The sequence below is a fragment of the Anser anser genome (genome assembly GCF_964211835.1).
Source record: "Anser anser genome assembly, chromosome: 4".
Classification (NCBI taxonomy): Eukaryota; Metazoa; Chordata; class Aves; order Anseriformes; family Anatidae; genus Anser; species Anser anser.
Window position 1 is genome coordinate 72,149,500 of NC_139724.1, and position 265,633 is coordinate 72,415,132.

Here is a 265,633-nt window from a genome sequence, read left to right on the forward strand (position 1 = left end):
CCCGGACCTCATTGTTATTTGTCCTGTTATGCTGTCAGTTTTCCATTTTCCTTTCCTATGACTCCACTCCCATTTTTCTTAATGCTGACCTTTCTGAGCTGCCTTGTCCTCCCTGCTCACACCTCCTAAATCCCAATGTTTGCAATTGCTCCCTTGCTCGTAGTAGTAGAAAAGTACTTTGTTCGGGATCCTTCTGTCCCATTAAACAGAGGATTTATGGAACTCTGTTTAAGTGTTGATTTCTTCTCACCCACTCCCAGACTCCAGGTCTTCTTCAACTCTGTGTCAGTATTGGTGCTTGGTTATTTGTATTATTGTTAGTAGCTGGTTTGATATGTGCCTATATTTATGTGGTTTTTGTTTGTTTGTTTTTGTTTGTTTGTTTTTCCAGTTCAATCACTACTCTCACCTACCCAGTTTGATGAACAGTTCCTTTGCTTATCTAAGTAACATCATTGTTAAATGCTCTTTTCCTTAATACACTGAAGGAGTATCAGTGTATTAAATGAGGCCACTGATGCTTTGAATGCAGTTTTTGGCTGGTCACCTTCCACTAACAGGTGAAGGTGGCATCCTATTACTTACCTAGTCAGGCAGCTGTAACCTTCCTGCAGGTTGTGACAACAGCAGTCAGCATCAGTATGTGGGAAAAGTATAATTTCGGCTCTAAAATTTTACACACTGTTGTTATGAACTGTGAAACTATGGCAGCTTTCCATCCAGAAACAGCTGGGCTTGTGTGTGGGTGAAGTAAGCGCTGTATTTTACATCTATGCTTGTCTTATCTACCATAAGGTAAGGATTTCTGGAAAATGGATCAGTCATTGCATGTTGCTGTCCTCACAATAACAGTGTTTTAGAAAACCGTGAAATTATCACTAGTATCCCATCATCCATTTGCTTGTAGATTTTCAAACATAGCTTGGCATTTTTCCTTGGAAAATTTGAGTTCTGCTAGGTGAACGAGCCATTCGGTTGTTAAAATATTCCCTTTTTTCAGAGCATGATTGAATGTGCCTTGGATGCCAATCAGCATGAAGAGAAAGAACAGACAAAACCCTAGGAGTGTAAAAAAGCTCCTTAGCTGCCATCCCCTCCCCTGCTCCCCTTAAGCAGTCAGCCCGGTGGGGAGCTGGTTTTTGTCTCCTTGCAGAAGCACTTGGGCATGTGTGGTGCAAGGCTTGAGCGAAGCAGCTTCCATCAGGAGCAAGTTGCTTCTCACCTAGGAGCACGACTGAACTCAGCAGAGACAGAAATGAAAAATGAAAGGTTAATATTTTGGCTCCGAGGTCCTTCTGGCAGACTAGAGATTATCTTTGGACGTGTCACGAAAAGCTTTCAAGACAGACCCCAGAGCCAAACATTTCTGAAGTGACTAGCAGTTTTGGGAAACTCAGCTGTGACGTGCCCAGCTTGAGAAAGAAGAATCTGAATGCTTACCTTGTGAAAAATCAGGCCCCTGTGCAGGGCTGGGAGGAGGTAACTCAAACCCCACATCCAGTAACTCCCTACATATGAAGGCATTGAGTGAATCCTTCTCAAAGTTGCCATATTTCATCCCAGTGAGACATCCCTGCAAGAGGATTCTCATTCCACCATGACCACATCAGTGTTTGAGGTGTTCTTTTGCATTTCTTTTATTGAGGTCTAAATGCCTTCAGTAAAATCACTCACCATGGAAAATCAGTAGTTTCATCACTTACGTTGATTAAACTGAGATTTCTCATGGTGAGAGCTTAGATGTCCTCCTGCTGCTTCAGAAAGACCTGGTGGATCGCAGCTAGGGAAGGACACAGCCTGCTTGAACTCAGGTTCATTGGGCAGATCCCAAAGTTGGCTCATGTGGAAAAAACACTCCTCCTCTCCCCACAGGGCAAAGGAGGAGTTGTCCATTGCAATCAGTGGGGTAAAAATGGCATAACTGGAGAAAAGCCTGTCTCAAAGAATCAGCCTTTTAAGGCTACATTTTGATTTCGTGTACACTAGCTTGGACCTGGAGTATGTTGGAGATGTAGTGTACACTAGCTTGGACCTGGAGTATGTTGGAGATGCAACTCTGCAGCTCCAAATTTGTGTTTAAATGTAAAAGCAGATCCTAGAAGTAGGGAGGACAAACTGGTAAAGCAAATTATCAGCAAATTAACTGCATTGCAACTCGGCTATGAATCCTCTGCTACCATAAGGTCTTCAAGGCTTGTCCAACTCATATATAGGGGTGAGAACATGCAGCTAAAATATAGGGGACTGAACCTCAGATTTGAAAACAATATTCCTCCTCCAGCTCATCCCTCCCTGTCTGCCCTGACCTGATGGAAGGCTAACTGCCTACAGAAAGTGAAATGCTTTGTGAGGGGTGCATCACACCAATGGCTTAAATGCTTGCTGACCTTGCAAACAGCTTGAACCGATAGCCCAGCTTTCAGATGAGATGGTGGCAAGGTTCTCCACGTGTCCACGAGTCACTCAGCTGACCTCAAGAGGCCATAGCCCTACCTGTCCTTTCCGATGTATCTCAGCTCTGCCAGGACTTGGCAGGTTTGCTTATACTTTCTGGCAGAAATTTAGGCACCTGCTGTGTCAGGTGGCAGCTGACATGAGTGCAGAGCACCTCAGCGGAGCCCGTGTGCTGAACTCAGGCACATAATCATCTGGCCACGTCCCCAAGCTCTTTCTGGAATTCAGTCCCTTCATTTCCCTGAAATGCTGCTCTGAGTTCAGACTTGCAAAGAGACAGAGCTCAGGTTCAGATGATGAAAAACCAGGGAGTTCCTGCTGCAGCACCTCTTCTGTAATTCTGTGATTCTCCAAGCACCTTGGTCCAGAGTTATCTGGCGTGCTGATGTGCAAGATGCACACCTCGGACTCTTTGTGATCTGCCCAGAATTGTACAAGCTAATCATATCTGTTTCATGGAAGAGCAGCCCTTCCAGCAGCTCACCCAGACACGGGTAGCTGCATTTGTCAGTTAAGGGGAAATTTTGATTATTGAGTCCTTGTGGATGGCCTGGGGCAATAGCGACTCAACTGCTGCAGTAACCCACAGCTCCAGACATTGGCTGCATCCCACTTCTACTACAGTCTCAACACTCAGCCTGCTCAGGCCTTTTTTCACCCCCAGACGTTGGCAACAGAGCAATGGAAAACAGAAAATGTTTAACATGTAGGAGTGTTTACTCTTGTCATGACACAATTTGGGATTTTCCATTAAAGCTTGAAAAACAAACCCTAAACATAATTTATTAGGAAAATAGTAGCTATGAGGTAAACTTATGTCAATGAGTGCCAAGAGGTCAAACAGACGACACATGATATTTTGGTTGAATATTCTGTGTGTTACTAGAAGCAGTGTGAAAGCTGGCTCACAAAGTATTTGCTGGAGCGTTATGGTGGCTGGGGAATAGGGCAAGTCCAGAAAGTTCCTGAAAGCAAAGCCTTATTCTGCTTTGCTGTGACAGAGCCCTTTTCTTCAAGCACCAAACCCAAGTGCTCCAGATGCCAAGGCTGGCACGTGGCAGGGGATGCCAGCACCCCTGTGGCCATATTTCCCACAGGAGCCAGAGGATGCAGGGCAGGATAGTCAAAACATATATTGACCTCAACAATCACAAACCTTTATGATGCATCTCACCCATTTTTACAAATCTAACCTCATTTTTAACTGCATGAACTGTGAGTTTAAGAAGAGTTTTGCATGAGATGAGATTAATGATGAATATCACAAAATTATATCATGACTTTATTTTGTCAGTGGCTGGAGACTAGGTAAATCCTACATTGTCAGAGCTCCTGCATTCTTGGGTTACAAACCATCTACCAAAATGTTGACTTTATCCATCCTCAGGATGCCTTGGCACCGTCTGAATAGAAATGTTGAATACAATATCACAGGTAACAAAAGGAAAACCTTTCAATAATATTCCAATAACTCTGCAAAATTAGCATTTATTTTGCGTTGCTTTTCTGCGTATTGTTTTGGTGAACTCTAATAATGCTATTTCCATGTGTGCAATTATAGAAATTATTCACCCTGGTTTGCACTGCAGGACACAGTGTTTGCAGATTGTGAGTAATACTACTCTCAGAAAGGTAAAAATTACTGAGGTTGCAGGAGGGAAGTTAGGGGAAGTCAGAAGCCAAGCCAAGCAGGGCAGATTATAATAATCACTAGGGCACCTCAAAGAAGAGACGACTAAAGCATTGCATAGATCTATTTTGCAGAGATGCAATACACTCCAAGATGTTTTTTCCTCTCAGAAAATAAGGAGAACACTCCCATAGACGCATGCTATTCATATACTAAGGTTTGAAAACCAGTGATTCAGAGGAATTCACATACCACAATGAGGTGTGTTAGTTTTCACCGCTGTGATAACCACACCGTGTTGGGCATATCCCAGTAGGTCAATGGTACATAACACTGTGGTGTGGCCCCTTGGAAGATGCTGAGACATAATTCAAAGTTTTGCTGCATATCCCTCATATGAGCACCAAATTCACGCAATTTTGGGGACTTAATTTGCAATGCTGAAAAAAAAGGAAAATAAATAATAGCGGAGAACGAGAAAGGTGGAAAAGACAACGTGCTTCAGATAATGGAAAATGTTTCTAGATGTGTCTTTGTGACCTTGGAGGGCAAAGCCACAAAGTATATGCCCATGGGCAAGGCCATAGCCAGAAGACCGGGTGTCCAGACCATGGGCCATGGTGTGACAGCTGTCTGTGGGAAACGCTCCAGTGTGACAGCTAATCCCAACTGCTTTGATCTACCTCACACCCTATGATGGGTAAGAACAAGCATTTGCCTACAACTGGTGAGGTGAAATAAAGACATCCCCTGGCTAACTCTGTGATTATTTGTTTGTGCAGCCATGCCCTAAATCTTAAATCACAAAGCTCAAGTTGCTTTGAAAAAGTAGGAGTTTGGTTAATAATATAGTCAATGCAACAATTTGTGGCACCTAAAGATGCCCAGTAAGATTTCAAAATTGAATCCTTTTAGGATCACAGAATCTTTGAAGATCCAAACTCCAAAAGAATCCAAGTGTCTGAGGTGTAAAATTTAGGTCTGCTGAGTCCTTCAGCTATAACCCTAAAGCTTCCCCTAAATATTTTGACTTGTACTGGTGGCTACATTTCCTTTCTTGGCCCTGAAACACATCAGGGACAAATGCCACTCTCATAATAAAAGCTCACAGGGCAAGCTCCCACTCAGACCAGCTGGGATGTAAAGGTACAGCCAGCTTCCCCTGATACACCAGTGACCGGAGAAAAACCTTTTACAAGAGGAGGAAAGAGGAGAAATCCTGGGCTTTGGTCATGTTTGACACGTATGTACATTATAGAGATTGAAGTGTAAGGATGCTTTGGATGGCAAATGAACAGAGATGCTTTAGCCACTGGGCATCACTGCCCTGAGTTTCAGGAGGTGGCAAGATGGAAAACACAGACCTGTACTTAACCTTTCCTTGGGGTTAATTAAGGTGGCTCCCCATGTGTTGACTGGTTCACATCCTTTCTTAACTCATCTGAGAAGCACATAATCCACAGTCCCCAGCTCACAGATCTGGAGTCCTCTCTAACAGCTAACCCTCTAAGGCAGGTTCTTCAGTGACTGATCTTTTTCAATCATTTAATACATTATTCATTCTAGCTCTGAGCCCTTAAATACTCTTAAAATGCAGTAATTAAACTCTGGGAAAAATATTACGTCTTCCTTGTAAAGAGCTGCATCCGCATCTCTGCAACACCAGAGCATCTTTCCTTGAGATATTAAGTGCTTGGATGAAGCATCCATCAGTAGTGGAATCTGAAACACCGATCTTAGGTACTTGCCAGAAAGATTCAACTTTAAGTACAGGGCATTTAGAGCTTTAAAATGGAAATTTTGAACCACTAGATCTGATATGGGACAGTGTGGAGCCATAGGGCTGAGATGAATGGGATGGCAGAATGTGATGCAGGGAGTGGAGAGCTTCTAGCAGAGCCCAAACCCTGTCTTGGGCACACTGGCCAGAGCTGGCCAGTGTGTAGAGGCATTCCTAACAGAATCCTAGAGTGGATCCCAACAAAAAGACAAGTAGAGGTCAACACACTTCCCTACCCTGCCGTTCTTTGATGCTAACCCCCCCTCCATTCACCCACACAACCCCTTGATGTGAATGGGTCAAGACTTACTCTCCATATGGGGCAGTGAGTGCTATTTTTAATTTTTGAAAGTTAAACCAGCTCTGAAGCTGGATTAGTGATGGCAGATCCCCCTAAACTATAGGCACGTAAACTGAGGGTGGACAGCTGCTGCGACGTTCCTGGATGGGAATCTAACCCTTAAACACACTAGATGCACATACATGGCTTCTTGGCTGCCCCATTTATGCCCATCTGTTACGATGGCACAGTGCCTGCTTAGAAGTTGGTCAGATCTTTGCCCTTGGGTAATACACCAGGCAATGATGGATATATAAGGACACCCTGCAGACAGTGGCAAGAGATCTCTTCCCCAGGAAGTGCCTTCTCCTACTCTGCCTGAACGATGTAGTTTGGTGCAGTGATGCCTCCTTGCACTCCAGGCACACCTGTTTCATTACTGGTCCAGTAATAAGTAGGCAAGCTGAAGAGAAGAAAAGGAGCTTGTGGACTTCACGGAAAGTTCTGGCTGTCAACAATGAGCCAGGTTGTATTACAGAGCATTCCTGAAATACATGCAGTCACCAATGGGGACATCAACACGACAGTTCCACCCACTGCCACTGTGCAAAACGGGCAACAGGACCAGGGGACAAATCATATTTCAAAGGACTGCATACATCTGAGTCCAAGATACCACTTGTACATTTGCCTCAAGAAGAGAGGGACGTAACTCTTCCTGGTCTTCAGCAGAGTACATGATGCCCTTTCACAAGGGAGCATGACGATATTAATAACTATGTCAGGTGGAAAGCCAGTGACTTTCTGGTGTTCTTTTAAGAAATGTGCATTTCACTTTCTATCAAGTGGGAAAAATACCCTTAAAGTCAATATTAAGAATTTTATGGGCTTCTCTTTCCCCTCAACCCAACGATTTTGACTTGCAGAAGGAAAGACCTTGAGTCTGTAGGACAAGTAATGTTTGGTTTGATATAGAATAGGGCATGCAGTGATCTGCCTTTGTATTTGCAATCACGCTTAGAGAACTCAGATGAGATTGAAGCCCTAGTCACTCTTCAGGACAGCTTATTTTCCTGGAATCATAAAATATAAGGTGGAAGAAGGCAAAAGAGGAGAATATTATCCTGTAGGTAACTACTGAGAGTTGGATAAAATTACTTATTTGTGCTCACATAGGAAATTTTTTGGAAAGTCTCTGTAAATGTCCTGCTCACAGTTTATAAGCTACGTCGTCCTAAGATAGAATTGCCTCAAGTGCCCTTGCAGTCATGCAGGTTGGTGACAGCGCCTCTTTTGCTGCCCTTCTCACTAAACATTTTCCACCACCTCAAGGTTCTACTTCAGGCTGATTTATTAAGACCAGCAGAAGCCTGAGGAAAAAGAGAACTGCTTTGATGCCATCTCGGAAGCTGCTGTCAGGGGAAAGATCACCCAAGGTCCAGGATCCCAACTTAAGAGAGCAGAAGCACGCTTGATTCAATGCATGGTACCAGTGAAGATGCGACAGTTCTTTCCCCCTTCTTTACTCCCCCAGTAACTCTGCACCTATTTCTATGCTGTCCACAATGCAGTGTGAGCGCTGGTGCCCAAATAAGTGCTGAAGGTCAGTGTGCCAATGCAAGTACACTCCCAGTCCACCACCTCATGGACAGGCGGCTGGCAGCCCTTCAGAGACCATTCTCTCATGATGATGTATGTGTCCCCAAGGGTCAGTCTCGGAAGGGTATCTGAACCTCTAGATCCCACTGAAATCCTATAGCCTCCTTGTCCCTCGGGCCTCCATATAAACTGGGAATAGCAGGAAATCTCTAGCTTAGAAGGGTGCTATAAGAGAGATACTAATGTAATTACAGCCATTCACTCATTTCAGGTGGACGGATCTGATGTATTACCCATGATAGCCCTTCTTATTATCCAAACCAGCCTTCGGTATACATATGTTTTGCTGCAACATGCTGGCTCATGTCCCATCCATAACAGAGTACCTTCCACTAGCTGATATTTAGAGTGTGCTTTGAGACTTTCTGGTGAAACCTCTACATTCAGACCCTGGGATAAGGTAATGTTTTAACCAAAGAGAAAGTCCACACTTCTTGCACTACCAGCAGTGAGAAGCACTTGGTGTGAATGTCCATGTCTTTGGGAGTGACCTGGTGCTGGGTGCTGGCCCGCCGACCTCTGAGTCTGGCCCAGCCCCAGCAGCCAGGAGTGGACAATGTATGCAGTTTCTGACCGTAAGCCATACCTTTCACTCTAATTAAGTTTGACAAGCCCAGTTTCTACTTTCACATCGAGCTCACATGCTCCCATATGAGAAAATTTTATTCCAGCTGCCATTGTATAATCAGAAGCATTATAGGTTTTATTCTTTCTTGCCAGACGGTGTTGTTTTCTCTAATTGGATCCATAAGAATGCCCTTACTTCTGAGATGAGACAGACTTTTGCCAAGACTAATATCTGCAGAGAGAAGTTAACCTCATTTATACCTTACCAAGTCATGTTTTTAATCCAGCCAAAGGATTTTATCACTATGTTACTTGGATGATTGATATGGGGTAGAAGCCACCCAAATAACCTAATAAGTCTAAGATCCCAGAAGATCTTCCTTCAGCCTTGTGTCTGCTGGCTGCATTTTTCATGATACCCACCCTAAGAGATGACCTACAAACACCAGTAGATGTGCACCTTGCTGGTGAAACAGCTAGAGACATGCATCTTGTACATAGTCTGGCAGGATGAGTGTTAAATTTTAGCTGAGGTTAGACTGGATACTTAGGTACCCAGAAAACCACCCCTAACATTGGCAAAACATGTTTTCAGGTATCAAAATGCTGCCAGGTTGTTTGCAATAGACCTATCCCAGCTCTTTGGTCTTCCAGTGTCCTTAGGCACAATAAATATTCATGCTGAGGACCCATCGTTGCCTGGGATAGCACCTCTCCAGCTGTCTGGATCACTGTGAAACTCATACTGTGAGGTGAACAACTGGCTCATTCACATTGCAGGTCTGGACACCTGAGGGTCCAAGTGCCAGTGCAAGTCATGTCCCTGAAGACTTCAGACATAGACAGCAGCCAAGCCAGGGCTGGAAGATCTCAGTTTTACACTTAGTTCCACTGGGATTTAGTTAGGCATCCTATTCATTTTTTGTGGAGCAAGGTCCAGAGCACAGATACTTCTTTTTTTTTTTTCAGAAGTAAACGCCTCCTGCTCATTAAATTATATTTCTGTTGGCAACTGAGGGCCTTTGACCTCTGTGAGCAGCGTGTTCTTTCCAGCAGTAAGTTTATATGTAGACTGGCCAGTTCATTACCACACAGAGGATCACTTCTTTGTTAAGAATAGACAGTGCCTGAGCATGGCTAAAAACGAAAGCACAAAGGCAACTTGCCCTTTGCAGGCAGGAAGTCATGGAAGTGGGCTTCAGCTCTGAGTGAAGTCACTGAGCTGCTGCTCCTTAAGGTTGCGTGAACCAGAAAAGGCACGATACAAAGCTGCAATGTGATGCTGCCAGGTAAGTGCTGGGGCTGGAATCACTCCTGAACCAAAGCCTCACATAAACGAAGTCTAAGGACTGCTAATGTTGTATGAATCCTTTCTTAAAAAATTAAATATCAAAAAGATCTAGCAAAGCTTGGTGAACTAGTGTAGGTTTGGAAAACTCTATCCTATAGAACCCTTGAATGTAACTACCCCAAAACTTCAGGCTGGGTCTAGGAATGATGCAGAAGGAAAGGGGAGTAAGCACAGGGATATGTCCAGGATGTCTGCCTTACACAATACCTTCCAGAAGAAAGGCCAAGATTTCTAACTTCTTGGACGTATTCACCCAAAAACTTGCCAAAGCTTTTCATTCTCTGTGCTGCTAACAGGAATAAGGTAATGGTAACGGGAGGTGAAATTCAATTAGGTGGAACAAAAGGAACCTTTTATGGATTTTCCATCATAAATCTTTTACTTGGATTTTTTTTTGGTGGGGGGAGATAGGGGGAATCATACTGTTTAAAGAAATGAGGCATAACATATAAACCAGTATTGGTGATTAAATAAACATAAATCAGTACTTAGTGAAAATTTGGTGCAAATGCAATCACAGCACACTATGTCATTGTCCTTTTGGCAGGAAGACTGCTTAAAAATAATGGATAAAAAACTACTCTTATTTAGGCATCATCTAGGCACGGATGCCAAATGGCATCTGGGATTTTAAATCACAGTCTATATATAATGCATTAAGTTCAATGAATCTCAAGCCAGGGACCACTTCCATTCTTTAGACCCTCTGCACTTAAAATTTGTGCTGACTTACATCATACCTGTCCCAGTATGGTGAGGCATAAAGGCATAAATCTGGCATAAATCTCTGTATTTGTCCACTGATACTGGGGGGATTGATTTAGGTTCTACTTAACAGCGAGAGGTCCGAGAAAGCTGTGTAGCGCAGCCAAAGGCAGTGTGGGATGTGTAGAGGCTTTGGGGTTCCTGGTATTAGACAGCTTTCTGCTCTCCCCTTCAATAGGCCCTCCATGGGATCAAGAAGATAAAACTATTAACTCCCAAATCCTTCAATCCAGTTTTACTTTCCTCCAGCAGCAATTACTCTCCTCAAGAAAGCTTTGTCAAAGTCACGGACTCCATGCCATCTTCTAGCGCCCTCATGGCCTTTGGGGCCCAGAGCTTCCAATCCACTAACAGTCAAAAAAACCATTCACTACTCAGCACCCTTTGCACCACAGGGTCTGCCCAGTCCCCTGGCACTCTGATCAGCCGTATGAGCGCTGGATCTGTTTCTTCAGATGATGGATCAGCCACAGCCATGGCTTCTAACGACTCTGCAGAAGTGGTAGGGGAGGTGGTACAGGTAATGGAGGCATCAGCAGTGGTGAAGGTGCCAGTGCCAGCTTCATCACCACTGTCTGCTCCTCTGCAAGCCTTGAAGGGTCAGGTAGAACTAGAGCTTCCAGTAGCATCTCAGTGTCATTGGCACCTATCAAAACATTCAACAGTTTCAGCAGGCAACAAGAAGGTATTTAGCAGGCTCAGTGAGGAACAGCCCTGGTGAGTTTTTAATACTTCAAACTGGATCATTTGGTGGAGGCAAGTCTTAATGCCAGACACAGATCACATGCATACATAATTCACCAGTACATGTGTAGCACTTAAGGCCAGCAAAGACCATTCTGAGCAAGAGGAAATGGCTGGTGCCCTCAGCCCTCCAGCCACCCATGTCTGGTGGATATAACATTATATATATATTACAATATATAACAATATATATTTTTGCTATAACAACATAAAAGAGGGCATTCCAAAGCTGGAAGAGTGCATGTGACTCACTTCAGTTAAATGTGGTGTCCCACATAAGCTGCATCTTGGATGGAAGCACCAAGGTGCATAACAATCCTTGGATGTAATAGCATCAGACTTTTCCCTGTTAAAGATCCATTTTGCTGGAGATAGCCCATAGCTCTTATCTGCTAACTTTCAGATCCAAGACCCAAGTCAAGAATCTCTGTGCTTTGAGTGGTACAAAACCTCCATAGAGTCAGTGCTACTGGGCTTATGAAGATGTCTACCATGAAGGCCTTGAGGATGCAGAGGAGGAAAAGCTCTCTATACTCTGCATGATAATTCCCATCTCCTTCAGGAGAAAAAAGAATAGGTCCCACACTGATTGTGTAGGTTCAATTTCTCTTCCCTGATCTTATCTCAAGAATATCTGTCTTCTTGTAGGGTCAGAATCACTTAGGCAGAGCAGTCTTTGTACATAAAAATAACGCATGTGCTTTATTACAGAAAATCAAACCCATGGCCACCAAAAGAAGGGAACCACATATTTTGCCTCTCCCCCAGGAGCCCACACCAGCCCAGGCCTTGGATGGAGAGGATGTGGGCACACCAGTCACCCATCATCAGGCAGCATTTACTGGTCCTGCCCACAGACACAGACATGTTGGTCACACATACGCAAGAACTCAGAGAATAGCCCATGGCAGAAGTGTACAATTTAAAACCCAGACGGTTACATTCTTGGAAACATTCATCCCCAAGTCAAACCGAGAAAAATATATATTCAAAATACCAACAATACCGACAATAGGCACATCACCCTCCTACAGCTCCAGGGTTGCAGCATGGCAAAACACAGAAGGAGGCATGGGAAGGGCAGGATCCACAACTGGAGCCCTACTAGTTACTTTGGGGGAGGCTTGAGGGTCCTTGGGTTCAAGCAGGAGAAGCTACACCCCTGCAACCAGAACAGAACTAAGACACCAACACAACACCCAGAAAGCTTTGAGGCTTATTTTGTACAAGACACTGTCTTGCTCTGAGTGCACTATGATCAGTGCCAAGGCTTCTTCTTACTCTGGCTGGATTAAAGGTTCATGCAGACCTGAGTTCAGTCTTGCATCAGCGTGCCTACAATGTTCAGTTGTCTACACAGCAGCTACCAGTGTTTGTGCACTGCTAGCACAGTGAGCCCGTAACACGGTTGTGTGTCTGTACATTCACATATTCACAGATTTTACATGTGTAAATAACATGTTTTTAAGCATGATGATGGAAATGAGCTATGTATCTTTAAGAAGGTAGGGACTTCCTATGGAGAAATGATATTTCTTCATCTTTGGAAAGTGTGAACAAAAGAGTGGTAGTTTTAATTAATGTTCTTTTTTCGCAAGGGTCATTATTTGCAATTTCAAGAATGGAGATCTTCAAAAACATCAAATTCAACCTGTTCTTTAATCTGGCCTTTCTTTGAATCTCTCCTTTCTTTGTAGACATGTCCACTAGTCCTTAACCTGATTTATGTGATTGGTCAATTGTGAGTTAATGAAGGGGATAAAATGTTTTCTGGAATGCTGGGATAATCGACAAATAGCAATGACCAGTAACTGGACCACGGCCAAGACAGGAACTTAATCCTCTGAAGTTCAAGGGTATTGTGAAGTTGCACTGAAGTGGGAACTGAAAGAAACCAGTTACATCATTCCATTTGTTTCCTTAGATTGGGACAAATGCACTCACTCCAGTAAGCATATTTGAAGACTAATTATACAAGGAGAAAACAAGATAGGATGGAATTTCTCTACTCTGGGGCATATGTGATTTCAAGTGCGGTTTAAGGGTTTTAATCCTCTTCTTTCCTAGCAACTTTTTACTGTTTGATGCAGTCAGTGTGGGTTATTTCTTCTAGAGGTCACACACTCTCGCCCCCTACCTCTGCTTTCCTTAATGACGCAGAGAAGCTCTCTAGCCCCCTGTCAAACATTTCGCCTGAATTCTCAGTGGCAAGAGCTGAATGGTTCAGCTGCAAGGATTAAAGAGGTGGGTTTAAAATGTATGTATGTCCTTCAAGTGTAAAATTTAAATTAGAAAACAGAGACACTCTCTTGCTCTGCTTTGGATTTCTTGTAAAAGTCAGAATTCATCACTGCTGGAGTTCCCCTGGAGTTAAGCAGGTTTGTCAAGGATGAACTTGGGACTATTCAGTATAGCTAAAGCTTCTCAGCCTGGATCCTTCCGGTTCTGAACGCACACCTCAAGAGATGTGGTAGGAGATGATAGGGACAGAGGATTTTCAGGTGGCTGGTACACAGTCATCGATTATAAAAATTGAAACTATTCACAGGAGGTCTTGGTCAATGCTCATGTCCCTGCATCTAGACAGGGACAGAAGTACAGCACCTGTGAGACTGCCAAGAAATGAGCTATCACACGTTTGGTGGAGGGAAAATGGTGGGCTGTGGGCAACACACCAGTGATAGGGAGAGGACTAGGGCACTCTTATCCCCTCTGACTGTGGTAGGTACCACCAGCACCAAGATGCTTCCCAGCAGTAGAGGAATGACAACCCAATTTGCCTCATGCTTCCAATTTTGGTGAGCTAGACTCGGTTCCCAACATGCTCCATGATATATGTGAGTACAAAGAGCTTCATCAACTCAGTCCTTGTCCTAAGGCTCTGCAACACCTCTCAGAAAGGCATTTTGGTGGTACTGGTGATGCCCCCTGGGCCCTGATCAACACCTAGATTCTCAGTAATGTTTTATTCCTCACATACACATCATCTTCCCAGTTCTTAAACATTGCTGAAATGAACAAAACAAAACAAAAATTCAAACAAACTGAAGTGCAAGAGCTTCTCTTCATGGACTTCCAAGATAACACCCTTCCATGTATATCTGTGCTGCTTAGGCTCACTCTTCCTTCAATTAGTGGTTAATCTTTTTACCATTTAAAGGATATTTTTCCAACAAGAGGCCCCAGAGAGGCAATGTTGCACATGCAGGTGGATTATGAATTCACCAGGGAGAGGGCTGAGGTTTATTTGCCTCATTTGCACCTCAGACAGTGGGGTCCTGATTTCACTGCTATGCCTAGTTTGTGTAATTGATGGGCAAATAATTGAGCAGCTTAAAATGGTTGGGAAGGCCCAGGAGAAGGTTCAAATGTAGCCTTTGCTTTTCTTACAAGAACTGTTGGGATCTGTAATGATGTGAGTTTTGAAGGGAGCAAAAGATGGTGTTTGCAGTAATGAGATTTCCAGGCCTGAAGGCCCACGGGGAATAATGAAGAAGAGAATGAAGTGAGACATGAAGAGTGAGGAGAGATTAATTAGTCATGAGAAACATCCTCTTGGTGCTCTTTAATAAGACAAAAACTCTCCAATTCGTGAGAACTGTGTTAATAGCCCATGGAGACTCACCAGACACGCCAGCACTGGGATCTCCGCTAGAGAGTAGGCCCAGCTCTGGTGGGGTCCTGCTGCTCCTCAGCCGTTCAGACACCAACCTGAATTCGCAGACTCCCTCACTGCCTGGCCATGTCTCTGATGGAGTCAGGTTCCTCTCCCACCTCCAGCTGGCTCCTCCACTCTAGTTTCTTTACACCACTAGGCCTGCTCTATGCATTGCTTCTGCAACTTTACCTCTCAATTAACATTTCAGCAAGCTAATTGCTGTCCTCAGGTGAACTGGCTGGGGAAGGGTGTTAGCCAGGCAGCTGCATCTCTCTCCTGTGGAGGAATTTGTTGATTAAAACAATTAGCTCATCCAGTTTGACCTTATCAGCTGAAGCTTCCTTTGCTGCTGATGAGCAAGCAGCGCACGTCAGTAGGCCTGGAGCTCTTTGCAGCAACGTGGAGCTCATCAGCAAAACAAGGGGCTGAGTGAGCAGATGGGCTCTGGTGGTACAAATTCCTTCCTGCCAAGAGCTCAGGACAGAGATGTAGGGGGAAAAAGTAATCAGCAGCACAGAAAACATTGCTGGGTCCTGTTTATGACAAAATTCAGCAATAGGTGACTTTGGATGACAAGGTCGTTCCAGAGAAAGATTGAAAAGATGATGCTGGCAGTGGGAGGTCTGGGAACTTAAGGGAGAAGAGCCGATATTTGGCTATAATTTGCTTGTGGTAACCAACCAACCAGCCAAAAAAACTTAAAAGAATTACATTGGAAGTGTCTTGTGAAGTTGTTCTCATGAGGTTTGTGTCTGGTGTAGTAAGGATATCTACCAATACATTGCATGCGTTCAGGAGAGCAGTGATTGTTCTGTTTCAGAGGTTTCAGATGAAGCTTTTGTTATTACTCACTTTTTCAACCCTCTGAACAGAACCAGATCTGATTAGGTTACAGCCAAGTTGCTGAACCTCATCTCCACACCTGTCAAGCAAAGAAAAGAGTTGGAGGAAAGGTCTAGAATGGCATTATTATTCATTTCCCCCAGTCCTTAATTGCCATATTCAGGTGTGGATGTTAATCTGAACTGGGTTTAAGTCAGGATGACAACTGCTTTTAAGGACAAGGAAATAACAGCAGTCCAGCAACAAGCATCCACAATAGGTCAGCTCAAGGCCTGATTCACCTGTCTCAGGTTTCTTAAAACCCTCCCATTAGAAACCTTCCTATTCAGTCTATTCCAGTGCTTACCTACCCAATGCATAAGAATGCTTTCCTTGTGTTCACCAAGTTCTTTTATTTGCCAATGATTTTTCCACCTTTCTCTTCTGTGGTTTGGATCTAGTGTGTCTGGAGTACCCCAGTGCTTCACCTGTAGTGCCTGGAGCTAGACAAAGCAGTCCACATGGCTCGGATACTCCTCTCTCAATTAAAACCATAAACTAGAACTGCCAAGTGCTGACTTCAGTAACATGTCTATTAATAGAGACTGTTATCGGGGAAATGGGAAGAATGGCAGACAGATAGAGGGGGGAAAACAGTATCGAATTAGACATTTATCTGAAAATATGCTCCAACTTAACCACAAAATATAGTCAGATAACCTACAGAGTTATGGTCATGTGGGTGATAAGCATCCCCTTAATTTTTGCACAGGAAACTGTGTTTCAGATTAACTTTTCAGAAGGGATAATAGAAGTGATTTACTCCTACAAGCACAAAACCCCACACTAGTGTGTTTATGCATCGCCATGGGCAAAGTGCCTTCTAGGCACTGAAGATTGATCCCTTCTCCAAGCATTGTGCAAATCAAAGGCTGTTTTTGTTGCCTGCTGGAGTATAGCAGCTCTGATTATTAAATTTGTAACAAAATCTCAGGTAACATAAATATTTAGATACAACAATCCAGAGGGATTAAACAAGTACAGAGCCAAACTCTTGCAGGATTTCCCGTGTTGTTATTCAACTTGCACATTTTAGAGATAGGAAAACCAAACTGTGCAGGGCTGTGATTGTTCCCAAAGACTAAACACCCATACATATGGGACTAGATTCACAGGAAGGATTTAAGGATCAGTATTAGACTCTGTTCCTAAATCCTAATTAGTCAGTTCCTAAAGATGATAGTTCACAGAACCCAGCACTCTGAGGAAGGCTCTGCCTAGTACCAGCCCCTCTATAAGAAAAAAAAAGAAAAAAAAAAAAAGCTGAATGGCAGAAATTTCGCGTGGGATTAACTAACAACTGGAGATATTTTTCTTAAATCTAAGCACTAGATCAGGCCAGCCATTCCTCTCCCTTCCCTCAGAAACTCTAGAGATGGGGTATCCTTTGCAGAGTTCTCCTGCCCCAAACATTATCCTACGCATATTTGACAGGAGAGACCCATCACTTTCTGCACTGGGCACTACCTTACAAGTTGGGTCATTGGTCCTTTAAGTGCAAAGTTTTTTCATGCAGAAAGAATGGGGCTTTGCTGTGGTGGGGAGTGCAAGGAGAGTGGACAGGCTTTCTCCAGTAGCCCGTGGGGCTCTGGCACGATTTTCCTTTCCATGGTCTGAAGAAAACCTAAAGGTCAGTTCAGAGTGGGAAGAGACAGCTTGATGTGGTGAGCCACTGGGCTTGTACACAATGAACCCTATTTTGGATGGAAAAGCTTCAGTTCCAGCTCTAGAAACACGCTAGCACCAGGGGACAGCCCAAGTTATAATTGAATCTCTTTGTGTTATTGGTCCTTTGGCCTTCCTAAGCTGAGGCAAGCTACATTTGATTTCTTTGGCATCCTCTAGAATGTGTAATGCCAGCGTGTTGCCCTCAGTGCCTTGTGTAAGCCCAACCGGCCACTTCAGTGACCTCTTGTTCCTCCTATACATGGAACATATTTCGATGATTTTATAACTCCTTAAATAAGGTTTCTTTTATTCTCATCTGAATGCCCCATTAACATGGCTTTGGGTCCTGTCCCAGTCTCCAGAATACCCGATGCTTTATAGTTTGTATATACCAGACTGCTTGCTGCTCCAGGCTGTGACAGAAGGTGTCTGGTTCACACAGTTCTCCCTTTAGATGTCAGATTGCTTAATCCATTTTCCTATCATCACTTTAATAAATACATAAGTAAATGAACGGGGAAAAAAAAAAAGCATAAGCAGCTTTCCTTCTGCATTCTCACTGCAAAAGCTGCCCATTAACTCATTTGTGTTTTCTTGGTAGCTAGCAAAAGCAAAAAGTCCCCCTTGCTGTTCAGTTCAGCCCAGGTAAACAGACAGATTTTGCAACAAGAAAGCTCAGCGTGGGCCATTTCAGCACACATTCAAGGGGCTGATGATTGAGGCACAGGACTGTTGAGATGAGGATCTCCCAAGCAGAGCAGGAAACTGGCATAAGAAATGCCACGTTTCCCAGAAACTGATTTGTCAGGAGGCAACCTGCTTGCAGGAACACTGGAGAGGGAATAATCTCCAGATGTAACATTAAAAAAAATACTTTTCAATTTGCCATAATCTGCTCTCTCTCTCTCTCTCTCTTGTATTTTTTTTTTCAGATGAATAATTTCTTTTGATTCTAAAGCACCTTCGGTTTGAAATTTCAGTGCACTAAATGTTTCAAAAGTTTTTTGTTATCATTAGATATCAGAACTGGAACAAATTGCTCCCATATGCTTCAGATTAAAGATTTCAGCTGAATCAATCTGAAATTGGAGGGGGGGAGTATGGTGTGCAGAGTTTTACTTGTTCTATTTATTACACGAGGGGGAAAAAGAAAGCCCTGAAGTCTCTCACAGGATGGGGAATGAGTTTTCTACTCACTTGTAGAGGCCAACTCCTCCAGGCAGAGCTGCTCTCACAGCAACACAGCCCTAGTGAAGGTTTCTTACACCAACAGATGGAGAGAAAATGCTCCCATCTCAAGTACACACTGGTCACAGACAGCAAAATGAAAAATGGAGGCAGATTAGGCCAAAGTGGTCGATGCTTTCTCTCATTCTCAACTCAGCTTCCTCCTCTTCCTCTGTATTAACCTGTTTCATTGTACATCTCCTGCTTAGTATTAAGCGAGCAATCTGTGCAGTTATATTAAATGATAGCAATTGACCCCAAACTTCCCCTGCTTTTTAAACTCTCGTGGTTGCTTTTGACTTCTCTGTCCCTCCCATTTATTCCTTGAACTTCATCCTTGAAAAGGCCTCTCAAATCCTGAAACAGCCCCTTGTGTCTCCCTTGCCTGCAGATTTTCCAGCTGAAGCATCCCAGACTACAGCACACTGGCTATCATTTAGAAAAGCCTTCCAGCAGGAAGCTTCAAGTGTTTCCCCCTGCTCTCCCCCCTCTTCTCACACCATTTTTTTATTATTATTTTTTATTTTTCTTTACAGTTTGAACTCTGGGCTGTATCATCTCTGCAGCCAGTAAATTATCCAAGAGTTCAGTACAAATGCATTCAGCATCATGCAGGTTCCTATCGATTTCTTTGCTGTGCTCTACTGCCTTTCTCCTCTGCAGCAGTTGGGAGAAAACAGTGCTTTCAGCAGAAAAAAAAAAAAAAAAAAAAAAAAAAAAAAGCAACATGAGGATCCCCAGCTCCCTCAAGGGTCTTCTTCTCCTGCAATGATGGGAAAGGCTGGTGGGAGCCCTGTGTACAGCAGAGTCATGCTGCAAATTAAATACTGGGGACGAGTGAACTGTGGAGAGGTTTGGGAGCAGGTCAGAGAAGCCTCTGCAAATCTGGCTGCATTTATGAAGGTTATTATTATTTATTTTATATATATATATATCATGTAGAAAGATCTCAGTGCCCCCCTCCACTGGTGGGAAGAGCTGGTGATGGGGTCGTGGAAGGGCTGGGGAGGGGAATTGGCACGCTGCTGTTGGGGGGAGGGCATTTTGTGGAGGTTTCAGATGGGAGCTCTTCCCAAGGCATTCCACTGGGGCTGCATTAGACAGAATATGTTAGCTAACCTCAAATCACTAAGTGTGGAGGCTAGATGGACCAGGATGTGGGGACACTGCTTGATTTGGAGGTTCCTCCTTCATGGGGCATGAGAGATGACAACACAGGACTGGTCTGGACCAGAAACAAAGGACAGTCTGGGATGGCGAGGACCAGATACCTTAACATAATCTCCCAGGTAAGTGTAACACCAGAGTTTTCACAGGATGTCTCCATTCAGGAAGAAGAAAAATAGGGAACTGTAATCAATCTATCCCTATGTGGGATATCCCTACTGTTCTGAATTTTAAAATAATAACCTGTAATCCCAAGTGAGGAAGAAATTACAATAGGTGTGCTACTGCCTGAATGAAACTATTTTCTTGCCAAAAACCATGAGTGGTAAAGAAGATGTAAACATTTTAAGAAATCCCCAGTAGATGCCCCATACGTTTTTGAGTGTGTTATTTAATTATCTGATGGGATCTGTGTTGCTATGGGAACCTGACGAACTTGGAGAGGCACAGCAAAATGAGGCCCTCCCATTTGGGACTGCGATGTCTTTGGTCCCAAGCACTTTGCAATGTATTGTAATTATTTAAATGCCAGCAGGGCAGTGATATCATGCAAAGACATGACAAATCACACTTTTCTTATATTAGCAGAGAGGCTGGAACATGTGAATATATGTACGGGAGTCTGTAATGAAACTGCCGTTATGGGGCCCTTGTGTGCTTGCAACCTTATTTCATTGACTTAAGAATACTCACTTTTCTTAATGCTTGTTTAATGTGTTTATTTAAATATATTTAATAGCCTATGGAGTCCATTTCCATTTACTGTAGGAGTTTTTTAATGTATCTTATTGGCATTGCTGCAGAAGATAACCATGAAAAACATCAGTGATGATAACATATTGAAAGGGTCTGAGGAATGCGTGTTCAGGCTGCAAGAGGGCAACCTTCAGTTTTGTGTCGAAAAGGAGTGAAGGAAGAAAACTGTGGGGGCATATTAAAATACAGCAACCAGCCAGGAAAGTTACAAATTACTCTATGTATCAAAAGGGAAAGAGTGAACAAAACCAGCTGTTTTTTTTTTTCCCCCAGATGTGGAAGCAATAGATACCTAGTTTGGAAAAAAAAAAATAAAGTAATAAAAATAGAAGATATTGCTCTCTGCTCCTTGTTCACCATTTGACCTCAATGCTATTGCATTCCTGGCTGTTAAATATCCCAGCCTCACGGAAAAGACTGGAGAGCTCTCAAGAAACCCTGTGACCTGGTGATTAGGACACGTGTTGGTATGAAGGAAAGGAAGGTTTGGTGCCCCGTGGTTTCAGCAAGAGCCTCCCTCTTCCTAGAGGAATACAGTAGCATGCTAGCAGCTGCCACTACCAAGAGTAAAAGAAGGCAGCAGCTGTCCTGGCCACACTCCTGGGAGCCTTGGGTGGCCGTGGTGTCGCTCACTGGCTGAGGCTGTGACCGAGCTGAGGTGGGAGATCGCCCCCTGGGTTTACCATCACGGGCTCCTCTGGCTGTTCTGAGGACCAAAGATAAGCACCTAGGGAAATTTCAGGCTAAGATGCTACAAGTCCCACAATTACTCCACATTTCTTGGTTGGTATACAAGAAACTGCCTGCGTGATGGCCCAGGGGAAGGGAAGCATCAGAGGAGGCTAAAAGCCTTGAAGCAGAGGCACCGAGAAATCGAGAATCCGCCTGTAAATTGCAGGAATGGCAAGGAGATTTTGCATTTACTCCTGCTGTATTTCAGTACTGCAGGCCCTGTTATTCCTGCTGGAGAGGCTGTACATTAGGAAAGTGTGTTCTGGTGGAAAGGGACACAAAGATCTCTTCGGAAGGATCCCAGCTGCCTTTCCCTGTTCAGTGTCACTCATACTGCCGGGCCCAGGGAGCCAGTGCTCATGCATGTAAAATCACTCTTTTTAATTTTCTGTTTCTGTAACATGACCTATTACTATACTACATCTTCATGAGGCAGAGCTGTCTGGAGAACATCTGTTGCAGTCCCAGCTGTTCGGGTACTTCCTCTGTCTGGTGTTTCAGCCCCGATCTGTGCAGATCACTGGCAGTATCACATCCCCTAGTTCCTCCTACAAAGCCTGTTTTCTCTGTTCTCACAAGAAGAGGCATGGGGAAGAGACTTTGTGTGGTTAAATATGGGCTGGATGCTTTATTCTCACCAAATCAGCACCAGTAAGGTCATTGTGGATTGACTCATACCAGACAGACAGTAAAAACCATCCCAGTGTTTATTCCCTTTGGAGCCTGTATAATTAAAGCTGCCCACCTGCTCCTGAATTTTGCTGTCATTTTTTGATGCTACGGGCAATGTGATACTCAGTTATTATCATAAACTATGTTAAGCTCTACCCACTATGGGGTTTATGACAACAGTCCCTGAGAAAACTGTAATCCTCTGTGCTCAAGTATATCTCCTTGTTATAATGCTTATGATTCTTGGCTTGAGATGATGGCAGATGATGGGCCATGAAAGACTTCCAAATATGGATGCTGGTAAGTTGCTCTTTCCTTCGTTTGGCTACATTTAATTAAGCCATTTTCAGCCAATCTCTCACAGGCTTTCAGCACAGCCATCACTCCTGTTCTGGGATGCATGGCTGAGAGATGTGACAGCCTGCCCCAGGGCACTAGTGTCCCTCTCCTCTCCAAAGCCATCCCATCCTGCACACATCTGCCGAGGGTTTGGTTGAATTAGGGTGGCTGCAAGCTTGGAGGTTTCATCCAAACAGCTCTCATGCTGCTTCACCCCAGAGTCTGGAAGCAAACCACCCGACTCCTTCCCCTGCCCAGCCCATACCTCTTGGTTTCATCCCCATGCAATCCCAAGCATCAACATGCTGAGCTGAGGGTGCCCAGTAAATCAGGACAGGCTGGGACAACTTCCAGGGCTTTGGCTGGAAACTTTGCAGGGGCAGGAGTATACAGAGCCCATCTCCCGTATATTGAGTGAGAACATCACATGAAAGGGTGACAATTCAACTGTGTGCATTTTAAAAGGAAGCACTGCTTAGATTTAAAAAAAAAAAAAAAATCTAGTTTCTGAGCTCCAAATACTGTTTATACTCCAAATACTTACAATATTACAAATACAACCATGGGACAGCTAAAAGTTTGACAGTCTTGGAAACAATAGAACAGGTTTCCATATCATCCAACCCTGGTGACACAAATATGAAAGCAACAATCATAAGAAGCTCACTGAAACTTTGTGATTGAAAACAGCAGAAATATGTTCTGTCTCTGCAAACATTCTTCTCTGAGTGTTTCTCAAAGAAGTGTTTCTTCTGGAAAATTAAAAATCATCAAGAACAAATCCTTATAATCTTTACAATAACATTTTAAAGATAGTACAAACACTGAAGATTTTGGAAATTGAACTTCTTGGTGACTTATTATTTTATTTTATTTTATTTTACTTTATTTTACTTTATTTTACTTTATTTTACTTTATTTTATTTTATTTTATTTTATTTTATTTTATTTTATTTTATTTTATTTTATTTTATTTTATTGATTCTGCATGACCAAACATCCAAAATTTAATATCACACAGTTACAAAGCGTTCACATCTGATACAGTTTTCACTGAACTTGTGCCTCCCGCTACGATCTCAACAATGAAAAACTATCAAGATTAACAATCCAAACATGTTTCCTTGACAGTCTGGTCATCCATAATTGTTGGAAGCAGCCATTTCTCTTCGTTGCCAAAATATTGTCTATCATTTGTTGCCTGATACTCCTGGAGGGACTTATCAGTGTTTATTAAACAATTTGAATCTGCTTCGTAAAGTTTCCATTTAATGCTAGTTGAAATGTGAATTATTTATCATGTGTTTTTTTTTCTTTTTTTTTTTTTTTTCCCAGCTTTATGAAGGACAACACATGGGCTTTGATAAAAACTTTCGACTGCTGGAAGTGCATGAGCTGGAAACACACATAGCTAACTTTCTGTGGCAGATGCAGGACAAAGGTTCAACATTGATACTTCTTGCAGGGGTCCTCCAGGATGGTGCAAAACAAAGTATCCCCTCATATTTCTTTTGCACATGTTTATCCAGAAAAAAAAAAAAAAAAGGTAATTTTTCAGTGCTGATGACAGCAGTTGTCAGAAAGCTGTTAACTTTGGAAGATAAATGAATTATTCTCCCAAAAAGTCCAGCATACAAATTCCCAGTGACTTCTATGAGGTCAAGTTCAACCCAAACAACAACTCTGATGGCCTCACCTGGTGGCTGGGGGAATGGTTCCACTTTCATTCATGGCTTTTAGACCATGTTTTGGGAAAAATAAGGATAAATCATGATGCTGCATGGAATAACAAACTAGCTGTACCTTCTGTTGAGTGAGAAACTGAGCTCAGCACTGGTATACAGCCACTCCAGTATATTCACTCTGTCACCAGCTCAGATTTCGGAAATAGTTCATCTTGGTCTTGCTTTGCTTGAAGCTCTGAGAGACAGCAGATGCCCTGTGATTTCCCTGTGTCAAAGAAGCATTAATGATATAATGACAAATTGGTTTGGACAGACATTAATTTGGAAATGTTGTGTGAATCTAAGTCCATAGCTCTGCTCTTGCTGCTTAAATAAACTCTTTGTTTCTCTGAATTTCAATGTCTCTTCTGCACGGAGAGAGTGGTTGTTGCTGTGATTCACGGGGATGTAGGGAAAACAAGTAGGCAGTAGTGGCCAGAGCATAGATACTCTGGAAACGATGATATGTAAACCACGTATGTAAACCATAGTATCTTCTAAAATTACCGAACAAGCAGGGTTTCCTTGATTTTAGGTTCCATTCTGACCTCGTTTTGTCCATGCAATTTTCTGCCTTCTTGTTTTGTAGGTGCCTGTTCCAGCCAAGATGGCAAATCAGTTTAAATGCTGAAGGGACTGGCACTTTAAATGCTAACCGCAGAGCCGTGTTTGCACAGAGGCCCCTGCATCACTGTCAAGGAACCAAAAAGCAAGTGCAAACAGAGTTGTGCTGACTTTATGGCCCCTTACAAATCTTTTCTGGCATATGGGAGTATTACGTCTTAACACACCAAAATGAGAGAGAAGCGTTTTATCACTTCTCTCTGCTATCGTCCCAGACCTGTCCTCACACGCAGTCTCTATTGTGCACGCACATTTGGAAGAGGCTTTCAGATAAACATCAAAATGCGTCTCTTCTGATGTCAAGCAGGAGAGCTCTTTGCTCTCATTGAACCATGACAGAGGGCAGCTTATGTTCCTGGCAGCGCGGGGCCGGGGCCGGCACACTGCGACGGGAGCAGTGCGATGAAAGCTGGGGCTTGTACCAGCAGGCAATCCCACCCGGCAGCCTCTCCCCATGGATTCCCTCCCTTTGTTTCCTATTCATGGGCAGGAAGGGTTCGGGAGAGCACCAACCTCCCAGGCTCTGAGACCAAGCAGCATAAAGAAAGTCACAATTATTTGCTTAGGACTCTACCATTGGGAAAAATTAATGTATATGGGCACTTTACCAATTTGCAGTGTATTTCTGTCATTTTCCAACTCTCTGTTTTGTACCAAAACCCAGATTCATCCTTTTGTTTCATGGTACCTGGATGACAAATCTAGCTTAATTTGTTGGCTTCAGTGGAACAGTAAACACCTTCGTGGGTCTTAATCTCCACCCATAAGACAAACCAGCTTTGGGAAGTGCCAGTTCTTCTGCCCTGTTTAAGGAAACTCACAATTACTCTGTCCCTAACTTCACTATCTTGTTTAATTAGGATGAACCCAGGCCTGAAAACAAATTCTTACTTCACTTTGAGATCCAGACAAAGCAAGAACGTGGTCTGGTGCTTAGGGACATGGTTTAATGGGTGACATTGGTAGTAGGGTGATGGTTGGAGCAGATGATCTTGAAGGTCTTTTCCAACCATAATTATTCTATGATTCTGTGTTTCATATTAAAGGGGTTCACCAGTGTTGTGCTCCAGAGAAACGGCCTGTTATATGGGAATTGAGCCCTGGTTTGTCCTAAGTCTGGGGGCAGGTGAAGTTGACAGCATGCAACAGCAACCCTGCCACTTTTATTTTAATCTTAGTCTTTAATTTTATCTGCTTCTTTTATTTTACTTGTCCCTCTTTATCATTCACAACTCCTCTTTTCACATTCACCTCCTGTCTTAAGCAGGATGAGTGAAAACATTAATATTGAAATAACATAGCCTTAAATACTTATTAAGGACTATTGAGGATCCCATCTCCTACTGGTTTCAGGATCTGGGCCTCCATCTTTATCTCTCTGATTAAATTATTAGCTTTAAAATCCTTCACTGTTTTCAGCCCGATAATAAAGCACAGGAAAACATGGCTGCAAGATTCATGAATATTTATTTTTTCAACAGCAAAGGAGCAAGTTTACCTAACAGCTTTGCTAACTGATTGTCTGCAGAACAAGGAAGTTATGGCCATGTTAACGCAAGCAGTAGTAGTTTATTGTTTTAGTAGACACTTCTTTTTCCTTCCCTTTGAATAAACACACCGTAGGGTCTGGGAGGACGTGTGCCAAGAGCGTTACTGAGTGCAGCAACAGCCGAACAAAGCGCAGCAAAAGCACAGTCCTAATCATAACAGAGCAAGCAAGTATTGTTACAAATGTTCCCTTTAGTATGGAAATGAGCCAGGGGTAATAAAAACACCATAAAAATGTCAAAATGACTGATCACCACGAAGCACTGGCCTTTTTATAACCAAAACTTGTAATGAACTTTAAAAAATGCCTGTGTTAAGAGAAATGCCATTTTTACTTAACTTTATTGTTCGACTTATCCTCACTTCACTGCGCAGTTAAATGACTGCAGAAGAGAACGACTTCAGAAGGCCATCAGTAAAGATCTGATTGAGATTAAATGGCATTCAAGCATGATGGTGGACTCTGGATGGAAACAAACTGTTAACCAGGGCATTAACATTAGCACTGCTACTGCCTCTTTATGAGAATATGGGGCATATTTAGGTACTAATTGTTTGAACAGCAGCAATAAAACATAATGTTTAATGACATACAAATGAAGAACTGTGTAACTCGTGTAATTCCATCAGAAAATGCTCAGGAACAGCAGCTTGACTCTTTAATTACTCAGATCAAAGAAAAAAAAGGCATTTTGAAGTCAGCTCTAAAGTGTTATTTATTACTCCTCTCACCAAAGCATAGATTGGCTTGGATAGAAATAGCACTGCAGACTGGATTTGGTTAGTGAAAATGGGAAAATGAAAGAATATTCATTGCTTTGCTGATGCCCATTTATACTGTGGAATATATTAAATCCTAATTATAACAGACTGACAGAAGTGAAAGAGAAAAGGAAGAAGAAGTGTAAAAGTTAAGTTAGGAACAAATAGAGGTCATCGTACCATGTATTGCTCTCATTGATCAGAAGCTGGTGAGCACACACAAAGATGCCTGGGCTAAAAAAAAAAAACGTAAAGTGGACATTCTCTCCTCCAGACTCTGCACACATATGTGTATGCCACTTAATAGTCAATGCACCAGTAGTATTTTAAAAATTAAAAATGGTTTAATTCTCGACTACAATACCACTTTTTTGTTTGTTTGTTTGTTGTTTTTTGGCATTTATAATAAACTTTTGTAACCTATGGATCTTAGCCCAAGAAACACTTTTCAGGTAAGACAGGGTAAATAGAAAGTCTGAAATACCTACAGATTCGTAATTAGAGGCATTTTCTCCCAGGTCCCCAGTGCAGAACCAACCTGGCCAATGGCCTGGGTGTATCCCAACACATTTGGACGGCAGACCCTGGATGTCATCAAGCAGGTACCTTCCTGCCTCATTTCTTCCTCTGTGAAGTTGTTGCTGAGATCCATAGGTGAAACCCACTCCATAAAGCTGGGTGTGTTCGTGGCTGTGCCCCTTGCACCCTCACTACATGGATCACAGGCAGAGGAATTCACATAGGTGCCCTTTTTGTGGCCCAGCACTCATCAGGACCAGGTGTGTGTAGGGGACCTGCAGGGTTCACTTTGGCCAAACCCCACAGCCTAAGATGTGAGCCCACACATACCCAAACGAGCGCCAGGACAGCACTGTGTCCACACCAGGGTGAGAGCAGAGCAGGATCCTGCCCCCTCACATGCACGGCATATAAAGGATTGAAGACACTTACACCACCAACAAGTTTAAGCAAGTCAGCAGGCCATTAACCACATGTGTTTACATTCATATGCACATGTAAATCCTTCATGACACTAACTGCAGCAAATCCAGCAAGATTTTCCAGAACGCTGATAGCGTGGAGGAGTGGGATGTGTGTACACATAGGCCTCTGCCGCTGTTTACACAAGGGGTTATTTGCAGACACAGTAAATGTCGATGCACAACTCCGTTTCATATAAATAATGCCATTACTTCAGTAATAAGCCAGAAAATGCTGAGACGGCACACTCAGAGCCCAGAAGCAAGCGGAGCTGTAAGGAGCAGAGCTGGGTGTGCAGCCCAGGCCCACGTGCCAGGCAGTGCTGTCAGGCCTGCACTGCACACGTGTGGGTACCATGCTCACCAGCCCCTGCCCGGCCTGGAGCAGGGACCCACGCTTCCATCTCCTTGTTTCAGTCCATATACGTGTCTTCAGGGCCAGAAGGGACTGCCAGATGAGCCCACCTGGCCTAGATGTATCCCTTCGGCCTAACGATGTTCCCAATACCTTGCACCTGACAGAAGCACCCACAAAGCACCCAGCCTTGATTTGGTGCTTGTGAGAGATGCAGTCTCTATCCCTTCCCTTGATAGCTCTTTCGAAAATGTGTGCATTTCCCATTTAAATGTGCCTGGCTTCTTGCTCTGGCCATTAACTCCTGTCACGTCTTTCTCTGCCAATAGGCCCGCCAGAACAATGATGTAAGTTTTACAATGTCTCCATGCCTCTAATTGATTTCCCAATGGATGCTGTGGTGTTTTTATTTTATTTTTTTTCAACTGGCATCTGCAAGAGCTGGAATGGGTGTTCTGTGTGGAATAATCACTGACCTCGGGGCATTCGGCGGCCTAGGTACACAATGTACACCATGTTGGCAGAGGTGATGCCTAGAAAGCAAAGCTATGAAAAATTCGCCATCAGCCTTTGACCATCTCCCAGTTTATGCCCACTGCTGTGTCTCCCAGGGGCTTTATTCCATTATTTCAAACCTCTGAAGATCTTCAGACAGTCACAGAAATGGAGCTGACAGAGAAATATTTCCTCTTTCCCACCACACGTGTACCGTTTCCTCACGGAGCGTTTTGGGTCCAAGGTCCAGGTCAGGCCAAGATGAAGTTTGGGTGAGGGCCAGATGAACTTAAAAGTGTTACAGCTTGGACATTTGCTGCCTCTGAGAGAGTAGTGAGACACCCGCACATTCACCCCAAAGGGCTGGAAGTGCTGGGCCTCATCCTGAAATCCCTGCTCTGCCCTGGACACTGTAATTTTGCCATCAACTCCAGCAACCCCGAATTTTCATCTTCCTAATTGCAGTTTGGCTCTTGTTGCATCTATGGCATTTGGCTATGGAGGTGAAGAAATCAGGAATAGTCTTTGTCACTAAAAAAACTAGAAAACTTTTCCAAACCACTCTAAAAAGTCTGCTCTGGATTCACAGCACTTACACAAATCATCAGATCAAGTCATGGTGCAAAAATAGTTCTGCAGTATTGTGTGCTTCATCATGCCAGCATATATTCCTCCTGTGTACACACACGCATGTGCACACGCTCACACACAGACACACCACCACCCCTTCCCTCAAAAAATGTTAAATTTATACAATGCTATCACCTAGGAGCATACTTTTTTCTAGTTTTTATTACACAGCACAGCCGTATGAATGCTGTGCCATCCCGTCTCTTTTTGATGTCCTCAGTTACTGTATTTGCCACTGTTCGAAAATCACGTCACTTTTTATTTGTAAATGTCTGATAAAGGTTTTCAGTTTAAAAGAGCTAACAGTACAGGGATTGTCCATACAAAGTTTAAAAATGCCACACACAAACTGACATGTAAGGCCATGTTTGATCTGTAATGCAAATAAAATAAACAGAGATGGAGAGCTTTAAGCCTGAAATTCCTTAGATCTTTAAAGCCCCGTGGCTTTAAAAGTACAACTGCCTTCTGTATCACAGCCTGGCATGTACATCTATATGCTTATATGTATACATGTACCAATGCATAAAATAAAAAACTGTGTTCAAAATAGGATCAGTAGTTAATAGCAAGACTATGGTTTTCTGTAAATGCCCTGTATTCATAAACAAAGAATAGTTCAAATCTTGTCCCACTGATGAAAAACAAATTCAGACATGAGCAGGACCTGGCAGAATTTATTTAGGCTAAGGAAGACTTTGCAATACATGCAAGGCACAATCAAGCCCTAAAAAGAAATGGCATGCAGTACGCATGGGACAGAGTAACTTGTAAGAGCACTTATGGGTGTTCCGTAGAGGCAAAATAATTCCTTGAAACACAAAACCCACCCAGGCCCAGCAAGCCAGTGCAAGACCCAGACAATATATACAATACATGTGCAAATCGAGACCTCTATAGCATCTCACCCCAGAGCTGCCTTCTGAGTGCAGTGGCTTTACTGCAGCTGTGCTCAGACCTTGCATTGTCCATGCTGGGGGGGTTTACTGATGCATTCCCTCTCTGTTAACATTGCTAGAGGTTTGTGTTTAAAGGCTGGAGCTTTTACAGGCAGGAGGAAACCACTTCTTCCACCTGAGCCATCTGGCAACATGTGACGTGTTGATTTCATGATACAACACTATGGAGTGCCAGGATTTTGGGGCAGAAGGCACCAGTGGAGAGCGTAATGCTCAGTGTGGAAGCTCTATGTGGGAAATGCAGGACTGTTTCTTTTAGCCCACTCACTCTCTCTCTGAGGGTCAGTGATATAGCTGCCACTTGAAAAAAGGGTCGTAAGACCATCTCTTAGGGTTTGCATAGAGCTGAAGCATATAAAACCAATTATGCACCTCCTCCTTTGAAGCTGGTCTCGGTACTGCTATCACAGCATGAGCCACGTGTCCCCTGGCTGCAGCACAGATGCAGATAGCTGAGAAAAGACCATGGGCTTCCAGATGAATCCTGTCATCTGCCAGGCTCCTAACACTGCTGAGACGTGCAGTAGCTTGGTGCCTACCACAGTGCAAGAAGTAGCTTCCCATAGGCGTGAGTTATGAGATGTAGCCCTTAATCTCTCATGGAAATAGCCATGTGCTGCCTTCTTAGAATAAGGTGACACAATTACTGTATAAAGGCTTTTTGGCTTTTTCCATGAAATGACTCCATAAAATATAGCCATTAAGAATGCTGCCTACATCATGCCTTACATCCAAGCAGAGCCCTCAGCACTCATATTTAAGCCTCCCTGAAGCTGGGGGAATGTATGCAGAGACACCCAGGAGCTGAACTTAACTTTTAGATGCTTCAAAAATTTGTGTTAACAAAGTTTAACTAAACCCTCCTGCTTCCAATATATATACACACATATGTATATATATGTATAGGTTGTGTAGTTATAATCTCTACAGAAAGACCATCTTGCTATCAGTGGGCAGGGACAAGGCCACTGACCTAGGTGGCTAAGGCAAAAAGGGAACTTTTTTGGAGCAGCACGTGTTGGTGAAGGAGAACGGGAGCGTATGTGCTTTGCTGAATGAGGGCCCCACCTCACAGTGCTACGGCTGAGCAAACAGGGAGCTGTTTGGTTTGCTGATGATCCAAACAAACCGGCAGAAAAATCACTGCAGGTCAACCCAGAGCAAATAATTTTGGAAACATTCAGAGAAAAAGAAAAGCCTAAAGCACTGTTTTGTTTCAGGTTAAATGAAGTGTTTCACTTTAAATTGGAGCAGCTGGTTTGCTGAAGATTTCTCTTTTGCAGAACAGGCCTGAGAAGGAAGTAATTTCAAACTTAAAAATTGGCACGTCTTTTTTTTTTCTTCCCTGTGAAACAAAACTGAACAGCAAACAGTTGCTGCGTTACTGAACCTGCCTTGTCTAAAGAAGATTGTGGCCACTACAGGGTTAGATGCCTCTCTCCACTTGCAGCAGAAAGGTTTGCACCTTCCTTCTTGAGGGGAGCAGCTGCCCGCGCGCTCCCCTTGCTGCACCCAGCTCACCCTCGCTGGTTCCTCTAGCCTAACAGCAGCATTTACAAATGAAGGGTTTCACCCCCGTGGCATGTTTTCCCCTCCCAGGCACCCTGAGGCTGAAGCTCATTTTACAGGCTCACAAATTACGATGTTTGATTTACAAAATTTTCTTTTGAAAAGAAAAAACCCTGCAGGTTTGTGGTTAAAAAAAAACAAATGTAACCTCTCTCCACCCCCCCAACACACCCTGCCCCGAAAAAAAAAAAAAAGATTCATTTTTTTAAAAAAGCATAGTGAAACAGATTTCCCTGTGTGCAGAGACCTTTGCTAGTGGAGATGAGAAGGGGTCCATGGGAAGTGATCAGGCCACTGCACACCCTCACAATCAGCATTTAAATGATGGAAAATGCAAATTTCTAATGCAAATGGTGGCACTGGCAGTACCTGAGATGATGCTAGGAGAGTACATGTGGCTGGTGTGAGTAAGCATACAGATAGATGACCTCCAAGTTAGGAGAAATATGGTTGGTTACATGCTACATTGAGTGTTTTCTGAGCATGGCATCTATAGAACCTGAAAAAAAAATCTTTATTTTCTTTGATCAAAAATATGTATAGAAATGCCTGTTTTGAGGAAAATATCATACATTTTTTTTCTTGTTTAACAAAATAAATTAAATATACATGACTTTGTTTAAACTCTATATAGAATTACAAAGGTTTTATATTTGTAATTGGATTCATTTCCAGTCCATATAGGTATTTAATACGGTCCTTATTTACTCTCTTTTCTTTCTGTTTTTACTGTAGTTTGAACTGAAATGTAGTTGTATCATTTCCAGACTGTTATCTGTGGGGAGGGGGCAACCACACACAACCTAGGTGAATATTTCTCAAATGCAATTTTTCCTACAAGATTATTATTTCATTCTCTTTTTTTCTTTCTCCTTTTTCTCATGTTTATACGTATTTTGCATTGACGTAGAAAATCCAGTAGCTTGTCACTGTAAGCCATCAGAGAAGGACAGTGTGTTTTGCTTTCTTCGCCATCAGCAGTTCAATTATTATTATTATTAATTATTATTATTTCTTAAATATAAATATAAAGGTGTTCTGTACAATGTTCCTCTTTCTTTCCTTCCTTCCTTCCTTCCTTTTTCCTGGCAGTGGCACTGAGTCCTAGGACCGGGGCAGTGAGGTTTGCTCAGCAGAACCCTCCATGAGAAACGTGACTTGCAGAAATCAAACCAAGCAGCTCGGTCAGCATTGCAGACAAAACGACTGTGCTTGAGAAACATTCGACATTTCACGTTGTGAACAGAAATTAGCTTTTCCAGACCCTCTTGTGTTATTTTTTTCCCCTGGAAGAGGTGAGTTGGTCATGTCTCCTCATGCTTAGGCACTAAACCTCAGGTACTTTAGCGCTCGAGTCACTCGGAGGGAAAAGGCTTTCCCTTGTGCTCCTGTGTGGGACAGGTCTGGGGGATTCCCACCAAAACAAGTGATGTGCCAGGGGAACAGGGCTGCCCACCTGGAAAAGCACCACGGTCGCCTTTTCTTGCTCCTTTTAGCTACATGAGGAAGGAGGTGGTGGTTCATATCCCTGCATCCTGCCTTACTTGCCACCACCTTGATTAAAAAATCCAGGAAGGCTCCACTGTTGGGGATGGCTGCCTAGCTGCTGAGATTTGGAGTTCCTTCATTATTCCTTGGCTACATCCTGATTGTAATAATAAAAAAAAATCTCTTTTCTCTCTCTGTCTTTCTCTATTATATATATATTTATATAGATAGATATAGATATATACACATATATATATACACACATACACACACGCATATACAATTATATATATATGTATATATATATTTAAAATTATATATATAATCTTTTCTGTCTGCTTTGCCTACTGCTGGCAGTGTGAGCTGACTCAGAGCAGTCTCTTCTGAGGTACCAGGGGGAAAAGCCCAAACGAGCCACTGTACACGGCCACCCTCTTAGCACTGGTACTGAATGTGCTGGTGCTGATGGACTTTGCCTTCCACGTGCGAGTGAGTGTGGGTGTGGATGTCCGTGTAAATCTTTGGGTACATTTTGGATGCCATGGCTGGGGCGAGCGCAGGCCCTTGGGACAGTAAATGCTGCTGCTGGGCGACGTATTCCTCATAGTTTATGGAGGAGATGCAGTCTTTGTCAGGGACCTGGGAGACGCAGATCCTGTCCCGGGGCTGCGGCCGGTGCACGGGGGCAGCAGCTGGTGGGGAGCAGGGTTTCTTCTTGGTCTGGCAAAGCCACAGGAGGATTGTCCCGAAGATGAAGACGGCTCCGGCGGGGATGCCGATGATCACGGGCCAGGGAAGGCTGCTGGCCGAGGAGGGGGGCACAGGTGCACTTGGAGGCTTGGGATCTGGACATCGTGGCAGGGAAGAGACAGAAAGAGTTAATTAAATGCAGGCAAAGTAAATTTGTAACAGATGTCACACTTGGGCTGGCTTTTGTACAGGCTGTCTGGCAACCCTGCCAGACCAAGTAACAAGGGAGAAATCAAGCTAGCACATGAAGTTTGGTAACTGTTTTGCTTTTCAGTGCTCCTGGAAGGACAAGCAACTCATTTTCTCTGGTTTAGGGGTCAGGAGGGGGGCCTTTGGGGGATTTTTTAACTTTCTTATTCAAGTTTTAATGGATGCACTAGAGCCAGCCCAAGAATTTCCTAACACCTTCGCTCTGCGATGGAGTGGGCTTCGGTGCCCAGACTGGAGGACACAGCACAGCACATGTCAGCAATTCCTCCATGTCAGCAGCCCAGGAAGCACGACCGGGTTACGCAGAGCCACTGCGCGTTGCCCTCTTGTCTTTACCAGGCGTAGCTGTGTCTGCATGGGCTTTAGACACTCTTTAGCACCCTTGTTCAGTGCTACTGGAGCTACTCAGCAATGCTCTGACAGGGCAGGCAGCATGAATGCGGTGATTTGGAGGGGTTGTCTTGAGTTTTTGGTGTGGCTGGGAGAAAGGTTGAAAAACACAGGTGAGCTGCTGTCCTCTCCTTGGTGTCCAAGCAATAGGGAGCTGAAATTTCATATGACATTAAAGCACGTGTCCAACTCTCAATCCCAAATGGGCTCCACCTCCACCAGTTTCTCTGGAGCTGCCGTTGGCTTTCTAGCAGCAAATTCAGTTAACAAAGGAGATAAGATGCTTCAGAAAGCACCTTTCACCCCTGCCTTCTCCCTGCCCACCGTGCTGTTGGCAGCCTGTACAACCATCAGTAGCTATTCCCATTCCTCAGCCTGATCCCTTGATTTATAGACCCCACCCCAAAGGAGACCTAGGGTAGGATCCTAGCTGTCAAAGTCCCTGTGTAGACAGCTACCAGCTGGTGTTTCCAAAAGCCCTGAAAAATACCTAGGTGCAGAGTTCAGCTTTCAGGACAGCACTCAGAAACACTGAAAGCTGCAGGCTATCCAAACAGCCCAGCACGTTATTTTCAAACACATATATCATTTAACTTTCAAGCCAAACTTCTTTAAGACCCTAATGTCTTTTCCTCTCTTTGACAAATAATCCTATGGGTAGTTTGAAATATTAAATATATATGGTGTCGTCTCTCTGAAGTCAGAAGGATGTATACTGTTGACCTCCAGAGACAAACTTTCACCCATCAACACTGGAAACGACAAAACAATTTAGGCTGGGAAGGGACTCTGGAGGTCATCTGGTTCAGCCCCTTGTTCAAAGCAAGACAGGATCAGGGAACTGCCCCAACAGCTGACCACAAAACAACAGTCTTCATGCTGCTTGGCAAAAATCCTCTGCTGGGCTGACACAAAAGTGTTTTGATATTCATGCATGCTGTTTTTTCTGAGCTGTCTGTGTCAAATCTGATAGATTTACAAGCAAAATGGTGTTTTTCTAACTCATGGCCTTGCAACCACATCTTTCCTTCAGAGGGCAAGCTGGGTTCTCCTTTTCCGTCACTGCCAATAACAACAGGCCTTCGGGCACGGGTTCTGGTACGAGGCCTCATTGTAGTCGCACTTAAATCAATGGAAAGTCTCCCACTGATTTCATGGGAGCTGGATTGGACTCTCATAGTTTGGAAACTCCCAGAGGCTTTGAGTTATATCCCACCCATACAGCATTGTCCTTCAGAAAAATAAGCTGAAGCTTTCTAGCCGGAGTTTCGTCCTAAATCTAAGTGATACAGGAGAAGACGCTAAGGAGCAGTCAGACTTTCCTTTTACTTGGCAACCTGCTGCTGGTGTCTAAATTCATGTTGTTGACTCTTGACCGCGACTGAGACATAGAGTGTGGCAATCAGAGAGCAGAAGTAGCCATGCTGCCTTAGTTATAGGAGTCAGGAACATTTTCCCCACCACCTATGCAAAAACCAGTCTCGTCAGCCTGCAAGAGTTAATGGTGTCTCATTGATATCTTGACCAGAGACACCCCATTAGATCTGACAGCTAAAATGTTCTGATATTGGCTCCAGCCCCTGCACTGTCTTAGCTGTGTTGGCCTTGCATGTGTGGCAAAAAGGATAGAAAAAGCAGAAAGATAGATTTTTGTTATAAAGCTGGTGGTTCTAAAGCTAGATTCACATGTCCAAATGAGGCAGAAGGAGATGCCCTTTTCAATGAAAAATATTTATCAGGGCAGAACTGCATGCTCAGGAAGCAAAGGCATAAATGATAAAGTGAGCATGGTGTGCCTGAAACGCACACAATACAGCCTCATTTGGACACAGCCACCAGCTCTGGGGCCCAGGGAGAGCAGGAAGCAGCTGTGAGTTTGGTACAATGGTCCTCAGGAGATCATTGGGTAAGAATTTAACTAATCAATCATTCACTCTTTCACACTCATTCTTTTCCTTTCCTTGTGACCGGGACAGTTTTTATTCTTCTCTCATTTTATGATCCTGTATTATTGTTTTCTTTTACCAGTAAAGCAATACAAATAAGAGCCAGAGAAAGGAGAAATGTCAGGGAATGGGGCTGCAAACTGTGCTGCTGTTCCATTCCCCTCTCACCTCCTGCACCCTGTCGATGAAGCCTGCAACTGCAGTATTATTTCCTGGCACCTGTTTCACACAGGAGCACATCCTTCATTTTATTTCGCTTTGCTGGAATCATTGTACCCAAGGGAGGGAGAAAAGGAACCATCAGCAAGAGAGATTAAGCAGGGGCAGATTTAAATCAGTGCTAATTTAGTCCCTGATTTTAGCTAATTTAGTCCCCCAATTTGCTAATTCTTTCTAAACCTGGACCAGCCTCCATCAGCACAGCATCACAGAAGCCCACGGAGCACAATGGGCACCAGCAGTTGGGAATAATGCCATGACACAGGCTATTGGTTCAGACTAGGGAAATAAAAGCATAACTCACCTGGCAGAACTGTGAGGAAAGCGCTGCGAAAACTGTAGCCCATGGTGTTTGCCCCCAAGCAAATGTACATCCCCGCATCCTCCTCCTTGGCTCGAGTAATCATCAGTTTGTTCAGGTAGGAACCGTCAGGACGGGACCAGACCTCCCCTGTGGGCAGAACAACAAACTTCTGCCCCCCAACGTCGATGGTGGAGTTGTACTTGCTCTCTGTGCCGTACTCCACCCTCTTCAGCCACTGGATGACAGGTTTGACATCGCTGCGGACTTTGCACTGGAAGGATGTGGTCCCGCCGTAGTCTACCGTGGTGTTGACGGGGTGCGTCCCTGTCAGGATGGGCTTGGACCTCGTCCTCTCTGCACAGAAACACAGGGAGATCCATGGAAAAAGGTGCTTGCCAATCTGATTAACTTGTGATCGTAGAAACACAGGAAAAAGGTATAGGAGAGATGCAAACCATTTAGTTCAACTGTCTGCCCCACAGCAGGCTGAGATCTCTGCAAACCTTTCTGATATAAATTTGCCCAGCCTCTGCCAAAGCCTCTAATGGAAGAGACTGTCCAGGTTCTCATTCTTCCATTGTCTGAAGCTTCGTAAATCTTTTCTCATGCTCAACCTGAATCTTCCTATTTCTAGTGAGGCACTTACTTACCCTACCTGCATCAGAACAAGAGAAAAGTTTGCTCTCCTTCTTGGCCCTTATAACTTTGAAGATTTTCTTCAGCCTTCTCTTCTGTACCCTGAAGAACCCTCCTGGCTGCTAAGCAAACAAGGCCCTAAGAATCTCTTACGGAAGGTTTTTCTGTCTGTGCTGTGCTTCTGTTCCCTCAGGTCACTCACTCATGAAACATTTATATTTGGGTACCTAGTTTGCAGTGGTTTTACTCAGCACCACGCAGGTCAGACCACGGAGACACCTGGCCCTTCTGCTCCTTGGTAAGAGGTGCAAGTCCAACTCCAACCGCTGGATTTCCCCAGCCCCTTGTTGTACTCTGCAGCTATGAGATGACAAAAGGGGCCATCCGTCCTTGTACTCCCACTAACCCATGTCTCAGGAACCACATCCCAGAATAAGGGGATATTAATGATGCACCTTGACAGGGTATTTAAAAGGCTGCAGAGGTCTTTCTCAAGTCTTGACCAGAGGAAGATAAATGGCCTGACACAAGCCAAAAAGGTCAAAACCGATTTCAGGATTAAATCTGGGTGATATTGCAGGTCTGGACATGAATGAAGTGGTTTATTTCACTTGTTCACTTGATATTGATTCACTTGTTCACTAGAATATTCAATGTTCACTTGATATTGACCCCAATGATGTCTTATCAATGTGTATAAATATCTGAAGGGAAGGTGTAAAAAAGGTGGTGCCAGGTTCTTTTCTGTGGTGCCCAGTGCCAGTTCAAGAGGTGCTTGGCACAAACTGGAGCCCAGGAGCTCCCTGTGAGCACCAGGCAGCCCTGCTGGGCTGGGCGGGGATGGAGCCTGGCACAGGCTGCCCAGAGCCTGGGGGGCTCCTCCTGGGGGGCTCCAGGAGCCGCCTGGACGTGGGGCTGGGCACCCTGCTCTGGGCCTTGCTGCAACAGGGGGGTCGGACAGGATGACCTCCAGAGGTTCCTGCCAACCTCAGCCATTCTGTGGCTCTGTGTCTTTTATCACTGTATCTTATAGGGTGTAATTTACAGGTGAATACAACAGAACCTTGTGTATTCCATGTGTAAGGAAGAAATTCTTTATTCAGAGGGAGGTGAGGCACTGAACAGGCTGCCCAGAGGAGCTGTGGCTGCCCCATCCCTGGAGGTGCCCAAGGCCAGGCTGGATGGGGCTTTGGGCAGCCTGGGCTGGTGGGAGGTGTCCCTGCCCGTGGCAGGGGGGGTGGAACTGGATGATCTTTAAGGTCCTTTCCAACCCAAACCATTCTGTGATTTTATGATTCTCAGACACAACCTCAGTTTTTTAATTCAGATTATTTACAAGTATGTGGCCACCCCAGTTTGGGTAAGACATGTTCCTTCTCCTTTTGGTCTTTCCAAATGTCCCCTAAAGACAGAAAAAAAAAAATGGATGGGGAAAGGCCCCTTCCTTCACAGACTGTCTAATGACAGTGATGGCAGACTGTGGATATTGTCACATCTGTGTTCTCAGAATCTCTCAGGAGCTATCTGTCACCTTTCCTGCTGGGCCTGGCAGATGCCCATGGGGATCAAACTGTACTGGCAGTCATCCGATGCCATGTCATCCTCATCTATCTGCTTTTATTATTCCTTTCTTCAGCCTAACGGTCCATGTACTCATTGTGGAGTAACTTATTTGTGGAGTAATAGGCCACAGTCATTTCTTTTCTAGCCAATAATAAAATCTTTCATTTCTCACACAAATTTTGCCTCAAGTCTCAGTTGATGAAGGAAACAAGATGGTAGGAAAGGAAATCAAACACAAGGGTTCACAAGACCATGCTTTCCAGCATGATTGTAAGTCTTAGGTTGTGTCAACTCCACATAAATCCAAAAGAAAAATACATCCCTCATCCTGAGGAATGTTAGGATCTGTTTTAGTGCTAACATCAGAGAAACCAGTCAGTTTCCAGGCAAGGAGGTACTGCAAACCTCTGTCCTAGGCACAGAGAGAAATTATGGTATCACGGTGGGTGGTAACTGCTGGCAATCATCAACCACTTTTGACGGCAAACACTGTTGGACTGAGCATGTAACACAACAGCTCCCACCAGCACAGACAAGAGGAAGGAACAATGGCCCCTCTTTCAAAAACTCAGGGTACTGTCAACAGTGAGGGCTCTAAAGATGTGCTTGGGGGAAACAAAAAATACCAGCATGGTCTCTACAGGCTGTGCCTAGGGACTACAAGCAGGAATCACAGCTGGGGAGACTGAGACTCTGATAAGCGGGGCAGGCTGAGGAGTGGAGGCTGAAGGAGAAAAGGAAAAAAAAAAAAAGGGGGAATGGAATAAAACCTGAAATGCTCCACGGAATGATGTTAAAAATAGAAAGATGTCTGAAAACTGCTTAATGCCCTTATCTGCCTGACTCTGGTTCCAGCTTTGGTTACTGTTTTCACTCCTAGCCAGCAAAAGCTAATGAAAACAAAGGTTACATACATCTTTAAGTTGATAAAAACCAAGATAAACAAGGACACAGAAAGGGGTTTGTTCCTGGTGCTGTCTGGTTTTGATGAAGTGAAAATGCCACAGCTGCCATTAGGATGGGGCTTGATTCATTTCCCTGTCTCTGCTCCTGGTTTTAGTGTAAACACATGTTTTTACTGTCTCCACACAGCTGCATCTTTATCAAATCCAGATGTCCAGCAGGTTTGTGCCTTCAGAGCCCAACAGAGCTCCCCACATGTGCTTTTAATTCCTGTTATTCTAGAGAAGGGACTTATCAGAGAGCAGATCTTTACCTTTAAGAATAGTCTTTCACCCTGGGATAAACTTTCTCATGCTAAAACTCATGCACAGACAGACAAACAACATGCTTTCCATGTGGCTGGAAATAGCCCTCCACACTCCTTCTGGAGGATTAATGAGGGATATTTAATCTTCCCCCACTCAGCTCATCTTCTCCTTTTTCTTGAGCTGGCTGTTCCATAATCATTTCCATGGCAACTTATGACGATGTCACAGACAAAGCATGATGATTTAAGAATAAGAGTTCTTCTTTGGAAGATTTTGGTAGGCTTTGAGTATAATTATCTTCAGTAATAATAGGAGAAACAGGAAATTAGGGACCAAAACTCAGAATAGTTAGACAGTAAGAAGAGTAATTTACTCTACCTCACCACAAAGCAGGGTAATCCTGCAGAGCTTATCTTCTAAGGACTGAATCTAAAGATACATACAGGACTCTAGTGGGATTTTAAACTCTTTTTAGTATCTCATTTGAACCCACCTGAACTATCAGATGTCTAAATGCTTTTAAAAACCTGGCCCTAAAGCCTTGCTTGGCTAATCGACCTAGTCATAAGATTTATGCTAATTCTCTTCAGAGACTTCTCTAATGAAGTGGGCCTCTTATTACAGATACCTAGCCTAATATTTCAGTTATTGGTTTCACCCTGCTACCACTCTGAGAAAGTAGCCTGGGCCATCCTAAATGTGCCTTCCTCTCTAAATGTACCTTTCCTCTGTGGCTCTCTATGAAGGGCCTTCTCAGTAAGTTCTCATTTTGTCCTTAAATTGACTCTGTCAGCTGTAGGGGATTGAACCGGGGAATTGGGAATTTTGGCCGTGTGGATATCCTTAACAATGACAGTTACCCAAGTGTTTCTTTTAATTTCAGACTTCTAAATAGTGTTACTAATATTCTGTCTTGCTCAGGTATTACGTTTATTCTAGAGTTTCAAAAAAGATTTCACTGTTGATTTCTGCTGATATTTCTAACACTTCCCCATGTCTGCATCCAGCTGTCAGCACTGCATCCTCACAACCACACTCTTTACTCAGCCAGACCCTTTCCAAAAGCTCCCTCCCCACCTTTGCACCCCAGGCTGTACTTACGGATTACTTCAACTTTGTATGTTGCATTGATTTCTCCAACTTTGTTAAACACTCGGCAGGTGTATTTCCCACTATCCTCTGGCTTCAGGTTCTTCAGGTTCAGCGTCCACTTCTTCTTCTTGTTCTCCCCAATCTCCTGGGGCGTGAGGGGCTTATTGTCCTTCAGCCACGTGATGTCAGGCCGTGGGTTCCCGCTGGCCACGCACTTCAGGCGGATGGAGCTGCCAACGGGACGGGCGATCACTCTCCGTCTCATCTTGGCAGGCTGCGTGAACCTGGGCTGGGCTGCAAAAGGCAAGGACAATTGACTGTGGTGAGCAAAGGACGTATAAAGGAGAATACTTCTACCAGGTGCTATGCCCAAATTTGCTTGAGAAGCACTTGGCAGCACCATACATGCCAGTGTGTCACCGTACCTCATATTCTAGCTCAAACCAAGTTACTTAGCACGCTCCGGTCAGATGCAGTTGAATGTCTAGTGGACTGCAAGGAGCACCACGTTAGCCTTCTGCATAGTACAACCCTGGAATTCCTCCGTGTCCATAAGGCAACTGAGTGAGTCACATCTCACAAAATAATACCAAAATCACGCTAGTGCAGCTGAAGGCAAAACGCAGCCCCATAATCACATTGTAATTGTTACCATATTCCATGCCACAAATGCAAGCCCTTAGCCAAGACCAAAGGAGAAAACTCAGATTCCTGTTGGGCTGACCATTGTCTCAATCTTTTGCTTGTCACTTGAAGCTTCATTTTCTGAAGATGTGTTTTGCTCTTAAGTTCTCACTGGCTTTAATGGAACTTGAGAAGGGTGAACATCTATTCAAAATGTAACAAAGTCTTAGAAGTGGGCCAGACTTTTAAACTTTGATCTGAACTAAAATGTATGAGATTCACTACAACATTAATTTATGAAGCATTCATGTTGAAAAGCACAAAGAAATAAGTAAACAAATGGAAAGATCCAATAAAACAAAACTTGAGTTTGTTATTGGAAGATACCCCCACGCCTGTCCATCCTCAAAATTGAGAAAATGAAGTTGCTGGTAGAGAAAATCATATGTTAAGATAAAGTTACCTTCATTTAGCAAGGAAAACACAAATATTTCTAGCAGCAGTCACATGAACACTAGAAAAATATGAGGTCCCCATTTGGCAAAAGCTAAAAAAAGTCAAAAGTTTTACTCCCAACTGCACCTAACTTTAATTCAGATTATGTAAGAATTCCAGGGAGAAAAGAGGTGACATCTTTACACCCTGGTAGTGTTAGTAATATTGGAGAAGATCTTCCTATAAAGTCGTGAGTTGGTCTAACTAATCAATAGAAAGAAAATGTTCTTTACAAAAGGTTTTAAGACAGTTAAAACAATAGTATATGATTTGTTGCAAGGCAAAAGCTTCTCTAATAGTATCACGTACAGAACATTTCAAAAGAATTTACAAACTTCCTGAAGTTACCTTAGTTATGCAATGTCAGTAAAGGGGCACTTCTAACCACAGCCTCCTGCTGAGATTAACACCTCTTCTGAGTGCCACCAGGCACTCTCCCTCTGCTTCCAAAATACTCCTGCCTAATTCACTTCTCTTCTTTCTTATTTTGACAAAGCCAGTTTCTCCCAAGTCCATTTGGCAGCTCCGTAACAGGTTTCTCTCACTGATTTGAAATCCTGTTTTTTGCTTACTATAATCTTAATTTTCAGCCCCAAAGGGTGGTGACCCCGCATTTTCCTACTCCCTGGTAAATCCTCCCAGATCATTTGCTTGGGAAATTAAAAAAGTAGCTGACAACTGGACTGCTCTGTGGCACATTGGTTTGGATTATGCCCATCAGCCACTGATATTCACCAACAGCAATTGCAGATCCACAGCCTCAGTCGCACGTGACATACCAAAACAAGCTGGGAAGGTTATGCTTCAGGTATCAGGGAAGTTTGCTACAGGACAGGACAGGAGGACTCCCTATCACAGAGCCAGCCCTGCTGCCCAGGGCCAAGCCAGGAGCTCTGGGATGTGCATTATGGTGGAGTTTTGCTTGATTGAAAGAGGCGGTTCTGCAGTTTCCCCCCTCCTCACACCAGAGAATTGCAGCCGTTGCCTTGTGAGGTCCGTGAACATAACCCCTGGTGGTCTCACCCCCCTGCAGCCTTGATCCACGTCCCTCCCTCTTGGAAGAAGACACCCTTTGGCATAGCCCTCTCCAAGTCCCTTTCTGTAGGAGAAGCCATCTGCCTCCACAGCCTTCCCTTGCCCCCTTTGGCTGTCGTTTTGGGTCCCAGCCATTTCATGTTATTTCAAACTCTTGCTCAGAAATGCTTTGCTCTCCGTGCAGAGGCTTTCATGTGTAATCTAATGAACTGGAGCAACTCCGGCACTGCGAGTCCTTGCCATGACAGCTGAGCAGCAAGTGTGACATACTAACCCACTCCACAGGCCGCGGGGCCTACATGGCTGGGTATTCCCTTGAGGATCTGCTGCAGGAGGAGGCCCCTGCCCAGCAAAAACAATCACCCTCCCAGAGAGACGATTAACCCCATCAGGGCTGCACATTATGAGCACTGACGTGCTGTTGTTTAAGTCTGAGCCGAGGGAGATGTGTTGATAGGGGCTGTCAGTGGAGAAACAGAGTGAATGTCTGCAAGGCGCAAAGGAGGGGTTAAGAACCAGCCAGGAAATGGATCTAAATGGTTATTCTCTAATATGGCAATAATTTACTCTGAGACCAGGGACTGCAAGCACAGGTAGGGGTAGATCCCTGCAGGATAGGACTCCTGGCCTGGGATTAACATACTAAAGAGCTGGTTGGAATAGGATAGTCCCTTATGTAGTCCATGTGGAGCAAAGAGTCAAGTGAGTGACTCTAAGCTGAGGCCTTCCCTTCCCTCTTCCCTGCTTCCACAGCAATATTTCAGAAGGACATTGTCTCCCTTCTCAGTAATAGCACTCCAAAACAGAAACTCTATATTTTCTCCCCCTATAACATTTCTGTTTTTTTTTCTCCCACCATCACTCCCATGAATCTGAAGCTTTGCATTCACCCCTCATACAATGTTGCCCAGATACACACCAAGCTACAGGTAAAGCTAAACTCCTTGGGCTCTTTCTGTCTTTCTTCTTCTGTTCAGAGAAGGTTAAGCGATTATGTGTTCTCAAAAGCTACTCCAGGCTGTGTGCAATACGCTGAAACCAGATCCCATTTACACAGTCCTGAATGTTTCCTTGACAAAAGCCTGAATTGGACAAGTTTAAAAAGGCCAGTTAACAAAAAAGGAGAATGAGACACACACACATACACAAGAGAAAAATAGACCCAGCAAGCACAAAGGAGAAAGAGGGAGAAGCAGCACTGTGAGGGAGACAGAAAAAGTCTCCTTTGAGTTGGTGCTAGTAAATGTCTGTCCCCAAATCTGTGCCATTTACAGAAGTTTTGCTTGTTGGAGTGCCAGAGAAGGCCATTACAAAGTGCCTCTGTGTTATTTATACTTCGGTTTCTTGTTCTCCACATCACTTGGCGTTTGCTTCATAAACATGAACTACACATTTGTACAGTATAAATTATGCCACACGCAAGAGCAAGGGAAAACACAAGTGGATGGGGACAAAGACACAGTGTTGTGTATGGGTTTCTTGCTGAAATCTGTTTACCATGAAGGTTCAAGCTAATGAGAACGAAATGAAGCAGAAGGTTGTCAGCACAAAGACCTGGGAAAGAGTTCAGCAGTCTCCTCTCCCTAGATGACACCTTGAGGTGCATGGATTAGTCCCAGAGGCTCCTGTCAGATATCGCTCATACAAATTTAAGTGGTTAACTAAAACATGTAGTCTGCTGTGATCCGTCGTGATTACCACCACATAGTGATGGTCAATACCACTTCAGGCTTTCATGATACTTACACAAAAAAAAATCCATGGTATTATTAAGTACTGAAATACTTTCAAATCTTTTGAATAAGAGCTCGATCTTTCACGGAATGGGTGTATCTATCTTTCCCTGCTCTTGTGGGGAAGGTCCTTTCCCTGGCAATTTCATTCCATGATGGCAGCTGGAAAGCAGAGTGGGACTATCACCATGCTTCTCCTCTCCCACTTCTCTAGGGCCCAGGACTCTGCAAACACAAACTGCTCTGTCACCCATTCTCTTTCTGAGACCCCCAGACACACACTGAACCCCCCTCATGACAGCACTTTAAAAACCTGGGCCAGGACAGCACAGGGCACAACACCATCTCCTATGAGGACATGCTTGTCTATGAATTCTATGAACATCTTTTATTGCAATATCACTGTGGTATTGATCTGTCATCCACCAGCTCTCCTAGCAGCACATCTACCATGACTTTCAGTATCTACTCTTATTTCCACCAAGATAATGAAGGGTGGAGAGATGGCAACTTTTCTTGCTAGCTAATGAATCCCTCCTGGGGCACTCCTGACCTGGAGTTTACCTGAGACACCCTTTCTTTAGCTCTAAAATGTTATTATCCTTTTCCAGAATGAGTGGAGGTTACCTTCCTCTCTCAGAGCAAACTCAGGTTCGGATGAATCTGTAATTCATGGCTATTATGGCACTGCCTCCTTTAGCTTTGGACTAGACTACACTGCAGCACACCACGTCCTTTGTTTGCCAACTCCTGAAGGAAACTGGCTTCAGTTCAAATGGTGGGGACTCATCTGGTGACAGCTTGACAGGTTCCACCCCTACGATTGCTATGAGGTTACTCACTTGCCACGAACGTGGGAGAAAGCCATCTCTATGTCATAAAATTCAAAGGAGGGATAAACTGCGGGAGCAAAATGGAAATGCTATGCTTCATCCCTTGGGGTCATAAACTCACATCACACTCTTGTCAGTAATGGCCAAAAGCTGTTTGGCATCAGTCTGATAACTTATTGTCCTTCAAGGAGTGCTTGGACCAAACTTTGGATCTGTGAGTCTTGCAGTGATTCACAACCTGTTCCAAGAGAGATTTTAGCAGCTCCCCAAAGCTCTGCAACAGCATCAAAATCCTATGCTTGAACAGTCCGGGATTTTGAGAAGTTCATGCAGGTGTCTAAAAGAGAGGGTAGTTTTCAAAAATACTCAGCTTTGGCCTAATGCTAATTCTGATGAAGTGAAGTCAGACCTCCCATTTGCCCTCAGTGGGAGCGGTGTTATGCTGGCACTGAAGACTTTTGGAAATATTGCTGTAAAAGTCAATATACCTTTTATAGAGAGTCTATGAAAGCTGTAATAGCTGCACATGCAAAGGAAAGTCACTGCCCAGAAAAACAAATTCAAGGGAGAACCATGCTGGGGTATAAGGCAGGGGGCTCTAGAGCAGATGATGGGCTGTATTTCGCAGAAGGACGCTTGGATGGGATCCATTCACACCAACATTCAGCTGAGACTGTTTATTATTTGAGCATCCGTAAGGAGAACTCATTCCAATTGCTCTGCCTTTTCCTTTCCTTCTGCAACTGAGAAATGTGCTGGCTGAACAGCACCGAAGCAGGAAACAAGGTAAAATATACACTGCTCCTTACCCCATTGCTTCCCAGAATGATCTTCATATTCTCCATTCGAACCTTCAGGTACCTGGCTGTTCTTTCCTGAGCTGGTGTCATCTGCAAAGGAAAGGAAAACGATGTTAGGAAGGTCTCCAGCAGCGCAGCAGTTTGCTAACAGGAGTTTGCATTTCCTTTTGGAGGCACCACGCAGCTGAAAGGCACTCAACATACATTTGGCATTCACGTCCTGGCACTTACAGCATGGCCAGTTTAATGAACAATTTAGTTGCTGCTTTACAAGCTTTTCGGCAGGCTACCAAAGCAATGGGAGATTAATCAATGTTTCCATTAATAGCTGACAAAAGCCTCTTTGTTTATGTTTACAGGTTGCTGTTCCCTAGGAGGAGCTGATCCGTACCTTCTATGCAAATAATGGTATAAATCAAAATTACAGCTAATTAAACCTGGGAGGTGGGGAAGACTTATGCGATCAGTCACACAGAGCACAAGACATGGAATTAGGGCCAATAATTTGCGTTTCAGCTTCCCTACAAAATCCAGAGAGCAAGCAGGTCTGCTGGGGGTCAAATGAGCCCTCAAGGGACACTGAATGCAAAGCTATGGCAGGACAAAGTGATATGGAGTATAAAAGCTTTTTTTTTTTTTTTAATTTAATTAAGGCCACCCATCCACCTTTATCAATGACACATCTCTGTGTCCCTAATCACTCTAGTTATCTATACTACAATCATGGAGCAGCATCAAAGTTTCCATTCTGTGCCCCATACCACTAGCAGAAGTAGACATCACCAAAAGGTAGACATTGCCATCAAAAGGTGATGTCTACCTTCATCAGCCCCCTCTGCAGCAGCCCCCACATCCAATTTCAGCTGTGCTTTGACCACCTAAAAGGTCTCCACAAGGGCTGAGGGAGCAGGAGAGTGCCCCGAGCCTCTTTCTGCAACCCCGGGTGGTGCTGGTGCTGATGGTTTCACACCTCCACAGCACCAGAATGAGGACGAGAAGCCTTTTCCTCCTCCAAAACAGCCCCACCTTTACTGTACAAGTGCTCGGCTCTCCTAGGAATGCCACACGCCAGGAGGGAAGCCCACCTGAGGGACACCTGGCAGCTACGGTTCATGGCACAGCAAAACGTGGCCCTAACGAGGCTGCTCCTGTGCACTGCAGGCCGAGGTGGGCAGCCCCACAGCGAGGTGAAGTCCTTCGTTGAGAGCTGCCAGCTCCTAAAGTGCATCGAAGTTCCTGAATTGTGTGAGATGAAGCCAGGCCTAAACTCTTATTTCAGCCCTGTGAGAGCAGCTTGATTTTCAGAAAGAGGTCAGGTGAAGGCAGGGAACAAGTCTACCTCGGTAAGGAACTACGCGAGGGTGTAAAACCCATCACGAGAAGCAGAAATACCTGAACTAAGTAATGAATCCTTCCAAACGCTCAGCTCCTAAAACCAGTAAGAAAAAAGGTTTCGAGCAAATGAGAGGAACAAGCTCTGTGTTTGTTTTCGTTTTTGTGGTTTTTTTAATTATTTTTTTGTCTCTGTGTGTGTGAAAAATGTGCAAATAGTAGAGCTTTTCATTTGCTTTAGACGACGGGTTGTGCTTAAATAGAGTTTAGTGTGTAAAATTCTGTGCAGGCTTTGTGAGGGAAGACCATGGATTTAACCTCATCCTCACCCCAGTTTCCACTACTTTGGAAAATCATCCCGTCCCTTCAATGTGGGGCATTTTGTGCCGCCACATGCTCCACTCTCGTTTGCTGCTGTCTCTTAAGCAGAGAGGCTGCAATGCCATCTGGGTTTGTCCCCTCTCACCCCTGGCAGATTTTTCCCTTCTTGCAGCGACTTCGGCGCAGTTCCCCCGGAGGTATGTGCAGCTGTCATTTCGAGGGGGAAAGCAAGCTTTCAGGGCAGCAGCACGCCGTGCCCTTGCTCCGGCAGCTCCCCCTGGCCGACCAGCCCTTCCCACCTCCCTCGCCCTGTGTCTGTCACTGGAAGCCCGGAGGATTTCCCAGGCCAGTTCCCAGCCCGAGTCTCAGGGCAGCAGGGTGAAACGCAGCCAGGCTCAGCACACAGCACCGCCTGCACAGCGCCGCGAGGGCAAACGCACCGTGCAGGCTGCGCCGGGGCTGGCCCGCAGCCCGACTGACGGAGGAGGCTCGTAACCCACGTGCTGCGTTCTGCAAATATAATTTTACAGCCTTGGCAAACCAAATGGAGGGAATACAAATATACCCATTATATATGATGGCTTGCATATGACAGATCATCTCCTTTAAGTCAAAATACTGAGTTGATTACCTTCTGGTGCTTGTACAACTTTTCACTTAAACATTGGTAGGGCTACAAACGAAATCCTGGATGCCCTCTGACAGAGAACTTAGCAAATCCCTCAGCACAATTAGAAAAATGCATTGGGTAATGGAGAAGAAAGGAAAACTGTGGTTGGAGATGTAGGATTCCTGCCCATTGTAAAGCTGCCGAATATCTTAAAAGCGGCTAAGACGTTTAAGTGGTGATGTTCTGTCAATTATATCTTAATCCTACCCAGGGTGATGTACAAAGAGCGGTGTAGCCTCCCTTGCCTCCTGCCTCATGTTACAGTATGTCAGCCCATGTGTGCTCCTCCTGCCTGTACACAAGGACTGACTGGCATCCCCAACACCTCTTGACACGCTGCCAAGCTTTTGATGTGAGTAAAATTGCTCTGATTCTTTTTGATCCTTTGAAGATGCCTCTTTGGTTGTTATCCTGCCAAATCCCAAACCTGCGGAGTAACCTACCAAACCCAGAGAAAATCATTTTGGAGGAAGAGATCAGGATAGCTAATGCCACTGTGCTGAGCCTATGAAATAAATAATTTGGCAGCGGAGCAAGATTTAAATAAGTAACTGCACGCATTTAGGCATGTTGTTTTAGATCCACTGGAACCAGTTTCATGTTTGTTAGGAATGTGGTAACGCTAACAACAAAACACAGCAGAAGTCTCGGGGAGGGGTGGTGGAAATGTTGTAAACATGGAAACTGGTGTAGAGCAAAACTACTGCTTCCCATACCCAGAGGCGTGCACTGGGTGAGGGGATGCTGCAGATGTCTCTGTTCCAGCTGCAAGATGCAGCGAGCTGGGCTCCTACCTTGAGAAAAGAAATCCCCAAACTGGATGCAACTCAGCACAGCTCATCTGAGGGATGATTCCCTGAAGCACAGGAATCTCAGGCCAAGCTTAAAAGTGTGAGTGAGCCAGGAGAACGGCCAGTAACATAACAATAAAGCATTAACCTGGGATGTGAGTGACTCAGGGTCAAGTCCCTCTTCTGCTGCATTCAGAGGGATTTGAACCTCCTCCCTTGCACCTTGGGTGAGTGTTTTAAGTTCTGAACTATAGTAGCAGAGAGCCAAAAAAAGAGCTTATTATTATATAAAATGGAACAGCACAGCAGGAGATAGGTATCCCAGGAACACCCTTAGGATGGAAGAACCCCATTTAATTCAGATATCACCAACATTTGACTTCTACCTGCTACGACCACATTGAAAGTTATACTGTGGCTGCACGGGAAACATCTGTCAAAATTTCATAAAAGTTCAGAGGTGTCTGGTCCAGCCCTAACCTGAAGCAAGATGAAGCAAGCTCTGAATTATACCAATGAGGAAGAGCAACAAGTTCTGAAAGACCTGGTTAATACCACCTGATCTGAAGGCCTGCTGCTTGTATTTCTCCCCAGCCTTTGCAAACGAAACTGGCCTGGCAATATTCTTCTTAGACAGAGAGTGCACCTGAGAAAATGAGCCACGTTCAGCTATGTATGAGCGGCATATAAAACGATGAGTTTGTAGCAGAAATCACAGGAGTCTTAGCTATATTCAAAAATGACCTAATAAGCCGATTGCTTACTCATTCTCTTGTCACCTCCCACTGAGGCAGCCAGGTCAGGGTGATAAGTACATACAAAAAAAATCAGCCTGCAGCCAAAGGGCAGCAGGGACCAGCTATGCAGCACTGCCAGCTTTGCTGCCAGCAAATTACCGCAAGAGGCAGCGCTAAGGAGGATGAGCTGCTGAAGTTTCCTACGAGCTCCCTTTTCTGTGACCTATATTGGAAGGTCATCCTGTGCTGGACTTCTTGGACACTATCACAAGCTTAGGAGAGCAGCCAGTTGGAAGACGAAGTGGAAAACCTGCCTTGAAAAATAATCACTGACTAATTTTATGTCACGAGTATCTGGGGGTAGGAAAACACACCCTGTGTACATGATTTAGGTGTCCTCACCATACAGCTTGGTTCCGTGGTGTTACAAAGCACACTGGTTGGTCAAAAACCCTGAAGTGGAAGACTCCCATATGATGTCAGGTGAAAGACTCGGGGACATGGGACAAACCTATGTAACCCCTCTCCCCTCTGTATACCTCCCTGGCCATACGAGATGGGGTCAGGATGGATCCAGAGGCACCAGCTGTTTGTTCAGAAATGCCATCCCGGCAGCGTGACCTGCAGAGAGGCGATCACTGCCCCTCTTTTGCTTCGGGATCTTGTTCCAAGCTGGCTCCTAGGCTGAGATCCCGCAGGTCAGATGTTGGTGTGGGCCTGGGAAGTGTGGGGTGGGGTGAAAGGGGCAGTCACTGGCTTGTTTTTGCCTGAGACCTGACACGTCTGAGCGTACGAGGCCCTGATTATCAGTGCTGACGTCATGGGCCAAATTGCCCTTTCACACCCCAGAAAGCACGACGCTCCACGCGTATTGCCTGCCATGTGTCCTGTTGGTCAGCTCCTTGTCCCAGAGCAGGCTGGGTTTCTCCAGAAAGAGATTTCAGTCTGTAACTCCATCAATTAACAAAGGGGGTCCGAAGGGACAAGGAGTGCCATATAAACGGGGTATAGTTTCTGTTTATTACCATGGCAGAATCGTTCCATTCCCTATTAAAAGTTAAAACAAATGGAAAATTCTGCATAACAGTCCGACTCTGAGAGAAACTGATGGGAAATATTCACAGACTGTTACCGAGCCAGGATCAAATTTTATTTACCCACAGACTTTCTGTGGAGGCTTCGTGTTTTAGCCAAACGGGCATGACTTGTTTTCGGGCCAATACCAGGTTCTTAGAATCCATCCCCAAGTCAAAACAACATCCCAGTTTACGAAGCAAAAAATCTAACCATAATGTTTCTCTATGATTCACAAAGTTGCTTTAATTTGTTATAATGCAAGGCCAGTCCCTGCTCTGACTTGATGGGACCAGCTTTGGAGCCTTTGATGTCAGAGGCCTTGAAAGCCCCATTTCACAGATGAGCCAGCTTTGCATAAATAAACAAAGTGACCTCTGAACTGGAGCCTGAGACCTGAGCACACTTCAAAGCACTGGGGGAGGCGATGGGGGGGCAGCGGGGAATGAAGCGATCAGCATGCATCATTAAGGCAGCCCCCCGCTCCACGCTGCTGCCGAACAAGGGGTGTAAATAAAAGGAGGGAGGCAAGCGAGGAGGGAGTGAAATGAGGGGGAAAGTGATGTAATCCAGTCAGGCTTGAACAATTATAATGAGGCCTTCTCCCATGGATGAATGAAAGGGACCTCTCTGAACTCCAGCTTTAAGAGCCAACTCTCGCGCTTGCCCAGATGCATCATATTTGCACATCATACTTGCACCCCGATGTCCTTTGCTGCTGCAGAGGTCCAGTGAGTGGCAAATCTGAAGTTCCTCAGCGGACGTGGGTCTTGGACCTTCCCATGGGCTAAATCAGAATTTGTTCTGCTGACCTTAACCATAAAACTGAGGGGAGGGAATAGGCCAGTAGGTGTTTGGACTTGTTTTCCTGTAGCCCTGATGGTGCAGCAGATAGAAGGCAAACTTACAAGAAAGTAAGTACAATCTGAAAAAGTCAGTCTCTACAGTTTATCTCCGATAAATTCAGGATTTCCTGTAATAATTTCTGGAATTTAAAAGGGAAGCACAAGGGAAAAATCACTCTGTACTTGTTTTAGCAGGTCTTCTGCTATCCCAACTGGTTCAGCCGATGCCCAGATGAATGGTCCATGAGGTATGTATGTAGACAGGCAGTAACAACTTTATCACAGGGTTTGTGGGGATTAAGGCACTTGCTTTCCCCAGATCTCCTTAATGCGGATTAACACTCCAGGTTTCACTTAGAATTTCAGCTGGTATTAACCCCCAGCAGCCAGGGAAATGCATCCCAACCTACTGGCTAGCACATGATTTCCATCTGAAAGCTACTTCTGTCAGCTGCCAGGATTTTATTGCTAGTCTTGTTAGCCTTGTGATATTTGGGGGGGTTCTGAAGGACCTTGATCCAGGCATGTGCTTGAGAATCTCTCTCTTTATTTTTGTGTTATTGAATAACAGTTCTTATCATTTGTGATTGTAAAGCAGAACTCTACACAAATATACCCTAAAGACTTGGAGGAATGGGAACAAAACACTGATTTTTGAGATCTTATGATATATTCAGCCTGTTTCATGGTTTTCTGAGGCCTGAATTATGTCTTTAGGACTGTTGGGACTGGTGATCCATAGATCAATTCCAAGGCTGATTAGAAATCATGAAAAAGATTAAGATGCAAAGTTTGTATCTTGAGCAATTCTGAATTTCCTCCCATCGCTGAGGTATAATTTAGCAAGCCTTCTCTCTGAACCCTCTTTTATGCCACAGTCAGATGGGAAAAAAACTCAAATGAATTCATCCCACTAATATAAACCTGGTTTAAATCTTAGATGTCATTCTGAATGCTTTTCATAGCTCCTCCAGCAACCCTTGATCTCTTGCTTGCCACTCCTTAACCTGCCTGCTATATTAACAGTGCCGTCCACTGTATTAACAATGCTGATGCCATGGAAAGGCAGGAAATGTGTTTAGAATTTATTTGGAAGGGCACAGTGAAAGCAAAGGGATCAGGAATATTTGGAGGGATGAAAAAAAATCTCCTGAAGAAAACCCCTTTCCTTGGGCCTTGCCAAACAAAACCCCTCAAGATGAAAAAGAAGAAATCCACTCAGAGGAAGACATAGCCAAGGAACACTCTAGTTGTGTTGTTTTTTTTTTTAAACCTAAAAGGTTACTGGCAGAGAATTTGGCTCTGTAACGGGCACTGAAGACTTTACTCCTATTGCCTTTGGTTCCAGTTGGACCAGAAATAACCAGAACTATTGATACTAGAATTTCCTGAGTATTTATATGTGGATGGTTTGTGTTAGTGGTTTTTTTGGTATTTTCAGCTCTGGCTATCTTCATGAGAATTTCCATGTAAAAAATGTTATGGATTTTACTTCGGCCCCAGTACTGAGAGTCTCTCTATAAGCACGATGCTTCGTAAAAGAAACCTTGTCAGCCCACTTGCCTCATAAAACACAGGAGGAGCACCGCAGTCTACAGACTAAAGCCATGGGCAGTGAGTGAAGAAACCCAACTTTTGTCCCTTTCTAGGTCCCACATTTTTAAGCCACAATAATGAGGGCTAGGTCCATCATCCCTCAGTTGTAGATGGCAAAGTTCTACATTTTTGTTTATTGCTGAATCCTGCACCTCAACACACAAGTGAACAAATATTGGGAGCAAGTGCTTTAAGACCAAAGAAGACATAACTCCCTTCTGCAGAATAAAAGGGTGGACTTGGGGTAGCATAGACATATCACAGCCAATTTATTTTATGGGTTGACACCAATCTAGCTCCAAGAGAACAGCGGTGTGCTGTTCTGCTTCTCTGGACAGTTTTAGCAGCCCATAGAGAATCCAGCACTGCTGTGCAAAAGCTGCTATCAGCACCTGAGCTAACTCTTTTACCACCAATTCCTTCTTCATACAGCAATCCTCTGCTGGGAGTGCGATGTAGACACACTCCTAGTCTGTAATGTTGCAGACCACTAAAGAATGCTGCGGTTTATAGCCTATGCTTGGTTAAAAAACTTTGATTTGGAAAAGGATCACATATTTCCTCAGAGAAGTAAATGTGCAAGGTGGAGTGATGGAACTTCAGAGAACTGGACTATTTAAGGCGTATATAAAGGGATTAATACACAAATAACAAGATATAGAATGAGAGTATTTACATTTCAATGTATGTGAGCTTCTCAAGAGGGCCATCTGTTAGACTATATCACCCAGAAGAAGCAGAGGTTGTATTACCCTCAATCTTTGGAACATTTCAAATCATAATAGTCTACCTATGGCTGAGAGATTTTACAAAACCATTTGCCAAAGTTGGCTCATCTGGTTCCCAAAGCAAACTGTAGCAATTCCTCCACTGTTACCGTTAATATGGTATAACTGTATGGTCAGGATGAATGAAAATACTCAACAGAAAAGGATGATTATGAAAAAGGAGTCCTTGAAGACATCCCCTCTCCTCCCCCCAAAAAAACACAAACCAAAAACAAACCCTCCCTAGTGGCTATATTTATACAGTGGAACTTTGGAGATCTTCCAAGCTCCTGACTCCATGAAGATGAGACCTGGGTGAGATTTGGGCATACCATGCTCATCTTTCTCCTTCTCTTCTCTGTCCCCATGTCTCCTCTGTATCTGGTCAGGTCTGCACCTACTTTACAGCTAGTTCTCCCCCCTCTTCCCCAGCCACTTCCCATAAAGCCGTGGAGGGAGAAGCCTTCCTGAAGTTTGGGTTCTTCCCTTGCTCTTTGTGGTCCATCGTTACCCGTGGAGCTCACAAAGTCATCAGAGACACATTCTCAGCCCTGGAACATCTGCACATAGGGAAGCTCCATCTACTGCTGTAACCACAAAAAGAACCACAAGGAGAGATGGCTGCAGCTGCTCGCTGAACCACTGCAATTCCCTGACCTACCATTATCACAATTACATTACAAAGGCAGTCACAGGCCTTCCGCCATGCCGACTCCTCCAGACCTCCCGCCTGCATCCAGGTCTCCGTTCCACAGGGGGCAAGAAAACAATTCTTCCTTCTCTGTTGTTGTTGTTGAGGTTACTTTTTTTATCAGCAGGCTACATCACACACAGACAGCAGTCCCCAGAGCTCTGCACCACAGGCACCAGTCTGCGGTTACACTCTCCATCTACTGCTGGTGAGGATGAAAAGGCAAAGAGATCAGGGAACAAGACAAGTGGTTAGGCTTCTGCCTTGTCACCAGCATTTTTGGGGCATGAAATAGTAGCACCAAAGACAGCAATTACCAATCTGCTCTTCCAGCCCTTGAACAAACTGAGAATATCTTCCAGTATTTTTTGTTTAATTGTACCACGCATCAAGGATTTCTTAGAAACAGGTTCCCATTATATTAGACATTGCTCACACACAGCACGAAAGACAGTCCCTGTTTAGAGAGTTTTCTGTCTTTTAGAGAGTTTTCTGTCTGGATGGTGCAGGAATGGAGTGGATACCACATGTATTGAGGTTCCTCAAGAAACTTCTTTTTCACCATCTACCCATTTTGGCCTGCAAGGCGAATGATGGAGGTCTCTCATCCCTTTATAGAGTTGAGAAGCAAAGTTTCATTTATAACACCAATGAACCAAATATCTGCATTTATAACAATTTTATTCAAATTATTTATAGTAATGAATCATTTCTTACTTATATAACGTTAATAGAAATTGGGTAGTGTCATATGATTTACGTTGCTACCTACAATTTTTAAATAGCCCCTACTTTAGAAACCTAACTCTAGTGCCCAAGTTAGGAGAGAGAATGAGAAGAAGGTCAGGTTGACATCTACCTCTCCTCCCTGACTGCAAAGGGATGACAGAGGGGGCCTCAGCCACGCACAGTGGGTGCCAAAAGCGAGGTGGTATGAACACTCCACCCAAGAACATAGGCCAAAATTCCATCTTCAACAATCCTAAATTGCTTAGGGTTGGGGGAGGGAGGCATGCCACTGAAAGGACTAATGGAAGGTTAATGATAAGAAGAAGATTACAGCAGAGCCGAGGATAAACTGATAAGACCTGGCTCTCGGCTTTCTATTTTAACCACTACGCAGCTGCTGTTTCTCACATAAAGTTATATCTCTATCACCCCCCTTCCGAGCACTGATCGATGTTCATTATTTCCTTCATTCAGATGTGTAGGAACATCACTGATATGTGTTCAATCTCCCTGAACTTTCATGTGGTCAAAATAGCCAGCTGAAAGAAATTTCCAGAGGGGTCAGAAGGAAAGAGGAGTCAGACATGTCAGTGATTGAGTACCAGAAGTATTTTTGGATGGCATTCATAATCAAACAAAAATAATCAATTGTACAATCCTGACCCTTCCAAACACTGAGTTAATTCCTTAGTGTGGAATTACCCAATCCATCATGATGAACTGGGAATTGCAATACTGGATGTTACAGATAGGAATGTGGATCCAGCTGTTTCTTCAACACCATTACAAAAATTATTTAAACATTCTTTATGGGCTTGCATATTTCATAGTCTTCTGGTAGAAAGTGAAAAATATCCCTTGCAGAACAGAATTAAGCATCCTATGTATTACGGCAATTATCTAATGAAGCAAAGTCTCAGAGAGAACTGCTGCATAACATCTTTAATGGGAAAAGTGAGTTCCCTGTCAGTCTGCTTGAGGCAGAAACTCACACCTCATTGAGATCCATGAACAGCATATTATGTTTTAACTTTGATTTCAATAATCGTTACCTCTATAGGGTAAAAGTGCTATGAAATCAATGGAAAATGACAGTTTTCAATCAGATTTTAAAGAACACAAACATTGGAGTGTCTAAGATGTTAGTTTGATTCAGTAAGGCACAAAATGGTGTTAAGAAATCCTTTGTCTCAGATTTCAGAAGTAAAGAGAACTCCAATTTCAGAAAACAGTCCGCAGGTGTAATAAACAGGATTTCAAAAATGATGTCATTGCAACCATCAGCAGCCACAAATCTATGACAATATACTCAAATGTCTTGATAAATGAACTTTATAAAGGACAGGTAAACTACTAAGATAGAAAGCACAGAAAAGGCATTTCAAAGGGAAAAGAGGAAAAACAAATTTCCATTAACTTTGTTGTTGTTGTTCAACTTAGATTTATCTTTGATTAGCAAACTGACGTGCAGCAGTGTAATAGCAATATGGCAGTGGTGTAACCTCTGCTTTTCACACAGTCTCTTTAAACACTGTATTTTATAGCATGATGAGAATCTAAAGGTAAAAAAGTGTGATTTTGGGGTCTGATCATAAAAGATACAAAGTAGGTGCGGTGCCTGAGGATGATGAGCAGACAGCTATTTGACATTCTCCCCATACAGTGTCAAATCCATAATTTTATTAGCGAAGTGCCATACACCTTCTACATAATGTTCAACGAATGCTCCATACATCTCTGGGTCATTGTCAGACTAATAATAGCAAGTAGCAAAATGTTACCACTTTCACAATTCTGTCCAAGAACAACTCCGGACAAGTGGCAATTTTGCTGGCTCCCAAAACAAACGGAATACTTGGCACCTTACCTAACGTGAGGATTACAGTATATTACACTGGATAATACGGGCCTGTGTCTCGCCAAAATTAAACTTAACCTAATTACAAGGAGTAAATTATAGCTTTCCATGTGGGGTAAAACACAAATTGTAAAAATGGTTGCTCCACAATTAACTATATATTTGCAATGCTGTCATTACAAATTTCTAAAACATACTTCAAAACAATGACTAGTGTAGTACAGTCATTCCTGTGGGATGGAATTAAATTCCTTTGTGTTTTTGTGTGCCTTTTTTGTTGTTGGTTTTTGTTTTTTTTAAAATTCCTGTCCGAGCGCAGGACCAGTAGTGTATGAGAATGATGACCAGAGCAGAACCAGAAAGAACGAGAGACAGCAGCTACGTAACAAAACAAGTGAAAGGCAGGATTTTTTCAGTTGGGATTCAAGGCTTTTGGGTGCTTAGCTGCAGAGTTACTGCATATTTTGGAGAGTGAGGGTGCAGCTCTCCCCAGCAATCAGAACTCAATACAGAGACTCAACTCACCCCTTGTTGGCACACTTTGGACCTTGGACCTATTTAAGGGCCTTACTGAGATAAAGAAAAAGTGTCAGAGAATCTGCAATAATAAATCTATTTTGCAGATGGGTGACAAAGACACAAAGACCATACAAACACATTGAGAAGACAGACTAGGTTTGCAAATTGAACCCAGTGGTTATGAATGAACCAGAGCTGGCTAGCACCTAACCAGAGTTAGCTGTCACCTATGACCTTGCCTTGACGATCCACAAACAACTTTTTTCCAAGAAGTATTTCACCACCTTTGATATTTAGAAGCTAAAGCAGGTGCAGTTTATTAGCTTTCTACACGAGTTACCCCATAAGGCCTGATCTTGGAGGGTAGTGGAAGCCACAGTGTGCACTGAGGGTGCAAATGGGAACATTTAAGCCCTCCATTCAAAATACAAAGAATATATCTCAGTATTAGCTGTGGGGAAAATATTTATTTTTTCAGTATTAAACAGCGCTTTCTCCAAAACCTCTAAATACTTACTTTTATGAGCACTGCTTTTACACACCTTATTTTTCACTGCGATAATGTATACTATTATTAACATACTCATATGAATATTACATGGTGAATGTGTCCCACACGCTGCTGGCTATTTTAAACAACAGATGTGAGAGGGATTTAAATGCCAATTTTAAAACTGTGCAGTTGATTAAAATCCTGTGAGCCATTCATAGATTGCCAGATATTCTATTTACATGTATTCCTCCTATGTAAAATACTTCAGGGAATACTCTAGACCCTGGCATATGGTATAGAATGATGATAACCGATGTTGGAGATGCCACACAGACAACAGGCCATATTATCCGGTTACATCTGTGTGTAAAATGCTTTGAGATTTTTTGATGGAAGGAGTTATGAATGTGTAAGGCTGAGATGCTACATTTATGTCCCTCTAAATCATGCTCAGAGATAACAAGCAGCTAAAGCCCCATCAATACAAAAACAAGCACTTTTACAAATGCGTTTCATTGCATCCATGTGCTGTTATTCTCTAGGGCAATTATGACTTGCGGGTGAACCTTGAAAGATTGCAGAGGATCAGCTTAAAAGGAGGACTACAATGCCAAAAAGCATCGAAGCCTTGGAAATGGAAACCTTGTGAGAATAGCCTGCGTGAAGTCAGATCGCAGCGCACTCAGGGCTTACTCTTCACTTCTTCTCGCACCAGGGAAACCCCCATTCATGTAACAAATCTGACTGACTCCAACTTCTGCATCTGCAGCCTCACAAATCCCACGGGCCTGAAACTCCCACGCTCTACAGCACAGGCCCTGCCTGACAGATTACATGCAAATGTTACAAATACATCATAGATTATCGCGGAGGAATGTTCGCGACGCTGCATTCAGGAGAAAAGGTTCAGCAAGATCCCTTGGTGAAGTCCCCGTGGTTATACACTCCAAACGAGGAGCTCCATCGTGTGAAAACATTCCTAACCATTCCTTCTGTTTTCATTAATAATTTTCAATTTCCTACTTCTGGGGTGCCTTTTTGCTTTAACAAGCATAGTTTTTTTTTGTCTCGTCTTCTGAAAGACTGTGCCACTGTAGACCATTATTTCTACTTACACTGAAGTCGTTTAAATGGCCCAGGCAGCTATATCCAAAATCAGCAATTGGCAAGCCATAATCTCATACCACCAAGATTAACGTGACACCTGAGATGTGTTTTCTTTCGAGATGTAGGAGTCTGAATGGCTGAAAGTGTCAGAAACGCATGAAAAAAACAGTCTCTCTGCTTCAGAAATGTATACGCAGTTGATTCTGTAGTGCTCGTAAGTGACCTTCGGCAATTTTTTTCTTGACAAACAGCCAACTAAAATTAAGTCAAATTGTAATAGGCCAATCACTTGAAATCACAGAGAAAAAAAAAAAGAGTTGCTTTTTTACTATTTGAAATACTTCATTCTGGCCCAGAAATAATTAGGGGCGGATAAATTATCTGGTCTACGATTTTCTCTGGCATATTATTTTACTCATGCCTTTCTTCTTCCTCTGCAGGGGGTGCTTGTGGTCATATTGTTCTTTTATTTATGACTCACAGCCTTTTCAGTGGCAGCACGCACACCAAAGCGCAGGCACAGAGCGGGAATGCAAATTCCTGGCGAGGTAACCAAGAAGAGAAAAATGTCCCAGACCATGCCAAATCTTTACAAGAACAGCAGTTAAACAGAAAACTATACCCTTCAAAAACAAAACCAGGGAAACAACAGCGCTTAATTAGAATGTCATGATTTGTATATTTATAAGGTTTAAATATAAGACCTGGTTCCCTATTGAGGTCTAATTGGTTCTTTTGAAATTCCCCTATAAACCAGTGCTCATTTTATCCAGCCAATGCATTCCCCTATTTATTTTGCTTGATGGTGACTTGCTTCCACTTTGAATTGGTCGCTCCCAGGACCGCTCTCTGGCTCAGCTTTCAAGCTGATTTCTCTGACAAGCTGGCAGCAATAAAATAATTCATTCCAGAGGCTGAGAGAATCACCCACAGCATATACTGCGAGTATCGTCTGGCAGCAGTACAGAGGCCGACGCAAGGGGAAGCCTGGGGTAAACCCTGCCCTGGGACACATGAATGCTGCGGGGAGGAGGAAAGGCTGCCGTGATTTGACTAAGAATAAAGGCAGCATCATGGCACTGGGATGGGAGGAACGCAGGAGAGGGGATCCTCCAAAGGAGACTCACTGAAAGGGGGAAGAAGCAACCAAGGAGAGGAATGTATGGAATAAAACCGTGTTTTCCAAGAGAAGAAGCGAGCCCTTGTGATGAACCCCGTGATGTGGGAAGCGCCGCAGTGTGGTAGCTCAGCCTCTGGTTTGTAAATCCACGGCTGGTTTTGGAGGCCAGGGAAGATAGCCGAGGAGGACAAACCAAACTGCAGTAACCATGCTTTTGACATAGGTTTGTCTGTATTTCTGCTGGAAATGCTGGGGATCCACAAACTGAGAAGAGGCAGAAAAAAATCGTTGCGATAAACATGAGGTAGGAAGTCTTATAACTAAGAAACCCTGAAAAAGACGAGACAGAGCTCCACTCCTGTTCAGAAAGAAAGACAAACTCCTTGCAACCGAATGGGAGCACGGGTTTTTGGATTGCATCTGTGGCTGGGGTTTCTATAAGAAATAAAAGGCTCAAGTTACTGCATCTCCCCACTGAAGTTACTGGATCTCAGAGTGCTCAAGGCGATCAGGACTTTCCTGTACCAGCATGACGTGTAACGAACTGGCCCAATATCTCACTGCACAATCACCAGCCTGTTGCAAGGAAACCTGATTACATATCCCCGTGTACTTCCAAACCAACCACATCTGGGTAGAGATTAGTCACTGTTTTTACAGCAAACTCCTGCACTCAGATCTGCTGTCTGATGCATTTCCGAAGGCTACAGACCCAGCTATCCATATACCCTGAAACTAGCATTAGTGACAGCCCCGGCAGACTCCCATGCAGGGGGAGGCAAGCCGGGGTGATTTGGCAGGGCCCCGTTGAGATAACACAGCAGGGAAGCAAGGAACACAAGCTCAGCAGGGCTTAGCTGTGCTGGCTTGGCTCTTGGAGCACTCAAAAATTATACTGTTGGAAAATGATATCAGCCTCCACATGAATCTTCCTTAATTTGACTTCTGGCTGGTGTAACCATAATTTCTCGTCATTTCGAACTGGAAGAACCCTCTTCTGCAAGACTTATGCACAGAGGGAGCCAGCCCTCCTGCATCACCCAGTGTGTTCAGCTCAGCTGGCAGATTTCCACTGACACCTCTGAAACCTGCCCGTCGTCGTCCCAGCCCGGTGTGCAGACAACCCCGGGCAAGGCCACCTGCAGCCAGGAGGACTCTCTGGAGAAGCTTTCTAGAAGGGGATGCACCAGGTTGCCCCTGAACATGAGCCGGCAGTGTGCCCAGGTGGCCAAGAAGGCCAACAGCATCCTGGCCTGTATCAGGAATAGTGTAGTCACCAGGGCCAGGAGTGCTCGTCCCCCTGTGCTCAGCTCTGGTGAGGCCGCACCTCAGTGCTGTGTTCAGCTTTGGGTCCCTCACTACAAGAAGGACATCGAGGCCCTGGAGTGCGTCCAGAGAAGGGCTATGGAGCTGCTGAAGGGCCTGGAGCACAAGTCCTGTGAGGAGCGGCTGAGGGAGCTGGGGGTGTTTGGTCTGGGGAAGAGGAGGCTCAGGGGAGGCCTCATTGCTCTCTGCAACTGCCTGAAAGGAAATGTGGGGAGCTGGGGGTCGGCCTCTTCTCACAGGTAACCAGTGACAGGACGAGAGGGAATGGCCTCAAGTTGTGCCAGGGGAGGTTTAGGTTGGAAATTACGAGACATTTCTTCTCAGCAAGAGCAGTCAGGCGTTGGGACGGGTTGCCCAGGGAGGTGGTGGTGTCACCGTCCCTGGGGGTGTTCGAGGAAAGGTTGGGCCTGGTGCCTGGGGACATGGGTTAGTGGTGACATCGGTGGTAGGGGGGTGGTTGGACCAGGTGGTCTTGAAGGTCTCGTCCAACCTTAATTATTCTATGATTCACAAGCGAGAAGCAATGCAGCCACACTGCCAGGACACCAGAGATGCAAAACAGACTTCGTAACATGGCATTCAATCGCAAAGCTCCAAACTGAAAACTTTTCATTACATTGCCAGGGTGAGGTTGGCAGAATTTCGGGTTAAGTTTTAAATGAAGCAGCAAATTGCTTCCATTTTACTTCTCTGTGTTACTCAAGTGACCAGATATTCCAAATGAAAACTGCATTGGAAACTTCCCAGAAACCGAGGTGTGGCACTAATTTTGTATAAAGCAGAGCAGAAGGCAGAACGCTATCTCCTTTCTATAGCATAAGTGGTTAGTTGGTGCCCAGCAGTCTTAAGAAGATTAAATATCACCTTAATTTCAGAACCTTTGTGCTCTGGCAATAAAAATGCTACAACTGCAATAATAATACATCTGCTTGTAAAACTCCAATGTTTGGTTTGGATTAACACCACTGCTACTTTATTCCACGGGGAGAGAAGTGCAGTGGGTCTTAAGTGTTATCTCCTCCAGACAAGAGGGGTTAATTATGCATTATTCATTACAACTGTGGTTTTGCCTGTTCAGTGGACAAATGAAAAAAAAAAATCTGCTTTATAAACAATGAGTTAATCTTATCAGAAAAAAAAAAAGAAACTCTACAAGCAGATCATTTCTCTCCATTAGTCTTGAAAAAAAAAGCATAACAAAGTTTTTTGCTACTGATTTTAAAAAATAAAAGTTAAAAATCTGATTTGGAGACAATAAAGCCAGGGAATGCACATCCACCTCCAAGGTAAACACACCATATGATCTTTGTGCAGGAGACATCTCTCAGAGGAGACTTTCAGGGAGCTGTTAGCCCAAAAGCATGAAACCCCCTTCCCCTTTCCCTTCCTCACTCTTGAGGAGGAAAAGCGGTGCAGACTTCGAGCTCTAGCCATGCTCCAGGCTCTCCTCCACTGCCGGGGTCACCTTCCCTGCCGATGGCCCTGGACCTCATCTGTGAAACCAGGAGCAAGGGGTTCCCACCAACTGGGAGTAACATGAGGATAAATACAGGCAGTTTGTGAGCCTCTCTTGTAGGAGCACAGACGCAGATAGACAGGCATGTTGTTTTAGTCAGTGTGTATAACTCACTTAAATTTACCATGCAGTTTCAACTTGCAATCCCATATTTCCTCTTCTAATCTCATATACAATGTGGGTTTTGTACTGTTAAACGGCTTCTCTGTGGTTGCTGCACAGCAATGGGCAAATTGATTCCTATACGAAAGGCCAGGCTCTGCTTTCAGATGCAGACACCGTTTCTACTGGTTTGAAATGGGAGTTGCTGGTGTGTTCGAGAGCTGTTATTAATCGCAGGAGCGTTACTCAACTGTCTACAACCAGTTGCACAATAGGTTCCCACTACAAGGAGCTAGTAATAACTAAGAGCAGTGTTGGGATGCTTTCAGAGGAAAGCCTAAACGCAAGCTCTTTTAACAATCTGTACAGCATGACAACAACCTTATACAACCACAGGCCTGATCAAAGTGCACTAAAGCCAATTAAAATGTTTCATTGGTTTCAAAGAATAATGGAGAGAGGACTTTAATGTTCAGGGATAGACGTGAAGAACGCTGAAAGACCCAAGATCCTGAAACTGTTCTCTGATGGCTTCTCCCTGAAGGGCTTAAGTGTTCTCCATCATGTAAGAAGGGATTACATGAACAAGGCCGAAACAATGCCATGGGAGAGGGGGGTGGAGGTGGGGGAATACAATAAAAAAAAAAAAAAGTAGTGGAAAGCACAGGCTGTAGAAGGTCCCAGTAAAAGGAACAATACAAATTACTTAGGAATAAAAGCCTGGATAAAATTACCACCTTTACCCTTCAAAGTTTCTGCCTGAAACCAAATCTAAATCACACCTAAACTGCACAGGGGTATTGCTGAATGGGAGGATGCAATACCTGGTTAGCAGCAGCAATGCAGAGAGATGCAGAACCATCTGTTTAGTTACAAGTTGCCTTAGGACAACATATGTTATGTAGGTTATTTGTGTGAGTTCTTTGACATCTGATTTGATCTACTCCTTCTTGTTGTTTTTGTTTGTTAGTTGGTTTTTTTTTGTCAGCTTAACCAGTAGTAATCCTTATGATAAAACCTGATCTGTATTCACAGTCAGTGGCCCCAGTTATTACAACTTTTGCTTTAAAAGGGAACTATTTTTTAAAAAAACATTATTCCTTGCCTGCGCACAGTAGATAAGCAGACATCGGTTTGTGCTTCTGCAGGGATAAGCTTCCAACATCCCCAACCAAATCAGACAGGACATGAGTGAATTCCCATGTGCCTTTAGGAGAGGGAATACCCCACACGTGGAAACTCTACCTGGCCCTAAGTGGTTTTTGCTGTTCTTAGGGTTTCTTAAAACAAGTTACTCATCTTTGCCACTGCCAAAAAACCTCTTTGGCAACAAATCACTCCTGACGGAATGGTGGACGCTGTGAAGCCACCCCAGCATGGGCGATTCATGGAATCAAAAGGGAGATGATCCCGCAACAGAGGCATAGAGGCAAGGTTCCAGTGGGAACAGATCAAACGGTGCTTGATAGGAACTGGGCGGGCATCACGGATATGCTGAAACCCTTCAGTTTGCAAGATAAACTTTCTCAGAAAGGTGAGGATGTACTTGTTTAGATGGCCTTACTCTGTGCAAGGAGAAGGAATGGATAACAAGTATAATATTTTCCACCTTCCCCATTTCCCTAAGGTGAAAGGTAAGTTGAAGGCTCGCCTTTTCCATCAGAATCACTGCATTTCACTGTGGGTCTTGGCTGCTGGATTTTTTAATCATGTATCCTCAAGATCTGAGAGCAGGAACTGTTTATTAAAATGGCAGCAGCTATGAGTGAACACAGTTGACAAGCACAGCCCAGGAGGCAGGGGAAAGCTGGCTTTTATGTCATACATTACTGCTTTTGAACAAGGAAAACATAACTGGCAATAAATTACAATGAAAAGAAACAAGCTGATCAAATACTCTGCACTGAAAAAACTGTTGTTAAAGGAAACCGATTTAACCAGCCGCAGGTAGTGCATAATGACACATTTGAGCTTTGCTCTGTGAAAAGTAAAGGAGATGCTCTTGGAAAATGAGCTAAATGCCTCTTAACTTACAGAACATAAAAGCAGAGACACCTGTGGTGCAAAGGCACAGCTGAGAACATTTTCAGGCTTATTAATACCAGGAGAAAAAAAAAAAAAGGCTTATTTTTCTTATGTTTTAACTGTTGCATATTCAGCACAGGAAGCAGATATCTCCCATATTTGCTCCAGCCTGGCCAAGCAGGGCAGTCCAGAGCCAAGTAGGTGCTCAGAGAAAAGTGGAGCATCAGTGAGAAATCAGCTACGGATCAAGAAGCCCCACAGGCTTGCCTTAAATCCACGGGGATAATCTAGCAGGTCTAAAGACTCTGATTCATGGCTTAGGCAAGGTAAGATTAGACAGGGCTGACAGAAGCCAAAAAATAGCATAAGAAAGCAAAAGGAACCCAAAGCCAGGGCAGTTGCTCTGGAGGAGAGGCTGTTGTATTGGCCGATTGCAAAAGCTGTCCCTTTCTCCAGAAATTGCTTGCAAATAACTCTCAAACATTGTAGAAAGAATTGTTCTCTGCTACTGCAGAATGTATTGGCATTGTGAAGTTCAAGGCAACCCTTCCCCCTGCAACCCTTTGCTATTACTAATTTCTTACCTTTCAAGAAGTCCTGCCCAGACCCAGATAACCCAGGGGTCTGGGAAAACTCAAGTTTACCTAAAAATGGGGCAGGTCAGACGCGACCGCCTGCCTGTATCAGACTTGGAGCACAAACAGCAATTATCTGCAGCTGCCTGCCTTTAAAGCACCTATTGCAGTTTTCCTCCCCAGAGCTATGCGCGTGGTGGGCTTCATCCGCACAAGTGTCTAATAGCCACAGCATGCAGCGGGCTGCGGGAGAAAAACGGAAGGATTACGCTACAAATGGTTCTGTAGCCTTCAAAAGCCTTCACTATGTTAATAGCTTTTAAAGTGCCATTTCGGAGCACCTGGGCCAGCTGCTCGCAGCTCCACTTCCATCTAAGCCCCTCGCTGCTCATCTCCCAACCCCACGGGCCAAGGTGAGGAGGGCTTGTGCCTGCCTACTCAGTGCTAAAATTTATTGGTTAGGCAAGAGGAGAGAGGACATAGGATTCTCCTTCGGTTTCTTGTGCACATTCTCCTCTACAGCTGCTGAACGTAACTTTAGCAAACATCAAGGAGAACAGGAGGCTTTACTGAATTAAAATATTTAACATACTGGCTAGTCATCGTTCCCTTTGAAACCAATACCCATCTGGGATTTGACTTCACGAAGACTGCGACAGTCTTTCCATACCATGTCCCAAAAAAGTTCAGAAGGGAAGCACATTGTTGTATACTTTATGTGGGCCCACAGAAAGATTGGGTTGGAGTGCGTACGCACACAAAAGCTTTTTATCTCCAGGGACCTAACCTTTGATAACGGTCATTGCAAGCATTTTATTTCGCTCACTTAAGTAGCGCTATCAATAACTGCCTCTTGCTCTAAAGACAAACGTGCTCTGCTTTTCCAAGCAAAGGAAAACAAATTAAAGACTCAAAAAACCCATCAGTTGTTCACTTCAGCAATTTGATCACTATCTTTTTTTTTTTTTTTTTTTTGGCCAGAAGACCCTTCAGGACAGATAATAGTCGCTCACTGCCTGCAATGCTGCACTTCGGTCCGCAGCATGTGTATTTTTTGAGAGCTTCAGTGAAATATGAGCGAGAGGCACAGATTAGAGTCTGGCCTGGAATTATGGTTTGAACTCTGCAAAAGCGGATACAGCAGGTCAAATTCTCCTCTCAGTTACACCAGAGTAGCATTCCAGCAAAGAACAGAAAATCCATGTTTTTAGCCCTCATTTTTTTAGCTTATTTACACAAGCCAGAATGATGGGGGGGCTTTTAGAAGGATTAAAATCATTTGTATGAAATCCGCGGCAAGCTTTGTGTATGCAGCTCACTTGCGCATCAGCTGAATGCTTGACTGCAGGATAAAAAAGTGTCATTTGGGAGAAGGTAGAGAGGTCTTACTGCTTACAAGTCCTACGGCTCTCAGCGGCAATTCCTGGAGTCTGGCTGAGTCTAGAAGAAGTGCGTTAAAGCAGCTCTCCAGGCAGCACACAGCTCAGCAGGGGTGATTTTACCCAAATACTCCGGATTCCTGGGTTACTCTGATTTGCTCTCCCTACCAGCACGATAAGACACGCAGACCTTCACACCACCATGGCTAGACGGATGCTGCTCCTCACGACACCCAGTCTAATCGCATCTGTCATCACTCCATTACACTGAAGACAGCAGTGGAGGCATATCCAGAAAATGGCAAGGAGAATTTGACGTTTACCATTAAATGGGCAGCAGGGACATTAAATGCAGTGATAAAGAATAAAGGACAAAGGTATCCTGTGCAATGCAGCCCGGGGAGCACTGGTGGGGGAGAAATGCGTGGCATTTCTGATGTGCTCGGAACAAAAGCAGCACGGGGAGCCCCAGACGTGTGCGTACGGGTGGGTGCAACGGTGCGAGTGGGAACGGGAACAGGGCACATGCACCTCTGGTGCTATTGCACTGGAATTATACAGGAGACAGCATTTACTGGCCCTGCTCCTCTGCTTGCTTACGGTGGAGAAACATCAGGGATGAGTTTCATCCTGTGATTCTAAGCAGCTGGCCAAAACAATAAAACTGCAATCCGTAAGCGTGCTCAGACTTTCTTTTTCCAAAGGTAATAACTTCCCCTTACGTACACACATGCACATTGTTCAGAAATATTAGCCATTTCTCCTCTGCTCCAGCTCTGGTAAGTCAGGTAATTGAAGCTTCAAAGGAGAATCACGGTTTAATGGAGCTGTGCTTGCCAAAGAAGACAAAGGACTTTCATTAGATTTTTTCCAGCTTATTTACATGACTTATCTTTTTATAAATTCAACTTCCTTCCAAAAGTCGATAATGAAGTGCCTTGAAAAAAAAAAGAAAGAAAGAAAGAAATGGAATGGTTTATTTTGTCGCAAGACAAGTGATTAGTTTTGTGATAGAGTATGTCTGGTGTAAAGTTCAAAAACAATGGAAGCAATAGTCTTTAGGCAAAACACATAACTGCTCCTGATAACAGTCTACCAGGAAAAATGGTATTTTTTCAGAATTCTGCATAATAGCATTGACAAATACCTTCCAGGAGCATCTGTCATGGTTAATTTCTGCTCTAAGATCTAAAACCAGGGGTGGCTTTTCAATTAGATGTTATTCATAACTTTTTTGCATTTCATTTCTTTTGCCTGAGTAGAGAACAGACATTTCCGAGACAGGAAAATAGCTATTAACATACTAGATTAAAATGTTTCCATGCATTTCAGCCCTTGTCATTCTTATTTGGACACAAATATATCCAATTTCTCCACTGTGGAGTCCTCATAAAATCATAGGCATGCTGATAATTTTCTAAACTGGTCTCTGAAGTGTGGCAATAAGCTTTGTGGATATCAAGATTATAGTAAAGGAAAAACAGAAAGAGAGCAATTGGGTGATTTGGAATAATGATGGAAGCTACTTGCTAGGTAAAATGTGATCCAAAAAATGGGCAGGGTGGTTTGAACTGATTCAGTGGCTGGGATGCATGGAGGAGACTCACCCAAAGCAACAGAAGGGGACAGATGATCAGAAAAGGGATGGAGCAAAGCATCCCACTCTGGAGGGAGTCAGGTTCAGCACTTTAACTAACTACACCTTTATGGTTTGCATAAAACTAACAAATAAGCACCCAACCAGGGCATCCGCCAATTAATCTGAGGGTCTGCCCATGTGGATTTATCCCAAATAGCTATCTCACTTCAATCATGTTTTAGCTGAATGTAAATTCACTTGGCAAGCGCACAGTTTTGCCCCCAAGATTCCTGTTTCTCAGTTTTTTCAGTATATACATCAGTAAATGAAATGCTCATATGTTCGAGCTCACTCAAAAAAAAAAAATTCCATGTCATGAAATGAAAACAGCATTAAAGCAAAACTGTGTGTGCAGTAACTAAACAAAAATAAAAAGCACTAGCATACTCGAGCAGACGACCTAAAAATAGTTTCCAAGGAGATTCTCAAGATTTCTAAAATTAAAAGCTGTCATAATAACAGCGTGTTGCAATAGCAAATATTGCTGTAAAAAGTTCTGAACCTTATGTGCGTGAACTAAAAGAAACTAAAGCAAGAATTTTTACAAGTCGCTTGACTCAATATTATGGTACATTAACCTTGATTTTTATTGCCGCTCAGCATTTTTGCTTTTGGACCAGACCAAAACCCAGAAATACCACTGAATACACAAATGGGGGTGGGGAAGAGAGAAATGGGAGGATCTGGCTTTGTAATCACTGCAAAAAAATGCAGCATGAGTTCTGTGCTAAAACCCGAGTGGGCTGTCATTTTATCTAACTGATTAGCTTCATCCGTAATTAAAAAGCAACTTTTCTCCCTGCAGGCTATGAATCAAAATCCGCGTTTGCAAACTGTGCGGGAGGGATGGCCAGGGATGGGACCCGGGCTCAGGTCCAGGACCACGCTCGGCCCCTCTCCATCGCGACGAGGCTCCAGGAGGAGCGTAACTTGCCAAAAGAGCCATTTGACTGACCACCTCTAATTCACTGGAATATCACGTTGTCTGCAAAACCCGCTTGCTAAAACTAAAAGGGGTAGCTGCTCTGCTTCTGCCCTGATGGGAAAGGCAGATGTTGCCTCTCCCCACCACAATTTTATTCTGTTTACCCGCCGCCCCCTGCTCCATGGCTCATCCTGCGGTAAGGTGCTGGAAGTCAGAGCTGCTGATCGCCAGTATGAACCTCGTGCTGGTGTTTATAGTGCCTCACACCAGCAGCCTTTGCTTGGAAAACAGATCGGAAAGTATCAAGAAACGTACTCCAGTCATTCCAGTGGGAACCCGTGAGAGCTCTGAATTAACCTTGGCCAAAAAGGAAGTGAAAAGGGAAACAGAGAAAACAAGTGAAGATAGTATTCCCGATAATGCGCTCGGTTTATGTGCCTAAACCCTGTCTGCAGATAGAAACAGGCGACTCGGCTGCTAAACAAATGCTCGAGCCAAGAATTTGGCACCTACGTTTCTAACCACAGGCCACTGCGAAGCAAATCGTCTTCTCTGCCCTTTGCAGACTGGGAGAGGTCATTTCCCCAAAAACACAGAGCCCCAGGGTGCTGCGGTGGGCCAGGAGACCCCAGAAGCACAGGGAGCACGACAGAGCAGCAGCAGCTCACCTCAAGCTCTTTGTAGGGCAACCAAGCCCTTCTGCAGCCTTCCAGGTGTGATTAAAAGCTGCTTGTGCTGGACACGACGAAATGCCAGTGGCGTGGCCAACCTAGCTTTTCCGGGCTTCCTCTCGTCTCTCATCAGGGCCTCATGATCTCACGATTATCCCAGACTCGTCCCGTTTCACAGGTTCAAGCTCTGCCAGCACAGCGCAGATGCCCTTTCCCACCCGGTGTTTGCATCCCTCTTTGATTCAACACACCTTTACAATGGCCGTGTCCGCAACCAAATGTCAGCGCGTTACCGTGGGACTTTTGTAAAACAAATATTTGAGTTGTGATTTCTCCTCATAACAAAGAGCTCCTGCACTGAGCTGCAAACGCTGTTCCTCTACACACGTAAAATTGTGAAAAAAACAGGCAGACGCGTTTCGGAGGAGCCAAACAGATTAGGGCAAACAAGCCAGAACTGAGAGGAAACACCGTAAAAAAAATGAGCCCAGATTTCTTTAGTCAAACCGACATGCGAGTTGTTCAGCTGTGGCTCGTCTCTAGTGGAAATGCAGCATACGCTGAGTATTTCAGTGATGTGGTGAATGCAGTTAGCACAGAAATGCAAGCCCTGAGGAACACATGGCTGGTTTTACAGGAGGTACAACACAGACTCCTCTCAAACAGGCTCCCTCGTCACCAGCCCACCTCCATCCGTCCAGATATTTTTTAAAAATGCCTGAACCTTCGCATGTTCAGCCGTACATCCCTTAATTCATAGAGGTGTGCACACTGGTGTGCCTTTACTGACCAGGAAATGAAAAGAGGGTATGAACACACATGTGAAAATAAGTGAGGGTTGTAACTTGATGATTTTATTTTGTGCTTCTAATTGGAGATATTTTTTATATTCCTCAATTGTTGCTCTTTCATTAAGCTAAATGATTCGGATGCCTTTGTATATGCGGGCTGGCATGGGGAGGCAGTGAGACCGGACCTCCAGGCCCACCAAAACTCCCACTGCTCCAGGGGAAATAACTCTGAGAGCATCTGCGCTTGGAGCTGGCTCCAGAATAATTATTTTGCTGTAATCCCCTTGACAATACCCTTATTCCCAAGCTCTCTTTCCAGATGAGGAATGAGCGGTGAGCTCAGGCCCCTGGAAAGCGAGGTCTGCACTCCAAAATCGGTGCCTAACAGTGAATTTAGGCCACAAAAACCTTTCCAGAGTCTCCAAGTGTCTGTACGAGCAAAGCAAACCAGGCTCCCCGGACAGGTCTCCGTGCCAGTTAAACCTGCATTAATTCTGCATTCAGCCGCGCTCCCCGAGAAGAACAAGAACTATTTTGGTTGCCAGAGGAATGTTCCATAGGAACAGCAGGAGGCGAGCCCCGGAGCCCTGAGCCTGCTGGCAGGGCTGGCCGATGCTCAAGAGAGGTTCCCGTTCAGGATGGAGGGAGTTTTACCTGCACACTAACTTCACGCTTCGTCCCCGGGCAAATATCGATACCCCAAAATATTAAAAATAAATAAAGAAATAAAAATAAAGCCTCTCTGCCTCCAGAGAAGGAGCATCTGGGAACGGAGGGAAGTTCAAAAGCTCCTGGCGAAGGGAAACATTTCTATGGAGAAACTCCTCCGTGAGGGCAAATTAGTAGTGGAAAAAAAAAAAAAAATCAAAGCTCTGGAGGGTTTTATGCAACAGTAGCCAAAACCCTGAAAGAAAACATTGTTAAAGGTTTGTATTTTCTCTTTTCTTTGGGGGACTGTTTCTTCTGGAGTGGCCTACATTCTCAGGCCTGAATGCTCCCAAATTAATTGCCTGGCGTCCCCTTCCCTCCCCCCAGCCCCTTTTCTTTCACTGCCTTCAGCTTAGTCCCAACCCAGCGAAGTCCTCGCGGGGCCATAATGAGCTGGCAGGATGATAAAGAGAGGCTGGGCTGGAGGGGGAGCGAAAGCCCGCTAATAAGGACAGGATCCCCTACTTACGCCGTGCCCCACCGCGGGGAAGCCATTAAAGACCCGCAGAATGGAAGAGAAAAGGAAGAAAGTTCTTAGGGGGAGACCTCCCCTCCCGGCCCTCTCCAGCACTCGTTGAGAACAGAGCCCTCGACATGGCTAATCCCCCCGCCACTTAATGAACTACAAGCTTCCCTTTCACTCGGACAAAAGTTTCTTTCCTTTCTCGGGCCTAATCGCAGACAAATGGTCCCCCCACCACGATGCCTGTTAAAAACCCATTCCCTTTTTTGAGGCTTCGAGGCAGGAGGAATGCCACTGGCAAGAATAGGTACCCTTGAAACGAGCTCCTTCTGCGCTTCTGGGAGATAAGTGGGAGATGACATTGGAGCTATAATGGAAAAAATATTTTCACAAGGCAGCATCTGTTGTTTCAGTGGATGCAGCCCCATTTTTGTTCCAGAATGCTTCTGTGCATCTGTCTATATCTTTTCTGTCAGTGAAACAATTACCTCCCGCCCTCCCTCTCTCCCCTGCTCGCACACATATATTATTGGTAGGAATGTTGTATGGCTGCACAATAAAGCTGCCACAGCCTGGGCCGACTTTCGTACAGACAGCAACTTGCTGCAAGAGATATTTATCGGTTTGATTCGGAATGAAATACTAGGCATGACTTTTACAATTTCTGTATAACGCTTCACAGCATGTGGGATGCGCTCAAATATTGCCAGTTAGATACAGAAAAATGAAGATATGCTATCTAATTGAGTATTAAAAAAAAAAAAAAGCATACAATTTTTATTTAGGTGCATTATTTCAGGATAAGAAAGAGGCAAAGCATTTGCAGTTCTCACTTCTGCTCAGCGACAACGAAAAAAGGCTGGTTATCCCAGTGCTTAACATTTGAAGTACGGTATGAACATTTCGTCTTGGATGACTTTTTAGATGAGCATCTAAGCTGATTTCCCCAGGTTTGTAAAATACGCCAGTAACAGATCAGGGAATGCACCAGGTCTTCTGAGCCTCCCCCCGGAGCCATGTCTTCTGTCTCACACTCATGTTTGACAAAAAGATGTATAGACTTTAAAGCAAGTAGGGAATGTTTGATCATCTAATCTGAACTCCCATCTGGTCAGTGCTCCTGTATTTGGCAAAAACATTTTCCAGGAAGGCTTCCAGAAATAAGCTGTAGACATCAAAAGGTGGAAAATCCATCCCTTCCCTTGGTAGTTCATCCTGAGGGTTTTTCACCTCCCCTGCCTGGCTAGTTTCTAACTTGCTTTTGTCCAGACTCACCTTTTAGCTCTCTTATCACCTTATGACTTTCTTTTGCTAAATTAAGACCTGTTTGATATCCTGCACCTTGCTTCCATGAAGTACTTGCGCGCAGCAATTAAGTCATCTCTCAATCTTCTCATTGATAAGGTTTACAGCTGGAGTTCTTTAAGTCTCTTCCTTTAAGGCCCTATCTTTCTCCTGTTGATATTCTTGCAGTTTTTCACGGTAAGTCAATGTGCTTTTTAATGCATGGGTGGTTTGGGTTGTGTACAACATCCTGTCGTCTCACCAATTCTGTTCACATGGCAAAATGACTTCCTACTCCTTGCAAACAAGACAGGCCTTTTGCACTAATTTTCTGCAGCTGGACTGAAAGAGACAGCAGACTTCAACTTGTTTCCAAAAAAGATTTAGTTACTGGATTTGACTGGAAGGGAAGGCAGAAGGAAAAACTCCTCAACCTATCCCAGAACAGAGCCTTTGGACACAGGCTTCTCTCATGCTCCCATCATAAAGAAATGCTGGAGTTTGAGTCCGTAGACTTCATATCCAGTCATTTTATATTTTAAAAGGGGAGAAAAAAATCTGTCTATGGATTAAATGAGCAGCTGTTGAGCAATTAAGACCAAATGCTCACAACAACAAAAAAAATTCCATCAACAAGCAAGTCCAATATGACCCAAAGCATGTCTCTGGGGCATCACATACACAAAGTTTCCTCCTATTACAAATTGTCACAGCAATAGTAAATGCAGTTTCCTAATGGGCCCCAGCAACTCTTTCTCCTGTTCTGCTTTCCTACCACAATATTTCTGCCTGCGCTCTGGATATTCAATCCAACAAATGCCAAGGCCATGGAGGAGATGACAAGAAGCAACACCAGCACAATGGGAGCTGTGCAAAGCGACCCAACACTGCTGTGTGCTGTGCAGGAGACAGAAGCTGAAATCTGATGGTGAGAATAGCAGCACTGTGGCTTTGAGCCCACCTTGAGCCACCGCATTTATCTAAAACAAGGGTGATGACACACATTTGGACCACTGAGGCTTTAAACAGAACCAGTAGCAGCTACACAGAATCAGGAAAATGCGTTTTTGACAGAAGAGGTCTCTTCTAAAGGCCATTTCCCACTACCACACCACTGAATTACGGCTCTCCTGGGAGAGCTCTCCACGCTGAAGTGGCATGGCCCCCCCGATATCAGAGTTACTCCGGGCTTTTGCAAAAGCAGCACAGAGCTTATCATCACTGACTTACAGCAGGGTTCACACCGTAGCCTAAGTGAATCTTTGCCAATGTCTGTAAAGCACCTAGGACGTGAGAAGTGACAAGTATTAGTACTTTCAACCAAGCATTTCTGACTCTCCAGAGCAGGCTCAGTTTCAAAGGGCTGGATTCAGTTCTTATTTCTCTCAAGATTGTCTGTCCATCAGTATTTGCAGGGTCAAGCATGGGAGGAGGGGACTTCTTCCCAGCAAATCAAGCAACTACAAAACAAAAGGAATCCCATTCAATTATTCCCAGCAAGTGGATTAAGCAATGAAAGCGACATACGAGTCCTTTGTGTGGTATTTTTGCAATTATGTTCATTTTTCCTACATTACTAATATGCTACTAGAAACCAGATACCATGACCAATAATGCAAAAACAAGACAAAAGAATGGAGCCAAGATGGGGAAGAAACAGAGTGGAAAATGAAAACCAGTAAACTATTCCTCTTAGCAAATGCTAAGCATCAGCGAGGGCACACTATAGCCGAGCTCCAGGCTCACGCAGCAGTGAACTGGGAGCAAAGCAGCAGATGGCGGTGCAGCGGATCACAAAGTGACACCAACTGCCTGTCTGGAGAGCTTTGCTTGTGGTTACAGACTTGAGAGTAGAGCAAAAACCCATAGCAAGAGGCATCGAAATGTAGGGATCCTTGAAAGAGGAAGGGCCCGGGCTCAACGGAGATTTAATCTGCCCATGTGGGCTCTACCCTGGCAGTGTCGGGGAAAGCAGACAGCAAGGTTTTGTGAATGTGTTACTAGAAAAAGTAACTGGATCGTGTTACTGTTGTGAATCGGTGCAGCTGCACTGGCACAAGCAGATCCCAGCCCAAATGTGCTCGCTGAGATTCCGTCTTCAGAGACCAGGCAAGAACTGATGAAGGCAATCAGCTTGTGGTGCGTTCACAAAAAAGTGAGAAGAGAGGGGAAAAAACACCACCACCAACAACAAAAAACATGGTCTATATATGTCCTAGAAGGAAACACTAAAAACACATTGCTGGGTGATTTTTTTAAAGACCACTTACATACTCTGACCAAGAAGGGCTGGAGCAGCTCTGCAGTTCTTGTAGTCTTTCTCTGTCCTTTCACAGAGCCTGGTGTCAGTGTGCTGAACTCTCCACATCACTCTCATGGTTTCTGGACAAAAGGATTGAATGCACTAAGATGTCTAGTTCAGAAGCATACCTGTGGTGGGAGAGTTTCAAGCACACCAAGGTACTTACACAGTGCTCCCTTCAGTGGAGACCAATGATTAATTCTTCTTTACCTATCTATCCCCACTGTCGTCCACGGGTAATGGCAGACGGTAGCACTTTTTTAGTGTGGAATAAGAGTGTCCAACAAACTATTTCATTCAGAGTTAGCTTGTGAACCATAGATTCACATTCCCTCTCCCATTCTACAGAAGAACCCATTCTCAGCAAACTGCGTTCACTGAGAATGATTACAGCTTCTGCTTTTACGTGGTTAGGATCACTTCGAAGGACGGATGATCAGGTATCTCTTGAGATGAGAAATGCAGCTGGATAGAGTGCAGGGGTTTGTTTGCTACCTTCACACCACCTAACGTTATTAACAACCTGGAGGATTTGGAACAGCCAACTAAATAATGTCACAGAGCTTGGTTTAAGCAAGCTGAATGCTCCCTTGATTCACAAGGTCATCCTCATATTAAATGCTTAACTAAATTCTTGATAACTAGCAGCAGCTCCTGGTGTATCAGTGCATCTCTAACCACGAGATGACAAACACCACACCTAAGCATGAACCAAAGAGGGCAAAGGAGCTGACTTCAAACCTTACCACATATAGCCTTCCCCATGTATGACCAGAGATATTTTCCAGAGCAGAAGTTAGATGAAAGCCTGGGAGGAGATCTACCATAGCAGGATGGGCAAATGTGCCTGTATGCATATATTTATCACTGCGGTTCTCCCAGCCACTCAAAGTGCCTTCTGCAGAGGGATACAGTTTCTTTACTGGGTGATGTCCAAGCATCAACTTCTGTCGTTGGCTTTAACTCATGAAACATTCTGACAATAAACTGCAGCGAGCCGCATACCACATCCCTCGTTCCGAACCCGTGTGTGTTTGCACACACATTTTTGAAAGCACATTTTCCTTGATGAGCCTGTAACTCGACTCATTGGGTTAGAGCAATGTGCGGTAAACGGGATGGGAGAGTCCTTCACGGTATCATTCACATGGCCAAAGATCTGAAGCAAATCTACTAAATGCATTATGTTATTCCAGATATTTAGCTGTGGAAACAAGATCAGGACCTGGCTTACGATCACAAGAAGAATGTCCCTTATGACCTTTGTCTTTCAAGAGTGAGGGGAAAAAACTGCCACTTGAACACATATAAGGTTTACAGATATAGATTTCAACCTGGACCAAAGAGGACCTAATGAGTGGGGCAAATGTTAAATCAAAGCAAAAAAGTATTCTACAGCAGGTCAGATCTGCAGCTCCAGTTGTCGGTCCCACCAAATGTTGATGTCTTTCTATTCCAGCATCCTCCAATCAAAGCAACACAGGACTTCATTCTCTCTTGGGAACACAAAGCTCCAAGTAGCCTTGCAGTTTTACCGTAAAGTATCTACATGCATATACTTTATAATTGCACCCACACCTCAGCATGAACCCACTCAGCTTATGGGAATGTGTCTTAGTAATAAGCTATTTTAAAAAAGGAGTGAAAAAGGGGAATGTCTTCCCATAAATGCCGCCCTGAACTTTTGAAGGAAACCCAGTCCCCACCAAGGTAGCTGTCCGTGTCACAGAGGGCGACTATAAGGAGGAGAAGTAAAGGTTGGACGTGGTGCTTAGGGACATGGTTTAGTGGTTGACATTGGTAGTAAGGGGATGGTGGGACCAGATGATCTTGGAGGGCTTTTCCAACCCTAGTGATTCTGTGATTCTACGTACCAGCTTAGTTCATCACTAACTTTCTAAAGTCGGGTTTGCCATGAACAAAACCATTTCCCCTTAGCCCAGGTGCTCAGAAAGCTGGCATTTTCACATTGTGTTTCTCAAACAAATTAGATTGTCCTGGGAAATAATCAAAGCACACAGGCTGCCTTGATAGGGCTTTTTCTGAGGAGATCGGGAACATGAGCAGCGAGATGTGTCATCGCTCACTGCCCCATGGGATGTTAGAGGGTCAGGTCCTGCTGGCCATGCCACTGGCACACACCGGGAGCCCTGGGAAGGGCGCAGTCAGGGTTTGTTGCCACCTCCAGGAGGAACAAGCCCTGATTAGACTGGCCAAGGCAAACGCTGGCCTGCCCTCCCACCTACCGCAAAGGTCAGCGTCGGCGGGGCCAAGCCAAGGGCTGGCTGTCATGTGCTGAACCCATGCCATTCCCCAGCGCAGACGAGGCTCTGCTTTTCCGAGACGCAGCCACGTCCAGGCCTGGCAGACACTCTTTTTGTTGGCGATGCCAGGACTTTCGCCTTGGCTTGGCTTCTCCCATTTGGATGGGAGTCACTTCTGGCGGCAGACAGGCCGACGCCTGACGAGGGCTGCCCTGCAGGCAGGATGCGACCCCTCAGCGTTGACCAAGGCCTCCTTTCTCCCTCGCCTTGGGCAAGTCCGCAGTGCACAGGGCTGCTGGATCTGGCCCTTGCTGCTCAGCAGATGAAGGCATAAACAGCGGTCGCTCCATCCGCTGCAGAGAGCTCAAGTCTATAAAACAGCAGAGCTGGCAAAGTTTCTTTTAAAGCCGGTGCTGTTTGTAATGAAGGCAAAAGAAATCTGTTAAACTAAAACCCCAATTTATAATGGCCTTTTTACATCAAAAGGGAATTTAGTGGCTTTGTTGCTTTCATAGTACTAATAAAAGAAGAATCGCTTCTTGGGAGACACAAATTAAATATTTGTCTTCTTTCCTGGCAGAAAGGGTGAGGTTTCTCTCATCTGCTGCACAAGTCATTTGTGCGCACTCCCCTCGTGTAACACTACCCCTGGCTGCCATCAAAGCAGCGTGTGGGTAGAGTTTAATCGCTGCCCCTACTTGCTCTGCCTTAGCAGACAGGTCTTCCTTTGGAGATGGATTTTACCCTCAAATCCCTCTTTTCAATGCCACACCCACCGCACAAGATCACAAAGAGAAGGGATTGTTTGAACACAAAACCACAACTGTTTGATCACAGCAGAGCTATCACGTATAGATACTGCAGATTTTTTCAAATCTCCAGGTATTTATGTAAGAAATAGTTAATCACTCTTCCACGTCTTAAAGACATATTATACCCTCTTCCCTAAAGTTGAATTAAACTCAGAAAATGAAAATGGCACTTATATATGTAAGGTCTAAAAATACATTTATATTCCCTTTTCTACACATTAGAGTTCTACTTAATATTAACCCAAGCCAAAAGCCAGGATCTAAACAACATCAGGTTGTGAAAATACGTAGATCCATCAGAATTAAGGCCGGCCTCAAGCAAGATAACATGAAGATACCCTGGAGCAAAAGAATTAAAGACCCCTTCCACATCTGAACCAGAAACAAATTGTAGCAGAGTCCTTCTTTCAGGTTAAATCGCTTTCTAGAACTTCAGCATCTGTGTTATTTCTAATGCAAGCATTATGTAAATCTGTAAGATTATTGTACGAAAAAAAAAAATGAAGACGGCACATTCTAGGATGAAAACATGAAAAATAACTTGAAATAAATAAGTGCATACCTATAGCCCAGTGACCTTACAAAGATGTATCTTAGAAGTTTGCTAGAACAACTAACACAGAGAGAGCTCTTGAGACAACTTTGAGCCTGAAACAAACTGAAGAGCACAGAAAAACGTAGAATTTCAGCTTTATGGAAAATTCTGACAGTTCAACATTTGTTTTATTTGCTGTGTCTGCATACATTTTTCACACCTTTCAATATCTGTCTAGCGGACAAAATGACAAGCTGATTCATCTTCATGTTGTCAAATCAAAACAAAACATGCTAATATTCTCATAAAATAAAGACCCTATTGAGGTGCATTGAAACAACCTGACATGCTACATTTTCTCCTTTTTTGCCATAATACTCTCCTACTTTTGCATATTGACTTATGGGATCTGTAGTCCTTGGCCATACCCCATTTTCTATTAGGTGTGCAGAATGATTCTTGGGATGGATCAAACAAGTTTGGACAAGAGATACACGTATTATATTACTAAAATAGCTCATGGGAAAGACTGGAGTATAACAGTGAGAAGGTGCTTGCTGCATTAATAGAAGTAATTTAATACCTAATTGACTCAAAACAAAGTAAGTAGAGTCAGATTCAATAAAACAAAATATTTTAATTTGAATCATACATGCTCAAATAAAATTTCTTTGAGATTTTCCCAACAGGAGAACTGATATTTTTGGCATAATCAGATGTTTTCTGAATTAATGTTTTTTTAATTTTATGGAAATTCCACTTTCCATTAGAAAATGTCTCAGGGAAAAAGCTCCCAAATAGCTCTCAGAAACTTTGTGGGGCAGCAATACCTTTCTGTTCGTTGCACACTAGCTAATACAATAGGCTCCCAGTTTGTGACGGTGCTCTTGTCTTACCTCGTTACCAGTATCTTTAAATCCTACGAGAAATACACTCCCATTGCCTTGTTTTATAACAGCTCTTTTGGTTCCCCGTGGCATATTTCTTTCATCTCTACGACGTAAGTCAATCTGACATTAATGAAGTTTCTTGTATTGCCATATAAAGAACTTGTCCTTGGATCACGAAAGAAGCTGGCAAGGTTTCCAAACCCTGGCAAAACTCTTCTAACGTGGCTTAAATGCCAAATTTGCTTTGAAAACACCCAGAAGAGAAGCCTCACACTAATTTCTTGCACTTCACCCACACACCATTGAATAGGTCCCCTATGGCTGACAACCCACAGGTGGGCACGTTTCATACTAATCTTCATTCTCATGGCACACACCTACTCCTCCATGCAAGAGAATGTAATTCCTGGGCCTGAGGGAAAGTATTTGACAGTAACTGATCAGGACGAATGGCTGCTGTGTGCCTCTCCGAGCCAGTAAAACACGGGAACGCGCCATCCAGAACTTGTACTACCGCAGCTCAAAGCACATTAGGAAAACAGCCTGATCAATAAATCCTCAATGAAAGCACTATCGCATTGCCGTGTTATCACGTGAGTGGAAACAACAAATGTGTCACTCCGGCAATTGTTTGATGTGAAACCATGTGGAACGCCTCATTTGGAGGGCGGCCCGGTCGGCCTCTCTGAAACCGATCCCCCTCGCGCCATGTTCGCGAACGCCAGAGCGTGAAACCCAACCTCGCATCTGCGCTGTTGCAGTCTCGTTTTGTGCCCGCTACGTGTCAACGTCTGTTTTTATTTTCTGGCACCTTGAGCAAGTGTTAGTGACTCTAAATAATAAGTGACATACAGGCACTTTGCTGGGAACAAGCACCTGGACTGGAGCACGGCATTCATTAAACCCCGACGCGTTCGCCCGCCACGCTCTTTTCAGTACTTTTCTTTCTCTCCCGCGCCACATGATTACTCATGTGCCTACTGGCGATGTGAGAAATGGAAAATATAGCATGCCCCACTGGCCTAACAACTGGATCATGATTCCAGCAAAACTCTCCTCCTCTATGGTCCCTTTTATCCCTGTTGCACAGCACACTTAATAACACCACAGGCACACCTTGGTTGGTTTCCTCATTATGGAAGATTAGGCACTTATTTTTTTTTGCTGCGTTAAAACCAGGGATGCCATCCAGAGGTGCAGTCAAGCTGAAATGGTAATTATGTTTTGCTTTAGATGGGAAAACAAATCTCAGAGTTTAACGGCAGCTCTACAGCTTTATAACTTGCAAAAAGTGATGACTGTTTGATGCACATCTTCCGTGAAGTTGAGCTTCAAAGTACAGAACAGAGCATGCACCACGATGATTTTGAGGTTTGTTAGTTCTCTCCTATCTTGTGAAACAACTATTCACTTACCAGCACACTATGACTAGGGAAGGAATTTAGAACACGTACTAGTTCCTCGTTTTACAAACTTGAGGAGGTGAATTAACATGGAAATTTGTAGTCCTGTAGAAAACAGAACAAATGTGCCTTCTCAGCTTGACTGCTCTAGCCTATGGCACCCTCAGTGTCTAGTGTAGGACAGACAAACTCTGGACAGGTCCAACTCTTCCCAAAGGAAGAACCTGACTTGGCTTTCACATTTAGCTTCAGACCCCAATTCCTGTATCTGATGAGTCAATAGAAAAAGATGGAAGAAGATGCGTGTTGAGTAACTTGTGGGTGAGCAGGAAGTTGCAAACAGCCATCATCCCCTAAAGATTTGTTGAATGAAGCACCCAATATCCTCCAAAGATGAAGGTGTGTCTGCGAGGGTGTAGGGAGTATAATCACTGTGCCATACTGCACTGGGTAACGCAGGGTAACCTAAACATTTCCAGACCATGTGAAGAAGAAAGAGAGATTTATAATTATAACTTTTACCTACAACAAGCCCAATCCAATGAGCTCAGTCTAGGACAATCAAGAGGCTTTTTCACAGAGTATCTACTTTCCTTGGCAGACCATTCATTTCCCTTAGCAAAGACAATGACTGCTCCTTAAGCCTCTAGTCATAACGTGTTGGTTTTCTTTTTCTGTTGTTGCTTTTTGTTTGTTTGTTTTAAAAGCTTTCCAGGGATTATTTGGAGTATTTAGTCCAAGTAAATGGCGTATTTACTCTATTTCCCATGCAACCAGTAAACCTCCCATTGGTCAGTAACTGTCCTGGCTAAAATGGTGTGTGAAAGTAATACTAAAACATTAATAAAATGCATATATATATATATATATATACACGCATGTATGTATGTGCATGTGTGTATATACATATATATACACATTCCCTGAAAAACAGGGAGAAGATTGATGACCAAGAATGTTATTAGTCTTTAAAAAACACAGCCTGCAATAAAACTCAAGCTAAAAGAGTGAAATGCCAGAGCCAAAAACAATAAACCAGCATTTAAAAATCCATTTCCAGTTTAGGATAAGCCTCTTCCTGGATGGGGAAGGAAAATCCACCAGTGGTAAAACAGAAAGGACAGAAGAAAAAGAAGCTTGTGGAGATTGTACACACTGAGAAAAGAGATGGCTGCTGGAGCATAAACTACACCCTCCACTGAATAGGTAACTATTCATCAAAGTGCAGGTCAATGCATCCAAACGCAGAGATTTCAGCACGACCAGCTCAACTTGAACTCTCAGGCAAAATCTGTGACGAAAAAAGCTAATGTATTATTTGGATATAAGGAGAATATTATATAGAAGTGGATAGGTGGTGTGCCTATATACACAACAGTATATGAGATAGCATTCTGGGTCCACTCGATGCCATGGCTCAAAAACTAAATGGAAATAATGGAAAAAAGGAGGTACAAAAGTGGGCTCAAAATAATTAAGACACCAGGAGAAAACATTTGTAGGTGTTAAGGTCCTCAACACATCCTCATACTTAGAAAGAAGGCTAAGTGAAAGATAATACTACATAAACAACACATAAAAGTAGGGCTTCTACAATCTTAATGAATGAGGGAAATGTAAGCCCATGGCTGGGGTTGGAAGTCAGCAAGTGGCAAAAGAGAATTTGCCATGGTATAACTTTTTATGTTTCACTTGACAGCATCGTGAAACCCTTGAATAAACAACTTTCCAAACCTTTCCTTGGAGCACCCCTACTTTGCCACCACTATTTCCCTACCTGTAGCTTAAATTTCTCCTTTCCATTTTCAAAGCTGCGAATTCTTGGGCTCCTTTAAAACATTTTTCTTCACTGCTTTTAGCCTTAAAAAACAGTAGTTCCAGGTCTTTTTTCTTCTTAGCATAATGCCCACTCGCTGGCTACAGAATACTGTGAGTCAAGATGGCAGTTTAATTAATATGTTTCTACTATTGCCATTGAGAAAAGCACCTTCATAAACCGTGTTCACTGCTATCAGCAACCACTGCTGTCAGACTAGGCGAACCTAGCCACAAGAGTTCAAAACTCTAACAGTCCAAGCAGCTTGCTATTTTCTATGCAAAGCAGCCACAAAGTTGACTGCCAGCTGTTTTGAGCCCCTACATAAATAAAACACCTACTTCCTAATATTGGTTTTGTGCCAATACAGAATACCTGGATTCCAATAACCACCTAGTATGGAGGCACAGCATCAATTTCCAGCCTCCTCAGTACTTCACTTCAGTATGTTTCCAGCACCTGAACTACAAAACCCCCAGAAAATCTTTCATAGTTTTCTAATCCTGTCATTTTTCATCAACTTTAATTTTGGCAGGTAGCAAAGTTTCACCATACTTTATTAAAAAAAAAAAATCCAAATATGTCACAATTTTCCAAACATAAGGAACCAGTGTAGCATAGGTAGCAATTGTGATGACATTTGGGATTATCCTGTAAACCAGTTTCAATCTTCCAGCTGGAGAGTGGAGACTGAATGGTCTGAAACCTGTGAAGACATTTGATTTTAGAGACATAGCGGGTAAATAAAAGGCAGCGTAGGCCAATGACACCAAACATGCTGTACAACGTGCGGTATGCTGGACCCAAATCTTTATACGTGTCCTCTGTGTGCTTACTCTCATATAAACAGTTACAGCAAAACAGAAATATGTGCTGTCTGTGCAAGATGGACCGGAATTCTGTCCTTGCTCACGCCTGATCTGTTCACACAGAAGTCAGCAGGATCAGCCAAAGGAAGAGGAGTTCTCAAGACAGAAGGTATTTAACAACAATAACAGCAAAAAAAACTCTAAAAAATTTGATCGCGAAGGAAGAAAGGTCATGTGGAACAGAGTATGCATCGTTATATTCCTTGTGTTGTATGTGACTATTTGTATTGTGTGTGACTAGCTCTTGTCCACTAACTTAATCAGGAAGACATATTTTAGAGAGTGACAAGGAAGAATGAATACAGTCAGTCTTGTTTTCACCGCAGGACACAGAGCTGGGGTTTGGATATCTTTTTGAAACATTCATTTGCCAGGCAGCATGGGAGCCTGAGGGCAGAAGGCTTCAAAAAAGAAAAAAAATATATATATATCCCCAACGTCATCTAAAATATAGGGCTACACTGTCAGTGTAGATGAATGTAACTCCACTAACAAGACGGAGTGTCTAGAGTATAAACCAGAGGAGGATCTGTCCATGACAAACTGAGATTGTGCCCTTGGTCACATCTGATGTATTCACAAAAATATGCATGCCTTCTGGGGCAAATTTGGCTATCTGCTCAAGTTTGTTTGGGGAGTATGTGCAGCTATGTCTGCTGGGAGACCCAGGAGGGGCAGAGGGAGAGCTCTGGCATAGAAAGCACTACATCATTAGGCATCTCGAGGAGAAAACTCCAACCCGCTGTTGCACAGAGGACAATTAACCCCCTTCAGAGCTCTTCTGGTCCAAACGATCAATCCAGTGCCCCATATTCACCATTCCTATAGCAAAACTGACAGAGCTGTTCTTCTCCAAACACTGTGTTGGCACAGAATAGGAGCAAGTTTGCTGAAATAACCATCACAGCCCGTTTACCACGCAGCTGAGCTGCCTGCGAGGGGAATGTGGTTAGAATTACGAGAGAATTTATCTGTCACGAGTGGCAATGTGCCCCAGTTCAGAGCGAATTCCTTGTCATTTACGCGTGCAGCTCTGTGTGGTTTTAACCTTAGCGGAGTCGCTGGTAAGTCAATAGTAACAGAAGGGGTGGGGGGAGGATGATTTATTTTTCCTTCTTGCTGCTGCAGAGCAACTGCATATTTTCCTTGTCAACAGCTGTGGTTCATACACACTACAGAGATAGGCGGAAAGAAGAAGAAGAAAAAAAAAACCCACCCCAATAAACAAGATGTAGGACTCTGAGGAATTGTTATTACATGCTGAGCATGCCAATATAATGCTCCTCAGTCTCCTCTCTAGGTCACCAGAGATTCCGGCGTCCTTTGTCCAAAACAGTTGCTCTTTCCCTGGAGGCTGTGCAAGCCCTCGTCTTTCTGCCATACTGCCAAACCCCAGCGGAGGTTTTAACCAGGGCAGGGTGAACAAGTGCCCCTTGTGCACCTAGATGAAACGCCCCTGCTCTTCACACCGTATTACCAGAAGCCTGTCTACCCTCTTTGTATCCTTCTTTCCATGCTTCTTTTCTGCTGCCTTGCACGTGACTGCTCGTGTCCGTAATCCTTTCCCAGTCCCACTTCTCTAATGCCTTCAAGACGCTCCTGCTGGGAGGTTTCACTGATGCTAGAGCCCACGAGACAACTAATCTTGACACTGGCAGGCAGCGATGCTCCTGCACGCTTTTCACCTCCTCTGCACACAGCATCTTGGTCATGGTTTAGCACACTGGATGCTCCAAGAGGATGAACAATGCTCTCTTTTAACAGAAAGGATCACAGCCAAAGAGAGCAGAGATGCTCTGGTTGTCCCAGCCAGCTCTTTGTCACAGTAAATAATAACTCAGCCTGCCCCGGCAGCAAATTAAACATGGGGATCTAACCTGCTGCAAATGGGATAGCTCAGGAATGCCCAGTTCTGGTTACCACAGCCCAGCTGATGAGGGGTAGCTCATTAAAGAGTGATCACACCAGCATAATTCATCAAAAGCCTGGGTATTTAGGTTGCTTGAATTCAGCTGTAAATGCACTAGCATCTTACAGGCATGAAAAGCCACGTGCATTCAGACTCAGCCCCCTGCTTCAGCTTTTTCCTGGCTACGACAGCAAGTATCGTCAGCTGTCTACGAACACAAAACACAAGTGTTGACCTGAACCTTCACCCACCATCTGAGCCGAACTAAAAATGTATTCCAAGGGGGAGGAAGTCCTTACCTTACTCTAAAAACTGCCCTGAAGTGTTTTGGCACTTTCCACGGAAGCCAATGTCACAGGTTTGTGACAGATGCTGTCTGTTGAAAAGTTGATTAACGTTTCTGTTAGTCATACAGAATATGTTAATCGTATGCCAAAGATAAACTCTGTCAGGTCCCCACTGTCCGCAGCAGCCTCTCAAAAAGCATTCAGCCTCCTGAAACACCAAGTCATTTTTTCAGGTTTACATGCAAAAAACCATGCAAAGATATTCCAAGGGAGACTGTGACAACTGTAACGGGGCCACACAAGCCACCACCTGAATGGCCCTATGGCCAAATGCACCTACTGCAATGCAAAAATATCTACCTACATTCAACAAGAGTTTCTTCAGAATGGCTGAAACTGGGAAAGAGAAGAAATTAAGGTTAATCATTTAGATCTCCAATGAAATTCAAGTAAACCTATTTATTGGTGGAGTTTTGAGCTTAATTTTGTCCATGGAGGAGCTCAGCAGAAGTTGAGGTCAGTAGAAAGAACATGGTTTTTCATTGTTTTCATCAGATTTTTTTAGGGGAAAAATAATACTGTATCTGAGCTTCTCACAGGAATCATGGTATCCAAGTTTCTCAGCTTGAGATCTCATTTCATGCATGTAATACCGGCTGCATAAATGGCTCTTGGAGAAAATCATGTTACAAATACAAACTTATCAGGAACAGATGCAGTCCTGCAGAAAACCATCTGTTCTCAGGTAGAAAAGGAAGGGCACAGAGCACCCAAGACACTTTTAATGTTTGTTTTCATAAATATATATAGATAATAGAAAATAGTCAGTGATAGTCACAGAGGTGCTGCAGCCAGGCTGAAACCTGACTGCGAACTAAGCGCTGTGGAAAAGCGAGCAGCACAGCTGGCACTTCCACAAGGCAGGTTGGAAGCAACGCTATAACCACTGATTGACACTTGACCCCTTCCAAATACCCTTCAGGAGGTGCACAAAACCAACAGCTCTCTGCACCCACTTGCCTTCCACTCCCGCTCCCTGGAGAAGCACACTGCATCCTCCCAGAGGGACTGGAGTCGGATACTGGCAGCTGCACGGAGAACAACAAAGCACAAAGCATCTCGCTCTCAGGGGCAAGGCATCGAGCCATGCCTACGTGTCTGGAGACAGCTCCGTTCCTGCCTGGCTTTCACAATGCCAACTTCTCCTTTGTCATGCAGCACATCTTACACAAGGAACCCGGTATCTGCTTTCATTCACAAAGATCACCCACGCAGCCCGCCCGGTGTGCGCCTGGGAGGAAATCTCGCTTTCACTCGGTGGGTTTTATGAGGGCTATCTTCCCATTTGCCCAGCAAATAAATGGTCTGATCCAAAGGGCATGCAAGCCAGCAGAAAGGCTCCCGATTTCCACAGGCTTTGGCTCTGGCTCCTCTGAACAGCAAGGAACTGTAGCCTTCATAAGACTCTGGGCCAAAAATAGGGTTGAGCATATGACATGATTCTCACCCCAAGCCCGCTCTCATCGCCCACCTGCTTCTACAGGTCATGGCTTTGTAGCCACAGGAAGATGTTTACACCCTGGTCCTGTTGACATGGGTCAGAGTTCAAGGAAGCCCAGTAAATCATGAGGCTAAATAGGGCAGAGCCAGAGCCGGGCAGAGAAGAGAGGGGAGGTAATGAGAGCAGCACCTCTTTGAAGAGGAACAAATGTGAATGTTTACAGTCTCCCTGGTGCATTCTCCCTCTGCTGAAAACATGTTCAGGCGCTGGGTGGATAATCTGCCTTCTGAGAAGCTGTGCTGAATGGCAAGGATCCCTATTCACTCAACAACATCTTAGCCGATGCTTTAGTCTACCCTGTAGAAATCCTAGTGGCATGGAAGGGAGCCAATGCATTAGTCCTGTATTTTTGCATGCACTGTACTGAAGAGTCCGCAGACTGAGTTCTGTATCCTCAAAAGGTCGGTGAAATCAGACGTGGTGCCAGCAGAGTGGGATTCTGCTGAAAAGAGCAAAAACCAAGAAAAAGGACAAAAAAAAAAAAAAAAAGGCCAACCAGCAAACAAGACAGGGCATGTTTCTGCACTAAACCACAGCAAATAGTTTAACAACCTTGCACAAATCTTCGTCATTTATCGTTAATCTGAAGGCAACTTCTTTTTGCCCAGCAGAGTACGTGTGACCCAGCTCCTTAATACTACAACATTTCTGGGTTTTGTATACTGTCCAGACGATCTCAAAGATATTCCTGCTGCCCATAATTACTGCAAAGGGCATCAGCTCTCCACTCCGTCACTCACTGATTTCCTCTGCCTCATTAAGGCTCCAGGAGTGTCTGATGAGAGAATTTAATTAAAAGTGAGCACAAGCTGATTATGAGGCCTTATGATCCTTTTGATCATCTGTTTGCTGATCAGTAAATGGTAAATGCTAGGGACTGAGGGGGAAAGCATAGGACAAAATGAGTGGAGGAACGCTCAGAAGGGAGAGTTAACGTCCAGGTGTGGGACATCAGGAAAACCGAGTCCATGCCAAGGTCCATGCAGCAAGGGTGGACATTGTGTTAGATATGCTTGACCTTTCTTCCTTCTTAAAACCGTTTCAAAAACATCTGAAAAGCATTTGCAGGATGGGACAGTCCTGTGAATGGGGACAGGCTTCTAGAGGGAAGTGTGATCTGTCTGCTGTGCTCCATCCACTTAGCAAACATAATCCAGGCTGTCTTCAGAACACCCTCTTTACTGATGCCTCATCCACGCTGGAAACATTATACTTGCACAGCTTTATTGCCAGCCCCTCCCTTGCTCAAACAGAGAGAGCAGATAATAACATGGACAAAATCCTGCTATTGCTAGTAAAACTGATGTACTCCAGCTGAGCAGATGGTCTGAGGCTTCATTTTTTCTGTAAGAAAGTCCCAGCAGGGATTCCCACAAAGAAAGGGAGCACCAGGTAAAGGGAACATTCATTTGGCTTCCCGGATGTAGCCTTGGCTGATATGTCTTTTATTACAAGGCTGTTTCAGTGAAAAACAGGATATTTACCATGTGGACAGCCAGCCTCCCATTTCTGCAGCTTAGAGTGAAACCTCCAGTTTGACTTCAGACCTTTTAAGACGCAAATATTGCTCCTGATCAAGCGTCTCTATAAATTGCAAAGGCAGCCACTTCATTTTACAGCAGTGGCCTAACTATGGTCACACAACTCCTTGCCCACAGAAGCCAAAGGGCTCCTCTCTGGAGGCAACCACAGAAAAGCCTGTGGGATGACACTGGCCTTGTACACTTGATGTTGTAGTTAAAGGTCGAAAGAGATCACTCAAAAACTCTACGGTGACTGCCTGCCTAACACATGGCACGATATACTGCCTATAATCTTCACTGAAAACCCAAAAGTCTTTAGTTACACAAATTTTCCAATTTTCAAGCAGCTACGTTGAACACAACAGGGAAGGCCCATCCACTGGCTCTGCTGAAGAAGAGGGTTAATTGCCATATCCTTGGCTGCAAGCAAACCACATCAAATAAATCTTGAGAGGTTCCTGCCAACCCCTGCTAAAGAAAAAATTGCTGGCTTCCAGTCTGGCAACGAATGGCCCTTGCCATGTGAGAAAGACACAGGAGACAGACACTGAAACCACTGCACTTGCTGTCTCAGTAATAAGACAAAAGGCCTCCATTTTGTTGGTATAGTCTACCCAACTGGACTATAAAGCAGGATAATGTGAATTATTCTGTGGTAGTAAGAATGTTCTTCATTCTTTCCTCAATTACTTTTCTGTTACCTGTGATTTTTAATAATGTAAGATCACAATCATCGCAATGACAGCTGTTTTCATTATTTAATTCATAGAATTATAGAATCAAAGAATGGCTTGGGTTAGAAGGGACCTTAAAGCCCATCTAATTCCAACCCCCCTTCCATGGGCAGAGACACCTCCCTCCAGCCCAGGCTGCCCAAAGCCCCATCCAGCCTGGCCTTGAACACCTCCAGGGATGGGGCAGCCACAGCTCCTCTGGGCAGCCTGTTCAGTGCCCCACAATAGCTACCACAGCTCCACAGATACCACTCAGGCAGTCCACTCAGGTCCAGTGTCCGGCCACACCGCACTCCCCTTAAAAAACAGACATAAAACATGGGTGAGACTCACAGGCCAGGAGAGTATGCACAAGGTGACACGGACACGCAAACTAGCCTTACATCTGGTCTGTATTCTTTGAATCATTGTTATTATTTTCTTGTTAGGTAACGAAACGTGAGATTCAGTGGTATCAGCCATCCTTCCCGGCGCCTGCCCAGCCACACAAGTGATAAGCAACAAAGCCCACGGTGCTGCTTTTAACAGGGGAACATGCATAAATCCCTCCTCTGGCTACCTGGAACAATACACTTCAGTCTTATCAGCGCCGGAGAAAAGCATCATGTTAGCAAAATATATTTGTTAGCACAATGTTCAACACCATTTTGTCCTTGGGAACAATGACTATCACGTTTAAAAACACATTAAGCGATCCCAGATATTTCACAGAAACCCAAATTGGTTACCTGCTAATACCTTTAACTGTACCTTGGCCCAAGCCCTCTGGGAAGATGAAGTCAAGGACAAGTTTATCTCTCTATCCACAAAGGACTGAACTATCTTTACTTTTATATATATATATATATATATAAAGAGTTGCTTGTGATACCTACTTGCAGAATTCTCTGATTCCTTGCATTCTGAGCTGCTGCAGGTATTTTTGACTACCCTCAACTGAGCATCCAGCATCCAGCGCTCCCCTCTCTGCAGAGGATGCAGTCCATCAGCTGCAGCATTTCAGACAACTTTCCTAACACCATCCCATGATGCAACGTCTCCTGCTCAGAAATTACTCAGAAATTCCCCACTTCCAAAAACAGGACACAGGAAGAGGATTTTTAGGACACCCAGGACAGGCTGGCATAACCACAGCTCTGTCAAATGTATGTGTCCCTCCGTGGACATGGTAATGCTCTTGCACGGTTAAGTGATGCAACCTGCTATGTTCCAAATAAGCACCAGCTGCAATTTTCTCCATATTTTGCAAATTACACGTGGCTCTCAAGAGCTTGGCAAATTGTCAACCCAGCCCCTAGTCTGGTGCAATTTAAGTGTCCGCAGTCCAAATGGTATAAAAGGAAACAGTTACAGAAAGTCTGAAATAAAGGATGATGTTGGGTTGATCGCTTTCTAAACATTTCTTAAAATCCTGGGGGTGCCTTCTGTAGACATCTACTTTCAGGCAAAACTTTAAAAGCCTGCCATCACTTTCTAGAGAAGCTAGCTGAAAAGCTATATTTAGAAGATCTTGTCATACAAAGTTTCCTTTAAATCAGGCTGCTTAGTCCTACCCAGAAAAGGATGTCATTTTATACTCATTTGCTTAACTTTTAGCTATTTCCACACATATACATTTTTGAAAAGAGAGAGATGACTGGGCTACCTCCTAAACTTAAATGAAACCATCATTAAAAGCTTGCAGAGAAAATGCCAGCTTTGTGCTTCATAAAAACCAACGTAGTATTTTCCTGGCAGCATGCAAATGACTGATTCAATGGTTGTTATCTTTGCAAAATACTCAAATTAAGAAATTCTTTGTTGGCTGGCAATTACCGAAAACTTTTGGGCAGAACCCAGCTTATGTGATTTGAGCACTGCTTAGCATCTCTCATGAGAAAGGCTTAGGATGTGTTTTCTTCTTCTGCAGGAATGCAATGAAGTAAAACCTGAAAGTATGAGGAAAGAAACAAGTGAACAGAGCAGCTAAGTTACTACTAGCTTCAAGCGTCTTCAACCATCAAACTTTAATGGGATGTCTTGGGGATGAATTAGATAATCTATTTCTGTAAGTCTTTTCCAGCTCTTACATCTATGACTCATCCCTCTTTGGGGCAAAATGTAAAGCCAGTGTGCTGATCATTCATCATCATTAAAAATCTCATTGTATTTTTGAAAAATTTGTTTGTTCTGAGCAAAATTCAAATTTTCTCAACTACTGTATACCCTGTTACCTCAAAAGCTCCCTTCAGTTTCAGCCACAGAGGCATTACTCTATAGTATCTTCTTAACAAAGGCAAAAGGCTTTGTTCTTTACTTTCTTGAAGGTTGTGCAGTCACTTGCTCTTACCCAAAGTAGAGACAGAGCACTGTTTTGATGTCCCATTTCAAAGGACAGCACGTAAGACCCTGAGGAAAAAAACCTCAGTGACAGTACAGCAAAAATACAGATACTGATAATTTCATAGTATAATTTTGTAGCACAAAGTCCAGTACAGATTGCAAGCTCAAAGGCTCCTCGAAAAAAAAGCAAATCTTTAGAGAACAGAAATTTTACTTCATTTATTGTAACAATGCTATAAATGCTATATAATTCTAAGACCAAACTGATTTTGACCAGGGGGTCAAAAAGATTTATGGCACCTCCAGTATATTGAGACATTCTTAAGAGACCCCTTTGGGTCATTAATTTAACAACTAAAATGTGGTAACCCCCATGCCTATAAAATAAATTTGGACAAGAAATACATATATGTGTATAAATGTATATAAACTGAAGTGGAAAGCATTGACCATAGCCAGGGTTTAGGTTAGATCGTAGATCCTTCTGGGTTGTTAAAAGATTGAATCATCCACATTTGAGCCAGGTATGTGTGCGTGGAAGCACCTTTGTCTCATGTCTTCTCTTCACACTGGAACATTATAGTGTGCTTTAATTTCTTTTAAAAGCATGGCTAACACGACACCTACCACATGTGCTGGGTAAGTTTCCTGTTGTACCAACAGATCTTCTATTTGTAAGTAGGACCTAACCCAACAGTTACTGCGCTCTACCATGTACCTGAATTGTCAACAGTAGAAAAACAAAGCCAAATCCAAAGACATTATTGAATTAATTACAGTGTGTCTACCTCAAACTAGCAGGATGAAATCCAACATGAAAATATTTAAGTCCCATACCAGTAACTCAGAAAAGCCCTCCATGCAGAGAAATAATGTCTATTAATAAGCTTTGGGGAAGGACGGACTTCTGATTCTGGCACTGGGACTTGTAGCACAGGGGCTCAGTTTCCAGTTCCTGTACAAACTTCCTTTGGGAACTGGGACAAGGGCTGTCACTCATCATTCATCTGTGTAAGTGACTTTGCCTGTAAGATCATAGGGGTGAGATACATTTCTTACTACATGTTAGAAAAATGCCCAGCACAACGTGGCTTTGCTTTCCATCTGCACTTCTGAGAATTATCATATAAATACGAAATAACTCCAATCTATTTAAAACTGCTTGGGACAAAGAACTGAAAAATAGCCTGAGGGGGACAAAATAATAGTAATGATAATAAAAAAAAATGCTTCTTGCAAAATATGGTGCAAAACAGGAATGGAAAAAAATGGTGTCCAAACAAAGACCTGTCCTGGGGTGGACAAGGCAGAACTCGTAGCTGGGTATGGGCAGTAGCCTCCCAGGATCTGGAAAATGGGTGTTGCTGCCTTGATACCCAGGACAGGAGGATGGGAGCATCACTGTATCCATCCTGGGCTTCTCGTCTGGTTGCATATCTGTCTTCAATTGCTCTGAGACACTGCTGGGGCCTCTGACAGCAGCTCTTGCTTTGCCCTCCACAGTAGGGCACCTTGGGTGACTCTGATGCAGCAATCACATCTTCCAGCCTCAGCAGAAGTCTATCACAGCACCCGTCCCATCACCCAGGGGACACATTTATCTGCTGGTGTCTCCCTTGCTACTAGCCACCATCGGAGAGGCAAGAAAGGACATGGAGAAGACACGGCGTAGTGCCTGTTCTCCCACGGTAGGAATCTTGGATCCTGGAAAATACATGCAGAATTTTCCCTCAGACGGAAAGCAGAAGGATTTAAAAACTGGGGAATGAAATTCAGCCTTGGCACAGTCCCAAGCAAGCGGACAACTCCGACTAGACTGAAGCCCAGGGGACTGCAAGGCAGCATCCTGCTTTTTGGCAACACACTGGCTTTTGGCTGTCCCAACACCACACTGCAAATTAAAGATTCGTAAAAGTCTCCACTTTATAAACCTCTGTCGGATACTCCCATGCCATACAAAAATGTACCTGGCAGAGAGAGGTAAGTGGAGTGGGAGGGGGGAGAACTAAGGAAATCAAATGCTGTGTGCCCAATGGATGTAAACACTGAATATTGACCTCAATTTAAAACTTTTTTCCTTTACAGTCCTATCAAATCACCTTCCCAATCATATGCACTCGCTCTTTGTCCCCAAGGACGTGAGCGCAGTTAGCAAAACATCTGCTTGAGGAAAAGCAAAGCGGTGATAGTGTGACATGAACTGCTGAAAAGCACCTGACTGGGATGTGCTACCGAAGGGATGAGCCCAAAAATCACTAATATCTCTCCTTCTGTCTTTTGATTCAGCCACTCTGTGCTAACCTTTCGGCTCACCAGAACCCACATTTCACTTTAATTCCTAAAATAAGGTAATTACGATAAAAACATGAGCTCAGCTGCTTTTGTCTTAGCCTGAGATCTGCTCCTTGAAGTGAAGGCACTACTTTCTCAGCTTCTATTAAATGATTTTTGCAGAGGAAATTGTTTTAGCAGGAGCTACGCAAATGCTGAATCTTTTGCAAGCTGTGAAGATCCACAGGAACTGAAGAGCTTTTCTCCCATGACTGTTGCATTGTTTTGCACGAGGAAGGATGAACAAGAGGTCAAAAGCAAGGCAGGAACAGAAGCCTTTGGCCAACTTTGCCCACTGAGGTCTAGGAAGTCCCACTAGGAATTTGCTCTGCATTGCACAGAACAATATGGTCCCCTTGCAGCGTCCAAAAAGCCTGCCCCACCTCCTCAACAGTGGCACATGGCATGCAAAAACTGCCTTAAACTATTCCATCCTGTGCTCTGGCTAAAGCATTAAACCAGGTTTCCTTCCATTCCTTAAAGCTCATTGAAAAAAAAAAAAAAAGAGCCCCGAGCTCTCTGCAAAGACAATATCCAGAAACGGGTCTTTGACTTCTCTCACATCCAGGACAGGCAGACGCAGAAATAAGCTACCGCGTCTCAAGGATTGTACAGAGAAATTACAAGGAAAATACTTAAAAACAGTCTTTTGTAATTTCAGAGTGACTCACCACTAAAAGCGATCTGAGGCCTTATTTGAAAACTTAGTGAAGAACGGCAGAGGATTGCTGTTGGAGTGCTATTGAATAACAGGGGGAAACAATTCCAGATGTAATGGGGATGGAAAGGAAGAGGGTGCCTCACGCTCCTTCGCAGTTGCATCTTCAGACGACTCTTCTGCTCCAGCTGAGATTTCCCCCTCCGTGTCCCAACAGCGGAGGTCTGCAGTGCCTGACACACTGCTAAGACGAAGCCCACAACAAATAATAGCGCTTTTGTTTCAAACCAGCTCCAATTCCCATGGTTTCGTTTGAGATCCCTCTCCCCCTTCACAGATTCTATATTTTGCTGACTTTTCCTTATATTTAAGTGTCAGCCAGCGAAGAATTGGCAGCAATTGTGGGACAATTGCTTCTCCTCATCTCCCTCTTGCAGGAAAAAAAAAAAAGGGGGGGGGGGGAGAATTTAAACAGACAGCTTGAATGAAGCAGTGAGGCTTAAACTGTAACTGCACATTTTCAGGGAGCGTGAAGCTGTAAAGTGGAAGGCTTGGGGAACTGGAGAGACACAGCACACCTCAATATCTAGGCTCGTTGTGCCACTTGAAGCAGGATTTAAGGGCTGAGCCATATTGCAGGGCTCTTAGGGACTCCTGCAGTCAGACACCAGAGACACAACTTCGCCCATGGGTGTGCAGGAAGGGTTGGAGGACCCAGGAGACCTGGGATTTCGGAGACCCAAGGGTATCTTGAGTGCGGCTGCTAACTCCTAACGGAGCTCACAGCCTGATGACGCCTCCTTGATGTCAGACTATAAAACGTGAAGAAAACTGTAAAGCCTTGGAGTGAGCCGGGCAGGGAGCTGTTTTCTTCCTGGCATGGTCCGCCAGGGAAGGAAAAACTCCCTTTCCACTGCCTTTCTACGTCAGCCTAGGCTAGCTGCCACAGAGACAAGCACAAACAAAGCACAGATAAAATGTCTTTAATGAACAAAAGGTGGTCCAAGACATGCATTTGCTGCTGGCTCTTCGGGAACTTCCAGGAACTGGGGTTTGCTACAAGCGAACTCAAAACAGCAAACGATTTTTCTCTTTTATTTGAGATCAGAAAATAGGTACTGTGCTCAGGAAGTTTCTAATGCAGTCCTGAGTGCCACAAAACTGCAGCTATTCCTAATCCCGAATCCCGAGGACTCCTGAGATAGCCAGGAGGCTGGGGAAAAACTGATGCAGGAACCTTTCCCACCTTAAACTTTATGGGCATGAACTTGGATCCCTCCTAGTCTCTCACACACGGGTCCCTAGGACAAACTGCCTGGATTATTCACCTTCCTATTCCTTTCCATCTTCCCTAATGCCATTACACCCGGTGAAGCCCCATGAGACCCGGGAAATGGCTTTGCCATTGCTCTGCATGAATCCACTGGCTGTGCACAGGAACGAGAGCTCAGCCCGGAGACATAAACCCAAATATACAGCCGTGGACGGTATGCTGAAAACTAACCCGGCACAGAGAGCTGCTTTTATGGGCAGGATTTGTTTTTCCAAATGGGATTTATTTAAAGGAAAATTGAATGGTTATAAAGAGCTCACTCTAACAATAACACAGAAAATGAATCCAGCGTTCGCTGCCGGCTCTGCTCCACGGTACGATCCAGACGGAGAAAACTCCTCCGGCGGGGCCTGGCAGCAAGCAGCCGGCCCTGCAGAGCCTCGTGGGGAAGCGCCTGGGTGCAACTGGGACTCGCTGGTGCCTGAAGCTAAGGCAGGAATTTCACTGCGTGGGGTTTGCAATGCCAATGTGAGGAAAGGAGGATGGGAACAGCCCTGTTTCGATAACCCGTATCACCTGCGTAGCCAGCTCTAGGAGACAAGTAGGGCTTCTCCTTCCAGGAGATCGTTGGTGCTCTCATTCCCCGTTTCACCATCTCCATTGGCAGGGCAGGGGCCCCTTCAGTCCAAACATCGCTTACATTCCCTTGCTGCTCCTGCCAGCTGTATAAACTGCCTCTGTAAACCTTGCTTCAATTTTACTGGCATTTGGGCACTAACCTATGGGTACCGTGGAAGTATGCATCAATAAAAACCTGAAACTTCAGGTTTCTTCATTAAGTGTCCTGCCCCACTGAGCTCCTTAAAGCACTTGGGACCCTCACACTGTACAACTGACCTTCTCTATCTGCCTTTCCCAGAGCAGCACAAAGTGTTGCAGCGTCCCGTGTCCTGTTTGCCTCCTCCAGCGTGTGTCCCAACAGGCTGACACACCCAAACACCTAATTGCAATTTATCTGACCATCTGAAGAATGGAAACACAAATAATTAGCTGTGATCATTAATATTTTCATTGCAATCTACTAAATCTACTTCAGAGATTTCTCTTCTTCTACTAATCAGAGAGACCATTAGATGTCATTAATCTGGGGCACATCAAAGATCTTTCTTCCCCAGTTAGGCAACGGGCTCCACTGCGTCCTGCCCAGGACACCGAGCCGTGCACTGTGGCACAGATGTTTTCAAGTCACAGAGCCGAGCGGGTGGGGGGACAATTTTTACAGCTCTTACTGGAAACCTATTAAGGTCACGGTGTTGAGAAAGAGCACAGTATGGCCTTCATATTTGAAGCTTTGGAAATATCAACCCCAGATTTATAAGATTATTTATTCTGGAAGCTGCCTAGCAGGCAGTTGCCAGGGTAGAGGTAACCAAGGGACCGGCTGGCCTATTAATCCTGACATATTCCCTTGCCCACAGTCTGCCCATAGCTTTCCAGCCTGCTTCATAGCTAGCAGATAATCCATTACACCAAGAGGTCCCGATGAAACCCCACAGGCTCTGGTTTTAATCCAAATTAGCTCCCATCTCCTCGTCCCACTGCTTTAAAGTTATCCTAAAGGATCTCACATTTCAACGGCAGTTCCAAAGGTACCTGCTTGCCCTCAAACAAAGCAGGTTTCTCCTGTATAAATCAGCCATGCTGATATCCCAGGCTCCATCTTGTCATCAAAAACATGCTTACCTGATTCCCTCCTGGGTTGTTCGAGGATTAATTCACTCAGAATTGTACAGCACCTTGAACAGGTGAGCCACTTGGGCAAGGGCTAAGTTTTAGTAGGGTATATGAAGCGATAGTGAAAATGAAGTGGGGTGTCTGAATTATGCAACATAAACTGTGTCCAATTTGCTGAGAAGTCCAGTGTTACCCAGCGCTAAGGAAACCCCGTCAAATAGCTGCCAGTGTTAAAAAGAGGAATTTCCCTTACTTAACCTTTTGAGGAACAAGAGGTTAACAGAAAAGGTAAACTGTAAATCTTACCAGTTTAGAAAGTGGGACCTTTTCAACAGCATTTTCAAGAAAATCTACTCCCAGAGTGTTCCCAGAATTAAAATGGAAAACCTGACACCTTTAACAATTTCCTGCCACTGTATAACTGTCAGCATTGCATGGATTTTATCAAGCCAAAAGTTAGGAAACCTTTGCATTCGCACGCTTTTGGGCTGTTTTTACACACTTTTCTTTCCTTTTCAACCTCAAGATTCCTGGTCGAGGAGTCCTGGGAAAGGCAGCCTCGTGTTGCCTTTCCACTGATTCTTCTTTCCCCCACGAAACACCATGAAATACCAAAAAGGATCCGAAGAGGAGAGCTGTGGATGACTCCTGTCATCCAAAATAGCTCAGATCTGGTGCCCTTCATGTCAGGGCAGAAAGCACAACTTCTACACTGTTGCTGAAGGAGCAGACAACATCGATGTGGCTTCTGCTTGCCATGCAACTGAATCCAGATGCCATAACCAAAATCACAGCCCCGTGGGGATGAACACTCCACGATTACATGAGGGGCATATGCAAGACCCGGGCAGGAGAGCAATACCCGGTGGCATCTGGAAGCTAAATGCCAGAACCAGGAATAAAATCCAGTTTTCCCAACTCCTTGCATCGTAGCCAGTCTGTTGTGGCACCTGACTCTGGGGTGAACTGGGAATTTGGCTTAGCAACTTGGGCTGAGTGTAATTCAGGCAGGGAGGACTGTGGTGAAGTTATGGTCTTGCTGGGTTCATACCACACGTGGATGCACACAGCTCTTACAATCTTATCAACCTGGATAAACTTTTTTGTAAATCACAGTTTCTCTCTTGGTTTCTCACTCATATGCAATTAAAAGTCAACTTAGCATCACCAAGATCACAATGAACATTTAGTCACCAGAATGGGAAAAGGTCCAAAATTTTACTGCTCCATCCTGTTTATTAGAAAAAAAAGTGCTGGCTTTCTTCTTCAGAGACGTTCTAGAGCAGAGCAGCCCATTTTAATCACTGTGCAGGCCCACATCTCACTCAGAGGTGCCCCATTCAAATGTTTAAATACAACATTATAAACACAACCTGAAAAGCACCCAACAAACATGTGCATCGCTAGAAGAGCAGAAGAGCTACAGGAAAGCAGCCCACATGGGAAGATGCAACTACAATTGCAGAAAACGCTTCTACGGTGCTGATAATTATTTTAAAGCCATCCTCACCAAAATATGCATTTTTTTTTTTTATTTTTTAAACAGAAAGAGCATTTGAGCCAGGAGAAGGCATTCGGTTCAGCTGTCCGCTCCCAGCCCTGCGAAACCACAGGGCACTCTCTGTGCTCCCACCTCCGCCGCGCCGGGGAATGACATCAGCTCTGCTCGGGGCCGGCGGGCCAACACAAATAACTCTTACTGACCAAGAGCGCTATTGCAAGGAATATTTTTGGAACCGTGCTCCGCATTCCTCCGAGTCCCCCGCTTCCTCGTCCAAACATATCATGGCCTAAAAATTCCTCGCATTTTCTATGCAGTGTTTCCTTTGGGCTCACACAATGGGGCAGTTCTTCTGCTCAGCAGCGCTAGTGTTCGGGAAAGGGAAGGGGAAAAAAAAAAAAAAAAGGCTGAAGCACCAAATAGCCTTACAGGCAACCGCAGGGGCTGCGGTGTTATTTTTAGGTCAGAAAAATGATGCAGGAGGCAACGGAGTTACCTCAGATTTACCTTCCAGTGGCCTTTGCTGAACAAAGGGCTAAAGAAGTCGGTCATTGCTTCCACGTGGCGGTAACGGGGGCTCACCTATGCTTGTGGCAAGGACCCCGCTGGTAAATCCATGGGTTTGGGTATGGAGGGAGGAGGACAGGAGGATGCGGCATCTCCCTCTGAGAGGAGCTCTGGAACAGTGCAGGGGTAATGCAGCCTGAAGCCTCCTCTCCTCTGTGCTCAGCTGCCAGAGGGGCACAGCAACGGAGGCAAATTTTTGGTTGTGTGAAGGTTGTGCACCAGCAGCCATCATGTTCTTGGAGAGAAGAGCAGGAGTCCCCAGAGGGCACCGGCTCTCCTAACAGCCCCCCAGTGACACTGCACTGATCCCCTCCACCACCACATCTTACATCACGTCATTCTGGGCACTTTCTTCCTAACAATCAAACCATTTTGGCAAAATGTGTTCACCTAAAAACATTCCAGCCTAAGTCGAGCAATGTGCAGAGCCCTTATTCCTTCTTCACTGTGCATTTCTACCATTTTTTTTCCTCCTCCGTTGGAAGAAAGCTGATTTTCCCAAGGTCAAAGTCACAGCTGACCTTGCACGGAGAAGCTGTGTGCACCAAAATGGTAACTCCATTCCCAGCCTGCTCTGTCCCCAGCACAACTATTTACCCATTCTTGCTGCAAATTTCTATGTCAATAGAGACAGAGGTTATTAGACAATATGTGCTTTACTGGCCAATACCTTGTTTCTTTTTTTAGCTGCTCAGATAAGAAAAACAATACAGAGAGGAAAGTAATAGGGGACATAAAGAGGCCACTTACACCACTGATGATCTGCACAAGGTTTAGAAACTCCCGTTACCTTTGTGTGCCTCCTCCAGCCCTTGATCAACTTTATCTGTCTAGACTATGAAGTCTGAGACGTGTTTTCTGCTGTTTCCCACTCCCGGTTGGGCCTTGAAGCAAAACTTTATTAGAATTTATAATGTTTTTAAAGGTGTCTGGATTCACTGCACATCTACAAACAAACCAGTCGCCACAAAACTGTTTTCAAACAGAGGGAGAGCACAACAATATTCACTCTTCAGGGTGTTGTGATCGAGGGACGAGGAATGGGCTGGGGAAATCAGTATTTAGGTGGAACTAATTAGTAACGACGAAAAGCTAAATGACAACGTAACCCACAGCCCCCTTGTGGGATGTTCTAAAATGGCTGTCCGCGTCTGAAACGTTTCAAGGACGTTCATTATCTGCTGGGTTGAGCGCTTTCGCAGCTCAGATCAGCATTTTGAGCCACGGCATTCAGCCTGTTGCCCTGCGGAAAAACTCCCCAGTTCGTAACATCCAGCGATACAGAAGCACGCAAAACACGATATCTTTTACTAGGCTAATAAAAATCAGAACGTATACTGTATAAAGTTTATAGACCACAAAGGTCTATCTTCCGTAGGAGGAAATTGGTACTTCAGACTACTGTTGGCATTGTAACAGAGAAAAAATATTTATCATCTGCTTTGGAAAACCTAACAGATAAAAGTCACCAGCAAAGCAAAATAACATATCTGTAAGCTTACCTGAATCCTTCCTCTCCGTGGAACTTTCTCATGGTACGGTTTCAACTTGCTGATTAATGCACATACGGCCACAAGGGGAAAAGGGCCAACGAGCAGGAAAATACTTCTGCCTCTTCGAGTCTACTCCGAGCAGGCAACTCTATAGGATCAGAAAGCAAAGCGCCAGGGCCATGGGGGTCTCACTCGTGCATCGCTGCGATGAGCCCGTTCTGGGGGGGGACTCAAGTCCCAGCTCCCTCCAGCTCCGAGGGGGCGTTCAGAGGGGAAAGTCCTGCTGAGTGAGATATTCCCATGTCACTGAGAGCTCTGCTACACCAAGCACAGCCCTCACGGCTGTGTTGCTCCTTGCTGAACCAGGGACGGGAGAGTGGAAACCCAAATATCTCCTGAAAGCCACCTGGGTGCCTTCCAGGAGCTATGTCCCAGGCTGATAAGATCCATATGGATTCAGCTTCTCTATGCACTGGAGGAAGGCAGGATGTGAAAACAGGAGGAGGAAGAAAAGGAAAAGCAAAATGCAATTTTCCCCAAGTTGTTGAGCTACTGCTTTTATAAAGCTGAATGACTTGGTATGAGGTAGGAGTGAAAAGATGTTCTCTGCTGGGGAAGGAGGACTTTCTGACTGTCAGACTGATGAAAGAGCGAAAAAGCTGACTACTGGGGTCACAACAGAGACAGACCGTGGCTCTGAGCAGGAGCTGGGAACTACAGAAGAGAGCCCAGGAGAGGTGAGCTGGAGACCCTAAGAGGCACTAATAGAGATTTTGGAGATCACCTCAGGGTCGGGAGGATCCCTACATCTGCAATAGGTTTATGTCTCTCAATATAGTTCCTGTGTGGTACAGAGCAGAAAGTGACTGCTTCCAAGATGTTTCTGCAAAATCCACGTCTGCATGCTTGAGGGCAGAATTGCATGTCCCAGGTGAAATCAGACACTTCAGTAAATGCTCTGGAGTTTCAGAAAGTTCCCAAAGACCCCAAACCTCATCCAGTTCCTTTGAAATCAGAAGCAAGACCGATGTCCTACGCACAGGCCTAAGCAAATGGATTTTCGTGTGCCTTAATGGACGGCTCCACCTCTAAAAGCTGTCATGGCTTCCCATGAAGGAGAACATTTTCCCCTTGGGTTGTTTACATGTGGAGTGCCTGTCCACAGGCAAACACCTTTCCTCACTTTCCTTTCAATGATCTGTGACTGAGCAGCTTCAGAGAGGAGGCATAACGGTTGTACATATAAAACCACCCAGGGACCACTTGCTGGCATGGAGGCCAAGTGGCACAGCTCAGCTCATATCCACAGATTTAACTTCGCACCACCCCTGAAAACAGACCAATATGCCTCTTAGGAACAGTCCCTGGCCCCAATATTTCTAATATTACAGAGAAGGTGACCTGAAAAGCCATTCAGGAGTCTGCAATCTACCATCACATTTTTGCTCCTCTAGTGACCAAGGAGGACAGAGACTACAAGGCAATGCAAGCAGGAGTAAAAGCCAAAAGGTTGTTTTTGCTTCCCCCATGCTGGTTAGGCTGGATTGCACAAAGCAATCTGATTCTTGCCAGGGTAAGCAAAGTGTTCTTGGCCCCGAGAAAATACATCCCCCAGGGCTTTCTGTCTCACCCACCACGGACATGCATGGCACTGACCACTCTTCTCTCCAGCCAAGCCTGTTGCAAGGGAAGATGGACGGGTGTTTGCTCCAACTGGCTTCCACCTACAGAACTTTGGACTTAGTCCCAAAAACATCAGCTGATGATCTCTGCTTCTAACAAATGAACAAACAGAATCCTTCCCTGGATTTGGAGAAGGGAGTGAGACTGCAGTAAACGTGGCAGGTTTGAGGGAAATGGGAAGAGAAGAGAGAAACTCTATTGAGATAAAGTTCCTCAATAGTATAGCAAAGCCAGGGGTCTTTCAAGGTTGTGTATAGACAGTACTTTTAGGTGGCTGGGTTATGTGCATTCTTTCTGGAGACCCAAAAATGTCTGCCTCAAGGATAGAAGCTGTGAGGCTTTACAAATGTTCAGTCTTGAAAAACAATATTAACAAAGATTCAGTCTAATGCATTAAAAAACTTCTCTAAAGGGTAGAGGTAACTGGAAGAAATTAACGCATAAACAACAGAGTTATGAAGTATAGACAGTTCTCTGATCCTCTTCACGTCTCTGAATTTTTCTTTCTAACTCTATTACTACTCTAAAGCAAGCCCAGGCAGCCCGCCTGTGAATGAAAGCCTTTCGTCCCACCTCCATTGCTGATAGCTCATTTCAGTGTTCCCTACTTCCACAGACAATTTCATGGATCTCCAGCGAGGAGAGGTCTCCTAAACCTCAGGAACACCACATAAAGATCTATCAGCACAATAACTAAGCCCTGAGCGACAGAAAACCTCCAGAAGTGCTGTCTGCCCAACTCGCCTCCCGCTGGAGTCAGTAGGACTTAATTACAGAACTCAGCCTCCTGCAACAGCAAGTTGAAGCCTGGTGCAAACACGACACTCCCTGACAGTTACCTCTATTACTGGGGGTTAAGCACTGCTTAGGCCTTGAAAAGTTCCCCTTAACTGGCACAGGTGAGTCACAGAAACATCTCAGACGCACAGCTCTGCCTGCCAGCCAGTGTGGACCCTACGTGATCGCCAAAGGCTCCTCACTGTGCTTTGCACCCAAAAAGAGAAGAACAGAGCTCTCTGTGCCTAGGTCTCCGCTTCCACGGCAATCACATCCTCATGGCTGTGGATGCCTTCAGTAGAGTTTGACCCTCTTTTACAGCAGTTTCTGGACAGTCAACCCAAAATACACTGATAGTGTTCAATTCATGAAAATTTGGTCTAGGAGGCTTTTGCTGGAGAGATCTGTGAACACAGACTAGTTGTTCATAAATGTGCACGGATGGATGGCTGTATGACTGCCATCTGAACAGAGAGTACACATCCAGACATCAATTTTAATGCAGTGGCACGAAAAACTCTAGCTTAGAAAACAATGAAATTTGTGCTACAGGTACAGTTGTGAAGCTTGACCTTTCCAAAAACCCAGGGAATATATGGTGGAAGAAATGAGTGTATACATACACACGTATGTAGACATAGGCACATATATGTCAGGTATATCAGCAGGTATCTTGCTCCTGTGTTGGGTAGGATCTGGGAGCTAAAAATGGGCCACAGAAGGGAGGGGACGGATTGAGAGGAGAACAGTAAATATTTATACAAAAATAAATAAATATTCTAACACTGCTCAAGTTGAAATGTTAATTCCCCAGCACTTCTAGGTTGTGTAACTTTTGTTTTAAATCTCCAAGGGAAATTACCCTACCTACTCTGAAGTATTCAGCCCAAGGCAGTTCATTAGCCCAGTGGGAGCAAGACAACCCTTCCGAGGGCACATTCACGGGGTCCAAAGATGAGGTTCTGCTACCAGCCCAGTAAGCCACCCTGCCCTCTTTTCACAGAAGAGAGAGGGAGCCTCACGACCAGCTTAGCACAGGTTAGCGAGATGAGGATCCCATCCCAACTGTCCAGTGGAAAAAACAGCGCGTCTTCAGCCCAGCTCTAGTCCTCGTTTCGGTGCTAAAAGATGGAACAAATAGATCTGGCTCATGACTTTGACATTTGCTCTGGTATCATCATCAGCTCTATCTGATAGGATGACACTACTTATACTGTGGTAGCCAGAGGAAATCCAACGCTAAGGAAATGGACATTCATTTAATGTTTATCTAGGATCTGCTCCACCAATGAATTCCAGATGTTGGCTTTAATTGTCGCATTCTGGTATGTTTAAGCAGCAGGAGTTCGTAAGGCCGATTTGTAAATCAATCTGGCAGACTCATACAGAATCCCATCTCTGCCAGCTTTTCTAAGTAAGATGCTCTTAAAATATTAAGTACTTAACGTGTCTGCAATACAAAAGGAAGGAAAGATTTTTACGAAATCCCTCCCCTGATGTTTTTCTCCTTTTGCTCCTTCTCCCCTTCATTTCCTCCCTATGGAACTGCAACACAAGCTACTCCCCTTGGATGAGTGCAATGAATTTTAGCAGTCCTAAAGCTGAAGAGGGTGACTCCCTGCAACAGGGTATGAGGGTGACTCCCTGCAACGTGGGCAGAGCACCCTGCTCCTGACTCACATGCATTCTTTCCGGGTAATTCCACCGATTTCCCACCACGACCAACGGCAACTGCATGCATGGACTACATCCAGTGATAGTGCTCCTGATATTTGAGCTCAGAGTTCTCTTAAAGCAGAAGAAAAAAAATTAAAAAAATTACTGTAGTCTTGGAACTGTCTCAGGCCCCACCTTCCATGTTCCTATTAATTTGTATTACACTGTTACAGAGGTCACAGCTCATATTCAGAGGTGGTTCAGAAATGCCTTTCACATTCTGAATCCCAAAGCATTGTACAAGCTCTGAGTTAGGCACTAGCAAGCCTTGCAGTTGTTTTGTGCTCACTGTGAGTTCACCCAACAGCAGAATGTTTTGTGCTGGTGTTAGAGGGATTGCTTATTGCGACAGCAATACTGGTCAGGCTTTGCTTACAAGAGAGCAAACTATCTTTAAAAATAGCTTCTGCTTAAGTACTATTTCCCTAATGGTCAGGGCAGACACTATAGTTTCTTAAAATCGCTTTAGAAATCCATTCTCTCAATCTCCTTTTAAAACACCCGTTCCTGAGAAGCACCTCAGTATTCAACACGTGAACCCGACTTACATTTTCCCAAGGAATGTGTACTCAGTACACACATTTTTCAAAAGGTGTCACTGGACGGGTAGGTAGGGTTTCAAAACCTTTCAGCATTGGCAATACTCATCCCAAGGAAGTTCATGGGAATACTTCAAAAGGCATTGACTCAGCCTCGGCTGAGTAATTTTGAAAACCTCCCCTTTATCTTCCAGCTTTGCTGGCCCCAGAGATAAATTGCTTTAAGTTCAGTTAAACATCCTCCTTTAAAATTACAGGCTTCTAAATGGGGTCCTTCTCTCTTAAGAGCACAAAACCCATTTCACTTGTGGCCTGAGTCATGCCATATTTGAAGAGACGTTTGGGAAAAGCAGTGGCTAAATACCCACCCGTTGCTTTACACGCTGAGCAGGGACCAAAGCATCAGCAAAGAACTGGCTGTACCATCTCAGCTTACCAGTGGTTTGCACTTGGAGGCTGGAGGAGAAATCCCACTTCCCCACAATCCCAAACAGGCAGCATGCAGTGAGCAGGCTTGGAAATACCTTCTATGTCCATGGGACACTGTCTAAGCAAGGCACAAAAGCAGCACCATCCCAAAAAGTTAAATCACTGCTGGTGTGAAAAAAAAGCTGGTAAGGGGCTCCAGAGAGGTGGTTGTCAGTAAGACAAGCAATAAAGTACTGTAAAAACAGGCTGCAGCAAAAAATAACAGGAAAAATGTGCAGACAACTTGTTGGGTTTTATTTTCGATGCCTGAAACCATTTCTGCGGTCCATAGCACATGAGCAAAGACAAACAGATTTGGCCCCAAACACAGAGGAGTGCTTTCTCCAAATACCAGGTGGAAAGGATCGAGTGAATCTTTTAATGAGTTTGCCCTTCAGGACATGCCAGCGTGGCCTTGTAGGAGAGGGGATGCTTTCACAGGACCAGCAATACTCCCTCCCTCGCTGCAGATGCTGAAGGATGGCAGAAATGTCACTGGTGAGCAGCCGGGTGTGCAGCCTGTCCTCCTGCAAAATGTGGCACTCGAGCACAAGAAGAGCCAAAAATTCCTGAGAAGAGCTAACACAGGTCAAACAAACAAATAGCAATAACCACATAGAAAGCGCAACCTTGGTGTCTGAGGTTTAAGAGTTTAATTTATAGCTGAATGTGTCCGTGACCCAGGTTTTGCCTAGAACAAGGGTAAAACATATCCAAATCATTCCCGGCAGAGGGATAGGAGATGCACGCGGGTGCTGAGGGTACTGAGGATGTCAGGTGGTCAAATTCCTTTCTGATGCAATTCCACTGATCTACCCCAAAAAAGCCACTGCCCTTTGGTCTGTTTACCATGGCAAGGTTTCAAGGGCCCACCACAAAATTATCTGTAATTACCCGAGGATGGAGTGCCCAGAGAACAGCCTCTGTTTTCTGAAGGTCGCGGAGCCACGTTTTGAAAACGGGCACGATCACAGCTTCTCAGACACCTCCCTGTAGTCTCCAAAAACCATCCCAGAGGCAAAGGGCTGGTGGAGTCCCCGCAGATGATGCCAACGGATCCACTAACGTGCTGGGAGATGGCTCACATTGGCACCGGAGCAGCATACCCAGCACCTCGTTGCAGTTTCGAGCCAGAGGCACAGATCAGCTCCTCACAATTCACCCTCAATAATATTCACTTCCCACAAGTGGAGGCTGCTGCATCTTCCAAGCCTCCTTGAAGGAAAGGGATTAAGGAAACCACACTCAAACCAAAGCAGCTCACAGGAGACCCTGGCTGGAACAAGCCGCTCTGCGTTGAATTTCCCCAACTTTCTCTTGGGTTGGAGCATTTCTCCTGCCAAAGCACACATGAGGGCTACCAGGAGAAGCTGAAGTAGGCTCACAGTTGTCAGGAGACGCCGCAAACACAGCACAAACACTGGGCTGTGCCGGGGGCTGGGGAGGCACCATCCCTCTCCTCTGCCACGATATTCCTGGGATTGCTCCGGAGAGAGCAGCAGGCAGGTCTGGGAATCCCACCCGTGTCTGCAGTGGGTCCAGCTCCCTTCCCAAATTCCCTGGCAGCAAATGAGGAGGACTGCCACCAGCCCTTCTCTGTCCTGCCAGCTGCAAGCTCAGTGCAGGTGAGATGCAGACTCTTGGTTACTTCAGCAGATAGGTCATTATAATTTTTTCTAGCTGAAAAAAAAAAAAAATCAATATGCCGACCCATATGGCTTCTCTTTAAGAGGCAAAACTCTAATACAGGACCGAAGAAAATTCAACTGAGAATCTGGTGGTGGTGTTTTTTTCCAAATCAAAATGATTTTGTGATGGAGGATTCACTCCCAAATGTTTCAAAGGCCTGTGTTGCCAGTCAAGCAGAAAACTGACAACTCAACAGCTGTAGTGACTTGACAATGTTTTTCAGGGAAACAATGAACTGGAAGTAAAACAAAAATGGTAATAGAAGTCCTATTTGGACTCCTATTTTGGAGTCCAAGAGTCATTTGGATTGTGTGATGAACTCAGATTTAATGGCTTGGTTGGCATAAGGAGATCAGGGGATCCATATTCTGCATTTCTTGCCCTATAAGCTTTGTAGTGTGTCTGTAAGAAAATTGTATACATAAGCAGGAACACGTGTATGTGTATCAACATGAATGGAAAGAAGAAAAAAAGAAAGACATCAACTGCCTTTGTCGCACTGGATCATTGCAATGGAAAATAAAACTATTTGCTTCTTTTTAATGTACATGAAATATTTTCTGTACAGGGCTGTTTATAATTTAGCTCGTGATTAAACAACAGCATTGTTCTTACTGTTTGTCTCCCTATTGTTCTGCCACTTGCAGTAATTTAAAGCAACGCAAGAGAAATCACAGACAGATGCATTGTGCAGAGGACAGATGTGCTGACCCACATGGTGCTTTAACAGCTAAGCTTGTAAGAACAATGTTCATGTTCCTCACTTTTACTGAACATGAAAAGAAAGGTCTCTTTAAAACACGAATTTGAGAGCTGCAAAATACATTATGAGAGTAGAAAGTGAAGGGATAAGTTCTATGGTATCTGATTTCTTTCACTGCTTGGAGGGGCTTTATTTCTCCCCTCTTTTCCTTGGCTTCACTGAGAGCAGCAGGTTCCACCTCGTCAGCGAGACCAGAGTTAAAACTGACATTTTATGTGTGGAACCAGTCCAAGACTGGTGGCTTATGCTCTTAACATCCTGACATCTCAACCTCCGAGAGCAGCAGCAGCGCTGCTTCCAGTGGCTGCAGAACACCTTAAAAAGCAGCATAAACTGACAATGAAAATAAACTACGGTTGCTGCACTGCTGGAGTCTGGCAGCCCTTAACAAATAAAGCGGCGTCTGGGTGTTAAAATACATAAATCTGTCATCATTACCAGGCTAAGGGGTCGTCATCCTATTCACAAAATAAAAGAACTGTGCATAATCAGTAGGGCAGGGAGTTCAGAACAAAGTACGCCTTTTACAAACTCTCAACTGCTGATAGATGGATGTTTGCAAGGGACTTAATGTCTTTAACAGGGTACATTCAAGAAGGAGTGTAGGTTTCAGAACTCCTGGGATTAGTGTTTTGGTTTTTTTTCTCTTCTTTTCCAAATTTATTGCCAGAAGTGTATAATGTAAACACGTGGGTCTTCTAACTGTGAAACCCACGTTATTATAAAGTACGAAGAATTAAAGCATTCTAGCACAATGATATTATTCATCAAGCACAACGTAGAATATGTTCTCTCATCAAACAAACAAAAAAAAAAAGAATTAAAAATAGGTTTATACACAAATTGCCAGAAGGTTTTCTTTTCTTTTTCTTCATCTTTTTCTTAATGTGGATGCCAAAGACAGCACAGGAAAGGTAGAGAACCAGATCCTACATGAATGTAAAAGTACACCTCCTCTACAGCCATACATTTTAACAGGCAAAGTATCTACATGTATAGATCAAGAAGCAGCATGTGAGCGATCAATGGTGTGTGTGTGCATGCATTTACACATAAAGAGAGAGTCTCCAAAATCAACAGTCAAGTCACACCTTATAAACTTGCCCAACTTCTGCTGTTCCCTCTGTAATAAATATTATGCACTCTGCCTTAATTTACAAGCATGCTTTTTGTACATTTCTCTGTTAACTGATATTAAAGGACTGAAATTTGGCTACAAACTACCATCCATGGTATTTACTGGGCAAACTGAGGACAGCAGAGCTGTATGACACCCCGTGAGCAAATGGGGCACAGTGCTCTTTGGCAGGGGCCTCCTGGAGACACTGTGCCCAAAAAGTTCGACCAGCTTCAGTGGGCCACTGTGCCCAGTGTGGCCATGTGAAGTCCAGTCTGGGGCAAGAAGAGGGAGAATAGGTGCCAAGGAAACACTGGCAACAAAACTGAAAGATCCTTCTAGAAAAGTTAACAAAAAGATCCTCCTGCTGGGGGATGATGGTCATCTGGGATGGTAGGTGAGATGGCATGTATCTAAGAACTGTTGATGACCATTCTGTCTGTCAAGCCTGTAATTAACCTGATTGCCTCTCATTGCTTGGGGCACCCCTAATTAATTAAAAGACCCAAAGACCCTTAGCTAAAGATCTGCAGTCACGGCAGACTGGCTGGTGATCTAGCCCACCTTCTGCAGGCCTGCTCTCTACACACATTCACATCACCTGCTCGGACCTGAGACTGCTGTGGCTTTTGGACCAGCAGATGTGGACAGATCAGCAGCTGTGCACATCAGCATTGCTCTGGCAACACAGACTGAAATTCTGCCCATTAGCTCTATGGAAGATTATAACGAAGACAACTCTAATTAATAAAATCAGAGGCAAAAGCTGTTTTTAGCCTCAGACTTACTGACCAAAAAAACCCAACGCATACGCCACAACCTCGTTGGGATCAGAGGCGGATTCTATTAATATCATTTAACAGAAGGAAGCCATAAACTGCTCAGATCAAACATACTTTTCATGTCAGCCCGCCTGGCATTGTGTATTGCTTTCGTTCCCAAACAATATTTGTGCAGCAAGCAGAGCTGCAGCTTGATACTTGTACGGGTGTAGCAGCAGCTACGCACTCCAAAGGACTGTGGGCTAACTGCATCCATATGTCCTGCACGCCTCGCATTTACACTGCCTGCAGCTCTGGTCTGCCACAGTCTACCACAGGATGGAGTATGGGGGGAAATTATATATACATACATATATGTATGAATTTCATGCTTACATTCGTGGAAAAAAATCTTTTCATTTCCTTTAAATTGTGAACAGGTGTTGTCACCTTCTTAACTCGACTTCTATGTTACAGCTTCACGAAGGGAAAAAGAAATCTACCCGAAACAGTGAGGCTTTTGTTAGCCAGAACATGATGTATTGATAAGCGTACTGTAAAGTTTGTTATAAAATCAAATGAAACTAATAAAACCCAACAAAGATCTTGTAAAATCTGTGGACATTATACTGCATTAGTGCTGAGCTACGTTATAGATCTGGATGTGGAAGAAACAAGACAACTGCCCAGTTCTGATGTTTTCCAGCCTTTCACACCCATTCACCGAGAGCCGTCAGTTAAAACTCTTGTTGATACATTTTTGATCAGTCATTTTCAGGATGATAACAGCTAACACTGGCATTCACATCATCACCTCTTTCTGGAGACAGATTTTTCAAGAACAAGTTATTACGGGCAGCAGTGACCTCAATCTAAGTGTAGAACTCATTAAAATGACTAAAATTAATGAATTTTATTTTTTTTTTCCCCCAGCAATCCAGAAATAGTCATGTTTTCATTAAATTATTTCTCTCTCCTCCTTTCCTCTCCCAGGACAGTGGACACTTTCCAGGACTAAACATGTTGCAGATTGGGACAGGGGGCTTGTTAGACTCTTAAGTGGGATTCCCCGAATGAGGAGGAAATGAAGCACCACTGAAATTCAGGGGATGGGAACACTTAATTGCTTTTAGATGACTTTTAACATCCAGACCTGTGTGCTTGTGCTGTCCTCGCACAACACTAAGCTCGGTCAGGGTGTGTGTCTTCACGCCTCAGCTAATAAACACTCGGAAGGAAGAGCCCTCGCTTGGGTGAGACAACCATTAGTCAACGATGAGTCACTTCCACTGGAAAAGGAGCTTCACTTCCAACCGAAAAGTTTTAGCTACGAATTTACACTGAAACATGAAAATACTCATACGTGCTGAGCATTTCGTACTCCTCTATGTTAGTCAATGGGACTCCGTCACTCAGCACCACAACGTGCGTCTGCACCGCGGGCCTGCCGTGCCCCGGTACCGCGTGCTGGCCAGAAGGCCTCGTGCAGTCACTGCGACTGGTAGGCCTCAAGTAGTAAATTAAGGCTGCCCTTTTCTCCTCGGCTCCCAAAGGCCAAAACCAATCTGAGCTTTAATTAGCAACATAACCATTACTAAGCATCAGCGACTATGGCCAGATCCTCATCTGGTGTTAATCAGGCTGCGTATGCACAGGAGGCCACCAACGTAGATCCAGCTGCCGGATTGGGGCCTTAACAAATTAAACATGAGAACTTTGTAACTGTTTATTGTCACAAGGAATTCTTCATTTCCATATAACAACTGACTAATCATCATTAGTCATGATTATATGCCCTGTGATTGTGTTAACGGTCCCATGCTGGATGGGCTGCCTTTCGCACTTGGTGCTGAAGTAAATGTGCTAAAGCAGGATTGCTAGCCCCATACCATGCCTAGCACAAGCTTAAACCACCTTGTTCTCAAATGCAAATACTGCACCTTTTTTTTTTTTTTAAAGTGTTGACTCATTTCAGTTTTTGCTTAGCATTAGCAGTCCCTCGGTGCACACATTGCTGACTCAATGTTGATTCACATCTTCTTGCTGAGCACATTTCTCTCTGGTCCCCGGAGTTTATTAAGACGCCAAAATCCAAACATAAATGAATTTGTCATGCTTTTCCAAGATGGCTGGTGGCACCTGACTCTAGGCTACAAATGTTTTCTCAGCTTTTGCAATATAAATGAGTTCTGAGACACGGATTGATGACTTCATTGGAGAACTGTAATGCAAACCATATTTTACTGTACTTGACTATTTTCACTCAGTATTTTCTACTACTATGAGCAGGAAAAAAAAGCACAGTAGAATAAATATTCCTTCAGACTTTGCCATGAGTTTTTTCAGGAGACTTATGCTGACTGTTAAGAAAAAGGTTATTTTAATGCAAATTTTTCACACATGCCTGTTATCCAAGAGAGCTGTCTCTGGACAAGTTGTAAAAAGCATAAAATAGCAGCTGGCTCAGCAGGAAAAAGCTACTTTAAAGATAAATCTTCTGATGTCAGGGAAGATTCTCACGGCAGTCAACTGCAGCAGACAGACAGCAGACATTTAAGAACAAATTTGATTTGTTTGAAAACAAGATGTAGTTCAATTTCTGGACAACCCATGTGAGTGAGGTTCAGGACAAGCTGCTCTGTCTCCCGCTCTATGCATCAGGATTTTACTGATGGCTTGGCCACTCAGAGGGCCAGGCAGCAGAAAGGGAAGTATGAACAGGATGGTAATGGATTCTTCCCCAAATCTTCCTCCAAATAAACCCAGAGAAGAGAAAAAGCAAATGTGACAGTCAGAGATACAGGACAGAAGGAAAAACACTGGAGCAGCTGTTCCTTGAACTTATATGTTGATCTTTTGGGATGGTGTGCAAGATGTCTTTTGCAGCCTACAAACATCAAGTGAAGCAAGAAACCTACAGAGCAGAGACAATCCCAAATCTGCTCTTGCTACTGCTTCCTATTTTCTTTGCTACAGAAGGTAATAATAAACATGCATGCAGATGCAAAAATAAATAAAGGCTGATCTTTCATCACTTGGTTTAGCAGTTGATGCAAGACGAAGTATTTACTGGTAGCACCTGTAGCAATAGCCCTGTGTGTTGCAACGCTGGCACACCTCGCAGGATTTTACCCAGAACATTTCTGTAAGTGAAAAACCTTCTGTGTTGTGTATTAGTGAAAGAGGTTATTATGCCACAGCATAAATATTTGCTAATAGTCCTTCCTACAGCTGTTCATCGATGAATTTCCCTTCAGAAAATGGCCAGACTTCTGGAACAAGTGATACTGTTATTGCAGAAAGGGATGGTGGTGGAGGTTGTCCAGCACTTCCTTGTTAAGTGGCTTTGGTTTGGGTTATTTATAAATTTCACCTACTTGGGCTAAGATTCCCCAGGGAGGTCCTGGTGGCTGCAGCATGCAAGGGCTCCATCTGCCTCCAGCACCCACATGTCTGGGCTACAGCACTGATGGGGGGAAAGCCAGGTGAGTATTTTGGCTGGCAGAGCAGGGGACCCATCAGGTGACACACACTTGGCATTGGGACAGAACATGCCCCAGTCCGTACACAAGGTGGACAGTTTTCAAAGAATGAGGAGGCATTCAACACTCTGTTTCTTCCTTAGGCTTCCCTTTATAGCATACCGGCAAGGAAGTTTTATTGTGCAGTAAAGAAACAGCACGTTCCAACCAAGCATCTAAAAACAAAATAAAGCTACTTTTCACACCTGGAGATTAGAAACCAGCTCTTCTGAATTGATTCAGCTGGGAGATAAAAAAAAAGAAAAAAAAAAAAGACACCCTTCAGTGGACAATCAGAGGTAAGATTTAATGGGCATCATTGTACAACCAACTTTTTGGGGGAGGTACAACACATTTCTTTTGATGAGCCTGCAGATAATTCTCTGCAATAAGGAACTATTGTACTTAATAACTGCAATGCAGATTTAATACTGATTAAAGAGGAGTTCCTTTTCCAGCATCTGTAAATCTGTCTGTAGTTTAATTGGCATCCCAAATTTTGTGGTAAGCCACAAAAACTATTAAGGCTGGCTAGGAGAGGAAATTGTAGTTTTGACTTATATTGGTTATCTGCTTTTACTGGCTTACATTTCACGCAGGGGTGCATTAGAGCAGGATTCCTTGGATCTTTGGGATCTGGGTCCTGCTGTCTGAGAGGATGGAGAAAAAAACAGTGCAGAAACCAATTGGTACCATCTGGGTTGGCAAAACCTTTGTCTGAGAAGGAAGATCAAAACCCCAAAATAAGAGAGGACTCCCTTCCAACAGAGCAGCAGGAAGATGCTAAATTAGGAAGAAAAGACTTTACCTAGAGTTGTGGAGAAGGAATAGAGTGAGACTTAAGAAGCTTATACTCAACTCCGAGCCACAGCTCATATTTTCTGTGGTCTTGGATTAATCACTTGATCTCTCTTTGCCTTAGTTACCATCTGTAAAATCCCAGTAATCCGTCTCATCCACACTTGCAGACTGAACGTCCTCCAGCCAGGCAACATGTAGGTATGTCTACCAGATGGGCAGAGGTTGACCCAAGTTTGCTCTGCTCATGAGCTGAGCTGGCTGGCTGCAGCAAGATCTGGCACAGACGCCACAAAGAGACATTAGAAGAGCCTTAAAGCCAAATTATCACATCTCACAGAGACCAGACGTAGACAGGGGAGCTCACCTCTGCCACATCTGCTGACACCCATCGATACTGGTGGATCCACTGCCTTATATACGTTGTGTTTTTTTTACAATGTCACAAATTTTTGTTGTCTCTCTGTAGTACTCTAATAGAATATAAAGACTAATAAGAGTTAAGATTAATAGGAGCTATATAGCACTGAATGCAGGCAGAGAGGTTCAATGCCGCTGAAGTTTAGTCTCTGCTCTCTGTAGGGCCTTGGTTAAACCTTCACCATATCCTGCCACAGTTTACATATAACCCAGGGGTGACAGTTCCTCACTTGCCAGTGGTGTGGCAGAGCTCAGTTAAAAGCATATAGCGTTTAACTACAAAATCTTTCAATAAGCTACTGTATGGATAACAGATATTACTGCTTAAACTCCCAGAATGTTTTCATGCCAAACTAGGTTTTATTTTTTCAAGTCCCGGTGTTTAATGAATCATCTGATTCTACTCTGGATTTAATATCTTAACCACCTTGCCGGAGTCTGACACCTGCGTGGTTTATACTTGTTAGGTGTCAGCAGTAAAGCAGAATAAGAGGGCTTTTTCTCCTTTGAAGGAGTGGGAGAATGAGAGGCCATATGGTTCAAAAGGCTACTGTGCCTAATGAAGTTTGTGCTTTCCGGAGCACAAAAAAAACAGTTCCATCAATTTGATCTTCATCCTCAGAACCGACATGCGGTTGGTTTTAAAACACTGCCTCCTTCTCAAAAACCAACAAAGGACCTTTCTCGACCGAAAGCATTCTCACCAAGACGAACGCGAGCATCTGGTCAATGCATTAAATGTTTGGATCCTTTGAAAGAACAAGTCGGCCATACCTTGTGTTTACTTGCAGACCTTGGAAAGAAAGACACTAGGGAAACATTTGTTTTCAGGGGAAACTCTTCTAATGAAAAGAAATCGTTTTGAAACGTTACGTGAACACATCTGTACCAGTGGAGACAGGGGACAGAAGTAATCCATCAAAAATGCTCCAAGCAACAACAACCACACTGTGAGACAAGGCAGCAAGGTGCAAAAAGGGTAAGAAATAATGTCTTTAGCCAGCATTACAATAAGGATGCATGGAGACAAACGATAACTCAGCCCATATGTCTGCCACACGTTTATTTTAAAGTTAGCCTTTTCTTGGCAGTTGGTGATCGATATTTATTTGCATAGGGCTCAATCTCACACCCACAGAGGCTGGTGGGAGCTTGCCATTTCCTTCCATAGCTTCCTGATGAGGCTCCAAATAACCAGTGTTTGTGCTCAGGGCTTTTCATTGCCAAATATAATGAACGCTATTGTTCTTGACACAATTTAATTTGATAATCCAATTTCCCTGAGCAACTGAACTGCAGTTTTTGCCTCAGTCTTTCCTGAATGCCAGTCAGCTTTTACCCTGCGCCTCCCCGCTTTTCCCTCTCATTTGTTTCTGTCATGCTCCCAAGAACAGTCAGGGCCTTCTTTGACTCACAGATGCTGAGATGCCACTTTGCCTTGGAGTAACAGGAGCCATTTGGGACCCTGAGCCTAAGACAAGACACTGGATGACAGAGATTAAAGACTCTGGCTACCTCCGTGTACAGCAAAAGCACAAGCAGGGCTGAAACAGCTCCTGTAGCATTCCCTCCTCCACACCAAACAGTCTAGAAGCCATGCCCAAAAGGAGTTTTCAGAGACATCAGTTTTCATAGACTATTTCCACTTCACTGTTCCTGCACAGGGGAGCAAAGAAGGGAGGATGAACACAGGAAGGAAGGAAGTGTATGAGGAAGACCAAACCACAAATTGCATGTAAGCTGCAAGCTGGCTTTGGCAGCTTTATATCACTGATGCTCCAGGAGCTGTAAAGCAAGAGGGTTCCCTCACCTAGGCATCTCTTTCCTGATAAGACTTTTACGTTCTGGTCTCTCTCTCATACCGGCTCCCGCAGCAAAGTGCATTCTCCAAGAATCACCCTGTTATCGGGTGATAATCCTCCATCAAGCAGTGCCAAGTGTTTGCTACATGCTCTGAGACCACAGCAGCCCTCCTACTGTGAAGGGGTAGAAGAAGAAGTAGGAAAAAAAAAAACAAAAACAGGCCATGTGCCAACCGGCAGGCAGCTGGATGCAGCCCTGAACTGCATCCTCACTTTTACTGTGTGAGCAGAAACAGGACTTTGTCAGCCAGATACCGGTGTGTTGACTGGACAATAGCATGAGCAATATGCCTGATTTCCCCCCTCTTTGTACCCTTTCCTTTTGCTCCAGCATCCTCCAGCATGTCAAATTTCATCCTGCCCATTCCCAAGTCTTTCCCCTCACACAGACAAAGAGCAACGAACACATTTCTGTGGCAGCCACAGCAGAGGAATCTCCAATTATCCAGAGAAGTTTCTTTGGGGACCTTTAGGAATGCTCAGCCCAGCAGGTCACCCCAAAATCCCATCACCAGGCCAAGGAAGCCCTTGGGGGCCAATCAAAAGCACAACTGGAGAACCCACGGTCACCAAGCTGGCATCCAAAACTTTTAATCTTGTCTACGTCAGGTGGTTTTCTCAGCAACTGAGCATCCCTGAGTCAACTACCAGCTCTGAGCCTTGTTTCAACCTAAATATTACTATTCCTGAAGATACCATGTTTTGCAAAAGCTCAGTACATGCTGAGCTGTACCAGCTGTACCTTTTTTTATGGGTACCTTAATATTTGTTTTGAGAACTATCCTGTTCCAACAGCAAACATAAAGATCAGCGTGACCTCTCCTTATCACACAGCCTTTCCTGTGTGGAATTCACTGTGATCTGGACCCTAGTGGCTATTGCATCATTTCTGTTTATTTGTAACCTTTGGCACCGCGCAATCTTATCTGCCTGCAGCCGGCTGCAGCAGAAGATGTGCAGCAACACCGCCAGCTCTGGCAGTCCTCAAACACTGGAAAGGGCCAGCCAAGAGCGGAGGTCAGTAAATGATTAGCAAAGCAAATCTGCAGTCACTGACAGCTACGCAGAAATCAGCTAGCCCTCTCCTCCCTCCAGAGCAGGTGAGGCCGGGCGTTTCTCCGGCCCTACTCACCGATCACGATGAGCGTGTAGTTCACATTGGTGCTGCCGAAGCCGTTCGTGGCTTTGCAAATGTAGGTTCCCGCGTCCTCGCTCTCCACCTCCTTGATTTTCAGCCCCTGCTGAAGGATTCGGAACCTCGTCCAGCCGCTGTGGATCGTGCGCCCATCCTTCATCCACATGGTGAGAGGTGGAGGGTCGCCCTCCACCGGGCACAGGAGCTTGATGGTCCTCCCTAGCCTCACGGACTGGCGGTGGATCACTTTATCGGCAATCCTTGGGGGGCCTAAGAAAGAACAGAGAGAGGAAGAGTCGTTACTGTTTTTGCTAATGATATAGCATTGATTTAAAGACCAGTCATCAATCAAGCCACTGCACATTGACTGCTGCACAGAGATACAGGGATAACAGGTGGTAGGGACTGTTGTTGGTTGTAGAAACAGGGATACAGGTTGTAGGAGATTTTGGTGCTTACCAAAAATCTCTTACAGAGCCGAAAATGCAGGTGATTATGGAGGGATACATCAACAGAGATACTCGTTTGTGTGAGACCTGGAGCTACAGCTTTCCCATCGGCAGCAGCTCATGCTAATCCACAGCTCTCACCCACCAGCCTGGTTCTGATCCTCTCTTCCTTTCCCAAAACACCCGCGTTTTCCTACAGTAAGAAGGAATCCTGTATACAAACTGTTCAGCTGCGTTGGGTAAAGCAACTGTAGTTATTTTAAACTTAACACCAATCCTAAAGGCAAAATTAGTAACAGTGCTGGTACTTAAAACAAAACACTGCCTCCCCCCCCTCAAAAAAACAAAAAAGTTATAATCCTTTCATGTTGTATGTACAGTAATTCCCTTTAATAGTCACCAGATGGGCTCTATCTGAGACCCGTAAGTCTGCAGTTGTCGGACATAAAGTGTTCGTTGGGTAATGCTTCACTGAAGGGCACAGCATAGCCACTATAGTGGCTATAGCGGCTTATAGTCCAAAAGAGGATATTTTGATAAATTGCCTTGGCAGCCCTGCTGGCTTGGCCTGACGGCCGAATGTTTGTTCTTTGCAAAAGGTGATCATTTCATGCAAAACAGAGCGTCCCTGGAATGCCACAGAGCGAACACGCTGTTTGCCATGCGGTAACAGGACACACTCGGACAGGCCAACACACAAAAAAAGAAGTGATGAAAACAGCAGGAATGGTCCCGTAGCTGAATTCAACCTGAAAATTTCCTCCCAAGGCTCCAAAAAGTTGAAGCAAGAGTCTCTTCTTCCTGCATCTGCATTTTCCTTAATCAGTCCATTGCACAAGTTCCCCGCTCCAACTGCAATAGCAGTGCTTTTCCCAGAATCCCGTATTAATGGGTGTGATAATGAGCGCCCTGCTCTTGCATAAGGACAGAATGTTTTGCTAAGGATTGCTGATGCTCAGTTGCACCCAAACCCACAAGATGTTTGTGGGATTTGAAACTGCTCCTTCGTGTTTTATTTCTATTTCTAGTGTTTTGCCGGACAGGACCCACATGGAATAATCTACAAAGCTCATATTTGCGCTTATGACTAATTCCTATTATTTCAGTGTCTGCCTGAATTTTCTCCAGCGTGACTAAGGCAGCACGTACGGTCCAGCTCACGGATGACTGCAGAGCTGCTGCCGCAGTTGCTCGTGTTGAAGAGCACCCATGGATTTCGCAGCTTTGCTGGTGAGCAGAAGTGCTGCTCAAGCTGAGAAAAGAGTCATGAACTAGCTTGAAACCCATTCATTAGTTTAACTAAGAGCCTGATTAAGGCAATGGGGCTTAGTTTAGACACACACGCGTTCTGGCGAACTGCTGAAGTCCCAGCACGGGGATCTTGAGAGCAATTATTCTGAAAAAGTCAGTCCCAAGGGAAGATCACACCCATTCCAGCACACCTTCTGCAGGCACCCATGGGACACAGTCCTGGAGGTGGTGGTGCCCTCCCATACTCCAAGGGAACTGGCACAACACCAAGAGAAATCCTGCCCAGCCAGGGCTTTCTAAGCATGGGAAATCGCGCTGTTGGTACCAGTGTAGTGTGGGAGATCTCCAAGCAGCTCTGTGGATGGAGGAGATAATCCCGAAATCCTCTGAATGCTGATCTGACACAAGCCCTGCTGCCGAACCTTTTTAAGAGGAGATCCGCTCATCAGGAGGGATTGTGTCTGCTGGCTTTGATGAAGTGGAGTTTGCTGATGCTGGATGAGGATTCAGCCCAAATTCTGCTACGGTTCCTCACCTGGTGCAGCATCTTACTCAGTGTAAAGAAGCCTAAGTGTCCAAACAAGTCCAAGCTTTGCTGAAATTCTGGGTTGGCCCCTGGAAAGGTCCTTTCTGACTTAGAGCCCTACCAAACCAAGTCACGCTTTAAAAGCAGCTTCCTTACGATCTACTTGCAAGCCAGGATACTGCCCTGTGCACATTCAAATTGCAAAAGCAGACCTATAATTAGTGCCGAGGAAAAATGCTTGGTGCGGGGCAAGCAGGGACAGCGGGGAGAGAGCGCCCTCTTCCCAGCCCGGGAACCTGCCGCAGCTCCTTCAAAACCCCTTTCCTTCCGACATTCAGGTTGACTCCTGATGAATTTTGAGACCTGGAGGAATCGGATAGTTTCCCAGTCACGTCATGAGCCCCGTTGGGGCGGGCTGCACAAGCGGCTCTCCCGATGGCACCGGAGTCGCCTCTGGATCTGTCACATGGTTGGGTCAGCGATAAGCTTGGTCCTCCTAAATGCCATTTTCCTTTGATTGACCTTTCATTCTGAGGAATTGCTGGATCGCTCTCTGTCACAGGATCTACTCGCAGACCTCCATGACATTTAGGAAAGGGTGCGTTTCTCAGAGCCTTTCTGCCTCAAAAGAAAAACGCCTGCGGGGTCCTCTGCAGCCCCTTCCCCCTTCGCTAGCCCCTCTGGTGCCTTGCTCAGGATGAAGAGTAACAAATTCTCCCAACATTTTTTTCCTGCTGGTAATTCTTCTGAATTTTCTGCATTTCTCAATACAGTACAGCCCCAGGACGTAGACGCTAAAACCTCACTTCTGTTCATCTGTGCTGTAAATATTCCTATTTTATTACCCATTCTCTCTGTAGCAATAACTTTCCGTGTCAGCTCTACCCTCTCTCTGTAATCAGTGCCTTCGCACGTGCCAGAGGCTTCAGGGGCCCTGGCAAGCCCACGATAGCCGGACCTCCTGTAGGTGGTTACAGCAGAATCAAATGTTGATACCATCACGGCTCTCTGTCTCTTTCTAATGTACAGGCATCTCCTGGGTCCTATTTCACTACATATCTGTGCAGCCCTGCCTTGGGACTGCACCAGGGACGGATGAATGCTTTTCAAGGCAAGACACACTCTGGCACACCTCACCACTCCGCGCTGGCAGTATTTCGAGGGAAGGCAGCGGGGAAGGGGAAGGGGAGGCGTGCTTTACAGAAAGGCTCCTTTGCAACATCCCCTGTGCTGCATGACGTACCGTGGAAATCCCTCAGCATGCAGACAGAAAAGTACGCCCCCTCCGAGCCTGTGCATTACACTGCCCAGATCCTCCTTGAATCTAATTTCTGGGCTGCTCTATGGCAGCTCCACCTCCTGCTAAACGAAGTGGGTAAAAAGATGCGGTAGAAAGATGCTGAGTACCGCACCACGGGTCCTGAAGGCAGCTCCCCACCTGGCAGAGCTGCCCCATGGCAAGCCGGGGGGTTGCCAATAGCTGCCAGCTCTCCCACGGCATTGATCTGGGGACGTCCCTCGGCGGCTGCCTCGCGCGGGGCTGGGACACACGTGTGCTCACAGCTGAGCGCGGTGGCATGGCAGCGGAGCCCAGCGTGCAGCCCAGGGCCCTCCAGGCTGGATGCATTTCTACAGCTGCTCAGAGAGGCAAAGTCCCAGGAAAGCACCTGCTGCTTCACCTACAGCTGCCGGCGAGGTAAAAACTGGCTGAACCCTGAGCACCGTCGACTCCCCATCCTTTGGCTGCTGTTGCCTTCTGCCCCGCACCCTAATGCTGACTTACAAAGAGGATGCAATCGCTCCTCAAGCAATTCAGTCCGTTTCAGCCATCCTAGACCCCAGCTTTTAGGTTGTACACAAGCAGAAGTGATCCGGTGTATTTTTGGGATTGATCCCCCTATAGCTACATAGGGCACAACAAGAGCTGGATACCAACACTGTAAGGGACTGGTTCAAAACCTGAAATCATGTTGTTAAACCATATTATTAAAATCTGTAATGCAGACATCTACCAACACAGATTTTTTTTAATGCCAATATATAAAATTTTTCCAGTTCAGTCCCTCTATCCTTATCCTAGCCATTTGGGGGATCCAATTGCCATGTCCCAGGACCCACAGGCAAAGGCACAGCACTGGGTCCTCTCAAGACAGAGCAGGAGAGATCAGTGCTCGTGGGTCCTGGTTGGAAACCCTGGGCAAGGAGTTCCTACTCCATACCCCCCTCCATACCCCCCTTAGCCACTGGGCAGTGCTTTTTGAAAAAATCTGCTTGTGTAAGCGCTGAGAATCTGCAACCTCTGATGCTCCTGGAGACAGAGAGAACTTCAGGCAGCATTTTGCCATGGGATATGGGAGAAGAGGCCACAACCAAGCCCCCAGGTAGGTATTTCACTGAAATTGCTGGTTCAGATTTTTGCACATTTTTATGGTCGTCAGGGAGAGAAAACAACCCCCGTTTCTTGTTCCTTGCAATTTTCCATTATGCAGAGGCAGCTCTCTATGGCTCCAGGGCGCTGCTGAGAAACACCCTCTAAGCCAAGCCCCACTGGAGAGGGTGAGCTGACTTCAGAGCCTGCGAGAACAGAAGGAGCTAGTGCAATAAATTAAGCCCTACCTCGACACGAACCCAGCAGGGGCTGGTTTCCTTCAGTCCCCCTTGTCCTCAGCCCAGCAGTTCGACAGAATCATTTCTTAATATTTTGGCTGAGGGGGAAGGGTGGGGTTTGACATCCGTGGATGTGACTTGGGAAGAAGTGACGGGAATGCAGCTGCCTCCCCCCGCGCCTGGTTGTTATTCTTTCTCCAAATACAACCTAAATATAACTTTGCCCCATACCATTCAAATCATTTTAGTTACTAGAAGGGATCATGCCTGGAGTTCCAAGGGCCAGGGTGCAATCAGGCTTAAAATATAATTTAAACAATCCAGATCCTACATTTTCCACCAAGTTGTTTTCCTGCTTTTAGTTTCCCCATCTGCAAATGCATACAACTACACCCAGAAAGAAACCAACAATCCCAGCCAGATGCCAAGTTTTCTGTTCAGGATCATATAAGCTCAGTCAAACATTAACAAGGAAATGCTGTGATCACCTCATTTGTTTTAAATATTTCTGCTCATATACATGCAGACAAGTGTGCAGATTTATTTGCCTCATTTACGAATACAAGCAACTGGAATCTCCATTCTGTTCCATTATATAAAAGACAGATCCTACACCTGTCTTACTGAACAGCTGGGCAATTTTCAATTTATATCCTGCGATTCTGCTATCCACTATCCTATACCATGGAAAAGCCCCACTTGCTGCTCTGCTGCTGACGCTGCTGTCCAAGCATTCCTGCTCTTCCTCCCCCCAGTGCCTTGGAGGGGCTGGTGGTTCCCACTCCTTAGCAAAAGGGGCTACGTAAAACCCAAAAGAGCCTCTCTGCTTTAGTACGTAGCTATTTCCAGGAAGCAGCAAAAACAATTTCTAGAAGTGTATTTAAAACACAACGGTGGAATAGACTGGAGCTTCCTGTCCACATTTCTCACAGTCAAAAACACACACACGTGTAATTATATTTTCCTGGACTGCATCGCAAAGTTCATGCACTCGTTCGACTCATACATGTAGTAAACATGATTTATAGCTCTGTGTGAAAAGCCTCTAGATATATGGTGTTTTGATAGTGACTCGAACCTCGCGCTATAATTTAGTAACACCTAGCAGTGAAAGCTAAATGATTTCCCACTCCACATTCCTAACTTTCCATGAACCCCTTTTACTGCTAACCTGGGGAGGAGATACTGCTTCTACAATTGTTTGGACTTAGCCTTGTTACTCCTTGAACTAAACTGCACACTAACTTCAAGCTTCACATATGGTGAACACACCAGCACTGACCCATGTCCTATGAGACCATTTGCCATGATACAGTTCAAAGTGAACTTTATTAACACATTAAACATAATTACAAGGAGGAAATTCCAAGGAAGGTCAACCAGCCCGGACAGTTTCTTGGAATGGAAAGTAATTTATAATATCCACATACTGTATTGTAAAGTTTATAAAGAAGTCAAATAAGTTTTAAGAGCCCCATGGGTTATGTATATTTTATTATTTAATACCAAACACATTCACTTTCCATGAAGATAAGATTTCTTTTGAAGTGCTGTGTTAGCAAATTAGCAAAGTCATTTACCATGAAGCACCCAAACAACCCATCAATGCACGCAAGGAATTGACATCAGGGACCGTGGTACCACAGACAATGCGTGTCCTACCCGGAGGATAGAGCAAAACACAGAAATCTTTCATTATGACAGTGAGATGAAGGAGTTGGACCACGGCTGCTAAGCAAAGCGCTCGTTCGGTGCGAGCCCGATCTCTTACATCAGCGCTTGATGCAACATTTGGCCTCCGCTGCACTCATCACTGTCAAACCCGATCCCCCAAAGCCCTTAGTGCAAGGGTGGCTCGCACCAAAGTCGATTTTTGTCACCTCTCCCACGCTTCAGAATTAGCACGGATGGTCGGAAAGGACCATCTAAGAGCCAAGTTTTAAACTTGCTTCCTGAGTTGGTTAATTTGGGGAATCCACTGCCAGAAAGCTGGGCTGGACAACTCTGCTCGGAGTAGGAGTTTAACCCATTCGACAGTAATTCTACCATCTCTGCAAGACCAACATGAGGATCGTACACTCTTACCCTCTTTGCATGTCATTATTACCATTATTCACGTTGCCATCCAAGTTGTAACGCTGGGTTGAGGCCTCACTACACCCTGAGGGCTGGACAAGCACCTACCGAAAAGCAAGTCCCAGGGGAAAGGTTTACAAGCAACGATGGCAAGAGTTTTAATTAACATGAGTAGGTGTTCCTCAAAGGCGTGTGTTGGCTTTCTGCACACACTGGGAAGCCAGTACCCAGAGCGTAGAACTGATAAAAATGTTTTTTGACAGAGATAAAAGGATGAATGCTTTGCCCATGTATACCAGTAACTATTGCAATAAACAGTTCAAAGGAACGGTGAATCCCAACACCTTTTCATATTTTCAAAACAAAACCGTCTGCGTTTCCAAAAGGCACGCGGTAGCCAAGGAAAGGGGGTCAGCGTAGGGTAACTGGGCCACATGCTTTGGTATGTGACATAAAGAGATCAGATTAGATGAGCTAATGGGTCCCTCTTGGCTTGAAAACATAGGCGCCCACAGACAAAAACAATGCTTATCAAAAACCATCAGGAGATTAAAGAAAAAAACAACAGCATCTCTGCAGAACAAAGGCTCTTAGAGAGGAACACAAAAACACCACAAGTATTTGCTGACCAGCCCGATGAATGGTCAGGCTCAGCTTTGGGAATAGAGGACTACTCCCAAGAGCAAGGTCTAAGCTTGGGCTGCACGGCTGAGCCCAACAACATGATGGAGAAAACAGCTTTGCAGATCTGTTTTACGGCAAGTAAAGTGGCATATTTGCTTTCTTCCCTACCTCTGTGGCAGGAGCTGCTTTCCTGGAGAAATGGATATTTATTGATAGCACAAGAACTGCTTGCCTTATTTTTACGTCAGTAAAAACTAGCCCCTCGGGTGAAGGCTGCCAGTAAATTTCCTACTCTAGATGGTCCAAAAATAAGAAAAAATAGAATATTTGGGAACATGTTCCATTTAATTAAGTGCCCTGCATACACATTTCACTGAGATTTAATAAAATAGTTATTGTATGTTAAACAATTGGCACTTGATTATTGCATAGATTTATTATAGTTCAACAACAGTAGATGAGATACGTATCTCTTACATGGGTTTTAAATCCTTTGAGCATATGTTTTCAATAATCAGTTGGTATTTATTTAACATGAAATTACCATCTTATTAAATTAAATGTGCATGGGTGACATTCAATTTCAAGTGTTGTTGAATATTTTTTCAGCAGCAAAAAATAGTAACCTTATCCCTTAGGTTTTGAGGTAGCAAACGCAGAGGAGAGTTAGGATTACTTCAAATTACTTTTGAAGAAACAGACTTCACATGTTAGAAGTTTTCTAGCGTGGAAGAAAAGATATTATTTATAGTTTCTTAGCTGCTGCCAGTGGGCTTAGCCTGCGCCAAAAGAAAGGACTAATATTTTTACTCGGAGGCTAAAATTGTATTGACGGTGCACTCCAGGTATGCAGTACAATGAATAACCAGAAAACTTTCTGTAGAAGTATGACAAGGTGTGTCGGTGCTCATACCCCCACAATTTACCTCTTTCATCCCCACTCAAGAAGGCAAGCCCATCTGAATAATGACATTCCTAATTTGCCTTTTCTGAAAAAAAAAAATAATAACAATTAAAAAAAATAAATCATTAAAACATGTTTTCAAGTTTCTGAAGTGAAAAGGCTTTTTTTAGCCTCCTGTTTCCAGGCAGGACAACCCCCCTGATGCTGGAAGAAAGGCAGACGTCCTCTGGCCTGAGTGAGGCAGCAGGATCCAGAACCCAAGTGAAAATCCTGCCCAATAGCCCCAACCTGCTCTCCCAAAACCCAACCCAGACCCCCAGAGCCTCCACCGCAAACTGCTGCCAGCACAAGGCGTTTGTTTGCTTCCCATACTCTCTGGGAAACAATCCAGTCAGGCAGCCCTGAATTAGCTTCTGGGGTTAATCTACCCCATATTCAACATAAATGCTATTGCACTCCTCCCTTCCAACTGCTTCCAACCATGCAAATCCTGCTTCACGAGCCCAGTGCGTTTCCCAGCCAAATCGCCTACCATCTCCAAGACTTTTAGCAAAACAAACCAGACACTCTGCAAAGCTCAGTTTAATTCACATATTTGTAACAAAACTCCCCTTCAAGCCACCAGTTGCAATCATGCTCCAAAACCCAAGGCTTCAAAGAAAAGTCGTTTACTACAGAGCCTTTACAAAACAATCTGTTCCCTTTTTTTTTGTCCCATTCTTTGTCCCCCTGCTGTCACACAGCACCCCGTTCCACCTATCCTTTTTATTTGAACAGCTCCTCAAAAATAGGATGCCCAGGTTCACGTTCGGTGACACAGATTCCCCTTGAGCTTTGGTAGTCAATATTTAACCCAGGCGAAGCACAGTGCAAGGTTTAATAAGTAATTAGCCATTTCCCTTATAGACAGATGTTTGTGTGAGAGCCTTACAAGCAGGAAATTGTAAGTGTCATTGTTTATGTCTGCAGGGAAACAGAAACCACGATGGTTGACTCCGTGCCATATTCGGGAATGATGTGAGCAACGATCTGCAAATAGCAGGTTTGCCTTCCTGCTAGCCCACAGCGGCGAGTCCTTGGCCATGCACTGACACAGGGACCTTTTTCATTTGTATCCAAAAATTTGGTTTTCCTTAAGATATTCTTTAAAAACTTAAAAAACAAAATCATCTCAAAGGGATGAAATTGAAGAAGAAACGATACTCTTTCATCCAGTGCTGATACCCATCAGCCTTTCCCAATAGCCTTGGTGGAAAAGGCAAAATAAAGACTCAGATTTAAAAAAAAATAATAATAACAAATAAAAAGGTCTTGAACACTCACTGTGAACAGGAAACGGTGCCAAAATATCCACAAGCCGCTTGCTGTTGGGAAATCAGTGGCAGTGCCCTACATGGTGAGGCTGCTCTCAGCCCGCAGTTTGCTCTGTCCTCATCAGTGGGGGCTTCTAAGTTTGGCCACCACAAAATCGCGGTAACAACTGTTTGTTGGTGACCACAAAGAGATAAACACCGTGGTATTTAAAAACTGAAGATATTTTTGGAGGCTTCTCTAAAACAGAAAGCACTTCTAGCTCAATGGCTGCAGAGCAGACAGTACGGGAGCGTTTTGCAGGAAAGGTTTTCTATCAGAAAATGAATTTCTTGTCAAGAACCAAAGTTTTGCCCAGATTTGTCTTTTAATATTAGCTTTTTCAGTTTGATAAATATTTTGCTTTTGAATTTTGGTAAATTATAATGAATATATATGAACATAAGTCTGAATTTTGAAAGCGTACTGATTAAGCAATAGTGATCTTTTTTCAATGGACTACTGTATCACTAAAATATGAAAACAGTTTTGATTTGGGACAAGAATAAATGAATTAAGATACATTAAAAATAGAAAGGGTGAAAAATATAAATGTGTATATATATATAAATCTGTAAATAAAATAAATAATATAATAATGTGTATAAATGTGTATATATATAAATCTGTCTTACTCCAAAAGTAAACTGAGAAAACCCTCACCTTGCTCCAGAAGAAAAAAGGAAACCAGAGCTGACATTCTACCATCTTCTAAGGTACCAATTTAAAATTCTACCTTTGACCATTCATAGTTCCTCTCTAGATCGAACCCTCATCATAAGGGCCTACATAAATGTGCCTACATCCGTATTTGAGTTTGGAACATGAGTGCATATTAAAGTGAACTTTTCCATCATTCCCACTAAGTACACCTCGGTTCATGTCGCAGAGCAGTTTTGAAACACACAGACTGAACTGCTTTTGTTTGAAATTAAAATGCAAGATGTTCATCTGGCCATGTAGTCCACAGGACCAGTCCAGGGCTATTTTGAAGTGAAACACCCCCTGAAAATGGGGTGTCAGGTACTGAGCACCAGATGCTTTGCTTTACTGATCCCATCTTACCAATTCTCAGCATTTGCTAATGCAGACACAGCCAGCATTTGCTAGCTGGTAAAACAAGAGTTCCTGGTAAAACAAAAGCAGAAGCTGTGCTCTTGGGTTTCCATTAATGAGAGCTCAGTCTACATGACCAGACTGGAGCTAATCCAGAGTAAACTCCCCAAACGCCTGGAGTGTGAACATCACCTCCTCAGCACCAAATATTTCATTTTCAAGATTGGCTCCTGCTGTGCCATTCTGCGAGCTAACTTAGTCATGCCTGTACATCTCTTCCAGGAGGGGAAAAGACTTAAACGGGATTTAAAAGAAAGTGTTCACATAGGTTGATTCAGTGCAAACATACATTTAAACTCAAGAGATGCCAAGTGTCCCACATACGAAAACAAGGAGTCCATCAATGAATTCTTATAGCGTTCATATCTGGTTCCTGCTCCAGACACTGAGGTACACGCTAGCTGATGCAGAAGCTTGGTATTGGCAGGAGCAAGGGCTTCTTAACACAGGAAGCCTTCATTCCTACAGAACGTTGTATTGTCAGGTCTCACCTGAAGGCCCAGCTCCAGGACATACCCAAAGAAAGCAGGTAACCCTTTCTTCAAATGGATCAATGCCAGTTCATTGCCACAGCAGTGTTAAAACACACAAAGATGCCTGCCCAAGTCCAGGCACAACCAACCCCCTTGCTGTTAAAACTCAATTTATCTTCAGCACAGCCATGGTTTGTGCCTAGGAGTGCCAGCTGCTTTTCTGGACAGTTGCAGGGCTGTTCAGCTTCAGACAAAATCAGTGCATTTCACCTGGTGTGTCTGAAACTCTGCTGCACCCCTTGCCACTGCTTCACATCATCAGGACCAAAGTGCTTTTCCTACACAGCAGTGTGGCATGTCACAGGACGAGCAGTATTACCGAAACAGCACCCAACAGTGGGTATATTCTGACTCAATTGAAATGCTAAAACTAAAAATTTGGAATACAAACCCATTGAAATTCCCCATGCTACCCGAAGGATTTGGAAATAGATTTCCTTTGCAGAACATCCCATATGGCTAACCTGTTATCTCTATAAATCTGCATGATGAGTAGAAAGATGATGCTAATTATTATCTGCTATTCAATTAAGTACCAATGCCGTGTTATTAGCTCAGCGTGTGTCTGTCAGTGCTTTCCTCAAGCTGCCCCAACGTCAGCAGCTCCTGCGCGTGCGGGAGTTTTGCCGACATCGATTGCTCTGCAACGCAAATTACACATAACGCTGGCGGGCTGCGCGCTGGCACGTAACGCCGCATCCATCAGGTAGATAGAGCTGCGCTGGAATATCAATCAGCGAGCGCTCCTATTACCTCACAGTCTGGTAATGTCGGGTCCCCACTGCCCTCCTGCAAGCGTGCGTGGGGGAGAAACCTGGAGAGGCTAGGAGCTATCTGGTAAAAGCTGTGCACGGAGAACCAGCATCTCGCCGCGCGATTTCAGAGCTGCAGGATCCCCCTTTGTACCCGTGTGTGCGCCGACATGCACATCGCATCGGCTGTCTGCAGGAATTGCCACAGTCTGTCCCGGCTGATGCACATAAGAGCAAAACCCCCATTCAGGGAAAGATTTCTGACTCTCTCCGAACACAGAAACACGAGTTTTGGCTGTTCCAACGACTTGGATTTGCTCTTGAGGGAGGCCACCTGGGAAATCACTGCTGTGCTGTGTGCTGGCACCTCCACGTGAGGAGTCAGGGGGTCAAAGCTCAAGGTCAGACAAAGCAGGACCTCTTGCCCTACCTGGAGGAATCAGCACTTTCCTAAACAGTTGCAAATCTTTTCATCTGCATTGCATGTAAATTTCAATCCCTTCCCAGTGGCTGTGCCATGGTAATCTCCAATCTGATTATGGCGAAACCCCGTTGGAAAATTCGATGATAAAAGACGGATATGTGTAAAATCGATTTGCTGTATTGAACAGTGCCGTACATCCCTTTGGATCAAAGAACCGCCAGCAAACACCGACAAATAAAGGGTTGTTTAAAATGTTTTTTATCTCATAATGGATTTGACTATCTGACAAAAGACAAAATTCGGAAAACAGGGCATTGTTTTACATACAGAAACAGCCGAGTTTGTGACCAAGGAAGAAAAGGCAGTTTGTCATTTAAGGCTATGCCATAAAGTGAGAGGGCAAAATAGGCTCACGGCTTACCTGCAGGAGCTCAGACTGAGCCAGTGGTCTCAGCTTTACCCCCAAAAGGCACAGCAGGAACAATGCAGGCAAGGAGTGGTTGGCTGACATATCTGGCATTTGGTATTTATTGTGATAAGAAGCAACAATCATTCGTAGGGCTGAGCAAAATGCCCCAACTTTTGGTCCTGAGCTCTGGGCTGAAACGGCCCAAGCAACAGAGGTGGCAGCTCTGGCTCACCGGGAACAGCCTGAGCTCCATGATTGCTAAGTGCAGTGGTTCTTAGCTTTAAAAACAGTGGGAAATTGATAACACTTATAAAAATAACATATTTTGGCATGATCTCACTCTCATATCATTTTTCTACAGTGAGTAGAAAGGAAGCCAAAGCCTCCTTCATGTAACCCACCAAAAGACAGAGAAAAATATTAAATGAAATGCAAGCAGAGGCCAAACTAACTCCTGTGTTTCATCCATTGAGGGGAATTTGCCAGCATTCATAATTTTATTTTTTAAATCTTGTGTGATATTAGGTCCTTGCTTCTTACTGCCTCTTTTCTGAGGGCATAGTCACGAAGGAGAACCTCCTGTTTATTTGAACGTGAAAGGAAATTTGTGACCTTTGTGATTGTGGAGAATCACTAAATGCTCTAAAAACAGGAAGCAAATAAATAAAATCCAATTTGTTGTAACATTCATGATATTTAAGCCCCGGTACTGGTTTTCTGGGGTCTGACCCAGGAGTGTTGAACACGCAGGATTAGTAACGTGAGTGTTTCCCACGGATGTGTCCCATGCGATTTATTTAGGCGTCTTTATGACATGCATTAAAAAAAAGCTACACTAGTTATGGGATCCAATAGCTGTAGGATCTAATATAGCTTATGCTCCACTCAACATAGATGAAATTATAAGCAGGTGCCTCTCCTAGGGAAACTGGTGTGCTACAGTCAACAGGAAGCTGGCCCATGTCCCCAGATGTTTGCCATTATGGGAAGCGGGGAGAAAGAGGGACGTTAGGGTCAATAAAACCACGTTGCAGCACCTACAGTCCAAGAGGGACTCCAGTAGCTCAGTTCTGCCATTGATAAAAGTTTTACAAGACCTCTGCTCCAAACAGCCCTGAAATCAAAGGTCTGTTTACTTAGCCTTTGCTTGCTGGGCTTTAGGATAGCGCAGGGAAGATCAAAGCAGAAGCCTCATTTAACACGTCCAAGTACATACAACCAGCAAGTCTGTTTATGTTGGATTCCTACACGCTGGGTGTGCCACTGTCTGTCAATGCTTCAGGCTCGTTTTTGGCAATATTGGGTGAGGGGGGAAATATTCAGAAGTGCCCCACAGATTTTGGTCCTGCTGAAACAGAAGTGGATGTCAGAACAGGGACTTTCACTGTGACTGCTGAGGTCAAAAATGAACTCCTTGAAGGGAGAAAGAAGTAAACCTATGGTCTCTGCTACACCACTAAAATGCAGCTACTGTCTGAAGAACTGTAACATTTCCATTTATTTTTTCTCTTGTTTGTTACTGGTGGATTCTGGAAGCAATCTCCTTCCAGAAGAGATCTCCTTCTCACTGTCCTATCGATAGGACTGACCCTTAAAAACAGAGACAAGTAGGAGGAAAGACAGGCTAATGGTTCAGATATTACCTTAGGTCTTTGAACCAAGTCAGATCTCCAGGGTCACGCAGGGCACTGAAGTGTCTGCAATTACACACAGGGACATCTCCCACCCCTGAGGTGACGTGCGGACTGGCAGGGGTGTGCTTTCCCTAACAGGACAATACAGGCTGCTTTGCTCTACCTTATTGCACTGCCTCTGGTCAAAACCCTCATTCTACACTCCTAAACTGCTCCTTCCCCCACCTCCTGGCTCCGATATCCAAGCCCTTCATAGACTTGTAGACAGTTATTGTCCCCTCAGGTGTCACTTAGCCAAGCTATACATATATTTACAAGCAGCTCTTTTAATCTTCTCCCATAAATCAGTCCCTCCAGTTGTCTGATCAGATCATCCGGGCCTGTCTCTCTCTGTCCGGACGAAAACCTGCCTGTCTCCCTGACATCTCGTGGATGTCGAGCTGTCAGCTCAAGCTCAGAGCTCTTAATCTTCCTCCCCCTCCTCACCTCCTTCCTTAATTGCTGCAGACGCCGCTCCTGTCCTGGCTGTTGCTCAGGCCCATGGCCTGGCTGTTGGCCTTCCCTCGGCTCTCCCTCTGGCTGTCCACATCCCAGACCATGTGCCGTGGTGGTTTTGTACCGCACTGATAAGCCCCAGCCTTGGATCTCCATCTGCTCGCTCAGTTTGCATCCAGACTCCCGTCACATTTCATCAGGATTCCTCTGCTCCAGCCTTGATGAAGGACACTTGTCTCATCTATATTTGTGTTTTCTAGGTACTTCTCTGGCTACACAGAGTCACAGCACCACAGAATTGCAGGGGCTGGAAGGGACCTCGAGAGACCATCGGGTCCACCTCCCCTACCAACCAGGTTCCCTAGAGCAGGCTGCCCAGGCAGGCATCCAGACGGGCCTTGAATATCTCCAGAGAAGGAGACCCCACAACCTCCCTGGGCAGCCTGTCCCAGTGCTCCGTCACCCTCACCGGGAAGAAGTTCTTTCGCATGGTGCGGAACTTCCTGGGCTCCATTTTGTGGCCATTGCCCCTTGTCCTGTCCCCACAAACCACTGAAAAGAGGTTGGCCAAATCCCTCTGTCTCCCACACCTCAGGTATTTATAAACATTGATAAGATCCCCTCTCAGTCTTCTCTTCTCCAGGCTGAACAGACCCAGGTCTCTCAGCCTCTCCTCACAGGGGACATGCTCCAGGCCCTGTAGCAGCTGGGCCTGACACCTGCTGGTCCTTGTGGCCAGCCCCATCTCCTCCTTGTGCTTTGCACCTCTCCATCCTCCTGCCATCATCCTTCACCTCGTACCCCCAGGAGGCTCTTTGGGCACGGCCTGTGTTCAGACGATACAGTGGGACAAGGCCCTGAGCACAGCAGTGACACACATAAATCACGCTAATCGCCACAACTTCACTAGCACCTCTCTGCTGATTATCCTCGTTTCTGCATCCACAGCATTAAAGTATAATTGCATTTTAACAAGCCTCATTAGCACATCGCCTGAGTCAAGCTTAAGACAGCCCAAGCACCCAAGGAAACCTCATGGTGCTTCTCTTCTGCTCAATATAATTTTCAAGGCTTCTGTAACCCGATTTGTTAGGAATAACCTCAGGGCTGCAAAGCTTTTCTTCTGCCATCCAGCAATTAAGCAATAATTTGTCACGGAGCAAGTCAAGCTGCGGGGCAGGAAAGCCCTGTGCAATACAATGAGGCTGTGTAAACCATAGCCCTCGGTGCAGGGGCGAAGCAAGCATCCCTCCCCTCCTCCTTCGTTAGCCAGGAGCCTGTGCTCAGCAGCAGCCCCTGTAAAAGCTGCAGTCTCCCAAGTAATGCAGCTCCTTGGCTGCAGGCAGAGAAATGCCTGGATGCATCCTGCCAGCGTGGGCTAGCTGTGGCTCTGCCCCTCGTGCACGTTTTTGGACACTGAGCAGAAAGGTAAAGAGAAAGATGCAAAACTGTAACATTGGCATGAGCTTTATGGTGGAATAGGGTTAAAAATTAATTGCAAAGCTTTTTTTTAGGAACTTTTATGAAGCTCCAAAGGATAACTGAAAACCCATCATTTTTATTTATTTATTTTTTAGAAGCTATGATAAGAGAAACTTTACTTTCTTTAAATAATTTCTTTAAACTTTACTTTCTTAAAAATAAGAAAGAATAAGCAAAGCTAGGTGATGAGTTTACAACACTCCAGATGCCTTGGACTGCCTGAATTTGTGTACACTGCTATCCACAACACAAGGTGCCCTGGGCGTGTGGCATAGCACCGCAGGGTCAGGATGTGCTCCCGGGCGGTGACTCCCAAGCAGGGACACACTACAAACAACCCATCAGCTGATGGTTCAGCAACGGTTCGAGTAGCTACGGGCAGATATACACACATACAGTCTCACTTTGGAAAGGAGGAAGAACAGACAGCTCTCATTTCTGTAGAGCTCAGCGCGTATTCCTGTCTGACTAAACCTTTGCTAGCTTTAAAGTCGTTTAAAACTTTCTCCAGTTAAGTCAGTGACATAAAAGTCAAACACTTTCCCAAGCATTCCTGGAAAGATGCTTCCTGTTTCGTTGAGGGAGAGAGGGTATTTTTAAATAAAAACCGATCTGACTGTGCTCGCTGTGTACTAAGCCCAGTCACAAAACCAGAAGTGGTTTTGCAGATGGAGGTTGTTACCTGATTTTTTTTCCTTAACATCCACAGTAGCCAGATTAAGGAACTGCTAGCAAAATTCAGTCACTGTTTCCAAAACCCTAAGCAGGAACAGTATGGCAGTAATAGAACACTATAGAGTATCAGCTGCTACGGGGCCCCAAACAGCTGTCTGTGAAAGCAGAAAACACGGGGTTAACAGCTCGCAGCTCTTTTATATTTTCCCTTTAGCTCTTGCAGACAACTGAGGGCTGGCATGGAGATCATTGATCACTGCTGGAAATTCTGCGCGCAAAGAGACAGTCTGATCCCATGAAGTGTGGGTAATTCTCAATTGCCTTTAATTTAAAGGGAGATCAAAGGTGTCCAGTATTTTGTAGGAAATTCCAAATTTCTGGACAGGTGGGCTCGCATCTCCCTACAAAAAAGGGTTCTCCTCCAGCAAACCCTTCTCATGTCTCTATTCATCCACACTTTGTAATTTTTCAGCTTACACACGTGAAAAAGAAAAAAAAAAACACTGATGTTACAATAGTACATTCTTCAGGAATATGTACTTTTCTCATCCTTCTACCATTATTTTAACTTTCAGAGGTAGGGGAAAAACTTCACCCATCCCCACCTTCCTCCCCCTTAACCAGACAAATAAGGCATTCAGCTCGTCTGAATTTAAATTTTTATTGGAGCTGATCCAGCAACCAGAGCACATTGCTAGAAGCCAAGGTCCCGCTTCCTTCAATACACCTCCTTCTTTCTGACTCCCTGCTTTTGTGCAGCTTTGGTAATCTCAATCTGTGGTCAGGGACAGGATAAAATTTCAGCTATTTCCCCCCTATAACTGCACAGAACAGAGCTTGCTCTTAAATCAAAAGGTACCCTAAACCTCTGGTTAAGTACTTAACTATAGGCAAATCTTTGAAATCATCGTGGACTTTTTTTTTTTTTCTTTTTCTTAGATATAGCTCTGAAAACCACAGAAGTAAACCAAGTTCTCAAGAATATCAAAGGTATTCAGAGGAAACTAGGGTGAGAGGGAGCACATAGCGTGGTTCCACGGTGCTTTTTTGCCCCAACCCTCTGAAATAGATGGCATTACCAGTCCTCATCGAGAATGTGAAATTTCCTCCCTTATCCTCTAGGGCACGAGAAAATACTGTTAACTTTTCTGGAAGCGTTAGGAGCAGACAGCAACAGGAATCCAAGCAGAAGTCACATTTCTGTCATTGCCTTGGTAAATGACCTCTACCTTTCTGCACAGGATGGTGCGGGCTCCCACATATATTCTACAAATGTTTATATTTTCCTCTCTCTCTGTTTTTCTTTCTTTTTTTTTTCCCCTCCATTCCCTCTCCTCTATACAAATAGTAATTCAAGAACCACGAGCAACCCATTGCTTGGCTTCAGGTCTCTCGCATGGGCTAAAGTTACCTCCAATTCTCCAGCACGGTTTGGGAAATTTATTTATATTCTGTGTTCTGGAGATAGACCTCATGTCTTGCCAAGGGCTCGCATGGGTCTTACAAAAGGAACACTGACAAATATTTATGGAACCTAAAGTGAAACTCAAGACACTGTTAAAATAAAGTTTGCCTTAGTTTTTTTTTATTTTCCTGAAGAATTGACCTGGCTTTCTTGGCAGAAAGACTAATCCACATGCTATTGGTATCTTAACAGCTCATAAGATCCACATGCTTCAAATAAAGCCATTACTATCAGACACGCTGAGTGGTTCAATTAAACAAATATGAAAATAGACACTTCATCCTGCTTTAACTAAGTGGGATCACTTCCCTCCTGAATCCCGACTGACAATGGAAATGATACAGTATTTACCGAGCGGCTTTTTATCCCGAGGGATCCCGCGGGCTTACGTGGACCCTACTCCACAAACTCCCGAGACGCTGCCACTGCCAGGGAGGAACCCACGAGCCGTGTCGCGGCCCCAAGTGACAGCACACGGCAGCTTGGACGGAGGAGCAGAAAGGAATTTCACTCTCAGCTGAAACTATAGAAGGGAGTTTAGGCGAGCGGAATGGAGTTTGTTTAGACTGGAGCGCATCCAGCACAGAGGAGGTATAGCGCTCCAGTGGTTTAAATGTAAAAGTTAAGGCAAAACTATAAAAAGTTCTGGCTTAAACTATCCAAAAACCAGAATTTAGAGAAGAAAATGGAATACCATTGAAGATGAACAGTTTCATTCTGCATTTGTGCATAGGAGATTCTCCAGAAGATGCTCTTGCATGCTATTCCCTTCAGGAATACAACAATCAGTACTAACAACACTTCGCACAGCTGCCCGCGAACGTGAGGATGACACAGGACGCTCGGTGAATTAAAGGCTTCAAAATGCTTTGACCTGTCATCGCATGCAACTCACAGACAAGAAAATGCGTCTACCTACATCAAACACGGGACCACATCAACTACTGCCAGGATCCCTGCTGGCATCTCTGCCCCGTTTCACATTAGTGGTGCGACAAATATAACACAGAGCAGGGTGCAGAGACAGAACGACTTGCCCAAGGCTGCCCTGTGAGTTTGGATCCCCAGTGCTCTACCTGTGACAACCCGAAGATGTTACCTCCACTCCAGGACACGCTCCCTTCCCGTGAGAGCTCTGCCATGTATGAGGAGCTCAGCAAGCCCTGGGGTTTTCAAATATTATGTTAATAGGTGGCCAAGGAAAGTTACAACGAGAGGCTTCTGTGGAGGAAGGAAAAGGAAACCGCTGATTTGTGGAGTAGCATCGTGGCAGATAATGGCGAGGCAGGGAAAATCCATCATTTTAATGTGCTAGGGGCACAGCAGTGTGACACGAAGTCACGAGGGGATGCACCAAATGTCAACTGCAACACCAGGGGTTGCAGCAAGGACTCAGGCTATCTCAGACTGAAGAGTTCAGCATGTGGCTGTGCTTACGTAGACACGTCCAGAAGACCTCTCAATGCGCGTTTAACTGATTTTTTTTTTTCTCCCTCAAGTTTTACATCTGTTCTCCTCTTAAAATGACAGTGGTCTTTCTTCCAATTCCCAGCGACACATCTCTGGAGAGAGCCAGTCCTGTCAGCATTGCAGCAAACATCCCCCCAGTGCCTAAGTGTGGAAAGAAACACAACTGTGCAGCAAAAGCTTTCTACCTGGCCCAAAAACAAAGAGTTGGCAAAAGCCTCTCTGCAGAACAATTAACCGAAAACACCAATCCTGTAATGCTTCTTTTTCTTTTTCTTTTTTTTTTTTTTCAGTCCATTTAGCCTAAGTAGAACAATCAAGCCTCTTCTGGCAGGATATTACATTTTCAATATGTAACCACTTAAAGGAAGAGGACAGATATTGCAGAAGTGTGTCCCAGGAGGAGAAAATATACAAGTGAAAGGGATTTCTTGGGAGTGACTGTTTTAAAACAATATTAATCTGTTTTTTTTGTTGTGGTGGTTTTTTTTTTCTTCTTCTTTTTCTTGCAGGATTGGAGGATGAACCTTTCTTTCACCCAGAAGCAGTTGTTCTCACACCTAATCCTCTGTGATGTCAATGAAACCCCTCAGGCAGATAATCACCTACCAGCGGGAGGAAGGGGCTGACACTCCAGGTACAGCCCTGCTTTTGCCTTGGAGGCAAAGGGAATGGGAAAGAGCGAAAGGAAAACAGCCTTCAGAGATGAGCAAAGAGGAAGGAAGAAACTGTGTAATGTAGAAAACTTTCAGTAGCTCTAAAATATGCCAAGAGCTAATCCCATTTTCCTATTTATATGTATTTTAGGGAGGGTTCAGTAGCCACAGAACTCACACAGCTGACAGCAGGGAAGGAAACGTGTCTACACAGAGACCATGCATCTCCCTGCTGTGCCAGGACAAACCGTCCTCCGATGTGGCCTAAAGGGAGGAGGCAGGGGAGTTCAGCTCAGTTTGGGGACCCACGGCTGCTGCCGACACACCTTTGGTGTTACTGCTCAAGCACAGTGACCCATGTGGCAAAACACCACTGCACAGCCTGGCCGAGCACTCCTGCTAATCCCCCCGCTAAGCCCCCCAAGCACTGCGAGCCTGACAAGCTGCTGCTGCCCTGAAAATAATGGTAACTCGCTGGGAGTGGAGGGGAGGGGGAAAGGGCAAGGGAAAAGGGTGTGTTTAGTATCGCAGCAAATGACTGAAGACATTAAAAACTATTTGAAATTTATGTTTCTAAATCAAAAAAAAAGATTTTTTGGTAAAATTTAGCTGCTTATAATTGGTTCTTCTGTGTATGTATATACACATACACATGAATAGCACACATAAAGCACATGTGCATGTACACACAAAACCTACATGGGAAAACGCATGTGTAGGTCCTGAAGATCAGGACAAAACACCATCAACGCACACAAAATGCATGCGTGTGTATCGCTACGTATTTGGTAAAGTGCAATTGGGATAGCACTGCATGCATGAAACATATGATGCTGCTCCACAGCCACGGGGCTCCCTCTGTGTGTTGAAATGCACGGCTATGCTGCCACATGCAGAGCCTACGTACTGCAGCACCATGACACCTTCTGCTCCACACTCAGAGAATTATTATGGCCTTGCCTGCACTGCAAGAACGGGCCCCATAATTCAAAAAGAAAAAAAAAAAAAAAAGTGCTGTTCAGCCAGTAGCAGCATCAGCAGTGCTCTAATGCAAGACTGTACTCAGCTGTTTTTCCATAACGGATCATATAACTCTGCTTAGAGTGGGATTAGAGAACACACTGGGAAAAACTCCCACACCCTGCCACCACCCCTCCTAACAATGGGCTAATCGCCACGGTCGCAAGGGGGAAATGGTTTTCCAGGCCCTGGAGACTTCTCTGAAATTTCAAAAGGAAAATTCTGCTCCAAAGAGGGGTAACAAATAACGATGAAAAGTAAGAACCTCAGGGCTTTCTCAAAATACTAATCTAAGAACATTTTCCTATCTGAACAAATGTTATATCAGTGGTTTGGGAGTGTTTCATTTCAATCCTGGCAGTTGCTATTAATTGTTAAGCTTTTGGTAAAAAGATTTGGTAAATTTGGCTTTTTGGTAAAAAGTAACCTAAATCACAGATTAAAACCAAACCATTTCAAATCAGAAAATGATGCTTTTCATCTGAAGAAAGTGAAGTGCAATCACAACCTCCCTGGGTGAGAGACCATTTTACTCCTACCATTCTTCATTCATACAACAATTAGTCCATCCCGATCCAAGACAAAGTCCCCCAGGCACAGTTGTGAAACAGATGATAATAGCAGTGGGGTTGTTGGTTGTTGGATTTTTTTTTTTCAATGGACCTGATGAGTGACTGAAATCAAACCTTTCCTCAAAGTTTCAGTTATGATAAACCGGCGCTTTTTACCCCAAAAATGTTACCTCCAAAAATTCCCTACGGTGATACAGGACCATACTGAATTTCGCAGCAGCTCATGGGTGTTATGCTGTTCCAAGGTGCTTCTGCAGCTGTATATTGGCACAGCCCACAGCTCCTCTTCTTAAACACAGACCACATAAGATTGCATGCACACTAGTCTTTCAAACAACAAAAAGAAAGTAATTCCTTCCCCTACACGGCAATGCCATTGAAAGATGAAATGAATTGAATTCTTTCAGGCACAGGGGCAATGAGCCATAGCGCAGAGCAGCACACTAGTTCCCCATGTCAGCAAGCACGGAGGAAACACAGCGAGACCTCGTGCCAGATGCACCTTATCGCTTCACTCACATGCAGAGACAGACAAACACATCGGTAAGGGCACCCTTTCCCTCTGGTATGCTCCTATCTCTCGATTCCCTGCCAGGGGAAGGGAAACGCTTGCAAAGTGACCTAGAGGCTGCGAGCATCTGGGAGGCTGAGCTGTGCAGCGAGCTATCTGGCATGGCCTTCAAGATCTTCCATTCCTCTGCACAAATTACTCTGGTCATTCAGATAAAAGCAGAGGGAAATGAAGAAGCACTTGTGTCTGGAATTCCCTGAATTTCATTACCAACCACCAAGGGCTTAGCCAGGGCCAAGCTGTGTGGTTACTAGCACAGCCACGCTTTCATTTCAGGCTGATAAAGGTCCATTCATTGCCACCAGTGAGCCTTGAAGGGTGCGATACAAGTGCAAGGAGGAGCAAGAACACGGCCCCCACGGTGACACTGGATTGAACTCCTACAAATGGGTTGGCTGCCGCAGCATCCCTGCTCTGACGTGTGCTGCCATGGTACTTCTGCTGCTCTTAGAGCGCTTAACCTATGTCAACTGCCTTCTGAGCCATCCGCTTTAAGATGTGATAGTGACAGACTTGTAATTCGGTTTGGGAAGGCGTGAGACCCAACGCCTGCCCTCCCTTACCATCCCCCTGCCACGTCCATGCACTTCCCTGCTGCTGGGTTATGTCAGCCCAAAAGCTTCCCCGGGGAGAAAAGTAACAGCTGGCTCTCTCCAAACCATCTCACACAATTAAACAAAAAATTGCAGTCTATGTTTGCACACTTTTATTGTTGACAAGGCACAAGGAGGGTGAGAAGCAACCTCACCCTCCCTCTGCTGTGCTGACTCAGTGGGATTCCTGGCACAAGTCATCCGAACAAGAAGGCGCCACTTGTAGCCCATCATTTCTCCAAGGAAAGCCAGGCTTATAACTGTTAGTGTCTATGCAAAACTCTCCAAGATGCCAACTGTACTCTTTTCATCCCGAGTTTCATTATATTTAGTATGTTTTCATCAAGTCCCTGCTTCTGGAGGCATGGGTTAACACAAAAGGATGAGCTTCAGGGAATTTTTTAGCTGTTGTGGTGATGAGCTTGTGGAAATCTTGACAGTTTGAACCCTCAGCCAGAAAACAAGTAATGAGCATCCAAATGGTAATTTTAAAAGACCTTATAATGCCCTCGTGAGTGTTGAAGACTGAGTCATGGTTCTGGGAAATGCAACATTACATCTTTATCATCTGCTACAGGACTTAACCAGGGTGAAATCAGAGGTTTTCTGTAACAATTCTGCATCTCTGTCTCTTCAGTGAAGGGGGTGGTAGCAGAAGATGCCTGCCTGTTAAACTGGCATTAAATTAATAGAATTACAAGTGCTTAACAGCTTTCAAGGATCAGGGCCAGGCAACACATTTGGGTGTTTAAGCATTGATTTAAGCATCTGTCATCAAACATGTGCATTTGAATGCTTGGGACCTGACTTCTTAGTGTTATTTGTTCCCAATTAAGTAGATCTAAATCTCAATCTCTACCTCACTGCAGCATCACGGGGTTATTCTGGTGCCTGTAAAGGAACCTGAAATTGAATGAGATGTGAAATATCCATGTGATAACTTAAGTCAGTAGGGAAATCTCTGGAAGGAAATTTTGTACTGGGGATACGCCTCAGTAATGGAAGGAGGGCAGGGAAGGCCTGGTGGATGTGTGTCAGCAATTGCTAGGCAGGCCCACGGGTCCTTCGTTCTGGGATGACCCTCAAAACAATTTCCTAATGGCCACAAAGCAAAGCATGACATGCGCCTAGGAAGATGGCAGGGATTCACCTTGCTCTCAGCCTTTTCACACAGCGTATCCGCAGAGCCCAGGCCCCGGCAGCCCCGAGAAATGGGCACATCACTGCTGTCTTCCAGAAAAGTCAGGCCCATCAGCTTTTAACCAGGACCTTACACATTTTGTTACACCCCTGTAACACTGCGCCACACAAAAGCTCCCTTCTCTTGGAACAGAGCCCTCGACTCTGCAGCCGCACACTCAGCCTGGTCTTGCCATGGCCCCCTACACAGAATTTCCCATATACTTTGTTATTTATTAACAAAGAGCCATATATTTTCTTCTAAATATGCTGCTCCTTCACACAGACCACGGGGCTGTTCAGCTGCTTGCCAAGCAGACCTCTCAAACACACGGCGTTAAAGCTAAAAGGGCCCTTGTAATTGTGCAGTGTTGTGAGGAGAAACGTTTCTTCCCTGTTATACCTTGTACCCCAGTGCACAGCAGTGGGCCAAGGGCCACAAAGCGGCTTTGCTGCCACTACTCTGACACATGTGGGGAGCAGATTTGTTCCCCAGAGGACAATCTGATGGCCTGGATGTGGCAGGGGACAGCTCAACCCTCTCATTCAACAGCCATGACAGGACAGGGTGCTCGGCCTGGGCCCATCACGTTGGTCTTGGGATCCTGTAGAAGACACAGCGCTCTGCTCCGCTGCCCCGGCTCTCGGATATGAAACCACTGCAGAAGTGCCACAGGGCCTGGTGCTAAAAGACGAAGGGACTCTTGCTCCTCAGCCAGCCAGCCAGCGACTTCCATTCCCCTGCTCTTACTGCGGTACACGCGTACGCAGCTGCTCTCAAGGTATTGACAGCCATGGCGGGGCTCAAAGCTGCCAGACTCACACTACAGCAGCCTGGTGCAAACCCAAAATGGACAGCTTTCTAAAAGGTTTGCTTCCTCCGCACAATTCACGTTCCATGCCCGACAGATGTAATGCTGAAATTACCACATGAGGCTCTGTGAAGCCTGTTGTGCAAGAGGTCGGATGGGATTCCAGCACAGCAATTTTCCAACTGCCTGTGTTTCAGTCAGAAAGTGCCAGCTAGAAGAAAAGTGCAAATTTGGGGTGAAAGTATATCAAAATTGCATCTGTAAAAAACTTTTTAGGTCCAGGATGGAAAATTATGATTCCCAGAAGAGCCACGGCCTAGATAACAAAAATCTCAGTTCAAGCCCTGTTATAAATCAGTGAGAACAAAACTTTCGCATTTTCTCACAGCTCTGGTGCACACACAGATTCCGCTCTATAGCCTTTCTCTCCCTCTGGCCTGAGGAATACTGACTTTGTAACAACTAAGAGCTTCAAGAAGCAAGACACAGACACCATGAACTGGCTAAGCTGGCACATACTTCTGTCTCTTTTGGGCATTTTCCTTGCAAAAATACCACCTACATATACAAAATACAATAGAAAACCTGAAAACCCTGTTCACGATAAGGGAATCCAAATGATCCCTTTTGCCTTTCACATCCAGGAAACATGTTTCTGGCTTCCAAAATGCTTTGACCTAGGGAAAACCCTATGATGGTTTTTATAGGGAAGCTCCCACAGCGCCAATTCTGTTGAGATGCAACAGGTAAGTGGAAATATGAAAAGGAGAACAGGTGAGACAGCAAGAGGGTTGCTGTAACTTTGCACTATAAAACCAACAGAATAAATAAAGCAAAGCGCATTAAAACTCATCCCAGGATGATTTTATTATTATTTTTTGTTTTGTTTTGTTTTCCTGACGAGTCAACACGAAGAGAAATCAGGTTGTTCAGTCCTGTGGTTTAAGTCAATGGTTGCCTGCAAAAAGCCATATTCACTCTTCCCTACTCCCAAGTAGTTTTTATTGAGCAATTGGAAGATGTTATTTTCAAAGCCAGGACTCAAGTTGGTTAATCGTTGATTAATCGTTACACCTCTTTTCTTTCAACGAAAAACAGCTACAGGTTTGCAGGAAGGAGCCTCGGGGCTGCAACAGATGTCATGAGCCACTTCCTACAAATTAGAAAAGGAAAGTAACCCCCTCAGGTTAATTATGGGGAGAGGCCACACACGGAGCTGCGTAACGAGCCTGTGGGACAGAGAGAAGGCAACTGCTTCATATTGGATTTCAAGAGACAGAGCATGAAATCTCTCGTGCTGACTACAGGCTTTTACGCTGCAAGAGCAATGCCTCCTCCTCTGGGGAGGCTACAGGCCGTACCGTGGGGCAGGCAGAAGAACAAGGAAGGCCATGACTACCCTCTGAGGATGGCTCTGAGCGCAGACATCTCCCCAGCGGATGGCCACGGCAGCTTTACACCTGCCTCACTATTTACACAGGTGCAAGGTAGTTAGAAAGCCACGGCCTGAAGACTAAAGCATAAAGACAGGGACTTGGCTGACCTAGATGTTGTTGTTTTCCTGGTGGGATGAATAGGCCAAAGTCCTTTCATCTTTCTCTGCCTCATTTCCCCATCTGCCTAATGGAGATGGTGCTATTCATCTTACTTTTTTTTTTTTTTTTAAATAAAGTGGTTAGATTTTCCCTAAGGAAAAGCCCCAAAACAGTCCTAGATAGCATCACCACCAGACCCCTGGTTAGAATTTATGACCTTTTTCTCTCTCCTCCCTTTCTCTTCCACCACCCCTTCCCCAACAGGTTTGTTCAGCCTTGGCTGCAGGCCCATGTGTCATCAAACTCTTTCCTTAGGGGCCAGGTCACTTTAAAAGACACAGATGCTTACTTACAGAAAATTTCAAATTGCAAAAGCCATTGCAACTCAGCTATGAACCTTAGCTGAAGAATCAGCCCCATGCTTCCTTCAACTAACACATCCATCCGTGGCCACGTTAGCACGACCTGACAACAAACGGAGAAAACAACCCAGAGCGAGCCAGTCAGCATGCCCCCAAGATTTATTTTGGTGAGGGGGAAATAGCTTCATGTGTACTTAAAATACGACTTGCATGGGTTAAGTGACAATGAATCCACAAACAAGGAGAATCCTGGCAAAAGCCAGGATTGAGCTTCACCCTCAAGTCATCGCTGACAGCAGAGAAGGGATTTTTGGGATCTAAGCCACATTGCACAGGCACAGCTGAACTCCTACTGCCAGGATGGCCATGCATAGCTCATCCCAAAGAAGTAGGGATAAGTAACTGCATGTTTTGGTGGTCTCGCACAGTGGCCAAGAGGAATGGAAAAGCCCAGGATTTTCAGTCCAAAAGGGATAGTTGGGTGACATTTCAACTTGAGGGAGGAAAAAAAAAAAGTGAAACATTCTGGGTTTGTTCCAGTGCAGAACAGTACTTTCTTTTTTTTTTTAATCTCAGAAAAGCAATTGGAGATAGATCTGCCAGCCTTTGGACAGCCGCAATCACAGCCTCCTCCTGTAACATCTCAGCTGTGTACACACCACTTCTAACACTTTGGGCACTTTTGGCAACGCTGCGCTCAGAAGAGGGGCCGAGCATTTATTTACTAGTAGAAAGGTCTGAATTGGTTCAAACTTCTCATACAGTATGACCAGTGCAAAATAACACAGTTCCCTTGTTGACAAAAGCATCGAGCAGTGCTTATGGCAATGGACTTTCATCAACATCTATCACTTTCAATCGTACAGGAAGATATTCACACACACTAAAAATGAGTGGTCGTCAAAAATACCCAATGAATATTAAACGCCTTTCATTTTTCTTACACTCATAGACAAACAAGCAATCTCCAGATTTGAACTGCCAATTTTCATCTCATCTAACTTCCCACATCTTCCAAAAAAAGGTTCACCGAATCAACCCTAGATTCAACAGATAGATTAGAGGCTAAATAAAACTTTTTTTTTTTTTTTTGCTTGAGCAGGGTTAGCTGAGATGCTTCTGAGATAATTTGCCTGCCTCCCAGGCACCTTCTCAATATTTAGAGGCAACCATTTTTCATCACTGGTGCATCGTCCTTGCAAGATGAAGTGACCCAACCTACAGGACGGGAGTGCTCATGCCTGTGAACTCGACATGCATCTGCTGAGGAAAAAAAAGCCCGTGGCCTCCATATTTCCAGCTGAACACCAAGACTGCTCAGAAATTACAGGGAGACACATTGCTGAGCTCCAATCGCCCTGTCCCAATGATGCAGGATAGGACTCAGCTGAGTTACAAGAACATGGCATGGTAAGTCTTCATAAAAATGGCCCTACAGCTGGGCTACATGAGCGGGTTCGGTTTCTTGTGGCAGATATGAAGGGCACGCACAGTCCAGCTGGGGATTTATCAGTGTCTTGTTAAGTGTAATGGGACAGCAAGGCAGCCTGGCAAACTGAAAGAGTATAAGTCTTGTTCATACTTACACCCACTTTTCTTGGGCTCAAAGGATTTCTCTAACATTTAAACAAGTAACAGGATCGGAAGGTTTTAAGAAGCTCCCACAGGCTCATAAGAGGAGTCCAGCCCTCAGTGCAGCCAGTAAGTTAGAAAAAATTCAACTTAAACACAGCTATCGTGATTTGCACCAGCTGAGGATCTCTCACCCAGACTGTAACAGGAACATGCCCAGGCTGCTTGCCAGCACCCTTGGCTTTGCTGCCGTAGGAGCGACGGGCAGGTATGCGTGACCACTCACCATCAGATTTCTCCACAATGACAAGCTTTGAAGTCAGAGCACTTTGCTCTCCTTCCCCAGACCGTTTTCGCTCAAAACAATAACTATTTAAATGGGAACCTCGCTAAAGTCATTTCGGATTTCTTTCCAACTCCTCTGTCAGTGATGAAATGCAGTTAAATCACAAAACAGAGAGACCTGCCTGCTCCATGGCTCCTATTCAGCACAGGCTGGATATCCCAGCCACCCCCGCTATTTTTCAGCACTGCAAGAGAAGACACCAGCTGAAAACCTAGAAAGAGTAGGACTGAGCAAATGCCTCTTTTTGCCGAAAATCTTGTTAAGCTGCTCGCTGCGAAACCCGCTAAAAAGCTTCTCGTAGCCAGCGGGGCTGCCGGAGGCTAGAAAAGTGATTCGTGGCCCTCATCCTGCCCATTCAGAGCAAAAGATAACACCTGCGGGAAGCAGGCGAAAGGTTAAAACCTGGTACCTCTGTGTTTTCCTAAGTGCCGAGCTTGGCACCAGAACAGAGGCTGGGAACAATAGCAGGAGCACTGCGCGTGTTTTCTTTTCCCTTAAAGTAACATTTTTGCTGCAGTGTCATCTTTCTGCTCAGCCAAGCAGGCGCTCTGGGTCAAATCAGCTGCGTGAGCCGTCAGCAGATTTTTCTGGCCCTTTCAAAAGATCTTCAGACATTGTATTAAGAAGCCAAATCGGTGAAAAAAAAACAGGAAAAAAAAAGTCGCAGACTGCCCACACGTTTTACCGGTCAGGCGCTCGCATGACTGTGAAATAATCAGCATTCTTTTGGTGAAATGTAGCAGCTTTAAGCCAGCAGTCTGGCTTCAGTCTCTGGAAAACAGTGCGCTTTCTCGAAAAAAGCTAAAACCAGGGTATTACAGCCTGACAGCTTCAAAATTCCTCAGACCTCCCATAGGAATTGCTCACAAAAGAGCAGGCTGTTCCCCAGAGCTGGGTGTCAGGGTAACAGCCCCTCTGATGGAAAACCCTAAGGGAAGGCATGCTTCCATTTATACAATCTTTTATGCTCCGGCTAAATGGCTTGTTTATAATTGTTGGGTTTAGGCGAGAAGAGGCTTCACCTCTCCTCACAGTTCCTATACTGTAGCAGTGAGGGATTTGGGGCCTGTTGGGTCACTTCCCAAATGGAGGAGAGAGAAGCATAATTTCCTAGAGTCTTCCACGTTTTCACATGAAGGCAAGCATCCTCCAGCAGACGTGGACACCAACAGCATGGGTACAGTCCCACTTTTACAACCTTTACCTCAAACCATACCCATTTCTACCCATACACCAGCAGAGCAGAGAGAGAAGAGGCCCTGAACAAACTTTCACCGCTGTTTGCTGGGGCTGCCAGAAAAACAACAACATTAAAACCAAAAACAACAACAAAAACACCCTTTCAATACAAAATTTCTCCACAGGCTGTTCCTATCCCAAACAGAAGAAACTGCAGAGTTCCATATGGGACTTCTAACAGCTACCACGAGTCTCTGTGGTTAGGGTGAGAATCATCAGGTTGTTAAAACTGAAGATGACAGAAGTTAAATTGCTCGTAATTTTGCCTAACAGAATAGTTTGGGCTAAGGTTTTGCATGCTTGGGACATGTAATTACATTTTTATGGGGAAGTGTAATTTTAGGAGAAAAATGGTAGGAGAACTTCTAATTAGAAATTGTATCACTTGGCATATGCATACAGATGCTGAATTAAGCCAGAAGAGGACATTTCCTTCAATTCTTTGTTTTGCAACTTCAATAATGTAATGTTATTTTATGTATACACATTTAATAAATGGATAAATTAACGCTGATTCCTAGTACTTGTGAAGAAGAGGAGCTGAACTAGTCATTGCTATGCTTTAAGTAACAGGTGATGACCTTAATTTCTATTTGTACAGTAGTAAAACGGTGGCCCTCAAGCTCACGCCTTCCCTGCTGACTCTTCCCATGTTAACTTCCTCCCGTTTGCACCGTACTGCAGGAAAGAGCAAATCGTTTCCAAAACGAGACAGAAGCCTGAAATGCAAATCAGAGGAGGAAGCAGTCAGAAAGGGGTCTGCATACAGATTCGGTAGGTTATCAGGTCTTTTACCTGACCGGTAATCAATCCTGGTGCCTGATCAGCTTCAGGGGATGGACCCAAGAGGAACACAAAGGCTCTTTATTCCCTCTGCTCACGTTGTGACTCTGCTATAAAGCCTAACCTGCTGGGAAGGGCAAGGTGGAGCTGGACATAGGGCCTATCAGGTAACGTTAATGTTCAGCCAAGATATGGACCTTGTGTTTGAACGAGACAGACAGACTTTGAAGAATATAATCTGTGTTGCCAATAATGGCTGGAGTGAAAGAACCTTCCTCTGGTTACCTTATAGGATGGGCTGGTAAAGCACAGTCGGATTCTTATCAAGATGCTGGGTTTGTGTTTTTTTTTTTAAATCACTGATTCACATGGTAATCGCTGAGAGTACAAAACGCAAGGTCTTCAAAGGGAGGAAACATGAGAAGAGTATAGATTTACCCAGTTCATGTTAGGGTTGCACGCTTTTGTACTGTGTGACTGGTTTTTTTTATACGTATAAACCCTCCTATACTCGATGGGACTAATCCTACCCATGTCTTTTCAGATTCCCTCCAATTCCAGTTGGACGCAGGCTCGCCAGCAGCGGTGAAAAGCAGCAGCTCTCCTGGGGTGCTGTGTTTCTCCGATTGACCTTAGCTCTGTTTACCCTTGCTACAAAAGTTTAGGCCAACATCTGCTAAATAAACTGGAGTGATGGGTCGATGGGGACAGGGAGGGGGAGTTAAAAACAAATGGGATTGTTCTGAAACAAGAGAGTAGCTAGAGGAGCTCAAGGGAGATTGTGGTGGGTCAGAAAATCGATGCAATTCCCACTGAAATCTGTGGAAAGCCTCTGGCATCTCCCTTTCAGTTTTGAAGCAGGCAGAACATACCTGTCTAAAGGTAGTGTTTCCAATTCAGATTGAAACACTCTTCAAAGTCTTTAGCCAAGCCACAGCGCTGTTTCTTTTGTTTTGTCTTCATTTATAGCACATTGAAAATACTCAAAATACCCATGCATACAGTAGTGGCTTAGCTCATACAGCATGTTTAACGGGGACAGCAGCTTACGTTTAAGACAGCAGCGTCTGCCTGCCCTGCCAGCTGAATTCCAGTTAAACAACCAAACAGCAACCAGCTGCAAGAATGGGGGCTAGAGGGGTGCTTCCGAAGCCGACGGTGAGTTCATCCCAATGCACTGGGGAAAGCCAGAAACACCAAATGGGACGACACACGCTTCTTCTGCCTCCAGACATCCAGGAGGAAGCTGTAAGTCTTGGAAGGGTGTTAGCGCTGTAAGGATGAGGCTGCTTAGGAGCAATCCTCACTCAGGAGTCTCCAGCGTAGACAACATGTATCAGAAATCCTGCAGTTATCTTTGGTTTTCAGAGGATGCTTTAGCTGTGTGGGCTGAAGTACGGCTTTGTTTTAGCAGCTATGTTCACACTAGGAAACCACTGACTGCATAGCATACCATTATACACCAGTAAAGCAGTCCTTAAATAACCGTATGTTCAGTATTCAGCATATGCCCTTAAAGCATCAGGATTAGCATCCCTTAAAAAAGAAGAACAGGGTAATATGAGAGCAGATATTCCCATTATCAACATATCTACATATTTTTTAATCCCAACCAGCACGTGCCCCTGGTGTTATCTCATGGCAGTATGTTCCAGAGCTTATCTAGAATAACTTTGCTTTTCATCACCTTCAAAGTTCCCTGAATATTTCCTTGTTTGTCTGTCAGGCAGCCTTTTGGCATACTGGACAGCTCTGTTCGTGCTCAAGAACCTGAGAAAGGGACAGAGCCCAGCTGATTCAAAGACACCGTCTCGAAAAAAAGGACAAATGAGGCCTTCCTTGATAGCGAGCCGCCTGATACTCTTTCATACAAAGCAATACTGAGACTGGCACGGTGTCATCTGAGGTGAGCACAAGCCCATGTATACAATCTCAGTAGTATATAGGGCTTTGGGGCAAATACTGAAGCCTGGACCAATCAAAAGTAGGTAAGTCGGTAAGAAATGTCAGTAAAAAGCAACACTGATTCATGAAAGATGCCAACTAACTGGGAATCTGCCTTTGATATGAAAACTGATTTTCTAGACACAAGAAGGTGACACTGCCTTGGAACAACGCTCCATTGTCTCATGCCAACCCCACTGAGAAATGGAAACAAGGTGGAACTCATCTCTTCTGAGAGCATCTCGCTGAGCCATGCTGAAACTATTGATGAGCAGGAGGGGACAGGGGCAGGTAATGGCAAAGATGGAAGGGATTCCTCTCAGGTCAGTCAGGTAAATTCCTGATGCTTCAAGATTTAAGCTGTAATTTTTTAAGTCCAAGAACAGTGACCATACATGTCGTGTATGTATCAATCTCATCTTGGGATACTTAAGGGTTAAACAGTTCTTACAAAGCATTTTTCTTTGCTGACGGTAAAGAGTTAGAAATATATTACTAATAAAATCAGTAACAATTACAAAGGAAACTCTAACAGTATCTGTCACGGTGGGAACCCCCTGAATTCTGTTTGTAGTCAAAAGCAGCAAAATAGTAACCTAAGCCTGCTCAGTTCACCTTTAAAAGAAGAAAATTAGAAGAAGCAGGGAGTTGAAATCTGTGTCACTTGATAGCTCCTGGCAAACTCTTCTTGGCTTTATGGTTATGCTTCTAAATCCTCTCAATTTAATGGCATAGGTTTCCCTATTTTTAGATCACAACTTAAGGCAGCTCTACTTTTTTTCCCTGAGTTACTTTTTAACCAGACCCTGGTCATTAAACTTAGCAGCAAAGGAGCAAGAGCGTCCTTTCAAAAAGAAAAAGAAAAAGCATCGATGCACAATAACTGCATGGCTGGAGAAAGGAAATCGCTCCCAGGGGCTGACAGACCTCTTGAGTTTCCACTTCGCTGGCCCACGAGGCTGGTCTGGTGCTGGGACTCCCGAGCCCCCGGAGGTGCCAGGGCGCTTGGCGGCTGACGGAGAAGCTGCCTTGGCACAAGTCCTCCATCGAGGGCAGGTCACCAGCAGGTCTGCATCGAGCTCCATACCGCCTCGGTTGGATTATAATCAAATAATCCCCAGTTTAGTGTAATAATCAGGGTGAATATTGCACCCCGCTGCCTCCTCCCTGCCCGACTACGGTTGGGCTGGGGGAAGCTTTGCACCGGGAGGGCATGCCGTCCTCCAGATTGTTTTGAAACAACAAGAAAAAAAGCTTATCGTAATCCTCCCGGCAATTAGAGCCCTGGCTGGCTGTAAAGTGTAATGCATTTATCAAAACCTCCTTTGAAGGTGCTGAGGGAAGTGAATTTGAAGCTGTCGGGGACTGCAGGAGCAAGAGAGCTCAGCTGCTGCCGGGGAGCCTGAACTGGGGCGAGGGGGCAGAGGGAGGAGGGAGAATTTCCTTGTCTGGGACGTGCACATTTTCCATCAGCCTGTTTGTACAAGGATAAATAAAATGTTATCTTGCTCAGTGTATCTTTTGAAAGCTCGGCAGATTACAGCTGGCATGCTTCGGGGGCTCTTCCTGCAAGGTTCGCCAAAATGTTAGCCACCCTGGAGCCATAAATCATCCCAAACCAGGCTGGTTCTCCCCTCCTCCCCATCAATGTGAGAAAAACCCAAGCCATTTAAATTTAAAAAGAGAGAGAGAGGGGAAAAGTTGCCACTTCTGTGGAATGTCAGGAGGACGAAAGTGGAGGCTCTTGCCTTTTTTACAACATGCATCAGATGTGTTTTCCCAGAGGTGATTCATACACAGAAGCACGATGAAGGGGATCATCTCCCCTTGCCACACAGCGAGGCTCTGGTCCAGCAGCATCAGGTGAGATTACAAGGGTGCAGTCTTGTAAAAAAACATCTAAAGAAGTAGTCCTACAGACCTCTGGACATTGCTTTCCCTCTCCCTTTCGGCTGCAGGTCATTTCTTTAGAGGGCAGGGGGAAGAACATGGCTCATGATGCTCTCTCCCCTCTTCTGCTTCCCTCTGGTGTGGGCACAAAGCCCCCTTTGGCCACAGGAGATCCTCTTCCCCTTGGAGGAAAGACCATCTTCCCTCTGAGACAAGGCCGTGTCCCTGGATTTTTACGGCCAGCAGGGAGCTGGATCATGACACCAAGGCTCTCCCACCGCAGGGAAAGGAGCTGTGTCCAGCCCGTGGCGCAGCCACTTGAGACTACCAGGGCTCTTTGCTGAAAGGTGTTGGCATATGCATGCCCTCAGCAATAAGATGGATGTTAGGATAGGGACTGAAAGCCAGGGAAGAACGGGAAGAAGCAGAGGGGAAAGTAAAGACGAATTAAATTGACCTGAGCAATCTGCAGAGCAGGACCCCTGGGCCACCCCTGCATCTCCTCCCCGCACGGGGTGGGATTTCTCTTTGCTCATTACAGAGGCACAGTCCCACTCTCCCTCCGAAGTCAGCTTCTCTCCTCTGCCAAGTTTTGTTAATCCAAACCCACTGAACATCGCCTTGCGTATTTTTTTTAATCGCTCCCAAATCCCTTTCCTTTTCGGGATTCCTGCTGAGATCCCAGGCTGGGTTCTGCCCTGGAGTAGCTCAGAGCAGTTACGTAGCTGGGCTGCTGATTTCCATCTACTAGAGGTCTACCCCCCCCAGCCAGCTTCACTCCCTACACACGCCTGTGCACAAACCTCATCTAAAAACCTCCTGGCGAAACCTTGCAGTGCATCCTCCCCTGCACGGGGTTATCCTTGGGATTTAAGGAATGCGGGCATTATATTGCTATGAAAAGGGGCACTGTACTGAATTTATACACGGGGAGGTAGCGGGGATGAGAGCCAGGGTGTAGTAGCCTTACATCTGTGACAACGTTACAGGGGTGACAACAGCAAAAAACTTTGATCAATCGCAGAGTACAAACGCAGGTTTATATTCTTGCCATCTGGCAGAGTATCATGTTAAGAGCCGTGCAGACAACAGTGGCTGCTGCTACCCAGTGTGCTATATACCAATAAAAGCTGAATGGATCTACAATAAAGCAGACTTTTGAAATAGCTGTGAAAAGAAAATCTAGGCCACTAAGTGCTATTAGAAACAATGTCCTTATATTTTTTTTCCCTTCCCTGGCTATTCTCCTCTGTCTTGCTACTGCTCTTGGGATTCCTCTTCCCTCCCTTTTCCCAGCCCCGGTGGCTGCGCAGAAAGCTATCAAGTGAAATGCTGAATCTAAACTAAAGGGTGAGTTCCTTTAACAAGCGTTAAATAACAGTCAGAAGAAGCAGACTGGCAGCTGCCTTCACAGCTGAGACCAATCCCCCTCTATGAACGGTGACGTGCAGCATCTCCATGAACGGAGGAGTAAATGCAGTCTCCTCTTTCCTGCCTTTGCTTCCCCTACTCCTTGCAAAGGGATAAGAGTCCCAGATAAAGTCCTGGATAAAGTCCTGGGCTGGCATAACCATTATCATTTTGCACTTCTCCAGTATGAGGATGTCCAGTCACCCTCTGGACCCATGCCCATAGCAGCTATAAACTCCCAAATGTGCTCGAGCCACCCCTGCTCAGTGGGCATCCGTCTCAAATGCAGAAGTTTTAGCTCAAATTCACGTTCTACCCTGCACTTTCCACGTGCCAAGAGCACATTTGCTCTGACACACGCAGTAGTGCATTACACGGGGTTGTCTGGGCACAAAGAGCCAGAGCATCCCACTGATGAGACTCAGAAGGAGGGATGAAGCCTCGTTTCATTCGTGAGTTCACCAGAGCTTAAAGATATTTCCAAAGCTAGAAGCAAAATTTTCATGCTGGTGAAAATGTCACTGCCAATGGCACAACATCTGAGGGCCCCCAAGAAATCCCCTCTCTCTCTTTGGAGTATGTATTTCCCATTAAAATGACTAAGAACATTAGCCAGCAATTAGATGGAAGAAAAATTTAGCCTGGGAGTTAGATCTCATTGTTACTACGTTTTCCTATCAGGAAACACAATGGTCTCAGAAGGGAAGCAATGGAAACCCTCATTCGAAACAACTGAACAGGTTGCTGGACTGGACAGCCCTGACCTGGCAGGAAGACCCAACAGCCCTGTTCTTCCTCTTTGGCATCTGTGATCCTACAATTGCTCATCCATTTCAATAAATCCTTCAGCTCCTCTATCAGATTTCATTTTTTTATGGACTTAATTCTCAAAGGAACTCATTGCCCTGCATTCAGGCCAGCTTTTCATCTTCAGTCGCAACTCGGAGCTTTCCAAACACGCTCAGTGCCCAGGAGGCTATCTTCGGAAAGCCCCAGATGAGGTGGTATTACTTTGCCAAGACTCTGAAGTACTATGGATATATTTGATGGATGCCTGACTCTTCAACAGGAGGAAATGTCTGCATGATGTTCTTACGGATGTCCACACTTTCGAAAGAGCTAGATACTATTTTCCCAAAGTAACTTGACCCGTTTAAAGAACTTGTCCGGGAAAGCCAGTTGAGTATCTCTGACATCTGCATTACCACAGACACTCTGGTATTAACCATCCCCTTTATCTCACTATATTTCTGTTGATAGCTGAACTATGCAATGCAGTGGTTCTGGCATCCCAGCAATGGCTAGTTATCAGGAGCAAGAAAGCACGAGGTCTGGGAACTCACTGAAAACATTCAGAGGCGATACGTGAGGGACTGGGAGAGATTAGACAGAGTTTGCTGGGGCTCCAGGAATTCCTGTAATTCAGGAGTTCCATGGTGAGATTTTCTTTTTTGTATGGGACAGCAGCGAGCAGGAAGATGGAGTTTTTATTCCTCTTTAAAGTTATTTTCCCAAAGCCTTCATATATATATAGCTTCTCCTGCTTTTTCTCCAGTTTCAACCAGCTGGGGTACCCAGGACAAGCCTTCAGAGTAACAACACTTGTGTCAACTGGAGAGGCTCACCTGGGCTCTCATTTCACCAGGAACTAGATTTTGGTGTCTGACTGATGGCATCCACAGCTGCCTCCCTAGCAATTCACCACTTAGGGCTAATTAGCATGAGCTAATTAGTTTCAGGCAGAGAACACTTGAAAAAAAATAATCTGAGTAAGTTCAGCCATCCTAGGTTTTATTTAACATACTTTTTTTTTTCTCTACTGCTGAAACAGATCCCAGAAAGATGATGTAAGACACCTAAACTAGGCAGATGCTGGAGATACAGAGTCAAGTGCTCAAACTCACTAAAATGCTTAAAGACGTAACTTCAACCCTAAATGCTTTTGATGTAACAAGCATCTAAAATGTGGAGGTTTCACGGACGATGCTAATTATCCTAATAGCTCATCTCCTTTTCCCACACGCTTCCATACCTAGGTTCTTGGCTTGCCTGGGGAAACAACCAAGACAACACCAAAGTGATCCAGCAGAAAACAGATGTGCCAACAACGAGGTCTTGCAAGAGTTGTGGCTACAATCATTTACGGGCTCCTGCCCGGTCATGGGGCAGCTGTGAAAACAAGGCTGCTGGGAAAGCACCAAGTGAAGCCTGGGTGGAAATGCCGACACAACCCCAAAGCACCAGCAGCCAGTCTCAGACGCAGATGCTACAGTGGGAGCCTTCTTGCATTGTTGTTGTTTTTCCCTGAAATAGCCTGTTAGATAAAGAGAGCCAGCGATTAGCTAAGTGCCATCTCCCCTGATACGCTTTGCCCATTATCTGCTCCTGACACCTAATATCTAATTGCACTGAAATGTCCCAGCAGGACAGCCTGTTCTAAGCGGGACTGAATAGACTGACTGTGGGAAGGGGAAAAAAAAAATAAAGAGCTTGCTGGCACATCCAAGAAATGAAAAGGCTGCACTCCAGCAGGGTTAGGATGTCAGCATGGGGATTTCAACAGCAAGAGTGCAAAAGGTTAGTTCTAGGAAAGGTTGGCTACCTCTCAGAAGCACATCCAGGTCCAAACTATTGGGTCTGGTAAGGTTTCCTGCCTGCAAAAATAGTTTGTGTGCTCTCTGACGATGAGGCCTGGGCTCTTCCCTCCTTCCCTTCTGTTTATAACACATCACTTCAAGGACGGCAGTGCCTCAGAGACGGCCCCTGCCTTGCCATGCTTAAAATCTGCAGAGTAAACAACGGGGGAGAGGAAGTGTTATCAACTCTCAAGGGGGTTATTGTTGCTGTCTTGGTTTGGGAGGGGGTTCATTATTTTTTTTAAACATGATCATTTCACTGATCCTGTTTACCAAGCAACCTGATCAGCACAGCTGGCAGAGCAGCACAGCATGGCACAGGAACAGGTGACTGGGGAACGGGCCCTGCCTGAAAAAACAGCATGAAGTGCACAGAACAACACAGGGAACCTTTGCCAAAGCCCAATTTCCCCAAGCTTCAACACAGAAGCATGAGATCCATTTGCCTTTCTTCCATCTGGTAAGTGACGAGGCATCTCCAGCGGTGCAAGAGCTGCATACCAAACCTCGTGGGTTCTGGGACTGACACAAGTCATCCTGCCCCTGAATGCAGGGCTGCATCCACCATAAACATGACATTGCTTCAGCGTTTGCTGTAAACTAAACAGGAAGGTACCAATTGTTTGGAAGCCTCACGCTGTCCGTGTCGGAGGGAGGAAAACCATTAATCCTTAAACAGAAGTAAAGGAAGATTATGGAGTCTACCACTGCTGACAACTTCTGGCTATACGATTTGTCTTTTACCTTGCCTCCTCTCATAACAAAGCACTTTTGGGTTATGATCTGCAGATGTATGCAAAATACCAGGAACAAGGCAGAGGTTTGTGGATCGTGCTGCTGTGCTTTGTGGCTTGCACATGCAATACACAGCCACGATGCACCCATGACAGTCACGACAGCATAAGAAACTCATGCTCCCCAAAAATTGATATAGCTCTCCATCCTGTGTCATGCATGTTACGCTATCCTGAATACTATTTATCCAGTGCATAATATAACATGCAGTACTCAGAGACACTGCTTTCATTGGCTTTGAAATCAGCCTGGAAGCATCCCAGTTATCCAATGTTGGAAATGTTCATGATGCATTAGATCGCTTTTCTGCCAAATACCAATGCAACCATTTTACAGCCCTAAACCTACTCTGAGCCCTCTAATCTAAGCAGAACCAGCAGTGCTTGAGTCTGGGACCAGGCTTGGTTTGCTCCGATCTTAGGATTTGAGATGTAATCTTTGGCTGTAGATGTAATTAGGCTGCAGAACTCATTTCCATGATGCTGGAATCTTCCAGACTGCTCTGATCAGATTCATACCACCTGGAGAAGCATAAAAAAAGTTCCCAAACCCCATCACACACTGTCATAACATCACTGCTGTTCTCCTGATCACCATGTTAAATACAACCAAACTCAGAAAACAGACCTCTCTGGTCATGCAATCCAAATCCAAAACCAAAAACTGTTACGTGTGGATTGGATTTAAGCAAAAGCTTTTCTTCTACATAAAAAACTAGGATGGAGATATAACAGGTAATGCTCCCATTCAGAGGGACCTCAATAGGTTTGAGAAATGGGCAAACTGAAACCTCATGAAGTTCAACAAGGGAAAGGGACAAGTCCTGCACCTGGGGAAGAATAACTCCATGCACCAGGACAGGTTGGAGATATCTCCATCTTGGAGATATTCAAAACGAGACTGGACATGACACTGAGCAACCTCATAGACTATATGGAGAGTAGTGAAAATGCTATGTAATAGTGATTTGAACCTGGAGCTTCACGTCCCATCCAGCAACCTGAACTAAAGATGAGGAGGACCACACTGTCTTGCTCTTCCTCTTGCTTGCTTGGCTTCTCTCTTTGAACCTTCCTGATTAAATTTTCATTAAACTTATACCTCTTCCCAAGTACATGGGTTTCAGCAAAAGTGCGAAAACAATTTCAGGACAGCTTCATTTTCCAAATACGTTCCCATCAACTCTAACAATGACTTAACTTTCTCTGTGTATACACAACAGAAGTCCAGCTGCAACGTGTGTTGTGTAAACCTGGTATAATTCTGCTGAAGTCAGCAGATGTGGTCCTTGCGCTGCCTTCTTGGAATGAGAAATTTTGCCTTCTATTTATAACATACTTCCTTGCTAAAGAAATAGCCTTATAACGGAATTCATTTCTTCAGTAAATGCTTTAGAAAAAGAAACAAAAAAGTCCAGCAATTACCAAAAAAACTTCCTATGCAAGAGCAAAAATAGCATGTAGGCCAAGTTTTGTTGTTACGCTGACACAAAGCTGGAGTCATCCTGATCTTGTCATTAACATGACTGCATATTCACTCTAATTTAAACAGACAGCAGAAATATGTTCTCATGCAAGTAATACATAAATCTGCCAGGAATCGGTGAGACTAGCTCAATTCGACAGTTAAGCATACCAACAGACAAGTATTGATGATAAATAAAGATAATGAATGAGAAACTTGTGTTTAGCAGCCTAAGCAATTAATAACTAGAGAAAGACAGGCAGACAGACATACAAAATCTGTCAGCACGTGGAAAGGATCCATTAATTGCTTTGCATGCAACTTGTTAAAGCGGACAGCTTTTTTCATGTTATTTTTCAGAAAGGCAAACTTGTAAGGGCATTTATAATGATGGTGCTAAGCCATGGCAGAAGCTCCCTCCCGAGCAGAGCAATGCCATATCCACCAGGCATGTCTCAGGTGGGAACTGGGGCACCAACAGCACCCCCTGATATTTAGATTTTCCTACATTAATCAGGTGACTTTCCTGTTGACTTACCTCCCTTTTCTTTAATGTCTCTAGAGTAGATCTTTCCAACATAAGTCCCATTCACATTTAATCTCTCCCTCTATTTAACTTGTCAAGGCTCTAACAAATGAGGAGAGCACTCTTGGCTGAAGGTTTTCCTCTGATCTGCTTGGTCCAAAGAGGTACACGGAAGTGGGTATACACTTCAAATGACACAGCTCATGTCCCAGAGGACGTGAGACTTCAGCCAGCAGTGGGGCTTGCAGGCACCCCAGGGGCACACCAGACCTACCACCGTACCCCTTTATGTTGAGATAAATAGATATGCTCCGGCACCCACCTTAGCCTTGCTTGCATGTCCCAGGTAACCCTCTGGATGGGTAAAAAAACATGTGAGGGAACCTCCAGAGGGTGAAAGTGGGTTAAATGAATTAAAACTCATTTCAAGGACTGCAGGAGGCTGGGATGCAGGGCTCACCATGATCTCCTCGAGGTCTGGAAAGGACCATTTTAGGCAGTCATTCCACCTTATTTTTCAGGACCAGGGACTAATCCCACTCCCATGACCTCTTTTGAGGCCTCACGGAGCAGTGCAGCTTTTGCCAGAGCTATGGGATAAATCCAATAAACACCCTTTAAATGAAAGCGTAGGATACCTGACAAGCCGAACAGGCTGTAAGCACCAGAAAAGAAGGCTCTAACCACTTTCTTCCAGAAATCCTGCTTTTATTTGACAGCCCTTTCATCCCTTTTGCCCTGAAAGCCTTGCCTTCATCATCACTCACAGACCGGGTGCTAGCTTGCATTGTCTCCATGACCTTCCCTTTTCTCCCTCCTGCCACACACAGCCCTTACCTGTAAACACTGGCCCTCCAGACAGACATCAGGCCTGCGGGCCACCTCAGGAGCTCCCTGCTGCCATACCTTACCCATCATGTTGTGCCATACCCGCCATCTCACGTCCTACCCGCCATGTTGTGTCTCACCCCCCAACCCACCCAACCTCATGGCGGCCGTGGCAGCATGCCCAGACCTCAGCAGCAAGGATGAAACACAGACTATCCTCTGCCGATTTTCCTCCCCCCACCTCCATGCCAGAAGGCATTTATCTGAAAAAAAAAAGTCACCTTTAAAGCCAAAACACACGCAGGAGCTATTCACAACACCTGGGTGACAGGAAGAGGAGGACTGCAGTCCCAGCAGCCTTTCTGTCCATGTGCTATCTCAAACTCGGCTCCCTCAGTCCCCCCACAAGCATGGCTTTCCTCTTGACTTGCTATTTAAAAACCGGCCCAAGACCGGGATGCAGCAGTTTCAGATTAACAGGCCGGGGCTGTGAGCAGGCGGGTGGTGTCTCTCCTCAGCTCTGTCATCATCTGCAGCTGAGCACCAGGCTCCCCCACGGCAGAGCTGCCAGGGCCTCCATGTTGGACTGGCCTGTTTATTTACTTCTATCTTTGTCTTATTTTTTTGATTTAAGGAAGACCATTTCCAAAAACAGGTTAGAAACTTTGATTCTTAGGGAGAGAAGACTCGGTCATGGGTATACGTTATGCAAATTTTAGGTTTTATTGCATTTACACATCCACTGTGAGCTCACTTTACCAGAATAGCTCTTTATCTGCAGACACGGCTTTCTGACCTGGGCTGAACACGGAGCCCATGTCGAGGCAGACAGCACTACACCACGATTATTTAACTCCCTGCCTTGTGTCCCTCCAGCAAACCCACTCCCTCAGAAGCCCACAACTTCCCCATCCCACCGGGCAGGGCATAGACAGCCCCCTGCCATCTGGAAAGAGACAGAAGACAGGCATTTTGTTTTGAGTAGGATTTCAGAAATTTCAAAATCCAGCTCGACATCAAGTGGCAACAAAACACAAAGTGTGAAAATTGTCTTAAAAGTAAACCCTTATTTTCAAGAGGATTGTTTGGGTCTGTAGATCAACAAAGCTTCTGTGAGGCATTTTCGTTTTAATGGGATGGGACTTTTTCTAATGGAAAACAGTTCCTTTCCCAGATTTTTTTTTTTTATATATCAGAGCTAATGTAATTATATACATGGAAAAAAGAGAGTGCATTTTTTTCATTTTGCAGCAATCATTTACAGTGACGCAAAACGGGTTGAAGTTCTGTCATGCTAGCACAGTAGGGTTTTACATCACCACTATCATGGCAGCTTCCCAAGGTCCTGGTCAGGTCAGAGCCCTGATCAAACGAGGTGTGGGGCAAATGAGAGAGCACATCCAAACGCAGCAATAGGGCAGAAAGCAGGAGGATGAAGAGAGCTATGAAATGAATTGCAGCAGGCTGACTGAAGAGGAAGGAATACAGCCCCCACAGGCAGCACACACCTCCCCTCCTGCAACTTTGTACAGCCGTAAGTGGTCAGACACTTGAAAATCAGACTCACTGTATAGGGAAATTTGGTTTTGGGGCGCACTGGTCCAGACTTACATGCCGGGGGCCTCTTCTTTACGGCTCACAGCTGCTCTCTTGCTTCTGTGGCAAACTGAGACCAACCAGCTCTATTGAAAGACGGTGACATCATTGAATACCTTTGCTTGTTTTAGTGCACCTGGCCAAGAAACATTGCAGATATTTTCTGTTGATTCAGGATATAGAAGAGTCCAGCTCTCTCAGGATTTAGCTGTACCACAGGAGAAGAAGCCTGGGGAGACTGCGGTGGGATAGAGGAAAAGAAATATCCAGCGAGAGGAAGAAAAATAAGCAATTGCAAGAGGATTGACAGTGGAGGAGCCTCAGTGATAAAACCCAGGCGCAAAACGCAAACATCCAGAAGCAACTCAAAAAAGAAAAAGAGAAAAAAAGCAAACAAACACAGGAACATGGACAGACATTTATGTCATCCTTGCGCAAGCACAAGGCAGCTCTATGCAGATGGGGTAACCACTAAAGGCTGTAGCCATCTGAAGGGCTGAAGTGACAATTTCCAAAGCCAATAGATGGGAAGAGCTTTAATTACAGCAGGCACAGTTTCTCAGCGTTTTGTAGGACCAGCTTAGTATTTCATATGGTCATGCTGCACCCTACAAGCTATGGGGTGTCACACTCCTTTCACCATGCCCAGCGATGACAGCACAGCGATGAGATGGCATCACCTCTCAGCGAACACTATTAAGTCACAGCATGCAAACAGAGGGGCTCGAAGCTGAAAGGGCAACTTGGGGGGCTCCACCAACTTGGTTATCCTGAAATTCCTAAAGGTGGTGCGTGCTAAAAAAGTGGGTGCTATGGAAGAGATCTGATTAAAAAAGAACAGCAATTGCATTATAATCCCAAGAGGTACATCATTAAGTCCACGGAAAATCTGTTCTAGGATGCCTAGCAGACAATCCAAAGCTCAAAGGCTATCGCGGTGAGTCCTCAGTGCCCAATATTTTGTTGCCACTCAAGCACCCATCCTTTTTAAGCCCCATCAGGCAGCAAGCTCACCCACACCATCCTCGAAGAGCCGTCTTCAGAGCATCTACACACCTGGCATCCTCCACCTCCCACCAGCACTCACCCAGTAGCACGAGGACTACGAGTGATCAGATGTCTCCCCTCTGATGGCTTGACCATGGCCTGGCAGAGGGCTTGGAAGTGCCTGGTTTGGAGGGCAGCAGCGGGGCCGCCCTCTCCAGGCAGCGCAGCCATGCACGCGGCTCATGTGTTTACAGGCGACCATTTCGGCTCTGTAATTGCTGAAAGCAGTTTTTTAGGGGCCGACGTTAAAAAGGGAACCACATGATTACAGAGGGCTTGTGGACAGCCACAGGCAGGCCCACCAGAGCTGAAACTGTGGGCTCCCTGAACAGTAGACGGAAATTCCTCGGGAACCTCAAGCCCATTACCAGGCGCTGACTCCTTTGTGTCCCTTCAGATTCAGATGAAGAGAACAGGCATTAAATCCATAGCAGATCTGTGGTTTAGGACTCCAGTTAACAAGGGAGGCTTTGCCTTGCTTATTTTTACATTCCAGTCGTACATAAATGGAGAATATAATCTGCTTTTGAGGATATAAAATGTGTGAATCTTGCTGTCAATGTTAAGGTGCTTAGCCAGTGCCATCCGCCTCTGTTCACTGCGTCTGACATGTTAAGTTGATTTTTTGTTTTGTTTTGTTTTTTTCTCCTGATGATTTAGAAATGGAGGGAGCACTACAGAAGGGAAAATTGAGGTTGCTTTTGAAGAATTGCTTACTATTAGGGAAGGAAGGGAAATGTTTCTGGTTCGGATTAGCAGGGGTGGATTATGACAGAGGAGACCTTTCTCTACAAGCCCTCACATTTCATCAGCACATGAATGCTTTGCTGGTGCACTGTCCAGCCCAGTTCTGACCATTAAAGCAATGGCATTTTCAGCACTGTTTCCCTCGAGAGGCTGCCCCGTAAGCTCAAATGTCTGGAGCTATTTACACTGTCTATCTTTACCCTCCTATGTAGCTAGTGGACAGAGTAGACACAACTCAGAGTCCTCACTTAGACACCTAAATTAGGTGCCTACAGTTAGCTGATACCCCCACTTTATCACGCACTCCCTTTCGCGTCATTTTTGGACTGTCAGATTGGTGCTAACAAACTGAGCACCCACAAAACTAAGAGTCTCTCTTTTTAGGATTGTATTACCCCAGGAACAAACTGGCGGCTACAGTTCAACTGGCTGTTGGCAGTCGGTTTGGGTAGATTACAAAAGGTTCATCTACTTCGTTGCACTTTCGTGCACGTTAAGAGAAACCACGGATGAAATGCAGGACCAGCCTCCTGCACTCCAACACCTGTCCAGAGAGGCAGTTCCTTGCACCCAGGGTTTGATTTGCCGTGAGAAGGGGAGGAGGAGAGAAAAGCCTCTCTCCGAATGTATACAGCACCTGTCCAAGTGGTCAGCTTGCCTCGGGCACTCTCACTTCGACACATTACGCACCGCGTTTGGGCTGTGAAATGCTGTGCTGCGACCTGTCTGTAGAAGGAACAGCCACCATAAAAGACAGAGAGGGGAGGTCCGGGTTTCCTGCAAAACGTAACCAGCAGGAATTAAAATGTAAAAGAAACACCCTCCAGGGGGGGCTTCACAGAAGCTATAAACCCAAGCAACTGTTTTGCCAGGTGTTATGGTGTGCAGCGCCTGCTGTTAACGGGGCTCTTTGCTGGCACCTCGCCTGTCTCATCCTCCCAGTGCCCTGAGCCCACCGGGCGGGCAGCGCCGAGCGGGGGCAGCCGGGGAAGTTATTAGCCAGAGATGCTCGGCAAAGTTTGAGCGGCTGAATGAAGTGCTGTCATTTCCCAGCTGGGAGCGGGAAAGAGCACGGCGCCGCTTCCTGATGCTGTTATTTTATTTTGCAGCAGCTTCCCCTTCCCGCTGTCTGAATGTCACAGATTACTTCACCGCTGTGCGAGGCTTGGGGCGGGGGGAGCAGAGGGGGAAGAGAAAAATCTGGCCAGCGCTTCCCGAGCTGCTGGCATCCCCCGATGCCCCAGCTGCCGCACAGAAAGCAGAGACGCTGGAAGGGACGGGTGGCAAATTCACTTTTTTGGGAAGCAGGAGCCACGCACAGGTTGTTAACCCACCCACCGAGGTCTGCAAACACCCGAGGATCCTGCTCGTGCTCCCATCTCTTTAACCCCTGTGCACTACGGCTCGCGATGTCACGCTGGCTCAGGAAATATAAGCCCCGGGGCTGCTTTTCGGAGCCTGTCAGCAGCGCTCTTTTGTCAAGCAGAGGCCTTCCTGTCAAGTGATACAAAGTGCTCGCTCTCCTTTGCCCCTTGGGAGCTGCACATGCTTCCTCCCGCAGCAGCCCCAGCCTTTGTCAGCCCAAGGGAACAGGGCAGCTGGCAGGACGCCCGCGTGTCTGGCAGGAGACCGCGCTGCGCGGCCCCGCACATCGCCACCGAGCGCGTGCAAGGGGCCTGGGAAGGGGAGGCAGCAGGGAATTTGGGGGACCGGGCTGGAGAATGGCCTAGGTCACCGGTCGGGATGAATGGCAAGGATCTGGATCTGCACGTTGCTTCAGAGCAAAGCAACTGGGCTGATGGTGCTCAGAGCTGCTCAGAGCTGGTGCCTGACCTACTGCACGGCTGCTGGGAGCCCGCACACCGAAATGGAAAAGGCAGCAGCAAGGACTCCATCCAAGGCAAGACATGTTGCTTTCTCACCCTTCCCAACCTGTCTGGCTTCAAACTAGAGCAATGAGAAAAACGAAAGGTCTGTTTGATCAAGTCAGAACAAGTGCTGCAGCCACATGATTTCGTATATCCTAATCTACAGAAAGCTCCTTCCCGCAGCGGGAGTAAGCTGGCTGACTGAAGCGCTCAGAGAACTAACACAAATAATTAAGAATAAGAAACAAAAGAGCCGTGGCATGATTTCATAACGATGCTACAGTCACAGCAGCAAGAACATCAAGTTCTCCAGTACGTGGGAGAAGCCCCTTTCACCAGAACATCCTTGTCTTTGTTTCTCTCTGTCACTTCACTTGGCCAAAGCCCTATTTTCAGGAGCTGGCTCCGTATCTGCAAATTTACACACTTAGATTTGCATCTTCAAGGTTGTTCACACAAAATAAACTAGAATAAATTCAGTTCTTCCTCTGTATCAATAACCTGCACCTTCATTCTGAGTGAAGGGCCGTATGAGGGGGAGCAGACAGCAGCAGTTTGAGCTGGGGTGATCTAATGCCACCCTCCAACCCCGCCACATCTGCTGGATCTTAACTCTATTTTCCTTGCTGCTTAATTAACTGAAAGCTCTTACCTGTGCCTTGGACACATGAAGAAGGGACATGGGTGCCAACCTCCCCTGTAAAGCATTTTGAGACCTACCCACTGGAAGGTGCAATACAGAGCTTACCACCCATTCATTTCAGCAGGGCTGTTCCCTGAACAAGGTAGCACGCAGTGTGAGGATGGTTAATGCACCCACATGATTTCACACACAAGCCAAGAAGACAGGTACCATCTATTTTTTCTCACCCCAGAGTGCCAAACGGCACTTTTACCTTCAAAGTTCTGGCACAAAGATGCATGCTGCAATGCCTGCACACAAGTTCAGAGGGTAAACTGAGGTTACTAAAATCATCCTTTGTATTAAAACAAAAAGAAGACGCCAACAGAAGCATTCTACATCAGTTTGTTCATTCTGAAAGAGATGCAAAGTGCTTTCTTCACAATGCGAACACTGGAAGGATAAATAAATGGCAGAGTTGGGGCAGCATGGTGTTTCATGGCAACAGCGTCTTGTTTGCTCGTTCCCCACATAATTGTCATATCAGAAACATTTTGTAAAAGTTTTGTGTCAGGAGTGATTAAATTTACTACATTTTCAACTTTTAAGTGCATGAGAGCACACTGAAATCACAGCATAAAAAGCAAAAAGTCAGGCTTGAGGACAAAATTAGTTTCTGAAGAAAGGCTCCTCTTCTGATTGCGAGGGAGGTCTTGAACCACATTCTTCTCCAAATGGTCTTTCCTTTTGCTTCAGCAGTTTAAAAGACAATTAATTTTAATAGACAAAACCATTAGAAGATCCCATGGCTCACGTGCATCACAGCATCAAGACAAGGGGACCACAACAGTAGCCTGGAGCTCTCTTTCTTTTGCACAAAACTTCTAGCCATCTATTTGGGAGGCTGTACAGGAGAGTCGGTAAAAGTTCTACCTGTATCAGCCTCTTAGGGAGTTCCCCCAAACTGGGCACAGAGGGATGGATCCATTAACATACCAGTACTTTGCAGAGAAGGGCTGAACTTCCAGCCCATTTTTAACCCGTCTAGCCTCATCCTCCATCCGAGAGAGACAACCACAAGAGGAAAAAAGGCTGTAGTTGCTCAGCGTTGGCCTGAATTGCCACTGGGGCTGAAGTTGGCTTTAATTTGGGTCAGATTATCCCAACTGCTTACAGCATCACTAAGCAGGGGGTAGAGCAGGGCTGATATGTGGTCAGGGGAAGCAGGCAGGTAGGATCACTCCTCTCGGTTTCAGCTTGTGAAGGCTGAAAGTTAGACATAAAATCACGCTGCCAGCTCTGGGTTGAAGAACAGAAAACATTTGGTAGCACCCAACACTGCTTTGCAGTAATTGAGGCTACGAGGTATTTACCATCATACGGCCCCATGGTTTCAAGAAGCATTTAAGCAGACAGGTTGCATTAAATCCCATGTCAACATGCAGCCTCCGGCTTAGATGTTTGGATTGAACAACTGTAACTCTCCACTAATCTCTGGGGTGACGGGGAAAACACTATCCCCACATCCCTCAAGGCACAAAGAAAATCTTTTAGTTCTCACTTCTTCTTTTTCACCCCTCTTAAAGTGATGGCATTCCTCACCAGCTGTAATCAGCATGCACGCTCTCCCAAAGTGCCATTTAATACCGTCACACAAAACTGCAGCGTGACTCCCTTTGGGTTCTTACGTGCAATAATTGCAAGACACAGCAGCCCTGGTCTGCCGGGCTCCAAGAGGCTTTCTGCAAGGACACCGACTCGATCCCCCCTCTCCATGGACTCACAGCTACATGTCTGAGAGATGGACAGCGTTTCTCTCTGTTGCATCCACCCCCACCTCCACTTAATTTCATGCTTGGGCTGTGACTGCACTAACAGGGCATATCTAGTTTCTCCCTCGTATGCTGATTAAACCGACATGGTGCTTTGCACAGTCTTTCACGGACTCCTTATCTCAGTAACAAGAGGGAGGAAAAAGCACAAGGACAACTCTGAGCAAAGCAACACCGTCTCCCTTTCCGGCACTGGCAGAAGTCTCGCTGGGAACTGGTGTGCAGTCTGTCAGGAAGCTGGGAGAGAAAAGCTACGACGGCTTAGGAGCTCATTAGGGAAGGACAGTACCAGTAAAGGGGAAATTCTGGAGATCTATTTAACAACATTTTCCACACTTTTCTCTCTATTTTTCACTTAGAGGAGGCAGGTAGAAACTACTGGCTTGGTGAGGCTCTGCATAAAGATTTTTAGAAGTGGCCTTTGCTTCTGAGAGCTCAGCAAAACATGCCCAGGACTGGGCATTGTGCTGCCTTGCCAAACCTCGTGTTCAAGAAAATCAGGGTCATGGTTGCAGAAGCAGGTGTGGCTAAAGCCACAGCTGAATTCTGCTACTTTACATCAGTCCAAAACTCATTAGATCAGTTTTAACAGAATGATTTTTCCTAATACTGCGATTTTTGTCCGTCAGGTTTTGGGGTTGTTGAATTTATCAAGCCTATGGGCCTTTTCTAGAGAAACTTTTTTTTGTCTTAGGACTGAAAAATACTCTAACAATGAATTGGGGATTTTCATGTAGTTCTCATTCTTTGTTTTTTTCAAATGGTCATTAAAGCAGGAAATCCTCTAAGGCACACAAGAAGTAGAAAGGGAACAGCCACCACACCAGGATATATCAGTGGCAGCACCATTGGTAGATGTAGGGATGAGAGCTCTCCTGACTTTAGGGCCTTGCGACAGCCTAAATGTAGGATGTCTGGGGCAGTCCCAGGTCATCTATATGGGGCTGGCAAATAGGATACTGAGCCTGTGAGATTGCCTATATTCTTGTAGAGTAACAGGGCCTTGGGTAAGAGCCCCCATGTACCACTTATCTGCGTTTGGGAAACCAAATCAATCAGTGCTTAGATTTCCATGACGCAGCTGCCTACAACCAAACAATTGCCCTTCAGCTCCCTGCAACGCAAGTACAGAGAGGCTCTGTTCATCTCGTGGTAACGCAGACACTTCAAGCAGGTCTCCTAGCACATAGCCCACCACTCTTTCTCCACAGACTCCATTTGACAGGCTCTTCAGATGGCAGTAGAGCCATGAGTGCAAGGACTGTAAAATACGGATGGCTGCAATTCAAAGTTTTAGATCAATCCTAAGATCTGAAGTTCCAAGAGACCTCTAGGAAATGCAAAGACATTAACTCGCCTTTCTCTCCTGCCTGCTCCTTGCACTCTAGCCAGGTACAAAACTGCTTTGGTACCATAACACAGACATTTCACTCCTAATGGGCTTGTGAAGCACTCACAGCTCCTTTCAGCTCAGACTAAAACCATCTGACACCTTTACAAGTTCCTTGGTTTCTCAGAGGAGCCAGCCCAGAATCTCTAGAGCAGAATATCAGAGCACAATGCAAGGATAAAACACAGACCTTATTATTTCCAACTCACAGGTTAGAGGCCTTGCTTTAGAGAACCTCCAAACCCATCACAAACATATTTGCTGCCTCCAAATCCCCTTTCCACAACCTTTGCAAAGATGGCAGCACCTAGGAGTAGAGTGAGGGGAGCTGGTTTCAGGAGAGGATTGATTACCTGTGATACACCTCATTGATACAGAGACTGGCTCAGACCTCAGCTTTCACTGCACTTCATTTGCTTGTCACACAAAAACTAAGTATGACACAGACTTGTTCTACACACACATAACTACAGTTTACATGTGTGCAGCCTATTTCAGGAGGAAATACCTTTGTTCGACTTGTTGATTTTTTTTACTATTTTATTTTTTTTGATGGGACCAGAGAATTGCAGCTGATAGCACTATTGAATGGAACTAGGCCAGGTGGGTTACCATTCCGGATAGCCAGTCTGCTGGAAAGTGCTTTTACACACACACACATACACATACAAACAGTTTGGCTGGGCTGGTTAAAACACTGCAGCACTTATTGCTCCTTGAGGCTTATGAGTTCACTTCTAGGCTCTGGGCCAGCTTGGAAATCACATAACCCACATGAGCAGCAAGGTTGTAAGGAGATGTTTGTCAAGAAAAAAGATAGTTCCTGAGTGCCGTTCCCTGCAGGACATATCTCAGCAACCCTGAAACCAAGATAGTAACTAGTCAACACTTCAGGGACTATCCTTGGCGAGGTCAGCCAAGAAATGACTGCCCACCACCATGACTGAGAGGGTTACCATGCTGGGGAGAAAGGAGAAAGCTCCTTCTAAGCCTGCCTCTTTTCTGCAGAGAAGTACAGAAATTTTGAGTCATCGCTCCAGCACTTATGTCAAGTGAAAGGGCCAAAGAGACATAAAAGGGCCGTAATTTATTTTAGGAAAGACAGCTTATTATGGGTAGGTGCCTTCCAAGGACCTCCCTGCAAACACGGGTACAAGGGGCAGGAGGAGGATGCCTGTTATCAGAGCACAGCATGCTCAGTACACATGGAACAATAGTGTATGACACTACGTGGCCCAGAAGACTCCTCATTTACAGACATGCCTCTGAAGAAGACTGCAAACAACTATGGGTCTATTTCACCCACACAAGACAGGCAGCCAGCAAGGTGGAGAAATGCCTTTAAAAGCTTAGCATCTTTCCATATAACAAGGTCCTTTCTACAGATCCTGGCAGGGATAGTCATGCTGACCCTTCAGAAATCCATCCCACTTGTATCCTCCCCTAGTAGCACCTGGTGCATCTCCTTTAGCTAGATCACAGTGGGGTGAGGACTGTGTCTGAGACATCTGACTCTCCACAAGCACATGCCACCACTGAGGAAGTCAGTGGGGTTTTGGTCCATCATATGGAGTTGGAATTTATGCTGAAACAAGCAAAATTAAGGGCGAACCCCTGCTGCAACATGATGTAACAACCCTCATGAAAGGAAAACACAGCTTTTCATATCATCAGGTTTCCCATACCCTGACCATCGTCTTTTGTTTTAATTTTTGCTGTTTAGAGGTAGTTTGTTATTTGGGGAGAGCGAGGGGTTATGTTTTTTGCCAATTAAATTGTGGCAGTGGTGTGCAGAGAAGCACAGCACTTCCCCTCTCTCACCGGGTAAGCTGCAGCACAAAAGCTTGGGGCTGATCTCACATCCTCTTCAACAATTAGAAGTCAAGGCCAGCAGCACAGCCAAAACTTGACACGCTCTTTAGAGAACAAAGGTCACAGGATTGAAGTCTTCACTCCCCACTTCGGCTAAAGCAGCATGAAACATCCTCTTCAAAACCTAAGGCAGTTGAATCTTTATCAGGTGATGATGGCTTTTTGGAGAATAAAGACGACTGACCTCTGTGCCTTCCCTCCTACTGTTCCACACGAAACCTTCAAGCCACATAATTAGTACAAATCATTTTTCAGTAAGAGTCCCTGCCCCATGATGGCCTCATCAGACACCAGGTCCAGAGATGACACTCCTGATGGCTGTGAGAGCAGCTAGGCCAACTCTGGGTATGATGGCTGAAGCAAGCCAGAAGCCAGACTGTCACAGGCTAAGGTTGGTCCTGGCTCCCTGAGGAGCAACGTGGGCTAAGGTGGTCATTGCAGAGCTACAGATGTGACCTCCACACAGCTGTAGGCCACCACTGCCTGGCCAGGGGACAGAAGGCTGGAGAGGACAACAGCTGGGCAGGAAATGAGCCAAAGAAATGCTACATTAGAAACCCCTGCACTCCTGACGCGTCTGCATAAATAGCATTTTTGGAAGATTAAATGAAACAAAAAATCATTACATGGTTAATTAATTAATTTCACAGCCACGCTCATACAGCTGACAGAAGTCCTAAGTGCAGCCACAGGCAGGCCGTGTCCAAGCCTGACAGCAGCAACAGCCTCCCAAGAAATGAGGCTTCACTAAATAATCTGGTTTTGGCTAATTTAAAATTAATCCTCAGAGCACACTGCTTGGTCAGCCCAGGAGTCTCCCTCCTGAAAGAGTCCCAAAATCAGACACGTGGCACAAAAGTCAGACATCTTGTTCATCACACAAGGCCAGGCCTAACATCCATCCCAGAGGCCTAGGAGACCCTTCCTTCCTTTTGTCCTTTCTGAATGCTCCCTGCTCTGTCCAGCACGCTGAAATCCTTATCTGAGAGCCCTCCCAGTTCAAAGGTAGCCTCCAACTTCTGGACATATTGTGTGAGTGGTGAGTAAGGCCTAACATGGTCCCAGCTCCCCCTTTGCTGCTCAAGGCAGGAATGACCTGTGAGGAGAACCTACAATGGCAGACTGAAATTACCTTGGGGTTCAAAGGATTTACCTTACTCCCTTCTTCCCACAGCCTTGGACAGATGCTGGAAGAGAAGTGCAAACACTGACTGCATTTCCCCCCTTTGTTGGTTTGCTTCCAGCATAGCTCATCCCAGCACAAAGCCTTCCTAACATTTTCCTAGCAGCCAGGGAAAACCCTCATAAAAAGGGTAAGTTTCAGGAGCTGTTTCCTCCCACCCATTCGAAGAGCAAGTGACATTTTCCTATCATTATCCCAACAAAAATAGAAAGCACAACGCACCACGGAATCACACCTCTCACTTCCATGAAGAACTCCAAGACCTAAACCAGAGCTCCTCCAAACTTTGGCTCAAATTGTAAAGACCAAACAATGCCTACCACCACCACCAGGAGGGCACTTGGATTCAGCTATGAACCCAGAGGGATAGATCTAAGCCTAAAGCAGACATAGTTTGTGACTTGCTCAAATACATTTCTAGTTTGTGACATCTGTGAGTATACAAACTCTCGTGACAGGAGCCAGAGGATAGGAGAGCAGAAAAAGGATATGAGGAACTCCAACTCCAAACAAAGCTAAAGCAAAAATCAAACTGACACTTTCCTCTCCTCAGAATGTGATCACTCCCTAGGTATTGATGTGGTAAGAAGGAAGATTCAGGCCATTAATCTAGCAGAAATGTTTTGTAGCATTCGTTTTCAGTTATGTTATAAGCCCTACTGGCCCAGTGCAGCCAAAGGAGCATAAGAAGGCAGCCGGCAGCCAGGAGCAGGAAAGGATGTGGGGAGAAAAGGGCTTCCAGAAAGAAACTCACCCGAAAATATGGTTTTTATACGAAACAGCTTCTGCTGACAAATAGCTCTTTGTCCCAGTGCAAAGAGAACACTTCAGGCAGGAGCTGCTAAGGAAGAATTTCACTTACGTGACTCCCTGCTCAACAGAGTAGGGAAGCTGTGCTTCTGTGCTACAGAAGCTAGTACTGCCTCCACGTGCCCTACATGGTCGAAGACAAAACAGGTCTTGAAATAAATAAGTACTCCATTTCACACATTGATCTGTTCTCCTCTTGCTGAGCCGAAGTCAAAATCTTTACCCAGTACCACTGAAGCCAGTGGAGGTGTGCTGCTGCGGTCCACGCAGAACCACTCTGCACCTTGGTCTCCAGTGTTAATTGAGGCCCAGAAAGCAAGACATTGCATAAAACACAAGGCAGCTTTGATCAGGTTACCGTAATTGCTACCTTAAATACTAGCATGTGATTCTAGTGAAAGAGAAAGGGAAAGGGAAAGGGAAAGGGAAAGGGAAAGGGAAAGGGAAAGGGAAAGGGAAAGGGAAAGGGAAAGGGAAAGGGAAAGGGAAAGGGAAGGGGAAGGGGAAGGGGAAGGGGAAGGGGAAAGGGAGAAAAAGAAAGAAAAAGAAAGAAAAAGAAAGAAAAAGAAAGAAAAAGAAAGAAAAAGAAAAAGAAAAAGAAAAAGAAAAAGAAAAAGAAAAAGAAAAAGAAAAAGAAAAAGAAAAAGAAAAAGAAAAAGAAAAAGAAAAAGAAAAAGAAAAAGAAAAAGAAAAAGAAAAAGAAAAAGAAAAAGAAAAAGAAAAAGAAAAAGAAAAAGAAAAAGAAAAAGAAAAAGAAAAAGAAAAAGAAAAAGAAAAAGAAAAAGAAAAAGAAAAAGAAAAAGAAAAAGAAAAAGAAAAAGAAAAAGAAAAAAAGAAAAGAGAGAAAAAGAAAAGAGAGAAAAAGAAAAAGTGAGGGGGGAATCCTAATTTTTTTTCCAGTTTTCTTCCATGGGATGCTGAAGAAATTCTAACAGATGGATGGATAGAGTAGAATAAATTGTATTTGATCTCTGGAATGAATTCACTTAATAGTCCTAGTATCTTCTGTCGAAGATTATCCCTAGAAATCCAGGATCCAGGTTTATCAGACATTAATTACCTATATTAAAAAAAAAAATCCCACCTCTTCTAAAAAACTAGTGATTAAAAATATAAAATTGATAAAGAAGTCATAATGGATGAACACACACATGCACTCACTCTGCTACTTACTAACCACAACCCCTAATAAGAGATAATGGAAGCTGCTTTCAAATGAAATGTCTAAATGGGTCTAGAGCTTGTTTTCTCCAAACTCAGCCAGGCATTACTGCTGCCACAGCCACTTTCAATCAAGCTTTTACTGCAAAGCAAAACAAAGGAAGAAGTTAAATCCATGGGAGATTTCCAATGAATACTTAAAAATCTTTTCATGGGACAGAGTGCGGGAACTCTGTACCAGCAATGACCTCAGAAATCTGGTGAGTTCACTACATTGCAGACTGTTCCCTCTCTCCGCTAGATTTTAATTAGCTAATTCAAGGCTTTGTATGGAGGAGGAAAGAGTATTGCTTAAGCAGCAGAAAGTTCAGCTAAATTTGCTGTGTGCTTGGAATTTAATACATGAATACCAAGATCCTTTAGGGGATTGTTATTTTACACAGTTAAAGGTAGACATGCGGACACTTGGAGCTTTTCAAAGGAACATGTACACAGTGTGCCCATATCTGCAGCCACAGCAGCTGTTCTTGTATCAAGTATACATTTGGATTTGTGTGCCATGTGTACACCTTCAGATGTGATGAGGATGCATGCATGGGGAGAGGTGCCACTGCGCTGTACGTGTGCATGCTTGTTGTGTAGACACACAACACACACCAGAGGCATTTTCTCCGTCTGCCTGTTTTCCTTCCATAAGCTCTTTTCATTCGTCTGAGGAACAAAGCCAGTGGTTGAAAGATTTGGCGAAAGTGCCTTGTTATGCAGAAGAAAGAGATACTTTAACTCAGCTGTCAATAAGTTTTGCCCATTTACATGTGTGCGGAACACTTTGAATAAATTACGTTTCCAGGATTTAGCTCCACGGCACCAGCCTAACAAAAGCAGACTTACAGCACTGGGTGAGGGGAGGGGTAGTGGGGGAAATGCATTTTGCACGAGATAAAATCCCTTCCAGGACCACAAGGGAAAAATGAGTTGGTGTTTTAATTTGAAGAGCGTGGCTTTTACATCACTTTCAGTTTATTTTCAGACACGTTTTCTACTTTAAAAAGTTGAGCTTGCATCATCTGTAGAGAGTTCCATGTAGTCTCTGTGGAGGTGGAGATTGGCTGGTTCTGCTTGTTTAATTACAGACCCCAAAACAGTAAAAATGGTGGTGGGACCATGGGGTGCTACTGATGTCTGGTGGAGATCTGCCCCTTGGGGTGCAGATACACGAGGCTAATAGCTCAGGCAGGTTCCCCACGAAAGCGGCATCTGAAAATGTTCCTAACTGACAGTCTCTGCAGTGCTTCATTGTCATGAGATGACACCATTGAGATGGCCGGCCAAAAAGAGTTAAACACAACACAATTCCTTCCTCCTCGAAGGCAGTGAATGCAAACATGAATTCCTGACCTCTCTGATACGAAAATGAATACGCTGAAGGTGATAGGAAAGGAAACCACCAACATCCCAGCTTCATGTTTAATATCAATGGAAACTTGCAGGACCTTTCTTCACTGCTTCAGATGAGTGACTCATTCCCTTTGCAGCAGCAACCTCCACAGCTGCTGCCAGCATAAGAAACAACGCACAAAAATCCATCTCAATTAAGTGAGGTCTCTGCCCCCAGCATCCGCCAGCGAGAGGGGCTTGACAAATGATATGGGAAAACTTTTGAAAAATTTCTCATCATCCAAAACAGCCTCTCTACAATTACCTCCCTAAGCCAGTCAAAACCACTGGCAGGAGTGTGCCAATTTCAATGCTCTTAATCTTATCTGCAGAAGGGGATCCAGGGCATCAGCTTCACTGATGGTTCCAGGAAGACGAGCTGTAATCAAGCATTTCTCCTCACGCATAACAGACAAGGAATGTCTTTGCTTGGCCAGCAGTAGCCTACAAAAATTAACAAAACATTGTAAAATCCCCTTTGCAAGCAGGGGAGAGCTAGCAGAGGATGCGATTGCTGTCTTATCTCCTTCAGTACAGATGCTGCTAAAGCAAGGCTGACCCACAGACAGGCTGTCCCTCAAGCTGGCCTAACCAAATCTGTGAGGTCAAATGCAGACACAGGTCCTACTGTGTCTGCATAGAACAGGTCCACCATGCTGGATTGCCATAATGGAGTTCTCTGCCCCTTAAAATGTGTTTTTCTATGAAGAGAGCTGCAGTAGTTACTGATTTTCTTAAACCTTCAGCTGCTACAGCATTGAAGCAACGTGAAAGTTGCAATCACATAAAAAAAATTAAAAAAAAAAATCTGACTGTGCAGCAGAAATAGTCAAAGAACCACAAACCACTTCAGGTACAAATCCGAGACTAACCAGCCCCAGTGTGGGGACTTGACCCATCACTCCGGAAGGCACCAAGTGGGCCCTGTTGACTTTTTACTAGAAGATACCCCTGAAAAAGAAAAGCAAATGTTTGCAAATTCATTTTCATGCCAGCTGGGCCTGGTGATTCCCATGCAAACCCCATGTTCCGGCATGGTTAGCAGACAGTACTGCACTTGCCAGGAATAATTGCTAATATTGGGATGGCTGTTCCTAAGTAAGTAAAAGCACTTTCAAGTGTGTGCGTGCATGCACATTTGCCATGGCACTTCTCAGAAATCTGACAACACGTAGCAAAGGGTCAACAGTTCTCTCTGGAAGGCTGTGTTGATATCTGCTGCCAGATAACGCACCCTGCAGTCAAAGAGACTTACTTATTTTCTAGGCTTGTTATCAGTTGTTATTGTAAGTAAGCAGTACTATGTCAAATGCCCCTTCGTTTTGACCTTACCATGGGCAGGACCCACTAAGATCTCCTGGAATGTGAAATAATCATTAATACTGTCTCCTTGGCAGCGCTAATAAATCATACAGCTCAACATCGTGTAACAAAGCAATAAAACTTTGCCAAAGACACACCAATAAACTGCACACACAAGAACTCTTCCACCCCCAGCCTCTTCCTTCACATTCCAAAAACGCAGACCAGCAGTGATGGCATTGGCTCTCGTCCTCTAATCCCCAAATCCCCAATTACACCGAGGGAGCTGAAGATAACACCGATTTAGGACCTGGAAGGAGGCTTCTTCCAGAGGCAGAAGAAAGGTGCTAAATCAACAATCCTGGGTAATGGATTCATTTACCATGACACTTCTCCATGTGCAGACAGACGGAGACCATAATGTCTGTGAACCTCTGGCCTCCTGCGTAAGCCCCTGAGAAAGGGGTTTGGTGGTACCTGAGCCTTATGGAACGAGCTGAATTTCGTGCCAGAAGGAAAAATGTTGCCTGTGTAAGGAAATGGGCTGGCTCACGTTATTAATAGTTATAACACTCACTGCAGTCTGAGGGTGAATTTATGTTTATTGGTTTTAAATTAGAATTTCCCCTTCCACTCCAAAGAAGCCATTCCTGATTTCCACCATCACTTGCTCAGAAACAGACCTTGTCAAGGCTGCTTCACCTCTAACTTCAGACATACACGATGGAGGCACCTGAAGGCTGCTTTGCCTCCCTTTATAACCACTGAGGACGAAAAGGTGCTTTCAGGGCATGACGCATCTCTTCCTAATGCAGGTAAATAAATTGGTAAACAAACCCTACTCATGCCCCCATTGATGCCAACGGGGACCAGGAGTTCCCCCAACATTAAGGAAAGTGACTCACGTGAATATTAGGGACGACAAATGATAATTGCTTTGCTCAAACTTAGGAAAAAAACTCGGTGTGGACATGCCTGTGAATTACCCAGAGGATTTAATTATGGGTACTGCGTGCAGATAGGTGAGCAGTAACCACATATAGCGCCACCATTAACTATCTCAGGAACCTAAGTATGTCCAGGACTCAGCTCTCAGATTCACCTAAATTTATGTGTCTAACTCCCATTACAGTCAGCAGAGAGCAGGTCTACGCCCTCTGTTGCCTACAAACATCACCATGGACTACGAGGGCAGCTCAGATCCCGACAGGTAGATGGCTTCATCACCGAGGTGAACCCATCTCACAGTCCATTAGCTTCACGCTGCAGGACAGCATTCCTGTGCCTGATGGGGTGAGCCCTCATGGAGGGGACAAAGAGGTCCCCTGGAGCACCTTCCCCACAAGAACCCATCCCCTCCCCAGCGGTGCAAAGGCTCCTTACCCACCCAAAGACTCCATACACCAGCAAATAACTCACGGACCTGCAGATGCAGGGGGATCAGTCCTACCCAAGCAGCAGCACAGGGATGGGGCCAAGTATGTGTCCAACCTGCACCCTTGGGTTCACTGGGGCTGTCCTGGTGTCCCCACAGGCTACTGGCCACTCGAGACGGGAGCCAGAGATGGGAGCACAGTGTGCAGGCAGCAGTTCCCAGAAACGCTTTTTCCTGCTGACTAAATCCTCAGCCCAAACCTTTCCCTTTTGCTCCGAGTCTTTGAAAACACTAGCAAAACCTTTCCCGTTAATCTTTCTTCATCTTGCTAAAACAACACAGACTGTCTGTCTCCAGGGAAGGCTGTCACAGGATATGGGGGAGGAATCTATCATTTGTAATGCACGGAAATATAACTTACATATATCAAAGGCATTTTCTGTAAAAACAAATACGCAGCAGAGATTGGGAGGCCAAACCCCCACTGCCTTCAAGCTACCGTGCTTAGCAATCGTGTGAGCAACAGCCTGAGCAAACCCAATTAACTTGATTTGTAGATTGCACAGATTAGCAATTGTGTTCCAATCGCAAATCCCACAAGGAGCCCCTTTGCTTATATTTCTGTACAGCTCCTCATTCATTACGCTAATACTTAAGGGCACCTATCTAAATCCCTTAAATTTACGTCCTGCCAGGTGTGCATCCTTGGCCTCCAACAGTACCTTCCGACCAAGAACTCTGGAAAACTCTGCAAGTTTTAATCCTGAAAAATCTCCAGTATCTGCAGCAGGTATGTAAGCAGAAACCTTGACTTACGGCTGAACTGAGGCACCGAGAGGCTCGATTTAGCTGTGAAGGCAGAAAGCTTGCAACACAACTGAACTGTCTCGAGGAGAGGATTTCTGATGGGCTTCACACTTCAGCCACCAGCCCCACCAGGGCTCCAGCACCCTCCAACAGGCCTGATCCAAATTTAACACCCCCAGTCTGCTCAGATCCAAAAGTGAGGCCCTCGGTATGGTAACAGCCCGAACAAGGGCCAGGTATGCAAAATAATTATTTACTCTGAAAAGTGCAAAATGCAGCAGGATCCATTCCTGGTGTAGAAATTATTCCTTCAGCTCTATGAGGAGTTATTTCTCAGTTAAAAATTTCCCAATGTAGAAGAACACAGTAAATTTTGCATGAGATTCTGGTAATTATTGTTTTAAAACCAGAGATGCCTCCCCAAAATGAAGAGGTTTGGGAAGCTGGAAAAAAAACACACAGTGGCGACAGAGGGGTAGAGCAAACCTTTATTTTTTTTTGTACTACGTCAACTAAAGAAACATGTTCTGCTCGTTAAAATAAAAAATAAAAATAAAAAAGCAAGATGTCTGATGAATAGCTCTACTGATATTGACTGCATTTCTATATTTCTAAAAACTTGAGCACTTCATAAATACACTGAAATATTCTGTCATCGCCAGACAGAATGTGCCAGTTTTCTATAAATATAGACATCTGGCGGTGGTTTCGTCTACTGTTATGCATTTCTGGTGTGAAGAACACTACTTTGTGAGCAAACGCATGTTTGAAATTAATTTCATATGCGACAGGTTACATTAAAGAGCAAGAGAGACTTGCTGGGCAGAAGCGCAGAACAAAAACACTGTGTTCCCACACTGCTCTGACCCTTTGTATGAGGTTGCCTGCACGATACTATAGGCATAAAGCCTGTCCCTCCAAGCACTGCTGTGAAGCTTAACGAAGGCATGCCCGCAAATTGCACTGAAACTTGAAAACGGGACTTGTTTGGCATCGTAATTCCAACCGCGGTGAAACACCACTGAGAAAACAACGTATATTAAATATCAGCCAATAACAGCATGTTTTGTGCAAACCACCCAAGAGCTCCCAACAGGCGGTGCCATTAATTATTCAGGGATTTTTACTTTTTTTTTGGTGGGATTTCCAGCCAGATCTCTGTCCTCATGTGCCATGATGAAACCATCCACAAAGTTGCATCAGGCAGCGGGCAAGCTGGGGACGCTGCGGGGTCACAGCACAGACATGAGGATGGGGGGACACCCTATGTCACTAAGGGATTGCTCAGGCCAAAACCAGGCCATTACCATCAACAGGTAAATCAATTTTGGCTGGAGGAGTTTCCTTTCTGTTTAACATAAGCCAAACATAAACATTCTCTTGCAGGTTAACAAAAGCCAGCAGCCCGAACAGGGACAACGCTTTGGGAAAAGGGGAGCCGGACTGGGGGGAAACACTGAAAAAAACAATTAATCACAAGCTACGTTTCCTACACTGTGACACATCTTAGCCAGTGATCGGGCACAGGGTGACTCTATGCTGCTTCTCAACCCCGGCTGGGGGGAATATTTCCAGCTGGGATGATCACAAGAGCAAAGGCCAGGGCCTTCCTCAGTACCCACCTGCCCTGCTCCCTTCAGTAAACACTGCTAATTCACCAGCTCCATTAGCACTCTTTTTTTTCCTTTTCCTTTTTTTTTTTTGTTTTTCTTTCTTTTTTAAAACTCCAAAACCACCCTAAAAGCATTTTGGGACTAAATACAAAGAGAAAGGAGGGGAGGACCCACCAAACCCAAAGTCTCCAGACAGCTCTCAGCGTGCGTCGAATACTTGCTCAGAAATCCAAATAAAGACAAACCCAAAAAGCCTCAATGGCTTGTGTTATCTTTGCAGGCTGGCTGCTGCCTTATCAGCTCCGACAGAAAACGGCATTTAAGAAAAATTCAGTAGCCTTTGGGTGGAAGCTGGTTCCTAAGAAAACACGCAGCCGAATTGCTGGAAGTTGGTTGAAGAGGAGAGGGGGAGCGGGTAAGGGACGGCCCGAAAGCCTCCCTCATCGTCTCGCCATTCTCCGTCAGGAAACACGTTGCATAATTTGTAATTATTTTTCATAATTCACTCCTCACGCTTCACACCCACTGCACAGGCCAAGAGCTACAAGGGCAAACAATGACTCAAGATGCTGCTTGCTCGTATTTTGCTGGGGTCGGGAGAGATGGAGCCCGCGCAAATCCCCTCACCTCTCAGTACCGGGTTTCAAAGACCTACCAAGAGCATCAGAAGTGGAGGAAGACCGAGGACAACCTCCACATTGGTGCTAGCTACCATTGTCCTGCTGGGGAAGGAAAATGATATTTTCCCCAACCTTCACTTACAAGATACTCTTTAAAGGATAAACTCTATGCGGAAGAATTTGAATGCTAAAGGATCATGTTTTTTCTCTGCCCGGTGAGCCACCCCTAGCAGAGGTCCTGCTTGCTTGCACATGTAACTAACCACATACGGATTTTGGCAGCCACCCCACATAGGAGTTGTGCTTTCCCTCACAGGGGTGTGAGGGTCCTGCTCTTTAAAAAGTTATAAAACAGTTATAAAACACCTTTGCGTGATGTTAATTGACGGGCAGAACGAACTAGGAAGACATGAGCTGTTTCAAGGCCAAGGGCTGCTTTTCAGTGTCTCATTTGTAACGTGACAGAGGGAACAGCTGGGGGGAGGTTGTCTGCCTGTTGTCAGTCCTGGAGGGAAGGACAGACAGACGGACGCTCCCCAGGGAGCTGCCCTGCCATTATAAACGCCTCCGGTATGGGGTGAGCAGCTTTCTACCTCTGACCTGAACCTTCCCCCCCCGGAGAGCTCTCGCAAATCTTCCTCAACAGCTAGCAAAAATTGAAGTGACACAGCTGGGCCCCCAAAATGTTCTTTTGGTTGGTTGGTTGGTTTTGTTTTGTTTCTTTTCTTTTTCCATCCACTCTTTTTCAAGGTAGCACTGTGGGGAAGGTAAAGGGATGTAGCAACAGGAACTACAATTGTGCAGGGTGGCCGTGTGGCCGTGCTGACGCCCTCATCAACAGCAGCTCGGGGGTACTGCCTGCTCCTGGCACCCAAAAATCATAAAGCAGGCTCCAAAAAACCAGAATTGGTTTAGAGAAGTCATGCAAAACTTGCTTTCGTATTTCCTTTCTGGTGTAAAAGCCTGTACATACACACAACTCACATTTTCTATCCATCCTCCAGAGCCCATCAGGACTAACAACTTGCAGGTTAGTTTTACCTTTCTTTTTTTTCCGACCTTAAAGTTGAGCTGCTTGCCTAATTTCCGTGACTCTAGAAAAAGTATTGTAATGGGAAAAGAAAATAAAGTGTCAGAGTCGTCCCAAAATAATTGTTACCACTTCAACCTATGCTTAGGTCCTCCATATTTCAAATAAGCATCACACCGTGTGAAGTGTCCTCTGCAAGTGTTTCTTTGAATATAATGGATTTTCAGGTGCTTACAAGTAAGTATCTGCTTAAACACTCGGTTAAAATGGTGTCTGAGATCAAAAACGTCTGCAGTTAACTTCTGTGGTTACAAAAGTGCATTGAAAGACTTGGTTTTGTACTTCCCCTTGCGTGTCTCCAGTATCATGCTACATAGTTGCAGGGGATTCAAACCAGGATGAATTCAAAGAGATGTGTCATACATTATTTTCCTTGTTTTATTTGACTTTAATTACTTCTTAACAGCACTGCTGTTTGAAAATCTTTCTCAATTGAGGGTGTTGGTTATGCCTACGGCTGCTTGGCCCTTTTCCACCAAAATGCCCTTTCAACAACCACCACAGTCTTTCCAAGCAAAACGAAATCTTTTGGAAGAACCTCTCTTTTTGCATGCGTGAAAACTTGCCTCTCTCAGCTCTTTCCCCCTCCCCCTGATTTTAGGCTGGCATTTCTTCGCATGGCTCTGGGAGGGAACAGAAACCCCTGGTGGGCTCCAGCAGGACACGGAGCAACGCTTGGGAGCGGGCAGAGTTGGTTAGCACGCCTCAAAACACCTTGCTGCTACTTGAATAATCTTGGAATTCATCTTTTTTTTCCCTTCCTTTTGAGGACTCTTCCTACAGTTTCCATCAAAAATAAACACAACAAAATGTCCAACTTTTAATAAAGTCAATGAAGCTCATACCCAGCAGAGAGGGGAAGACTGGAACTGTGATCCCCGGAGGCAGACCATGCTGGACATGCAGTGCAAGCACTTCAGTGCATGCACAAGCTATACCTTTGCACCTGTTTCACCCTGGGCACTTGCCCAGGCCTTGGACACAAGTAGAAGTTGTGTGGTCTGTATTGTAGGAGCAGTGAGAAATCCTTATCTGGGTAGCATCTGCTTTGCACGGAGCACTGTAGGCAAATACGGGATCTCATCTTTCTCAGGTTTACAAGGGTAAAATAAAACTCAGCTGACCAGTGGGTCTGGTTTTTGGAGAGAGCCTCTGTCAGAATCAAGCATAAAGCCTCTACACAAAAAAAATCGTAATAACCTGTAGTTAAGGCCATATGATGGTCACTGTGGGTTTTACAGCCCTTAACATGACACCACGACTTTGGTGAACAATTAGTCTTCCAGACACTCATCCCCAATACTAAAAAATTGCACCGCCTATGAAAACAACTTTGCTTTATGCTGCATCTGTTGCATAAACCAAAACCTTCATTTGTTTGCTAGCATGCATTCCAAGGGCAATATAAAATATTTCAGATGTTGCAGTACTCCTCCTGCAGTAATATCTCCGTCCTGCAGCAAAATACCCTCCAATACATGCCACAGAAAGAAGGCTCTGCTTTGGTTTTAAGGCTGGGACACTTATAGCAGACAGCTCTTCCCATTGCTTTGGTGAGTTTTTCATCTCCCTTATACAAGTTATTGGTTTTATTGTTGGTGTTGTTGGTTTTTTTGTTTGTTTGTTTGTATTTTTTTCCATTTAACATAGTGCATGCATTAGTCTTGCAGAGGTGTAAGGGAAAGCACCTGTAAGTACACAAACAAAAAGATCCCCATCAAGAGGCTATTAAAATTCACTCAGGCTTGTTCCTCTCTGCTGTTATTTCAATTAGTGTCTCATAACCAACCTGTTCCCTTTCAGTTCTGCATTGCACATTTTTTCATTCGAACGATTGTCTCACAGGAAGCTCTACGCTGTTTTCCTTCTGGAGAATGAAACCCCAAAGATGTATTTCCAACCTCCTGGCTCAGTGTTTCCCAGATATTTTGAATCAGGGACTGCAGCCAAGATTCACATTTTTCCAGAGATCAGTGCACACCCTCACACTCGCAGCAGAAAGCCATCACAGTGACACACACACGGACTAACTCTGGAGCAGTTTACATTGCCCTCGTCCTTTCAGTCCATGAGACGCTGCTGTGCTCCATCGGCTAGCTCAGAACCAGCACTCCTGCCTCTTGCACTGCCCAAGAAGATCTGGCAGATTTTAAAGGATATTAATTAAAAAAAATAAAATCTGTGCTGTCTTCGGATAATTATAATTTAGTACCGACTTCTGATCTTCCTGAACAGACCCAAATTTAGTCTTCCTACCCACCCAGAGCAACTCCAGCAGCCTTCACGTGGGCACTGGGCCATGCACCAGGTTCTCCTCTCTCTTTATATTAATAAATAAATAAATAAAAAGAGTAATTGGCAAGTGAAAGCCACAGCTCCTATGGGGTGCAGGGTCATGGCTCATTATATTAGATGTGTGTCAATAATCCATGGCCAGAATTCACCTGCTGCGCCTCACAGGCCAACGTAAATGCCCCTCCTTCAGAAATCCCCTAAAAGCATTGTTAACACAGCCCTGCGGCTTTACCTTTTTAGCCTACTGGCTCAGTTCCCCTGAAAAAAATGTTTTCGCCTGCAGGGAGTATTTTGCACAAATTGTTTTCTCCGCCTTATTTTTCGCAGCCGCCTGAAGCCGTGTCAGTAGGCAGAGGTCTGCAGAGGGATAAAGCCAAGGTTGCAGGGGGGGATCCAGGCTTCTCGCAGCACCTGCAGCGCAACACATTCACCTCGATACCAGGATCGATGTATGCCACATTGGACCAAGGGGAACTCGGTCAGCAGCAGCCCTGGTTGCTGCCCATCTTTGCTGCCGGCCATGCTCCTGCGGCAAAGCCTCCCTGCAGTGGGCAATGCTGCAGGAGGGCCGGGCAACGCTGGCAGCATGAACTTGCCATTTCCCAGCTCCCCAAATGGCCCTCCTACATCAGAAACCAGAAGGCTGTAGAGGACAGAAGAAGGAAGAAATCCCCTTCCCTGAGAGAGCACTTTGGATTCTTAGAGATAATACCCTGTGAGGGCTGGCCAGTCCTTAGGAGCCCCAGACGTCAGAAAGGGGGAACGAAGACAGACAGCTTTTGGAAACACGTGCCTCATTACCTCGTGCTTTTGGCCTTCTCTGGAGCTCCTTGAGTCAAAACATGCAGTGGCTGTGACTTAAAACCCGGTGGAGGCAAGACCAATGTAACCACTCAGGGAGATGAGACACGCATTTGAGAAGGCCGCTTACAGCAAGGGAAAGCCCGGCAGCCGGGGTGCAGCAAAGGCAGCCAGAAAGCAAACATACCAGGCAATACTGTGACAAACAGAAGATTGTCCTGATGTAGAGTCCAAAAGCTGGAATCTCCCAAAGCAAACAGGCCAGAGATGAACCACCCTCTGACTGAGCTGAACCAAGAGCAAAAGTCAACGGGGAATAATTACTGCCCATCCAGAATGGCCCAAACCACTTCAGAGATGAGATAATTCAGAGATATAATATGCACTTTTTCCGATGTGATCCACTGAGGCAATTTAACTCACTGCATTCTTCCCTGCCTTGGCTCCTGCCAGGACAGGCTGCCCAAAACACCTGACAGCAAGGCCAGAAGAGCTCTCCCACTGGCACAACAGAGGTCCAAGGTCCAAGGCTGGGAGCAGAGCAGCCCAGGGACAGGATGGTAGTGGAGCCAACTTTAATCATCTTCAGCTGCCATGATTTCACACCTGAGAAGCATTTACTGCCAGAATCCAAGCAGCTGTGACTGGGCAGAGGAAGGGCTTCCTATTTGTGCCACTCATGACCCAACTCAGCAGGACAGCAATCAAATGCTTGACCTTTCCCAAAATCACATGAAGCAAATGCTCCACATGACATAGTTCCAGCATTATCTACTCAGCACAGGTGCACAATTGCAATTAGAAGTGATCAGTTGTACATAACAGCACCTTCCAACCCAACTCAACCCATCCAAGAACAATTGGAGGCTCATTTTTCATCTTTCTATCCAAACTCCCCGGCACCATGCCAGCTCAGGAAGCACCCCTTGAATAATTGCCCTTGAAATCATAGAATCATCTAGGTTGGAAAAGACCTTGAAGACCAAGTCCAACCGTCAAGTTAATTTACCGATTCTCACTGCTAAATCACATCCCTCGGCGCCACGTCTATACATCTCTTACACGCCTCCAGGGATGGGGACTCCCCCACTTCCCCGGGCAGCCCATTTCAATGCTTGACCACACTCTCTGTACAGAAATTCTTCCTAATATCCAATATAAAACTCCACTGGTGCAACCTGAGCCCATTTCCTTACATCCTATCACTTGTCACCCGAGAAAGGAGCCCTACACCCTCCCCTCTGCAACCTCCTTCCAGGTAGTTACCGAGAGCAGTGAGGTCTCCTTTCAGCCTCCTCTTTCCCAGACTAAACAAACCTCACAGCTATTACTTGGAAATTAGATTGGAAACCACAACACTTCTGCATGCTGGTAGATCTTAAACTTGGCACTTGGTTTGTCCCAAGACCATTTTTCACCCCCGCCCCTAAATCAACTTCCGCCAAGAACAATGCCGCCGGTTTGTGCCTACAACAGATTTATTTATTCCCCCCTTCCAGCAGCTTGCTCTGCCTGTGCCTTCGAGGGGCAGTAGCTACTTTAGGCGAAGGGTTCCTTCTGGTTCCTGGGAATAAAAGGCTGCCCTCCATAATCAGGGTATTGTTCTCCCTAAATGGACCCAGACTCTGTAAACACGCTCCTCTGCGCGGCGCTGGGAGGGCGACCGTGTGTGTGTGCGTACGTACATGCAGGGAATGTGTCCTGTTTTAAAACCAGTAAATTATGTTAATTCATTTCCTTTGCCCAAACAGTGCTAATAAACTCAGGGAAAGGAGGAGGAAAAAGTAAACAGGAGTCGATTACAAAAAGGTGAGGGGGAGAGGTAACCCAATAACTCCACCAAATGTCTCCTTTGGGAAAGGACACTGAATTTGCAGCTCGGATGTGCTCCACGCAGCCCTCCCTCGGTCCCGGTGGCGGTGTAAAAGCGACTGTAACACTCTCTTTCTTTTTTGATAAGGTTTCAGGGCCAGCCTGTTTTCTGAGTTCAATCTTGGGAGCAGGGAATTGGGCCCCCCGAGGTGCCCTGATCCACGGCGAGCACGTCCCCGGGGGCTTTGCTCCGCATGTGATGTGTGTGCTCCGGTGGCTGAGGCCAATAGGAATCGTCAGAGCTTATTCGTAATTTTCTAACAGGAAAATAATTTCGCTAAGCAAACGACCATGCTTTGACTCAAAACCCTGATTAACACAGTTTGAAAACAGGGCAGCATACTGTTCTGGGAATTAACTTGCTTGACCCCTAGTCTATAACGGCACTCAAATAATCTGTGAGTCAGATGAAGTTGAAAAACTCTTGGAAGACCACACTGAAAGAATTTACTGGATTTATTGGATTTTCTAGGATAAAAGAAAAATAAGCCTGAAACTCTACTTAGCTAGTCTGTAGTCTTCAGAGAGACAAGCTTTTTCTCCCAACAGTATCTAGAAGAGGAACAACGCCTATGCTGAGCACTGGGTCTCAATCTCCACCGGAAACTCTCAATAAATTGTAATAAGTATAAAAACATACAGGTTATTTTTGAAGAGTGCCTTGCTGCGTTCTTCCTTGGGATTAGTGGTAAAACATGGAAAAAGCAGACAGATTCCCACCTCTATGAACCTGCAATCCTTACCCCAATAGGAGTACTCACACTACAAACTGCTGCTTGAAATCCTCCAAATCCTCTGGTCTACCCCAATTTGAGCAGGCAAGGAATCAGAACAAAACAAGCAGGCCATGCTCTGGTCTAGACCACTGCCCCATGCCTACCTTATGGTTTCTGCAGCCCCTGAGCACTTGCCTCTTGCCTCTACCACTTCTTTGTGTCTCTTTTGTATCACAGAAACAATAGATGGGTGCTGAGAACAGTGGCAAATGTTTCCAGATAACAAATCCGGCAATTAGAAATCAACTGCCCAAAGCTTGTTCCCCTGCATATGCAAATGTCCCCATAATAGGTTTACAACTCCTTGTCAGTCAGACCTGTCAAGGAAAAGTAAACACCTGCCAGGGGCCATGATTAAGTTGAAAGCTCCACTTTCATTAGGCCTGAACGAAATTAACCCCACCAACACTGCATTTCTGATTGGTTGCGAATAGCAGGAGGAGGAATGATACCCATCAGCTCTGATCCCTTAATCTAGTTTTATATTAACTCCTGCAGATCACGATGAACCTTGCCTTGGCTTGGTGCCCCGCTACCCAGATCTGACACACAACCTGGTCTGACAAGGCCCCAGTGCCTGTTCTCTGGTAGGATTATAAATTTTAATGCTACTCACAGCAACTCAGCCACAACTCGCTGAACCTAAAGGGACTGCCACCTTTGTAAGTCAGAACAGTATCTGACCCCAAATGCCAAAATGTGAGCACAGAGCCTGATCTCCATATGCTGGTGGAGCTGGCAACTGTCCTTCCAGCTTCCCACTTTAAACCTCCCTAAAATACATTAAGTACTTCCAAATATTACTTGTCTAGCTAAACAAACACTGTGATTGCCACCCAGATGCTGTGTTAATCTGGAGAAGAATGTGACAGATTTTGGTCTAACCAGAAGGAGAAGAGGATGGCTTATAGCATCTCCTATCACAAGGGTATCCAAACTTTGAAAGACTTTTTGATACCAATTTTACATCAACTGGTCAATGCCAGACAAGCATTCTTCCTTCCACAGAGTCTGCAGTATCCCCGGAGAGATATCCCACAACGTCCAGAGGTCTGTCCTGTTTATTCATTAACCTTTCCATCCTTGACATGCAGTTCATACACCTGTAACTTGTCTGATGCTTGTCACTGCTTAACCAGTGTTAACAGATTGGTTTAGCTCAGAACAAAAATAGCTCCCTCAGTTACTCGAACGCACGCAGATCTATTAGTTGAGAAGAAAAAGGAGAAAAAGAAACCAGTTCACAGTGCTCCAGGGTCTGTAGCAGCCCAACGCCAGGAGTTTGGCTTGTTTAATTCTGGCCGGCTGGTGGGGCTGAGTCCCTTCTCCCTCCTTTGGAGTTCACTTGGCCTCACCCCATCCACTTCTGCCTAAAAAAGGGAAGATTTAAATCCATAAAAGGCAACAGTAAAATATTGGCAACTGTAATGAAAGACCTCCCTTTAAAACAGGATGCTTCTGCTCCAAGTCACATGGTGGTCAAAAGTCAATCAAGCATCACACCGTAATGGCAGGGGGGTATCTGGAAGGACATGGATGAAAAGGGAAATAGGGCAGATTTGAAATAGCTGCATCTCACCATCCTGTGCAGAGCAAGCACGCAGCCTACTGGAGACCCTCTTCCAAGGCTTGGCTTCACTGGGACTCAAGGGCAGCAGTACCCTAATCCGGGGTAAATTTTCTCCCAGAGGCTGGCTAATGCTTAGATTTCCCTCCATGACCTCCTCCAGCTTTTTTCTCTCCTGGACACCTGGTTCTGGACAGAACTACGATGTCCACAGCTGCCACAGGGAGTCAGCACAAAGCCAATACCAAACTCCTATTATCATCAGTTCATTAGGCATATGCGAGCAGACCCAGCGCAGAGAATATGAATTAATTTGCACAATAGGCAGTTCTTTAAAATCTCAATTTCTGCATTTATCTGCTGTTCCTGTGCTTTTATTTAACATGCACAAATACTGACAGCTCCTAAAATACCCACCAAAGTCAATACAACCCAAGTGGCATGTAGGTTATGACACTTCTTGCATTACTCACTTCTCGGTCACTTGACAGGATGCCCAAGATTGTGCAAATCTTTCATGAAATAAATTCACCAGACATGAGGAGAAGCAATTTTGGGTCCTGCCAAACCAAGAAGCCACCATTGTCACTGAGGAGAGGCTGAGAATAGAGGTGCAGCAGTCCTGAGAAACATTAACCTTCTCTGGGAAGCCTCTGTTCCCAATTTACATTTTCCTTCCCTTAGCGAAGTTCAAAATTAAGTTTGAACACTTAATGGAAGAAGTAGCCTGGAGTTATTGGCTGAAATTCTTCCTGAAAATTGGAGCGGTTGGGACGAAATAAAAACGTTAGGTTATTCGCGGCACCGCTGGATACCGTGTTTCTCCTGCGATACAATGGGGAGACTGTGTAATCAGGGCAACCAACCAAGCTCCAAGCAGCCCGTGTTTATTTGACTCAGAAGGAAGAAAAAAAAATAAAAAAATCGGAGATGTGAATGGATTCAGCGGCAGACGGCATATATTAACTTGTTAAATAACACTTGGGCCAGTCCACACCCAGCAACCCTGCCTGCAGAATGGCACCCATTCTTTGGGGATAAACCCCCCTGGGCTGACCCAAAGTTACAGCAGGAATTTCCAAGTTGCTTTCAGCCCAGCTGCCAGCCAGAGCCTGCAACAGGCAAAATCAGTGTGTTTCTAGAATAAAAAAAAAATCCAGCCCGGGCTGTACCATTGAGCAGGCGAATGGCAGGATCCGAAATATCATACTTGGCCCACGGCTCCTCTTCTGGCATACTTCAGGGATCAGTCCAGCGGTTGATATTACAAATCATCTGTGCAAGTCATCCTTAAGAGATGGATCCAAAGCCCATGGGACTGAGGAGGAGTCACGGCACTAACGCTCACAGGCTCCGAATCAGGTCCTAACCTGTTGAACCTGGCATGGGCTGCATCTGCTTATCTCATACTACGTTGGGACAGCAGGATCAGACTGCTCGAGCCGACTTTTGCAAGTTTATTTATTTTATTTTAGTACCACAGCTGCTGCGAACGAGCACCAGGCTCAACAGGCTTGCAACAGGCAGTGGTCTTGCAACTTCTGCGTTCATGCTGGCTCTGCTCTTAAAAAATTCCCTTATATGAACAAGAGTATTCATAAAAAACCTTGGTGCAAAGTATTAGGACAGGTCAGCACAGCTAAATACATATGGAAGCACGTTTTTATATAGAAAGCTCCACGGGATGGCTGATTGCGGAGAACAAGAAAAGGAATAGAAATCCAAATTAAATGTCCAAAACAAGAACAAATGCATTTCAGCTTGAGCAGCCCACCAGAAAACACAGGAAGAGGGCAGATGAAAGACAAACTCTTTGAAACAAGACAAAATGAGCAGGTTAATGAAAGAAACGGGAGAAAAGAGCATTTCCACTGACTCCTATAATGCTGGATACAGTTGCACGGACCCTTTGAACAGCGTGATTTTACAAGTCACTGCAGACACAAGGAGTTTTAAGGAAAAAAAAAAAAAGAAAGCTGCACTGATTCTACTCCCACTGAATAAATAAAGCTACAGCTACAGGGTTTTGTTGTTCTGTTTTTTAATTTCAAGCTAGGCAAAAGAAGACTTCTGCATTATTATTTTCACACTCCAGTGGAATTTCTTTTCTTTTTAAATCTCTTCCAGTAACTAATCCAAAACGCACAGCCAGGCAGTGACCATCTCTACTGCATTCACCCCGTTCTGCACCCACGTGTATCGGCATCGCTCCCGGACCACCGCACTGCGAGACGGCCGCTTGGAAAGCGATTATCAGTCAGTGTGTCCGGAAAGGTTGGCTCCGTCAACCAAAAAATGGGTTCCTACTTGCTAGCAAGTGTCACTTCTTCTACTTATTTTTTTTTTTTTTGAATGACATTTTTTCCAGAAAGAACCATATCCCCAGCACCGCCTCATGGCATCTGAGAGTTTCTGCCGTGGATAAAAGTCAAGAGTTCGGAGCTCAGCCCGTGTTGCGTACAAGTTCATCACGGAAAAGGCGTGTTTTAATTTGCTGTTTGCGTCTTTTAACGAAGGTCAAAGAAGCATATGTACTTTGACAGAGTTATAAAAACTTCAAAGAAAACCTAAATGCATTTAGTAATTTGCCGAGTTCTGTAATATTCCTAATAAAAATAAATAAATAAAATCAACCCGAAGTTTCCAGTATGACGCACGCTGTATTTTATGTTTAAACTCAGACGCAATTTAAAGAGACCAACAGTCTCCGAAGAAGGGAGGAACCGGGGCTTAAAAAGAAATAAACAAGCAACTAACCAGGATTTTCATATATTGTCATGTTGACTCTGGGTACAAGTCATGATGACAGATTATTCATGAGCGAGTTACCTAACAGCATAATACAAAAAAAAAAGGCACCAAATTTAACCAAGAGGTCTGCAGTGACTTACGTAAAATTTGAATCAGACTATAGATGTGAATGTGCTTCTCTTTCACAAGCGAGAAATTACCTAATCGTTATACCTGATAGCACCCATTGAACAGGAATAAAGGAGCTTTTAAACAGAAGCCAACAGTAATCACTTTAATATTATCATTACCTTACCCACATTAACTACTGTTCACTTTTATAAACCACAGAGTTACAGAAGGGAAAATATGAAGAAGAATCACGAACTCATCTCCCAAGAAATAACAATAATAAATAAAAACACAACTACCACAAACTTTCCTGCACCCTACTCCCTTTTCTCCAATACTTCGGCAAGTAAAAATGGCACACAGCACTATTTCTGTCCCAAATTGTTGAATTTTGAGGCAGCCCCTACAATAAATTCCCAAACAAAGCTGGCACCAACCAGACTTGCAAGCCAAGCGATGCGCAGAAAAGTGCGAGAGCAGAAAGTAATTAAGGTCCTGCTCTTCCCCTCCCTACGCAATGCACCGAAAATGAAATCAACCTCCAATCTAATTAGTTTCCAGCAGAATATCAGTTTACTCGCTAACGGGAGGGTTGTCGCTGCTCTTACCAAAAACTCCCAAACATACCACACGAGGTCTTGCTTAAGCCACAGGCCCAAGCCCGGCACGTCCCAGCATTACCGTGTACGGTCACCAAAGCGAATACGATGGCTACTTGACAGATTTGGAACAAATATTGCGTTGCGTGTCACTGAGATAACACAAGCAGGAAAATATCAGATTGTATTACCTGTATCCGACCGGAGGTGTGGACTGGTCGGAGCTACATTGCTGCAGGACGCAGTCACGAAAGGTTAGTGACCCAAGATGGCATTCGTCCCCGCGGAGAGGGGCCAGGGCAGGACGCTGGGGACTTTTGTACCCCGTATAGGGCTGTCCAGAGAGAAGAGGAATGGAGTGACACGAGGGACGAGCCACCGGACCTGCATCATTGTCCCAGGTTGAGGGCTGACGCTACCCGCAGTGGCTGGCAGGAGGGCCCGAAGCGGCTGCCCTGCGCCCGGCTGCCAGCCAGAAGGTATATTCCCCCTCAGAGAGCCACAGCACGCAGGTTTCGTCCTCAAAGAGTGGATTTCGTGCCCACATAAGCTCTCATTTTCACCCACAAGGGAAAGAGGGAGCTTGGACGTTTACCAAAATAGCCCCCGAGGAACGCTAATTTGGTACAGGCTCCCTCCAGGAGATCCTTAGCCTGGATTAAGATTGGTCACTGGGGGATTTATTCCAGATTAACTATCCTGGAAGGGTTATTCCAGTGCATTTGCAGGTGTAGACGAGCCCCTAGCCAAAGTCTTTAAATTTCAGCCCCTGAAAATGTAGGTTCAGGCTTTGCCAGAGCTACCTCATCCTTCATCCTTGCAGACAGAGCAAGTTCTGCACCTGGACCTCTGAAATCAGCCCTGCTCTCTGCTCTGCGTGGATAGTTTGAAGGTTTTGCCACTTTCTTAACAGTTTATCTTGCTTTCCTAAGAAATCCCCCTTCCTGCGCTGCTTTGTACCCCAGCACTGGGTCACAGGCGTACAAGGGACAGTGCCAGTAGGCACCGCTCCGAACCTGGAGGAAAGTGGTGGCGTTGGCCCAATCAGGCAGTCCTGCAGGGCCCTTCGCCTTACAAGGCATCACCTAAATAAAGATATAAAAATACTACAACGTAACATTTAATGAAAGATTGCAGCTGAGCACTCAACTGTCAGGAAATAGCAAGGCTGGAGCGCGTGGGCAACTTAACTCTGCCCCCTTGTGCAAATGCACTTCGGTACAGCCCTTCCCCGACACCAGCCGGCTCCAAACAAATGTTCTAATTCCAGCAAAAGCACATTTTGCCTAATAAAAGTAAAAGAGAAGGGCCAGTGCTTTCACACTGAGCCTTCTCAGCCACCTTCCTCACTCGACTGCGAGCCAGCACCTATTTAGCTCAACGGCGCAGCCCAGGAGACGTTGGCACGCTTTGGCCACACACGCACAATCTGCAATCGGGACAGAGATATGAAACACTGTTTGGGCAAAACAGAGAGCCCTTCTTCCTCCAGGGAAAAACTTCACAACCTCAGGCTGAGATGCGACCAAAAGCCTGTCCACAAAACCCAAAACAGGTAGCATGTACACATCTCCAGTGGCGAACCCGCAGCATGATACATCCGGAAAAAATCCACAGGCACGTTAACAACCAGGCACTTTTTTTTTTTTTTTATGAGAATCTGAATTTATCCCAATGTAAACACCTAATAATCGGCGACACTCGGCAGCCCAAAATAAGGCTTCAGTGTGCCAGAGAGTGTCCCACCTCTGCTCATGTACGAGTTTGATCTTTCATCTATGTCCACCGCTACCAAAAATACTCTCGATATTAAAGAGGCACGCGGCAGGACTTCAATATTAGGGTTGTGTCTTTCTTTTTACCACAATTACACCTTTTTCCTTCTCTTCCTCTCTGTAGCAGCAAGTGAGTGAATGACAGTTTTTAAGCGTTTGGCCCTGGCTTTTAAAACTCTATTTCATTTTAAATAACCAGGACCATCTCTCCATCCACTTGCAGGATGGATTTTTCTGGCTCTGAAAAGAAAGAGTTCAGTTAACCCAATCACTAATGTGATCCTGTTAAAGTTACCTTAAAAAAACCCTTCATATAGGAAAAACAATGATGTTCTGCAATTAACGCTGTTAATTTTCTGGCGCTTCATCACACAACAGCAGCCCACAGTCAATCACATTGCATTTTCCAGAGGCAATAAAAGAATATGAGCAAGACAAGTGCAAACAAATTTAAACAGGGGCTGCCAGGAAAGCAGCCGACACTCCGCTCAGAGCAGAGACAAAAATCTTTTTGTCTTCTTCTGCCCACTTCAGATTTTTTCCGGAACTCCACCGACTTCTCAGGTCTATCGCAATAACCTACATCCATGAGGTCTTCTTAACTCACACACCGCTGCCTACAACTTAAACTGAGTCTCCATTGTAAACCTGGCCTGGAATTCAGGCTCGCAGGACTTCAAGCCTATATACTGTTTTCTTTTTCATTCAGCTTCCAGCCGAATCATTTTATAGTGCTTCTGCCTCCATAAAATATTTGCTTGGGAGCCAATGCCAAGATGGAAAAAAAAGCAACGCGCTAACCAAGCCTTGGGTTTTTAGAGTAACGCTGCTCCCCCTCTCACTCCCTGCTTTTATTTTTGGCAAGTTGCAGCCCCAAACGAAGGGCAAGTTTAAATCTTTTAATTCACAGCCCCGTGGCGCTGGGTGATTTAAAGGTCTTTCAACGATTCACGCAACGCCGATACTCTTGGGAATTGCAGCTGGAGCGATCTGCATCCTAAAGCCATACACCCATTCTGCTGGAACAATGCAGCCTCTCCTTTGTGACCAGAGCCGGGCTGGCTGGGAGCGTGGTTTCTCATTCAGGCTTTCCAGGGACAGTACCCACCAAGGGATGGGGCAGGAGAAAGCAGAGGAAAACCCAGCGCTCCCCCTGCCCTGACCTGGAGCTTGGGTTAAAGCACCTTCCTGCAAAGAAATGTCTTTTTCGCCCCTGCCGCTCCCAGGTCAATGCATTTTGCTGTGCCGCTGGTGGGGTAACCTGTTTATTGAAACCTGATCGACTGCTGGAGCCCCAGCGTTAAAATATGCTCTCGCTGTTGGGAACTGTCATTTGTCTGTCACCGAGGAGGTTAATGGACGTGTTTGTTTAGTTAGCTAGTGGGAATATACAGGGCAGAGGCTGGCGGGATTACAGGAGGGGAGAGGTATTTCTGATCCATGGAGGAATGTGGTTGCTTTTCTTTAAAATCGTCCGTGTACTTCTTATAGGCGCACGAGAAAAGCCCCTGCGAGTCCACCTGCGCTTGCGAGACCTCCTACAAACCCCGTGCTCCATCCACAGCCCCGAACCCCGCAGGTACGGAGACGTGCACGTGGGCAGGGGCACGCACCCCGAGCGGAGGACGAGCCCTGGCGGCAGCAACACTGACGGGTCCCCGCCAGGGCTCCGCGGTCCCCTTACCTCTGGCCGAGTCCGAAAACGCAATTATCCCTGCAAAAAGGAGCGCGAGCTGCAAGTCCATGGTGAAAGCCAGACCCCTCCGGGTCGTGCGGGACACCGTCCTCTCAGACCTGGAGGCAAGGGAAGGAAAGCGAAATAATTACGGGGGGGGGGAAACGAACCAACAGCCCACGACTTCGCAGACTTTTAAAGCCTGTTGCAGAGGCGCGAGGGCAGGAGCAGCGAATGAAACAGCGACCGTACTTGTAATTCATTCCTCGGCGTTCGGCGAGCAAAACTTTGCCCTCCTCTCTGCTTCAGCCTGATATAAATCAAGAACCCACCGAGGCCAGCACGCTGCTCTAAGCTCCCAGTTAGTGCATAATTCGCTGATATCCCGCACGGAGCCAGTCCGGAAGGCAAACAAAACGCTAGCGAGTGGCCATAAAACACGATTCCAGGTTACCAATTTGCGGAGGAGCCCGGGCGGAGGGGAGGAGGAACGCTTCCTCGCCCATCGGCACCCAGCGAACTTCGTGCGGCCGCCTCGGAGCCCCCAGCCCCGCTCCGTGCCGGGGACCCGCGCCGCTTCGTGCGCCCCACAACTTCTTCTGCCAGCTCTCCCCGTCCCTCTCCTCCTTCTTCTCTCCCCCCCACCAAGCCAAGCCAAGCCCCGCTGGTTTCCCTGCCCGCCAGAGGTGCGTCCCACAGCAAAACCGCATTAAATTATCCGGATTCTTGAAGATGCCTTCGCGGCCAGACGCGCAAGCGGGGTAGCTCAGGTTTAGGGTAATTACCCCCCCCCCCGGCGTCCCCCCCTCCTCAAACTCTCACTCTCTAAAAACTCTGCCTGAATTCCTCACCCTTGTAAAGACCCCGCTGGGAACACCCCGTGCCCCCAGGGGACACGCAACCCGCTCAGCATCCACCAAAGCTCCCTCGCCACCAGGTTTGGGGTCACCGTGGCACACAGGGGGGGGACACACACACAAATACACACCCCAAGGAAGGGGCTCCCCCCTTTTCCAGGAGGAGGGGGCACAGCTTTAAGCCTTTACCAGCCGGGATTTGCTACGGGGAAGCAGCGGGGGATTGAGGGATGGGGTGGGGGCGATGGCACTAGGTGTGACATGGGTGGTAAAAGGGGGGGGTCCTGGTGAGGGGGGGGACACACAAGGACTTACCTCGGCTGCCTGCGGGGCTCTAGCACCGTGCAATGCCGCCCATCCCCGTCGCCTCATGCCCTCCGCGGCCACGGCGCCCGGCGGGGCGCTCCGCCGCCGGCCTCTACCTCATCTCCACCCCCACCCCCCGGCCCCAAAACCGGGGGGCTGCCTTCGGGGGGGGTGTCCCCGGTCCCCACAGAGCGGGGGCTCCTCCGAAATCCCCGCAGCCCCCCCCGGGGGGGTCTGCCAGCGGGGAGCCACCGGCGAGGAGCGAAGGGAAGGGGAGGTGGGGTGGGAAGGAAAGGGGGTGAAGAAGAGGTGGGGGGGGGGGTCGTAATGCTGCTTGCTTCCCTTGGGGGGGGGGGGCTGCGTGCGGGGAGGGGGGCAGCGGGACCTGCCAGGGATGCCCGGGGATGCCGTCCCGCGGCCCTCCGAGCCGGAATCCCGTTTAAGGAGCCGGGAGGGGGAAAGGGTTTGTGGGGGAGGAAGAGGAGGAGGAGGAGGAGGAGGGTGGTTGGGGGCCGGGAAGGGGCGGTGGGAGGCGGGGGGGGTGAGGGGGGGTGGCGGAGCGCAAGGAGCCGGGCTCGGGAGCAACTTTCCCTGCAGGGCTTTGTGGCGGTGGGGGCCGAGCCGCCGCGGAGGGCGGTGCGGGGCCGCCCCGCTCCAAACTTCGCACCAATCCCGGGCAGCCCCCGCCCTCCCCGCCGAGCCGCCGCTCCCCTTAACCCTTTTGCGGCGGCTGAGCCCCCCCCCGGACCCCCTCAGACCCCCCACGGGCCCCCTCGTAACCCCCCGCCACCCTTTTTCCCCCGCCCCACGACCCCTCCCTCGTTCCCCGCGCGCCCCACGAAGTGATGCTCCCGCAGTGTGTCCCCCCTCATCCCCACACCGCCGCCTTCCCCTGAGGAAACCCCCGTGGGGACAGGCCGAGCCCCCCCCACAGTCCCCCGGGGCTTGGGGACACGGGGACGAGGACATGGCATGTCCCGGGGGGGGTGACATCCCACGGGGGGGGGGGGGGGACATCCCACCCTGCCAGCACGGGTGCAGCCCCTCTGGGAATGAAGCTAAGCTAAACTTGAAGCAATCCAGCTCGAAAATAAAACTGCTGGGCAGTCCTCTCCTTGGGTTAGCCGCTGAAATTATTTGTTTTTTACCTTCATACGGCTCAGCTGATGCGTCCCCTCTCATAACTGCTCTCCGCACGGGATAAAACTCAACCCGGCAGAGCTACCAAACAGACTAAACAAATGCCAAGAGGGAAAAAAACAAGCTGCCTGAATAGCTCTACTATGCGGAGAGAAACATTGCTGATGTCTTTTATTGGTTCTCTTATTTGATAAGCCCTTATTTCTCTTATTCGATAAGCTCCAGCGGGAAGGCCTCCAGGAAAATGAAGGGGTCGCAATCCTCAATGTTGGGGAGAACCCCAACACCCAGGCCAAGAAGCAGCTTCCACGTCCACTTTATCTATTTTGTGAGGATTATGAAAGCACACCCTCTGTTATTATTGTTACCGAACGCTTTTACTCAGCAATTCCTGACGGCATGAAATCTAGTTATAGGATATCCAAGTAAAAAACATTTCAGACTAAACATATAAACCCCCCACATCCAGAAACAAACAAAGCAGCTGACAATATCTTTTTTATATATTCTACATATTTTTATCATCATTTTTATTATTAAAGTTCATTAATTTGAGAAATCCCAGATGGGCTACTCCTCCTATCAGGCAATAACTTCAGCCTCGTTGACTTCAAAGACGGTGTTGACTGAGTCAAACCTTCAGGACTTGACCTACGTGGTTGTATTCATGCCATGGACCCTGATAAAGTTGCTTCAAGTTGCACCAGAATGAGAGCTACATCTCGAGCAATGATGTGTAAAAAACTTCTTTGTAGCGTTTCATAAGGAGTCAAGGTTTTTGTCCCAAGGACATCACCATCTAATATATGGTCCCAAAACTGTTTACACAACCTTATGTTCCCATGCAGAGTGAAGCCCAAAGCAGCCTCAGTTTTGGCTCAGAGGATAGATGAACTCTGATGGGCTCTGCTTCTTCCATCCTTGCTTCTTTACTGAAAAATCTCACATGTGTCTTTGTGGGCTCCAGCACCTCCCAGTCTGTGGGCGTTTCTCCTCCCAGCATATCGATAAAGCAGCAAAAAGCCTCCTGCAGCCTTGCCCCAGTGGGAAGTTCTGGGCGATGGAGCGTTACAGAGGCAGCCCACAAGATTTTCTAAAGCATCCAGGTGCCTAAACGCCTTCAGATTCCCCTTAGGCCTCTGTCTTCAAGCACCCAGAAACTTTTCAATAATTTGACTCCAAGTGATATTGTAAAAGGATTGAGCAGAGGGCCAGGGAACAGAGCCCACAGCTTCCAAACCCCAGGCTAAAATAACCAGAGAACCACTTCTCCTGATTCTCAAATGTCTGCAATCTTTATATTTTTGCTCAGGACTTTGGGAGTCCCCAAAAAGCAGCCTGAAACCAGGCCATAGACTTCATCCATCTTGTTCACCGTACAGCAGCGTGGAAAGAAATGTAAAACATTGATACAACAAAAATAATTAATATTCCTGCAGCAGCTCCTAGTTTATCAGAACCAAAATCTCATGCTGTTTTCCCAACAGTTCTACCTAAATAAGGAAACATGCCGAGCCGTGTTTTTCTGGGCTGGCTGTAATTTGCAGGATGATTGAATAGTCTGCAAGTCAACAGCCCCGGTTTGCTGCTGCACCCCACGGTCCTGAGACAAGGCTGTGGGAAAACAGCTTTCTGGAGCCGGCAAACAAAACCAAATGCTAAGCAACGAAGAAAGTGTCTCTGCGTGGCCTGAGAAGTAGCCTAACAGCCCATTTGTATCCCGGTTGTCCCCAAAGCCCCGCTTGAAGAGCGTGGCTTTCCAGATTTCGCCTAGCTGTGATGGTCTGGTGAACGTGCATCCCCATAACGACTTCCCTCATCTGTCCAAAAACACGGTTTGGCCTTTTTCCAGCTTTCTTACCTCTTTTTTCCCAGGAGCTGCTCACCTCCATCATCACAGAGCTCCATTTTTTTTGAGCTCTGTGATTTTTTTTTCCCATTCTCTCCCTTCTATCTTAGCAGTTTTGCCTCTTCTTTTCCCCTACAGATAATTTGGGAGACCATCCGGGCTGCAATTCCTCACCTCCTGTTCCTGGATTCCCTCAAACTGTAGGGCAGGTCGATGAAATGGGCCGGGGCCACCGACACCACCCGGGCTGGCACCGATGCCTTGCTGGAGCACGAGGCCCTGTGGCACGGGTCCATGGGGCAGCCGGGCGCAGCTGACGAGCACGTGAAGGTGAGGGAAGGGCACGGCCGGGGTTAGGCACATTCCCCGTTCTCGCAGCCCTCCTCGGGTTACGGGTGGGAATAGCCACACGGGGCCAGGCCCCGAGGGAAGCCTGGCTTTGGGGATGGTGGAAAAGGGGAGTAATGGGGTTAGCGGGGTGGATTTCCCCCCATGGATCGCTTCCAATGGGACGTTGGTGTGTGACAAGGCAGCAGCACTGAACACATCCCAGCTGGGTGGGCGAGGAGCACAACACACCCGTTTCCATCTGCACGGAGGAACAAGGTACCACCTCATGCGGGTAATGGACTTCACAGCTATGTAGCTGCTTTAACTGGAGGATTGTGGAGAACACCCCAAAATGATGATCCTTCTACTTGGCAGCTCACATGGGACCCTTCAGGCCCCGGGCACTGAGATGAGTTTTGTCAGAGCTACTGTGCTGACCCACTCAGGTCTATAGATAAAGCTGAAAAGGGGTTTTGTGAAGAAAGCAAGATTTTATGAGAGCCGTCACCATCTGCCCTACCTGTGGTGACTTAGGTGTAGCTGTAACGTAGGTAATATTCAGAGAGGGGGTACGCACAGATGGAAGGATGGACACGATGATATGGTCCTGTAATCTATATTTTTCCCTTAATAAAAAATGCCACTTCTCTCCACATATACACTTACTTCCTTAAAGTGTGCTTTGTTCTAAGCCATGTTTCAAAAAAAACTAAATGGCCCATCATATGTATAAGATTAACGGTTATACATGAAACATGAATGCTGTGCTCAGGCAGAGAAGAAAAGATGATGAAATGAGGGCTCAAGGTCCCGTTACCAAACGCTGGGTCCTGCACAGGATGCTTGCAGGTCCCACTGCCCCAGTGCCCTCACATCAGGGCTTCCAAGGATTTTTGCAGGCGTGGGGATTGCTTTGCTCCTGCAGTAGGGATGGATCGCCAGGCTCCAGGCAGTGTGGCAAGGGCTGGTGCAAAGGCATGGACATCTGAGCAGGCACATGGGGAGGGGGAAGCATTGCTTCGGGGTGCTTTGAAGGAGCCCAGTGCAGTAAAAACATTTCAGCTTAGCCCACCACCTTCTGCTCCCCCGGCATTTTTCACCTTCTCAGGTGGGTTTTGAAGTGTACGACTGCTGTTGCATCTGACAAATTAAAGGATGGAGAAGGGCCAACCAGCACCTTACTTTGGGTCTCCAAGAGGGTTTGTAGCTTCAGGGTGAACAAAAGATATTACCTCCCCCGAAAAAATTTGCTTGGCTTCCTGCTAATGACTGCACCACCGCCATTCCCACAGCAGGAAAACCACATCCAATGGGTTCAGTGCACCAGTTCCACACTCCCAGAAGGTGCTCAGATATTCAGATGGGGAATCTGGTATTAAAAGCTTACGGCAGATCACATTGCCATTCTTCTGAAAGAGCTCTGCTCCTTCTGCTTTCTTCAAATGGATCTCATTCTTCTTTCTCACATCCCTTTGCATCACCTTAAGCAATTTATTTTATGCTCGGTACTTTTTCCACTCTTAAACGTTTCCTTACGCAGCGCTTGGTAAAACTACAAGTAGTTAAAGTTTCCAAATGTTCTCCATAAACACATCCTTCCTCAGGCCCCTTATCCTTTATATCACTCAGCACGGGTTTCTTGGAGTCAGCCTGACACTGATGTATGAAGGATTTGATTTTGCTTTCCTTTTACATCTGGCTAATACAAGAGTAATCCCACTGGAGCCATTGGAGTTGTTGGAAGTGAGAAAAAAAAAAACTTATCAAGCCAACAGGCTCATCTGTGCAGCAACTACGCCGTCCAGGTAGTCTTAGCTGAAGACTCTGAATATGCACCACCGAATCCAGGTATCTCATCTGGGAAGGTGAGCACAGTTTTGAAGGCCTAAATCTCCTCTCACTGCTCGTTCACATCCTCCTCCTGTGCGAGAACTCTGCCTACGTGCACCGATGCTGGGTTCGGGTCCTCCAGATGTAGCAAACATGAAAGGGGAGATGCAAAAAATAACCAGAAATAAATTTTACAGAAGCCCGAGATGAACAGACAGAGAGAAAAACAGAAATGTCAAGTATTAATTGCTGCACAGACGTGAGGAATGTTAAGAGAAACTGTTTGGGGATTTATGTTCAAAAAAAAAGAAAAAGACAGCTTCCCAAACTATTTCTTTTCAAATCTCTCAGCGTTTTCCATAAATTCCATGTGCATGTGTGGCACTCTCTGATAACATACAAATCTGAATGCATAAACTGTTTTGAAATGTTTGTACAATTTCATCCAAAAATATGACTGCATGTTTGTGCTTTAATTGTCAGCAATAGGATATTAGGCAATAGCCACATGCATCGTGTCAGGGGCACTGGGTGAGGTTAGGTGGTACGAGCTCAGGCTGCCCCTTTCTGGCCATGTCTCCGCAATGAGGAGAAACCCCAAATTATTGGGAAAAATAACCTGTAGCAAAGCGGGCTGCAAGTGACAGCACAGCCCCTGCTCTCAGTGGCAGGAGTGTGCAGAGAAATCCAACAAAATCAATAAATATATTTCAGATTCATACAGGTGTAACTGGGATCAGAAATCTGATGATTTCCAGGTAAAGCATTGTATTATTTTTTTTCCCATTCTTTGCAAAAAAAAATAAAGCCTTAGCAGAGGAATGGACACTTTGCTTCAATCAGTGTTGTTTGAAATGTCTTTCATATATTAACATTCTTGCTGAAGCTGAACATTAGTTCCACTTTATCAGGAATATAATGCAGCTGCATTTTCTGGATGGGAGCACCACCAGAAATATGTTAACTATATAGTCAACAGCTATGCCTTGTTTACTCTTATGCGTAAAGCCATACGGAAACAATCCTCCCAGGAAATCTTTATTATTTTTTTTTCTCTCTTTTTATGTATGCAAATAAAAATAATAGCAGAAGCTGGCCTGGGATGCTGGCTAAGAATCGGGTGGCAGGAGCTTGCTTTTGCTCACGGTTTGTTGAGAAACTCTCTGATTCCCCCAGGGGCAGACCGGGCTGCTCTGGCACAGCAACAGGGTTTGCAGGGAAGGTGCATCAGTCCCTGCATCCCCCCCCATCCGTCCCTCAGCGCCTTCACCCTAGGATGTTCCTCCTGAAGACCCAGCCAGCACACCGTGACGGCTCAGCCCTGGTGTTCCCCGTGCTGGGGGATCTGCTGGCTCTGAGAGGGGTCCCCGTGGGCACAGGGCTTGGGGACCACAACGAGGAGGGCAGCTCCAGAGGGGTTCCCAGGAGCTCACAGGGGACCTCTTGGACCTTCGGCTGCTCAGACATTCACCTTGTCTTGGTGCTGTGCTCATTGCTTCGTCCGGCAGTGCTGGGGTGGAGATTCACAGGTGGAGATTCACAGGAGGACAAATCCTGACGGACCCGGGGAGCGCCGCCCGCTTGCCCACAGCCTGAAGAAGACAGCTGCAAAATCCTCAGCGGTGTGACAAGCTGCAAGACAACAAGGCAGAGCCTCCATCCTGCCCTCCCCAGGCACAGGCAGGGTTAAATATTAACCCTGGGGCTGGGAGACAACCCCTTCAGTTGGCCAGCCGCCCCCACCGCCATCCCCACGTGAAGGGAAGAGCAGAGAGCACACTAAGGAGCCCTGGAAATATGTAAGGAGCTGCCAGCATTTGCTGCCAAACACTTTTATCTTTAGACAAAGATAAATCTGTTGCTTACTTAACCCAGCCTTTACGAAACTCGCGGCTCTGGGTTTCCAAAATAACAGGAGCAGAGTGGAGCTGGCTGGTGTCCTGGTGAGCAGCAGATGCACACAGGGCAGCAAGAAGGTGACAACGTATCCCACCGGAGAAATGGCTGGAGAGTAAATCATTTGTCAGGGAAATAAATAAGGATTTAACCTCCACAGGCTGGAGAACTTACCTGCTCGTGTCCCTGCAAAGTGCAGGTGTCTTTTTTTTTTTATTAAGAGAGCAATTAGGATGTATAGTTAATAATGAAGAACAAAAAAAAAAAAAAAAAAAAAAAAAGCTGCTGCTTCCAGCATGCAGTGAAATGCAATCCCAAAAGAGCAGAAATGTGCCATGAGTGTGTACCAGGGTGGCCCCAAGGTCTTGAGGAAGATGCCAGCGATGCACGGTGCAGCACCTGCCCTGCTCAGCTCACCAAACTGCCACGAACGTGCAAGCCTGCTCCCCATCTTTTATTTTATTTAAAACAGGCTTTTATCCACAGTGTGCACAATGGTGGGGTCTAAGAGAGAAATGAAAGGCAGTCATAGGGTTTGGTGTCAAAATGTGAGGTGAGGGTGTGAGTTTGGGGCCTGCCTTGTCCCAGAGGTCCCACGTAAGAATGCCTGGGCACTGCCCATGTACCAGGGGTTTTGTCAAACCTAAGGCTTCCTGCAAAAATGAGCTCAACCCCACCCTCATTTTCAGGTCATTTGCTTGTTTTTTTGGGGGGCAGTGGTGCTGCAAAAACAGTGCAGGTATGCATTAGTAACAGCAGCTCCCTATTTATCTATAAAGTTCACCATTCACAGTAAATTCCTTTTCTTTTTTTTTTTTCTTAATGCTAGAGTTATTATCTGGCAAGAATATAGCCCCTTCCTCTGCCACCCGTGACCCAGGCTGAACCTGTTTGCCCATGTTATTGTGCTGGTGTAATTCAGTGGAAAAGAGATTGGATTAAACAGGCAGCTCTGGAGGAGTAAATAAAAGGAACATGCTTTAAAGAGTAAATAGACAAGCCCGGGTATAATAGAATAACTCCTGGCGGTGCTAAATCAAAGGGAAAATAATGCCCTCACTAAAATCTGAACGGTGCTTGTGAGGAAGGGAAGCCCACAAAACTGGATGATCCGTGCACGTGCAGACCTCTTCCACAGAGAAGTGCGGGGACAGCCGGGTTAGCTCCCGGTAATTCCTCAGCGAGTCCAGCCCAAATCTGTTTAGCAGCAGAAATCCTTTTTTTCTCCTCACTGCCAGCCCTGCAGTTCAGCCTGGGCTGGCGGGTCAAGTCCTCGGCTTCACCTCCCTTTTGCCTTTGATGCTGCTCCAGCGAAGTCGAGAGCGTGTCTGAAGGCAGCAGTGGGATTTCGCTAGCACGGGGGATCCTACAGGAGCAGCCAGCAGCTCGCCCTGGCCAGCAGCACCACGTCCTGGGGCTGGAAAGGGCTGGGAAGGTCTGACGCTTTCTGGCAGCCTCAGCACGCAGATCCCCGCTTTGGGAATGCTTCCCCGATGGCATCAGTCCGCCCAGCTGTAAAGGCAATTGATCTGTCTTGTTCCACAGGCTCTTCTACCCCTAGCAAAAAGCTGTGATGTGAAGCTCACAGCGATCCTGTACTGTTCTCAGGTGCTCTGCACCCCTCCAGAGAAGGGAGACACTCGCCTCTCCAGAATCACAGCAAGAAAAAAAACTTCTGGCAAGCCCAGAGGCCGATCCCAGTTCTGTTCGCACCTGTGTAATCCAAGGAGGGCCCCAGTCTGTCTCCATCCTTCTGCTGTGCCGGCCTGCAGAGCTAATAGGGGAAAAAAATTAATATCAACTGAATATATGAGCAGCAAACCTCCGAGTGGGGTAAAGCATATGTGGAGTCACTTTTCGGAGCTGGCATCCTCCTTTTCACACAATGGCATTAGGTAAAGCACACTGTGAATGACTCTGGGACATTTGTTTCCCATCAGCTGCAGAGGAAATCCCCTGCGCTTGCAAGGTGAGAGTCCCTCCCATGGGAAAGCAGGCTGGTAAGTCTGGAAGCTGAAAATCAAGCTCTTTGCCTCATTTCTGCAGAGATTCTAGTGTCAGAGCTTAAAAGATGAGTTGTGGCAATGCGTAATAGAGCTCAGCTTGCCCATTGGGGATGCATTACTTCTCTGCTAGCAAGGGGATGGGGATCATCATTTCAGTTGAAAACAGAAATACAAGCATACAAAGCCTAAATATATAAAATTTTTTATGGACATTTTCCTAACCATAATCCAAATGTCTTCTCCGTAAATCATTGGCTAATAAGGAAAGGATATGAGCATGTGAACATTTGGGGATCCTGATGTGACCGTTCACTGAGATGCACGGATTACAGACACAACCATCCCTACTTCAGCATAGCACATGATGCGAATAAATGGAGAGCAGGAACTATACATATTGTAAAGTTATACAGTGCAAAAGAATTCTTCAAGGAATACCACATCCTGAGTCTTACACAAGGAAATCCAGACCAGGCATTGTGGAAAAAATTAATACATTTCAGTGTCAGGCAGAATTATGAGGCAGATCAAGCTGAATAATCCAAGGTGCATAATCTCCGGGGTATTTTCCTACAAAGTGGAGTAAGTGTGAGCCTGTCACGCAATCCAGCACCAAGGAGCAGGACTTGGCTTACAGACACAGAAGTCACCTGCAAGAAAAGTTCTCCGGGGCTTCACTTCAGAAGAGAGACAAAAGCAAAAAGAGAATTAAAACCGCAGCTCAGCTCTTCCAAGTCACCGACCGTGATGCCTGGCGGGGAGATCCATGCTGGTGAGTGCACTGGGTGTGCAGCTCTCCAAACCCCAGTGCAAAGCCAAGGGAGCACCCTGCTTTCACCAGCCTTCAGTCCCCTCAAAGGCAACCAGTCCTAGGGTCTCTCTGTGTTTAAATCTGGGCAAGATTTAGTCTTGCCAAGGCACGTTTTCCCAGAAAAGATGTAGGTCACGCTCATGTTGATGCCATCCCCAAGAAACACAACAAGCTGTGCCTTCTGAGCAGTGCTCCAGGAGGGACTTCGAGGTGGGCTGTTAGGAATTTGAGTGCAGGAAGTAGGTCTGCATGGCTCGAAACCCAGGAGGGCGGGAAACAGCAGCATCCTCCTGCAGAAACACAAAGCCTGAGCCATGAAAAATGGCATGTCAAGAGAATGTGGAACAGGAGGGCATTTGAGCTTGTGTCTGTGGGTGGAAAATAAGAAGATCCTTCTTTCTTAATCAGAAAAACTTGATTGCTAGCATCTATGTCCTTGTATAATTACTTTCATTAAACATAGGTTCATGCTTTACTGAAGACAGAACCCAAGAAGACTAATATGGCATGGGTGAAGACAATTATTAGCGCTTACTTTTGCACAGCTTTCGGAAATGTGCTGGGTCTAAATGGTTAAGATATGTTTTTTGGATCTAAGTAAAGCCTTTGTGTCACCCAAAAGTGACACAAAACTTGAAGTGGAGGTGAGGTTAGCCTAGTGCCATTATAATGTTTCTGACAGGTCCATTTACAGACACAGTGGCACTATGTTATACTAATGAACTCCAACAGCGTGGCCCTCCAACAGGCCTGGAAAGTCTTTTGTTCTTAGGCTAAGCCTTTTGCCATCTAATAAGGGCTTTTTGAACTTTTCTCTTGATCTTCTTCACCTGGGAATGAGAATGTGAAAAATTGACCTTGTCTGTTTTCATCCACCTGATGCTGGCACTCAGAGAAAATGAAACCTTCCTATATTCAACCCAGGGCAGGTTGATTTGCATCTTCTGTCTTTTTGTTTCCTTCTGGAAGCAGAATTAAAAATGTAAACCACATTTAGCATGGGTACAACCCTGTGAGAAAGAGAGTGCAGGTTGTAGAAGGGTCTCTGGTACTCCCATCACCTCGGGGTTCCCTTGGTGCCAGCCTTTACATTGATATCGTGGACTTAATCGGAGGCCAAGGCCCCACTGCACTGTGCAGGAAGGCACATCATGGAGAAGAGTTTTCAGGCATGATTCTGTAGGAATCCACCCAGGGCACAGCCAAGTCTCACCCTGGTTTCCTAATGGGGATAACTGGGATCGCTGGGGAATGCATCAAAACAGTGAACCATGCACTTGGATCAGTTGAACACCGTGGTGTTACAGCCCTGACGAAATTGGAAGTCACGTTGCTTCAGAGTTAAACGCAAACTTGAATGCTGGCATGGCTCGGATGTTTCTAGGAATAAACCACGTACTTCAGAAGTTCAGTTCTGTTTTTCCAATCAGCAGAACTAAATGTTTTCAATGTTCTTGAAACGATTTAAAGTGTGCAAAAAAAAACACCCAAATCCTTACTCAGGGAAAACTGGCAAAAAACACAAGGAAATTGAGGTGTTTGGAACTGCAAGCTGAAACACCACTGTGTACAGTTGTGATGTCTCCAGCCTTACATGCATAGAGATAGGGTCATTTTTGCGTGCATCAAGAAACCCTTATAGCCAATACCCCCACTCATCAGTTCTTAGGCTTGTGTAAGAAGCTGTTTGGTTGTCATATAATATATACCAGGCTGGTCACTCAGGCATCTCTAAACATCTTAGTACCACTCATAAATTAAATCTCCCAGTCTCCTGCTTCACTGCTCTCTGAGTACCTCCATTCCATGGAGAAGCAAGATGCAAGGACAAGTTTAGTCACTTGGCTGAGCTTTCTTGGTCAACTGCAGCTCTGGAGCTCAGATTCCTGGTCCTTCCAAATTAACCTTAGTGCTTGTGGGCACTTCCCATGTGAAAAAATAAAAACAGAGCACTGTAAGATGTGAGAACAAGTCTGCCTGGAACACACTCCTGCAGGAGACATCTCCCAGCCCCAGAGCATCGTATCTGAAGGGCTTTCACCGGAGCAGAATTTGCCACCAAGGACATATCCAGCACAGAGCATGTGTAAGCCAGATGTCAGCCCTTGTCCTCTCGCTGCCAGTTCAGATGTCAATCACGTGCAGGCTCCTGATTTATAGCAGGCCATGCCGCCACTCCTGTGAGCTGGAAGTGAGAATGCCTGCGTGAAGCCCCGGATGCCACCTCCGAGTGCGGGACGCATGGTGTGAAAGTGTCTCTTAGCAATGCCGTCCCTGTAGGTGTAGGGCAAGCGGCTGACACCACCACCCCCTAACAAGGGGACTTTGCACGAAGACTAAATGTGAAGCACGTGAGCTAAGGCTGGCAAAACACTGGTCAGGGATGAGCTGCAGACAGTGAATTTGGCTCAGAGTCCAAGCTTTTCCGAAGATCAGGAACACTTGAGCCTGGAGCTGCTCAACCTGTTGGAGACAGAAACTCTCACAAAGTCACTGTGGAACATGTCCTCTGCTGCTTTGGTTTCTGCTGCCTACATGAGCACATTCCCCTCCCAACATCCTCGTCTTCCTCTTCCCCTCCCATGAACTATCCCACTGTGCTCACATGTTCTCATTGCCTCACCTTAGTTAATATCAAGTCTAGGAAAGCTATGCAGATGCTGCTTCTCAGCTTTGCATTTGTACCCCCAGTGAATCTGCAGAATAAACCCACTGCCCCTTTCCTTGATTTTTGTGTTTTTGTTTTGTTGTGTTGTGTTTTGTTTGCTGCTTCATTCTTCCTTTCTGCTTTTCCCTTCCATCCTACTTCCAAGCCTTTGCTTAAGAGGATCCCCTCTAAAGCCAGATGAAAAGGAATCGATAGCCTCATCCCAGTTTGTCCTGAAGATAATCTAGGAGACCACATGTTCATATAGGCTATAGGAACTCCTTTTTGTCAATCAGTTTGCCCAGAATTAGTATGCAAAAGAGAAAGAGAGAGATAAACTCTGCCAAGTCTTAATTGTGGGTCAATAACAGATGGGTGGTTTAGCCCTCTGCAGCAAAACCCTCTGGGTGATGCAGAGACATCCAGCTGAGCTCCATCAGAGGTGGTGTGATGCCATCTTCTTACATCTGATGCTGATCTGGTCAGCAAACAGCTATTTGATTTCCAGGGCAAGGTCAAAAGCCTTTACCAGGATCCCACTGCTGGATCCATGAACTTAAAAGTCCTATGAGACCCAGAAGTGCTAGGGAAGATAAGGAAAGATGGGTAAGAAACTCTGCGTACGGTGTCCCAGACCTTCTGGGAGGGCTGATCATCACCCCAGACTGCAGGCATGTTTCCAGTGTGTTCCAGTGCATCCCGTAACCTCCTCACTTTTTGTCAATATCCAGCTATTCCCTCCCCACATTTTCCCAGATAATGGAAGCACGATTATACACCGAATATGCCAAAATCTACTTTTGTTTCTTCTTTTCTTACCCACATCTCCCTCTTAGCTGGTAAGTGCTGCACAACCTCTGTTTTGCCATGTATAGCAGTAGTGTGTGAATAATAAATAACAATGATATGCTTTCAGCTGGAAAATAAACCCCATATGTGTCCTCAAGTCTCTCTTTTCTCTTGAAGAATTCATGCAGACATTGGTTCCAGAGACAGTTATAATCCTGTTTACTTGTCAATGCTTGGAGTGAGCATGTAATTACAGTTCCACTATAAGATATTTAACATGTAATTCAATGGCAAAGAACTACCATGTCATTATAGTCTTCTAAGGTTGGATTTATGCCCTGAAACCTAAATTAGTCCCAACAATTTCTGTTCAGAGGAGGATAATTTAATGCAATCATTATCAAGTACACCAAAGAGCAAATTTCACCGAGGCAAGGGACAACACAAGCAAGTAATTTTTTTATTTTTTAGCTCTCTTTGTCACCACATTTTTCTTGGACTTGTATTGTCTAGACAGGCAAAGGGTTTGTGTTGGAGTAAGGTGCAAAAGTGAAATAAAAACTGCCAGTGACAATCAAAGAAACATTGGGAATTAGTTCTGTCCTTGGAGATGGACACAAGACCTCGGGACACGTCCCTTAGGATGATGGGCAGTGGCATAATTCTGGTATCAGTGCAGAGCTAAGAGGTAAAGAAAGTGATAGAGTGTCTGGCCTTACTCGCTTCTTCACCCCCAGTGTTTCTGGGACCTGTTGTTAAGCTGCTGCCTGTCATACCACCATCATCCACAACATTAATTGGGCCCTGCCTTAAAATAATCCATCCTCAGCACCACAATGCTTAGCACTCCTACGGGCCTGTTCATACAAGACTTTCAGAGGGCTTAACAAGTCCCGACTGTTTAAGCAATACAATGTGCCCAAGAATTTGGTCGGGGGCACTACAGGGGTAACTGCCTTTGCCACAGCAAAACTACATGCTTGCCTATGACCACAGCTGAGGCTGCTTGAGGAACAGAGAAAGGAACCTGGCTCCTGGCTGCGTTCATTTTCTTTGTGCCCAATAATTTATTTGGTTACGAGTCTCAGTTTCCTGTATGGAAAGGGAGCGTTGGACTTTCAGTCTTCCCAAGGCCATGGTGACACCAACCACGGGACCCTTATCCTGGCTGCGAATAACCCACAGCCACAGAGATGCCTGGGGCTGCCTCTCCATCTCTTGGCAAGGTTCCCCTGCTTGAGCCATCCCCTGACACCTCTTGCTCCAGGCTTTAAGGTACCAGCAAAGCATGGGCACTTTTCTTACAACACATAGCATCCACAGGTGGTGCTGGGCGTCCACAGGAGTCCCTCGAATGTGGGCAGAAAGTCCCCAAAGCTCAGAGGAAGGAAAGCAGAGGAATGCAAGCAAGGGGAGCACCTGGGGCTCCAGCGCTGCCAGCAAGCCCAGGTGTGCACGGCACAGGCCGGGGGACCGCGGCCGTGAGGCGGCGATGACAGCTCGGGGTCCCTAATACATTAGTTCCTGGGGTCTCGCTTGCATCTGTTGGAGGGTTGGAGATCTGGCGGGGGCCGGGGGGATAATTAGGCAGGTGGGCTGCTGGCTGTCCAGCACGCCTGCCAAATCCAGGCCTGCTGGAAGTGGGTGTAACCCTATGGAAATCATATATGTGATATCCTCACCCATGCATGCACATAAACAGATGGGGGAGAGAGGAAAGGCGCATGCACAGCTGGGCCTGGATGCATTTGCAGAAGCACAAAAAGACCCCAGAAAGACAGAAGCACGATCTGCAACACACCAATGTTCACCTGAGGGTCACCATACACCCCTGGGCAAATCTCTGACCATTAGCAACTCTCATCTCTTCTATTTAGGGAAAGCTCTCTGATGGGACTGAAAAGAATAGCCAGGTTCATACAACGGTTACATTGTGCCATCTTCTGGTTAAAGGCTGTGGATTCCCTCTCTGGGAGTCCTGCTTCACTCCAGCACAGAAGAAAAGCCTTTCTTTATATCTTCAAGAAACAAGATCCAGCAATGCCCCAGCAGCTTGGCTGTCCTAGTGTAACAGCATTACCTGCAGAGATGAGCTGCAATCACAAGGCAGTGTTTGCAGGGACCACAGGGATGTAGGAGCTGCCAAACAGAGCCCTGGTCTGCCAAGTCTGCTGCTCCAGCCTCCAGGAGACGTGATGCTTCAGCATAGCTCTCCAGCCCAATATTAAGGTACCCCAACATCCATCTGAGCAGCTGTGCAGCTGTGAATCACCTGCAGGTGAGGAAAGTGAAGAAGAAAGTGGACTCAGCAGGGTCCACAGAGACAAAACACATTCGTCTCTCTGCTGAGGAAGATCATAAATATCTATAAATGCATGAGGACACATGTTGAGAACAGCTGCCAATTGCTCATCTGGATCGTGAATATGGGGAACTGGATGTTCCCAACCCACCCTTCGCTGCAGAAAAAAAAAAAAAAATGGAGATACACAACTGCAAGGGGACGTGTGATCTTGGAAAGAGCTGCTCATGGGGAGATCACTGGTCTGAATGTACAGGTCCAGACTTGATGAAAAAAAAAAATAACAAAGCTGACAAATCTTCTGTCTTCCAGCAGTACACTTTACAATGTATGTTTTTTTTAAAGCTCACCTGCACCATTGTAGCTCCCTTGATTTTGACAGCAACATCCCTCCACCTGCCAGGATCACTTCTCACGAGTAGGTGTTCAAAAGGAGCTAATTGTGCACAAATTAGACAGACAAATTAGGAACAACGACTTCACTAAATACTGGCTAAACAAATATAGCTTCGGGGAAGATCCATGCTCAGGGTTGTCATCAGCAGCGCTAGTGTGAGCTAGATGAATTAGGTGCACAGCACTCCCCACCAAAAAGCTGGTGTGTAATGCTGTTGCTGCAGGAAATGGTATGAAAGGATGAAATCACCTCCTGTTCCAGGGAAGGGAAAATAGCCGCTGCGCTTCAGACACTGCAGAGCATGGGACCTGACGGCCTGGTGGTTGCAAGCATTTGCTGTCCCAGTAATATTTAATTATTGGGCTTGTAATGAGCTCTGCAGAAGTGTTTAGTCTCAAAATGTCTTTTGCTTGTGCTCTGAAATGTCAAGTAAATCAGGACTGTTATGAAAGCAGCCTGATGCTGCACACAGGTATCAGCTAGCGACTGTCTTCTTCTCAGCTTAACTCAAGCAGGAGAAGCAGAGACAGAGAATTATACAAGACTTGGATAATTTCAGCCTATTCTGACAACTTCATAATCTGTACAGACAGTATCTGAGTACGCACTGGGTATCTCCTTGCACGTCTGTCATCAGGAGGAGATATGGGAACACGTCCAGGTTTTGAAGTCCCTCGGCAGGTCTGCGCCCTCATGGATCTGGCAGATGAGAAACTGGGAGCTTGGATGGCACCAGAGCTTGATGTCCCTGTGAATTACATGGACAGTGGGAAACGCTTACTGAGAGATTACATTGGGGTCACCAACTGCAGAAAAAAGGGTTTGGACCTGAAGTTTGAGACTCAGTGGGTTGAACTGAGAACTGGAGCATATAAGATGTCTGAAGGCAAGGCATAAGCCCTGCTAGCATCTGACCGCTGCTGTTATCTCGTCATCTTCCGAGAACGAGCAAGTCCCGCCCTGCATTTACATCACACGTTAATAATAAAACATGGAGTGCTCTGCCTGCCTGCAAGCATACCAAATATCAGTCCTTCTTCTCAGCTTCCAAATGCTGCACCATTTTTCTTTTGGTTGTTTCCGTGCCTACATTTTTTAGCTAGAATGGGCCAAGCCTGATTAAAATATTCAATGTGGGGTCTTTCAGGGCTGTGGGGTTGTTCCGAGAGCAGCAATCTAAACTCGTATTTGTTTCATTATTTATTGTAACTCTCAAATCTTCTCTAAACTCCTTTTTTTTTTTCTCTATATCTGCTTCCAAGATGCTGTCCACTCATCGCTGCTGTAGCTTTCTTCCTCTTCCCTCCAGCCAGCAGCCGGCTCTCAGCATAAGCATCACCGACAGCACCCGCAGCCCACAGATCTCCCTGTTGCCCTCTGGGACCAAGGAAAGGAGCAGGTCCCTAGATGACCGGGCCTGGCCCGGCCTTGAAGGCTTGAAATTAGAGTCACCTCCACTACTGACCTCCTTGGCACCCTGCTGTGCCCTGGGGAGCTCACCAATAGCAATACCCTGCTGCTCCTGGACAATATATAGTCTGTGCAAGTGTATTTTTATCCAGTTTCTAGCGCAGCACAGTATCACATACCCTGATGGGTCCCAAGCGCATTGTGGCTGTGCTAGATTCACTGCATCCATGAAATCAGGACAGCAGTTATGTATTTGCTTGGCATGATCTATTTTTAATACGCTCATGTTTGCTTGCTATTGGGCACTTTTCTGCCAAAAGTTGTTACACAAACTCCTTCCATGCACTGTGAAGTCTGGACACTTCTCCAGTTTAGACAACAGTCTAATAGCACAGGAGGTGCCAAGACCTGATTTCATGATCTTCCTAAAGACAGGTTTCATCACCAGATGCTTCAGACCCAGAGATTTATCGACTTAATTTTCACTGGCCGTTTTGCTGTGATTTTTTTATCACTAGATGCCTGATCCAGCGGCTCTCATGTTGTCAGATTCCCATTGAGGGCAGAGGGAATTTGTGCTGATCAAGGTCTAGAGGACATGGCCCTGGCTTTTCTCAGCTCCCCTGGGTGCGTTTTCTCTGTTGATTTGTGTGAGAAACAGTTTGCCTTGGTGGAGAAACAAAAACACCCAAGTGAAAAAAAAAAGGGGGGGGGACTGAAGACACAATGGTCGTGCCATTATTGAAATGTGCTTCTCACTTCAGAAACAACAGTCTGGGCTCAAATGAAGTGATAAGTGGGGACAGGGATTAAGCCAAAATAAACCTCCTTATCTTAAAAAAAATTCAGCTTCCTAAAGCCAACCTGGAGCTGATCTGTGTGAACAACAAGAGAAAGTGCAAGAAAGCTGAGATATTTCTTAAAATAATATTACTGTAGGACCCAGCAAAAAGTAAATGCTGCTCATGGGACAAAAGTAATTTACAGGCAGCACTGACATGATGCCCATGGGAGGTCAGATGGAGAGCAGAGCTCTGACCTTTCTGTGTCCTGCACGTTTAATTTACAAACACAGACAACAATCCTGCGGAGAGATACCTTGGCTGGACATCAAACACCCAGTGGTTCACATTGTCTGTGGACTTCCCTTGCAAAGCAACAGGACTCCTCCCAGCACGTTGAAGTTAGAGGTCTTTGGTTAAAAACGGTGTATGGAACTGATTTTGCCAGCTCCCATGGGGCAAAAAGGTTGATGCCCCATGTGCGGCGCTGGACAAGGTCAGAGAAGTTTCGTTTTCAGGTCTTGGCCCTGCAAGAGACTTCCTGGGCATCTTTCTCCACCAAATTTACCTTCTTTTAATGCCATCCCTTGAGGTTGGATTGATTAATCAGAGGAAAATATAGGGAAGGAAATGTCATGTCATGAACCCTTCAGGACCTCTGGGACTTCTGCATGCAAGAAGCCATTGGTTGCCACCATGGGCAGCCACCCTTCAGCCAACCTGACTTTTCTTCCTCAGGTTAGCAACAAACTGGCCCATCCCAGGGGTTTTGCCTCATAAATACATTGTAAATCAAAATATCCAGCTAGCAGCTCACATGGACTCCAAAGGACATTTAAGTGCCACTGTCACACAACCACAGGGAAGGGCCGTGCCAGAGGTAGGCCTCTCCACCATCCTCTTACCTCCAGGTTTTGGTGGCGGCAGCTCCAAGAGAAAGAAGCTGCAGGTACACCATGAAGGAAACATTGGGCTGTTTGAGTAAGGAGATGTTATTACCCACATGGCACTGACAGAGGACAAATTGACATCTCCATGTGGTGCACAGAGGGTTATGGATGTGCCCAAATAGCTGAGAGCCCAATGCAGTCCCACAGGAACAGAGTCCATCATCAAGCTCAGAAAAAAGAAAAGGCCATGACTTTACCAAGTATTTCAGAGAGGGAGGAAGAACATCCTCTCCTGGGACACTGCTTTCAGCAGGGCAGAGGAGAAATGGCTCTTCAGACATGCTGCCCTCTCTGGGCACCTTCTGGAGCCGGGCCTAACACTGTTATCCCCCACTAACACCCATGCCCAACTGGTGGGGTTGCTGGAAGAGGTGCAGCCCCACCATCAAACCATCCATGAAGGGAAGGCACTAACGAAGCAGAGCATCCACTGGGACAGGCTGCTTCTCCTTTCCTAACTTGCTGAGAGTCTCTCAACACCGTTTCAATCATATGACACACGCGGCAGCAATGCGGCCTGAATTGTTACTCCTCAGGGTCTGCCTGCCAAGAAAACTGGGGAATGACTCATGTCGTGGTGCTCAGAGCCAGGGGAGGGCAGGACCGGGAGGTGACTAATGATGAGAGAGCACAGCAGCTTGCTTCCAAGAGAGGACGATGCAGTGAAAGGGCCTTGCAGCACATCAGGATGGCAGAGAGAAGCACTAGGTACGTGAAAGGCAGAGAAATGCATCTCTGTCCGAAGGGAGAGATGGCAGATCGGCCCTTTCCATGAAAAGGCAAGTGACACACAACTAATCTGCCACGGACTGGGCAACTCAGAGGATGTGGACAAATAAAGGCTGGACCAGATCACTGGAAACTGGATGAGGGCAGTTTGATGGCAACCTGAAATGGGGTTAGAGGTTTCTGATGGGTTTCTTCCTAAATCATGAGAAAGACTCAGTAAAGACCATAACGAAAAGGGCCAAAGACTTCCTCAGCCAGAGGAGGAGAAATTGTGTCCCGGTGGAGATGCACTATGGTCCATATAATATCTGTGTTTGAGAGACCCAGTTCTGCCCAGATGCACCCAATGTAACATTTATGGAGCAGGCTACACAAGGGGGAGAATGCTCTTTGCTTCCCCAAAGACTTGCTTTCCATCTATGCCTTTAACCATAACAAACGACCCATTTATGGAGCCCAGGTGGCCTGTCTTTTGCACTTCTTACTGCTTAACAAACTACATGGAAAAAAGCTGTACCTCTGTTCCCATCCCCTGCCGGAAGGACGGAGTCAAGCAAGGAGGAATAGAAAACTTAAAAAAAAAAAAAAAAGAAGAAATGCTGGCTGCCTGTTAAATCGCTGCTCCTCTGCTTTCTTGCAACATTGTCTACAAAGGTCCCACTCTGCTGTATGCACCAGTGTCCTCTGGCCCAGGCTGGGCATCTTGCAGAGGCAGTGGCACCTCCATGGCCAGGAAGGACCATGCGAGCTCTAGGGAAAATGGACGAGTGCTGGAGAAAGAGTACCCAAAGAGGCAGTTTTGCCTTGAAACTAAAATAGAAAATGCGCCTCTGCCTAAGTGACACTCGACACTGACGAAAGGAGCTTGGAGTGAGAAAATAAAACACCTCCCAGGCCGCTGCCAGCACCAGGAGCGTCCAGTGTCTAAAATGGAGACAGCTCACAAACCACAGGGCACGGGGTCAGGCTGCAAGTCAGGAGAAGCAAGATGGACAGATGGCCCTGGCACAGTGGCCCTGGGGACAAGCAGGGGCTGAGCATGATGTTGGGGCAGCCCCATCCTGGGGCAGCCCCGTCTGGGTGCAGGGCTGAGGCTGGCTCCCGACCTAACTATGGTAAAAGGATTTGCATTTGGCAAGGGGAGAATTGCTGCTCTATAGGGTCAGGACTGGCTGCTTATACGATGTCTGGATCCAGGCCCTGATTAGGAATTATCACAGATGGAGCAAGACAGGGGCAAGGGTGGAGAAGTGAGTGATGGATTAACCCGTTTCGAGTCACACACTCCTATTAGAGCGGATTGCTTTCTGCTCTGATGCTGAGTTGTGCCAACAGGCACTGCTGAGACAGGGCCCGGGCAAGATTTATTTATCTTGAATCCCTTTAAACATTTCAACACCCTGTGCCTGTGCATCCAGTGAGCCTGTGAAACCACATGCCTTGCAGTTCCTATCCACTCCCCGCTCTTACCTCCTGCTCGTTTCACTCCCTCCGTGCTGCAAGCCAGGTTGCTCGTCAAAATTAAAGAATAAGCCATGGGAGGCACGCACTCAGATTCCCCTTCTGCCCATCTGGTAGGGCCCTGATCCTGCTTGAGGAGCATGGGACATCTCATAAACACATAATCAGCCCTAAAAGACCCCATGGCCTCTTTTTTTCTTGAAGGTCCAAGGCAACGTGGATGCTGGAGAGCAGCATCAGCATGGGTTGCTCCTTTTAAATGGTGTTAACTTTGGAGCGCAGCGTGCTGCACGCAGGGGGAGGCTCCGCGTGTCGCTCCTACATCTGCAATCCATCACCCGCAGATCCAGCCAAGGCGCTGAGGTGAGACAGCCCTCTTGTTAACTTCTCCATCCTGATGACTAATGAAACATGGTGGAGATGGTTTATCGTAGAACCCTGAATGGCACAGGAACTCCAACAACATTATTTCCATGCAACACCATTATTTGGAGCATGCACTGAAACCATTGGGGCTCTCTGTGGGGACATAGGGCTGTTGGCCAACCATAAGTGGCTCCACCAACTTCAGGAGACCTGCAACAATGGAAAAGGACAGTAATTTATTTTGCAAGAGAAACAGTCAAAGCACACAAATTTGCTCTATTCTTGCACTACTGGATGCTTTTTTTCTTGCTTCAGTCTGTTGAACTTGAGTTGGAGGCCTTGCAACACATCTTTACCTTTCCATGCTGCCCTGTAGTCAAAATGCATCTCCCCCTGCCTCCAAAAATGTGTCATTCATCACCCATCGAGGAAAGACATCCTTGGCAACACAAGTGGAGGTTTCAGGCTCCTTCCTCCCAAGGCATTCTCAGAAACTTCCCTCCCTGCACGTCCTCGCCTTCCCACCTGGTGAATGCTGTGCTTCACTGCTACACTGTTTCCACCATTACAATATTTAGCACCATTTAGAACAATTTCATCCAAAGATCTCAAAGTACTTTACAAGGTTTAGTTAATTAAGCCACTGAAGTATTATTACATCTCTCTTATGGAACAGAAAGCCAAGCAGAGAAGTTAAATGATTTGCCAAACGTAATATGAGTCAGTAGCTAAGTTGGGAAAAGAACCCAGGAGCCCTGACTCTTAACCCATGGCTGTAAACCATTTTTCTCTATAAAAAAGAAATGAAGCAAGCAGAAGGGTGGCGGCACAGCTATTCCTTTTCCTTGGGCTGCCTTATAATTAGGGCAGAAAGGAGAACACTGGTTCCTAATCTTAGATCTTGGTACATTTGTTTGAAGGGTTTGTGTAAAAGTTTGGGAGGACTTTCTGCTTTTTGAAATTCCTGTATCAAGGTTGTGTTTAAAGAGGGTATTGTGCTAGCAAGAGTTATGGGCTAGCTGTAGAAATGAGCTGTGTTATCTAGGAAGTCAGAGCAGATGATCCAAACACCGCTTGCAAACAGCCTGACAAATCTATGACATCTTCCTGCAAACTGCAAACATTAAAACAATCAGTACAAGATACTCTTTGTTCTATCACCAAGAAGCCAAAAAGGGACCATTAAGATGATTTCTCTTGCAGAAAAGGGTTCCTCTTCCCCCAACCCAGCCCAGGATCTGTGAATGGAACTGCTCCAAGCCTGAAGATAAATAAAGCGATAGCAAGGGCATTTCCACAAGGCGGCCAAGGAATTTGAAAGAGGAAGGAGAAACTGGGACCCCAATGAGCCATTTCCCTGTATCCTGCTGTCCGTAAGTTTTATAAATTATGGGGGAAAAAAAGGTGTGCGTAACTGAAAGCTGCCCCTAGGCACCAATAATTTGTCCGACCTGTGCTTAGACAACCAACCCGCTCCGCTCTAACTAGCCTTGGCAGCCTCGCACAGGTCATATTTTTACGTGGATGAACTGTTCTTCAACAATTTCCCCCAGTGTGCTAGCAGCACAAACAGGCTTTTTGTACACGAGCGGGTACGTGTGCCTTCTCTGTGCAGTTATTTCTTTTCTGACACACGTGGCTCACATGGCCATTTGCAAAGAAAAATTGCCCAGCCCCCTGGCTCTTTCCTCATTGCAGGGCTGCTGCACTTTCATGGGGTGGGGATGGAGCACAGAGCTTTGCTTAGGTTTGGACTTACCTCTTTTAGGAGGTAAGAGCATCGCCTTTTTCTTCCAGTTTTACAAGCCTATTCCTATATTTTCCTACCTATTTGCCTGTAGTGTTGTGTTTTACTAGTCAAGAAAGTTGCTTTTGGTCATAGTGACAGCCGGAATTTACAGATGCAAAATTCCCATTGCTTTCCAGGGTAATTCTGAGGCTGTTAGACATCCAGGAGAAATTACAGCAGAGAAGGGGAGTGAGCTGGGAGAGCTGGGCTGTCACTTCCCTAAACCCAGCGCTCTCATATTAGGAGAGCTTGCTTGCCATGGCCAAAGCCCTGTAGTCCCTTTGGGTCTGCAGGACTCAAGATTCAGTAAAAATAGCATTAAAGCAAGCAGGTGACAAGGGCACTGTCAGAGACACATAGATATATGTGTGTACACACACATATATAAATACATTTGGCCTTTCTGGGAAAGGATTCATACTATGCACCAGAAGCTGCATGACCCCAAGGCTCAGTGCAGGATTTAGGTTCTTGTTGGAATTTGCCCTTGCTCCTTATTTAATGCCGGTTGGATTGTGCCTACATGAACCAAACACATCCACTGGTTTCCCTCAGACATTTCGATGATGGATTGCTGGCATCACTTGTTTTCTTTTGAAGGCAATTCATTTATCAGAAACAATTACTCAACTGATAAGCTCCGTGTGTTCAGCTGTTCATGGCTATACAGCAGCGACAGGCCAATAAATATGAGCTGCAATTAGCCTGATTAATGATTTCAGATCACTAAACTGCAACTATGTCGGAGATAAGATTCTAATAAGCTTTTCTGACAAATCTGGCAAGTTTTGTGGCAACGATGACACTACCTCCTTTGTCAGGACCCCAAGCCCAGCCACCACCTCTGCAATTAAGCCAGTCCTGCTCTTTGGGACCCCTGAAGAGCTCAGCAGGTGTTTGGTGGGAGGCGTGCAGCGATGGGCAATCCCCTTCCATCTGCTGCACAGCAAAGCACGAAGGAAATTGTTTCCAAATGCCCCTTCGCTAAGAAGTTTGCTTCCCCCTCAGCCCCCTGTTGTGCTCCTCAGGGCTGCTGACCCTCACCTCTACTGCCATCCTTCAGCAAATCCTGATGGTGACCCAGCTGTGGGCCTCTCTTGGAGCATGGAGACACGAGCCAAGGGAGGAGAAGATGTAAGAACCCAAACATTGCGTGCAGACCCATTAGCAGTGGAAAGAGGGCTTGGGGAGGACCGTGTTTGATTTAACATGTTGGCAGGAGCTAACATATTGCTGTGGTGAGACTTGTGGAGCACAGGGCTGTGAGCACTGATAACAATCCCTGCAGCTGGGATGACTTTTGCATTTCATCTGTTTTCTGGCTGTAAAGAATATGAGCGTGAATGCACGTGTGCATATATGTGAGCCTACGCGTGCCTACATGCTCCCTGTTAAAGGAATCAACGTCACTACTTTTGTGCCACAAGCCCAGACCGGTAAGGGCTGTGCTTGTGGAGCAGCAGTTAAGAAGTTATCAGCCCTGCCAAGCCCTAAGCATGGGCTTGAATGGGCCATGAAATGAGCTGGGGTTCACCACACTGCATCCAGCATGTTTTGTGCAGACCCAGTCCCACCTCCTGCTCCTACCAGCAAAGTCATTTCCAGGCTGGAGAAAAACTTCTGGGTATTGCAGACCTCCAGAGATTTGATTTCATGATCTGGGGAACGATGAATTTGTCAATTTTTGATTTAGAGGTAGAAATTTACACTGTGGAAAATAAAAATACACTTTTTCCACCCCTTAGCATGCTTCTAGGTTCCCAGGGTATCCGTATACTAGCACCACACCTCGAAAAGACATTCTTGTGGCAATCTAGGAAACTTTGAAATCAATCAATAGGCATATATAGAGAAGTGCAGACCACCACTATTTGACATTGCAGATATAACATGGGCAATTACCTTAACCAGGTCACTTTGGGTCTGTAAGTGGGGCATCCGTGCCCCAGTCAAGGGAGAAAAACAGGCCATTTGCTGCTAGCAGGAATCTGATGGTTTCTGGGCTCGAGGCGATGCCATGGGCAGGGTCACAGCTGCTTTCCCCGCCCTTTCTCATGTTTAGGTGCTAAATTATCACCTCAGCTATCTCTTCCCAAGGCAAGAGTCTCAGATCTCCTTCCAACGAAGAAATGATGGGAGAAAGTGTCCACCTTGATAATGATGCAGCATTCACTTGTGCAGTGTGAGATGTTGGGTTCAGTTCTTGCATCTACGCAGGGCAACCCAGGACAGAGCCACCACAGCTGCATGTCATCTCCACATCCTGAAAATGGGTCTCACACAGCTTGGGTACGATACGGCCACAAGGAGCAGGAAGGAGAGCCATGGAGCACACTGCAGGAGGAGGAGGAGGTCTTGCTTGCCCCACTCACAGGGTCCTTCATGCATTTCACATTACGCTTTAGAGGAAAATGCACTGACTGCAGCCGTTTATTTTATGCCTCTCTCATTGCTCAAGTTGGCCCTGAGAACCCATTGAAAACATGGTGTAAACATTTGGAAATCAATATAGTTCCCTGGGAGATTTCTTCACAAATGACAGGTAACAGGTATATTTTATTAGCTTAATTGCAATTGCTCCCCCTCATACCAGCAGCCCAGTAATTATTTATCAGCCACAGCCAAACATTGAACTGCTTACCCAGATTTCTCTAGGGGCTTATTAAAATAAAAAGAAAAACAAACAAAAGAAAACAATCCACCTCAAATTGTAGGCATGCAGGGCTGTGTACTCAGACCTGGATGTGCTCATTTTGCAAACAAGCCTCGGGCCAGAAAGGCTGTAACAAACCCCTCTGGAGGAGCCTTCAGCCTGGGAGCCAGCCACTCTCCCCCTGCTCTGTAGGACTGAGAAAGGACAACAGGGAAGGGGAGCAGGGAGGAGGAATTGCTGGTCCTGCGATGTGATACCGACTGCATGGTCTTGTGGTCAGCGAGGAGCAGCCAGTGTATTTGTCTGATCTTTGTTTTAAAGGGACGCTTTGATGTGATTTTTGTAGTCTGTGGCTGTCGCTTTACATCATGAGTGGAAAGTAAGTCCCTTAGAAACCTCACCTATAACTTTGGGAAGAGTTTAGGTGACATCTCATTATTGCTCAGACCTCTTTGTCTGCATTGCTGGAATTATTCCTTTACTGAATCTAAACTGGAGATCAGCTGTCCTCCAGAAAGAACATGCTGATGTCATTAAACTGTAGGATTGCCATGAAAATGTCCCAGAACAGAGACACGAGAAATCCTGGAGAGTTTTGATGCTCATAAAGCCTTAAATCTGCCATTTCAGCCCCTTCTCAAGACAGCATATCTATTGATTCCAGAATTTTCCAGGTTGTCCCAAGAACTTTTTTGGTGGGTCGTGTATTACATTGATTCTCTGAGAACCCAGAAGCATACTAAGAGGTGGAAAGAAGATATTTATTTTTTCTTTCTGTAAGAGAAAATTAAAAAAGTGTATGTCTGGCTCCAGGTTCCAATGGATTCTTAAGCCTTGGAATTAATTTGCTAAAAAGTCACATTCTGCTCCTACAGAAGACGTTCAGCAAACCGCTTGGAGCAGGTTGAATTTTAAAACGAGCTGCCAACAGAAAACAAGGTGAGGACCATAAATAGTTTCAGATCCCACAGAACATCTGCTAGTCATATTCTGTGGTAAATGGCGGCAAAATCCTAAACTGCTACTATATCAAAGGGAAAAATAACAAAGGAATCATGGTTAAATCAAAGGTTGAATAACAATCTCTTGTAAGAAGTATTAAAGAAGGAAAGGAAGGACAGACTGAGGGCAATGTTATGTCATCCATTTTACAGGGTCCTACACCAGTGACACTGGGGGAATTATTTCTCATGTACATTGGGACAAAGGTGCTCAGAATCTGGCCAAGAGGTGAGTGAAGACAAATTAATGCACAGGGATGTATATGGCCAAAGCCTGGGCTTGGATACAGCCAAGTAATTTCCAGCTGATCATCTTTGTTCTCCCTGAAGCTACAATGGCTTGAGGCCTCGAAGGCCGAAGGTGGACCTTCAGCTGCTCCATAAAAAGATCCAAAGCAGCAAGAAGCTGGATCAAGGGGCAGGATGAGATGAAAAGAGAAGGAAGACTTTGCTGATATGAAAGACAGAAACAGTGGCACTCTGGAGAAGACAATATCTGGACCAATTTCCACAGCCCAGTTTCTAGAAAAACACGGTTTTGGCACACGTTTTTTTTTTTGGTACACCATCCCTTGCCAGCCCAAGTGGGTTTTTAGCAGGCACGATGACAGCAATCCCCTGCGAGAAGAGAGTTATGCCAGCACGTACCTCATCAGCTGCAGCATGGCCAGGGGCCAGGGGAAACAGCAAAGCCAATGTGATGAGGTACTACATGAGGTAGATGAAGGGGTCTCGGCCTACAGTGGAGAAGGGAAGCGAAGGGGAAAGCTGTGGCCAGATCACACGTTGTGGTCTCAATGCAACCCACCACAAACCCCCTACTGATGGCAGAGAGGATAGTTTAGCCCAGCGCAGAGGGAGAAATTGTGTGAACAAGAGCAGGGAAGACACAGCTGCCCATGGGCTGCACCATGCCCATGTGGAGGCAGAAGTCAGCAGGCTGGGCAGGGAAATAAAAAATCCCTCAGTATGAAAAGCCCGTTGGAAGCCCTCCTGAAGGGAAGGCTGGCAGGGTGCTAAGGGTGTAGAAGAGGTTTTCACTATTTTGACCCAGACCCAGGGACATCCCAAACCCATAGCAATGCAGAAGTCTAGCCTACAGGCTGGGTGTCATGGGCAGACCTTGACAGCTTCATCCCAGCTTTTGGAGGACTCATCACCAAAACTGTAAGCTAAGAAGGAAATGTTTTACCAACTGAAAACTAATTTTAACAACTGTGCCAACTGAGAAATCCTTCCCAGTCACCTAGCTCCATAAAAAAATATCCCTGAGCCTCAACGCCCATATAGTTTCAGGTGTTTTTTTTTTTTTTTCTCGATTTGTTCTTTTGTGAAAAGTGGAAATGGGAGTCTTTAACTGAATATTTACTTTTACTTAAGAACCCAGATTCCCCTTGTTAAAATATGTAGCTTGAAAAACTTCTGCTAAATCTTAGCATCAGTCTTGTGTCCAAGGAATGAACAGGCAAATGTGGTTTTATTTACTCCAGTTCCCACTTCTGCATTTCTTCTCCAGTCAGTGTAGGGCAGGAGGAGAAACCTGATGGTGAAGGGTCTCCCTTCCTCCCACGTTACCATTAGTCCCTTTCCAAGTGAGTCTTTCACCTTTCCCAGGCACTTCATTTGTACCAGTCTGAAATAACAAGATAAGCCCGGTGACTGTTCCAGTAATACCCCCCCAGGCACGGGAGGCTGTTGAAGCCTTACTGAAAGCTACTGAGTGCAAATGTCAGGATCTCCCAGAAACTTCCAGGGGTAAAGCAAAGAGCTTAAAGAGGCAAAATTGCCCAGTTCCCACATGGATGAGCAGATCTTGGCCGTGTTGTCACCAGCAGCCAGAGCACACATCCCATTGAGCGATGCCTTCAGAGAAGGAATCTGCAACCACAGACAGCCCCAATTATATGGACCGACAGACAAACGTGCAACAGGGGACGACAAATGGCAACAAATATTTTTTTTACTGAGCAAGGAGGGGGAGGTGGTAGCCCCTGCTCCAGGCAGGGGAGGTTTATTTAATCTACCCGGACCCCTCTGCCGACCCCAGATCGTTTCCTCCTCCAACAGCTGCAGCCGTGGGGGACGGAGCAGCACGGAGACATACAGCTGTCCCTCGACCAACACCGCACAACCCCACCAAGGATCCAGCCCCATGGGTCCAACCCTGAGCCCAGCTCCCCCAGCTTCTCTCCAAACTGCTTGGAAAATTTTTTAAGATTTCTTCCCCCATATCAGTTTGGAGAATAAAAGGTACAGCCTTTCACTGAAAGCTTTGCCTGGTTTAAAGCCTCCAATTTGCAAAGCCACGGTGCGATAGCAGAAACGCATTCCTTGCAAAGCCAGGTCAGTGACTGTGCAATCAGGACCTTGATTTGTATTTTAAGTATCACATATAAATACGTTCCTCCTTGACCAGCACACGCTGCTCTTGATCTGTACACCTCCCACGTGAACAGCGGTGATACTTCATTTTTGCAAAATTCAGCTGTTGTGAAGTTTCCTGAGCAGTTTGTTAAATCTCATCTCTGAGGATTACAGTGCTGCTTGAGGTGAAGGGTTTGGTTTATCCGTGTCCAGTTGCAGCATTTTGGAGAAAAGGTTTGCGATTTTTTTTTTTTTTGTCAGTCAGCTGAAGGGGATTTCTGAACAGGAGGACTCTGATGGTGGTGAATGTCACTGCTCACAGGGAGGCCTTTTTTCCATGGCAAAATTGGCACAGTTGGAGCCTGAGCACAACAAACCTACAGACTGACCAAACACAAATGGGCCTTTTAAAAGGTCTGCATCACATTTGTTAATGCCAGGCCACAAAGACCTGGGTACAGTCACAAGGACAAAAGGTCTAAAAGAAGACGAATCCTCAAACCGGGCTGGATCCCCCAGCACAAAGGGGGCCAGAACAAGGACATGAAGTGCATTTCTCCTTTTTTTTTGGTCCTATTTAGCTTGTCCCTACCCCTAGCACAATTTCCTGGTCTGGCTCTATATAAATGACAACCTTATAAATTTGAACTGCACTTTTTTTAACCTGGATATTTTTTTTTGGACACAAAAAGTTCAGTATTTGACATAATCGCCTTTTGGCATGCTGTATAAATATGTATTTTGTTAAACTGATTGACTCTGTGTGAGGACTGAGAAGGAATAAAGTTCCACTATTCACCATTGTCAAAGCAATACCCCAGACTCCTAATCAAATCTGCTCCTGCGAAGGTAGAAAAAACAATAACCCTGCCATAAGTAACTTCGCTGGAGCCACCGCTCTGACACCGTGAAACTGAGGTTTTCTGTGCTGCAGAGAGACTTGACTGAGGTCTTTTTCTCTAAGTTGTAGACAGTTGTTTTCTAACTTGTTCATTGCCATTTTCTTGATTGCACAACATTTTCTCCCAAGAGGCATCACAAGGTACACGAGCTACAGAGGGTTCGATCTCAATGTTGTTAGAGAATGATCCCCACTGCTTCAGTATACATAGGCTGAAGGTGCACGACTGTAGAATTAAAGAACCACAAACTGGCCAAAACTGCATCTATGTCATGTCCACACAAATCAGCATGGGGGTTCGTCATACTACATTTAAACAAACTCCAGCTGACTACTTAATTTGGGATAAAATCAATATCATCACTGATCAGCTCCCTCGCACTGAGTCAGTAACAGACCCATTACAGGGTCAGTTTGATGCTGATAAATTTGATGTTGTTGTTTTGAGGGCTGGGCAGGAGTTTGGACTAAATGATCTCCAGAGATACCCCAGAGATGCCCAGTTTCTTGGTGGCTATGTGCAGGTCTCTTTATGCTTCTGCCACTAGTAAGACCTCAGCATTTCATTAACAAATGAGAAAATCTGCCTTGAAATTTATACGCAAAGGGATCAGATTCACTGGAGACAGAAAAATACATTTTCACAACACTACATTCTTTGGAGTACAAAGAATAAAACTAATCACTGGCATGATTACACAGATTTAATTTTTTTGTTGGTTTTTTTTTGTTGTTTTTTTTTTTTTTTTTGTCCAAGGTATAGCTGTTTCTAAGATCTGATGTGGAAATTTCATCGTGCAAACAGCCCAGTGCATTCCAAGGAAAAGCAATCTTTTCTTAACAGATAAGTGATTCAGTTCCATTTGTACTTCCATATAGAAGAAGGGTTTAATTTTATCTTTGTACATAAGATGGTGTTTGGGATCAGGAGAACAGTGTCCAAATCTCTTGGGAATTTCTCTTTTTGAAGGCTGTGGCAATAAACAGATGCCTGATCTGCCATACCACTCTGTTCTTAGCAATTCTCCAAGTCACATGAAATATTCCTAAATTAGATTATTAATTATCAAGCCAACAGACCAGCCTCACAGCAGCTGCATAAAACCAGCTTTACCAGTTGTGTCGATAGCAATGCCACCTCCAAAAAGAGTACAGGAAAACAATAATATCAGCCCTGCTGAATAACAAGTCCAATGCTTTCAACTCACATCTCCAAATTATGTGAGCTGGTGAAGCCACTTTTGTCACACAAGAAGGAATAACGTCCTGTGCTACCCTTTAGGATGCTACAAGGGATGGTGCAGGTCTACAGTCCCTGTAACCTCACAGATGCAGGAAGCATTCACAGCAGGATGGATCCCCAACAACTTCAGCCTCAGGTAGCACACAGCTCACCGTTGCGTTAGGTACCTCTGGGGAGTGTTCATACAGAGCTTCGTGGGTCTTCCTGAAGGACCTACAGCATAGATGGATTTAAATTTTCTGAATCTTGGGCCAAAAGTCCTGGCAAAAACCTAGACTACAATAAGGAAAAAAAAATGCTCAGAAAGAATCTCTTATGTGTTCATCTTTGAAAAAGTCCCTTTTCTCTAAAGCCCCTTTTTGTACAGAAGACACAGGAGCAGCAGAGGCCATGCAAGCAGGCTTTAGTGCTGCTGGACGTTTTCCCCAGACTGCCCTGCATGTTGTTGCCAATGTTGGATATGCTTTCAAAAATGCTCCTAGCCCATACCATATCTCCCTCTTGGAGATCTCCAGAAGACACCTGGACATGGTGCTGGGAACCCTGCATGGGGTGGCCCTGCTGGGGCAGGGCTTGGAGCAGGAGGACCCAGAGGTCCCTGCCAGCTGTGGCCATGCTGTGGTTCTATAAGAGCTATGGGTTAAGAGCAGCTTTGGTTTGCATCTCAGCCTAAGCCTTATTGCAGCTTTTACATCAGGAAAAAAATATTTAGCACACAGATCAAAGCCACTCCTTATCTTCATTACTAACGTGAGGTAGGGGGAGGAGGAGAAGATGACCCTCGTTTCTCTGGCTCAGGCCTCACACTGCTGGCTTGAGTGCTTCCAGTGGAGTTGAAAATGTTCTTATAAGCCCTGGGACTCCTCTGCATCTCAGCTGTTGGGATCAGCTGGAGGAGAGGAATTTGGGTGAATGACCATGAAACTTATCATACAAGCAGAACTCTGTGTTCCTGCCTGTTTGCAAAGCGGAGATAGGAGCCTGACGGGAAGCAGAGCAAGACCTAAAAAAAAAATAATAATAATAACTAAAGAGGTGGAGGATCAGCAAGTTAGTCTCACTTTGAGGGTTTTATACCATTGCACAAGAAAATATTTGTATTTGCAGCTTCAACCCTACAGTAGTTGTGGGAAGGAAGAAGAGAGCTCTCTTCCTTAAAAATATTGAAATTTTATTTTAAAGAAGCTCTAGTGCTCTTCAGAACAGTTTTGACAGTGTGACAGCCATGTGGAGAGGAGATCGCAGCTTATCAACTTGGTGGAGATGTAGGGAGAAAGGCACTGAAAGTACATAGGACACCCTCAAGTGCCAGCTTACACAGGGAAGAGTCCACAGTGCATTTTCAGATGTCTCAGCACCAAAGGAAGATGAACCCGTATGTGCCATGGATGAAGAGATACAAAGCCAGCACTGCCAGTGCCCAGGCTGCTGAGATGCCCTTGGTCATTGGGAAAATGAGTGTTTGGTGAAGCTGACCTTCACTTAGCTGGGCGAGGTGGTAAAGCCATGCTGCCTCTTTTATCACTGTCTTCATTTGTGCTTCCCAAGCATCTTTGCTGAAGCAGCTCCAGTTGGACTAAATGAGGTTTCACCAAATAATCTATACTCGTTCTTTTAGATGCCAAGGAGGGGACACCCAAAAGCACCGACCCCACAACCATTCTCCTACGCTTGTCATGGCACGTCATTCCCCTTACAACCCCCCCACAGCTGAAAACAGCCTTTGTTCAGCTGTGAAGGAGCACATGTTCCCCCTCTGAGTGACCTACAGCCGACTGCAAAAAACACGTGGCAATTCCCATAGCCGCTGCACATGGACCGTGGTCTCCCAAAGCCTCTCCTGGGCAAAGCGCATGCCAGGCCAGCCCCGCGACCTCTCCCTGCCGTACCCAGGTCGCCGTCCCAGCAGCCAGACTGACCTCTGAATGAGAAAGCGAGGGTCCTGCTTGCACCACACTTCTCAAAGAGCACATTAACCCTGATTGTCTTGGCTAACTCTCTGGAATTTCCTTCCTTGCCCCGGAGACAGAGCATTCTGTGGAAATGAAAATTAATACTTACAGGCGGCTTGAGTTGGGGTGTGTTTTCAATTATTATTTTTTTTTTAAATAAAAAAAAGGGGGTGGGGAGGGTGAAAATTCAGTGGCTGCTACAAATAAGCCCATTTTAATTGTAAATCCATTTAGCAGGAGGTGGAATTAATCACCTAGAAGAGAGCGGGGGGAGAGCCCTGAAGTTGCGCACAAAGCGAGGAGAGTGCGAATCACACAGTTGGCATGAGATCCCATTTCATTTTTGTTAAGTGCAGGGGTTTTAAGCCCCCTGAATATCTCACTGTTCTCTCCCTCCTGTTCTCCAGAGGGAGAACAAATGCAAACGGTGTCGTGTGAGAAGGGGCTAAAAGGGCACCCTGTAATAATCCAGTGCGCGAAACCCCGCGGGCTCATCAATGAGGGAAGGTGTAGCAGCCTTCGGGAAGCCTGCAAGAGCCTCTGTGTACACATAACACCTCCGAAGGAATTTTCCGCAGCTATTCAGGAACAGACCCGTGTCTATTCACCCTGGCTTCACCCCACAGCTCACTCACACACGCCTAGGCAGCGCTCGGGGGAGCGCGACAGAGCGCCGTGCCACACCAAAATAACCTCGGCCAGATGAAAAACAAGCCCTGCTGTATCTCCCACGGGCAGCGGCGTTATGAAGGCTGACATGCAAGGGGAAGGAGAATCTTCCCATAACATGCACCCACAGCATGTACTAGCAAGAGCAAGAACAAACCCCAGCAGCAGCCAGTTGCATTATACCACTCCTTCACGCCATGCTCTGTAAACCCCTTTTTCTACCTCAAGCACGGAAAAGAACATCCCCAACAAGGCCTCAGCATCCACGATGTTCCACCACAGCCACCTCGGAAGCTGCCTCTGATGCCACCATGCCCCAGCTGATGAGGCCACGGGACAGTGGGAGGCATGGGGGCTGCAGGGGGCTGCCGAGCAGAGAGGAGACGGTGGAGCAATGGCCAAGGTGGATCAGCTCCAACAGGTTTTCCATACGCATTTTCCTTGAAGGCTGTGAATGAATTCAGCCTGGGCAAACTTGCCTTCATTTAATATTCCTGCTCCACAAACAGCCAAGCTTTGGCTGTACAAATACTTAGGGAAAATATTCCACATTTCCAGCCAGTGCTTGTCACCTGTCACATCTGTACAGCCTGAACCCTTTCATTGTCAATGAATTTGTCCAGCTCCTCCTTGGAGCTGACACGGTCTCCACAAGCTCCTGTGGCCCCACTGCTTTCTGCCTCTCTGCACAAAGAAGTTATTTTAAACTGCTCTACCAGTTTTGTCTCTTAGTTTTAATATGAGGAGGTCTGAGGAAAAATGGCATCACATTCAGCTTATCCGCTGCCATAAGACTTCTGAAAACTTGAATTGCATTCATTACCCTTCTCCTCTCCAAATATTGCTTATGATATTGCCATATTCTGCAATGATTCAAATAGTTGAGGCTCTGGGCCAAAGAAGAGCAGTCATCAGGCCAATTAGTCACCTCCACTGAGTGATCTGCATACAATGCTTAATTCCCTAGCTAGGAGCTACATCTGATTTTTATGTTTATGGCTGGGGTAGAGAAGGAATGAAAAGTCACGTAACTCCAAAAAGAAAAAAAAAGGTAAATAGGGGGTTTGGGTTTTATTTTTGTTTTTCAAAAACATCTTTTGTAATTTCTTTTTTCTATTTTGCAGACTGGCTCTGTATAACACACAGAAAACAGTGAGTTACACAAGCTTTTGTAGGAACCAAGTTGTTGGCATTGCTACATGCAAGAGCACACACCAGCTGCGATGACAAGAAACACCACGGGTCCCATCTAACTGACCATGGCTCCCTTCGACTCGGAAAAAACAAACCTCCCAGTCACGTTGTTCACTTTACAGGAAGGGGGAAAGCTCCGTTCGCCGTGCACAAAACTGTGAATAATCAATTTGTCAGTTTAGCCATCAAACTGAGAAGCCGAAAATGTTTTGGTTTGAACTGGGTTGAAACTTTATTTTTGTCCAGGTTTCCTTAGACACAAAAAAGATATCAATTCCCAAATGAGGCATGGAAAGCCTCACACAAAAGCACTCATTTAGTGTTCAAAAGTGGAAAACGGTCCTTCTATACCTCTTTCTGGGAAGCACTGTGCAAACCTCAAAGCATTTCTCAAAACTGATGAGCTTCAGGGAGGGTTTGCTGCCTCCTCCCCAAGACCTGGGCACCAGTTCGTGGTCCATTGACTCACAGCCCTTTGATGACCACTTCTGATGGCCTCTGCAGCAGGGAAATGGCATTTTCCCCACTCCACAAGTGACAGGCCTTCACTTCAAGGGACACCCAAGCAAAACAAGGTCTCCCAGCACACCACGTGTTTGTCCTTGGTAGAGCTTTCACCGTTGGGCATGTGTCCTCCAGCACGTGACAGAGGGCAGGAGCCCAGGCTACAAAGAAAATGTATAATAAAGGCAACAATTAGTTAAATTGTTCTGTTACTAGGAAGGACAGAAGGTAATGTATATAGGCTGTAGCATCACAGAGGGGCACAGGCTGCATTCAAAGACTAAATTCAGAGCCCTCCCCAGAGCTCCAGAAGTCAGGTGTTTTCATTACAAACTCACTTGGGGGTAAAATAAAACAAACTTTTAAGCCTGCAGCTATAAGAAACAGTCTTGGCCTAGATAGATAGATAGATAGATAAATACATAGATAGATAGATAGATAGATAGATAGATAGATAGATAGATAGAGATAGAGATATATAGTATATATAGATCATAAGAACTAGTCCTGGTTTTGGCTGATATCATCATACTGATAGATACAGGCTTAACCAAGTGATTTATAAAGCTCAGATGTTGAAATTAGTTGGCTTAAACACAATATCTGGGGAAAAAAAAGTGAAGCTTATGTTTTTTAAGGGAGGGATAAACAATTTCTGAAAGCAGGGTATGGCTACACTTTCTAAGTGTGGTAGGCTCACTCCCTCTTATTTATAGTCTTTCATTATTACACCAAGCACTTACTTCTCTTAGTGAAGGTGGCAGTCAATTTTGCAGACTGCAATCTCTTCATCCCTTCCATGCATCCTCAGCTCAGGCCCAGCAGAGCCCCAGACAAGCTCCTCATCTCAACCTGCTGCCAGTTACTCAGTAGCGATTGCATTTGCCCATCCAAACTAGATTTTTTTCCCCCTTTCTAATTTCCTGCAGATAGACATTGCATAGATTTGCAAAAGTGCTCACTGGCACCATTGGCATCTTCCATTCTGCATCTTTACAGCAGAAATGTGGGGTTTCATGCAGTCTATTCTCAAGCACTGCAGCTCAAAGAAAGGGTCATAAAAGCAGAGGGAAGTATTCCAGGGTAAATATGATTCCCACATTGCTTGGTTTCTTCAGAGTAGCAGGCTGAAATACTAAGCTCTATTTCTCCCACTGCTGGTCATCTTTAGGCCAGACAGGAAAAAAAAGGCTTTAAACAAAGTATTCATTTAGAGAATGTCAGAGATTCTTATTTAGGTGCTACGTAATGGGGATATGTGGGTGCATTTTGTTACCAAACCCCAGTAATCAGATGCTAAAGCAAAGATATGCATCGCACAGAGCCCACTAGGGCTTTGCACAATGTTCTGAGCACTGAAAGCCAAAGGACATGCTGGTAACGGCTTCCTTGGTTGTGCAATTGGACTGAAGAAATACTAGCTCCCTTCAATTTTTAAGAAAAGAAACAGAAAGGATAAAAGGGTTGATATGAATCACCTGTCATATCTGTACAATAAGAAAGAGGCAAGCTAAACCCTTTGCTCAAAATGTAACCTTTTGGGTTTTAAGCCCTGAGAAAGACTTTGACATAAGATACACAAATATTGCTATTATAAGAAATGATGCAGGTATGTCTTGCTAAAATACCATTCACAATAAATAGACAGAAATTTAAGAGGAGAGAAGAACTGGCACAAAGGAGTCCAAAATAAAAAAAATAAAAATAAAAAATAAAAAATAAAAAAAACACCCCACAACCCCAGCTCTTGCAACACTGATATTGATATGTGGGAACCAAATCCAACATTACGCAGCTGGAAACTTGTGAAACTTGTTTCCCTGGTCCACAAACACTGCCGAGATGCAGCCAGGGAGCCGAGTACAGAGAAATGACACTGGGAAACAGTGAGGTTATGGACGGGGCACCATCAAATTAAGCCAGGAAGAAATTAAATTGGGAGGAAGCAGGAAAGGGCAGTTACAAATGACATTGGGCTGGCTCCTGCTGCAAGCTCTCTGGCCCATGAGGAGTCCCAGCCCTCAGCACTTGCCTTTCTGTGCGTATCTCTGCTCTGCTTTGAGAGCAACCACCCTGTGCAGAACCAGAGAGGCTCAAGGAGCTCAACATTATGCTGCATTAAAAAACTCAGATTAACTTGAGATGTACCGAGATCTGGCAGGGTTGCCTGATGTCACAAATCCTTAAATATAGAGAAAAGGGAGGTTCCTCTGCACGTTGGCACAAGGAATTGCTGCTGCTCCTTCCCCTTGTTGAGCAGCATCCCTTCCTTCCCTCCCACCGCAGCCCAATGTCACCGCACAGCAAAAACTGTGTATTTAAACCCAAGGATCAATAGCCGATTTGTTTGCAAAGTAGCACCATTTCTCCAGCCAGTAAGAAAAAAAAAAAAAAAAAAAAGAAAAAAGAAAAAAGACCACCTTGGGGATCCTCATGAGATTGAAAAAGTCTTTTTTCCCATCTATGTTAATTCAGCAACCTGAATCTTATGGGGCTTGATTGGGGAGGGAGGGAAGAGAGAAGACTAACTCTTTTCACCTCATCCATCATTTTAGGGGTGTAAGATCATCCTTGATACTATTATAGACAAGGTCCTACAAGGTTTTGTAGGCATTTGATTGGCTAATAAAGAAAAAATATCTCTTCAGCTTGTCAGCTGCATCATTCAGATTTATATTATGACATCAGGATACTTAGGGTAACCTAGCACACTGTGCCACCACCTCTTGGCTAAATTTGGAGGATTTCTTCCCTTTAGAGCAGGGCTTCTTGTTCAAAGCCCTTCATGCTTCCTGCTGATTGCAGGGGTTTTCTGTGTATGTGAGGGTGGCACAAGCATCATGTGATGATGGATGGCTCAAAAATAAATAACTAAATAAATAAAATCAAAACCACCACAGTCTTCACATAGCTGCAGCTCTCCAAAAGCAGCAGCTGATGATTCTTCACCTGGCTGGACTCTGCCAACCTGCTAGTTTCACCCTGGAAAGTGCCTGATCTTCCAATTGGGAAGTGGTTTTTCACCATCCCTGGGGCCCACAACGTTCAGCTTGATAAACACCAGCCTTGAACCAAAATCCCTTCGCGTCCTTGTGAGCTTTTCTTAGAACAGATATGGACTAGAGAGGTGCTCAAAGAGCATGTGTGGAAAGTCAGTGGTGGATAAGGGCTGTGTTTGCTCAGACATACAGAAGTTCATGGTTAAGCGAGCAAGAAAAAAAAAAATTAATCATGCTTACATGGGCAAGTCTATAAATAATCCCAGTAGATAAAGTACACTGCAGGCAATTTCCTTGTGAAAGTGAGAGCGGCAGCATCTGCCAGACAACATGAATATCCCTGGATTTTCAGGGGATGTTAGTCTCCAGGATGCACAAGTTTCTGTGACCTGACAGAGTTACCATGCAAGAGAGGTTCTTCCCCAAAACATCCAGGTTTTTGCAGAGCTGTGCAAGTGTAGGACATGCCGTGTGGATAGATATATGGCAGCCTGGTCACAGCCACTGTGCCATTGCATCCAAGCCATTACTTATGTCAGAGGGACTGAATTCATAGACAACAGCCTCAAGAGTCTTCCTGGGCAATATTTCTAGGTGGGAGGAAAGCCTGCCTGAGAATATATGGACAGACAGCAGCAGCAGGAACCCTGATGGGACCTTGGAAGTCCCCTCTTATTGCTGCAGGCAGGGCCCGAAGCACGAAACCTGTTACCTATTTCACCCAGGAAAGCTGCACATCAGGTTGAGTAAAAGCTCTTAGTAAGGTCCTGCTGCATCCTTGGGCACATAAAAGCCAAAGCATTTTTCCACATCTATCAGTGAGTTACACTGCGGCTATAGAAAACATCTGAATCAAAGCAGTGATCCCAAAGGCAAACCACTAATTCTGGTCTCCTGGAAGATCCCAGCCCACCCCCTTTGCTGGGAGTGGAAAAAACAAGATCATATTTGATCCTCGGTGTGGAGAGACATACAGTATGAATGCACAAATTCAGCTGGAGCCCTCGCAATTAGCAGGGCTCCAGCTTAACTTTGGTACATGAAGATGTAAAGCTTTCAAAAGCCTGAGCCAAAAAGAATAGCTGATGGGTTTGGGATGGAACAAGCAAATCTTCCCCCTGCAACAGCTTAACAGTACCACCTGGTGGAGAAATCCAAATTTGCTCTGGCTGCTTCAGAGAGGGTTTGCAAAGGGATGCAAGAACCGGTAATCAAAATCACACAAGGACTAAGTTTCATAAGCAGGAGAGAAGGGACTCTAGTGCCTCTCAGTGCTAACAATCCCCGGTTACAGCTAGTTCAGAGCTGGACATTTAAAAAGTCAAGTTCCCTGAAATTTGTATTAACAAAGTGGTTGTTTGGAGAATCCCTGGATGAGAAAAGGAAGAAATATTTAGTCCACCACTTCCATAGCTCCACAGATTCCTAAACTTGCACACATCTTTATATCTAACAGTTCTGAAGTGTTTAATTAGTGATCTTTCCAGAATCTGCAGACAAAACATTAGTTTTCGACAATGTGTGGGTTTCATTACCCTTAAGCAGCCTCATTACACAGTTCCATCCTGGTGTTTAATCAATTAAGCACGGCTGCAATAAAGCAAAGTGGAACTAAAACTGATGTTCTAGTGGGAGCTAAATCACTGGGATTATTCAGAGTGAGAGGCTGCTTAAGGAGAGCCAGACAAAGTTTATTTATGCTTGCGAGCATCACTGCACTACACCACACAACCTGCCCAAGGAGATCCTGACCTCCTTCTGCACTCCTGAGAAGCAGCAAATTAAAACCCTAAATCATGGGAGGTGTTTGTGCTCTCAGTTAATTCCAGGCTCTGAGTAATTGCATTTATACAAATATATATGTATATACACATATATATGAAACAGAGAAAATTCTATCAAAATTAGAGCTCTAAAGCAGAGTTTCATTCAATAGAGAATAGGGTCTCAATAGAGACAGGGTAAATAATACCCACTATTTATAAAATTGTCCAGTCAAATCTATGAGCCGGAGTCTTGGCTAGTGTAAGCCAGACACTGTTGACTTCTACTCAACTACAACAACTTACAGATGCCTCCACAATTTGCCATGGTCACTAATTAGTTTATTAAAGTCTCCCTGCCAGCTGTGAAGTCCTGAGATGATGGAAGCTGGAGCGTTTGGGGACATTTTTACTATTTTTTTTTTTTAACATGTAATTAATTTTTCCATTTGTGATTTTTTTCCCCATTGCGCTTGGCTCAGCCCGGACTGCTCCGTCTTTGGATTGAGTTGGCTCGGCTGACATACCAAGCACATTGCTGCAGCTACATTGTGCTCAGCCTGGGGACTTCTCACCAGATGCTAGTGGTGTTCATTTATTAAGGGAGTAATTGTGAACAGGACTGCTCTGAATTTGAGCTGAAATAGGTTTTCAGAGCATCTGAAAACAGATGTTTTTGTGTGTTTTTTTTGTTTGTTTGTTTTGTTTTGTTTTTAATTGCTCAGGCTGGTCAGCTCTGTAGGAAAACCAAGGTTAGAAAATTTTAAGCAGAAAACCACTTCTGTTTGGAAGTGTTTGTTGGGGTATCTATGGGGAGGTACATCTTGGGCATGCGTCACCTGCTCTTTGTCTTGCAAAGGGCAAATCAGATTTTATCTGAGTCCTCAGCTCCCTTAGAGGGGAAAAAAGTTATAAAGAAACCAGGCGAGCTCCTCAAACCACTGCTGTGATGTTTTGCTGAAGTGAAAACACTTTCGTCGTCCACCACCGTTGGCCCACGACAGGCAACTTTTGCACAGAGCCTTGTATTTTATGAAAACTGCAAGTCAAAAGCACTGTGCTCCCCCTCAATAGACAATTTCAAGAAACTATTTCCCTATATTAAGTTATTTTACTAACATCCCCCCAGGCACCATTTTAAATACCATTTGCCTGGAAACAGACCAGCTTCCAGTAGGAAAACAGGGAGCACCGATCCAGCATCTCCCCAACCAGCCTGTGAAGACGGGAAGGAAATTAATCCCTGGTAGATTTCCCAAAAGTTACACAATTAAGCAGAAAAGCCACTCCGATACCTGAGCCAATAAAATCATCAAACTGGGGGGCAGAAAGCTACACCACTGTTTTGCCTTCACAGGTCAGCGGGAGCGTGGCCATGGACCAGGATGGGATGGAGGGTTAAAGCCGCTGCTGGAGGATGGTAGCTCCACAGCATCCTGCCAGGATGGGCTGTGAGGAGCCAAGCAGTTGGGTAAGAAGACAGCCTGGCTTCTCTCACAGAGTCACGGAGGCGATACAGCCCTGCAGAGTGTTTCCATTGTAACGAATTGGCGTTTTCCAATGGAAAAAAAAAAAAAAAAAACAAAACCTCTGCCTGGAAGCAGTTTTTGAGTGAGCGCTGCCAGCACCCACTGGAGTCAGCGGTCTTTTTGGGAAGCCGCTCACTTTCTCAGGTGTCCAAAATTAAATTTCAGAGCCCAGCCTCAGGCTCTCCCTTTCTTTCCCGTCTTGGCTGCTCTTCAGCTTTCCACCAGACCGGTCGGCAGCAAATCTCATGGCCCTCGTGTCACCCTCTGCTCAGGTGGGTTGTTACACGTTGGGCATCCTCCATCTGCCTCTCTTCTGGGCCTGGGCAGATGCAAGGCCTGGAGATCCTCCTCCTTGAGATCCTGTCCCCAGGAGGCTTTTATATCTTCCCTGTCCTTTTTGTTGTTGTTCAGACTCCAGAAAAATAAATATTTTCATTTCCCATCCCCACTCAGGCTTGCTTCAGAGACGAGAACAGCCTGCAGCATCTGAAAGACGTTGGAAAGGCTAAGATTGGCCACTCTTGCCCATGCAAGGAGAACTGGAAAATTTTGTTATTTAGCCTTGCCAGCTGCTGCTGATGGACTTTTAGGCATCCTGGCAATGCCCTCTCCTACAGGGCAACCTATGTGGAGGGGTGGAAGCTGCCGGCATGGAGCCAGGGCGTGGGGCCCAGTGCAGGCCGCAAGCAGAGGAGTCGTTCCAGCTGGCAGCCCTTCTCTGGTGCTTCTTCTACCCAGCTCCATGGGCTTCCAGAAGCCTTTGAGAAAGTGCAGGCCTGCCCACAAGGCTCTCCGAGCTCCCCCAACCCCAGCAGCAAGCTGCACGGCTCCTGTCCCACAGCTCATGTTAGACGTTCATGGGCCTTCCCAGCCAATTCTCTTCTGGGGAAGATTGTCAAGAAAACAATCGCTCTCCAGATGTAACACCCCATGCCCTTCTCAAAGCAGCAGGGGAGCTCCAGTTTCTTTCTCTTTGTCACAGCGATATCTGCAGCTTCCTCCTCCACTGCCTCTCAGGCCTTTCCCTCGCATTCCATCCAGATTTTCCCTCCCACAACGTGGGCTCCAGGGAAGACTTTGCCACCCATCACAGCCTCAATCTGCTGCCACAGGTTCAGGAGGACAGGGGACACTGGTGTGGTTGTCAGGAGAGGACCCATAGGTCTGTACCAGTACCAAACCTTGTGCAGATGTCACAACCTTGCCCAGCACCCAGGGCTCACATTTCCAGCTCAAGCCCATCACCTCTCCCTCCTGGCCTTGTCTGGTTTCTGCTTGGAGGAGCCCTCTCCAGCTACCAAAGCCCATCTACAGCCTATTCTAACCACTACTGAACTTTCCTGAAGGATCAGCACCATAAAGTGCTGATGGATCTGCTGGGATCACGACACCTTGCCCAGATCAGCAACCTAAAGCTGGTTGAGGGAAGTGATTTGGAGGCTTCCTGGAAATCTCAGAAAGCTCCTGTGTATGTAGCAAATGAGAAGAGAGAACAAATCATCCTACACAAGAAGGACTTTGACCTGAATTGCTGATATTCACAAGTGTTTGAGTGCTGAGACTCACTTGTGTTTGAACTTCTAAATAATAATAATTATAATAATGATAATAAATTAATTAAAAAGAAAATCAAAGGAACTTACTAGTTTCCAGCAACAGGAACCATTTTCCCGAAGACTAGACTTCCCAGGCCTTCTATCTACAAACTAGGAGATCACACTCAACCTCCTTTAGCTCTAAATAACCTGGTTTCAAGCACTATGATCCCTGGACCCATCTCTTTCTGCATACAGAAACAGCTCACACCTTGCTCAGGTGAAGCTGGACCAAGCCTTCTTACAGGGTTGTGTCAATCCAAGAGGGCCACCCAACAGTAACACCTGAATGAAGGCTTGCTTTCAGAAACCATGGTCCCAACAAACAATATCTGCTTCACTGCTGTGTCCTTGATGATGACAGTGTGGGAATAGGAATATAATACATCGATGGTAATGGAAACACACTTTTTTTCAGGTTGTGGTGGTTCTTGAAGCCCCTCTTTCATCGACAAGTACCAAAAAAGTGAGAGAGTGGGATGTGGGGAAACTGCAGGAATAACTGGCTGTTTTGGGAGCAATGGAGGGAAAGATTATGGCACCTTGGACTGTGAAGGACGTGGAAAAAAGTCACACTTCCAGCTTCAATGTGCCTTTTAGCTCTGCTTCTTCACTCTGCCCTAAGAACCCCAACCCAGCTGGCTTTTCGAAAAAAAAATAAATAAATAATGCCCCCTTGTTGCTACAAGGTGTGCTATCTGCAGAGCTCCTGAGGGAGGCAGATACTCCACAAAGATCCAAATTAACATGGACATATTAAAAATAAATAAATCAAATAATCGAATGCGGTTATACTGAAGTCAGCAGCAGACACTATTTGTGAGAGAGCTGGGGGCCAGAAGGAAGAAGTTGCACACCCAGAATTCGAGCTATCGCATGTCCTGGGGTCTTGTTTTGGTAGCCAGGGCCACCAGCAGGAGCAGAAGCAGAGCGCTGCATGCCAGAAGTGGGACTGCCCTTCCCCCTGCACAGCCCTGTCCTGGATTAGCTGCAGATCCAGTGGAAGAAATTCTGAGCCCCAAGCATGCACTGGCATGCACACAAAGGAGAGACAGATCTTCAAATAACTTGAGATTAGGCAGCTCTGTAAAGTCCAAATTACACTTCCAGAACTGCATACGAGCCTCTGAGCTGCACGAGCCCTCTCCCTTCACACAGAGAAATCTCGGAGCACTAATGCAGAAAACCAAAACCACCGAATGCAGTTTTCCCTTCCGATCAGCAATTGCCTATCCTGATGCTTGTGCCCAGAATGGCATGGAGGCCCACTGGCACACAGCCACCTGTGTTCATGCTGCTGTCCTCCAGAGCAGGGTGGCCACATCCAAGCTGCCATGGGGATCGGTCCCCGGCCCCGCTAACTCCCAAGCTGTGTGCAGTGGCTGGCGAGGGACTGACAGTTTAACAGCACAATGGAGTTGCGGTGCCTGAGGACATTCCTTGGCTCTGCTCAGCTCGCTTGGTGTAGCTGCAGTTCCTCAGACCGCTCCCTTCCTGCCTTTCTTTCATAGCCAATGCCTCTTTGATGCGTTTCCAGTGTAGGTTTGGTTATAAAAACTGCTACATCGGAGAGACCCTCGTGTGATCACTTTTCAAGGAGGGCTTTCCTTACCCACCTCTCACATGATTACTCAGCATTGCATAAATAAAGTATTCGCTTTTATCTCTTCTGCAAAAAGCACATAGCAACTCAACCAGCAACAGACAGGCTGCTTCTGGATTACCTCTCACTGCAATTCCAGAATAAGATGGGTCTGCCTCATGCACTCTGGTTACTCATTTGCACCTGTAGCTGGTCATTCCCACAGCTATTCGTGCATCAAGAACTATGTCAGGTGCACAGGAAATGTGCTTTTTTTTTTGGAAGTAAAAGGGCTGGATGTGGTTCAGAGAGACTGCACAAAATACTACTGACAAAACTGATGCAGTGCAGGAGAATGAGAGGCCGGGGAAGGAGGGAAGAAGGGCACCCCAAGCCAATATTGCAAACCAAAAGACAGCATTGCATGAAATCAGAAACCCACTTAGTGACTGCTATGGTATTTGCAATTTACTCTTTTAAGCTAGTGTGACAATGTCCGTATGAGCTGCAGCCACAGAGCAAACTGCTGTGCATGGAGAACCTCTCGTTTAAATAAAAAATAAAAAATTAAAAGAAACAAAAAGTAAAAAAATACATTCACAAGAAGATGGTTATATTTGACCTAAGAGTACTGTGGGAACAAACGTCAGCAGTACCGAATATAGGTGTCAGTGCAAATTTTCTTCCTTAACAAGCAATCTTTTACTATTTAAAAACCCCTCTTGTTCTCAAGAACATTCCATCCCTGAATTCTCTGCACAAAGCTTGGATCGGATGTCTACTATTCATATATTTTTCCCTCTTGGTTTCAATATTAGCTGAGGAGCATTATCGGCAGGAGTTAGAGCCGGAAATAGGAAATGAGATGGAAATTGTTAACAAGAGGGGAAAATAGTTCAAGGAGGTTGGTCCTTCTAAGAACTGCTACTTTTACAGCCTAGGATTATGTAACACTTGGACCAGAATGAATTTAATAAAAGGTAAATTCAAGACATTTGTTGATTTTGATCATGTCGGTCAGATATCTTATTGTTTGCTATGTTCTAGAGTGCTTTGCAAAAGCAGAATATGCATGCAGTCCTTGTGCAAGAAGCTGACAAGCTAAGTACAAAAGAAATGGTAGATACGTAGCATGAGATACAAGATCACACAAGGAGGTAATAGGGGCCAGCGTGGTAAGTTGTGATCTCTTGAAAGATCTGCTCCTGTCTCTTCTTAATAAAAGAGATGTGCCCTGTATCGGATTGGGCACTGCATAGACAGAAACCAAAAGCTTAAACGCCGGTGGGGTAGAGGCAGGATGTGAAAGCCGGATGCTCCAAGCCCAGCTCTGCCAAGTGCAGTCCTGATACAGCTTTAGTTCAGCATTAGCGAGACAAAGGATGGCAGGTGGTCCACATTGCAGGGTGGAGGTGAAAAGGGACATGTCCTAAAGCATCTTTATGGGTCAACTTGCCATCTTATAAGGCTTTCTTACCTAAATGAATAATATTCCAGGATAAGATAGACAGAGAGGTAACTTTTTTCTACAACAACCACAACAACACAAATCAATGCAGCGGGCAGCTTTCAGTGTTTCTTTCCATTGCTTTTCCCATTTCTGCTGTATTGGAGTTAATGTCTTATCTTATTCCAAATAATTTCTCTTTCCTGCAGACCAACCCTCTGTACTTGTACATAGCAGTGTTGAAAAACCTGTCTGCATGCTAGAATATATCAACATCCCACTGGCTGTGAAACAGGTTCTCGAGGGATGCTGCAGATGTTTATTGCTGGAAGCTATTTACAACTAGATTAGACAAAACCATTACTTATATGCTGGAGAAGTCTTACCCCAGCACAGGGTAATCTAAGAGTAGGTACCAAAGATCATAAGCAATTGAGTTTGCACATCTTGAAAGGTAGCCTCTTTTCTCCCAGGATCTCAGAGATGAAAACTCCTCATGTGCAGCAACAACAAAGCAGAACAGGTTACCAGATTTAATCATTGCTGTTTATGCTACTTTCTCCATTGCTCCTCATGTCTCTGTTCCTTAATCCTGAGCAGATTACACAAGAAGACTCCGCAGTGGTTCCCCATAAGCAATCTGATATTGGCCATCCATTCTGCCAAACCTGGGATATGGCTGTGGACAGAAGCATGCATGATCTGGTACACAACACCCGTATTTTGGTTCCCACCCTAGGGCACATTTCTTCATTTATGGATGCATCTTCTGTTGCAGCAAATTCATTCAAACCCAGAGGGGGCAGTTTCTGAGCAAGGAAACCCTCGTCTTGCCCAGCAAGATGTAGCTGGAAGACTTTGGTGTTCAACAGCAGCAGAGATCAGGACAGCACCTGAGTGTGGGTGTAGACTTTTTTATTTCACTTCCAGAGGGACTGAGTGTGTTTGTGCCAAATTTTCTGCTCTGGATACCACTATTGCATGGATGAGGACTGAGATATTTTTCCATTGCAGAAAATTACTCGCATTCCCAAGGTTTATAAAAGATATGCACTGCAAGAAATGACACAAACACAAGCAAGGGATGGAGACGCCAACTCTTACATTCACAGAAACAAAACCAGACAAGGGATTGCAGTTGGGTTGCTGAACCATCACAAGAATTCACATCCAAAAGACTCCCTCCAGCCTCACTGATCCTGGTCTGTTTGAGCCATATGATGCTTGGAGAATGTTTCAGCCCAAGCTTTCAGGGAGAGGGTAGGCACTGTAAAGTGGACCAGACTCCCTGAAACTCTGTGTAAAAGGAATATTGGACTCTGAAATCAGCTATCTTAGCACCTCAGGAAAGATGATGCATGCCTATTTTTTTAATCTACCCACACAAATTAGTAGCCGAGGTCCTGCACAGGGTGGTGCCGGTAAAATCACATGATTTGGGATTTATTTTTATTTTTTTAAGCATTGCTGTGCACTGCTCTGTGCAGCTTTTTACCAGGGTCTCTAATAACATCTTCACTCCTGCCCTCTCTTCCTCCACTCACATCTTTTCTGGTTCAGCTGGCGCAGGCATCTCCCAAGAAGACACAAAATTAAAATCCCCTGGTCCAGGCAGGTCATCATTTGTCACTTCTCTGTCCAGGTTGGTCAGAGTGTACCTAGGACCTTTTATTAATTTGGCTTTCCCACACTATTGTTGCTGCCCTGCTTCTCCTATCTAATTAGAAACTCATTTCCTGAGGGATACACATCTCCCAGAGGGGAAACAATAAGAAACATTCAGTAATTACTAGCCTGTGCTATAAGTTTATTTTAAGGCTATAATTGCTGGGAGTTCCAAGAGATTTGGGGGATATTTATTGTTACAGCAGAGCAAGTCAAAGGACTGGCACTAGGACAGAAGGCTTTCATCTCTGGGTCATTGCTTCAAACCCAGCACAGGTCAACAGAGCTATTAGCTGTTTTTAACCAACAAGTCCTCAGAGGTGAATGTGGTATTTCTTTAGGAACCTTCACTCATTTCCAGGCAGGCTCCCAAACCCACTGCCTCTGGGTGACCCCACCAGCAGAGTGAATACTGGTCTGATATCGCCACACAAATTTTCACTAGATCATCTACAGATCCATGATAGGAGCACCCTTCATGCAGCCGAAATAAAACAAATGCTGTTAAATGAGTATGAAATCTTCATTGGCATGGTGAGTTCCAGGTGGCTATACCCTGAGCATGGGTCAATCAATTGAGAGGTGTGGATGTGAGACCCGATCCAGGCTTGTATTGAAATACTCCATTAGCCCACCAGCCTGTCATTCATCCAGTGACAGACCCCATGAACTGCTGGATATTGCCTGTAGATCTCTTTGAAGGCTACAGAGACCATATTTCTTCCTCACGCTCAGTTCCTGTGCTGCCAGGCTTTTGACACGTTCCATTGCAGCTTTGCACCTTGGCCCTTGCCTCTTGCAATAGCCACTTCCATGACGTCCAAGATGCTTTCACGTGGACACAGCAGGAGAAAGCAGTGATGTCTGGCCAGATAACGTGATATCTGAGACTGCAGCAGGGCTGGCCCAGCTCCAGCATGGACATTGCCTTACTTATGTGTGCCTGACTACCACATAACTCACCACATTCAGCGGGACAACTGCACACGAAGCTCATGCACATTCAAAACCCAGATCTGGTCCCATATTTGCAAACACTGTTGTAAATTTTGGTTTGGGGCAAGTGGTTAGGTGGGCTCTGGCAGGCTGAGCTTACACCGTGCCTTTTGAGGAGCATATTTCCCATTTATGAATTGAAGGCTTCTTCTCAGACCCACTGACAGCTTTTGGTTTGGCCAGGCTCAACTCAGTTTCTTGGGAATGCCTGAGGGCAGAGCCGAGCTTTGAAGCGTTAAAACCTGAAAGACACAATTTTATGAACAAGAAAAACAGAAGGTGCACTTGATCCTGACACCTTTGCACAACCTGTGTATCTCCCCAAACAAGCCTTGCCTAAGACTTCCAGGGGCTCAGCATGAGGTTTGTACATGTGGACAATTTCATTTTTGATGAGCAGAGCTAAATTACACAGCTTTTCTCACATCTGTTACTTAATTGGCTGCGACATTTGAAATTAGACCTAATTACTTTTCTCACTCCATTAATACCCAGCGATGGTTGATTTCTGTTTTGTGAGAAGCGCTGGAGCTTTTGCTGAATTACTCAACCACAACCTCATCGTGACGGGTCGTAGGAAGCAATATCAACAACAGCCGTGGCTAGTTTATGCTAAAATGCCCTACACATCCAACCTGCTTCTCACCCAGCTCCATGGGCTGTAGTTAAGCCTCCCTGGCTCACTCATTACTTTACTTTGTGGGCTGCTCGTTCTTACTGGGTTGCGGTGAGGGGGCTCCCAGTGCTCTCTCTGCTGGCAGATGCTTTGCTGCTATCCCACACTGCTTGGCTTGGCGCCTTCTTGGGTGTCCGTCTTTGCCCCAGGTTATTCTGGCAGGATCTCCCCTCCCCATTTAAATTCTTGTGGGCAAGGAGAACCACACCACACTGAGGTCAACCAGCAAAGTGGCCGTGTAAGCTCTCCAGTTGCCCTCTCCCTCTAAGCTTGCATGTGCATCTTTTGAGAGGGTTGGGAACAGATGCAGCTCTGCATTTTCAGACTTTCCTCAGCATCTTCCACACCTTGGCCAGCACAAACAAGGGAGCAAAGAGGGTGACTTGAGTCTCCAGGGGAAATGAGGAGGCCGAGAGATGGTCTGGTCCAGGAAAAACTGCAGTTGTTCCAAGAAAAGGCCTTCAGGACAGAGCTTCCTGCAGCATTTTCAGGGGATCAGAAAGATGCAGATAATTTTGCAAATGTGCGATGAAGACAATTCAGAAACAAAATATAACAACAAATGTCTTGCTGCTAGGTAAATCATCTTCTGTTTTTCTAGTCTCCTGGAAAATACAGGCAATACTCTTTAATGAGATTAATATTTTTGGTCAAAATAATTTGAGTATCTTCCCAGCATTCACCTCCACTGGAAACACAAAAGGAGAACCCTTCTGCTCATGGCTTCTGTGACGTGATTATGCCACACGGCTACAGTGGCTGTGCTCCATGGTTAGATCCATACTAACCTTACCTGTATGTGGGTTTGTGTTTTTTTGTTTTTAAAGATTATAAAGATGTATTTATTTGCTCTTTTTTGTTTTTTTTTTAACTAACTCCAGTAATGAATTTTGTGCAACTCGAATGGAGAAAAATATCACCAAAGTTCTGCCTAGCACTTGTAAAATCACAGAATCACAGAATGGCTGAGGCTGGAAGGGATCTCTGGAGGTCATCTGGCCCAACCCCCCTGCTCAAACAGGGAAATGTTACATCCTCCCAGATTACTGGTTCCTACCAAATCAGAAATCCTTCTTTTTTTTTTCTCTCTCTCTTTTTTTTTTTTTTCAGCACATTTCAAAACAGAGGCACAATGCACTCCTGACCTTCCTGTCATCATGCAGGGCATTTTTACACCCGTCCACAATGTGTCTGCTCCTAGCCATGCTCTAGCATCTCCCTTGATAGCCTTCTCCATGAAGCTGTTATCTCAAAAGGAAACAGATGGGAAACGACCACAATTAGTACAAGGCATTCCTTCTTAGCTGTCTTCCAGAAACACAAGACTCACTTCTAAACTTTCTGTGTAAAGATACATAGAAAACGATGAAACTCTAATCTTCTTCCCAAAACACTAGAAACACCACAATCCTGCCCATGTCCTTAAGCGAGCTGAGAAGCAGCCATTCCCTGGCATGCTTTGGCCAGAAGGTGTGCAGTCTGCAACCCTGCCCCTTTTCAGACTGTTATCCCATCAGCACTGAGTCGTCCCATCACAGAGACACATCATTCCTCCTGAAATGGCCGTTTTCCAGGCTGGGGGCATCCTCCAAGCAACGCTTGCTTCTAGCTTCTCTGAGAAATCCCAGCGAGGGAAAACTGCCGATAAGTCCCTGCTGCTGCTGGGCTTTGCGGTGTCAGCACAGCTGAGGAACAGCTGGGATTGCAGGTTGGGACTGACCAAGCACATTGCTACGCTGTGGGCGGCAGCTGAGGAGCAAAAGCCATCATCAAATAGGTGGCTGGCAGGTCTGCATGCTCCTGTCCAGGGAGGGTCACAGAGTAAAGTCGGGCAAACACCCCCCTGGTTTCCCTAAATCTGCACTACATCTCCCATGTATCAACACAGTCTCATCTCTGGGCTGAATTGCTAAAAATAAAATAAAATAAAATAAAATAAGTCTAAGTGGTTTCCTAATCTCAACATGTGCAGCCACAATACCATCCCTGTGCTGAATTGTGACCCATTCCCACGCGTCAATGGTCAGAGCAGGCTGGAGCAGCCCCCCGGCTGTGACAAACAGCACCTGATAAATCAGCTGCTGGAGTAACTGCCTTGTCTCTTTCTCCTTTAGCCACTGTGCAGAGCCACTGCAGAACAAGCTTTTAGGAAACATCGGACCTCAACCCCTCCACCTGCACAGCAGGAAATGTGCATGCGTCCTTGCATCCCTGCAGCTGGCAGCTGTGACCACTGTCCAGATTAATGAACACCAGAACAGGAAACATCACAGAGCGCTTCTTTGACCTCTCCTAGTCACAGCGTCCTTGTATTTTGCAGAAGGCATTGCAGAAGGATTACAAAGGGCATTGCTGAGCACAGAGGTGCGGGATGGGACTTTGTGCCTTATGCTGCTTGCTCGGGGCTGTCCCTGAGTGCACAGCAGTTTGTGTGTGCACCCCGAGGAACAGGTTCCCAAGGGACGGTGAATTCCCCATCATTTTGAACCTTTGCCTGAAGTAAGGAGGTGCTCATGCCAGAAACAGTGAAGTTGACACTGGTATCCACCACACTGGGAGAAGTCAGATATATTAGATTCCATTTTGGTCTCAAAAATCTTAAAAGAAATACCTCTATTTCATTTCATCCTTGCCACTGCACCTGCTAGCAGCATCCCAGCCTGGACTGGAAGGACCTCCTGCACTGCTGACACTTGCAGTTCTAAGCAAAAACACCATAAAAATCCTTCTGCAAGACAAACACACTCCGTGTCCTCCTGACACCTGTTTTCCTCCCCTCCTGCTTAGGAGCGAGCTCATTGCTCCAATTGCTAACAACCTTTCCCTGATTTCCAACCTAGCTTTATTCATAGCTGCTTCGTGCCCATTTGTTCTCACGCCAACATTGTCCCTAGGCTGAAATAGCTCTTTTCTCTCCCAAGTGTATTTATAGACAGCCGTCACATCCTCCCCTGGGCTTTTGTTTTGCTAAACTAAACAAGCCAAGCCCAGCAGTCCTGTCTCACATGACAGGTTCTCCCAAGTCCCGATCCTTTCCGTGCTTGCTCCAGCCTCAGGACAGCTTCCCAGTGCCAGGAGGTCTGACCTACTCCAGATGTCCCCTCATTGCAGATGTCCTATCACCCAGATGTCCAGGTCGTTGCAGGCTCTACACACAGAGCCTGGGCGAGGGACGAACAGAGAGAAATGATGCAGCAGCTGTTTTTTCACCCAGATACACAAGCCAGTAGCTCCCATCTGTTACCACTCCACACAACTGATACAACACCTGTGATGGAGCAGACCCATCATGTTGTGCAGGTAGCACAGCCCAGGGCCAATATGTGAAACAGCTGGTCCAAGGGTGAACACCAGCTGAGCACTTAGTCCCTCAGTGATTTCTTCCTCCGCTGGGAGAATTTCTCATGCCTATCCTGTTCTGTTACTCTCATGAGCCCATCCTATAAACAGATTTTTTACAGTGACTACAGAGAAATACAGAACAGCAGGACAGTGAGTTGTGTTAGTGAGGGGCAGCTTATGAAAGAAGAAATAATTTGTGGGTATTGAGGGAAGGTGAGCACACCTGGACACAGCTGCCGTATGGATATGGAAAGCTGGGAAGGGGGAGGAAAAGAAGCAGCAATGCCATCATGTAATCTGAGAACAGATTGCCCTGTGGCACGACATCCTTTGAATTTCTTCCCACTCCTGCTAAGCGTCTCCCTGCAGAGAAGCATACAAGTTGCACAGGGACCCTAACTTACTAAGGTTCCTAATTAAGTTCCTGATTAGGCACTTCATCTGAGAGCTCAGTTTTACAATTTTGATCTTATTTGGACATGTATTGTTGCCTATACTTGATCATTTTAAAGGTTATATTTCCATTAAGCCTTGTCTTGATCATGCTTAAAGCAGCATTTAGCCATTGAGATGGATATTACTGAAGGAAAAAAAAAAAAAAAAAAAAAGCTGTCTGCCCAGAAATAGGGAGGTTATTATAAACATCCTGTAGTCTCGAAGAATCAGGCTTTGTGTCAGCTCTCAGTGGTAAAGGACATAAGGATTATGATGAGTTTCCCTACAAGTGTAAATTTATTTTGATTTTGCTGACGGATGGGTGCTCAGGCAGCTGATTCACCTGGGCTGGAACTTTCCTATTCATCATGCATAGGGAAGGTTATAATAACTTCTCAGAAAACTAGAAACTCAAATAAGACCATGGAAAGTTACTCTGAAGTGACCTGATGTCCCAAGATATTGTGTTTCATTGTTTATATGTTTATTTACCAGGAGGAAAACCTAGCAGTAATTTCTGCTATGCAAAATGCTAATGTTTTAGAAATTCTTGGCCTGTGCAGAACTTTTCCTACTTGGCGATGACCATGGGTGATCTAATTCAGATTTGACTGCACTAAGCTGAATGGCTCCAGATACTAGATATGCCCCAAAACTTCAGCAACATATTCTATATGACATAGAAAACAGAAATCACAGATTTTAAGCCCATGCATTGCTAAGAAATTTCACCTTGTGAGCCAATGTGCCTGAGGGAAGACTGCTGCTGTGGACGCCTCTCCTTAGTGTCATGTTATGTCCTAAATGACCTAACAGTGAGGAGCTCTCAAGCAGCAAAATATTGCCATCACTTCAATCACCTGCTTATCACCAGCTCCAGACACACCACTGGGAGAGGAGGAGGAGTGGTGAAGACAGCAACAGTGAACTAGTTTGCGAGGTTTTGGCACTTTTAGCAAGCTGTTTTCCATGTTTTTAGCTTTTCTGCCCAAACTGCCCTCTGATCTCATTTACTTATAGGATGTCAGAAAGCGGTTATGTGCTTGAGAGGATGGGAACAGTCATAAAGCCACCATGGGAGAAGGTCAGAGAGAGAAGTCCTCCAGGTTCAACAACTCCAAATGAAGTCAGTGAAGACACCCAGAGAAACACCTGTGTTTAGAAGTCTCCAGATTTTGAGCTGTCATTGAAATCCCAGTAAATAAAGGTTCTGAACCATCCATCTGTCATACAAGGGTCCATCAATATCTGAAGTATGATAGCTCTGCTGGGAGAGACAGCAAAGTGAGTCGAAACAGAGCATCATAACTGAGGTGTAAGGAAAGGGTTGTTAACTTGTGTTTCAGGCAGGGGATATTTAAGGTATTTAGTCAGATTTTTATACATGGATATGAATGACAGTGGTGACATTCCTGACTAGCAATTTACAGTTAGTGAGCTCCTTACACTCCCTCTTAACATATACAAGCAGTTGACTATGCTTTTAGCAAAACAGATGATTCAGCTTCAGCTCAGCACTAAAACAACCTTGGTCCAGCCAGTTCATTTGATAGTTCAAGTATTCTATTGTGGGGTTATTTCAGTATTTTATTAATAAAAATCTTAGCCTCAGCGATGTTTTCTTGGTTTTAGGTTAGTTTATTTAACAGCTCCAATAAAGTATTTAAAACTGAAACTGATACTGGACCCATCTCTCTGGAGCAGCCCTGCTCCAAAGCCTTGGAGGACCAGGAGCGGATGCCAGGCGGGCAGTTGAAAGGCAATTTCCCCCAATAAATCTGTGCTCCCACACACTGGGAAGCTGTTAACAGAGAGTGTGGGGAACTCGGCTCAAAGAGTGTCTGGCTGCAGAGGACCACACAAGGCGCAAGGTAGAGGAGAACTGGGCCATAAATTATCACTTCATTATGTTGCTAGTTAAACAGCCTTTGGGGTGGTGGTTGCCATCCCCCCTCCACGTGTTTTGCTGACTTCCTCCTCTAGAGCATCCCTCCTCTGCCCCACTCCTCCCCAGCCTGCCTGGTGGAGAGAGACCCCACACCTGAACATCATCAAGCTCCATGAGCTCTCCACTTCTCCTCACCCCTGGCATGTCCTGAGGCTGACAACTACAGAAAGTGGGACTTTGGGGCTTCTTAGGGGTGTCTTTGGTGTGGACCTTCCCTGCATGGCAGACACTACATTTGGAAGCAGTATAGAGGCCACAGAAGGCAACATTTTGGAGTAGGCCATCATGGCACTGAGGTTCAGAAAGGCTGTGTGAATTGGTAAATGAAAAATGGTCCTTGGCTATTCAGAGTTTGAATGAAAAGTTGTTAAGAGACACCGGGGTATTTATGATTAACTTACAAGTTTCTAGGATGCCATGGAAACTGGAGCTTTGTCCTTCACCACATGGTCCATCATCAGACAGAAGAACAATGCTGCTTTATCTATGTTTTCCTTTACTGCAGTACAAAGGAAGAAGAAAGGCAATTCCTAAAAAAATTACCATACAGCCCAATTTTCTCGAATTCTTTGGGATCAACATTTTTAGAAAAGAGGAAATCGGAAGTTTGTTTAAATAACCTGGGTACTTACATGTTGTTTTGTCGTTAAAAATGGCCATGCGCCAGGAGGCAGAAACTGGAGGCAAGGGGCACTGAAAGGACCTGGGATTTATGATTCCTCTCTTTGGAGAGTGCTGAAGTCTGCATACTGCAGCCTTATAAACCTGTACACATATTTTGGGTACAATATTCTGCAGTGAAGACCCACCTACCAATGCTCCTGAAGATACCACAAGAAGTTAAATACTTTTTTGAAATCACTCAGGTCTTCTACCTGTGAATAATCATTTAAAATGATGGTACGCTGCTAACGCAAAGAAGAGCAAAGTCACAGTAAACACTTGGCCATGAATACCAAAGACCTCAGCAGCCTCCATTGCCCTCTCTCCTATATAATTGCTCTCTGTGACATCCAAGTGATAGAGACCTCTGACCTCTTCCCCCCCTGGCAGGCACCTGTGCACCTTCAAATCAGCACAAATTCTCACCTGTTCATATTGATCCCAACTCAGAAGTTATTTCTGCCAAGCGCCAAGAAGATCCCAAAGGCTTTTCAAGCAATATTACACTCTGAACTGATGACACTCAGCACCCATCAGTTATTATAACCACGATCCAGGTACCAAAGAGGCTGACTGTGGGATGTCGGTCCTCATCTGGCAATGAATTCACTCCGCTCTTGCAGCTGGCAAGAGAGGGCAGGATGAATTGCCCCAAATCCCCAGAGCAGGGCGGATATTTATGGACAATGCTAAAAACTGTGGCACAAGGAAATCAAAAAGCTGGAAAGCCACACTGGCTGCAGCTCTGTAGGAAGCAGCGGGGCGGAAAAGCAAAGTTTGCCAAATGGATGAGGAAAAATACGTTAAGGATGCTTTTGCTGCTTCTTTTTTCCTTTCCTTTCTTTTTTTTTTTTTAAACAAGTTTCCAAGGATATTTTACAAACAATGAAGCACAGAAGAAAATGCAGAACTTGTTTTTAAAAATAATGCCTGGCCAGGGAAGGCAGCTGCAGTTCAAATGAAGTTGAAATTAGTGAATGACAGATATTGGCTTCAAGTTCTTGGCTCTAGCAGATCTTGCCCAACCCACCTCCACAGCAGCATGGATATCAGGGTCCTCATGCCTGTTACCTGGCCAAACTATCTTCCTGTCCTTGCTCATTGCAAAAAATACAACTACCAGGAGCATTAGGATCTCATTCCTCTCTGTATCATCCCAGCTAGCTCTTGTTTCTCCTCTCTCCACCCCAGATACAACAAAACACTTTAGTATCTGCTTGACTTCAAGCCCTGTGCTTTGATCCTCCTTGCTTTAGATGAATTCAAGCACGTGGGATGGATCTGGCCCTCAGAACTACCTGCTTCTTCTCTCCAGTCATCGCAACAAACATCAGTCAGGGACCCCACAAAACCCTTGTGCAGGTACCACGTCTCAGCCCTGGTCAGGATTGCAGAGGAATGTAAAACCAGACACCGACCCACAAAACAACCAACACCTCTGTTTTGAGGAGCCTCCCAGCAGCAGCACCATCCTGTTTCAGGAACAACTAGTTTATGGGGCTTGTAAGTGGATGGAAATATCACAGTATCACAGTATCACAGATTTCTAGGTTGGAAGAGACCTCAAGATCATCGAGTCCAACCTCCGACCTAACACTAAGTACTCCACTAAACCATGTCGCTAAGCTCTACATCTAAACGTCTTTTAAAGACCTCCAGGGATGGTGACTCCACCACCTCCCAGGGCAGCCCGTTCCAATGCTTAATAACCCTTTCGGTAAAGAAGTACTTCCTAACATCCAACCTAAAACTCCCCTGTCGCAACTTTCGCCCATTCCCCCTCGTCCTGTCACCAGGCACGTAGGAGAACAGACCAACCCCCACCTCTCTACAGCCTCCTTTAAGGTAACTGTAGAGAGCGATGAGGTCGCCCCTGAGCCTCCTCTATATGTTTACTAAAAGGCAGGCAGGGGTATGGAGCATGAACAAAAGAGAAATTACGGAACTGAAGAGGAGCTGCTGCTGCAAACCTGATTCCCTGACAGCTAAGATGTCAGGCAAAATGTATTAGAGGACAGTCTCTGCCCCTCAAAGGATGGAGGATACCAAAATCATTAGTGGGTTAAACCAAAAATCAAATCAAACCATTAAACCAAATAGCAAATGGAAATTATTAATGTCATTTAATTAATTAATTAATCCATTAATTTCATTATTTTATCTTGAAATATCCGTTGAAATAGCAGGGAGTTTTTTTATATTTTATTTTATTTCAAGGTATAACAAACTTCAGCATCCAGGCAAACCAGAAAATTGGTATTTCAAAACAAAACTGAAGGAAAAAAAAAAAAAAAGTCCTGTTTATATACCGGTCATCATTTAAAAGCCTTCCTGCTTGAATTTTCCATCAGAATCAGCATTTTTAGTGGGATTTGCTAAGTTATCTAAGAGCTTAGTTGCAAGAAAGATGCAATTTAAATTCTCTTTAGGCTCCGTATTTTCAGGGATATTTTCAGCTGGAGGTGGAAGTGGCAGAACAGTAAGTTAATGGTATAAAAGAAAGAGACCAGGCTCCTTTGCTATATCCCTGGTGGAATTTATCCCCTGGGGATGGGGCTGCTGGACACCAGGGCAGGCTGAGCAGAGGCCAGGCCTTAAGCCCTGTTGCTGTAAGAGGTCCAATGCCTGTCTCTGGGATGGAGAGGGGTGTTTTTTCCAGTGAGAAATAGGACACCCTGGAGCAACGGCCCACCATGAGCCCTGGAGAGGAGAGCCACACGAGCGAGGATCTCACAACCAGGGCAGTCAGCATTTTGTGCTTGTCAAGTCTTGCTTTCAAAAATCTGTCCTGAGGTCCATCTCCACCAGCATTCCACAGGATTTGGGTCTAATAACGGGCTAATAAACAGTTTTTTAACTCCATCAGAGGCTCCTCTGACCTGAGAGAGGCCAAGAGAGGGGCTGAGCACAACAGCCTGAGTTCTGGCACTGTGGGTACGTGGGTGAGGCTCAGCACCCTGGTTGTGGCCATTGCCAAGCTGAAGTAGAGGTGCCTCAGGGCAGATCTGTTATTTATAATCTTGTTTAATTTCAGACATCAAGGAAAAAATACCATCACCACCATCAATGCTGCGTGGCCGCAGCCGTAAGTGCAATAAGCATCTGGACCTAAACTCAGCTGTGAAGTTTTTTGGCTTGTGTTTTTCTTCCACTTCAGTTAAGGTAGATGGAGCAGCAAAGCCAGCATACGAGTGTGTCATACAAAGAAGAAACACCAAAGAAGAGGGTTGTCCCCAGAAAACATTGCATGGCCACAGACCTCGCACACAACTTCCATAAAGTACAAGCAGATTTGGCTGCACCTTGGAATAAAGCACCCTGGAAGGGGCCTCTGTTGTTGCTGGCACCTCCTGAGCATCCCATGGGAAGGCTGCGCTTCTGCTGGTCCCTTCAGGCTTGGCCAGCACCGAGCACAGCCACGGGGAGGAATTTGCCCATGCGAGGAAAATGTTAGATCCTCCCTTGTTCTGAATTTGGCCCAGCCTGATTAGAAATTTCTGCAAGCCATTCCCAGGCTCGGTGTGGGGTCGGAGCCATCCAGGACCTATTTCCCTTTGGTGCTTTGGATGCAGCCACCTGGCTGGCCATGAAGATGTTTGCTAGGGTCCATCACCTGCCAGTTGGCCTCAGTTGTGAGAAATGTCCCTGGGCACATTTCATTCCCTAGTACAGATATAGCTGGAGAGACCACAGCTCCCTTTTGCAAGGCAAACAAATCACTTTCACATGTTAAATTAAAATGATTAAAACAATTTTAAAATTTCTGTTGAAAAATTATTGCAGCTTTTGACCAGTTTTACTAAATGTTCTCGGGTATTTTTAGCCTTCACATAGAAACTCATCCCGTGAAGAGCAGAGTTTTGTTTTCTTCTGCGTTGCTGTACAGGTCTAGCTGCTGCTACAATGAAACCTGACTCTGGTTTTGGTTTTAATGACCTGACAGAGGCCCAGAGGGCAAGGCCTCTCTCATTTCTTACAAATAAAAATAAATAAGATTCAAATATAAACTTTGGGAGACGTTTTCTTAAAGGTTTCTATAAAATAAGGTTACAAGTCACAGTAGATCCAGGTCTTTGTAATCATTTTTAATAGGAGACTTACATGATTTAAAAAAAAAAAAAAAACTTTTCTATGAAAAGATTAAATGACTTCTTGATATTATACATATTTGTAATTTTTTATGAAAACAACAACTAGAGGGACACACTGATTGTGAAATTTGAGTGTAAATTGGAACCAAAGCTGGGTTAGAATTCTGGGTGCTCAGGGCTGGGACTTTTTTCCTGCCACAAACACAAACTAGGAAGTTCACGTGCAAATGGGCAGTTTATGAGCAGGATTAGCTGACTTAGAGCCTTTCACCCAAAGGCATCCTAAAACAAGTGCATGCAAGGCTCTTCACCCATCTGCACAATGCAATCCCTTCTCTTTTGGAAGGGGCATCAGTTTGGCACCCTGAAACATGATGGGAACCATAAGAAGAGGAATTCCAAAAGACAGAGTCCAACCAAAACCTTACAGAAATGCCCCCTTTGCTTTGTAAATACTTACCATAGGCAATTTTTTTTTAATTTAGTTTCCTACTTCAGGGAAAGTTTTTCTACCATCCCTGTTTATAAACCTGTACAACCCAGCTAAAATCAAATGTCAAGTCCTCATAAGCATCTGTCCCTCAGCCAGAGGTTGTTTTTCTTCATGGATGAATCAAGCATACTGAGTAAATCACATGAATCACCAACGGAAACATCATCCTTACAGCATCATCTCACATTTATGAATAAGGAGCTTGTTTTGCAAGTCCCCAGAGAAGAAATAAAGCAGTGAGAGCTCAGGGAGGGGCCCAGAACTTTCACAACCGTTTTGTTTTAACAGGTCACAAACAATAAGGTGTCTCCCCCTTCCAAAAATAAAATAAAATAAAATTATAGGCAATTGCTTTACAAACCATCATTCAATTTAGAAGTCCTTTTATTAATAAGAAAATGCTTACACTGATGACATAGCCCAACAACCCAGTTATAAATCGCATAAATCTGTTGCAATGGTTACAAATGAGCAGCATGATTTATGGCCGGGGCCACTGACTTCTACACCTGACATAAAACTTTGTAGGCAATCAGCCACATGTTTCATTTTAGTTTTATATTTGGCATATAAATCAGGTAGTGAAAGGGACTCTCCCTCCACCCCCATTCCTCCCCTTTAAACAGATGAAGCAAATCTTTTACAAGCAGCATGTAGCTCTCTGCAGCAAGGACACAATGCGAGGTATGGAAAATATTACGCTGAGATTTCATTAATTTCACGTGAACCAACCTGAGGTGCAGTGACCTGCCTGCAGAGCAGGCAGGTTTAGAGGAGAAAAACCGTGCAGGTCACCATGGAAAAACCCTTGAGAAAACAAGTTGTTTTCCTGCACCACAAATGCCATTTGTTTCCAGGTTTTGCAAACCTGGGGAAGGCTTGCAAGGGAGGTTTGTGGAAGACCTTTCCCTTCTGAAGTCAAGCAGAGTTTGGCTTTTCTTTTGAGGTGAAGGTGAACAACATAACCCCATAAAGGCGGTTTGACCATGAACAGGATGGAGCAGTAAAGGAAACCTGACAATCACTAACTGGCTTTGGGGAGTTACTTTTGATAGGTGTTAAAAAAATAATTCACTGCCCAGCATGTACTGCAGGATCTCTCTCCTCTTCAAATGCTAAAGCAGTTGTCCTTATAGCTCAAAGCTTCACATCTGAGCCCCAGCTTCATGCTGAACAACCATTTTTATTAAAAATAAATGCATCAGGAGCACATTTCAGTCATTTTAGGGCATTCTGGGAAAGCTTTCAAGTTTCTCTTGCATCTGTGTGACCCAGCTCCAAAGCCTGTCAAAACCAGAGAATCTTCTGAGCAAGATCAGCCAGATCTTTGTGCAAAGTGAAGCCTGGAATTAGGTAGCTAAATATTTGCTTTACAGACCCAAATAAGTGCTGCTCCGCTTGTCTTGATGTAAATTCAGATGTGTGATTTTCAGCAAGTGAAAGATAAGACCCAAAAATATGGTAATCTTCTAATACATACAGAAGTGGGATGTGATGTAAAACAATACACGACTGCCTAAAAGAAAGGTTATTTTAAATAAGTGTCAAAAATCAGAAGAATCTTCCTCCAATTGCGCAAGTTAGCTTATCTCAGCTGGATGAAGTCCTGACAAAGGTTTTTATATGCTGTCTTCCAGGGATGTGAATTTTTCCGCAACAGAGGTGTTGGCCATTTCTGGAAAGCTCTCGCTATGAGTCAGGCATGTACTGCTTTTCCATTTTCTCAGAAGAACTCTTTAAATACACTTGAGGCAATGGAAAGCCATCTGGAGGCAGAAGTTGAAGGATGGGTTATGACTGCTTCGTTCAGTGATGCAGACCTCTGGAAACAGGATAATAAACAGACTCTGCGATGTCAAAGCAAGATTTTTGTCAGAATTAATCCACTACTTATTTACTTATAAGCTTCAGCAATGTTATGTGATATATTTTATGAACACAAGCTTCTTGGAAATTTCAGTTAGGCTCTGATCAACCATTTAAGTTGCTCCACCATTCAGTTTCTTACTGCAGATGAGGCATTTGCATACCCTCAGATGATAACTACATCTTTAATAACACAAATATCTGCAGTCCCATTGAGACAGCTGATGTCTCATCTATGCTAAGAAATACCTGTATGCTGTAACCTAATCAGACACTAACTGTAATTGGGTTCATCCAGTGTGCCAAGTGGAAAACAAATGATTTGTTTGTTACAAGATTATCTGTTTTGACATTAGTTGAGGTCTCATTATTTATTAAAGAATAATTTGCAAAAATTCAATAGAAAACCCAATTTACACTAGCTGAGAATCTCCTTGTAAGCTTTTCAGCTGCTCG

General features: G+C 45.3%; 1 protein-coding gene and 1 long non-coding RNA gene across 5 annotated transcripts; both read right to left on the reverse strand.

Moving 5' to 3' along the window:
* Positions 1-29,690: 29,690 nt before the first annotated feature.
* Positions 29,691-203,290, reverse strand: FGFRL1 (fibroblast growth factor receptor like 1). Of its 4 annotated transcripts, none has more exons than XM_083833809.1 (7): positions 203,271-203,290; positions 200,969-201,078; positions 121,391-121,663; positions 47,316-47,396; positions 41,796-42,080; positions 37,285-37,638; positions 29,691-34,310 (listed from the first exon to the last, which is right to left on the reverse strand). In XM_083833809.1, the coding sequence occupies exons 2-7, from the start codon at positions 201,027-201,029 to the stop codon at positions 33,901-33,903; spliced, it is 1,464 nt and encodes a 487-aa protein (XP_083689935.1). In that variant the 5' UTR covers positions 201,030-201,078; positions 203,271-203,290; the 3' UTR covers positions 29,691-33,900. The 4 variants fall into 4 exon arrangements, with proteins under 4 accessions (XP_083689935.1, XP_083689934.1, XP_083689936.1 ...); XM_083833808.1 differs by lacking the exon at positions 203,271-203,290 and adding an exon at positions 202,132-202,736; XM_083833810.1 differs by lacking the exon at positions 203,271-203,290 and adding an exon at positions 201,414-201,526.
* LOC310898560 lies at positions 148,674-177,784 on the reverse strand. The gene is made up of 2 exons (XR_014583426.1): positions 164,647-177,784; positions 148,674-164,127 (listed from the first exon to the last, which is right to left on the reverse strand). It is a non-coding gene; the product is annotated as an uncharacterized lncRNA (long non-coding RNA).
* Positions 203,291-265,633: the final 62,343 nt, after the last annotated feature.

What these genes read in the sequence shown, in the direction of transcription:
- FGFRL1 (XM_083833807.1), bottom strand. An exon ending in CTACACGCTCATCGTGATCG is followed by an intron (nt 47,397 to 121,390) that starts GTGAGTAGGGCC and finishes TTTCCTTTGCAG; the next exon opens with ATGACACCAGCTCAGGAAAG. An exon ending in ATACAAAGTTGAAGTAATCC is followed by an intron (nt 37,639 to 41,795) that starts GTAAGTACAGCC and finishes GTTTCTGTGCAG; the next exon opens with AGAGGACGAGGTCCAAGCCC.